The 243,304-nt window shown below is 34.4% G+C and overlaps 19 protein-coding genes and 2 long non-coding RNA genes across 43 annotated transcripts; 11 read left to right on the top strand and 10 right to left on the bottom strand.

Annotated features, from left to right (window-relative positions):
- Positions 1 to 18,907: 18,907 nt before the first annotated feature.
- Positions 18,908 to 27,042, top strand: LOC108197472 (tRNA (guanine(37)-N1)-methyltransferase 1-like). Of its 3 annotated transcripts, XM_017365105.2 has the most exons (12): positions 18,908 to 19,064; positions 19,824 to 19,959; positions 21,370 to 21,467; positions 22,012 to 22,116; positions 23,031 to 23,093; positions 23,247 to 23,320; positions 24,459 to 24,969; positions 25,097 to 25,216; positions 25,385 to 25,525; positions 26,356 to 26,462; positions 26,613 to 26,687; positions 26,769 to 27,042. In XM_017365105.2, the coding sequence occupies exons 2-12, from the start codon at positions 19,865 to 19,867 to the stop codon at positions 26,847 to 26,849; spliced, it is 1,470 nt and encodes a 489-aa protein (XP_017220594.1). In that variant the 5' UTR covers positions 18,908 to 19,064; positions 19,824 to 19,864; the 3' UTR covers positions 26,850 to 27,042. The 3 variants fall into 3 exon arrangements, with proteins under 3 accessions (XP_017220594.1, XP_063939553.1, XP_063939554.1); XM_064083483.1 differs by lacking the exon at positions 18,908 to 19,064 and having other exon boundaries at positions 21,370 to 21,454; XM_064083484.1 differs by lacking the exons at positions 18,908 to 19,064; positions 21,370 to 21,467.
- Positions 27,043 to 27,605: 563 nt separating this feature from the next.
- On the top strand, positions 27,606 to 29,301 carry LOC108197926 (glucan endo-1,3-beta-glucosidase 8). The gene is made up of 2 exons (XM_017365663.2): positions 27,606 to 27,919; positions 28,182 to 29,301. The coding sequence occupies exons 1-2, from the start codon at positions 27,606 to 27,608 to the stop codon at positions 29,299 to 29,301; spliced, it is 1,434 nt and encodes a 477-aa protein (XP_017221152.2).
- Positions 29,302 to 29,722: 421 nt separating this feature from the next.
- On the top strand, positions 29,723 to 34,908 carry LOC108197039 (syntaxin-32). The gene is made up of 5 exons (XM_017364517.2): positions 29,723 to 30,171; positions 31,922 to 32,172; positions 32,331 to 32,503; positions 33,622 to 33,822; positions 34,270 to 34,908. Exons 1-5 carry the CDS (start codon positions 29,937 to 29,939, stop codon positions 34,427 to 34,429), a joined length of 1,020 nt encoding a protein of 339 aa, XP_017220006.1. The 5' UTR covers positions 29,723 to 29,936; the 3' UTR covers positions 34,430 to 34,908.
- Positions 34,909 to 38,357: 3,449 nt separating this feature from the next.
- On the top strand, positions 38,358 to 44,863 carry LOC108197611 (uncharacterized). 9 transcript variants are annotated; one of them, XR_010286502.1, is made up of 8 exons: positions 38,358 to 38,493; positions 39,471 to 39,532; positions 40,211 to 41,088; positions 41,213 to 41,446; positions 42,265 to 42,416; positions 42,558 to 42,662; positions 42,741 to 44,450; positions 44,592 to 44,863. It is a non-coding gene; the product is annotated as an uncharacterized LOC108197611 (long non-coding RNA). The 9 variants fall into 9 exon arrangements; XR_001802033.2 differs by having other exon boundaries at positions 38,478 to 38,493; positions 39,471 to 40,339; positions 40,948 to 41,088; XR_010286503.1 differs by having other exon boundaries at positions 38,478 to 38,493; positions 39,471 to 41,071; positions 41,213 to 41,295; positions 41,388 to 41,446.
- A 53-nt stretch (positions 44,864 to 44,916) lies between these two features.
- On the bottom strand, positions 44,917 to 45,525 carry LOC135148368 (uncharacterized). Its single transcript, XR_010286505.1, has 2 exons — positions 45,363 to 45,525; positions 44,917 to 45,276 (listed from the first exon to the last, which is right to left on the bottom strand). It is a non-coding gene; the product is annotated as an uncharacterized LOC135148368 (long non-coding RNA).
- A 6,215-nt stretch (positions 45,526 to 51,740) lies between these two features.
- On the bottom strand, positions 51,741 to 68,186 carry LOC108199993 (vacuolar-sorting receptor 1). Its single transcript, XM_064083080.1, is given in 15 exon segments — positions 51,741 to 52,036; positions 52,241 to 52,358; positions 52,922 to 53,006; positions 53,008 to 53,051; positions 53,733 to 53,799; positions 54,586 to 54,668; positions 54,781 to 54,862; positions 54,933 to 54,953; positions 54,956 to 55,019; positions 65,271 to 65,352; positions 65,422 to 65,491; positions 65,591 to 65,679; positions 66,832 to 67,511; positions 67,715 to 67,837; positions 67,839 to 68,186. Coding segments are annotated over 15 exon segments (1,854 nt in total). The 5' UTR covers positions 67,997 to 68,186; the 3' UTR covers positions 51,741 to 51,948.
- Positions 68,187 to 86,252: 18,066 nt separating this feature from the next.
- On the bottom strand, positions 86,253 to 87,712 carry LOC108197487 (uncharacterized). Its single transcript, XM_017365121.2, has 3 exons — positions 87,502 to 87,712; positions 86,784 to 87,170; positions 86,253 to 86,700 (listed from the first exon to the last, which is right to left on the bottom strand). Exons 1-3 carry the CDS (start codon positions 87,586 to 87,588, stop codon positions 86,470 to 86,472), a joined length of 705 nt encoding a protein of 234 aa, XP_017220610.1. The 5' UTR covers positions 87,589 to 87,712; the 3' UTR covers positions 86,253 to 86,469.
- Positions 87,713 to 89,257: 1,545 nt separating this feature from the next.
- Positions 89,258 to 103,178, top strand: LOC108199712 (uncharacterized). 11 transcript variants are annotated; one of them, XR_010286420.1, is made up of 10 exons: positions 89,263 to 89,502; positions 89,834 to 89,930; positions 90,057 to 94,339; positions 94,669 to 94,811; positions 96,766 to 96,904; positions 98,349 to 98,773; positions 98,979 to 99,189; positions 100,976 to 101,110; positions 101,630 to 101,681; positions 101,997 to 103,178. XR_010286420.1 is itself a non-coding variant. In XM_064083129.1 (9 exons), the coding sequence occupies exons 1-3, from the start codon at positions 89,488 to 89,490 to the stop codon at positions 90,440 to 90,442; spliced, it is 498 nt and encodes a 165-aa protein (XP_063939199.1). In that variant the 5' UTR covers positions 89,258 to 89,487; the 3' UTR covers positions 90,443 to 94,339; positions 94,669 to 94,811; positions 96,766 to 96,904; positions 98,349 to 98,773; positions 100,976 to 101,110; positions 101,630 to 101,681; positions 101,997 to 103,178. The 11 variants fall into 11 exon arrangements, 1 of the variants encoding a protein (XP_063939199.1); XR_001802486.2 differs by lacking the exon at positions 98,979 to 99,189 and having other exon boundaries at positions 89,266 to 89,502; positions 101,997 to 102,132; positions 102,319 to 103,178; XR_001802484.2 differs by lacking the exon at positions 98,979 to 99,189 and having other exon boundaries at positions 89,268 to 89,502; positions 101,997 to 102,419; positions 102,555 to 103,178.
- Positions 103,179 to 103,792: 614 nt separating this feature from the next.
- On the bottom strand, positions 103,793 to 112,346 carry LOC108197276 (importin subunit alpha). Of its 2 annotated transcripts, XM_017364851.2 has the most exons (11): positions 111,994 to 112,346; positions 109,581 to 109,788; positions 108,600 to 108,696; positions 108,436 to 108,524; positions 108,235 to 108,357; positions 107,360 to 107,536; positions 106,371 to 106,525; positions 106,198 to 106,288; positions 105,347 to 105,472; positions 105,062 to 105,273; positions 103,793 to 104,212 (listed from the first exon to the last, which is right to left on the bottom strand). In XM_017364851.2, the coding sequence occupies exons 2-11, from the start codon at positions 109,614 to 109,616 to the stop codon at positions 103,939 to 103,941; spliced, it is 1,380 nt and encodes a 459-aa protein (XP_017220340.1). In that variant the 5' UTR covers positions 109,617 to 109,788; positions 111,994 to 112,346; the 3' UTR covers positions 103,793 to 103,938. The 2 variants fall into 2 exon arrangements, with proteins under 2 accessions (XP_017220340.1, XP_017220341.1); XM_017364852.2 differs by lacking the exon at positions 109,581 to 109,788 and having other exon boundaries at positions 111,994 to 112,345.
- A 13,157-nt stretch (positions 112,347 to 125,503) lies between these two features.
- On the top strand, positions 125,504 to 151,288 carry LOC108199126 (dnaJ homolog subfamily C GRV2). The gene is made up of 22 exons (XM_017366871.2): positions 125,504 to 126,742; positions 127,381 to 127,587; positions 127,752 to 127,839; positions 129,026 to 129,234; positions 130,654 to 130,755; positions 130,854 to 130,916; positions 131,125 to 133,389; positions 135,017 to 135,379; positions 135,513 to 135,653; positions 138,285 to 138,677; positions 138,795 to 139,289; positions 140,979 to 141,202; positions 141,300 to 141,644; positions 143,325 to 143,619; positions 145,003 to 145,440; positions 145,520 to 145,865; positions 145,968 to 146,311; positions 146,389 to 146,856; positions 147,151 to 147,275; positions 147,454 to 147,577; positions 149,500 to 149,568; positions 150,645 to 151,288. The coding sequence occupies exons 1-22, from the start codon at positions 126,257 to 126,259 to the stop codon at positions 150,846 to 150,848; spliced, it is 7,794 nt and encodes a 2,597-aa protein (XP_017222360.1). The 5' UTR covers positions 125,504 to 126,256; the 3' UTR covers positions 150,849 to 151,288.
- Positions 151,289 to 152,571: 1,283 nt separating this feature from the next.
- LOC108198906 (non-specific lipid transfer protein GPI-anchored 13) lies at positions 152,572 to 153,970 on the top strand. Its single transcript, XM_017366676.2, has 2 exons — positions 152,572 to 153,026; positions 153,372 to 153,970. The coding sequence occupies exons 1-2, from the start codon at positions 152,699 to 152,701 to the stop codon at positions 153,632 to 153,634; spliced, it is 591 nt and encodes a 196-aa protein (XP_017222165.1). The 5' UTR covers positions 152,572 to 152,698; the 3' UTR covers positions 153,635 to 153,970.
- A 1,043-nt stretch (positions 153,971 to 155,013) lies between these two features.
- Positions 155,014 to 159,145, bottom strand: LOC108197225 (E3 ubiquitin-protein ligase At1g63170). Its single transcript, XM_017364785.2, has 5 exons — positions 158,895 to 159,145; positions 156,931 to 157,779; positions 156,307 to 156,432; positions 155,917 to 156,211; positions 155,014 to 155,404 (listed from the first exon to the last, which is right to left on the bottom strand). Exons 2-5 carry the CDS (start codon positions 157,602 to 157,604, stop codon positions 155,213 to 155,215), a joined length of 1,287 nt encoding a protein of 428 aa, XP_017220274.1. The 5' UTR covers positions 157,605 to 157,779; positions 158,895 to 159,145; the 3' UTR covers positions 155,014 to 155,212.
- Positions 159,146 to 164,946: 5,801 nt separating this feature from the next.
- Positions 164,947 to 166,144, bottom strand: LOC108197925 (uncharacterized). The gene is made up of 2 exons (XM_017365662.1): positions 166,102 to 166,144; positions 164,947 to 165,431 (listed from the first exon to the last, which is right to left on the bottom strand). Exons 1-2 carry the CDS (start codon positions 166,142 to 166,144, stop codon positions 164,947 to 164,949), a joined length of 528 nt encoding a protein of 175 aa, XP_017221151.1.
- A 16,311-nt stretch (positions 166,145 to 182,455) lies between these two features.
- LOC108199923 (palmitoyl-acyl carrier protein thioesterase, chloroplastic) lies at positions 182,456 to 186,246 on the top strand. The gene is made up of 7 exons (XM_017367947.2): positions 182,456 to 182,815; positions 183,688 to 184,289; positions 184,413 to 184,546; positions 184,877 to 184,990; positions 185,270 to 185,441; positions 185,550 to 185,618; positions 185,709 to 186,246. Exons 2-7 carry the CDS (start codon positions 183,786 to 183,788, stop codon positions 185,973 to 185,975), a joined length of 1,260 nt encoding a protein of 419 aa, XP_017223436.1. The 5' UTR covers positions 182,456 to 182,815; positions 183,688 to 183,785; the 3' UTR covers positions 185,976 to 186,246.
- An 8,053-nt stretch (positions 186,247 to 194,299) lies between these two features.
- Positions 194,300 to 199,213, top strand: LOC108199340 (serine/threonine protein phosphatase 2A 57 kDa regulatory subunit B' kappa isoform). Its single transcript, XM_017367119.2, has 3 exons — positions 194,300 to 194,604; positions 195,250 to 196,417; positions 198,651 to 199,213. The coding sequence occupies exons 2-3, from the start codon at positions 195,278 to 195,280 to the stop codon at positions 199,008 to 199,010; spliced, it is 1,500 nt and encodes a 499-aa protein (XP_017222608.1). The 5' UTR covers positions 194,300 to 194,604; positions 195,250 to 195,277; the 3' UTR covers positions 199,011 to 199,213.
- Positions 199,214 to 202,550: 3,337 nt separating this feature from the next.
- LOC108199341 (probable serine/threonine-protein kinase PBL11) lies at positions 202,551 to 205,859 on the top strand. Its single transcript, XM_017367120.2, has 6 exons — positions 202,551 to 203,003; positions 203,719 to 204,041; positions 204,145 to 204,280; positions 204,413 to 204,555; positions 204,668 to 204,791; positions 205,232 to 205,859. The coding sequence occupies exons 1-6, from the start codon at positions 202,955 to 202,957 to the stop codon at positions 205,573 to 205,575; spliced, it is 1,119 nt and encodes a 372-aa protein (XP_017222609.1). The 5' UTR covers positions 202,551 to 202,954; the 3' UTR covers positions 205,576 to 205,859.
- Positions 205,860 to 207,292: 1,433 nt separating this feature from the next.
- Positions 207,293 to 209,049, top strand: LOC108198916 (elicitor-responsive protein 1). Its single transcript, XM_017366685.2, has 5 exons — positions 207,293 to 207,579; positions 207,675 to 207,770; positions 207,916 to 208,060; positions 208,234 to 208,378; positions 208,742 to 209,049. The coding sequence occupies exons 1-5, from the start codon at positions 207,513 to 207,515 to the stop codon at positions 208,841 to 208,843; spliced, it is 555 nt and encodes a 184-aa protein (XP_017222174.1). The 5' UTR covers positions 207,293 to 207,512; the 3' UTR covers positions 208,844 to 209,049.
- A 467-nt stretch (positions 209,050 to 209,516) lies between these two features.
- Positions 209,517 to 209,996, bottom strand: LOC108197924 (PRA1 family protein F3). Its single transcript, XM_017365661.2, has one exon. The coding sequence runs from the start codon at positions 209,994 to 209,996 to the stop codon at positions 209,517 to 209,519; it is 480 nt and encodes a 159-aa protein (XP_017221150.1).
- A 3,201-nt stretch (positions 209,997 to 213,197) lies between these two features.
- LOC108197270 (expansin-A4) lies at positions 213,198 to 215,081 on the bottom strand. The gene is made up of 3 exons (XM_017364846.2): positions 214,841 to 215,081; positions 214,314 to 214,632; positions 213,198 to 213,630 (listed from the first exon to the last, which is right to left on the bottom strand). The coding sequence occupies exons 1-3, from the start codon at positions 214,977 to 214,979 to the stop codon at positions 213,321 to 213,323; spliced, it is 768 nt and encodes a 255-aa protein (XP_017220335.1). The 5' UTR covers positions 214,980 to 215,081; the 3' UTR covers positions 213,198 to 213,320.
- A 10,535-nt stretch (positions 215,082 to 225,616) lies between these two features.
- Positions 225,617 to 237,105, bottom strand: LOC108199945 (ribonuclease II, chloroplastic/mitochondrial). 2 transcript variants are annotated; one of them, XM_017367978.2, is made up of 14 exons: positions 236,677 to 237,105; positions 234,946 to 235,105; positions 234,531 to 234,644; positions 234,355 to 234,432; positions 234,152 to 234,280; positions 233,718 to 233,936; positions 233,361 to 233,543; positions 232,280 to 232,342; positions 232,057 to 232,163; positions 231,828 to 231,977; positions 231,144 to 231,303; positions 228,294 to 228,689; positions 227,706 to 227,930; positions 225,617 to 226,331 (listed from the first exon to the last, which is right to left on the bottom strand). In XM_017367978.2, exons 1-14 carry the CDS (start codon positions 236,955 to 236,957, stop codon positions 226,167 to 226,169), a joined length of 2,430 nt encoding a protein of 809 aa, XP_017223467.1. In that variant the 5' UTR covers positions 236,958 to 237,105; the 3' UTR covers positions 225,617 to 226,166. The 2 variants fall into 2 exon arrangements, with proteins under 2 accessions (XP_017223467.1, XP_063938770.1); XM_064082700.1 differs by lacking the exon at positions 234,531 to 234,644 and having other exon boundaries at positions 236,677 to 237,084.
- A 477-nt stretch (positions 237,106 to 237,582) lies between these two features.
- On the bottom strand, positions 237,583 to 241,612 carry LOC108198806 (RHOMBOID-like protein 1). Its single transcript, XM_017366585.2, has 6 exons — positions 241,158 to 241,612; positions 240,635 to 240,798; positions 240,369 to 240,532; positions 239,999 to 240,258; positions 238,384 to 238,510; positions 237,583 to 237,903 (listed from the first exon to the last, which is right to left on the bottom strand). Exons 1-6 carry the CDS (start codon positions 241,472 to 241,474, stop codon positions 237,784 to 237,786), a joined length of 1,152 nt encoding a protein of 383 aa, XP_017222074.1. The 5' UTR covers positions 241,475 to 241,612; the 3' UTR covers positions 237,583 to 237,783.
- Positions 241,613 to 243,304: the final 1,692 nt, after the last annotated feature.

Here is a 243,304-nt window from a genome sequence, read left to right as displayed (position 1 = left end):
AAGGGACGGAGGGAGTATACCGTAGGTTTTCGGATGTTTGACTGAAATTTTCGATAAGTATAATGTCATAGCAATGATTTTTATAATTCTTATATGTGAATGTATGTGACAGATAATGTAGTTAACTAGTTATATCCTTTCCGGTAAAGATGCTTTTCCGACAACATCAGTGTGAAACGGAACAAATTAAACAAGTTGTAGTTGTCAACATTTATACTTACAATGTTTGAACCTGCAGCGTAAGCAAAAATGGATATAATCAAATTAAAAGAAAGAATCTTAACTCCGAATATTTTCATCGAACATAATGGACGATAATTTTGATGACTAAGACGCAAGACTCGTAAATAAGTGGGTGTTATGTCCGGGTTTTGAATTTATAAATTAGATGTACTTATTGGTACTATTGGTGTGAAAAGTCAATAAGTATTTATAAAAAATTAAGAATACTAGAATTTATTTCATAATTTCTGTTTATTTTTCAAAATTTTAATTACTTATTAGTCTCAACTTTCTTCCAACTTCTACTTCATATTTTTGACTAAGCAAAAGTATTTATTTTAACTCACCCAAACGGTCCCTAAATATATAATTATTATAGGTTTTTAAATTGAATTTTGTCCGTAAAAATTATAATATCCTGAATTAAGTTCTTCATTCCCCATAAAAAAACAATTAAAATCACTTATTATGGGACCGTTTGGGTGAGATTAAAGTAAGTGCTTCTTGTTTAAAATAAATAAGTGAAGTAGAATTTACAAGCAAATTAGGACTTATAAATGATTAAAGTGTTTGGGAAAAAAGTTGAAGTCACGAAACAAAAGCTAGTATCAATTGATAAAATAAAAGAATATGTCACAATTTTTTTTTAATCTATATTAATATTTAATTTTTAGTTTTTAAAAATAATGTAAGATTGACTTATAATATTTATTCAAAATTTAGCCAACTCGATCAACAAAAATAAAAATATGACAACTAAAAAGAGATGGAAAGAGTAGTTCTTAACTTTTTACTCACACGGCAGCAATAAGTGCTTCTACCTTATAAATTTAGAAGCCAGACTTTTAAAACCTAGCAATATACCCGCTATATATATTCATTTTAAACTCGAGTCTTAAATTATATTTAATATATTAATATATTTCTTCCTATCGGATCCTCTGCATTTGTTGACATTCATTTTTTTAATAACAAGATTATTTTACTATCAAAAAAGAGAAAGGGCACAATCAACTGAAATTGCATAGAAGTCATCCATGTGGACCACAGCGTGAACTGAGCTTCCTCCAATTCTATAAATAAAAAGCACACAACAAAAACCATCCAGTGTTTCATACTTTTCTTCTTCTTCTTCATTCTCGTTTCTCTCATCAACCACTCGTTGTATTGTCTCAACAGCCATGCCGTTTTCTTATCTCATCAATTCTCTTAGTTCTCGTCAAAGCAACTGCAGGGCAGCTAAAATCTCCAAAAGGTGCTTCACGATAGTCAAGCAGCGGAAAACCAAGATTTATATTCTCCGACGGTGTGTCACCATGCTCTTATGTTGGAATGATCGGGATTAATCTGATGATCGGGGATTTATACGAGTTTGGAATTTTTCTAATTTTGCGTCGAAGATAACGTGAATATTTAAGTCGGGGCTTTTCACGAAAACATATAGCAAAATGTTTGACAACAAGATTATTTTCGATTCACATATCGGGTATGTTTGATTTGATTTGGTCCGGAGGCGGAGCTAAACAGAGACGAGTAGAAAACAAGTGAAAAGCGTGTACAGAATAATAAACGTCACTGCGAATCGAACTGCCAAACTCCTGGAGAGGATGATGTTAATTACAATCTGTTTGATACAATCTGACTTCTATGAAAATTTTGAAACATTTGTTCTTGAAAATGTTATTGGGCTTTATTTTAGCTAGATTTTGTGAGCATCTCAAGATTTAACGATAGAGTATTCATCACAAAATACTCCGATTTTAGTATTACATCATTTTCATAGAAATCGATCAGGTAAGTTGAGGTATGTGATAAAAATATAGGTGTAAATATTTATTTAGGAAAAAAAAGTTTGAAAATTAAATATATAAAATTATGTTTTTTATCGGTTAATAATTAATTAGTTCACTTATTTTATGTTAATACATCAAGTGGATTATCAATAAATTTTTAAAATTATTTGAATTACTCGTTTCAAATTAAATTATATGCATGCAAATTTCACAAAATTAAGTTAAATTAATTTTTTTTGTTAAAATTTTATGACATGAATTTGATTGACAAACTTGTGCACAAAATAACGTGATGATAAAATAAAAAAACAAAAATAAAATCATAGAAACTTTGGGAAAATAGATGTCGAATTCAATAAAAAAAAACTGATGTAGTTAGAAAGATGGGCTATTGCTTATTCTAAAAAATTTCAACAATCAACTTTCATTATAGAATTTTAAAATTAATAAAATACAAATTTATTTTAAATCAGTGATACAAACGAAATTAGAAAATTGTCGATAACATACTTGATATTTTTAAACGAAAATGGTAATGTATTTGATAATTCAAGCGTAGAACTAAAATTACCGTAAAAAATCAAAATGATTATTATTTTGAAATGAAAGGAATATTTAGTATCTAACATGTTTTTATCTATAACATCAAACAATCAGGGGCGGACCCATAGCTTTGGCTATGGGTTCCCGGGCACCCACTCAACTTCCCGCCGAAATGTAATTATAAGGTAAATTTCGGTTAAAAATTAATTTAAAATTAGCGGGAACCCACTAAAATATTTTACCAAATTCATAATTTACTTTAATAATTCAGAAATCTTATTAATTATTAGGCGATTGTTGTTCGAAATTATTTAACATCTCGTATTTATTAAGATATTTGTATAAATATATTCCTTTTAGTTTCCGTTGTTCTTTAAATTAACATTTAATATTAATATCAAAAATTTAAATATTAATATTTAATTAAATATTTATTATTTATATTAATAAAATAAAACAAGGAACCCACTGAGAAAAAATTCTGGGTCCGCCACTGCAAACAATTTTAATTATTATGCGAGATTCTTTCCCTGTTTTAAACATATTATAAAATACTTTTTTTGATAAATCGAAGATATTAAAAATTGAAAAGCAGCAGGACTCGAGACCACTCGCAGCAACAGAACATTCAGCTTATTTGTTAGTGTCAAATTACAGAAATAGAATCCTAGTTTTTTTAAATGCTTCTCAACTTTTTATATAAACGATACGAATAAATACTTCTAATTTAAAACTCTAAGGGAACCAAAAACCCACTTAAATGATTTAACTCCCAAAATAACACAAACCAGCTTTTAACAGAACCTTCTTTTCGTTTCAATAATTCCAAGTAACATGATCATAGTAACCCTTTTAGGACTTTTCATGCATGATGATGACTTGCATTATTGAACCTTTTTTTAATTCAATCTCCCATGAGTCATACAACAAATAGAAACGCATTCGGCATTTTTATTATCAAATGATTGTGACTTTCATTTATTTAGACTTGTTAATTCATAAATAAATCAAATAGATTGATGTTTACTCAGTTCTGTTGTGTCTTAGTTTAGACTAACGACTGTTGAAAAACACTCTCTGTATTCACTCTTCTCTCTTTAGAAAAAGAACACACTAGTTACACTAACAAGTATGAACTGATCTTTTCTCTCTAGACTTAAGAAACAAACTGTTACTTGTTATATTAATAAACTCAGATACAAAGGATATTTATAGGTGCCAGCAAACCATCTACACCTTACAATATAATATACCAGACATAATCTAAGCCGTTGAATTGTATAATCATATACTAATTCAACCAGAAACTATCCAACCAGAAACTAGTAGTTGCCTTTACTATACTGCTGGACTACATAACTAGAAACCAGAAAATTGGTAGCTGTAACTTAGACTTTGGGGTTACTTGGGACTAGTATTGACTTTAACACTCTCCCTCAATGTTAGTCCCCATTCTCTGAACAACTCCCAGTTGGCAGCGAAACTTCTCATACTTTCCTGGACTTAAGCTTTTGGTAAACATATCTGCAACTTGTTCATGTGTCGCAACATGTCTCATTGCAATCTCCCCTTGCAAGACTTTTTCCCGAAGAAAATGATAATGTACTTCAACATGTTTTGTCCTGGCATGAAACACCGGATTTTCAGCCAAACGAATTGCTGATTGATTATCACAAAGGAGTGGAATTTCCGCGTCTACTGGCTGATGCAAATCCTGCATTAGTTGGATCAGCCATGTGCTCTCTTGAGCTGCCATTGCAGCTGCCCGATATTCGGCTTCTGTTGTTGACAGAGACACTGTTGGTTGTCTCTTACTACACCAAGAAACTGTCCCGGATCCAAGCATAAACATATACCCTGTAGTTGACCTACGAGTATCATGATCTCCAGCGTAGTCAGCATCACAATATCCAAGTACACTGCAATCTTCACCCTTTTTGTACATCAGACCATAACTTACAGTACCTTTTATATATCTGAGTACTCTTCGAACAGCTTCTAAGTGAGACTTCTTTGGATTTTGCATGTATCGACTTATCACACCAACTGAATATGATATATCAGGTCGGGTTATAGTCAAGTAGATCAGACTACCTACTATTTGTCGATACATTGATGAATCCTGCAAATCTTTTCCTTCATGAGCACACAATTTCGCATTTGGCTCCATGGGTGTTGATACTGGCTTACATTCAAGCATACCAAACCTTTTTAGTAAGTCTGTAGCATACTTTTGTTGACAAAGAAACAGCCCATTTTCAGTATGATCAACCTCTAATCCCAAGAAGTGCTTGAGTTCTCCTAGTTCCTTCATCTGAAAACGGACTGATAAATTTTTCTTTGTCTGAAAAATTTCTTCGATGTCATCTCCTGTAATGATTAAATCATCTACGTATACCAACACCACTGCCAACTTCCCTTCTCTTATTTTAACAAATAAACTAGAATCTGATTGTGCCATCACATAACCACATAGGCTTAAAAACTCAGCTATCTTCCCATACCACGCACGTGGTGCCTGCTTTAATCCGTAAAGCGCTTTTCTGAGTTTGCAAACAAAATTAGGATGAGTTACACTTTCGAAACCACTTGGTTGATTCATGTAAATCACTCGGTCCAACTCTCCATGTAAAAACGTAGGGCTGTCAAAAATATTCGAAAGATCCGATATCCGTCCGAAAAATCCGCAACCGTATCCGAGAAAAAGCGGATATTATTCGTATCCGAAATAAAACGGATATTATCCGTATCCGAATCCGTGATATTCGAATCCGAAATTAAATACATATATGATATTTAAATTATATAATATATAAGTATATGTAATTAAAATTTTGTTTTATTTAGCTTGTGGTGTGTGTTTATGCATTAAATAATACATTTACATAAATTTTATATAATTGTACAAATACTCAAACACTTTATACATATATAAAAATATTATTTGAGCTTAGTCATAAAAAAATTGTTCGAAAATCATCGTTAATACGGTAGAGTCATAAAAAATATCCGACATCCGTCTGAAATATCCGCATTCGTATCCGAGAATAAGCGGATATTATCCGTATCCGAATTAAAGCGGATATTATCCGTATCTGAATCCGGCCATTGCGGATACGGATACGGATATAGGCATATCCGTATCCGAATTATCCGTTTGACAACCCTATAAAAACGCATTCTTCACATTTATTTGCCACAACTTCCAATTTTTGTTAGCCGCCAATGCAAGCAAGACTCTTACAGTTGTGAGTTTTGCCACCGGACTAAACGTTTCATCGTAGTCTAGTCCGTACTGCTGAGAGAAGCCGCGAGCTACTAGTCGAGCCTTATGTCTCTCAACTGACCCATCTGGACGGCGCTTTATTTTGTAAACCCATTTGCAGGATATAGGTTTCACATCGTGTGGCTTTGACACTAATTCCCAAGTTTGATTTTCTTGAAGGGAATTGATCTCATCTTTCATAGCTGTTATCCATTCTGATTTTTGTGATGCTTCTTCGAACGTCTCAGGTTCTATTTCTTCGATCATTGCTGCATTAGCATATCTAACATTTGCCCTCCGAGTTCTTGTTGACCTTCGTAATGGAGCTGATTCTTCACCAGAATTATAGCTTTCATCTGGTTGTTGATACATACCAGATTGCCAAGGATTTTGTGTGACGTTTGGCTCATCATCATTACGTATATCTCCATCTGAACTTGGCAAAATTTGAACAATATGCTCACTCATCTTTTGTTCCAACTTTTTCTCAAATTCTTCAGAGTTAGGCGTTGTTTCTTTCTCTGAAGTCCACCACGAAGATGCTTCATCAAAAACCACATTACGTGATGTGTAACATCTTCCGGTTGTTGGATCACAACACTTCCATCCTTTCCGTTGATTGTCATATCCCACAAAGATACATCTGATTGCTTTCTTATCAATCTTGCTACGTAAATGATCAGGAACAAATACATAACAAACACAACCAAACACCCGAAGATAACTTACAGCAGGTTTCTTTCCCCATAATTTTTCAAAGGGCGTGACGAAATCCAGCCTTGGTTGAGGAAGCTTGTTAATGACATGAGATGCCGTAGTTATAGCTTCAGCCCAATATTTTCCAGGCACGTTATTAGCATGTAACATACTCCGACATATTTCAGCAAGATGTCGATTTTTCCTCTCTGCAACACCGTTTTGCTGGGGTGTGTTTGCACATGTAAATTGATGACGGATTTTATTAGCTCGTAGATATTGACTAAATTCCTTCGAGCTATACTCTCCTCCATTGTCTGTACGTAAGCACTTGATTTTGTGAGTTGACTCCCCTTCGATTAAGTCTTTAAACTCCTTGAATTTCAGAAATGTTTCAGATTTTTCCTTCATAAGAAAGACCCATACATATCTTGAAAAATCATCAATAAATGTAACCATATATCGCATTCCGCCGATCGATGGCTGTTTAACAGGCCCAAATACATCAGAGTGCACCAACTCCAGTGGCTCCTTTGCTTTAAACTTTGAGTCTTCATATGGCAATTGATGTGCTTTACCGTACTGACATCCGGCACATACGGTATCTGTCCGTACTTCAATTTGAGGAAGTCCTTTAAGCATCGCTTTCTTCATCATCAAATTTAGCTTGGAATAGCTAACGTGACCCAACCGCATATGCCACAACTCTGCTGTGTCATTTCTTCGTGTTTTGTCTACATATGCAGATTCTGCAGACATTACATAAACTGATTCCAACTTCTGCCCCTGCATCGTTGGCTTTTCAGATATATTAAGGTCTTGAAATACCTTCACATCGTTTGGACCAAAGACAACATAGTGACCAGATGAAGTTATTTGAGCCACGGATAATAGATTCTTCTTCATTCCTGGAACATGATAAACATTCTGAAGTGACACTTCATTCTGATTATACCGAGGCATAACAGCAGCTTTTCCAATATGAGCTATTGGTAATTTCGAGTTGTCGGCCGTTACCACCACCCGATTTCCCATATACTCAGACAAGTTTTGCATCTTATGTTTATCACCCGTCATGTGATTTGAACATCCGGAGTCAACAATCCAATCATTCTTATAATCGATCTTCTCTTTTGTTGTCATTTGGAAAGCTGATAAATCTTCAGCATTAGCTAATAATGCTTCTGCATCCCAACTATCTTCTTCATTAGTGCTGGATGTAGCAATATTACTCTCTAAAGACTTCTTCTTTGACCAACAATCTTTCTCCATATGGCCCTTCTTTCCACAATTATAACACTTTCCATCAAATCTCTTGGTATTATCTCGATTTGCGAAAGTTCCACCTGAACGGAAACCTCTCTCTCCCTGATGACTTTTTGACATGCCACCAAATTTCTTGAATCCGCCCCTGCTCTGCTGTTTTGTACCGCCTCTGCTGCTGTGCTTGGTGTAGAGTGCTTCTTCTTCACCTTTCAGCGAGACTCCCTCCATTTGCTTTGTCATGGCCTCTTGGCCTGCTAGCAAATTTTCGTACTCAACAAGAGATGGCTGTGTCGGCCAACCTTGCACAGCACTCACAAAACTCCTGTATTCAGGTTTTAAGCCATGGATAATTATTCTCTTTATCCTGGCTTCTCCAATAGCAGCCGTTGAATCCAAATCTGAAATTTCACGGCATATGGACTTCACCTTGTGGAAGTATTGAGCAATCGTCATTTCCCTTTGCGCCATTGAGAGCAATTCATTTTCCAGAATTTGTAACTTAGTATCATTCTTCTTTGAAAAGAGTGTTGTGAAAGTGTCCCAGGCTTCCTTCGGTGTTTTTACATCCCGAATATGATCTAACATTTCTTCCTCAATGGTGGTCTTCAAAGCAAACATTGCTTTGCCTGCTTTAATCTTCCACTTGCGGACAGCATCCTCAGTTATTGGCTGAGATACTTCAGTCCCTCCAACAACCTCCCACAGGTCCTGACCTTGCAAGTAAGATTCAATACAGGTGGACCATGTATTGTAGTTCTGATTGTTAAGCTTCTTGATTCCTCCCACCACTTGAAGATCACCCATCTTGTCTTCTGATTATTGATAATACAACCTTTGCTCTGATACCAATTGTTGAAAAACACTCTCTGTATTCACTCTTCTCTCTTTAGAAAAAGAACACACTAGTTACACTAACAAGTATGAACTGATCTTTTCTCTCTAGACTTAAGAAACAAACTGTTACTTGTTATATTAATAAACTCAGATACAAAGGATATTTATAGGTGCCAGCAAACCATCTACACCTTACAATATAATATACCAGACATAATCTAAGCCGTTGAATTGTATAATCATATACTAATTCAACCAGAAACTATCCAACCAGAAACTAGTAGTTGCCTTTACTATACTGCTGGACTACATAACTAGAAACCAGAAAATTGGTAGCTGTAACTTAGACTTTGGGGTTACTTGGGACTAGTATTGACTTTAACAACGACTTGTGCTGAAGAGTTTATAGCACGAGCTATATAGCTCTTGTCTTGTAGCCCGTCTTCTAGAGGGTGGTTCATGCAACTATGCAAGTGGCTTACAGGAAATTACAGTCACTCTTATCCAAAAACTCACATATGCATTAAATTTTATATTTTAGTGGTTATCGTATATATTTATTGATGTTTCTAGCTAATAGCCGGTATGTAAAATTTTAGAAATTTTGTGTAATACACAGATTTAAAAAGATTTGAATAACTTATGAATTATGATATATCAATAACCTGACATATATAATATCAATGCCTAGGGATAGTGAGGCAAGTCAAGTGTTGGAGATTTATAGTATTATTTCAAGACATGTCTTCTTATAAAACTCAATCGCCTCGTCTACTGATAAGAAACTTATTTCAAAATACTTAGTGTTAGAAACTTATTGAACTTATTTCAAAACACATCTTCTAGTATAGTTCTATGGTCTTCTAAATAGCACATATATATGTTCTGTGTTAGAGACTTGTTCAATTTATTATGTATTAAGTTATTTTTTAGACAATTTTTCCTATTTGCCTTATGCCCCTCCTTTCATCAAATCCTCCATCCGTCACTGATTATAGTAAATTTTTACATCTAGGATTAAAAAGGTTTTGATAGTAGAAAGGCTCCCACAACTTTCAACCCCTCGATTCTGAATAAACATTATCTGATACATCAAATACTAATATTAATATATATTTTGAATTTAAAAGTAAGGATGAAGGGACTATGAAACATTTCCTAATCATTTCTTGGAGATTATGGGAGAAGAATTTATGAATATAAGAATGTAGTCAGTTTCTTATTAATATTAATAAGAAACTACCTTCCCAGACCATCCTATGTCGTAACAACTAACAAAGCTATTACTAAGAAAGTAGTGTCATACTTTCCAAAAGAAAAAGGGAAAAGAAAGAGTAGCGTCTTATATTCTTCAAACTCAGTATATACACTAACAGGAGAATTTATTTGGTAGCTGCCAAATTCAATTTTAATACTCATCTTATATTTCTGGACTGATGACTCAGTTGCCGTCTTGCCGTGGTCAATACAGTGACACTTCTCCAGGACGCATGTTTATGTGCAAAAAAAAGAGGAAAATTTTGTTGGGAGTCACAGTGAAAATCACAGCAACAATGTATAGAGCAGTTATATTATATAAACAAGTGTAGGCCAACGAAACCACAACAATATAGCATGCACGAAGATCGTATATACAATAATCAGTGACTGATAAATTACAAGAAAAGAAGAGAAAGGCGCACCTTACACCGTCGCTAGAATTAGTATACAGAACAGCTGAGTCGCCTAGCCCTTCGATGAAGACTAGACTGTTCTTGAAGTGATTATTGCCCCACTACGCTGTGATGGGTAGTCGCAATATCGCTCCCAGGATAAAACAGCACAGACCGAACCGCTCACAGACACGAGTACGATCAACAGCGATCAACACCTCAGTTCGCCCGAGAACAGTATGTATATGTGTATATATCGGAGTAGATGGTGAGAGTGTAAGAGAGAAGAATGAGAATGGTGTTTGTGTTTTTCCCGTGCTACAACTCAAGTGTCGAGGCTCACTATTTATAGTGAGGCCAAGGCACCAACACACCGTCCAGATTCATCTGTCCAGGTTCAATGAATCTGTATCTGTCAGACATTCTGACCAGATTCATTTGTCCAGGTTCAATGAATCTGTATCTGTCAAACATTCTGACCAGATTCATTTGTCCAGGTTCAATGAATCTGTATCTGTCAGACATTCGGACCAGATTCATTTGTCCAGGTTCAATGAATCTGTATCTGTCAGATATACCGACCAGATTCATTTGTCCAGATTCAATGAATCTGTATCTGTCAGATATACTGACCAGATTCATTTGTCCAGATTCAATGAATCTGTATCTGTCAGATATACTGACCAGATTCATTTGTCCAGATTAAATGAATCACATTCTCATTTCAAGCTCTTTCAAGCCACTGTATTCAACTCTATTTCTCAATGGATTTCACTAAGAAAATGTCCCGGAAATTACATCAAGAACATATTAAAAAATATGCTTTAAACTTTCCATTTTCTAACAATCCCCCACAAATCCATATAGATATGCATATTAGTCCTCATCATGACTTGTTTTTCAGAGTAGGTACCCTTCCGGGTTTGAACCCTCCTAAGTCCCCTACTTCGATGGCTACCGGATATAGATGGATTGTTTCACCTTGAATCTCTATCCGTTGGGTGTAACCACACTCCATAGACGACGACAGGTCAAAGGCTATGGTGCCGATCTACGGCTTTGAGACATTAATGGTCGTGTCTCGATCCTGTTCGTCGAATGTTTCAAGGAATAACCCTTTCCTCTAATTGCGACCTCACAATTACATTCGCTTAGCTGGGCATCTCCAGAGATGTACTGCAACCATCTCGTCAAATGACTTGACCCCATTCAGAGTTCTAAAAACTCTTGCTATACTTGCAGTGTCAGTACCTTTTAGGTTTGCAGGGGATAGACTCAGATGCATAAGTATCTACATTGTAGTTAAAGGTACTACCGATCCACCCTTACAGCTTGTTTACCACATTGAATACACTTTGAGGGATCTCCTCTCAGATGTATTGGGTTCCCGCTGTAGATGAATCATGATGGGTTATCAGTCCCATCCCCAACCTTGACTTAAGGACAACAGCATGCTCAAGCCCTTTAGTCAGTGGATCAGCTATGTTATCTTGAGTTCCAATGAACTCAATAGCAATAGTCCGATCAGACACCAAACCCCTTATAGACTTAAGTCTAACTTGGATGTGTCTCTTTGTTTTAGCATTATACTTGACACTTCTGATCTTGTCGATAGTTGTACGGCTATCACAATGAACAGAAATTGCCGGTAGCGGACGACTTACTACAGGTAACACAGACATGAGTCCATGTAACCATTCAGCCTCCGTACCCGTGGCATCCAATGCACACAACTCGGCCTCAAACGTAGACCGAGTTACTATAGTCTGTCTAGTCGACTTCCAGGATACTGCTCCACCCGCAAGGGTAAACAGATATCCAGTCACTCCATTGGAACCAGACTTCTTAGCTATCCAACTTGCATCACTATATCCCTCAAGCACACTCGGATATCTCCTGTAGTGCAACCCAAGATATATGGTGCCTTTCAGATATCTAAGTACTCTATCTAGAGCATCCCAATGAGTTCTGTTTGGACAGCTTGTATATCTTGCTAACTTAGACACAGAATATGTTATATCTGGTCTAGTACCATTAGCAAGATATTGCAAACTACCAATAATCTGAGAATATCTTAACTGAGACACAGGTACACCTGAAGCATTCTTGATAAGAGCAACTTTAGGATCATATGGTGTACTAGCAATTCTACAATTTGAATAACCATACTTCTCAAGTATAGATTTCTCTATATAATGAGATTGTGACAAGGTTATTCCCTCAGTTGACTGAGTCAACTTGAGTCCAAGAATCACATTCGCCTCACCCATGTCCTTCATTTCAAAGTGTTTTTTCAAGAAATTCTTTGTCTCGTTAATAATCTCAATATTGGTTCCAAACAGTAGTATATCATCCACATACAAGCACAACACAATATGTTCATTTCCTTTAACCTTATAGTAGACACACTTGTCATTATCATTAACTATAAAATCAAAAGTCAAAACAGTGTCATCAAACTTTTTGTGCCAGTCTCTAGGTGCTTGTTTCAAGCCGTAGATGGATTTGACTAACTTACATACTTTGCTCTCATTGCCAGATGCAACAAATCCCTCAGGCTGATCCATATAAATCTCTTCTTCAAGATCACCATGAAGAAAAGCTGTCTTTACATCCATTTGATGGATGATAAGACCATGTACGGAAGCCAATGCTACAAGCATTCGGATCGTTGTCAATCTTGCAACAGGAGAGTATGTATCAAAGTAGTCAATACCTTCTCTTTGCCTAAAACCTTTAGCAACCAATCTAGCTTTATACTTATCTATTGAGCCATCTGGTTTCATCTTCCTTTTGAAGATCCACCTACATCCTATAGTAGAACACCCAGGAGGGAGGTCAACCAACTCCCATGTTCCGTTAGAAACAATAGAGTCAATTTCACTCTTCACAGCGCCTTTCCAGTGCCTAGATTCCGAAGAATCCATGGCTTGTCGGAAAGTCAAAGGTTCGTCCTCGACATTGTAAGTGATAAAATCACTTCCAAAGTCCTTAACTACCTTTGCACGCTTGCTCCTTCTAGGTTCCTCAACTTCATTAGGAGTAGAGCTACTAGTAGGATCTGCCCCCACATTTGTCATCTTTTCCACATGATCGGGAATAGAACTAGATGTGTGAGTAGGATCAACACTAGAAGAACTTTGAGGTATACCAGTCTTCATAGGGAAGACATCCTCAAAGAATGTTGCATCACGAAACTCAACTATCGTGTTTGCCACTATACCATCTATGTCAGATTTTAATACTAAAAATCTCATAGCTGTAGTGGTTTCGAGATAGCCCAGAAAGATACAATCAACAGTTTTCGGCCCTAGTTTCTTTCTCTTGTGTTCAGGGACAAGTACCTTCGCAAGGCACCCCCACACACGAAGATACTTTAGACTAGTTTTCCTGCCTTTCCATAATTCGTAAGGTGTCTTGTCCATATGTTTCAGAGGGACTCTATTCAGAATATGGCAAGCCGTATTCAGAGCCTCCCCCCACATGTACTTGGGCAACCCCGAATTAATCAACATACTGTTAATCATATCTTTAAAAGTTCTGTTCTTTCGTTCTGCCACCCCATTAGACTCAGGTGTATATGGTGGAGTCACCTCATGAATTATACCATTGCTCTTGCAAAATTCATTAAAGGTGTTTCCCGTATATTCACCACCTCTATCAGATCTCAAACGTTTAAGTACTTTACCAGTTTGTGTTTCAACTTCAGTTTTAAATCTAATGAATTTTTCAAGTGCTTCATCTTTATGTTTAAGAAAATAAACATAACAATATCTACTACAATCATCTATAAAGGTAATGAAATATCTACAGTGTTCCTTAGTCAACACACCACCAAATTCACATATGTCCGAGTGCACTAAATCTAACAAGTCAGAATCCCTAACCACACTATGAAAAGGTTTCCTTGTTAGTTTAGCTGTCACACATACTTGACATTTAGTTTTCTTATCAATGGCATGCTTTGGAATCAACTCTAAGTTCATCATATTCTTTAGAGCACCAAAATTTAAATGACCAAGCCTAGAGTGCCACAAATCGGATGATTCAATATTATTAACAGAAGGAGAAGCAATATCATTAATAAAACCGCCTAAAACAGGCTCCACATTTATTAAAAACAAGCCGTCTGACAAGTAGCCCTTGCCAAAAAACACACCAGTCTGAGTAATAACTACTTTATTACACTTTAAAGAAAGTTCAAAGCCATTTTTAACTAAACAACTTCCACTAATAATATTTCTACGAATCTCGGGAACATGATGCACTCTAGTAAGGGATAGAACACGCCCTGAAGCAAACTTCAGGTCCACGTTTCCTATTCCACGAACTTGAGCCGCACTAGCATTCCCCATCGTCACTGTCATCCCATGAGCCTGTTGATAAGATACAAACAGAGTAATATCAGCACAAATGTGCACATTAGCTCCCGTATCAATCAACCACTCATTAGACAGATAAGTGGAAAATAGTTCAGGGTTGTACTTAACATACCCGTCATTGGTTTCAGAAGCAACAGCCTCACCAACAACCATGTTAAGCACAGGCCCATCAGTGGTTCCAAGCACAGTATTTGCTTGTGCTACCACCTCAGCTTTCTTTGCTTTCTTTACAGGACAGTCCTTACTCCAATGACCAACCTGTCCACAAGACCAACATGGTTTGTTGGCCTTTGATTTCTTAGCCTTGCCCTTGTCAGTTTTGGGCTTAGTGTTCACCTTCTTAGCGACAGACTTTCTTTTCTGTCCCACAGTCACTACATTGACCTTCGAGCTACCAGATTCAGTTGGCATCACATGTCCCTGTTTGGACTTGTGCTGCTCCTGCACAGAGATATCCAGCATCAGGCTAGTCCAAGTGATCTCTCCCTTCTGCCTTTTCAGGGAGAGTGCAAACTCTTCCCAAGACTTAGGGAGTTTTTCAATCACAGACATAACCAAAAACTTTTCAGGAAGGTCCATTCCGGACTCCTTCAAAGCATGCACCAACGTCTCAAACTCATGCACCTGCTCAGTCATGGATTTTGTATCCACCAGTTTGAAGTCCAGGAACTTAGCCACAGAATACTTTTCCAACCCTTGCGAGTCAGTATTGTGTGTCTGATCAAGTTTCTCCCACAAGGTCTTAGCAGTGTAGGAGTCAGATGAGTAAACATCGAACAGAGTGTTCGTTAAGGCTGCTAGAATAGCAGCCCTAGCCACCCCATCCTTTTCCTCCCACATAGCATAGGCCTTAAGGGTTTCAGCCTTTTCCTGTACCACAACTGGTTTCTCATACTGCAACACCGGCCATAGACCCTTAACCGTAAGCCACAGTTTCATCTTTTTCTGCCAACGAGAAAAAGAAACTCCCCCACCGAATTTATCAGGAATACCTGATAAATCAATGGGCTGTGGAAAACGATACGTAGTCCAATCGATGTTACTAGTAACACCAGACCCAGAACCAGCACCACCACCAACAACAGAATCCGCAATCTCATTAACCATCTTGCTTACTACACAATATAACAGATAATCACTTCAAGATTGTTGGGAGTCACAGTGAAAATCACAGCAACAATGTATAGAGCAGTTATATTATATAAACAAGTGTAGGCCAACGAAACCACAACAATATAGCATGCACGAAGATCGTATATACAATAATCAGTGACTGATAAATTACAAGAAAAGAAGAGAAAGGCGCACCTTACACCGTCGCTAGAATTAGTATACAGAACAGCTGAGTCGCCTAGCCCTTCGATGAAGACTAGACTGTTCTTGAAGTGATTATTGCCCCACTACGCTGTGATGGGTAGTCGCAATATCGCTCCCAGGATAAAACAGCACAGACCGAACCGCTCACAGACACGAGTACGATCAACAGCGATCAACACCTCAGTTCGCCCGAGAACAGTATGTATATGTGTATATATCGGAGTAGATGGTGAGAGTGTAAGAGAGAAGAATGAGAATGGTGTTTGTGTTTTTCCCGTGCTACAACTCAAGTGTCGAGGCTCACTATTTATAGTGAGGCCAAGGCACCAACACACCGTCCAGATTCATCTGTCCAGGTTCAATGAATCTGTATCTGTCAGACATTCTGACCAGATTCATTTGTCCAGGTTCAATGAATCTGTATCTGTCAAACATTCTGACCAGATTCATTTGTCCAGGTTCAATGAATCTGTATCTGTCAGACATTCGGACCAGATTCATTTGTCCAGGTTCAATGAATCTGTATCTGTCAGATATACCGACCAGATTCATTTGTCCAGATTCAATGAATCTGTATCTGTCAGATATACTGACCAGATTCATTTGTCCAGATTCAATGAATCTGTATCTGTCAGATATACTGACCAGATTCATTTGTCCAGATTAAATGAATCACATTCTCATTTCAAGCTCTTTCAAGCCACTGTATTCAACTCTATTTCTCAATGGATTTCACTAAGAAAATGTCCCGGAAATTACATCAAGAACATATTAAAAAATATGCTTTAAACTTTCCATTTTCTAACAAATTTAAACTTATTTCCGACCAAAGAATATTTAACTTCAACAATCATTATGTTTTCGGCATCTTCGATGAGCTTTGCTATAGCCTATAATGATCAGTTAAATTAGATCTGTAGGACATCTTATAGAATTTGTTGAAGATGCAAGACATTGTGCTTCGATGATGTTGGCTATATTTTACATGCTATAATTCAAAAATAGTATGTTATTAATATTTTAAATTGTTATAATAAATAATATCACTTTAATATGGTAACAAGTGATATATGTAATCTCCCTGCAGAATTTTTTACATGCTTGTATTTATTCATTGGAGTTTGACTATAATTGTGGATAAAAGGAGAGTATGGACATGGCTGTAAATGAGTTGATACGCTCGATAACCGCTCAATATTCGGTTCGAAAAGAGTTCGGTTCGAGCTCGGTTCAATTCATAAGCGAGTCGATCTTGAGCACAATTTTAAGGTTCGTTTTATAAACGAGCTGAACTTGAGCACACTAAAGTTTGACTCGATAGTTCGCGAACAAGTTCGAATTATGAGTTCGTGAACATGATTCGTGAACTTGGCTCGTGAGCGTAGCTCGTGAACATGAAAATATTGTTAGAATTTTAATTTATTTTTTTTAATTAAATTAAATAACAAACAAGCTCGTAAATAAATTTATGAGCATAAGCTAGCTCGTTAGCAAAGTTTATCAAACAAGCTCGTGAACAAAATTAATGAGCGGTTGACGAGCAAAAATTTGTGACATATGTTCGTGAGCGCAAGTTAATGAGCGGTTCGTGAGCAAAAGCTCGTGATACATGTTCGTGAACAGAGTTATTTCTTAATGAATCGATCCTCAAACAATATTTTTGGCTCGATCCAAGCTCGAGCTCGAGCTCACTAATTTTTTAACAAACGATACACGAGCACTTTAGAGTTCGGCTCGGCTAATTTACACCCCTTGTATGGTTGGAGTTTTTGGTATGTCAACTTACTTTTTAGCCGAGATTTTTCATGGTAGGAATTGCTATAAATTATATGGAAAAACACAATGTCTTGCGATTTACAAAAATAATTATTCTACTTTTTTAAATATAATATGCATGGAGTTAATTATCAAGTTGGGCACTGAAGTGGGTTTAATGTATCAAATTGGTCACTGAACTCAAAACGGTGTCAAGATGGTCACTAAAATCACCATAAATATCAAACAAGTACCTTGAAATATGAGTTCAAGTATTAAAAATATTATTTATTAAGTTTTACACATTATTCTAAGATGTTACCACAACCAACTAAAAGGTTATGACTTATAGTATTTAAAATAATATATTTATATTTTATCAAATTTATTTATTATTTATATTTTATTAGATAGTTATTTTCTTTGTTTTAATTAAAAATAAATAATAAATAAACTTGATAAAATCTAAATATATTATCATAAATATTAGAAGTCATAACCTTTTGCTTGGTTTTGGTAACATTCAAAAATAATGTGTAAAACTTTATAAATAATATTTTTAGTGCCTGAACTTATATTTTAAGATACATGTTTGATATTTATGGCCATTTCAGTGACCATCTTGATACCGTTTTGAGTTCAGTGACCAATTTGATACATTAAGCCCATTTGAGTGACCAACCAGATAATTAACCCAATATGCATGTAGTCCGATGTTTCAGACTATCTTAAAGCAAAAAAGAAAATTAAAATGATTATATTATATTTTATCTTATTTTATTCCAATATTTTGTGTACAAGCCTTTTTTTTTTTTTTTTTGCACAGGCTTGGACGATACAAAACACGTTTTGAAGCTGAAAATACTACTCCCTCCGTCCCACCCATTTCTTTACACTTTACTTCTTGGGTGTCCCACCCAATTCTTTACATTTCAAAACTTACCAAAAATAGTCAATAGGTCCCACCACTTCTCCACTTTTCTTTCCTTTTCACACTACTTTTACTCCACTATTTTATTTTTATACATTAAAAATCAATGGGTCCCATCACTTTACCCACTTTTCTTCCTCTTTTCCACTACTTTATACATATTCCTTAACCTCCGTGCCCCTCCGTGCCCAACCTATTTGATAAGAAATGGGGGGACGGAGTGAGTACTGAAATAAGCGGCCCATTTAGCCATCTAATTGGGCTTTACTCATAGCCCTAACGTAAAGAATTAACCCGTAAACCCTGATTGAGTTCACAACACTTAAACCCTAATTCAATATCAATAAAATTACCCAAATTGAAGTCTTAAAGCTTCTTGTAAAATTTGTGTAAAGGGGTTCTCCTAAAGTGAGTTCTTGCTCCTTTTTTTTTCCTTTTTTTTATTTTATTGAAAAGAGTTTTTGATAATTCATTGTGCTGTTCTGAAGTTGAAAGAATTATGATTCGGCTATACAAAGATTCTATCTTTTTTGTATGTACTTTAGTTTATTGATATGGTTAATGCATATAAGTACTGGGTTTTGCTTGAAATTCACACATTGTTTTGGCTTTAGTAGAATTGATGAAGCTGAATTTGTGGTTTTGCAAATTTCGATACCATTGAAAGTTTTAGTTGTTTGAGGATTGTTTAAATTTATGAATGTGTTTAGTGCGAAGACGATGGGAATGTTAGAAGTGAAATGGAAGTATGCTAGAGTTAAAAATATGATAGGTAATATGATAGGGAATAATTTATGTGAAATATACGAGCTGACAGATGGGATGAACATTGATAGATAAATTAAAGAGATAGAATGAGAACTAGTTTAAGTTTGTTGAATGGAATGGAGAAACTAGTATCGCTCATGCAAGTCCAGAAATGTAGGTTACCTCGGATTCCGATCCATCCAACCAGATAACGAATCACTACAATTATCTCACTTTAAGCCTTTTGCTATTCATTGACATGAATTGCACTTATCATATTGAGCTTTATTTTATGTTGGTTAGGTCTGGCTAGCAAAGTGTCGCATACTCATATTGGTGTTACTTTATCAGAAAAACTATAGAGTTTAGAATGGTATGCAACTGTACCTTTTTTGAAATAGTTGTTTCTTTATCCTTCAGGACACTAGCAGTGAAAGTTTGATACTGATTGGGACTGCAAAATGTTGGATGAGAGCAAGCTTGATGTGGAGTTGAAGTTGTTTGCAATTCGCATCCCTCGGGAGATGTGCAAGGCTGTAGGCAGATTGCTACATGGGTATGAACTTCATTTTCAGTGTTCTGTAAGGTTTAACTAAGTTCTGTTTCATATATTTATCATATGGTTAACTAAGTTATATCAAATTAAGTTGGAATTCTCAATATCAGTTCTAGTTATAATATCTTGTGTGATTTGTGCGGTTGTGCCTTTTTTAAATGCTGTAAATATATGTTGATCTTCACACTTCAAGGGGTTATGATGTGGACCAGGAAATTTACAGATTCATCTGTATCTATCGTATGTCATTGGAACAAAGCTATTTGTAACTAGCTACAAACGTCAATTATGTAAGATAAATATGTTATTAGGAATTGAATATTCTAGTTATGGCTGTAGGATAATCAAAAGGATTTTTATTCATCTGTTTACTAGTTTTCTTATAATTAGGATTGTACTTGCTCGTGGAGTTTTGAAATTGTTATTACTCTCACATTATGGGTTGTAAGCCAAACAAATTTCTTTCCTCTGTGGTTGGAAATGCTAGGGGTAGTGCCTTTTTTGTAGTTAAGTCACCTTAGGGCTATTATTAGCAGTAATTTGCCCAAGCTTAATGCTGTTTTTAATTCTCATCCTGCTTCAGGTTTCAATTTTAGAATTAAGGCAGTGTTTCTGGTTATCCATGTTATTTTGTTTCGTGTTAAAATTTACTCATCTTTGACAGAAATTAGTATACAAGCTTGAAGGATTATGATTCTGAGTCAGTTCAGATTTGGGTTAGTTTAGGCATAACTGTGTCATTATTGGGCTTGTCTCTGTAAATTGTGCCATCTGTAGTGCCAAACATTGCCATTCCTGGATTCTCTTGAATATTCTATAGTTGTAGTGCGTATAAGAAATACAGAATAGGGAATTTAGTAAGACTAGCAAGTGGTAAAATATATAAAATTAGATTACATAATTTTATTGGGTTGGAAGTGATCTATTACATGTTTTATTGTATTAGAATTTTGTTAGATTCTAGCCTATAACCCGTGCGAAGCACGAATGATTTTCAATAGTTAATAATTTTCATATGTGTGTTTAAATTAATAATTTATTTTAATATGTTGTTGATGAGATACGAACCTTAGACCTTTAGTCGCATAAATGTAGAAATTTTAATCTAACGGTTCTAATCAATTTGATTTAAGTGATCCAACAGTTATAATCCACCGTACCAGATACAAGCCAACGACCAAACTTTTGCATGTTTAGCTTTAATAAAATGGTATAGATGTACTTTGGTGATAAATCAATTACTAGTTTTCTCACAAATGCAATTATTATGTAGATATCAAAACATAAGTTTTTTTTTCCAGATGGAGCGAAGCCTTCTATCTTTGGCTGCCAATTGAATTATGCGTTTATATGTATTTAAAAGGAAACTAAGACATACATGACATTGTACATTTGTCATTCTACTTCTAGGTACTTGATTGACAGACCTCGAATCAGTCCCATCACCAAAGATCCAGCAAATGAGAAATGTCGTTATATTATACTATCAGAGAAGGTTCAGAATCCTGGTATTTTAGCATGAACATTCTTTTGAGTTTTTATTTGACTTGGCCTGTTCTAGTCATGTGCATTTAATTTTTGAGAATCCTGATTCCTGATAACAAACTCTGGGGGCCACTGCTAGTGATTCAATGGCTCTTATTTAGGTGCTGTAAGATTTTGAAATGTATGCAACTTCTTGTCTTCATCGTAATAGCCACATAACCATCAATCAGTTATTTCAAGCTTGCAGTCAATTCCTGTTCTTTATGTGCTATTATATTTTGGGACTTCATTGATCTTATAGCCTAATAAACCTTTAAGTGCTATGCAAGATTTTTTCAACTGTGTGAAGAATTCAACTAGTTGATGTTCGTTAATTTTCCTCAGCTTTACTTCATCTATTGCTGGTACCATATTTCTTGTTCTGTTCATATGTATGTTTTAGTTGCATCGACAGGCGCTTACTGCCCATCTTTAATAAACAATGATTATACGAGTCATGTGTACTTTTTAATGAGTGGCCAATAGGAAAGTCATAATGATGTGATCTTTTATCTTTATGCATAACAGATTTATCTGATATTCCAAGTGAAAAAATTGACGAGCTGAAGAAGCTTTTTGAAGTGGAAGTAGTTCCTTATTCAATGACCCTTGGATATTCCTACTGGGGTGCAGGTCAGTTATGTGCATTAGAGTATGTTATGTTTCTTTCAGGGGACATGATTACATGAATATACTGATTAGGAATAAGCGGTGTTTTTCTGTAAATTTGAATATCTATTTATGAAATAATCTCGTAGGAATCACGTCATAGAGTGTAATTCGTTATGACAGGAACATTCCACAGCATTTCTTCATTTTTACTATGGCTAGGGATAGGCTATACAATATGCATAGGCTGGCCATATACAGTTTTTCTTTCTTGGTCAAATACAGTTTAAGCTTTTCTTTTTAGAAGTTGTCAGGGGACTTGTAGCATATAACATATTCTATATCTAGCTTAAATTTAAAGCTCAAGTTAAAACTTTAAATTATTCTATGTTATCAATTTCTTTTTTGTTTTAACTCTTAACTTTTTACTTAAAATGGGTAAACTAAGCTTAGTTGAATTGTGTTAATTATCTTCACGTTTGTGAGATTTAACCACCTTCAGCAACTAATTGTTGTACTTGGTTATGACTAATAGCTCATCAAGAAGCAAGAGCTTCCTCGAGAGATCTCTTTTCAGCACCCTGTTAAGTCAATGTTAATATACAATAGATGACTCAGGCAGAAAATGCAATATAACATATGTGTCATTTATTAATGTTTTGATTCAGGCATCAAATAGACTATATCAACTTCATGATCCATGAATATGATTATTTCCTTCCATCATGTAAATACTTTGCCTAGTATGATTTCTTGCTTTTTATTCAATTAGTATAAGGTACTCCACCCCCTAAATACTTTACTCTCCTCTAACTGTAGATTATTGCAATAGTCATGTATGCTGTTGCGCTATTACATTAATTCTGTAAATCAGCAGCTGATGGTGAGCCACTTTGACCTGTTACTGACTAACCTCAATGGTTGATATTGCGCGATAGATCACGTGTTGAAGCAGATTCTTCCTCCCGGGCTTACAGCACAGTCATCATTTGAAACCATAGTTAAGTATCACTATTATAAATGTAATTTGTTTCAGTTTTCTGCTGTACCAGCTGTATACCTGCTGATGTAGTTCAATGTCAAGGGATTTCCTCTATCGGGCTGGAGCCTTCATCTCTACTTATGGACTTGACTAACATGCAGTATCTATGCAGGTCACATTGCCCATTTGAACATATGCCAGGAACTACTTCCTTACAAGGATATTATTGCGAAGGTCATATATGATGTGAGTTGCAGTGTTTCACTAGTCATGTCCTGTACTGTTATTCAAAAATATGCCTGAACTTGAATACTTTCCGTATTTGTAAGATACTCTTATATTTCCATTTATCTGTATATTACTATACATATAGACACATGACTAATACTAAATGATTCCTCCAACAACTGCTCTGCTAGTCTTTTTTGCTGAAGTAACTCGATTTGGTTGTTGCTGTTATGTTCATTTGTGTAGTCACTAGTTCTTTCTTTACTTATCCACTGCGAAGCCCAGAACCCTGTCTTCATAATTTTAAATTTTCAACATTTAGCTGCTATTTAGAGACACTATTTGTAGGAAGTAGATAAGTAGATATCTCTGTATTCAATGGCACGCCTCCATAATCTGTTGCATTTATGATTTTTTTGGGGGGGGGGGGGGGGCGCTTAGATTTTTAATTAAATGTGCTTGGTGCTGGAATCCTGTGACCAAGTACATGAAAGGTATTTTTTTTAGGTTTAATTCCCTCCATGATCTAACAAAAGCAAAGGAGAATTCCATAGGAAACACTGTTTGCAATAGTGATACCAAAGCATCTATTTATACTTTTTCTTTGTAGTGTGTGTGATTAATCTCTTTGAAAGACCTAGACAGTTCACAAATTGCATTCAGTGACTCCCACGTCTAGTTTGAATACCTAATGCACACACTCACACACACACATATCTGTTGCGTTGCAATGGAAATGGCAACATCTTATATTCTATGTACCATCTTTTTCTAATGGGGCATATGGTCTGAACCATGAATCGCCGATATTTATTTTCCTTAGATTATTGGTTTTTTAGTATTAATCTCCGACCTTTTGACATAAGAAGGTTGTCACAACTCCAAATTGAAGCGCTTAACATATTTTTTGAAACAAATTATGATTTAAGAGTTATTTTTCTTTCTTTTGTATGGGATATCAGTTTAGGGGTTTTGGACTAAGAAAAACAGAATTCATAAACTGAAAACAAAGTGCATAGGAGAAAGTGTAAAAGGTCTTTGTAATAGGCTGTGTGTCTGTGTCTAATCATTTAAATTGTGCCGTACTTTAAAAAGTATTGCTTATAGACATCTTTCACTTGCATCGTTTAATACTTTGTTTCCTTGATATCCTCAGAAAAATTATCCCTCTATCCAGACGGTTGTTAATAAAGTGGGAAGTATTACTAACGAGTTCCGTGTACCAAAGTTTGAAGTACTAGCTGGAAAAACTGACATGACTACCGAAGTAAAGCAGTGTGGAGCAACGTTCAAGCTTGATTATGGCTTGGTCTATTGGAATTCAAGGTTGGACCATGAACACGGAAGGTTGATATCGCTATTTCAAGCAGGGGAAACCATATGTGACATGTTTGCTGGTATTGGTCCATTCGCTATTCCAGCTGCAAAGAAAGGATGCCTAGTGTATGCAAATGATTTGAATCCAGACAGTGTTAATTATCTGAAGATCAATGCCAAAATCAACAAGGTTGAGGATTGCGTTCATACATACAACATGGATGCTAGAAAATTCATTGCACAACTGATGTCAGTTCCAACTTGCGAGACACAATATGTTGCTCCTTTTCCTGGGCCACTCAATGAACTGGGCGAAGTACCAAAAGAAGAAGACAGCGGGCAGACAAATGGTATACCTCCCACTCTACCCAGTAGTTTTCTTTTCTTTTCTTTTTTTGTTTTTTTTTGCAAGGACTCTCGCCAGTGAGTTATGTACTTAAAACATAATTATCAATATGATCTTTATATGTTCTGCAGGCAAGGTGAAAGAAGTTTCGTGCAGTAAGTCAATTACTTTGGACTCTGACAGAGTTGTGGGTATGAATGAAGATGCAACTGTGACTACTCTTAAACGACCTTCAGATGTTTCTGAAGAAGGTATTTTCAGAATTTCAGGGAGGTTAAATGGACACATAATGCTCTTTTAGTCATCAAATTAGTACTTTCTATTATAAGCTAATTTCAGCAAACTTGTATTTGTGTATGTAGCTTATTAGATATTATATTCATACTCTAAGTGCTGCTTTTTTAATATTTCTTTTGCAGAAGTTGGTGTTTGTGCAGCTTCAAAGGCAAGCAAGGGAAAAAATAAACGCATAAAAGCTTCTGTGTCAGTCAGTACTAAACCTTGGGAGCATGTTGATCATTTAATAATGAATCTTCCTGCTTCTGCCCTTCAATTTATTGGTATGTTTATATAAGTCATTGTATATATTTCTCTTTCTATCCCATATACATATACTTGCTGATTTGCACCAACTTGCTGATCCAGACATCAGTGTTCCGATATATAATTTCATGCTACTTGTTTTCTAACAGGGAGCTTAGAATATTTTTACATGTTACTGATCTCTGTTGTATATCATGCTATGCCCAAATTGTCAATCATCTATTTTTTAAAATTTATTTGGAAAAATGGCTATGCCAAAGCAAACCATATAATCTTTCGGTCCATTTTATGAATGATCTATTTATGTATATCTGAATCCCTATAAAAGTCGCATTTGTAGATATCTGCTGCATATTAAGCTTCAAGTTTTTTTATTATTTTATCCGCTGCAATATGAGATTTTATTACACAAATGATGCCATAATTGGCTAACTGATGACATCATGTCATTTTAATATGATGAAGTCTAATATGAAACTATTTCAAATTAAGATGCTCTTTCTGGCGTAGATGTTATTTTCAAATTATCTTTACAGAATGCATTTTATCAGATGTCATTTTTGGGTTTGTTACATCAACTTCATAGTTACAGGAGGTACTAAAACTTCCCAGAAATTGAGTTACATTGTAGAGTTCCTAGGTATATGAAATACATGTGTTTATTTCACTACTCTGAAACTAGACGTTCCATAGTAAATAGATTTCTGGCTTAGATGTTATACTCTATTTTTATGTGCCTAACTCTGATGTGCTTACTTGCTGTCCGGGCGGTTCAGTTTCCTATTGCTGATGCTTTTCTTTTTGCCCTTTGGACGAGCAATATGAAAATTTGATGTGTCTTTCACAGATTCATTCAGAGGTCTTATCCGGAGAAAATACTGGAAGGGCTCACTACCTTGGATTCATTGTTATTGCTTCATGAGGTCATCTGAGACGAGAGAATCAGTAATATCAGTAAGTTCCCGTATCATGGTCATTTTCACAAACTTTTTCTGGGTGTTTGCATGCACTGCATGATAAACTATTTATATAACTTAACTGAATAGTGTTGTACTCAATTCGCTCAATCGACAATTATTCCTCTATATATTGACTGTTTGACAGGAAGCCGAGTCCGCTTTAAAGGCTAGTATCAAAGATCCAGTATTTCATAGGGTTAGAGATGTTGCTCCATACAAGGTTTGAAGTAGTATCAGAACTGAGAGTTATATAAGCTATAATTCTATAATTCACAGTATAACCAACACTTCTGTATTGCAGGCTATGTATTGTTTAAGTTTCAAGCTGCCAGAAGAAGCCTGTATCGGTGAAGATGACTTGGAGATTCCCACACCGTGCTAATCTACAGATCAATATGTATAAGCACTTGCAGGATCTGTCTGAAAGAATCGCAGATTCGGTGATTTAACACATATGTTCCATAGTTCTCTTCTTAAATTTGAAAGGCAAAAAGCCCAAGTACAATACGCAGTGTAATCTGAAATAATCACTGAGAAACAATTATTCCAATATATAAAATTTTAAGTTCATGTTATCACATTTTTGTTAAACCGTATTATAGTTGTTAAAATGTTTGTATACTTTTAGGTTGCGTTCATCGGATGGAATGAAACGGGGGAGAAGGAATGAAACGGGGGAGAAGATAATAAAATTTGTACTATAAATTTGGGTTTAAATTTTTAGGTTAAATTTTATTTCTACATCTTTGAGGACAATAGGACATTGGTTTATTGATTGAGGAACGGTGAGATATACACAAATTTAAAACTTAGGGAACTTCTGGAGAAATAACTTTTGATAACTTCATTTTTCTGAAAGAGCTGTCATTTACGGAAAAAATATAAAATTATTGAGTTTCAAATATGTTTGAAAATTATAAATAACTTTGTAAATGAAAAAGAAAAAGAAATTTTTGATGCTACAAAAGACGACTAAATTAATTAGTTTCGGATATTAAACTTTAGCCAACTTTTTTAATATCTAAAATTTTCTTGAACCAAGAAAGTTACAAAAACAAAAAAAAGCCCATCAAGAAACTATCAAGAAGTAAAGAAAATGACAGACATAATATTACTCTGTGATCATCTCTTCATAACAATGGTGCTTGTGATTGTTTACATGGGGTTGTTTGTGCATGGGTCAAGTGTAGGAGTGAACTGGGGCACAATGAGTAGCCACAAGTTGCCACCAAACAATGTAGTTGAAATGATGTTAAGAAACGGCATCAACAAAGTGAAGTTGTTTGAGGCTGATCACAAGGTTCTTGAGGCCTTTATCGGGACGAATATCGAAGTTGTGTTAGGAATTCCGAATGGCATGTTGATGGAGATGAGTCAGGACCCTGGAAATGCTGTTTCTTGGGTGGAGTCTAATGTTGCTGCTTATGTCTACAGAGGTGGAGTAAGTTTCAAGTGAGTGCACAGTTCTCTCTCTCTCTCTCCCCCTCCCTCTCTCCCTCCCTCCCTCTCTCTCTCTCCCTCCCTCCCCCTCTCTCTCTCTCTCTCTCTCCCCCTCTCTCTCCCTCTCTCACCCTCCCCCTCTCCCTTAATTTGTTAATCTGTAACGAGTTTTAGTGCAAGTGGTTGTTTATAGGGCTAGATAAGTTCCGTAGCTAGTCTTGCTAAAGGGAATATTTGATTCTTGCTATAATCTACTTGATACAAATGCTTGTAGGTATGTTGCTGTTGGGAATGACCCTTTGCTTAGAAGTTATAATGGCACATATCTGCCGTATATTTTACCAGCCCTCAAGAATGTGCAGGGAGCTCTCAACAATGTCGGAATTGGATCACAGATTAAAGCCACAATTCCTTCTAGTGCTGACATTTACTATGCTCCAGCTTCGAATCCTGTTCCTTCTGCTGGAGATTTTCGACCAGACATCCGTGAGCTTATGATTGACATCATCCGCCATCTCCACTCTAGTAATGCCCCTTTTACTGTCAATATTTACCCGTTTTTAAGCCTTTATGACGATGATCATTTCCCAATAGACAAGGCCTTTTTTGATGGATCTCCTAAGCTGGTTATCAGAGATGGTGCCAATGTGTACACTAATGTGTTTGATGCAAATTTTGACACTCTTGTTTGGTCTTTGACGAAAGCTGGATATCCCGACATGAAGATCATAGTGGGAGAAATCGGATGGCCAACTGACGGAAATAAAAATGCTAACAAAAAAAACGCTAGAAGATTCAATCAAGGACTGATTCAGCATGCTCTGAGTGGTAAAGGAACTCCTGCACGAAAAGGAGTACTAATCGACGTTTATCTTTTCAGCCTCATCGACGAAAACATTAAAAGCATTGATCCAGGTTACTTCGAGAGGCACTGGGGCATATTCCAGTTTGATGGCAAGCCTAAATACAAATTGGACTTGTCAGGCTGGAACGACAACAACAGCTTCACTGCAGTGAAAGGCGTCCGATACATGGACAAGAGATGGTGTGTTCTGAGCCCACATTTGAAGAAACCGAAAAACTTAGGAACCAGTATGGATTATGCTTGTAGCCATTCTGATTGCAGTGCATTGAGTTATGGTTCTTCTTGCAATCACTTAAGTGTCAAAGAAAATGCTTCTTATGCTTTCAACATGTATTACCAGTTTCAGAACCAGTACATTACAGCATGCAACTTCTCAGGCCTGGCTACGCTGACAGACGAGGATCCGTCAGACGACAAGTGTCGATTTCCAGTTATGATTGTCGAAGATTCTTCGATTTTAAGGACAGTTTTCTACATTTTGTTTGCTGTGCTTCAGGGGTTCTGCTTGATTTTTCTCATTTATGGTTAGAGAGTCTTTGTTTTTGTATGCACAAAGTACATATCAGTTCACATCAACCATCAGAGTGTTCAGTTGGTCAAAGCGAACATATTGCAACATATTTTATCGCGTTTATTATTTATGATAAATAATAACAAAAAGTTATTTTTAAATTAAAAGTAAGCTTACTCATTTATATATTTTCAAAACTAATGCTTAAGATTTTATATATACCATAATAATTATGTCAAAAATCTAAAATGATGAAAGTATAGAAAGAAATCTTTCATATATTTTTACATATATCATTGTTATTGGACATGAAATTCTTTTTATATAAATTTTCATCACTCAATTTTTTGTAAATACAAATAAATAATATAAATTTAATTTATTTAATTGATCCTAAGAAAACACCAATTTAACACAAAATTTGATTAATTTTCACACTATCCCAGCTAATAAAATCTCTCTCAGGCGCCATTCTCTCTCTCTCTCTCTATCTCTCCCTCTCTTGTCGGTTATCTCTCTCCCACCGATACACACACCTATAGATACAATCTTCCACCCAATTTAGGGATCTGAATTCAATTCACACAAGATCTAGGGTTTCATCGATTTGGGGATCTATACATACACCTATACATACAAATTAGATATATATAATGTTGAAGAAATCGGCTCAATCGTCGTATAGAGATCGGACCGTAGAGTTCGAGAGCATAGCGGAGAGGTTGAAGAAGACGGTGGCGTCTAGTGTGGCGACGACGTCGTCGGGTCGGAGCATTACGGATCGGGTCGGGTCGGCGGTGGCGAATCAGTCGGAGTTTAATAAGAGGGCGTCGAAGATTGGGTTTGGGATCCACCAGACGTCGCAGAAGCTGTCGAAGCTGGCGAAATGTGAGTTGGTTTTGGTGTCGTGAATTTCGGGATTTTGAGTTGTGTTGTTTTGTGAAATTTGTGGGTTTTGTGATTTTGAATTGGTTGATTTTGGAATTTGGAATGATTGTTTTTATGTTCGGAATGTGAGTTTGCGGGTTTTGATATGGTTATCACGTCTTCGAATTATGGTTTTACGATGTAATTACGATACCGATTGTAGCTAGTTGATAATTTATTTTATTTTTGCTTTGGCTGTTGGATTGAAATCTATAGACGATGGTGCTTTCACATTTTATATAGTTTAAGAATTTGTTTTTTCCCTCATAACTGTATTAGTATACTAGTAAGCTTCAGCTGTAGTTGGGGGAGAAATGAAGAGAATTCCGGTTATCGTAGAAATTATGTTTGTTAAAAAGTTTTTTGTTTCTTTTATCCGGTGGATTGGTGAATTACATTTTAGCTGTAGCTGTTGTGCTTGAAAACTGGTTGCATCACTGCTTAGAAATGTTGTCTTGTTACCTGCTTATATTCTGGGGGAAAGAAGAAACTCGAGTAAAATGGGAAAAACAGAAGATTGTTGTGGAATGTTTTGTTTATTACACTCATGACGTAAGAAAAGTGATTTGTCTAGTTGGAAGCATAGTTCCATTAGATGTTAAGTCTGTTTCATATGCTGTAATATTTTGTGTGTAGTCTGGCAAATGGTTTTAAGGTAGAGTTGTAGGTAGATTTGTAGACAGGTTTAGTGGTTGAAAGTGTATAACTGACCACAAATTCGGAAATACTTTTCTTTTTGACAAATTCTTTCCTGGGTGATGACTTCACATAACTTGGTGCTTCTCTAAGACCCACACCACACCACACCACATTAACACACAAAAGAAAGAAAATAAAAACATGTGAAGGATAGTTTGACTGCAGAGTATCCAAGTTCCTAAATGGATTTAATTAATTCCAAGTGATAGTGGTTTTAGCTCATTATTAGGACTGTGGTACTAGATTAGTTCAATGTTAATCACGGTACTTATTCTTTAGCATACTGTATCACATGAGACTTTTAGCTCGCTCCCTAAAAATAATATAAAGAATTGGCTCCTAATGACTTCGTTCGTATCCACCTCCAACAATATTCTTTAAACCCACTCTATAACTAATATTTTATTAGTGGAAGTGAGCTGAAGATTGTTGCAACATAATGTTTTCAATCATTCTAGTGAAGTAATAAGATTTCCAAGGAAGATCATGAAATTGGGTCTGTTTGTTTTTGAATTTTTCAGCTGATATGTTGTATTAAAGTAAATGCTGTATTACTGTAATATGTCGTGTTTTGACAAACGGTACTAAGGTAGATTAGTAAAAATCCTTCAAGGATAATGTGACTGAGGGTATCATTAATGGATTTGATCAAGTTCAATTGATAGTGGGTTTTATTTCAATATCAGGGCTCTTTTTTAAAAAATTTGCTTAATTTTTTTACTATATCTGTTATTGATTCTTTAGCATACCATGCCACAAGGTCTCTTTGTGAGGACATGTATATCTGTTGGAGCATTTGTGTCTCTATGTGTAAGCATATAACGTCTGATATTTTGAGATGTAGTTGTTGGCATCTTTGTGCTTAAATGGATAACATGATTATTATTTACTTCTGTGTTTGTCTATATCACGCCAAACATGTACTTGTAGTGGCTATTGCTTCTGCATTATGTACACACTACCAGACAATGTAGGAGTAATTTATACAGGTGTTTTTTCTTTTTTGTTACAGTGGCAAAGCGAACTTCAGTTTTTGATGACCCAACGATGGAGATTCAAGAGTTAACAGCTGTCATCAAGCAGGATATTACGGCACTGAACTCAGCTGTAGTGGACTTGCAACTTGTTTGCAACTCACAAAATAATAGTGGAAATATTTCAAGCGACACAACAACTCATTCAACCACAGTTGTTGATAATCTGAAAAATCGCTTGATGAGCACTACAAAAGAGTTCAAAGAAGTTCTTACCATGCGGACAGAGGTTTGTTACTTGTTAATGTACTTTAGCCAAGATCTAGTGTTCTGTATGCTGTACATTAATTTAGAAAGCATTAAAGTACTATATTTGTACCTTCTGGTCATTGCTTCAATGTTTTTTGTATTGTTTGCTAATATATTGTTTAACTTTTGTTTGCACAGAACTTGAAAGTTCATGAAAACAGAAGGCAGTTGTTTACTTCAGCCAATTCGAAAGAGGCTACTAATCCTTTTGTTCGCCAGCGGCCCTTGGCTGCCAAATCAGCTGCAGGTACATCAAATGCTCCTCCTCCTTGGGCCAATGGTTCTGCATCTTCATCTCAGTTATTTCCAAGGTAAAGATCACATGGCAGTATTAGTGTTGATGGTTGATTAGTTGAATCTGAAAAGATTTTTCTGATCTGAAAAATTTAATCCATGTTTATAGTTTGTTCTGGTAAAATCCCGGTGTTTTTATCTATTATGACATGACTTTTCGTTTTTATCTACCCATTTAAGAGACGAAATCTTATAGAAATATATGTCTAGTGTTAGATTATAGAGGGAGCAGTTGGTCCATTATCGAGCTGGTCGCCTTCTATGTCAACTAATATTCCTGTATTTTGTAAAAACAAATTCTGTTGCGGTCAAGTTCAGAAAATTATATACTCTTGCACTCGTTCCCTACTAAGGCTTGAACCCTCCAATTCTTATTACAAACAGAGCTGGAGGGAGAATTTGCTAGGCTAAAAGCCTTGCAGATCAATATATCTATTTTGACTGGAGGTATAGGAAGGGTGATTTCTCGTAGGTGCAAGTAATGAACCCCTGGAAAGTAGTTACTCCAGCATCTGTATCAGCATTTAGTTTAGCAACTTGTTAAAACTATAATAATGTTCCCATATGGTCTGATCAGACCTCTGGGATGTAGTGCTGCCACTTCTTGTAGCTACTTATTTTTCTAGTTCTTCTTGATTGACATCCATGATCCATCTAGGGTTGACTTGGTAATTGTGTAGTGTATTTTCTCGTCAGCCTGAATATGTGCTCAAAACTAATTGAGTTCTAAATAGATTAATAATTATTAGAAAAATAGTAATTTGTGTTATGAATTTGTATTTATAGTTCTGTGTACTTAATTTAGGATTAAAAGGATCATTTACACCACCATGTCATAATTATTTACGTCTACCATACGGTTCGAGTCCGCTTATCTCCAACTCGTGAACTTAGCCGATACAATTTTTATCAGCTGTAGCAAAGAAAGAAACTTCATACAAGTTAAGCCTTGCACTTCTATTGATAGATATTCTATTTAAACTAACATGTCAGGAATGAAGTTTTAGTACTGCGTACACAATTTCTGGTCTTATCTGGAGTCCATACATGCTATTATATATAAATTTATATATTTATCTATAAAATAATATTATAATTAAAATACCTAATTAGGATTTCTACAATTTCCTCACAGGAAGCAGGCAGATGGGGAATCTCAGCCTTTGCTACACCAGCAACAAGATCAACAGCAACAACAGTTGGTTCCTTTACAAGACACTTACATGAATAGTAGGGCTGAAGCTCTCCAGAATGTAGAGTCAACTATTCATGAGTTGAGCAACATCTTTACTCAATTGGCAACAATGGTGTCACAGCAGGGGGAACTTGCAATTAGGTTGGTTAGCTACAGCAAATACTAGTGATTTTTATTGTTGTAAAATGCATTGCAATATATATGATTGGAATGAAAGTAGTTTATTCTTTCTTAATTGGTATTCTGCATCATGACAAAAGATAATTGAGGGATCCTTTTGAATTTGGTAGGTCTAGCACAGAAACAGTTTACATGATTTGATGCCATTTATGAATTCTGTTTAAAGTATCATTATTCACTTCACTGAGGGAAGTCTTGGCATACCTCGCAATGATAGTTAAGTAATTTAAAACATATGTGGGTAGCTGGTTAGACCGATAATGACCTAGATGTTCTTTCCGAGATGGAAGCAATTAAGCAAATAATATTTTTTTTTGTAACTTAAGCATTCGTGTATGCGTTACTATACAGGTCTAGTCAAAGAAGTTTCTACTTGCTAACTTATCTTAAACATTTTGTTGCTGACAGGATTGACGAGAACATGGAGGATACTTTGGCGAATGTAGAGGGTGCACAGGGGCAACTGGTCAGATACCTTAACAGCATATCATCAAACAGATGGCTGATGATCAAGATTTTCTTTGTGCTGATTGTGTTCCTCATGATTTTCCTATTTTTTGTTGCTTAATCACCGTGCCTTCAAATCTTTGAATATAAGCGGAAGAATATCACTTAATTCTTGTTCTTCATCTCCAAACTGTAAGGCAGAGCATCCCTGTATAATGTGCTCATGGGACTCTCCTTGTGTTGAAGTTGGAAATTATCCCTCCTCCCCCTCCCTCCTTCACTCCTGCTTCTCTCTGGTCTTCACACCTACCGACATTAGTTTTGCATATTTTTCAAGTACATTCCGCTTCTTCATCTAGTTGGGCCAACTAATTGAATTTGTTATAGAGACAGAGATAAGATAAAAGTGGTGATTGTTTTTTTTTTCTTTTTTATTTTGATGTTTCTTATTATTGTAAATTTATGAGCATATACGTTGCTGAAGAGAATTTTGTGTCTTGTATTGTTTAATTAGGTGAATTAAGAACCTCGGATTTAAACTCAAAAGCAAATATGCAGAGTATTTTAAATGGATTTAATCAAGCCCGAGTTGAATTTGTATTTGAAAGTGTGATTCAATTTTGTATTAGAAAGTGCCATTTGTGTTCAAAAATGCGGAGGGGCATTTTAGAAGTCAGTTAAATATTAAATAAAAATTAAAAACAATTATCGAAAATATAGTGTTATTTTAGCTCTAAAAGGTAACTTTTTTAAAAAGAAGATGTTTGAAAGTTATTTACACTAGGTTACATGCTTTGCATGAGCTAACTTTAAATGGTTTGATTATATTTAATTATTAAATTTTATATTTTTAAAATAGAGTATAATATTAAAGCATGGGCTTAATTTAAATGATTTAATTATCTAATAATTTTTAATTATTATAATAATATTTTAAATAATTTTAAAAATAATATAATTTCAAATAATTTTAAAAATAAAATAACATAATATATTATAACCCGAACATTACAAGAACACTTTTGACAATATTTACGTTTTGTTATAGTTTATACGTTAAAGTAAGTAAATATGAAATATCTAAAAATAATAATTTCATCCCTCAATCTCAATTAAAGTAGAAAATAAAGTATGATTTTACAATTAGGGATGAGCAAAACCAAAAAACCGAATCGAACCGAATAAATTCGGTCCAACTTGATCCTAATTTTCTGAAATTTTGATCTGATTCGGGTATTTCGGTCCGAACCAAAATAAAATACGGTCCGGTATGATCTCATTAAAAAATTTCAGTCCTCTACCGAATGGACGGAACTTATATATAATTAATATAATTATTTTATATATTAAATAACATATATACCTAATATCCTATTATGTTATAGCTATATGCAAATATCCCAGTGTGGCGCGCCTCAGCCCTAATTGCACGAAACACACAGACACACAACAATCAACCTCACTCCGTCACAACTCACCGCTGGACCCTGAGAATTAATACCGGTTCGAAACCCCAACCCTACACACTCTTCGAATCTCTCATGGAAGGAGGAAGCAGCGGATATTATTATCCGGCTAATTGGAATATTGTCAAAGATTGGCGAGGTGAATTACCCTTTTCTCCGATATCTTTACAATATTATACGGGTCAGTGTTGGAATTTCTCGATCCAAGAGTGCGTAAGAGATATCGCCTATCTGGAGAAACATCCGCTGAAGGAAGATATATCAGCCAGTGTAACGACCCAACTTTTTAAATCAAATAATCAATACTCAAATGCTAAATCTCAAATCTCAAATGTCATTTAACATGATAAAATTCAAATGCAGCGACATTACAATTAAAATCAAAGAAATCATAGTCTGACATAATCTCAAATAAAGTGACACAACTCTATACTAGAATTATGCAAATTCAAATCTTTGGAGCAAACTAAGCCAATTCCCTCTCGATTCCAAAAGCTAGGCACCTGAAAGTTTGTAAGTAATGAGCTATACAAGCCCAGCAAGATAACCAATCACACAAGCTAATGGATCAAGTATTTTACATAATTTCATAAGTTTCATAAATCCAGAATCATTATATAAGATAATTCCACAGCTCGCTAAGGTCACAAATACCCGGTGACTCGGTATCATAAGTTCATAACTTTGTCAGTAATGCGCCCCTTACTAAGGTATCATAAAGTGTGCAACCCCGAAGGTATCATAACAGGCACCCCTAGTAAGGTATCATAGGCTAGTTCCGGAACTATACGCAGATACTAACGGTTTCATAGGTCAGAGCTAACTGGGAATTCTTATATCTAAAATGTTTAACTTGAACCAAATATTTAAACAAAACAAAGTTTCAAATAAATACATTAGCAAGACTGAAAAGTTAACTTACCTTAACTAGCAACACCGATGCACAATATTCAATGATCAAATGATTTCCTAACCAATAAAACAAAACTTGATAAATATCTAATTTAAAAAATTAAATAAAATATCATGACAATGATTTTAAAACAAGAGAGACACTACAAAAATATCGATAAATGATATTATAATATTATTACATGTTGCACCCAATTTGCATATTCCTAAAATAAATTAAACATGACATTAATAATAAGGTCCAATATTACTTATATATATTATAATCATACAAAATAAATTTAGCTTGGCACATAATTAAATATGCAACTCTAATAAAAAAAATGATTTAAGAAAGAGACTCTCTAAAATAGTTTGTCTTTTGAAAATATAATAACCTCATATATTACAAAATTTATTAATGAGAGTAATTAAATTAAGCCATTAATCATATAACTAATCTTAACAATTATACAAATAAATAAAAGAAGATATAAACTAAGTGCATAGAATAATCATAACATTTTTATAAGTCAGTACAAGTATACATAAACTAATTTTATATTGTATACACAGTTAACCTATTTTGACGTGAACACATACAAATAGCCTGTGCAAGTAACACATAAAGCCCACTCAACAAGCCCATCCATCACTTCTAAACAGATTACAAATAATTCACAATTTACCCTATCTGTCCATATCCCAAAACTCCAGTAAACTGAATTCAACAAAAACTAATAATTTATACATATGTAGCCAATCAAATATAAACACACAATATTAAACAATCTCATAATATACAAGTCTCCACAAATATTTACTAAACAATTTTGTTCATAAATATACAAGTAAACATTAGTCTTAAAATACTACTATTATAATTGACAAGAGTGACATAAAATAATAATAGTTTTAATAAAATAATGTATATTAATTACGTAAATCTAATATAATTCATAAAAGATTAACATGCATATTAAATTATAAAATCAAAGATATTCATATCCAAAATTGATGCATATATACATAAAAGCATATTTTTCAGAAATTAATTATAAACATAATTTTAATCACTCCAAAACAATTTTGAGATCTAATAAAAAATCAGACTCCATTATATACAGTAAAATAATTAACAAAAGATAAAGGCATGAAACTTTAAACAAGATATTACACAAACACTTAATAATAGAAGACATATAATATACAATAATAGAAAACATATAATATACAGTAGCCAACAGTATGTGTAAAACTAGTAAAATAGACATGTATATACACAACACAGTGACAAACTAAATTCACTGTAGTAAACATGTTATACATATAATGTCAAATATCAGCCAAGAGTGTATAGCAGAGCAGAGCACATAAGCAGGACATAAACATAGACATACCTTTTAGAAGAGAAGAGCTGTACAAGAAAATAAGTGAAACAAGTACGTGTATTTATGTACATACTTGGTTCAACGTGTTCCTACAATTATGGGTACGTGATCATTATTTTGAATTAAGATCTATCCACTTGCTAACGGAAGTTCTGGCCTAAATATTTGCTTAGAGATAACACTTCAGTATATAAAATCTTATAAAATAACAACACACGTATTCAAATATAATCACATAGAAATATATTTTATCAAAGTTTTAAACACCATTGAAAAGTAGTTTTTTTTTTTTTTTTTTTTTTTTACAAGGAAAATACAGGCTATCACAGCCAGTGAGATGCGGGATTGGCTGCCATTTTTGAGCTCTTTTTTCGATATGAAAGCGAAACCTCCTGCTCATTCGGTGAATCAATATGTGTGGCCGCCCTACGACATAGGTAATGGTTTCGGGGCAACTGTACCAGAGATATTTCAGTATTTGAAATGTTTTGGTACATTTTTTAAGTCTGATTATCTGTATGAGCAACCTCTCCTCGGAAACAATTTTACCCCATTTTCGATGGAACAATTTCACGCCCTCAGAACAACAGCTCCTGAAAGAATATTCATTGATACCTACCGAATTTTGGAGGCTGAAAAGGCGATACCGATAATAAAAACCAAACATCCTGCAGTTGGAGGGTTGTTTTCAAATTATGATAACTTTGTGCGTTATAATTATAATCGAAGTCTTTCGCCAATCAAACCTGTTGATACAAGCGGAAAATCGCATTGTCCAGACCATATGGTCTACATTGTAGGTTATGGATTCGACAAGGGCAAGAGAATTGGCGACCAGGATGAGGACGATGATGACATGGACATTGGGGATGAAGATGAGGGCACTGAATGTTTTTTGATAAAAAACACATGGAAATCTTGGGGATACGAGGGATATGGAATGGTTCCTGTCAAATTATTTGAACATGTGGCCTATCCCAAGGGAGTGAATGTGCGTGACTCATCCACAATCATAAATAATGACTTTCATGTAGCTGAAGCTCAGAGAAAATATTATGGACGGTTTTAGTTTAATTGTTAAGTAAATTTTATTTTATATGAAATTGCTATTATTGTAGTTGAACAAGAGTTTTTTTATTGATGCATATTAAGTCTTAGTTGAGTTCAATTTTTATATATTCTATATCAAAGTCAATGATGTTTATGTTCTATGTACATTGCCCTCATACTGGCTTGTATAGTTTATGATGTTCAAGCAATTCTTACACTTAGCCCAAATCATAGGATGTTTGAAGGACGTGTTGCAGCATCCCAGCTACATGTTCCTAACTAAACAATTCCATATTGTTGTCTGCAATTATATGATCGATGGTCTTTAGTTGATGATATTAGATCCCTCTTTGTAATATACCAGATGCTTGAATCGAATGCTGCTAAAAGGGTTCTATACTTCAAAAAGTCTTTGCTTCTCCTTAGGTATATTCCTTTACTCTGCTCCATTTAGGCTTTTAATGTTTATGTATTATGGTAATTAGATTTTGAACGTATAGGTGCGCTAAGATCTTGTTAGAATGAGTCATTGGTATGAAATAATTATATCTCCAAATTAGGAAACTGATGGTGCTACCTCATTCTATGACACTTTCCATCACCTTCACACACAGATACATAGTTGGTAGTACTCTAGAAAAATAATTAGTAGTGGTGGGCTTCTTTTGATGTGGATTTTACAGTTATCACAGCCTGAAGTCTACTTAGGTTATTTGAGATGATTGATCATTCCCATGGCAAGTCTACATTTTTGCAATTTGTTTTATGTGAGCTTGAATAGATATAAAGAACATATTTCTAATACTTCCATAGAATGTCTTTTTGGTGCTTGTCAATGTGTCATCTATTTTTGTGCTTGTGTTATTATTTTGATATTGAGGATACTCTTGTATAATTAAATTGTTAGAACTTTCTATGGAATATGCAATTAGTATATAATATAAGGTCTTTCTGTTTTTGTGATAATTAATTCTGCATACAGAACCATATGCATGACATCAATCTATACATTTGAAGTTTTCACTCTTTTTGTTGTGAAAGAAATTTCAGTGGAGATGAACTAAAACAGGGGAAGAATGCGTTTTTCATCTCTTAATTTTACAGCTTCTGTTGATAAGGATGCCAGTTGGAGGACTTGTCAGCTCTTAATTTTACAGCTTCTGGTGATAAGGATGCCAGTTAGGGTATTTGGATCAATAGGTCATATCAGTGATGTATCGATGTGCAGCCAATGTAAGTAACTGGTCCGACGGTTAAATTTCCACTCATGATTGGGTTCAAGACAATTTGAAGGAAGTATGTAGTTTGAAATTTATTTGGGCTTTTTGGATGAGGATAAGTGGATGCGCCTTCTGGAAAATTATTTTTCGTATAAATTGTATGTCAAGGTTACTGGTTATATATATAATGTGAACCAACTTGCGCTACTAAATTCTATGTAAATTTTAAATATTTTTAATAATTATTTACTTTAGTTTGCTTATGGTAGGAATCGAAAAATCGAAGTAGTACGTATGATCGTGACATTTTCTCTTAAAGCTGCTGATTAATCTTCTGAATTATATTAATGTAGCCTGCTAATATCTTTATCGTACATAGATACTTTCAGCATGCCTCCAGTGAGATGTATGCAATTCCACGAGCATTGGGGAAGAATGCATTCTTCATCTCTTAATTTTACAGCTTCTGGTGATAAGGATGCCAGTTGGAGGACTTGTCAGCTCTAATTGGCATCTTCTATGCAACCAGTAGTGGAAGTGAATCAAACCAAACTTGACCCTTACCTTAAATGTTCCTCTGATGTTGTAAACAACCTTGTTACCAACTACCTGTTTTTGCAGCTCCAAAGCAACTTTTGGAGGCAAATATACCAAGCTGGATATAAAACGCACCGAGATTAATCTGGCCTCTCTTGGTTTTTGGCTAAAAGGCAGGAGAACTTGGCTTGCGTAGGTTGTCAGAAAAGTAAAGCTCTATTGCCAGTAGGTTCTAAGTTGTGTTAGATTGCGTAAAGAAAGAATGGTTCTAATGAATCGCTCTAATATATCTGAATTACATTGTTTTAAGAATAAATAAGTCTGATAACATTTAAGTTTTATTATGCAGACCTATGTGTAAAGTTCGAAAGAATTCTACATCAAGAAGGATACCTTGCCCATTGCTTCCGTACTTCCTACTAACCTTTGGAGGTCAAGGAAAATTAAATTGCAATGTTTTACATAATTAAGTTTTTATTACTATATGTTTTGTGCGCTGCTAATTATATTGTTTCACACACCAGCGATAAGGTTGACTTGGTAGTGCTTAGCTGTTATGAAGAAATCATCCAAGTTCCTCCCTGTAAGTGCTTTAAATTCACTTTGAATGTAATTTCTCTGAAGAGTTAAATGTTCACTAAGGATTTTTCATTATAAGAACTTGATTAAAACTTTCTTGGTTGAAACTGGGATTTTTAATTGCTTTTCTTAAATACTCATGAAACTGAAAAAGGGGGTGGAATTGGTTCCTTTTTACATGGACTCCGTAGCTGTCCAACTGAGGACTTACATATTTTTTATGATTTTTTGAAATTTGGGGTGTCCAGGATCTGCTCACTTGTGTCCATGGACACTGGTAATAGAAAAATTATGGTCCATTCAAAAATAGCCAAATTAGATGAACCGTATTTGATAAAATCTGCGCTGCTTCTCCTCTTTACAAGAACGTGACTTGAACTCTCAACATACTACATAAATTTGGAAAAAATTTAAAAGGTACTCACTTACTTTGGTATCCTAGGCTAGGCGAGCTATATGTGTAACTCCTTCAATAATTTTCTTGTTCGGTTCTGCTGTCAAAGTTTGCAAATTTTCTACTTAAACAATTTGTTTAGCCAATGTATTTTCTTTTTTAGTGGTTTATAGGTTGGTCTGTTGGAGCCCCCTTTATTGTTTATGGGTACCTTTGACACCTTCCTCTGTAACTGAATAAATGATTTTGTTGTTGGATAATGGTACCTTAAATTATTCACTGGAAAACATGCTCAATAATTAAGTTTTAGTCAAATATTTATAGTTTCTTCAATCCTTTTCATATGTAGTTGGTATATTTTTATACTACCTTGTTAAACATCTAAGTCTTTTAGGATAATGCCATTAAATTTAATGCTCTATGTGCAGGTCATAGGCCGGTCAATGTGGTTCTCTGAGTATATATTTCTTGAATGGAGCTGGGCTACGGATGGAAATATGCTTCAAGTCTGGGTGTGTTATGTTGCACTCAAGAAAAATACAAGAAAATGGCTCGAAGCCCAGGTGGTTCAGAAGAGAAAGTGAGGATTCCTCCTTTCACTATGCTATTATCAGTTTTTTTTTTAAAGTCAAGTATTTATATGTGTTAGTGAAGGAAGGATATATACATTTAAATCCACAGAATAACAGTGATTTATTAAAGTGATTAAGCTTTTTTGTAGAAAGGTAATTATCGGGAGGCTTGGACTTTTGGAGCTGTTGACCCAACAGCGGCACAACAGCTTTACTTCAGGTCATGCAGGGTTTATGCAGGCTCTTTTATAAAGGTATGCTTAGATCAAGGTCTCCACGTTAAAGTATTAACATTCCCCATGCGGACACACCTGATTACTTGCTTTACTCAGGTTGTTGATAGGCTAAGGAAGTTGCAGAAAAAGGGGTGAAAACCAAGATTGACAATCATCTTTGTAATTGTGTTGCTGATAGGCTAAGGAATTTGCAGAAAAAGGGGTGAAAACCAAGATTGACCTTCATCTTTTATAATTGGGACGCAAAAGAGTATGGCTTGGTCTCTTTTTCTAACTCTATTTCACTGAACACAAACTAGAGATGCACACAATTAAATTCACTTAATTTAAGTTGTTACCATTTTTCAGATAGGATCAATATGATAGGTTAATGAGAATAGAGAAAGGCTAGCCTCAAGGGCTGTAGCTTACCTTAATGTTGACATTGTTGCAGCTGGTTGAATAGGATTTATGCAGCATCAACTCCAAAAGTGGATCAATTATTAATGAAAGCTACTCGATAGGTATTATAATGATACACGAAAATTGTCAATCAGAATTAGGACTAGCATAACAAATATGGAAGTATCATAAGGTTATAATAATACATAACAAAAATTACTTAATACTATACTAAGATGTAATATAAATACAATAGGGCTGTTTGATTCAGGGTATTTCAACCTAGTAGGTAATCTCAATGTTATTTTCATGTGTAGATATTCCATAGCAACAAAGCAAATCATACAGAATCATGAGTATAACTATGTCGATTATATCTGTGCTTGTGTATTTATTAGCATTTCACAATTTTTTTCTAATGCCCACTTCGGTCATAGTTACTAATATAACAGGCAGACATTAATGATTAAACGTGGATCATTGTTACTGTTGCTATACTCTTCGTTCCCGATATAGTTTATTTGAACTCTAAGCCATAGTTTTCGCAATTGTATGTTATTTTGCACAAACAAGAATAGTTAGGGTATTTGGATCAATAGGTCATATCAGTGATGTATCGATGTGCAGCCAATGTAAGTAACTGGTCCGACGGTTAAATTTCCACTCATGATTGGGTTCAAGACAATTGGAAGGAAGTATGTAGTTTGAAATTTATTTGGGCTTTTTGGATGAGGATAAGTCAATGCGCCTTCTGGAAAATTATTTTTTGTATAAATTGTATGTCAAAGTTACTGGTTATATATATAATGTGAACCAACTTGCGCTACTAAATTTTATGTAAATTTTAAATATTTTTATTAATTATTTACTTTAGTTTGCTTATGGTAGGACTCGAAGATCGAAGTAGTACGTATGATCGTGATATTTTCTCTTAAAGCTGATGATTAATCTTCTGAATTATATTAATGTAGCCTTCTAATATCTTGCATGCCTCCAGTGAGATGTATGCAATTCCACGAGCATTGGCTCATTTTATCGTAATTAACAGGTAGGGTGCTAGTTTTCAGTCTTTTGTCCTATGTGAAATGATACAGGCGGTCATGGAAGTTCTAGTTTCTCAGTCTCTAGGATAATAAAAATCATCTTTCACTTTGGTTGTGATAACTTATGAGTGATCTACATAACCCTGTGGCAAAAGAAAAAAAGAAGAAGAAAAGGGTGAGTTACGCGGTCTTGTTAATGAAGGGATATAGTGGTTAAAGGTTGTGGAGCAAATAAGTTGCAAATTAACATATAGAGTTTTTTTTGTGGATCAATCTTCTGTTTATATGCAGATGATGATGTCAGTGTTGGATCATGGTTCATTGGTCTTGATGTAATGCATGCTAATGAAACTATATAAGGCTGCTCTTAGTGACCATCCGGGTAATCTCTCATTCTTGGCTCTACATATAGACTAATGCCAGACTAGCATGATGTTGCCCAGGTTTTCCAATACAGTACAAAACATTAAGCTTAAAATGTAGTCACGGTGAATTATTTGTCGTTAATCCTCCATTCTTGCAGGGGATGTACGTGTGTCTTTATGATCCAACTGAGAGGCTGACTTTACCTGCACAAATGTAAATCCTAATTGGCTACAATTACTGAGTTTGGTGGTCTTCTGCTTTGCTGTGTGCATGAGAATTCAAAAACTGTTGGCAAGAGCTACAAATGCCTGGTGCTGATCGCTGATATTTTTATTTTTGGAAGATTTGTACGATTTCTTTGCCAATTTACTGTGTAAATTGTATTTTGACTAATGAGTCCGATGCATGAATTTTAATTTGATTGGCATATATTGTCTCCCTTTCTGGGATTGTCAAACAAAAACACCAGGGGAAGACGATAGTTCTAGAAAAAAGTCTCATAATCTCTTAATAAGGCTAAAACTAAATGCAATCAGTTAATCTGTTGCTATTCACGGCAACATATATACTAATGTCATAAAAAATGATGCAGTTACACTTTTTCATAGCCAATGCCATTATATTCGAAGAGTCTGCATTACAAAGAACCATCATCTTCCACGAGATCCTTATATTCGAAGAGTCTGCATTACAAAGAACCATCATCTTCCACGAGATCCTTATATTCGAAGAGTCTGCATTTACAAAGAACCATCATCTTCCACGGGATCCTTACATGTAGTATATGTTTCCCCGTCATGACTCAATTCTGTTCCATCAAGTGCAGTAACTTGCATCTCTACCTATAAGATACAACCTTAATTTCTTAGAAAAACAATTCTGTACACTGCTTTAAAAAAGGAGAGCAATTTTACTGTTACTGTGTTACCGTTACGTTCTGATAAATAAACTCCAGTTGCTTGTCCAAACGGAGAGCAGCTCGCACACCTTCTGCACTATCGAACTACCAGAAAAATAAAAAAAAATCTTATTAGTTGGGCAGAGGGGCTAGTCTAAAGAGAGTTACTAATACTATTCATGTCGAGTAAAAGAAAATAATCTCACTTGCAGGATTGCATATCCCAAGTGCGAAAGTTTGTGGGGGCGTGGTATCATGAGTTTTTGCACAACACCGAACACCTCAAATATCTGCACATAAAACAGAAAATAGTTTACATTTATGCGACACCGGAAATGAATCGTACTTCCTCCGTCCGATTTTAATTGATGTTTGACTTTTTAACCCGACGTAAAAAATCAAAGTTTACCTTTTTCAACCAATTGACGGTCATAGGAATGTGAGAAAAGCCAATATATATTTTTTGATTGAATACATCTTTAATTGACATATCACCTCCTTCGCTGACTTCAATTTCTTCTAAAGGAAAGCTACCAACATGAATACTTTCCTTTGTACATACATTCATATACTTATTTTTCACCGCAATTGCCATGGCTACTGCAAGTGATTTGAAACACTCGAACTCAATCTCCCTGTAAAAGTAATTATCAGTTCATAATCAAAGATGAAAAAAGATTTGCATGATTAACCCATGCAAAAGTCAAACACAAAAAAAAATCCGATACAAAAACATTTCATTAATTTATCAAAAAAAAAAACATGTGCTAATATATTATGGGGCCGGCATATTATCTAAAAATAATGACTCAGACAACTAAAAGTTAAATTCTTAGAGCATCTTCAATCGTGCGCTTAAATCACTTTTTAAATAATTATATAATTCAAATTCAAATATTATAAATAAGTAAATAAAATATTATTTAAGTCGCATGTCGGTGTTTTGTAGAGGTTTCGTACACTAGTTTCATATTCATCCTTCACAAAAAAATATAATATTAATAATTATTAGCATTTAAATTTTAGTATATTATATTTTATTATTCTAAGTTGTCATAGATATATGATCTATTTTGTTTTCCTAATTCTTAGTTTATTAACAATAGAGCGGAGATATCAAAATCACTATCACAAAACAATTCATTCTCTCTCTATTCTCTTTATTACTCTTTTTTCTTTTATTTGTATCTTTTATTCTTTCACATATAATAAATAATTGAAGACTTACGACACGGGACTCTAACCGAGCTTTACATAGCATATAAGCACGAGCCTTTCTTTGAGATTTACTAAGCATATAAGGTACCATCTAACTCCACTCATTATCATTACTTGTAAAGTGATTATTGCTTGATTGTTTAAATATTGATGTCATGCGGCTAGATTAGTTTTTGCTTTTCATAATGTATAGATATTTATTTGTTTATGTATTAACTCGAAATATTGATATTGTTTGGATATATACAAGTGATAGATTATTAAAGAAGTTATGTACGCATTTCGAGATACTTAAGTATTAAACTATGCACGTATTTTAAGAATATTTCAATATTAAACTATGTACCTATTCAGAAATTACTTAAGTATTAGGTTATGCACTTCTAAACTAGCTATAGATTAATAAATCTTGCATGTTTATCAAAATCACCTCTATAAATAGAAGAGTTGCATGAGATATCAAAATCACTATCAAAGAACAATTCACTCTCTGTAGTCTCTTTCTTACTCTTTTATCTATATCTTTTATTTTTTATATATAATAAATAATTAAAAATTTACAACACGTTATGAACACGAGACTCTAACCGAGCCTTACATAGCAATATAAGCACAAGTCTTTTTTTAAGATTGACTAGCATATAAGATACGATCTAACTCTACTCATTTTCATTTTTTTTTTATTATCTCATTTTCATTCCTTATAAAGTTATCATTGCTTGATTGGTCAACAATGACGGCTATGCCGTTAAAATTTTTTAGTTTTAGTTTTTCTTATTGTGTAGATATTTAATTGTTTGTGTATTAACTCGAAATATTGATATGTCATGTTTTAAATATTTATTTTACATTCAGAATGACGAACCTCATAAAATTAGAGTTTTTTGCTTTGGATGTTTTCTGGGTATAATTATCTATCTTGGGTTCTTGTCTCCTTGATGTGAATTACATCTTAGCGTGCTAACAATTTAAAGGTTTAAGACTCAAAAAAAATCCCCACTACTAAAAAAAATGTTAGAGCAATAACATTTCTTATGCATCACATCTGGAATATCTCACTATCAAAAATCCATTCACGCTTTGGAATAATCTCAAGATAAATTTGGTCGCTAGAAGTCACGCTCATTTTCTCCCTCTTGTCAATTTATTCTCAAATCTCATAATAGTAATTTTATCTTCATCGCTTTTTATCAAAAAATTCTTTTTATTTATAATATTTTGTTTTATTTTTAAGCATTTTATTCGATTTCATTTTATCACCCTAACCTCTGTTCTAAAATTCGGTGATTAATCCCCGATCAATCTGATTATTTTCTGATCAATTCAATTAATTCATGATTAATCTTTGTTCCGTAATTTTATTATTTAAGTCTGATTCCCGTTAAATGTTTTTAAGACATTTGACCCAACACAATATTAGGGAACATGTAAACAAAAACAGTAATTACTAAATGAAATATTTATTTGCTTATTAATAATTAGTGACTAGTATTGCCTAATGTAATTTTCGAAGAATCTTGGTATGGTCATATTTAAAATGAAGTTTATTTTTGATCCATCATGAATTTGAATTCTAGCTCCGATCTTGCATCTGCTTATATTGGTATCTCATATTATAGTGTATAGATCATTTTTTGATGATTACACTCATATTCAATGAAATATTAACAAATTAGAAGAAAAAACAAACATTAAGAAGAGCAAAATTAAAATTCAGTAAGGGGAATAACTGTAACGACCGTCAAAACTCTCTTAATAATAGGTTTAGGTGTCAGCAGAAGAATTATGAAAATTTTGTGCTTGAATGTGACACTAAATTATTATATCAACTCCTAAATAAACCGTCTAAAATTGAATAAATATGCATAAAAGCACTAACAACAACGATAACATACGCTGATAATTTCTTCTGAATCTCATCTTTCATAATCTTGATAGTTTTGATCTGTAAAGGCAATACATGTGAAGAAGATTTTTTTTTATGTAGAAAAAAGATTCATAAAATTTAATATCGGCATATAAATTTATTTAAAAGGACCGAATTAACTCTATAACAACTAACCTTTCCAGCCTGAGAAAAAAAGTTATAGATGTCCTGTACGGGTGAATCTGAGATCTCTACCTGCATTGGGTCAGGGGTTAAAAAATATTAGTGTATGAGATTTTATATTATCTTGTAATATTATATGATACTTGAACTAAAAATGAAAACTCAGAGTCTGCAACTGCAAATCACCTGGGCCATAAAAAGTATAGGTGCATTATTTTTCATTTATAATTTTAATACCCCAGCTAAAGAATATATTTAAGAATTTCAGCTTTTGAAAGTGAAAAATGGAGCCAAGAACATGCTCATCAACGGCAAAAATCAAAGAACAAGTTGTGCTTTTTTTGCTTCATATTGAAATCAAACTGGGTTCCAGAATTTCTTACACAGGCTAACAATAATAAATTTCGTACCTTGGAGTATAAAACGGTGAGATGATCTGACTCCTCTGTGTAATTAACTTGATTACACAGAGTTATCTCCTCCCCATCAACCTTATAAATTTATAATACTCGGCAGTTTGCATGAAAAATTTCTTCGTTTTGGTGACGCATATATCCATCGTCATCAAATATCATGTTCCCATCCATGTCCAGTGCAAATCGAGTCCTTCTGTGAAATACTTGATCTTCTCTGCTTTGCATATAACTATTCATACGGCGTTCCATGTGTGATTTTGAATCTTCATCCATTTCTCTTTCCCGGAGAAGAAAATATTCGAAAAGAATTATCAATCAAAATGAGTAGGAATTTAGTGGCCAACCTAACTCTCGGCACCGAGTTAAATGCATTTAACTCCAAGATACGATAAAAATATAACGAGTAAATGCAGACTGAACATCTACTTACACTCATATGCATTTTGTGTATCTTTATATAACTGATGAAGCTGAGAAACAATGTAAGAGAAAGAAGCTCTTTTAGTGCAAATAAGAAACCCTACTTAATCTAGGTCATCATCATTACTGTACAACATGAGGTCATCTGTGTATACTTTAACATATCTCTATTTTACTATATCTAGCATGTTGTGGTTTACAAAATCATGCACCTTGTGTATCTCCGTAATTAGCTTGAGTTTGACGCCATAACTTCATGATAACTTCTGCCGTCATTTATGAGCAGTGCTTGAGCTATCTCTAGCTTATCAATATAGGGGGTGAGCCCGGGAACCGAAACCTTAATCTGATAACAAGCGTTTGGATTAGTTAATTGGTGCTATAGAATGGAATGGGAACCCAAACCTTTTAGGTGGATAAATCATACCTTCTCACCCCTTGGGTTACCATTCCCGGCATGTTTTTCTTAGGCCTGCATAACCACAGCCCCCTCTTCAACATCAAGATCGTACACAAAATCCTGGATCTCTGGTTCCTGCTGTGCTGGCCCTGAGGACCCATTTGAAACCCAGCAGACTATATATATTCCATGTAACAACTTGTCGAATGAATTATTTTTCTTAAATATATTATAGCTTAAAAACATCTTTTGAGCCTATTTGTTTTTAAGCAAACGAATCTAGTTATTAAAAATTTATATTAAATAAATTAATTTAAATACACCAATTCATACAAATAATAAAATTAAATGTAAAACAAAATTTAATATAAAAATTAATGAAATCACATGGAATATAATCTAATTATAATTTAAAGTATAATATCAAAAACATTGTTCATTCAGACCAATTGACACGTGTCATTTTATTTTATTATAATTAAAATATGTTTACACTATTGAAAGCGAAATATTAAAAACAATCGATTCATTAATTAATTAGGGAATTGGTATACAGGCAATAATCGACTAGCTTATATTATGTTTGTATTTTATTATATATATATATATATATATATATATATATTATAATATTGATTTTATTATTAAAAATAAAATTATGTTAGAATTTTAATATATATTTCTAAATTAAAATAATTTTTTTTGATTAAATTAAAAATTTAAAATAATTAATAAATGTGTTTGAGTTAACATTTTTTATTGGATATGTTAAATAAGTTCTTAACTAAGCCAGGCAAAAAACTAATTAAAAATTGGTCCAAATAGACATTGTTTCAAAAAAAATGTTTAAATAGGTTTTAATTGTAGTGAAAAGATTCTTAAAACATGTTATAAATCAAAAAGTCTGGTAGGTCCAAACACCGACAAATATAGAACTTTCAGACATATTTTAATAAATTTTTATTATTATAACTAAAACATAATTAAATATTTTCTTTGAAACAATGTCTACTTGGACCAATTTTCAAATAAATTTTTGACTGGTTTAATTAAGAACTTGTTTGATATATTCGATAAGAATTATATTAAACCAAACACGTTTATTAACTTATAATTTACATTTAATTTTATTATAAGTATGAATATTAAATGTGAGAGACAGGACAGGCTGCCTCAATACCCCTTTTGTTCTACCTCCTGCCGTAGATTTATGTTTCTATCTGCTCATATCTCTCTCTCTTCCATTTATTTTTGCTAATTCTCTCTTCCACTTTTTCTCGACAGCTGTATTAAAACTTTGAATAATCTCTTTGCAGATGTACTTGCACAGAGGAAGCGTAACAAGTGACAACAACATATCAGGGAGACGAGGACCAGAATATACTCCTTCTGTTCGCTTAGACTTTTTTGCACGTACTTTTAAGTCTTTAACCGCATGTTTAAAATCATTATTTTTGATTTTTTTTGAATAAAAGAATATGATTGATATTATTATTCAGAAAATGAAAATTTCAAAAATAATGATTTTAAACATGCGGTCAAAAGACTTAAAAGTACGTGCAAAAAAGTCAAACGGCCTATATTTTAAAATAAAGGAGTAAGTATTAATGAAGGTTGACATAATAATAATGTATTCTTCCCTGAGATTTCAGAAACAGACAAAAAGCCAAGTTAAGATTTGTGAGTTATCTGGAGATGAGAAATTAAGTGACATTTGACTTGCGCCAAATATATTGAATCATGCTAGCCATTGTGTTCAATTGGTCTTGTTCAAGTGTTCAATCTAGAGACTCTAGCAGTCTCTGCCTCGCTTCTTTGCCGAAAAGAAGGTGTAGTAGTGTGATAGTGCAAGCACAATTATTTATCCAAAATTATGAGAGCATCAACGCCAAAACGAAATTCCAGTCTGCAGCAAACAAGTTGTAATAATGTACATAACTACAAGTCATACAACGATTTTTGTACACATCAAAACCAAGTCATTTAGGTGATCCAGTGTCAGGTACAGGAGCTACTACACCATGATAAACAAATACAAAGCCAGACTGCAATAGGAGTCTAGGATAATCTAATACTAACGTCCAAGTTCATTCCTCACGAAATGTTCCACGCTTAGACGCTCCCATGTGAATGATGAACGAGATCTTCTGGCTGGTTATCCAAGGGCATATACTGTGCCATAATTGCACGAATCTCTGCACATTTTACAAGATATTAAAGGGTAAGTGACTATATTACAAATATGTTCTTCCAAAGGCAAACTGTAGTGCTTATGATATGTGCAGTGATGCTTATAATATGCAACTATATAGACTCCTATTTCTCTATTTCTGACATGAACCCCCGAATTCCATATATAAGCTGATATAGATGGAACACTAAAACAGCACAGCAGTAAGAAAATTCAGGGCTGACCCGAATCCTGTACTTGTACACTGCATATCCTCCGACTCCACCCTCAGCCAAACCAAGAAAGATAACCCAAACAAAGCCCCAGCTGACCTCAGCACTAACATCCTTACCTGAATAGGCCTATCAATAATCTTAGAAGTAGTAGATAATAATGTGATTTCTTCACAACTTAGAATCAATATATACAAACTACTGTAAAGTGTATTCTATACCAAACAACTCTGGTCAATAACTCAATGCTTTTAGCTGCAAAATAAAATTCAATGGAAGCTTTTACATTTCTTTAGTTTCTTTATTCTTTTCTTTCCTATACGTAATTGATGAAAGCATAACTGTCAAAACTCCATCCGACAAAATTCTAGACTATTAGAAATTTGGCAGTCCATGCATAAATTCTTACCTTGCGCTTGTAACAACTCAGTTAAAGCAAAGGAGACTACTCGTTAAGTTACTAACACTCCTAAAACCCTTAGGTGTTAGAAGAAGGGCGCAATTACAGAATAACACTACTGCATATAAAACACTTGAGTTCAAGTCATCAAAGAATTTATAATAAAAAAATAAACAAACGAGGCAGGCACGATTGCATAAATTTCGTCCAGCAAACAAATTAATAGATCAAATGGTGATAGTTTAGTTTAACTAGAATCACATATTAAAGTTCAATACTCACTTATTCAGGTATCATGTTCACGCATGTACAATAAATTTCCACTGCAGCTGCAGTCATAACTACCCCAGGTATTCTTGCATTTGCAATTCCGGGCATTGACATGCTGTTTTTGCTTTGCATTCATCAATATCTGGCATAAATCATATATATATATATATATATATATGAGAAGAATCAGATTTCTAAGACTTCAACATTCAAATTGATCCATTACGATTCTTAAAAATTAGGTTAGATGAGGAAACCTTACGGCAGATGCACACAAAACTTTTAATTGTACTTTCATGGTATATTATACATCATACAGATTATAGAGTCTGAAGTACAAATGTAAAAACTAGAGAACTTTGAATTAAGTAAAAAAACATATACTTAAAAAATATATACCAAGTTTGCAAATATGCTTATACTTTGTATCAAGGTTATCCAGAGAAACTCGTACATTGCCAACATACTACCAAGACCCAGATGAATATCAAAAGAGCAGTTGACATACAGTTTAAATGGAATCATAAAAAACAATTTGTCAGCGGACAATCTTACACTAGTGTTAGTAGTTTGCATGAAACAGACTCCCAAGATCCATACCACAGGCTCACAGAGTTGATTTAGGTTAAAGATGCAAACAATTTAGTAGAAATGTTTAAACTATCTGCTGTATGCTTACACAGCTTTCTGGGGATGCTCTTTAAAATCTTAATAGGACTTAAATTTTAAAAGCAATTCCAGAATATGGTCAATAGATATTAACTAAGGAACGGAGATAATTGCCTAAAGACTCAACATTAACAAGAAAAGAACCATAATGCACCTTCACAATTATTAACTCTGTCACCCTTGAACCCTGGTGGACACTTGCAACCTTTGGTATGGTCGTCCTGAAAAAAATCATATAATATATCTGATTGAAGAGGAAAAAAACCATGATATAATTGAATATCTTTTGTAGAATAAAAACTATGGACAGTAATAAATAAATTAGTATTGACTGTCATCATTATGACAGCAATACAAGGCAGGGCTAACTATATTTGGGATGAAACTTGTAATTTTCACAAAAACGATCCTGTCGTTTAAGGCAAGGCCTGAAAATCTAACATGCAGGGCATAACTGTGCGAAGCCACATTAGAGACTTCATAAATAAAGCTGAAGTGCTATATTTCTCGATTGTAGTTCACTTTTCCAAACTTTTCCAATATGACAGGGTCACTTAATCTATGTCCAATTATCCACCTTCTTAAGTAGTTGAGTGTGTCCCTCATCTCTTGTTTAACTCTTTCGCTTTGTCTCATACCTTTGTATTTTAACGTCTTCTCTTCTTACCCTTTTTCTTCTCTATTTTGCTATAATACTTCTATTCTTTATCTTTGTTCCAAGTTCAACCCACTGCCACCTTTTTCATCACTTCTTTCCTGTACATACTGTCAATTGATATTTAAACAGCTCCTGGTTCTAAGTATGATATCATAACATTGGATGCTTTGCACTTATGCACTTAATCTGCCCTATGAGATCGTACTTAAGGTCCAAAACCCTTGCAAGTTGCAACCGAGTGTACAAATCATTTACCTAATTGTCAATTTCATACCGAAAAAATGACATAAATAAATGAAATGGGATATGCACCAGTTGCGAGAAGTGAGAAGTCATAAAGATTACTCACAATGCAAGCAGAATAAGTCCTGCCATTCTGGGTTTTCGTCCAACAACCTCCATTGTTAATCTCACAGCGTAAAGATCCAGAAGCTGTCAAAATAACGGGTAAATATGAGGCGCAGAGTTTAAAGGCCTGCCAAGCATCACATTTTTTACAAAAGAGTATTAAGGCAGATATTTTTTTTTATTAATCAACTCTGACCTTCACAGTGAGTATAACCATCACCAGAAAATTTTACTCCCTGCACGATTGGGCATTAACATACCCGTCCACAAAATGTATCCTACAGCAAGATCATATGTAAATTATAAAAGATAAAACTTTTTAAAGGTATACAGAAGAATCTCAATCACCTTGCATGCTGTAATATACTAATATTAGCCGCTTTATCCTGCCAGCATCCACCATTGTTTTCTAGACACTCGTTTGTTTCTATTTCTGAAAGGATTACACATCAGAAAACAGATAAGCAGGACAGATCAACATAAAATGGCTGCTCAATGAAAGTACCAATCAACTTCAAACACAGAACATATACAGTAGACCTGAACCGGCTGGTTACTAGGGTCATTCCTTATAGACCAGCGAAGAAAACAATATAAAAGTTCATCTAATGAACCATATCATATTTCTTTACATATTTGACCTTCAAAATTCTGGTTTCATATTTTCTTAATAAACTGTGCAGCTTGTAGTTATATGTTGCAGTTACAACACCTAAAGCAGTGAAATCTCTATGCATGCAGTCACTACTTAAGAATATACACTGGAATCCAGCAAACAGTTAGCTTACCAAATTAGATAGAAACTCCAGGTAACTCATCACACCTAAACAAGAGCTCAGGGGTATCAATGTCTAAGACTAAAGAAACCATCTGATGACCAAACAATAACAGATATACAGCTATACTGACCAAATTAGATTAATCTAGGCAGACCTATGTCAAGAACCCCTCTTTGAAACACTTTGGGAGTGTTCCTGGATCAGACATTATATAATTTCACAGAGCAGATGCAGCCATCTTTAATTTTTCTAAGAGAAAAAAAACGACGGACCAGCTCAACATACTTTTGACTTCTCTAGTCAAATCACAAGATTCCAACAATCAATTATGAAACAAATTAGAATCAAGGGGGAGATTACTGGTAAAGGTGTTTATCCTTTTCAATGACAGGCTTACGGGTTTGGATCCTCAATTCCCCTTGCCCTATTATAAATACTCTATGTAACTATGAAAGAATAAAACTAACTTGTCAAAATAAAGGATGCAAGACATATTATAGTTTATTACTAATTAACTAGTTTATAACCAGTTCGATGCACATATAGTCTATAATTTATTACTAATTATTTGAGTTTTTTACAGATACCTTTTAACCAAAAATTATACATGTACTAATATCTTTTTTGAATGTAATGCACAATTTTTTATAATAAGTAATTCAATATTTGATTGTTATAGTATTAGGTTTTTTAATATTCATTAGAGCATATGTATCATTAACCATATATAATTTTGCCAATACGTGAAATATAATAGATATATATATATATATATTATGTGGTGGATGTTTTTCTTATAAGAATGAATAGGAATTAAGTTTTATTTAGTTGGTAAACATTGAATTTTAGACTTCTTTTATTATGTGAAAAACAAAAGTAAAATAAATATATTCTATAATTGTTGTGATTGCCAAGTATTGAATATTAGATTACTTTCCCCGACTAATTTATAACATATTATATTTTTTGTTTAAATCAAAAACAGAACAAATATCAAGTGTTTATTATTATAATTTTTATTTATTATTAATAGTCCCTCCAATAACTACTTTCACTAGGGCTGTCGATTTTAGGTCACGGGTTGAGTTCGCGTCGGTCGTATCTTAAATATTAGAAAAGAGTTTATGTGTGGGTGTATGTATATACAGATTTAATCGTGTCTTTGTATACCGACACAAATTCATTGTAGGCTCTTGAACATATATGTTTTATTTATTTATCTATGTGTAGACATTTGGACATATATGGTTTGTTTCTCTGTCGACATTGTACAAAGTGTATTCCGAGAGCTAATTCTTGTTTTTTTTTTCTGACTGTGATCCGACATGCTAATTAAACAGGTCAACCCGACCCGACCAGCTAACCCATTTATCCAGTAAGTGACATAGTTTATTCTGATCACTACATAATTTTAAGAGTTGGGCGGCATATTTAATCGTATAATTAATATTTTTGAAACGATATAATTAATTTTCTTTATATTAAAGGGTATCCCAGAGAACTCATATTAGCCAAATTCTTATTGTGATCTCCCTCTCCCTCGCGATCTTGATATAGCCTTTGTCATCATCATCGTCGTTATACATTCTCTCCAATTTATAACATTTGTTGTATGGTGCCGATTCTGACGCCAACAATGATCTGGAGTGTCGGAAGATGACAGTCGTCATGGCATCATCGTCATTGATCTCGGGCTCTCTCTTGGTATGTTTAGATGTATGAGCATTACTACATTATTTCTTATATATATATATATATATATATATATATATATGGGCTTACTCCACTAGAAACTAAATTAGCCTAGAAACTAAAAACTAGTCCCTGACCAATTTTTCATCACTGTTCTTAATTACAACAATCACTGATTTGTATATCAGAAATCATTAATTTATATATACAAAATCTGACAAATATAGATATATAAATACAGATATATACAACGTATATTATCATCATCTTCAATCATACTACATTGATGAAACTCCCGGCATCATTACCAACCCCTTCCACTACTGCCGCCTTCACTTACAACCATGATTTGCCTATCACCGTTTGTCATCATAACTTGCCCCTACTAATGACTATCTACCATCACCACACACCTCATCCCGTCATTTGATACCATCATAGACCTTCTACAACTATAATTGATCATCAATAATCGACCACCAATGTCAATCATAAGTAAATTTTCTCAATTATTAAAAATAAAAACTGATGAATATACTGTATAAAATAGTGATTAACAGCATAGAAACTAGTGATGTATGTCGTTATAAACAGTGATTCAAGGAATGGTTTCTAGTTTCTAGAATAACATTGGTTTCTATTTGATCAGTTGCCTATATATATATATATATATATATATATATATATATATATATATATATGGGTTGCACTCCACACAGAACACTTTAAAAAAAGAACAACAAAGAACACCATCATAACATTTCTTTGAGCAATGCCCTATATATATTGCATATCCCCTTGTACTTATTTATCTCTGTAGTATCATTTTCCCCATTTATGTTATTGCATATTAACTGTATGTATGCATTGTTATGGTTATTCTTGAGAATGGGTCAATTATGCATATTATCGAACAACTTGTGTGCTTCTGATGCCTTGTTGATAATGAAGGTCGTTACGTCTGATTTATATTATACATGTTTTGTCGAACATATGTTGTGAATATTAAAGATATTTTGTTATACTACTATGTCTAGTTCTATGTTTTGTTTCTAGGCATTAGGGTGTTGTTTATTACGAAATAAGTGATAATGGTCAGGCGGCGGTGGTTCAACAAAGGTATACGGTGGTGATGTTATTTAAATTTAGGCATAATTTACATTCAAATTTTGTAAAATGGAATGGGTCATGCGTTATATCCTTAAATAGGGATTGACTCATTAAATTTTAATCATTTGAAATTCGAAATTATCTCCTATTAGTAATTGCCATATTATATATCTATTTTTGTACCATTTATGGGTGGCCATAATTGATGGCGTATATTTTTAGCTTGTTAGAGGCAATTAAGTACCACTTTGTAGCCTTGTTTATGTTTTATGGTAGTCCTATATATATTATTTTATTTTAGTGTCTAACCAAAGATCTTCCTTCGTTGGACTTCATTATATAATTCAGCGGGGCTAAAAAAAATATACGCTCTCTTTTCAAGTTCAGGGGGGCTCCCCTAGCCCCCTTCTGGTTCCGCCACTGATTATATTTATATTTCTTTTTATTAAATACACACACTCGTATTTATTACAAAATACACATCCTTTATTACTTTTATGATATTTATATATTGACTCATATTCTCCTTGTTTCGCGTGTTACTATTTTCAGGTGACTTGTACGAGATTTTAAGCATTTGTTTCAAGTCAGATTGAATCTTCTTTTCAGATGGTAATAAAGTTCTATTGTCGGAACATTTTGCATGTTTTCAGTTAGATGATAAGCTTTATTTGATGAAAAGTATTTTCATCTGAAATTGTATTCTTCTTCTTGTACAAGAAAGTACACCCCTGCGAAAAAAATCTTTTATAGACTATAGTATGTAGCATGAAGCATAAAATATCATTGTGAAATATGTTGTTCATATAACAAAATACAAACACTGTATACAAAATATAAATAAATAATTAAAAAATATATTAAATAATTATATTATTAATGATAAAATCATTCATTATATAAGTATATTATACATGTTATTAATAGTGATTAAAGGGATTATCCAAGTTATTTTCGGGTTATACGAGCTGACCTGTAACCTGATTTTTTTTTTTGCAGGGTAATCGACATTTCCCTTTTCGACCCGACCAATCGAAAGCAACCCTAACCCTTCAAAATCATGTCGGCTTTGTGTGTCGTGTCTAGTTTTGATAGCTTTAACTCGAAAAGTCGATTATATAAATTTGGTTTGGACTCGCAACTTTCTGTTTTGACTATAATTAGCAGAAGTAGTCTATCAGCTTGATACACATTGTTACACATATACCAAAAGTACATCTTGTATATGTATAAGCATTTAAGTAATCATTCTGTATTTATAATTTTGATTCTTGTATTTTTGTAACATAGAACTAGGGGTGAGCAAAATGCGGCTCGGTGCGGTTTTAGCATAAAACCGCAACCGAAACCGCAAACCTTCGGTTTTTAATATTGAAAACCAAAACCGAACCGCCGGATTGGTTTCGGTTTCAAAAACCTCAGATCGGTTCCCGTCGGTTCGGTTTCGGTTTTAAAAACGCAAGAAACAAAAAAAAAAGAAACATACTTCCAAACTGAATAAATAAATGTTATTAAAATAATTAGTTTCCCGTTTATGTTTACGGAACTAAATCTTTCAAACAGGCTCATGAAGAACCTCTATTAAAAAAATGGATAGCCCTCCTGACATAAAAGTGATCATGCATTCTGTTTCAGTCCATAATTATCAATTCCTTACAAATTCTAAATATGTTCCACTTCATTACTTGTGTATACTTTCTAGTATTTCAAACATATATTTTTCATTTACTTTCAGAAATATTGATATGCTGCTTCTAATAATATTCTAAGTTTTTAAGATTTCTTAATTAATTGTATGCATCATTGCACAAATTTTTTAGCTCGAGGAAATCTCAAAGTTTCAACAACCGAATATCGGGGGATCTTAGATAAATTCAGTTTGTACATGAAGTTGATATTAATGTATTCATATGTATTACTATTTTTCTTAAATTAAATATATATATATATATAGGCAAGTGCTCAAATGAGAACCACAACTAATGTGAGATATGAGATCTAATCTCAGCCCCACATTTTTATCCCTAAATTAAATCACAACCACACATTTCCCTTGTTTTATTATTCATCTCTTTCATTCACCACTCACCCACCCACCACCTACCAACACCACCACCCGCCACCATGACGCACAGCCACCCACCGACCACCACCCAGTCGCCCCCGCCGGTCATCTGCTCATCTCTCTCTCCGGCCGCTGCCACCACCACTCCGATCTGCAAATTATTTTCCATTCACCTCCCACCACCCACCCAACACCACCATCACGCACAGCCGCCCAGATATGCTCTCTCTCTCCCCACATCGTGACTCCGTCGCAGCACCGCGGCGGCTCACCACCTGCTCATCTCTCTCTCCACCTCTAACCGCTGCAATCTTTTCTTCCTCCTCCCTCTTTCTTTGGTGCTGTTGCCGGTGTCGCGATGCGGTTGTCACCGCCGACGACACCGTAACCCCCCAGGTCAGCCCCACCGCCTTCACAGGTCTGAACACCGCCGCCTCCATGGATTTTTTTTCCTCTACGCGGCGGCGTCCCGCTGCTGCACCACCGGGGTCAATCCCTCGCCCTTCTCTTTCACATCGCTGCCATATTCCTTCTCTACAGATGTTAGCGACGATGCAATTGTATGTGGTTGGGTGCGGTGATTTTCGTTGTTCAATGGTGTTTTTCATTTTGCGATGGTGATTTTATTTTGTATTTGGTGATTTTTCGGATTTTGGGGTGGAGGTGGTGTTTTGTAGATGGTGGTGATGTGGTGATTTTAATTTTCTGGCGTTGATTTTTGGTTTTTTGGCGGTGATTTTTAGTTTTCCGGTGGTGATTTTATGTTTTTCGTTGGTGATTTTATGTTTGCCGGCGGTGATTTTCTAGTGGTCGCCGGAGCTGGTGGTGGTGGTCAGCGGTGGTTGAAGGTGATAGGTAGTTGAATTAGAAGATGGTGAAATATTAAAATATTAAATGAATGGTGAGAGATGAATATAATGTATTTAAATGAGTGGTTGAGATTAGATCTCATATCTCACCTTAAGATTGGTTCTCACTGGAGCACGACTCTCTCTCTCTCTCTATATATATATATATATATATATATATATATATATATATATATATAATCGGCTGGGTTCGGTTTTTTGCGGTTCAGTTTTAACCTAAAACTGAAACCGCAACCATTATAATCGGTTCGGTTTTTAAATTTTCAGTTCGGTTTTTTACGGTTCGGTTTTTGTTGATTTTTAGCGGTTTCGGTTTTAATTCGTTTTCTTGCTCACCCCTTACGTAGAACTAGGAACCAAAAACAACATTCTAAACTAGGAAGCCTTGGTATGGGCGCAGAGTGTACAAGCATACGTAAATTCGGCAAATTTCATAAAATATGAGGATTCGGGTACAACGCTCGGAGCAATGTTACATAGGATGGGGTGCGAAACATGGTACGGAAACGGATACGTAAAACGTTGGCATGAATGTTTCCAGTGCAAGGGAACGTAAGGGTGCGAGGGAACGTGTAGGTACGATTACGAAGGAACGTGTGGGTACGACCTATCATATATTTTATATCAAATTTTATGTTCCGGAAGCTACTGAACTACAGAAGATTATCAAAAGTAAAGTACTAACTAAACATCCACATTCCAGACTTATAAATATATTAATAAATAATCCTTAAGACTTCAGAAGTTCATAGTTTAAACTTTAAACTTAAAAGCATACATAAGCATAATAAAAAACCCATCAGGACATGCCGTACAGTGACACAGTTTGCTAATTTACCAGGTCATTACGAGTCCGGAAATCTCTGCCTTATAGACGTTGGTATGGTGTTTTCATTTTCAAGTCCTTCCATGGACCTCAATTCCTCTAATTTAGCAGCTGAATCTTCTAAATCAGATGTCTCAGGATCGATATCCCACTTCCTATATGGTCCGTCATTATAACTCTTTGTGAAGCGCGAGATCAATCTAATATTACTATGAACATACACCAGTTTATTAGCTCGCACAAAATTAAGTTTGTTTCTTTTAACATTGTGAATATAGGAGTAAGTGCTCCATATTCTCTCAGCAGATGAGCTGCTTATAGGCTGTGATGATGGATTCTTGTATACGAGCTGCTGAATGACTTGTTGCAATGTTTGCACCTCCATTTTTTTGTTCCCCCGGCATTTTTACCTTTAGGTGCCTCAATCATAATTACTTCATCCAACAATGGCTATTTATTATTTGGTGTTTGTGAACTGTGATTTGCCTCTTCCTTTCGGGGTCTAGCTTCATCTTCTACAATAATATTTTCATTTGATGTGTGGTTTTGATTTTGCTGTTGTGTTGCTTGTGTTTTCTCTCTCTCCTTGGCTTCTTCTTTACCAAACGCTATAGAAGAATTTAATGGGTACAGGTGATACGTGAGTATTGTGTTAGCAGGGTAGTATATATAGACTTATTAGGTGTAAATTAGGGTGTCTTTTCAACTACTAATATTGTATTGATCGTAAGATATTATAATTGCTCAAAAAATAAAAAAGGAGAATATATAATTATTAAAAGAAGATTATATCTTATTATATAATTATAAAAGAATTTATTTAGCTATTAAAAAAAGATCATATTTTGCTTCAAAAAATGATCATATCTGTATTCGTAAAGGCAATGTACTCATCCATATTTAGATTAAATTGGTCAATTATCTTATAAAGTCTTATATAATTTTAAATTTTGATCTTTGATCGATACAATATCATTAAGGAATAATTTATTTTACAATAAAAAATATCTATCACGATGATATAAAATAATTATACTTGATTAAACGAATACAAATATAATTACTTTTTTAGTCAATATCAAATGGTACGTATATAGCTTATTTGTAACTACGAACACAATTCATATTTAGATTACACTGGTCAATTATCTTATAAGATCCTAAACAATTATATTATTGATATTCGATAACATATGAAATCAACTATAAAATATGATTTTTGATAAAAACGGTGCAATATATACCAATAGTGAATAATTTATTTAACGATAAATAGAATCATATCACACTGGTATTTTAAGTTATTATACTTGATTAAGTGAATAGAAATATAATTATATTTTAATCAAATATCAAATGTTAAGTAGTACGTATATAAGTTATTTCTAAAAGCTACGATTTATATTTAGAATGAACTGGTCAATTATCTTATAGAGTCGTGAACATATGAAAAAATCATATCGAGCTGATGTTAAATTATTATAATTGATTAGATGAGTGTAAATTATTTTTTAATCAATATCAATTGTCAAGTAGTATGTATGTAAGTTAATTGTAAAAGCTACGATTTATATTTAAATTACATTGGTCAATTATCGTATAATGTCAAACAATCATTATATTGATATTCATTATAATATAAAATTGATTATAAATTATGAATAATTTATTTGACGGTAAGAAAATCAGATATTAAGTTATTATACTTGATTAAACGAAAATAATTATAATATTTTTTAATCAATACTCCCTCCGTCCCCCTAAGTTATATACATTGGGGGACGGGGACGCGGCACGGACTTTAATGCTCCTGTAAAGTATAGTTCTATAACTTATTTTTAAGATTTTTCTTTTCTGAATAAAAGTATGAATGTTCTATTTTTATTTAGAAAAAGAAAATTTTAAAAATAAGTTATTGAACTATATTTTATAGGAGCATTGAAGTGCGTGTCGAACAGTGAAAAAGAAACGTATAGAATTAAATGGGACAGAGGGAGTATCAAGTAGTACGTATATAACTTAGGGAAGTTACCAAATATACTACTTTTTATAAAAATATTTACGATTTACCAAATATACTACTTTATGAAAGGAATATTAACTCTTACATCATTTTAATGGGGAAAATTGGATTTAAATATTTAATGATAAATTCTTTTTCATGAATAAAATAATATTGTTGGATGATGAATTGGTGATACACCCTTGCTTCTTGTTTTTTTTAAAGTTGTATCATCACGAGTAAATTAGGCACAGATATCAAGTAATTAAGAGTGAATAAGAGGGGGGGGGGGGGGGAAAGATGCTTGGAACTTGGATACATAATAGTATACTCATTTAACTACGCGTTTCCTTCATATATTTAAAAGTTGTGCATCTCTGTACCTCTTCTTCTTCTTTGCCTCTCTTCTTCTTTACTGCTTGTCGCTTGAACACCATTAATGATTAAACCTCTCCTTTGACAAATATCGGTGTCATCATCTTGTGGAACTAGAAGTCAAAAACACGCCTGCTTTTATAAGTCGTCACTGGCTGCGTTTCAAGTCGCGAACCCAGGCGTTTCCGGTCGCGATTGTTCCGGAATCGGGCACGAACGAAGTGGGTCGCCGTACGTGGCCACGTTTGGCGTTCCTTGTATCACTGGCTCGGAGTACAAACATAATATATTTCCCTAAATTCTGGGGATCTGCAGCGTGGCGCACCCCGTACACCATTTAACTTGTATAATTTGAAGTCAAAAATAAAATTTGCAATTACAATATATGAGGGAAATGGTGTATACAAATCTGATTTCTATGTTATAATAATTAATAAGGGGGATAAGTGGAATCAATTATACAAATACGGAAACTCTGTCAATATTCTGGGAAAACCTAAAAGGGACATTCAGCCAATTAACTTGGGTGGAGGGAGTTTTATACTGTTAAATTTCTTTTTAATTAATTAGAATCCTGCATTTCTGATTGTGTTTAATAGAATCATTTTATTTAATAGGAATTCTAGTTGGAATATATATCAAATTTTTTTATTAATAAGACTTTTAATTATAACAGATGTTGACCAAATTAAAAATTTCATATAAGATCCCTATCATGCTTATACATATAAAATATAATTTTTACAGTTGTTTGTAAATTGGTAATATCAGTTGCAGGAGTGCCTATGATTTCAGTAAAGACGGCTTCTGATCTGACCAGCAAAAAATACTGAGGAGACATGATAAATTTAAGTATTTAACAAAGTTCAGAAATGTGTTTGGGTGTGTGGGCACACACTGGTGTGTGTACACCGTATACTAAAAATAAAGTTTAAATAGTCAAAATTTTAGTGGTCACCTTCAGTCCTTCACTTAAACAAACATCTGGTTCTGTAGTCTCCTCGAAACCTGAACATATGGCTTTGAGGACGGCTCCTGTATTCAGCTTACCTGAAACAATAGACGATTAGTTTCACAAACTTTATTTTTTAAAGAAAGATATACACTTCAACTCAATACCTCTATACTGCCTGTTGTTTATCACCAGAGTTGGCAGAATTGTCACATCGCCACGAGAGCCTTTGCCAATCTAAAATCAAAATTGCATAATACTGTTAATATTGCTGATGACTTTTATGAAAAACTGTTGTGTGAGGGGTTGAATAATCTATTCTCTAGAAAAAAGGACCTGTGCTTCTTGTTCAGTCTTCAGAATAGTGTTGTCTACGTCTGCAGTAGGATCACCTATACATTTGTCTATCTGCTTCAGATCCACACCTACATATTTCTAAACAGATTAATTATTATTATCAACAGTCTCGTTATCCAGATACTAAACGTAACTTTGTAAAATCAAATGGATTATGTTAAATTGCAGAGATATCTATCTAAATTAAAGGATATAAATAAGTAAATAAACCAACAAAAACATGTTAGTTTCGGCACACATTTTTGTGAAATAAACTACAATTTCATTTAGCTTCAAACTCTAAAAAGTTTCTTACCTAAAAGTATCAGTTTCATTGTTTAGTTGTTCATACTTATATTTCTATTAGAAGGGCGAAGAAATCAGGGTACAAAATAAACATGTCTCGTGCAGTCCACTAAATCCACGCCCAAAAGAAAAGGTTCTTTCTGTGAAATAAATTGAACACAAAATTTAAATTCAAATGCATATAGATCAAACCCTCACATAAATGGAACGTGATTATTAATGGAGAGCATGGTACTACTACTACATATGATGCACATGAATCCCATACCATCTCCTGAAAATATACATACAGTCATATATGTATGTATCAACCTGCAATCACAACTATCACCACACCTTTCATCAATTCTGGCTATCTTCTCCTCTTGTGACCTCATACTCCTGTCTCCTCCTTTTTTACACCCTCCTTGCATATATGCATACACATATGTATATATCATCACCCTCCTATAACCCCAGTTACCAGGACTCCAGTATGGCTGTTCGCCACGGGTGCAGAATGCAGATCCAAGTGTAGGATCTTTGGTTTTTTAAAAAGTAGGATTCTTGGATGCAAATCCGAAATCAGACACGGGTGCTGGGACTCGACATGTAAGCTTAACATAAGGGAACATTTATATGTTCTTAATCCATTTTACATCTTAAAAAGTATGTATGACTAGTGTCTTCTACCAATTAAGCTTATAAACGTGATTATATATATCATATCTGTGTTATAAAATCAAAGGGTAACATAGAAAAAGTCATATATGGACCTTGCTCTTTATGAACAAAATGATATAAAGGCCACACCCATGTCATTTTTGGTTGACATGGGTATAAAGTCATATATGGACCTTGCTCTTTATGAACAAGTTATATCATGCGTTTCGACCAACCAAATACCACAGATATAGAAACAAGAGTAAATATTATTAGATAAATCAGGAACTAACCAAGGGATTGAATAACTTGATCTGCACATTCTTTTGTGTACTTTTTGTCTTTCATTGGGCAGCGGATAGCAAAGTCTGTCACATAGTCCCACCAAAACCATGGTTTCCCGCTTTCATTTGCCACTTTATAAAGACATGCCTGGCGTAAATTTTGAACAACCACATCCTTGCCATCATAACCTTTATTGAAGTCCTGGTCTGGATCTGGCGCACGGTACCTCCCACGATTGATGCACTGAGACTTGCACTGTTTGCTCAATGTAAAAGCCTCCGGGCAATGCCAAGTGATGTAGTGTGGCGTGAACTGGGTGTATCCATTCCGTTCAAGTATCTGAGCCACTCCCTTGAAGCTCTTCACAAAGTCTATCTGGCTTTCACACTTAGGGCCACACTCATCATTGCTATTCGTCCAGAACTCATATTTGACACGTTCGTCAGGATGCGGCAAAGCTTCCCTCCGATCAAGATTTATGTTAACCATGTCACCATTGGATAGAGCTTTCTTGATGCTATCCCCTAAATATTTGCTAATTAATGCTGACGGAGCAGTGATGTTCTGCAGATAATTTGCACGTGCATCTTCCATGGTGATCAAAGGCTCAACCCTGTCATCTGCAACAAGAATAGCTGCTGCTCCCGCATTCTGTGCATTCCAGGCCTTGAGTGTGAAGTAACAATCTGCAATTTTGTAATTATGAGTTGATAATAAGACACTTATCCTATAACTTAAAGTTTAACATAGCATAAATGAAGTCGAGGGGTTTAATAAGTTGCTGGTAATTGAGCTGTAGAAACTAAAAAACATGAGGAAAAAGTAATTAGTATCAAAGGCAAATTGAATTAGTAAGAATTTAGCAAAGCTAAAAGTGAATAAGTAGTTACCCCTCGATCGGCAAGGAGAAAGATGGGCAGACTACCCGGATTGGATTTGAAAGAGGCATCATCATCAAAGGTCTTACAAGCCTTCTGACTGGATTTAGGGTAGATAACAGCACCAACAAGTGTACGGAATACCAAAATTACCAATTGCACATTCATATGTATCTTTCAACTTGTCTGGTGAAATCACTTTTAAGCTGTTTTTCTCCACAAAAAATCTACCCATACAACACTCTAACCATTCCATCATCAAAGTTACAAGTAAAAATCCTAACTTTATCTTCATCTTGAACCGATTATGTGTAAACCTTACTTATGAGGTAGTTGGAGTATAAATAACAAGATCACCCCAGTTTACAACTGACCCAGATCATAAAATACTAAACCCCGGAAAGATAAAAGATCAAACTTTTAGGCAAGGGATTGTCACCGAGAAGAAGAGGAAGAAAACAAAAAGGATTCAGGAGTCTTTCAACAGCTTGAGGTAAAGATATTATTTTATTTTATTTAAAAAGGAAAATAAATTTTCATTGATATCTAAGTATGGAAAATATAATTTTTTTTCATTCACAAAAGTATACCATATAACTGAAAAATAATCAATTACTCTCGGATATTTATACGGTAATGCCTTGGAAAAAAAACTCATTAATTGGGTCTCGATAAAACCCCGCAAAAATAAAATCACGTGAGAAAAAATTAAAGGGAAAAAGAATGTCGTACAAATTACATTTTTTATAAAGAAAATTACAAGAAAACTCGTATCTTCTGATAATTACATCATATTTTATTTTGATTTTGATTGTATTAATTATATTTGATTTGATTATATTTTAAATATAATATATTAATATCAATTTACATTGTTATAAATAAAATATATTATTTTAATATAATTACTGAGGACGTGATATATTCTACTGTGAATATATATTTTATTTATGGATGTGACTCATCATATTTTAACAGGATGACTTCGTTGGAGGGCAGCTACTAGCATGTTGTGTGATAAAAATGTACCTTTGAAGTTGAAGGATAAATTTTATCCATTGAGAAAAGGCTCAGGAGCGTCGATCTTTGTAGAATTGTGTATGTTGCGTTGGATTTGTGGTAACAACATGATAGATCATATATCGAATATTTACTTTTCGACGCCCTTTAGGTGTTGAGTCTATCTCTAAGAAAATAAGGGAGGGGCGTTTATGTTGATATGGACATTTTCGACGTAAATATAACTCAGCCCCGGTTCGATGAGTTGAAGACATATCAGTTGAGGACAAGTAAGAGAATTCGGCCTCGTCGGACGTAATCTGATCAATTAAGTTTGAACTTAGTTCTAAATCTCATGGGGATATTACATTAAAGAATGGTTGGCGACAGCGTATCAAAGTAGTTGAGACTCGGTCTCGTGGCTTACGGTGATATACTTTTAAGAAAAGGCTCAGATCATTTATTGATAAATGAATTAGCAGCGAAGAAGATTTGGGTGTTTTGGCGTTATGCTTTGATGCAATGGCTCAAATCATTCATGGACAGATGCATTCCTGATAAAGGTGAGTTTCATGTGTAGGGATGGCAACGGGTCGGATCGGGTCGGGTTTCTTGAAATCCAGACCCGATCCATTATATTTCGGTTCGGGTCGGGTTCGGGTCCGGATCTGAAAAATGAAGATCCAGATCCGATCCGTCGGGTTTTTCGGGTTTCGGTTCGTGTTCGGGTCTAATTCGGGTATTTAAAAAATAAAATTAAATAAAAATTAAAAATTCTATATCTATAAAAAATGTGATTATGGATTTTTTTTTAACTTTAGAATTATAAAAAAGGGAATTACAGGCTTCATTTAGTAAAATAAACACGTGAAACATGTTAACTCAATTGTATATAATCATTCAACTTATCATTTATATTTTTTTTTATTTTTATTGTATTTAGATTTTTTTAAACACAATAATTAAGAAAAATAAAATATTGATTAAACAAATATAAATTCTGTATTGCAAATATAAAATTAAATAAAATGTTAATATTCATACCTAATAATTCATAATATTTCAATATATATACTTTACATTTAACATATGTGTATGTGTATGATGTATCTACGTGTGTGTCTATATATATATATATATAAAATATTTTGTATCGGGTTTTAATCGGGTTTCGGGTTCGAATCGGGTTTAAATCGGGTTTCGGGTCGGGTCTCGGTTCGGAATACCTGAGACCCAGATCCAGATCCAAACTTTTTCGGGTCCAAAAATAAGATCCAGATCCGGATCCAAATCCAAAAAAATCGGGTTCGGGTAGACCCAATCGGGTCGGAATGGGTCGGGTATCCATCGGGTCGGGTAAAACTGCCATCCCTATTCATGTGTTAGAAATCATGAGTCAAGCTACTATCTACCTATATTTCACGTAAAACTCTGTCTTACACTAAGCCGGGGTTCTCACGGAAACAACCTCCCTACTCTAAGTGAATATGAGCATCGTCAACATATATTTTACCCTCCCTAGACCCCGCTCGAAGCGGGATATACGGGGTTTGTTTTGTTTTGTTTATAGTAATGGTTGATTTATATGGAAAATAAAATTACATATATAATATATTTAAATTTTATAATTATAGTTTAAATTACTAACTTTAGAAGATACAAATGAAAAGAATATAAAGCTTTTTATTATTTGAGAATTTGAATTTATAAATTAAGAAGACTCGTATGTCTAATTGATGATTGACCAAATTTCTAATATTGAGATCGACTAAAATAGCTATTATAATAAAAAGAGATCGGCGAGATGATATTTGAGCAAATTAAACTCTTTAATTTATAAATATTTTAATAAATATTTCTTTTCAATAATTGAATACATGTTTACGGTCCACTTATTAATGAGTATAAATATTAAGACTTACTCAGTAAGTTAAATTAACAATTTATTTAACACAACTAATGAAAATATATTAACTCATACATATTTATTTATTATTAAAAAATTTATTGTTAGAAAAAACATATATTATCCACCAAATAATTTTATCTTCGCAATAAAGTTAGTTAAATATTAAAATATACATGATAAAATAATTAATATTAGTAAACACTCGTGCATGATACAGTTAATAAACTAGTATTGTTAATAACTTATTTGTATATTATAAGATATCAAGTACAAATGAAAATAACAATCTAAAATATATAGTATATTACAAAAATTACATATTATTTTTCTAAAATTAATTAGTTGTTATTAAAAACATATATTATCCACCAAATAATTTTATCTTCGCAATAAAATTAGTTAAATATTAAAATATACATGATAAAATAATTAATATTATTAAACACTCGTGCAGGATACAGTTAATAAACTAGTATTGTTAATAAATTATTTGTATATTATAAGATGTCAAGTACAAATGAAAATCACAATCTAAAATATACATCATATTACAAAAATTACATATTATTTTCCTAAAATTAATTACATAAATAATTAAGTTTATAATATATAAGATAAGATGTTATATCAATTAAATAAATCTACTATCTATCTACTTCAATATATTAAGAGGGGTGTATTGAATTGAGATTTTAATGGATTCATAATAATACATGGATTCTATGGGATTTTTAAAATCCATGGATTCTTTTTCATTTCATTTGAAATCCATATGGATTTTATTTCATTCTATGTGGATTCCGTTGGATTATGTTGTGTGGATTCTATGGGATTTTATGAGATTTTCCGGATTTTATTGCATTCTTTTCTTAAAATCCCAATTGAATACCTACTGATTTCGGAATTCGAAATAATCTTATAAAATATTTAAATTGAATACACATGACATTCTGATAAATAATAATATAAAATATAATTAATTTTATTGCAAAATAAGACACTCTTGTCTTCAAAAAAACGTCATTTATATTATAAAATGCTCCAATATATAAAATAATATTCAATAACAAATAAATATCTAAGCCACTCATCAGTGCACGTCTTCTTCTTCTTCATCACCCTCCTCCTCGTTATTCCCTTCCTCCTCATTTGTAGTGGTACTAGGTCGATTATTCCACATTAAATTTGCAATGCCAGCTCTCCAATTATTTGCTTCTTCCCTTTGTTGTTGTTGACTTAGAAAATTTAATTCATTAATATCATCATCCGTGTCAGAAAGCTGGTCATCTTTACTTTCAACCGGAAATTCATCAGAACGGCATTCTTTTTGAAGAAAGTTGTGTAATCCAGCACAAGCTGATACCAACTCCGCTTGTGTTTGAAATGAAAATGGAGGTGCAACTTTAAACATCGTCAATCTTGATTGGACCACACCAAAAATTCTCTCAACCACATTTCTCAATGATGAATGTCGGAGATTAAAAAGCTCATTTGCATTTCTTGGGTGACGAACTTCACCATCAAAATCTTTTAGATGATATCAAACACCACGAAGGGGAGCTAAAAACTGACGATGATTAGCAAATTCACAATCTACAAGAAAATATTTTCCTGAAAACAAAAGTTTATAATAAATATGCGTGAGATATACAACAAATTAAACACTCAAGTATATTAGAGCAAGGAATAATGGAATATATACCCGGGGGAACTTCAAGCTCATCTACTTCTATATATTAAATTGCAACCAAGGGCAAAAAAAGCAAAAGAATTAGGCGTGAAATGTCAATTATACCCCTACTTAACCTATAATTACAAGAATGCCAATATGGTTCATTTATTATATTCAACATATTAAACATCATTTATTAAGTTATTTGTACATTAATATTTATGGTAATTACACTTTCCACTTATTTATGACCCCTCCTTTACAAAAGTTTTTTAACTAATATATACATACAAAAAATATTAAATGCTAATAGTTAGTTAATTTACAAAAAAATATTTATCTGAACTGATTTTGGAACATTTAATCAGATAATTTTAATTATAAATTTAAATCAAGATCTTGCAATTCTCATCTAATTAAAAAATAAAAAATGTTTACATATAATGGACTCAAGTGACAACTTAATTAAAATTCGGTAGCCACTGTTTAAAAACCAAATTATGATTTGACTCAGTGATTATATCGACTAATGAGTGCTCGGGGTAAATATTTAAGTACTGGGAAAAATTGGATTTATTTATAAATTAATTTTTGAGATTAAATTATTAACATATGTATATTATACGATAAATCATATTATATATTATAATACTATATCCAATTTCACGAGTCTTGAATAATTATGTCATTATATTCAATCTTTTCAGTTTGAAATCTTTTTCCATTTATTAAATTTCTTAACGTCTAATTCAAGTTGGCACAAGCTTGTATCGAGTTTTATTCGAGTGACACTTAAAATTGAGTTATCATCCAAACAATATAAAATTAGCTTGGAAAAGAGTTCAAGTGCAGCTACTCAACCGAATTACGACTCAAATCAGTCGAGTTTTAGACAACTCACTATTACATAAAATAATCACATATAATTTTATAAAAAAATAAATCAGCTTGTTTAATATTGATAAACTTTCATGATAAGATGGTAATAGGGTAGCAAATGATCGTTCGACTGACTGATGATGTTCAACATATAAATATGTGTAGACTGGTTATAAGAAGATGAGAGAGACGAGGAGAGAAAGGGAAACAGCAACTATTATGTGTATTATTATGTGTATCTGAACTTCGATCGACTCGTATAGTTAAACTTTTATATGTGCATGTATTTGAATTCGGTCATATCACTACGGACGATCGTAACTTGTGAACATATTAAATCAATTTCAACTATTTATATGTATTATAGATTAAAATATATAATTTGCGTCTAAAAATTCAATATGTGTTATTATAATTGGATTGAATAGCCCACTAGATTTCACTGATTGTAAAATCTTTCATATACAAATTATATCGTGTTAGTCTGAGTAGATAAAAATATATGTACTATCCTGAATTAGATATTATTGATGTTATTAGTTGGTTTCAAAAAAAAATTATACTTAGAAGTTTAATAAAACATAATTATATTATAAATTATAAAACACAAACAAAAATCGAGTTTTACTCGAGTGACACTCAATATTGAGTTATCATCCAAACAATATAAAATTAGTTTGGAAAAGAGTTCGAGTGCAGGTACTCAACCGAATTACAACTCATATCAGTCGAGCTTTAGACAATTGACTATTAAATAAAATAATCACATATGATTTTATAAATATAGATCACCTTATTAAATATTGATAAACTTTCATGATAAGATAGTAATAGGGTAGCAAATGATTGTTCGACCAGCTGATGATCATAGTAATGATCAACATATAAATATGTGTAGACCGGTTATAAGAAGATTGAGAAAAAGGGGAGAAAGAGACAAAGAGAGATCACAATAGTTGTATCTGAACTTTGACCGACTCTTATAGTTAAACTATTATATGTTCATGTGCTTGAATTCGATCGTATCACTAAAGGTGACCGTAAATTGTGAACATATTAAATCAATTTCAACTATTTACCTATTTTATAAATTGAAACATATAATTTGCGTCTAAAAGTTCTACCTATGTCATTATAATTGGATTGAATAGGTCACCAGACTTCACTGTAGAAATATCTCATGTACAAATTATTTCGTGTTAGTCTGAGTAAATAAAAATATATTACTATATTGAATTAGATATTATTGGTATTATTAGTTGGTTTCAAAATAAAAATATACTTACTCTTGATAATGCATCGTTTAACACTTTTGAATCATGTGCAGAACCTTCCCACCCACTATGCACATATATGAATTCCAAATCAAAGTTGCAAGCAGCTTAAACATTTTGAGAATTAAAACCATGCCGATTACGATAGCTATTTACTGCCCGACCTCGTATCATAACTGGGATATGAGTTCCATCCATAGCACCAACACAGTCCTAAAAAATATTTAACCAAAAAAAATTAATATTTCGAAATCAAATAAAATCATGGTTAGACTAACGGATTACAATAAAAATAATACCTTAAAGTAAGGATAAAATCTTGTACTCTCAGAAATTTTAGGAGAAACACCTCTAGGCTTTACCATCAGTTGTGATGCTATAGTGTTCAAAGCCTTCAGAACTTTGTTAAAATTTGTACTAGTTGCAAAGTGTGAGCGATTAAACCTTTGCCTAACATTACAATAGCGATCATTGTGTCCCACAATCAGTAGAAAAGTAGCTACCATTTCTTCAACAGATACAAAAGCTTGTATCTTGCAAAGTAGTTCCTTCTCTTATAATATTACACAGCTTGAGAAAGACAATTGGATACATTCTGTGTAATTCACGAAAATTATGTGGATCTTCCTTCATCAAATTATTTACAAACTGATACCCGATTCTCGTTACTGGTCGTCGTGTAAGAGAACGACGGATAGGTTAATGCATCATGCTTAAATAATCTCTCAAAACAGTCAAAATTGCATCAATTATCATGAGAAGAAACTTAACTGTCTCATAAAATTCATCGTCCAACTCGTCTTCTATCTCTTCTTTGTCAATTTTGTTCTCCAGTATTTTCTCATTTTTCATTATTAGAAGCCTGCAGCAAAAATCCACAACAGAAAATAGTATAAGAAGAGTTGTGTTTGACAGAAAATGGCCTGCCAAATAGTTAGGAATTGTAAGTATATGTGTATATATTTATGAGGGAAGTTATAATCTCTATTATCCAACCCCTTTTCCGGGTGTAGTTACATCATATTTATACTAGTTGTCATACGTGCTGCTCACGTGTTATGCCTATGGGCTTACATCGGTTATGGGCTTTCTATTAAGTCTTATCTTTACATGGGCTATGGCCCAACATTTGTCCCTCCCCCAGTCCGCTGGATCTTTAGATGCTGCGAGAGTTTTGTTGTTTTCGTCTGTTTTTCCTTTCTCCCGTTTTTGAATTTTCTTGAGTAAATGGAATTGGTTTTACCCAATTTTTAAATGTCACTTTCTTTTCCCATCTTTCTTGAACCTTGGGAAACTGAAAAGACTGTGCGTGTAGTTTGATATTCTTGGAAACTGGCGACTTAGGGCTAGCCTCTTCATTTTCGCCTTTTTAAATTTCTCTTCAGACGGCTTCTCTTACCTCTTGTTCAAGATTTCCATTGCTCCCTTGTTCTAGGTAATTTCTCTTTTCTCTTTTGAGTCGATCTTTTCTTCTTTGTTTCGCTTGTATCGCTTTTGTTGGGTTGAAGTATGTCCTCCTCGAGACTCCCTCGTCGCCGTACTCCTTCTGTGAAGGCCATTGCTGGTGGGTCCCCGGGTTTGTCGCGCACTTTCGAGAGTCTAACCCCTCTTCCTCCCACCGTGGTCCGTCATTCATCGTCTCATAGCTTGGCTTCTCTGGAAAGGGAGTTTAACCCGTTGGGAGCCAGTGGATCGATGAGCTCTGTTTTGGTTGGAGGGAGTGATCTTGATGGGGGTTTTTCTGGTGGAGGCGAGGTGGTTGTGGAGAATGCTACGGGTTATTTCCGTGCTTGCCCCTCCTTTAACCAACGGTCCAGTATGACTGCTCGCAGCTCTGCTATCAAAAGACTCCCTCAGCACTGTTGCTTTGATTTGGGGTATGTCCACCATCTCCCCCGTCGTACTGACAAGATGTGGTGCCCTCCTCGCGAAGGATGGCAAGCGATTCCTCTCCTCTTTTTCGAGTATGGTTTCCGACTCCCCATGCACCCGTTCTTTGGTGTTGTTTATGAGGCGTTAGGGTGTGGTCTCGCGCAATTGTCTCCAAATGCTATTATTCAGATTGTGGGTTTCATTGCCCGCTGTCATGAGAAGGGGGAGTTGCCCTCTTTGGAACTCTTGTTTTCAATTTATCGGGTTAAGAATACCAATGGGTTGTTATATCTGGATAGGAAGGCTGGTAGAGTTCGGATTGTGGACGCCCCTTCGTCCAATACCATATGGCACAGCCAATGGACTTACATGGAGGGAGATGATCTTAGTTTGGTTCGTCCATGGAGTGTCATACCCAAGTGGCGATTGAAAGAGTTGAATCAGATGCCATCTCTGCCGGAGGACTTTTTGAACGATTTTCACGGGGAAACCGAGCCTTATAACACTGATACTTTATCTGACATTAAGTTTTTAACTAAGCATTGTTGTAAGAATTTGTTTTGACTTTTGGTCTGTCTGTCTTGTTACTCTGATTTTCTGATCTTGTTTTTTGTTTGTTTTTTTGTAGTGGCTGGGACATCCTTGCGGTCACTGGTGAAGTCTAAGCCGAAAATGCCGAGTGGAGCGTTGCTTGCTAAACTGGCACAGCTTGGTGCTACATCCATGGCGGCTAAAACTCCGGAAACTGGGGAGAGAGAAGTGACCTCTCGTGCTAAGGAGATTGAAGATGTGGCTGTTGATTCTGAGCTTGCTGCGGAAACTACTGACTTGGTTGTGAAAACTCGTGATCGGAAAAGGCATCGGAAGGATACCGAAATTCAATCTCACCATCACCATCATAAGAAATCTAAGGACTCTGTTGCTCCGCCGGTGATCGGGTCTTCCTCTCTGGCAGGTCGCTCTTATCAAAGTGAAATGGCTAAACTTCGAGTTCACCTCGATCAGGTTAGCTATACTTCGTAACTCTTGTGCTTCTACTGCTGGGGATCTTCTTCTCTCTTGCCCCCCCCCTTTTTGTTAATTGTGTTGGGCTTCCCTTTCCTTGTAGTTGGTTGAGGGCTTTGACCGAGTGTTGGACCTTGGGAAAGAGGTTGACAAGGCTGAAGAGGTAGCTGCTGTTCGTCGTGAACTTGAGGCGGCGAAGCGGCAGGGTGTTGCTGATAAGGAACGACTGGTTGCTGAAGTTAGTGAGTTGAAGAAGAGGAATGCTACTCTTGCTGTTGATAAGAGTTCCCTAAATGCATTGATTCTTGCTTATCAAAAAATTGAGGCTGACCTTACTGCTGCCAATGTTGCCAAAGAGAAAGAACATGTTGACGCACTGGAGGTTGTCAAAAAGGAGAAGGCAAAGATGGATGAAGAGTTGGCTAAGGTCCGTGACGATCTGTCACGTAGTCAGGACGAAGCTTTAACGACTTTGGAGGAAGGTTATCAGTTGTGTTGGGACCGCGCCGTTGCTGCTGGTTATGATATGCAGAGTCTTACTTTTGCCACCTATTGTGAAGGCCTGGCGGCTGCAGTGGGGGCTTCGTCCAATCAAGTTGAGGAGCCTTGAGCTCTTTTTATATCTTAAAGACTTTGATTAACCAGGGGAATGCCCCTGAGTATGCTTGTAAGAATTACTTTTGGTTTTCTGGTAGCTCTCGAACATTTTCTAGTTGGTGCTTTTGCTGTTATGACAATCTTCATGCTTGAATATCTATCTTGTCTTTCGGGAAATTTTGCTGTGCCTTCTTCTGTTATGGTTTTGCCTCGTATTTGCTTGATTGTGCTACTTTTTATTGTCTGCAATTTGCTTGGAGACTTTACGGAATCTCTATTTTTCTTTGTTGTTCTCTGGATGTATCATTAGAACACTTCTTTGTTTTTTCTCTGTGGGGTGCCGCTTCTTTGGAGATGCCGCGTCGTTGGAGCGCTTATTGGAGATTTGACCATTTTAGTGCCCCCTTTTTTGTCTCTGTGAAGTCTTTATTTTTAGATGTATTGTTGAAACAGGTCTGCGCTTTTCAGAATGATCTTTACCTCTTTTTCTTTTTTTTTTTGTGGCTTGTTGCTCTTTTAGAGCTGTCATGCCGTCGAGGCGTTTACTGGAGATTTGGTTACCTGTACTGTCAAAAGGTAAACACGAAGGATCTCTAATTCGTTATATGAGAATAAATATCGAATGATAAATCGTTTCGATTGATGATATTGCATTGCGTGACGAACATTCCTTTAAAAAACTAAGCAAGTGCAAAAGTCAGCAATATTTTATATATATAAAATGAAAGTAGTTTCAACTAATAAAAGATGACACATAGCAACGTTTTAACGAAAGATAATTACTTAAAATGAACTTGAACTGAAAAGGGATACTTCCAGAATAAAGATAGTACCAAAATATTCATATTTTAAACTTAGAACATAACATGATTGGTCAAAAGACAAAGTTTTTGTAGTAGAGTGGTTGAGTGGCGATTTGGTGAGCAGAATCGCTACTGATAATACTTCTTAAGGTGGATTGCGTTCCAAGTGTTAGGAACTGGCGAGCCGTCGTGGTGGCAAAGGCGATATGTGCCGGGCCTTACCACCTTGGAGACTTTATAGGGCCCTTCCCAAGGAGCTGACAGCTTGGAGACTTTTGCCGGCATTGATGCTGAGGCCTCTCTGAGAACAAGGTCATTTACCTGAAAGTGTCTGGGGTTGACTTTGGCATTGTAGTATTGTGCCACCTTTTGCTGGTACTGCGCCACCCTAAGACTTGCTGACTCCCGCACTTCCTCAGTTAGATCAGTATTGAGACGAAGCCCTTCTTCAGAAGATTCTGGAGTAAAATTCTCGACTCTTGGTGAATTCAGACTGATTTCTAATGGGAGAACAGCCTCCGTTCCATAAGCCATTCGGAATGGAGTCTCCCCGGTAGTTGACCTTGGAGTGGTGCGGTGTGCCCAAAGCACGTTTGGCAACTCGTCGACCCAGCTCCCTTCCACCTCCATTAGCCTTTTCTTAAGTCCTTGGAGAATAGCCCGATTTGTTATCTCTACCTGTCCATTGGCCTGAGGGTATGCCACCGATGCCTTGAGGTGCTTGATTTTTAGCTCGTCAATGGCCCCCTCAAAATCCCTTCCTGTAAACTGGGAGCCGTTATCCGTGACAATGATGCGAGGAACCCCGAATCTAAAAACAATGGACTCCATGAAAAAGTTTATCACTTCCTTCTCTCTGATCCGAGCAAGTGGTCTGGCCTCGACCCATTTGGTGTAATAATCTATAGCCACAATGATGAACTGCCTTTGACCAGTAGTTTTTGGTAATGGTCCTACTATGTCGATTCCCCATATATAGAAAGGACATGGTGAAGTGACTGGGTTGAAGTTGACTGAAGGGCGATGACTTACCGAACTGTACAGCTGGCAAGGCTTGCAAGTCTTTGTGAAGGTGTCGCAGTCTTTCCTAATCGATGGCCAATAAATTCCATGGCGAATGATTTTCAGAGCCATGCTTTTCCCTGCTGAGTGATCCCCACATATTCCAGAATGTATCTCAATCATGGCTAGTCGAGCTTCCTCTGGCCCCACACACTTGAGTAGAGGCTCACTTAAGGCCCTTTTGTATAGCTGTTCCCCGACCAAGCAGTACTGGCGGGCCTTCAAAGCGATGCTTCTCTGTTCCTTACTATCTGTTGGACTGCTTGTGTCCTTGATGTAATCCATAATTGGAGTTCGCCAGTCTGACACCATCTCAGTGAAGTAAAGTTCCACAATCTTAGTTGAAGGGGCTTTGAGCTCCTTGATGTAAACTGGGTCTGAAACTGTCGAGGTGTTTGAAGTGGCGAGCCTTGCCAGTGCGTCAGCCCAGTGGTTAACTGATCTTTCTATATTGTTGATTGTCCACACTTTGAATGAAGCCAGTAGCCGTGAGGCTAAGGTCAAGTAAGCTGCCATCCTGTCATTGGCTGTTTTGAAATCTCCAGAAATTTGTTTCACCACCAACTGTGAATCACAAAATATGTCGATGACTTTTACTTCGAGGTGCTGGGCGAGTTTTAATCCGGCGATGAGAGCCTCATACTCTGCTTCGTTGTTTGTTGTTGGAAACATGAACTTGATTGCTTGTTGTACTTTGAAGCCTTCCGGGCTTGTCAGAAGTGATAAGATGTTGATGGCCTCCTGTTTGTCAGTAGAAAAGAGGCGTTTCTTTTGTTTTACAGGCCTTATCTCAGGTTTGATGTTCAATCTGTGGAGCCCAACATTGTCGGGTATACCCGGCATGTCTTTTGGAGACCATGCAAAAACATCCGAGTACTCCCTTAAGGTGCTGATTATTGTTTCTTTTACTTCTTTGGAAAGAGTAGTCCCTACGGTAACTGTCCTCTCCGGCCTTGCCAGGTCAAGAGGTATTTGCTCTGTCGCCTCAGCAGGCTCATGTAGTGGGGGCTTGGGGACCTCCAGAACTGATTGAGGGTCAAGGACCACGTTCTCTTCAGACTCGATAGTTTGAACTTGATTTGCCACAATATCAGCAGCCGTTGCCAATCTTTTCTTAGGAATTACGTTTGTGATATAGCACTGGCGTGACATTTGTTGGTCGCCTGTTACTTCACCAACTCCGAACTCTGTTGGAAATTTCATTTTTAGATGGGTTATTGAGGTGATGGCCCGAAGGGCTGATATGGTGGTGCGGCCTATAATGGCATTGTACCCTGATATTGCATTAACCACGTGGAACTTCACCATCTGCCAAGTCTGCTGAGGTGGCGAGCCAAATAGGACCGGAAGGTCAATTGTGCCCAAAGCTTTTACCTCATTACCCGTGAACCCATATAGGGGTGAGCTCCTTACATCTTCTAGCTTTCTGTCCCCCATGTCCATCCTGGTGAAAGCACTGTGGTATAAGATGTCGGCTGAACTTCCATTGTCGATTAAGATCTTCTTGACCGTATTGGCCCCAATCTTAGTTGTGATGACCAGTGCATCCTGATGAGTGTGAAGGATACCCTCTGGATAATCTTCATCCGAGAATGAAATGACTGGAGATGGGTTCCTTTTGGGGCGCTTGTTATCCACTCTATACACCTCTCTAGCGTATGCCTTCTTGGCGTTGTTCGACGCCCCGCCTGCCGCTAGGCCACCAGATATCACGTCAATGATTCTATCCCTTGTGTGCACCGCTTCTGGGCTTTTCTCCCTTTGCACAAAGTGCGTGTACTGGCCTTTTTGAATTCTGTCCTCTATCATATTTTTGAGCTGGTAACACCTTTCAGTTGTGTGGCCCGTGTCCTCGTGATAATCGCAGTATTTGTTGCTTGGAGGGCGGTTTGGGTTCATTGGCCTTGGAGGCTTGTAATCTGGCTCTGTCTTTATGATTGCCAGAATCGAAGCGATCTCCGTGTTAAGCTTTGTGAAATCTTTTTCCTCTCTTGGAGGCCTTGGAGGCCACTGCCTTGGGGGACGCTGAGATGTGTTAGTGGCAGGCCCTTTCTCTGGCAAGTCCTTTTTCTCAATAGGTGGCAAGGCCTTAGAGTCTGCCTTTCTGTTATCCCATTTGTTGTACTGAGATGACTTGTCCCACTTCTTGTGAGGTGGCGAAGTGTCTTGGATGCTACCTACCGCCTCCTGAAGTGTCAACCTCCTTTCAAGTATCTTTAATGCGGCCTCCAAACTGCGGGGGCTTTTTTCAAAAAACTCCTCCAATAGTTGTCCATGGCGAGATTTGTCCACTCCCGCAGCCAAGTAATTCACCGCGAGTTCATCTATGAGATTGGGGATGTCTGCTACTGCGGCTCTAAAACGCCCTAAGAAGTCCCTTAGAGATTCGGAGGATCTTTGGCGGATTGTCATTAGAGATGCAGTGATCTTTCCGCCTCTCTTGTTGCTAGAGAATCTGGTGCGAAACTTAGTTTTTAGCACCTCCCAGGAATCAATGGAGCGAGGTGGCAAGTTGTTGAACCACTGAAGTGCTGTGCCCTTAAGGCATGTGTAGAAGAAGCGGCACCTTGCCACATCGGGATGTCCACAGAAACTCATCCTGCCATCAAAGAGATTTATGAAGTCTGACGGGTCCGTGGATCCGTCAAACTGATCAATCGATGGAATCTTCAGGTGCCTGTCTATTTTTGCATTTTCGATATCTTCAGAGAGAGGACTTTCTGAGGGGAGTTCCACCCCGCCGGTCTGAGTCCTCATGAAATCCTTAAACACAGCGAAATCACTTTGCAGCTTGGAGATGTCTTTATCTCTATGCTTGTTCCCTTCGGCATATCTGGAGCTTACCTCCTGGTACTCTTCGTCAGACTCGTCCATCCTTTTCTTGCGAAAGGAACTATACGAGCCTGCGGAGTCGCCACCTCGAGATGGAGGCTTGTACGACCGATCTTCATCGTCAGTTTGGTACTCTGAGGATGTTCCAAAGGCAGGGTACTTCCCCAGCTCAGATCTGATCCTTGCTATCTCTTGCTTCTGCCTGAGTTCAGCCTCTAAAATACGTCTCTCTCTGTCGAGAGCTTCGAGCTTATGCTCCTCGCTCTTTTTCCCGGCGTTTCCACCCATGGACTCCGCCTTTTTTAAGGCCTTCATCCTTTCCAAGTGGAGTCTAGCGTCGCTAGAGAGCACATGTTTCCCCTGCGGCGTTCGAACCAAAGTTCTCATGGTGCCTCTGCGGCGCTTCCTCCGGCCAGTAGGATCAGAAGCCGCCGGGCCTTCCTCCTCACTGCCTTGAGTCTCATCATTCTCAAACTGCAAGCGCCTGGTAGCGGAGCTTGTTTTCCGACATGGCCTCTCGGGGATCGGGGGCACATCTCTCGTCGCTGGTTGCGGCGGCGAGTCGTAGCACTCCTCGTTGTCTCCGATTATCACCATGCTTGTGGAGCTTCGAAATTTCTGGTTGGAAGGGTGAGATCCCCTCCTTCTAGCGCCAAATGTAAGTATATGTGTATATATTTATGAGGGAAGTTATAATCTCTATTATCCAACCCCTTTTCCGGGTGTAGTTACATCATATTTATACTAGTTGTCATACGTGCTGCTCACGTGTTATGCCTATGGGCTTACATCGGTTATGGGCTTTCTATTAAGTCTTATCTTTACATGGGCTATGGCCCAACAGGAATATAATTCATATATCAAAGAGATTTAATGGCAACAGTAAAGCATAATAAAAAATATTATTAAAGGCCTGTGAAAGCTACCGTAAATATGCTAAAAGCATAGACATGTGCCAAAACAGACTTTGTAGTAATATCTTAAAATTTTCAAAAATGCATGCTGGCAGTGAGAACAAGTAAATTTCAGAGTTTAAAGCCTTTCAGATTAGTAAATTACAGAAGACCACAAAATAAGGGCTGGAAACAAAGCCTTCACCTCACAGTGGAATGTTTTTTAACAAATGAGACGAGGCATAAAATTTATTTATCTTTTTGCCATAAGGCATAAACTTTTTAGTAGACTTACAATTAAAGTTCATAGACTTTTTAATGATATGTGCAGAGGGAGTATCCTTTTTAAAAGGTATGACTCAACAATTTTTTCAATCGGATGTCACCGATTGGACGCGAATTGATTCCAGTTTCGACAAGCACGATTTCTACTCTTTTAACATTCCACAAGTGTTTGTTTTCTACATTTACCAGCTTCACGGGGTAGTTTTCAACTTTATTTTCTCCTGCTTTTACATCTTCACACGCTATTAAAGATCTGTATTCTAAGAGCAAGCCCAATGGTATTACATATTTCGAACCCCTAAAATATAATAAATTAATGATTATCAAAAATATAAGTAACGAAAATGTTGTTTTACTCCAATGGTATCCCCTATAATCATCCATATATTTGAAAAAAAAATATTTATTAGAACTTTTACTATGATGGGAGGGATAAAAAAAGGAGGGAAAATTAAAGATGAAAGAAAAATGAGAGAGGGAGATGAGGTGGAAGAAAAAGGGGCTTACTTTTCCATCCCCTAAAGATGGGGTTTTGTTTTCTCTCACCTAAAATTATCAGGTGAGGAGAGAAGGGTTGGAGTGGTTAATTTTTGCTTGAACCCCTATTTTTGTCCACATAGACTCATTATAGGTAAGGGAGATTTTCCCTTGGAGGTGCTCTAACGCTGCTAAAGGCCTCGATAATTCTGATTTTCTCTGTATGTTAAATTCTATTCTCTGTGTGTGTTTTTTTCTTTTTGTATTACTGTTACTGCTATAACATTGATCGAATTTTGTTATAATCCAAATATGTTACCGTTGTTCTAATATCAGATTTTAGTAAATTCATACATATCCGTGACAATTCTCATTGGTTAACTAGTGGATTTCTTCTGTAAATCGAGAGGTTTATTACTTTAATGTACATTGTGGATTGTTTCTATCATTATTCACTTTGCTTTTTGATTTTTCGTAGCATGCATAGTCAGCCTATTCTTTTCTTGTTTTAACACATTCACAACTTGCTTAACACATTCACTATAATTGATTCCTGTAATTAAGCTTGATTATTTTGTATTAATATGTGAAAATTGTAACCGATCATGGGCTCTTATTGTCACGTTAAAATTTGGTAATTTCTTTTTCAAATTTTGTAAATCTCTCTTTATGACAATAATGTGAGTCTTAATGACCTTTTATTATGAACGTTATTCATATTAATTATTAATGAAATTAACTCAACAATTCGTTTTTTAGTCTATATTAGATAATGGGCCTGTTTGGTTTACGGAAGCAGAAGCTGCTTCTGGCTTCTGCTTCTTTTGACCCGTTTGTGTAAAGAAGTAGAAGCACTTTTAAGAAGCTGAAAATGCTAGCTTCTCTCTCACAGCTTCTGCTTCTTTTCCAAACACTTTATTAATTTATTTACTTCTCACTTCTACTCCACTTCTTTACTATAAGCAAGAAGTCACTTCTTTTAAGCTAACCCAAACGGCCCCAATATATATATAGTATAATATTTGGTAGTACCATTTATGGGGGTCATTATTGATGACTTTATTGTGTGTTTATCCAGCAAATTAGCATACAAGATATCTCAAGTGCATCTAGTCTAGTGGAAAAGTCTAACATAATGGATCACACTGCATTGGACCATATAACAGATTCCTATCAATCAACATACGAGCTATGTTTTTGTGCTATATCCTAGTTGTGATTTTAGCAGCTGTCTCTGTCCAGAAAAACTTAAAAAAACAGTAGTGAAATAATTATAGATGATGACTACATATTCTTTCAAGAAACCAAAACTTTGGTTTATAGATAAATAAAAAAATTAGAACTCCTAAATTCAGCAACTGCATTATCTAGCTATTTCTAAGAAGCAGCAGCTGATAAAATATTCAAATAACTTTGAAGTATTCTCAACACAGTTCCTAGACTTGTTATGTGTTCTTTAATTGTTTCGTATTGGAGGCAGATGGAAGCTATTCCGTAGTCCATACGCCTCCAGCTTTAACAATTCTAAGTTACTCCCCCATCCCCTGGGAACAACATCCAAGTTCACCCCCCAGATCATGCTGAGTGGAATGACTACAACCGCAGCAAATCAATTTCAAATAAAATTAGAGTGATGCAGAACAAAAAGGTTATAAATCACCTCCACAAAACCAAGGCAGGAGGATTGTGCTTCTTAACACACAAAACAGAATCAACGAGCAGATAAAGGGCATGATTTTTAACGAGAATTTCTGCGTCTGGCAGAAACCAAGGGACTTGACCGATTTCCACTCTCCATCTAAGATATAGAGGCCTCATGCAAATGTACTAATTGAGCATTATGGAAAGAATGTGTGGAACAGTATGACTATAACAGTACCAAAGTGTGAACAATTTACATTTCTATCAAAGTCTGGTTGGATGATAAACTGAAATAGTTGAGTCAGTCTTGATAATGACAACGACATAACAATTTCTAGCTAGCAAGCACAGTAAACCGGGAAGGAGCACAGTTTAATTTAACAAATACAACGGCAATCATACTTTTAAGGATTTCTTCAGCAAAGTCTACTATATAGGCAGATATCAGACAACATCATTCGTCAAGTACATATTGAAGGTTTCTTAACCAATATCTGGATTGTTGAAGCATATCAATCAATCCGAGGTTGCTACCTTAACATAAAAGATAGCATGCATATTACACATTTCACCAAGCAAAATGCAAGGAACCAGGCACCAGAGAAACTTGCTCAACCTCTCTGACAAACCCCCATTCACCTTTAGAAAATTTATAGCCAGAGGTGACCCTTGCGGTAAAAGCCTCGAATTTAAAATCAGAATCGGATTGAGATGCTCTGAACTTAAGGGTGTAAATCGAACCACGAATTTGACCTCCCTCATGAGCCAATAGAAGGCACGCATACCTATAGTTGGTACCCTGCAAACATACAATAAAGAAAAGTAAAAATGAAAAACCAATTAATAGTTTTATATATAAATTACAAGAAAACTGATTTATACCTTTTCATTGTTATATTTTTCAAGGGCCATAGTACAAAATTTATTTATATAGCCAGGAACTCCAGTTGTTTTGCATCTACGCTTATTAATATCATAAAGCCAATTATCTTTTTCCCGGATAACACCAAGAATAGAGGTCCGAGGAAGAGGGGGTTCGGGTTGGGGCTTAATTTGATCATCACTACTGGGCGTCTGAGGAAGAGGGGGTTCGGGTTGGGGCTTGATTTGATCCTCACTACTGGGCGTGTCCTTGACATACGAACTTGTTGGCAACGATGAATTAGTATCAGCTGGCACAGACACAATTTCAGGACCGAGTTTAATTTCAGAACTGAGTTTGGGTTTTTTAGCTTTTGGCTCAGCAGCATCGGCAACCTCCTGAGCAGCCTGATAGGTCCGATCAAATTAGATAAATGTGACCAAGATCATTCATACAATACATATCTAACCATAAAGCAACAATTCGTGTGACCAATATAATTCATATAATACACATCAAACATTAAAAAAAAATCGATTTCTCACACACACAGATTACAAATACTACCAAGGCATAAGAAGAAGAAGAAGAAGAACAAATTGGTATCATACATGGGCTTCAAACAAAACTAAATCCATCTAAATTAAATCACGCAAATACAGATAGTAAAATTACAAGATCGAGTCAATTAGAATTGATAAACCTATAAAACCTAACTAAATGAGATTTTTGTTTCACCTTGCGAGCCCAATACTCCTTGATCCTGGCACGAGCATATTCCATAAACGCGGCTCTGGCCTTGGCCTTGGCCTCCCCTTGCAACATCTTATCTTCTCTTCTTAATTCAATTGGATGAATTGGGTTTGGGGGTGGTTTTGTTAGCAGAGGAGATGTATGTGTGTCTTGCAACAATACAACACATGAGGGCCAAACCCGACTTTAGATATATATAATATAATAAATTATTGTGTGTTTAAAAACCTAGCATTCAATTATTGTTTTTTTCATGTCCTTTATTCACTCACGTTTCAGATTTAATTATTAGCATTATGTTAATTTTGATAATTTGATGTATTTTATATTTTAATATATAATAATAATAACATAAAATGAGCTAGTAAAAAAGTTAAAATCAAGAAAATCTTAATTAAAATTCTAAAAATTTATATAAGAAATGCTAAAAAATTATATATATATATATATAATTTTTAGATATAATCTATATTTACCATTTGCATCATTTTGAGTTCTATTTCCAATGTGAAAATAATTATTATGTTATTTTTTACTAAAAAAATGTAAATATTTAAAATAAAAAAAAAGGTATAAACACATAACTTGTACATATAATAATATGTGATTTTTTTATTTTTTTTGAAGGGATAATAATATGATTTTAGTAAAATGTTATCTTGTATTTAAAATAAAGAAAATAGATTTTTTTACCACTCAACTTATTGTATTATTAGAAACTTGCCACTCAACTAAAATTTTTTTTTCTCTTTTACACAGTGATATTAGGTGGATTTTTTTTTAGCAACCAACTTAGTATGATAATTCTTTTTGTCACTAAACTTATTACGCCTTTAAAAACTAACCATTCAACTATATTATTTTTTTATTTTACTCACTAATGTTAGTTTCTGTTTTTTTTTCACTGAAGTTAGGTTCGGATTTGATTATTAACATTACATTAATTTTGTGTAGCATTATTAAAATATAGTAGTAGTCTGTAAATATTTTGATGATTTGATATACGTTTGTATCTTTATATATAGTACTTTTTATGTTCGTAAGGTCGTTTACCTCGGGTGATAAAAAATTTACACGCATATTATGACTTTTAAAAGATGTAGTTTATAAATAATATTATCTTTCTTCTTCTGAATAAAATTTCAGCGTTTGAATTTTTATACACAAAAAAATCACAAAAAAAAAAAGTTATGAAATTATGTCTCATAATAGTATTAAAATACGTGCTAAGCAGTAGAAAAAACTGTAAACTAATGAGAGGGACAGAGGGGATAATAATAACATAAAATGATGTATCATAGAGGACAATCATCGAAAATTAAGTTTTCATCTCTATTTATTTATCTTGAAAATTGTAATAAAATAAAGTTATTAGAATTTATGAAGATAAAGTTAAGAGATGTCTTATACCGAGCTAGTGGATTGAAACTTTAATAGCCGGGGGTAAAGTTATAGCGAAATATGATACATCATATCACTCAATGTTTGAAGTTATTGATTTCATATTCATGGTTTATTGAATTTTTAGAATTGTAGTTATGATTTTTCATAATTTTAATTTTTCATCGACTCATTTTATATTATTATTGCTATATATAAATATATAAATATATAAACATACGACACATCATCAAAATATTACATACTATCATTATGTATTAACGATGCTACAAAGAAATTATCATAATACTATCCGAATCAAAGTTGTTGGGTAAAACAAAATCCAAATCTAATGAGTGAGTGAGTGAAAGGAAAAAAAAATTGAAAGCCTAGCAAAATATGACAGGAAAATGTTTGGTAAATTCACGAGCATTGTCCCTAAATTTGGTGAAATAACAAAAATGCCAACTAATACATGAGTCATGACCTCCGGATGTATGATCATTGATCAGTGATCATTTGTATATGTAGGTGTGTGTTTGAATGGTGAATAAAGCTTAAAGTCCCGCTAACAATTCAGCATTGATCGCGATGATCGCGGATGAGGTAATTGTTTTATTGTTATTAATTTGCTACCGTTTGTTTGTTTGGTATGTTTAGGTCTGAGAAATATTGATTGAGCAGTCAGTTTAAGTTGTTTTGTGCCGCCTGAGTATGGGTTTGGGAATTAGATTTCAATATTTAATCTTGCATTTGATGTTGGCTTATAAGGTTAGAGTAAAATACTACGAAACTGAGGTCGAAGAATGCAATTGTTCGCTTATTTGCTTTGTATAACCTGGTGAAGTTTTGGTCATGCAAAACTTTGGCAGCAATCGTGTCTTGCTCCTATGTATCAATTCATATCAGCCATGGTTGTGGTCCAAATCCTTTGCAGAATGGAAGTCCAAACAGGTTTAATAGCACATTTGGGTATGGAGTAGGTAGCAGCGGATATGACATAAGTTCAATTAGCAGGAACACATTGGGGAACGGTAGTGTTACTTATGCTAAAAGTTCTACAAACTCTGGCTCTTTTAAGGGTGCGGGAGTTGGAAATACTAGCCTTCTCAGTGTATTTTGCAATACTGAGGCTATTTGGTGTTCTCCTCCCATCTCAGGTCAAGGAGGAGGAATGGCTTCTGCTTTAAGCAGCGGAGGCAGTTTAAATTTTGATAGTGCTGACAGCAGTCTTGAGTTGGGTCCGATAGGTTTTGCCAGGAACACAAGCAGCAATATTGCTCCAACATCTTCTATGTATGCATCTCCAAAGCTTGATAGTTTTGGCCTGTTTAATAACCAACTCAACAATGTCATATTTGATGTTACCCCTAGAGATGTTGTGCATTATGCTCAAGGATATAATGTTTATAATAGATCAACAAAAGGTATTTGCCCTTTCTTTCTTCATTCTTCTTTTCCTTTCCCTTGCAATTTCAGAAATTTTAACGTACAAAGATCTAAAGGTACATGCCCTTTCTTTCTTTCTATCCCTTCCCTTTTTTAATTACAGTTCCATCAGCTATGTGCATGATGTATGCCCACTTTTTTTCTGCTGTAGTTTGAACCAATGGCGCTTAGTGATCAGATTTTATGTCTTTAGCTATTAATATAGTTACTTGATGCTTCCTCTGTGTACTTTGTATTATGTTTAGAGTACTTAATATATATATTAGGTTCAAAATCCAACACTCATTGTTTAAAAAGTTGGACGTCTAACATGGTATATGTCTGTGTATACTCTGAGATGTTTTTGTAATTATTTCCAATTTTGGACTCACAACTATGAAATTTTTGGATCCCAAATTTGGACCCATGGATGTTCATTGTAATAGTGATTCTTGAACTTCTCGCTCTGATGTGATAATGAGTGGCATGAATTGGTAATTTGGTACAAAGTACAAATCTATTGGAGCTTAATAGAGAATAATAATATTTCTTTTATGCGTACATTGAATAGAAAAATATTAATAGTAGCATGCTTTGTCAATGTATTTTATTAATGCTTTCTCTGTATTATTTAAACTGTTTTTTAGGTCCCATAAAAGAACCTATATATAATCCAATTTTTAAGTACTGATATAAATAGGTGTGATCTCAATAATATTACCCCTATTAAACTCTATGTTTATATATATATTCAGGCACAAAATTAACAAAAATAATGATCATATATATTTCTTATTGGGGATATAGTTGAATTCAACTCATTTTACGAACAAAAGAATAGCTAATATTTGAAATAACAATATCTCTTTAAAAGAGCTAATTAAATACTTGATAAGCACCTATACATGTGTTTAGTGAACCTTTAAATTCAAAGAGAGAAAAAAGTTGTATCAGTGAGTTAGTATTACATATATACATATACATACATACATACATACATACATACATACATACATACATACATATAGATACATACATACATACATACATACATACATACATACATACATACATACATACATACATACATACATACATACATACATATATATATATATATAGAGTCCTACTCCAATAGAAACCAAATTAGCCTAAAAACTAAAAACCAGTTTTTGGACAGTTTTTTATCACTATTTTTAACTACAGAAATCACTAATTTGTACATAACATATCACTAATTTATATATAGCATATCTCGCGAATATAAATATGTATATGTACATATATGCAACGTATATGACCATCATCTTCACCCAAATCGTAATAATGGACCTCTTACCACCATTACCAGACGTTTCTATGACTTGCCACCATTGTCTATCATCACCAATAGTCACATACACTTTTCATCATAACTTACAAAACTAACGACTACTTCCCATCATCATACAACTTCTCTTGCGGCTTCCTGCCGCCAAAAACCATCCTACGGATGAAATTGATCATCTATAATCGATTATCAATAGTTTAGATAAGTAGATTTTCTCAATTTTGATAATAAAAATCGCTGTTTACATACTATATAAAAATAGTGGTTAGTGCAGTATAAATTAGTGATACCCATAGTTATAAATAGTGGTAGGGAAACTGGTTTCTAGTTTTTATTTTAAGAGTGGTTTCTATTTGATCATGAGCCTATATATATATATATATTGTCTCTTTAGGCCTTCCTGGTGAAAAAATAACACTTATGGAAGTTGAGAAGCAGCTTAAAAAATCTTAGGTTGCTGAGAGAGGTAGATTGCAGAATGAGAATTACAAGCCCAAAAGGAAATTGGGGCCGCGTTGTAAGATTTTGCAGTAAGGATACATGTTTCTTGGGACAAGAACGCATATATGAATTTTAAAGACTTGATCTTACAGTTACATGGTTTTAAACTTAGTGAGTTTATTTCATTTGTGAAGTTGTTATTAATCGATTGTGTTGTATGATGCATTTAATTTCTAGGTTATACTTTTCCTGTTTTCTGCTTTTCACTTCCCTTTATAATATGGTTTACTTCTTGATTGTTCCATTTATCTCTATAAAATATTTTTACGCTTCTGCTTAAGATGATAAGATAATAATAGATTATAAATTAAACAGATATAAATTTGCTATTGACTATGTTATACTGCCTGCTTTAACGCTTTGCACTTATTGGTAATTGTTAACGATGCTACTTATCTTATTGATATTTTTACATTGGAAATTATTGGTTTACTTTGCTAATAAACTTGTTAGGAATCTGTAGATTCTTGTTTGTTTAGTTGTTGCTTCATGTCTTATTCATGTTTGAACATATCTCAGAGATGCTGAAGTTCATGTGATGCCTCTTGATAATGATGTTGGTTTTCTGTGCTTTCATTTTTTTGTGTATAATTATGTAATCTTTCTAAGTATAGTTATGTACATCCTTTGGTGTTTGCTCTGCTGGGTCGTATCCGAGCTGCGGTTGATATCAACAAACTTTGACCACTTATCTTAAAGATCTTCCTTTTACTATAAAATAGTTGATTTGAAATTTGAAAATTTATAGTTTTGTAATGTTGTAAAATTACAAGATTGTGTAAAATATTTCAGAGAGCTAGAAAACTGAGTGCTTCAAGAGAGGTTTTTTTAACACTTTTGGGTTATCATTTGATCTTTCAATATTTGTACACCACAATGAACTGGCTGGGATTAAATTAGGGTGTGCAGTGTTATCTTGAATACTTGGAATCGGAGGGGAAAACGCTATCAGAAAGACAAATTTTTATGTTAATTTGGGAGGTGATCATTGAAACATCAGATACTACCGTAGTTGCAACTGAATGGGCCATATATGTACTTGCTAAAGATTCAAAGCGACGGGTTGGTTGTATATTCACTCTAATGTAAGAATTTATGAATCAAACTAATTTCTTTTCAAATTTCAGAAAAAGCTTTGCAAAGAGATCAATAGGGTGTGGGTCTGAGAAAATCACGGAAGAGAAGTTGCCTCAGCTTCCTTAACTTTATGCTATTTTCCAAGAGACCCTAAGACCACACAGTCCTGTTCCTATTATTCCTTTGCGATATGTGCAGGAAGATACTCAATTGGGAGGATACTTTGTTCCTTCTGGCTTGTATCATGGATATTGGTTTGGTCTCAAGGATTTACTTCAATGCAATTAAAAATAATGATGATGTCAAAAAATATTTATCAATGACAAAAAATTTAATCAAAATAAATAATATAAAAAATATATATTATATAAATAATGGGCCCGTGTCTTGCACGGGCTTTTATGCTAATATCTATTATATGAGAACAGGTCTTTTTCCTGAGCAAATTTATTCAGTATGAAAAGACTGTTTAATCCTTTTGAGCAATCTTCTTATATCTTATCTTATATCTTATATTTATATAAAGGAGGATCTTGGCAAGGTGATGTGGCATCTCTCAGAGGCTCCTATCTAAATTTCCCTATTTTTCAAGGACTTTGTGCTCTGCTGATTTTATTTATGATTGTAAATGATTATTATTATTTAATCTTATATATATTTATATAAAGGAGGATCTTGGCAAGTTGATGTGGCATCTCTCAGAGGCTCCTATCTAAATTTTCCTATTTTTCAAGTATTTTGTGCTCTGCTGATTTTATTTGTGATTGTAAATAATTATTATTATTTAATTATTTAATCTTATATCTATATAAAGTAAAAACTCGGTAAGTTGACGTGGCGCTTCCCAGCCTCTTATTCTGTATTTTCTCTGCTCCCCACTTTTTACGTTCTTTTTATTGCAATTTCCATTTGCCCTTCGTTTCTGTGTTAGAACTACACGCCTTCCCACCTTCTTCGGAGCAATTATGCGCTGGAAGCTCAGAGGTCTTGCTGGGCTTTTGTAACCGGCATCCCATCGGCTGCTCACGCTTTGGCCTATAAGTAGTCAGCTGATTAGCAATGACTCGGAATCACAGAATAATTCTGCAGGGGAGTTCGCTGAAAAAGGTCCACTTATACTTCTATTATTGTGTTCAGTCCGTTTTATTTGTGTGTATAGATTTATGCTTCTATTCAGTCCGTTTTATGTGTGTGTATAGATGTATAAATGTATTTGCTTCGCGCTCTGTGCTGATATGATATGTTCACTCGAAAATGTATGTCCGTGAGTGATTGTGGTTTGTTGGTGATTTTCGTGTGGGGGTTTTTCAGGCCTGAAAATTTATGTTTTGGTGCCAGATGTGGCTGGTGATTATTTATGTGTTTCTTAAGAGTTAGCTGCGTTCATCATCTTTATCTCAGAGATTTTAAGGCATCTGCTGGCTTAATTCGTGCAGATATGGCATTTGTTTATCTTTCCGACTTGAAGGGCGATGAGGAAGACTGGGTTATAAGAGTGCGCGTTTGCAGGATGTGGGAGTCTATCAGTACAAAGGATGGCAGTTTGATAAGCGTGGATATGATACTAGCCGATGAAAAGGTATGCAAAATTTCGGCTTTCGTCCTGCCTTTGCTGCATTGTGACTTGAGCCTTTTATTCTGTCTCTGATTACCGACCTGCGATGCAGTTTGAACCCTCTGTTTGTTTGCACATTTAATTATATTTTACAATTTTAAAATGTATATCATCTAGGTAGTAGTTCATGAAGCTGAAAAATAAATGTTGCCTGGAATTGCCCCTATTTTCACCTTGAAATTTTAGAATGTATATCATCTAGGTGGTAGTTCATGAAGTTAAAAAATAAATGTTGCCTGGAATTGCCCCGATTTACACCAGTTGTGTCTTCAAAACTTACACATTAGGCAATCCCAACCTTAAAACATGAAGACAAAGCCTAATACTGTAGTTACAGAGACCTTAAAGAGTGCATCACAATTCATACATTTAGGACAAGAAGACTACTCTTTATATAAGAAATGAATGATAGATAATCAAGTGGATTTAATAAGATGACAATATATAAAAAACTTATATCAGACCAGTACGAGAGGTTAGATAAGTCATAAGTGGACACTAGGAAGAAACATATTATAAAAAGTAACATTAGCAAAACTCTCACCCACGCCGGGTAATAAACTGCTTGCAACAGACCAACAAAAGTATAATTTAATACAAGGAAACCTGATGATAATCTGGCAAGACTGTAAATTACAACACTAGATGATAATAAAAAATTCCAGCCCTGCTTCTTTAAGGCTGCTCTCTTTATACACAGACCCTCTCTTTATTCTTAGTTAAGCTAATTTAATGTTTTTGCTTAATAGACAAAGCCATCTTATCGATCCTATAACATGCACGGATTAGTAAATTTACCAATTCAGTAAGCCCAGTGATTTGTGAGACTTTTATAACTTGACGCAAGTGTCCCTAATTGATTGGATTGACTGATGATAATCCCAAAAAAAAACAATATAATGATCCAGAGCCCTCGGCTTTGCAGACCGACATTTAGCTATAGGCCTGCAATTTTATAGAATAAGTTTTAAATTATTTCAGCATATACAAAGAAAGTCTGGTATTTAGCTTCAGATTTATGGTATCCTTCATTTGGTTAGTTATATATGAGTTATTCAGCAGCATTTGCATAGAGTACATTATTAATCAAAGAGCGCAGATAATTTCCCCCATGCAACCTGATGTTGTTGGCGTCGATATGAAAATAGGAACCTGCAGGGGTCTACGACATGGAAGCTAAATGCTCTCTGCTTTTAAATTTTTTAGCGCTCTTATATTTTTTCATGATTAGATTAAGTTTATAAGGCATATGAGGCATGTGGATTGTTGTAAAGCGACTAAGCCTCTTATCAATTATAGTAAACTTAGTATACCATTTGATGCTTATTCTGGCTGCAACTATTAATTGAATTTCTTCCTACCTTTGCTGCATTATGTCTTTAGCCTATTTTGCTCTGGGCCGGCAGTTATTATTTCTTTGATTCCAGACCTGTACTGAAGGTTCAAACCTCCGTTTGTTTCAAGAATTGATTAGATTTTAAAATTTTAGAATGTTTATCATCTCTTCTTGTAGTCCCGCTTTCTCCCTAAAAACTCATGTATTCTGCGTGTTAACTGCAATGCTATAATCTCTTCCAAATTTTAAAGTCATTTTGATCCTCTATCCTGGAATCACCCCTACCTCACCTAAAGCTCTAAGAATTGTAAGTAACATATTAAATATAATTACATTGGAAATTGGCAATCCTTATGAGTTTATTATCACAGCTACATTATTTAATACATGTTCTTGCATTCATATACATGATTTAGAGCATAATCTTCATTATGCACTTTTCATAAACTTTAGCTGCGTTTATTAATGATATAATTGTTATTGATCTATTTTTTTTGTTTGGATTTCATTTGATTTTTAGTAGAGATGATGTTTTAATGTTCACAGAATTTATGGCTGGATAAGTAGTTCTTGTGTTTGCAGTTTTTTGACATATGCTCTTTAGAAATTATGGACAATCGCAACAAGCCAGGGACATGGGATAATCCTGATTACATACATAGAGCAGCGGTGATGCTTACTTGGAAGCTTTAAAGGATAGGGTTTGATATGAATTGCATTGGTTAGGTTTTATCCCTAAAGATTTTTTTTTTGGCCTACCACTTCCTTCATGTATATTTCACGGTTATTGTAAAAAGGGTCATTTGTTCTGGTCCGAACTTCTGACCTCCTGAACTCGAAATTGAAATTTTATTTGGCCTCTAATTTTTTGAGAAGATGGTAGATTAAAATGGCCTCAAACTCCGTCGCTCAAAATTCCTCAATTGCAGGGCATTCACCCTCGGTTCTCCGAGGGTCCTGATCAGGTTATGTCAATTTCAAAAGAACAAAACTAACTAAATTTTAGTATTAATCAAGCCTGGGAGGATATTAGGCTGAGAAATTCCAAGGTGAACACTGTTTCACTTCCCTCCTGTATTAGTCACTTTGGTCATCTTTATCTTGTGCATGGAAATGATAGCAATTCCAGATGAGCTTAGAAATCTCTCCAAATTATGGACCTCGCATTTATTTCTGCTGATACAAGCACCATTACAGAGTTCATCTTCTTCTTTCACCAGCTTAGCATACCTCCGTCTACCTGATAGCCTCCTTTCAGGGTTGATTACACATCAGTTTGGTGATCTTTCCAAATTGCAGCAGCTTAATCTAGGCTACACTGGTGTTGTATAAAGTGCTATTTCAATTCACACACACAAAGAAACCAGTTAAGGAACTATGCATTGAAAAAAATGACAATGTTAAATTATATTTCATTTCACACATGAATATGATTACAAAAGTAATTTTTTTATTAGAAAAAGTAATATATTTGTTATTTGTTTCTTAACATATAATTTTTGTGTGGTGCAATTTGATTTTTAACCTTTATTCTATGTCATTGATATTATATGAAAGACTTAATTTAAGATCATGAAGAAAGCCTAATGCCTCCAACATGTTTCTCTGTACAATATCACTGACATTTGTTTTCTACCTTTTCAAATCTTCGGTGCAAAGCTATATGATTTGCTGGACTTCCACTTTATGAAACATCTGATTTCTAAAAATTCGATAAATCATGATAGCTGGGTTGGTGACTTGGTGTTATTCAAAAAATGTACGCGGTCACAATGGGTTGGTGTCACTCGAAAATTATTCACATACCGCGCGAAGCGCGGTTTTTTCACCTAGTTATATTTATATAAAGGAGGATCTTGGCAAGTTGATGTGGCATCTCAGAGGCTACTATCTAAATTTCCTTATTTTTCAAGGGCTTTGTGCTCTGCTGATTTTATTTGTGATTGTAAATGATTATTATTATTTAATTAATTAACTCCTTATATTTCATCATAGTAATTGTTATCCGCTATAGACTTTTTGCTTTCCACTTTACTCTTCACTGAAACCTTTTAAATTCTATTCCACGGTTAATTATGTATGTATATATATCTATGTCAAGAGTCTCAGACCATCGAAACATCGTTTGTGGATCTTGTGATTCACATTTCTTAAATTTTCTGCAGCAGCAAGGAGAATTTAATTTTACTGCATGAACTCATCTGCAATTCGTCTGATGCGTTGGCTATGATCTGCTTCGAAGCTCTCACCGTTAAGTCCAACCTCGAGCAGGCTGAGCTATTCATTCAGATCGTGCCTGATGTATTGTTAGGTTTTTGCTGGAAGAGTGAATCATGGATCTTCTTGATAAATGCTTTTTTTGGTTAAACCTATCTTGACACAATGTTAAAAAATAATTCGGGGAACAGGCAAAAGGAGGCTGCCCACTTGTGAAAGAAGGGGGTGGTGGTTTTGTGAGTGTAAATATGAATATGAGCAGATGTGAAAAGCCACCAAGCCCTGAGCCTAATGCTCCTCCACCAAGAAACGCACCCAAGGCTGTGGATGAAGATCTCTGCAAAATCTCCCCTGACCTCTGCTATGCCAAAGGGTATGTTTTCATCTGCTTTTGCTTTGTTTCAAAGTTCTAATGTTTAAAATATTTAGAAAAGTGTGAATCTCCAGCAATAATTATATATAGTTGGTCATGTGAACAACATATTATTTCTTTTGTTAATGTAAATTAAGTGTTTTGTGGTCATAACTAAACAAATTAGGATATCTCTATCTGAGATTCTTACTTCGATTCCTGGTAGGGGCTCTTCAACGGGAATGCTCAGTTGCGTGATTATCTGAGGATGAATTGTTGGAAAAAGCAACCAATTTTGTGGACTTAGCAGGCTGCCCAATTCATGTTATACCTCATCTGCTGTGTAATAAGTTTCAGTAGGATCACCCATTTCTATAGTAGCTCCATACCAAGTAAAAACCTGAGAAAGTTGCGTGAAAGATGACATAGGCAAGCAGGTGACTAGTACTAAAGAACAATTGGAAATGGCATGACCTACTGGTTAATAGTGTCAAGTCTGGGCGAGAGATCTAAAACATAACTACTAATAATAGAAATATAAATAATAGAAATATAGAGCGTACATTTTGGTCACATGTAATTCTCCGGAGGCGAGGATATTGTACTATTAGTCAGTTTGGAATTCTTATTAGTAGAATTGAACTGAGCATGTCCCTTTTCCTTTATCCCTTTATGTTGTTCACATACAGTCCTCCAGTGGTAAGTACACTCTTAGTCCATGTATGCAGATATGAATTCTGTGACTAGTGGAGCAATATAATGAGGTCAGAAATTTTATTTCATTGTAATAAAGAATTGAAGTAATGCGGTGAATTTGCCATATAAATGAACTACAATACTTAAAAGATTGTCCAAAGAAGTCATCTTTATTAACAAACCAGAAACCTCTCATTAATCAAAGATTCAATAATACCCTAAGATTTACAAAAGTAGCTATCCCAATCCATGTAGAAATCAAGGGATAATATTTTACAGACCCAAAAATATTGGTCTTCCCGTTTGAGGTGGGAGTAGTTGATATAAATTTGTGTTCGTACCTGCTAACGCAAATGAGAGATTAACAATCTTATCAAATCTTATCTAATCTTATAATTCTCAGTGTCAAATTGCACACTTCCCTGAACCATGGTTCATATAAGTTAGATATTATGAATCCCTAAAGGCAAGACAATAATACTGATAGATTTAGGGATAGCATGGCTTAAGTAGAGAGGGTGGGAAGATGCAGCTATAATCTTATGGGACTGTCCCTTGCATAAAGTCATTTCTAAAAGGTTGGCCCCATGAAGATCAGTAGATCTCGGCGGGTAAATAAAAAAACTAAAAGACTGGATCTGTCTTTTGTATCTGATACCTCATGTTCTGGATATTTTGTTTTTATCTTGGAGTGTAATTGTGAAGATAGTTGTGGCAATTCCTTTTAAGTCTGTTTTGGACATGGGTTCTTAATATTCAAGATTATCTATGAGAAGTACATCTGCTTGGGTTACTACTGCTTTTACTGGGGGTAGTTTTTAATTTGTCATTTGATATAACTATTCGCTGGTTCATTTGTTAATGTTTCTCCATGTAGTTACTGGATATTATTGTCAATTGTTATGTTTTTATGTTGTTTGACATATAGCAAAAAGTGAGATTTTAGTTTGGAGCCGTGGTTATCTGATAATTAGTCCTCAATGCTGATAATGTTGACCTTGAAATATATATAATATTTGATATGCTGCTTTGATTTTGGTATATGATATATGTTAATATATAACAATTCGATTAAACAGATAATAAAAGTCATAATCAAATCATTTATGTGTGGGTTAATCGAATTACGAATAGTGATTTTTAGCCGTTCCAATTCCCTTATTCGAATTGTTATATTTCCTTCCGAATCCACGCTATAACAGATTTTAGAAAATCCCGGCAGTGACCGTTTGGGAACCTGAGTTGCAGTTTAAAACACCTGATTTCACTAGAATTGCTCATTTTCTTTTCTTCTTTCTTGATCTTTGTAAATACAATTCTCACTTTGTTCTACACCAGTAAAAATAAAAAGAACTACCGTAGAATCAAATGTACTCTGAGAAGGAGACCATAATCATCACCACTCGGTATTTGTTCCTTTTGATAATACTACAGCACTGCATTATCATCCAACTAATAGCTTTTGGCAACTCAAATGTATTCTGAGAAAGAGACCATAACTATCTGTGATTTCTATCATTTCACCAGCAAGATGGGCTCTGTGGTCCTTGAACATTCTCGGATAGTTCAAAATCAAAGATCTGATCCCCCAGGATGGTTTGGTGAAACAAGCCTCCCAGAAGAATGAGTAATTTATACAATGCGGATGTTACATTGTTTAAGGTAATCCTTTCTTTAGTTATAAAATTGTGCATTTCTTAAAAGTTATCTCTGTGGCTGATTGTTAAGAATAATGATGAAAAGCATGAGATAATTTGCATTCTTACCTTCTCCGGCTTTCTTTTAGAGTGGTGACGTAGGGTGACTGTTGTCAGTGTCAACAACCAAGTGCACTTGGAGCATATAACATGAATAGAGGCGTAGTTTTAGCATATCTAAAACTTGATTAAGCCAAATTAAGGTCGCAGGTTTTGGCGCTTTACTTTTTTGTTTCTTTAATAAAAAAAGTTTCAGATAGTTGTCATCCCAAAGGCTTTAGTAATTTATATTATAATGAATAAAGCTTCCGGTCGAGTTGTAATTACTTATTGGCTGTTTGTGTTTTCCTGTTGCTCAACTTCTTATCCTATGACAACCACTAACCCTTGACACTAACACCGAGAAGATTTTCAAATGTAAAGTACATTGCAAAACTCTTCTTCCTGGTGTGTTCCTAATTTTTATTTATGTTTCTATTATCAGGTGGTGGAAGCCTTGAGTGTTGCTTGTTTCGATTCTTCAGCTTTTGGTGTGGGTATGTTCTCTTGACAGCTTACTTGGTTACCACTTACCGCAAACTCTAAAACTTGTGAGGAATATATATAAATCATATGATGTTTGGTATAATTTTCCGGCGCTAGATTTCTCCCGAGAGGAACTTGAAAAACCCTGCTGGTGAAATAATTAAAAACTTGATAAAATTTCAAAGTTCAATTATGGCTGGAGCATCGGCCAACACCCCCTGATTTTGCCATTGTTCATGCTTGTGTAGCATGACACTGTTAATTTATTTAGGCAGGAAATGTTGTATTTAATTACTTTGCCAATCATTATTCATTATTTGTTGCAGGGAAGCTGGTTAGCAAATTTATATGCCGTGGCAAGTAAAAGTGCTTTGGTGAAGAACCTTCTCTAATCACAATGAAAGAAAACCCAAAACTAGGATAAAGGAACAACATGTTGATGGAAAATATCATAATATCATGGTAAATGTAATTGCCAATCCTAAAACTCTGTTTGATGCTTACATTAGTATAAGATCAGCTCAAATGTTGATTTAGAACTAGAATGCGATAAAATCCCCTTTAAAGAAATGGCAGAAGAGCTTTGTTGTGGAAAATTTAATGTAGGTGCTAATACATTCTCTATCTCTACGAGGGGACCCAATTAAGAAGTGCTGATACATTCTCTATCTCGACGAGGGGACCCGATAAAGAAGTGCTTATCCTTCCAAATCTTAAATTGAAGGCTGTTCAAGAAGCCATTAGAATAGGTTTGTAAGTTGTTTTCAACCCTTACTTCTCTAAGTATTCACATGGTTTTCGAAGCGGCAGGGGTCACTTGTAAACCTTAAAGTACATCCATAAAGAAGTCTCTAATCCTGATTGGTGGTTCACCTTGCTTGTAGACAAACATTTTGATGTGTGCATACTGTCTAAACTCATCACAACTATGGAAACTAAAATTGAAGATTCTACTCTATATGCTGTCATCAGAAGCATGTTTGACGCTAATGTCCTCAATTTGAATTTTGGGGGCTTCCCAAAGGGCCTTGGTCTTCTGCAGGAAGGGTAATTGTCCCCGATATTAATGAATATATCTTGATCTTTTTGACTGAAGTTCACAGATTATGAACGAGATATGAGTCCTTTTGTGCCGGCACTCATTGTGACCAGCATTGGTCAGACTCGAAATTGAGAAGCTGGTTTAGGAGACAGATAGAAGATACAAGTACCCAATCTGCTGAGTCAAAATCAAATATGCGGATACATTGTTGTCGCGTCATGGATGAGATACTTGTAGCTATTTCTGGTCTGAAAGAAGCTGCCAGTGCTATCATGTCTGAAACTGAAAGCTTCCTGCATAATTCACTTACATGGATTCACTTACATGGATGTTGATAATAGTTGTATATTCTTGTAATGGTACAAGGGTGTTCAATTCCTTGGTACTAAATACAAATATTCATGTAATTTTAATTGGATTTTAATTTTGATATACAAAATTGAAGATATAAAATTTCATGTGAGAATACCCCTCCATACCCCGGGTTGTATATATTGGACGAGAATGCGGTACACATTTTAATGCTCATGTAAAGCATAATTTCATGATTTATTTTTTAATTTTTTTCTGAGTAAAAATTTAATTATAATTTTATTCGGAGAAGGAAAATTTTAAAATTAATATAAAGCTATACTTTATCGGAACATTAAAGTGTGTCGAGTAGTGAGAAAAAAATATTTGAAACTGAATGAGATAGAAAGAATTATAATTTTTTAATAAACATTACATTGTTAATTAATTAATTTAAATTAATCACATGATAATAATTTTTGAACTGAAGTTTAGAGCGCTCAGTGAAAGAGAGGAAAAATAAAGTAGAGTTAACGGAGTTGGTAAAAACAAAGAGCACCACACACATTGCAAATACACAGTATGCCCAGTTAATACTTTAGGTACACAAAATGTATAAGATGTATAATTCAGGTACACATTTTGCTTTTAACTCTAGATTTGTTGTTCTATCTACTCATCCCCACCCCCCAACCCACACACTTTAATCAGCACCTGTATTAAAACTACAAGTGACAACAACATATCAGGGAGACGAGGACTAGAATATACTGTAAGTATTAATGAAGGTTGACATAATAATAATTTGCGCCAAATATATTGAATCATAGTATTTGCCATTAAGTGTTCAATCTAGAGACTCTAGCGGTCTTTGTCTCGCTTCCTTGCCCAAAAGGTGTAGTGTGATAGTGCAAGCTAATCTATTGACATCTTGTTCAAGGCAACATATTAAAAATGGTAGTTGCTTTCGTGGTAATGCCCTCAACAATGACACAGTTACATTCTTCCATAGCTAAGTCCATTATACTCGAAGAGTAATCATCATCTTCGAAAGCTTCAATGACAAAAGATTTATCAAACGACTTCGCAACATTTAGCATGTTGAGGATGCCATCTAAACAGGCTGCAACAACTCCTGGGTGTTGCCTTGGGTTTTTCTTTGACAGGAGATAACACAACTGTTTTATACATCCTCTCTCAACTAATTCCCTGATATTCATGAAACAAATAATAAGATTGCATTCAAGACATAATAAACTATAGTTCAAACAGAATAACACCACAAACTAATCACCAGAACAGAACAAAATATAGTTAATATGAAAAACTGATATCAAATTACAAGCAGCCCATGAAGTTTGTTGTTATCATGTACACTGCAAGGGATATGCTCATGACAAATGGTGTTCCTTTGTATAACTTATTATTTATAATATGCATTAATGAATTTGTCAGGTTTCTCTTTCCTATTCACTATTTGGTACAAGACACTTTTGGAATACTCATAAATTGTCTAAAATCTTGAGTTTGGTACTCCATAACATTCTAACAAGACGTAATATTTCCTCTTTTATCTTATAAGTTAACACAACATCTTTTAAAATGCATATAGACGGACATCCCTACCGCAACAAATCACCCGCTCCACTTGAAGTTAAACATATAGCGTGACCAATTGAAATCATGTAAGCCTTGGTTCTTATACAGTGACTTTATTCCTTATAACTTGCCCTTTCCTGATACATTCCTATTCACTAATTGCATAAGACCCTTTTCATTTGATAAAATTTTCAGTTCTGGGCTCTTGTATGTATGTACAGAGGTAGCTCCTAGCTTTACTTGTAATTTTAGATTATTTTGTGGAAAATTTGCAAAGTTCTTTTAGTAGTAATTTCATTTATGATTTATTTATATACTTGTGTAATTTTAGTTTCGAGAACACTAATTATTTCTTAATTAACATATTTTTTTGTCAAGTATAATAAATAAAAAATTGTGGAAACAATAATAGACAAAATGCCTAGATTTACACATGACAAGACTAATCAGATCTCATACCTCACTAGATCGAATCTAACATTAGATATCAAATGTGCTAATGCTAGTGCAGCCTCATCAGTCTCATCATCTTCACCCTCCTTAATGTCATCCACCCTAATCACAAAAACTTTCTTAGGAACCTTAGCTGCATTCCAGGCCTCTGTATTCCTCTCAGCCACCAAATCCAGATAGTAAAGAAGAGCATCAATTATCTTACTGTCCAACATGCACTATAGACATAACACACCGTGAGCAATCATATAATGATAGCCAATATTAAGTTATAAGTTATCTCTTAGTTACCTGAATAAGAATTTCGCTAGTTACTGCAAGGTCTGAAATGATTTTGTAGATGATATTGTGGAGACCTTTGTGATTATTACGAGAAAGAACATACATCAAGATGTCTGACATGATCTTAGGGGACGTCTGGAAGGATAACAACAAAATACACAGCTTAACCCCAAAATTTTGAAGCACGTAAAAACAGTAAGGACACCAACTTAGCAATCAATAGCAATACAAAAATAATTCTTTAAAGAAAGTTGTCTACAAAAAGAGAAGAAGATAGCAAGGTCAACCCAAGTTACACTCAGTCGCACACGATGCTAAACAAATAGATCTCATACAAAATTGAAATCCAGAAATTATGGATAGTGAATAGTCTAACATCATTAACTATAATGAACATTAATCCTTTAAGTTGTGTTAAGCATGTACGTTAAAAGGGTCAGTTTGTTGCTCAGAATATCCTGAGTCTTGAGAAATGCTAATTCAACTTGCTCATCTAATATCTTATATAGTCAGGGTCAACAAATTCGATTAACACTAAATCAATTATAGGCAAATAATGCTCCCTTTTAAGCTCAAATCTAGGAAGAATGAGCATTGCATCAATGCATATGTCTAACAGTTTAGGGTATGAGATTTATAAGTAGCTCATCAATGCATATTCTTAAATAATATACGTCTACACAAAAAGTTGTGACAATGTATGCCGCTAAGAAAAACTGAGGAAAACAAATGCAAAGAGATGAAGCCTAATTTCCCATTTGTACTTATTTAGAACTGTAGTAATCAAAGCATGTCACCGAGGTCTACAAAGTAAAACAAGATACAAGATACGATCAAATACAAAATGTCAAAGAGGATACCAGAAATTCAGAGTCATCTTCTTTCAAAATGTTCAGAAGTGTCAGAAGCATAGGAATCAGAACCGATGGAGTATAATTGCGATAATTATTTCTGAAACATTAATCAACTTATCTTAGCAAAGAGGAGAGTGCATATATAAATATCACACAATGAAGTAAGAAGAGCTACTCACTTTAGAAGGTCAGCAAGTTGAGAACCAATTCCATTTTCAATTAAAGAGTGAACTTGACCATTAGAGATATCAGAGACTGCCCAGCATGCAAATGTAACAACTACATAATCTTGCTCGTTCAAGAGCTGTTTAAATATGGTGATTGCCTCTGCTCTCTGCAAATATCATTAATTATAAAATTTAAGGTTTTATACTTTTATATGATAAATACATAAAAGATAATGCAATTCAATTTATACTCATAAAGCAAGATTTAATCAGCGCCTAGGCCGATTAACCCTGGTTTTACATGACAAATACAAAAGAGATGAAACAATTAGCCACATAAAGCAAGAATTAGTAGTCAAGGGGTATCCATCAATCGGGAATTAAACTCAACTGAACGTTTGTCATCATAGTTGGCTAGGAAACAATAAGATAAGTCTCGGTTGTTTACAGCTGTTAGTCTATCAACTTATTGTCAAATCAATCTTTCATAATAGCGGACTCCAAGAAAGTTTATGCGGAGCATTAACAATACAACAAATAAGACACTAAGACCAAGAAATTAGAGTTAATCATCTTAACAAGGCATAATACGGATAAAAAGACGGTTGCATGTATGAAATAACAAAAACAAAGGCTATCTACTCCAGAACAGGTTTGAAAGCAGCCAACGTGTGTTTTCTTATATGTTATAAAAGGAAGGTAGGCATGATTTCTTTACTGTACGTTTATGTGGATGACTAAATTTTATACCGACGAAATTCTAGTATGGTATAAGGCTTCACTTAAAGCAATAAAGGAAGAATACGAAATAACATGGACCAACCTATGTCTTACAATATATAATGACCTAGGTGACCGATAAATAACATTAGGTATTATTTAATCTGCAAAGGAATTGAAGAAATTAGAAAGTATTTATAACAGCCTCTGTTAGTTTCACAATGATCCTTTTACTGTACTAAATACTGATACTCACCCAGCGAACTCTCAATTAAACTGACCTGATCAGAGGTAAGCACACCCTTGCAAAAGTTTGCAAGTGTCCAACTACAAACTTTTAGCATAAAAGGTTCCTCCTGACCTAGTAATGCATTCAAACGAGCTACAACCGCATCAAAAGCTCCACTGCAATTCCAATTTAGATGATTGCCAGCTACATTTCCCAATGTGTATATAGCCTGAAAGGAGGACATTCAACTTTATAAACACGAATTTTGAAAAAACTATACCACTAGAAATGACAGCAAAATCATAAAAAACGCAACAAATAAAGTTCATGTAATGGCGTAACAGGCGAGTAGGTTAACTTTTTGCCAAAACTAAACTAGTAAATATACCTTCTGATATCAAAACAAGTTTGTTGCTATTTCCAATATTTAGCAATATAATTGTACCTAAGTGTCAATGTACATTAATCATTACTTAAGTTCTAAAACTAAAATGCAATCAAAGACGCACTGTTATAGGATAAAACTTGTATGATTTCATCACATGCTCAATCTTTTGATATTTTTTGGCATGGACAATTGTGAATTGTTAGTAATTACCATCAGTCAAGCAAACATCATGCCTTTATTGTAAATTGAAAAACCATGCTTAATCGCGCACATCTTGACTTTTAAATCTTGTGCATGCAAATTTGTTCACATGGTAGAAAGCACATGCACAACAATAAACCTGTTCAATCCTGTGGTTCCTCTCTAACTAAATATATTTCTATCTCCGCTACACTCTCTTACTTTACTATTTGTTTGCAAATTCCTATCACTTGGACTCTAGCGAACACCAAAAACATACATAAAACACATTTCAGAAACCCTAGTTCACGACAGATGAGACTATATTCAATTAAATTTTGATATCATAGAAGATGTACCTCATTTGAAATTTTGGCGCATGGGGAGCTCACTAGGCTAACAAGTACCGGCAGAATATTATAGAGATCAATCACTTTTGGACGCTCTGATGAAATGATTGCAAAACATGAGACTGCTTCAAACTGCAACAAAATGTTTAGAGAAGAATTGTAAGCAAAACATAACATTAAATGAAAGAATGCAATTACTTTGATCCATACCTGAAGCTCTTGATGATCATTCAAATGGAGAAACTCCACAAAACGTGGCACAATCTCAGATGAAATAATTTCTTCAACCGGACAGGGTTCTGTTGACATATCCAAATTATAATCATTAACTTGTAACAAATTGTAAAACAAATTTAAATCTACTAAAGTTTTACCTAAATAGAGAATTTGTCGCAGGTGCTTAATACCAAAAAGCTGGAGATCAGCATCTGTTTGCCACATATACGTAATCAATCGAGGTATACTAGCTACCTGCAAGGTGAACCGCAAAACATTTACCAAAGTTGCTACCGGATCCCTAATCACCGGTGGACCCAGTTACAAAGATTTCCCGTTTATCTTTATCACGTTTGTCAACGTACACTTTTAATCGTTAATATCGTTAAATTCATATTAGTATTAAATATAAAACTTTACCGTATTAGAGTACTTATAAATACGAATCTGATAAAATCATTCATGATTTTAATTTCGTATTAGTATTAACTATAAAAACTTCACCGTATTAAAGTTCTTATAAATACAAATCCGACAAAATCATTCATGATTTATATTTTGTCTTAATTAGTAATTTGTCTCCTATTATGAATAGTCCATTGTTGTCAAGTCGAAGACTAGTCGACATAGAAGAGAAAGTCGACCCACGACTTGTTTAGTTTGGCGCCCATGGGTTTAACCCAGATCCGACCCGGAACCCGACCTATTATTTGACCGAACTTAAAAATTAGGGGTTTTTAATAAAACTTACGTGATTTTTAATTGAAACATAAAGTTATCATCTCCAACTACCTTCATTTCATCTCCGATCTCATTGATGCATGATTGTGTTTGTTTAGTTTGACTCTTTGATGCATTATTGTGTTTTTTAGTTGTTTTCACTACATGACTTTGGATACTTGAACTTACTATCTATTAGTTTTATTTAAATCATGGAATTGATATGTTAACAAATGTTATATATTAAAATTACTCTATGTAGACTATTTTTCGATTTTTTACTACTAATCTGACAACTTGTCGACCAATCAATTTGAAGGTACTTGGATGCCTAGGTTCGACTTGTCTGACTTAACAAGCTTGGAATAGTCCCCACCCAATTTTTAACCCTAAGAATTAAAAACATTAATTTATAATACCTCGATCTTGCATTCTCTCTTTTGTACCACTGCCATTTGTTCTTAATACCGATCCTCTGACTCCCGTTGCCTTCCCAGATCTCGCCGGTGGGGAATCCGCTCCCGGGTCTTCTTCTCGTTTGACTTCGACTCTTGCGTCTGGCCCGAACTCACAAACGTCGTACTACTTCCCCTCTCCTTTTTTTTCCCTAATCAGAGAGGTCTATTTCTGCGTAGCCGTTTTAATTTTATATATTTGTGAGTACTATAATTTTTTTAAATTTATAATTCTTTATTATAATACCTAAGTTTAACGAGAAGTGGAATTATTTTAGGATCACCGTTTCTAAATTTTAAACTAATAATATCACTTTTCTAACTAATCTCAGTACAAGATAATATAATCAATCATCATTGTAAAATAATTTAATTTATAATAATTTGAAATAATATATAGTTTTTTTAAGAAAATTCCAAATTATATGTCCCTCTTTCCATTCAAAACAAACTTATCTCAATATTTATTACGACTTTTCTTGAGACTCAACTTTATTATCATTTCTCAATGCACTAAGGGGCCGTTTGGTTTAATTCAGAAAAACGGAATGTAATTCAGAAAGGGAAACAAAGAAAAATGAAAGGAATGATGCTGAATTGTATTACATGTTTGGTTTTGATCTGGAAACGGAATGAAAAATTATATGATTATCTTTATATTTGATTTTTAGAGATTAAATAATATCAAAAGACTCAAATATATTTATGTTTACAATAATATAATTTATTTATATTTTTCATATTTTTGTACAATTTATTATTTAAAAATGTCATCAATGTTTTAAATACCTTGACTTACAAATTATATCATAATTATTTTTAATACATAAAATCTAAATTAAAATTTATTTTTGATTTTCATTGATAGTTTACATGTTACTTTTTATTTTAATGAATTCTGAAATAAATTATAAATAAAAATGAAAAAAAAAATCGAAGGGAAAGAAAATACCAGGTGGGGGGTGGGGAATGGAGTATGGGGAATTCTGGGTAAACCTAAACCTAAAAAGAGGGAAAAGGAATATAATTTTTACAACACAAACACCAACAAAGGGAATTAGAGTTCTCGTTTCTCTTTCCTTTTGTTAAATACCCCCAACCAAACCACCCCTAAATCTCTATATTTATTGTAATTTTTTTTAAACTCAACTCTATTCTCACTTCTCAATACACTAATTAATAATATATGAAATAAAGTTAAATCTAGCCAACTTTTTTCTTAATATGCACATTTTTTTTAAAATATATTGGGACGGAAGGAGTATAAACATATTAGAGATGGGAAATTCGACAAGGATTAACGAAAACGTTGAAGACGTTCCTGGACCGTCTGTTTAAACTTCTGCGTCTTGTCTGCTTTTGAAAACCCGTTCAGTATTTTGTTTACTTCAAATCCCGTATTTTGTTTAATTTAATATTTTATGAATATTAAATTTATTATATAATTTAGTATTAGTATATTTTCGTATCTTGCAGGTAGAAAATAAATCGAATCAATATGTTTCGTGTCAATTTAAAAAAACTGGCGAGCGTAGTTTAAATTTAAATCTTTATCATACTTTATAAAATAACATTTTAATTGATAGAACTGTCGAATGATTCATTTATAAGCACTATTTAACTCTGTAATATATTAATCAAAAAATTATACGAGCAAGAAATGTATTCAACTCTACTGCAATAATCTCCTGGGCATATCACTGCAGATTCCCATGGCCTACTATACAAACATTGGCAATTGACATTCTAAACACGGAACTTTAAAAAAAATTTAAAAAAAATAATAAGCGAAACTATTACTGGAATAAGGAAACGCCAGATGAAAACAATTTATTAATTAATTATATTATAAAAATGTAAAATTAAGAAGCAACTGGAAACGATTAATTCGTTCAAACTTTCTATGGTTACATATCTGAGTACATTATTCACTCTTCTCATAGATAAACAAACATCACTGCTTGGAGGCAATTTATTTAGACGATGGAAATATATAATCCTTTTTTTATCGATTTAGTGGAATCTGGATTTCTAAAAAATCGATTATATAAAGATTTGATATTACAGATAACATTTAATTAGCATAAAATATCAGTATGTAAATAGAAAGTAAGATGTACTTAAAACTGTAACAAATGAGATATAAATAACATTAATCAAAATCCAAATCATCACCACCGTCGGCTTCATTTTCACCTATATTACAATGCCATCTTCACTATCACTTAATCACCAAATTCAGATCTAAATCATAAAAAAATATCATAATCGTCACTAATCACCAAAATACAAAGACAAATCACCAAATTTCACATCCAAATCACCAAAATAACGCTGAAAGAATTCATATTTGGATTTGTAATGGTATAAAACTTACCAGATCTGAGATGTCGTCCTCATTGTAATCGGATGCTACAAGTCTTCACCATTATTGTTTGAACCTTCAGTTTCATCCTTGTTCTCTTCTTCTCCAATACCATCATCTTTAGTGATCTGTTATCGACGTCGGAGGAATGATGCATGATTTTAGAAACTTGTAGAAGATCCGAATTGAGAGGGATGTTTGTTTGTTCATCTTCTCAGATTATAGAATTTAGTTAAGCTAGCGAGAGAAAGAGATGAAATTGGGATGAACGAGAGAGAAGAGAAGGTTTAAAAGGGGAATTTCACAGGTGACGACGGAAACAAGGTCGCAGTAAATATCTCACATCTACTTTCTGCACTTTGTTGAATACAGGAGTCACATGGTCATGTTGAAATAAATGTTTATCGCTTGAAATAAAAAAATGAAATATAAGTTAGATACAAGTTAAAATTTATAGATAATTTAGCAAAAAGTTAAAATTTATAAGTGATCGAGGTGTTTGAAAATTAGTAAAAATCATGAAACAAAATCTAAGGTCCTATTTGGCAATTAGCTGTTAGCTGTTAGTGGATTAGATTAGATGATTTGACCAACTGATTGAAATAAATGTTTTGACTAGCGGATTGAATTAGCGGTTTCTTATAAAACTGTTTGGTAAATAGCTGTTTCATTAGCTTTTTATGACACATACCCAAACCTCTAACCCAAAAAATTCCTCAAACTAGCTTTTGAAAATTAGCTTTTTGAATGCAAACCTCTATTTCAATCCGCTAACTACCAAACACTATCATTAGCGGATTAAAATGGTCAAACCTCTAAATCACCACAAACCTCTAATATTTCTCCAAACCGCTAACTTCCAAACACGGCATAAAACTATCAACATATTTTAAGTACTTCTTATTTTTTACAAATTAATAGGGCTGTAAATGAGTTGATACGCTCAATAACCGCTCGGTGTTCGGTTCGAAAAAAGCTCGGTCCGACTTCGGTTCGACTCATAAACGAGTCGAACATGAGCACAATTTTAAGGTTCGTTTGATAAACGAGCTGAACTTGAGCACAGTAGAGTTCGACTCGATAGTTCGCGAACAAGTTCGAATTATGAGTTCGTGAACATGATTCGTGAAGCTGGCGAACATGGCTCGTGGATGTGGGAGTTTTATTAGTGGATGATTTATTATGAATTTATGATTCGTTAGAGCATAAATTAAAATATTGTTAGAATTTATTTTTTTTTAATTAAATTAAATAACAAACAAGCTCGTAAATAAATTTATGAGCATAAGCTGACTCATTAGCAAAGTTTATTAAACAAGCTCATGAACAAAATTAATGAGCGGGTGGTGAGCAAAAGTTTGTGAGATACGTTCGTGAGTGTATGTTAATGAGCTGTTTGTGAGCAAAAGCTCGTGAGATAGCTCGTGAGACATGTTCGTGAGCGGTTCGCGAGCCGTTCATGAACAGAGTTATTCCTTAACGAGTTGATACCCAAACAGTATTTTTGGCTCGATCCAAGCTCGAGTTCGAGTTCGCTAATTTTTTAACAAACGATACACGAGCACTTTAGAGTTCGGCTCGGCTCATTTACACCCCGATTTACAAATACGGTACAAAAAACTGCTTCTAACTTATAAATTCAGAAGCCAGCCCCGGCCAAACACCCTGTAAGAACATCTTCAAGGGAGATATTTATAATTATTAGCTAAAAGTATAAATACAGATGATTAGGTAAAAATTTGCTCAACCTGTAAGCTTTGTGCTCTAGTGGTATTAACTATAATGGTTAGCTATATTTAGAATTTAGTTGTTTTGTTATTTTCAAATTTTAACAATTACTCCCTCCATCTCATATTATGTGTCTTGTTTTAACTATTGAAAAGTCAAGTTGACTATACTTTGACCACAAATAATACGTACTATCCAATTTGAAAAGTGTTAGGTCCGATACGAGGTTAATTAAGCTAGAAGGGGGGGTTGAATAGCTTAATCACCAATTTAAAAAAAAATTCGGTGTTATAAAAAGTTTATCCCCTTTTTAAAACTTGTATCGAGAGATGAGCAGTATATATGTGCGGAAGCAAAGAGCAAAAAAAGTAAAGTACCACACACAAGGATTTATCCTGGTTCGCGGTGGCTAACTCAACCGATGGAGTCCACTCACCCCTACTCCAGTCCCCGAGCTCCTCCCCGGACTCGAGATTTTCTCTACTATAAAGAAACTCCTTTATAGCAGGCGGAGAAGCCTTTACAAATATATATCTTGGAGCGTAACTTCCCGTTACCTCCTCACTATAAATGTAAACTTACAAGACTCGTCTTGGAGCGTAACTCCCCGTCACCTCCTCAAAGTCGTTGTACCCCGGGTGTAGTCTTTGAACTTCTAAACTTTTGTGGGTCTTGGACAAAGGTCTTAGGTCTTGGGTCTTTCCTCTTTCTCACGGTGCGAAAAGGAATAACTCCCCGTTACCCGTTTAGGACTTGGGTCTTGAAACGAAGATCACCTCACTTCACTTTTCCTCACTACAAAATTCAGAAAACAATATCTACGACAAATAACTTGGGTTTATAAAAAGAGTTTTTGGACTAGAAATGTCTAGGCCGAGTGTAGTAATATTCTATAAAGAATATTTATAACTTGTATACTTTTCGAGTGATAAATATTAAATCGAAGTATACGTTATTTTTACTCCAAATAAAAGATAATATATGAGTGGAGTAAAAGTATTCTTTCTTTGATAAATATACGATCTTGAAAATCAACGAATACTTGTATTTATAAACTCCGTGTAGATCGAATAAATTATATTCGGAGTTTTAAGTCTATTTAGGCTCGATGGCGCAAGACTTATATAATTACTTCTTTATATGAAAATACGTCTATTTTCGAAGTAATATAATCGAGAAGTCTTTGCTTCTTTTCAATATAACTCTTCTCTTTTATATAGTCTTTCAAGACTAAATTAAATCAATGAAGTTCGTAGAGAGAGAGTTGAGATTTTCTTTAACTTTAGCACAAGCCAATATAAATTCCGCAAATCCAACAATACAATATTTATACACTTATATTGATAACAATTATAAAGTGCACAAAGTATATAAATACGTATAGTAGGCCTATCCGGTTATTGTTCCCATGGAGCGCTAAAGGGGCTAGTAGGATGTTAACCAGGCAACAATAACAAGTTAAGTTAATTGCGGAAAGTTAGATTAAATAAGTTGGCGAGATAAGTGCTAAATAAACGTTAAAGAAAATAAATAGCTTTTTAGATCGTTTCCTTCCCAACGGAACACAAGGTGCTAGTAGGGAATTAGATCAAGCTTTATTAAATCGATTTGACCGTCGTCAAATATTAATCTCGTTTTCGAGATGTACACGATTTTTAGTTCGTATACAAAATAATACGAATCAATGTTCGTTTGTATAATATATATTTGAGAATATTAGATCGTATGATATAAAAGTTGTTCTTGTATAATAAAACTCAAATATAACGAATCTTTAGTTCGTTAGAATATTTCACGAAACTTTAGTTCGTTTTAATATATTTCGAATATCACGAATCTTTAGTTCGTGTATTTAATTTATTCGAAACAAGAAATCTCTTTTATTAGAGATATGAGATGAAGAGCTTTTGTAGAGAGTAGATCGATGATAATAACGAGCTCTTGTATAAATAAAATGGTCGGTTAAGACACGGATTTATGAAGCTAAAAATATAACCACTTACGAAAACGATCGGAAAGTTCGCCGGAAAAATTCGCCGGAGGTTCGGTAGGACTATAAGCACACGGACGAATTTGGGCAGCCCTTCGGGAGGCAAGATGGTAGTGGTTAAAGAGCTAAAGTGGTGAGACAAAGCTTGGTTGGATGAACAAAAGCTTGTATAACTAAAACCTTGTGTATATATGTATATATATATATAAGAATGGAGGTTTTAGAGAAGAAGTATTTGTAGAGAGTGTTTGTAGATGAAAGAGAGAGTGTATACTTCAAAAATCTCAGCACTTCTATGGCTTTTAGCTTGAGAAAAATGGGTGGGGGTGGGGGTTTATTTATAGGAGGGGTTAGGTAGAATGAAGGGTTAGGATTAAATGTAAGTGTATGGTGAGATTGAGAGAGATGTGGCCAATTGTGAGCCAAGTTTGTTGGTTGGTGGGGAACTCAAGCATGTGCCACAATTCTCATCAGATTTTGAATATATATTAAACAATAGAAACGCTTCGGTTTTAGCGATTAAATGCGTATCACGTATCGTTTAATAGATATGACCAATTTCCGAAAGTCTCCAATAAATTCAACCAAAAATATGATAAATCTCCAAATATTGGAAAATGAAATTCTGTGAAGTTTGGTGATTTTTGGTCAACTATAGCTTGGTCAAACGCTCACTCGAAGTTCGAGACGACAGATAGAAAAACGCTACGAAACGAAAGTTCTCGAAAAATTACGAAACTTTTACCTAACATGCCTATACATATAAAAATGACATCCCCAAAGTTTCAAGTCATTCTAGCAAGTAGAAGTATTTTATCCGGGATTAAAACGATAAAAACTGCTTTATGGGATACGATAAAATACGAAAATTCTTTTGATAATTTGTAAAAGGAATTTGACAAAACTTTTGACTTGAATAAATACTATAAATATATTCCCTCAAACATAAAATAGTTTGGAGTGATAGGAAGTATATTTGAGTATTTAAATTAATTTCCTTCGATAAATAAGGAAATATATGAAAACCGGAAAAATTAGTATTTGGTCAAAACGAGTAGACCCTTGACTAATTTTTGAAACCAAAATACTTAGAATATTGAAATTCATGATAAATTATGATTTTGATAATTTTGGAAAACATTCTAAGTATTAAAATATTTTTCTCCGAAAAATGGGTAATTTGGGAGACCGAAGAGAAAATATTTCGCAAGGTTATAAAAACTGATATTAATATTTGTAAGGCCAAATATTAATGAGATGAGAGGGTAAATCTTTCTTTTGGATAAAAATGATTTTTGGAAAGAAAGATTTATTTTTGAGTAATTAAAGTCAATTTATCCTTAAAATAAGAAATTGATAAAATAGGGAATAAATCACTTTAAATACTAGATTTTGAAAATAATGTTACATGAAGCTTTTAAAGAATATCAACATGTGAAAATCCTTTTTCCCATCTTCATGTCAATTTGATTTTGCAATAGTAAGAGAGAGAAAATCGTAGAATGGCGATATTCCTCAGCATGTATATTGCACAGAAAATTTTTGAAAACATTTTGATACGGAAATTATTTTTCAAATCACTTGCTAAAATTAACCTTTCACTTAGAAAAAATCATTTAATTAAATGTCCTATTGGGAGGATCTAAGTGATTTAAATTTTACGTTTATTTAATAAATACCAAAATAAATCAATATTGAAGATATCCTTTCAAAAAGGTTAAAAAAAATTAGTTTATTAGAAAGTATATCTAATCCCCTTCGATATCCATTTTTCTGATTTTAAAATAGTTAATAAATTTTCTTTAATTGATGATCAAAGTTCAGTCAAATTGACCCACGAATAGTCAAAACAGGACACAAAATATTAGATGGAGGGAGTATATTCTCAAATAATAATTATTTATTATGCATAAATTTCATAAATAATTTTATTATAAATCCAGTCAAATAAACATATTATATAAATAATATTTATTAAAAATAAATTCCATAAATAATTTTTCCAAAAACAAACCAAATAAACCTTTTATATGAATATATATGCTATTGTAATTAATTTAACATAATTTTCTTTTTTGCAATTCCGTTCTTTTACTATTATCAACTAGCATTAGTGCCCGTGTAAGGCACGGGCCTCGTGTTAAAATTCATATTATATTGATATTTTATTACTCAAGATATCTTTTAACTATTTATTAGAAATTAAATGTAATTTATATTTGTCTCGGATTATTATTAAACAACAAATTTTAGAAATTTAAATATATTTAGGTATATATATATTTTTCATATCGTAGTTGTTACAGAAGAATTTATATTTGGAGAAATGCATTGTGATGGAACAAATTTACAATATTATTATGATTAAATTAAACATATGATCAAATAAAAATAGTAATTACATTATAAAAAGATAGATATATAGATACATCCATTAGTGAGACCAAATACATAGTGGTCATGTGTACATATATATATCTGCAGCATAAACAAAGACCACCACCAACTCTCTAAGACATGTACAGTTGAAATATTGCGACAAGATACAACCTAACCATATCATATCCATCTAGTCTGCACCACAATCCTGGCCTTTGGCCACCATCCAAACTGGCAAACCATCAGCACATTTCTGGTCCTTCATAATAAGATCAGCTAGGGCTGAGCCAACGGTCGGTTCGGTCGAAAACCGAACCGAACCGAAATAACCGAAAACTGAACTTTCAGATTTTTAGAAACCGAACCGAACCGTAGTTGTCATTCAAACCGAACCGAATCGAAAATACTTCGGTTTTTTCGGTTCGATTCGGTTAAAACCGAACTTTATATTAAAAAAAAATCAGCATAAATAAAAAGAATACATAAAAAAGCAGGTAACTACGGTGGTTAATACACCCATCAAAAAGTAGGTACCATATGACTATATGAGCGATCAGTACCCATGGAAAACAAGGTCTTCTACTCTGCTCACAGAAATTCAATACACAGCAAATCCAGAATCCATACACATCAGTTTTAATCTTCCCAGTAGCGAACTGAATCGGAACTTGGAAGTGGAGGCGCGAACGGAATCGTGTTTGATTCTGTCTTGTATCGTCTTAAATCAGATGTGAAGCAAAGTAGCAGTAATTAGCAGATTGGAGAACGGAGATCGAAGATGTGGTGGAGTGGAGGCGCCTTCGCGGCGAGTGTTTAGGTTTAGTGTTTAGATCTGATATTCTGATTATGAGTATGAATTAACTCTTATATTATATATACATAAATATAATTTAAAAATTATATGCATATTCAAAACTTCGGTTATTTCGGTTAAACCGAACTTTTGTGTTTTATAAACCAGACCGAACCGAACTTTTAGTCCGGTTTTAACCGAAAACCGAACTAACCGGAGTTTTTGAAAACTTCAAACCAAACCGGACCGAATTCGGACGGTTCGGTTCGGTTAGTTCGGTTTGGTTCGGTTTTGCTCAGCCCTAAGATCAGCCTCAACATATAAATCCAATACCTCTTGCATCTATTGGACGACCATCTTGAATAAAACGGTCAACCTAATGAAGTTCACAGGATTAGATAGTGCATACCAGACCGACTTAATTCACAACAGCATTAGGATAAGACGGCTTAAAGTGCGTAAAACACAAAAGAAAAACACAAAGCAGGTACACCGTGATATATAGTCAGTTAACAATTTGGAACCATGGTAGAAGAAGCTCACACTGCAGTGAAAAAAATGTCCATCAACATTTCTCATTTTGAAGTGATTAGTAAGAAGCTAAACTTTGTTCCCTTTTGATGCCAGGCCACGCCTCACAATAGGCACACGTGGAGGCTTCTTCATTACTGGCTCAAGATCTCTTTATACACGAAGGGGAACAACATCTTCAAGCATGGGAGGAGGTGGTGGCAAAGCCTCCTCTAATGCACCATTAGTCATTTAGTCCAGTTAACACTGTTAGTCTTGCTAATAACAAGAGTCCAATTAACACCGTTAGTCCCATTAGCTCCATTAAGTTCTGCACCAGATGCTTCCATTATAACTTCCCAAATTCTAAATATACAAAATATTTCCATTAATAACGTATATGACTGAAAACATCAAAGTTTAATAGAGTATTATAACATATCATAAAAAGTTATAACAGAGCATTAATGGACTCTGAAACTACACAATATCACATATATTGCTTTCTCAAGCATGAAAAAATAAATCAGTGAGTGAGACCTTAGAAGAAGGTACAAACAAAAACACATAAAACAATAAACATGATAACAAAAACTAAAAAACTATGACATATCATATCTACGAACATACAACTTCATCCAAAAATCCCTAAAAAGTCCACCAAAATCAACATAATAACTACCAAAAAAATGAATAAATTAAATTACACAACAAATTCAAGCTCTGAAATAATACAAGGATGAAAAAACTTTTAAAGCAAAAATCAACCAAGTCTCACTCTAGCTACTATAAAATTCAATAACACAGTATATGATCACCATAGGTCAAAACAGCTGTCTGATCCAGTCTTTTTTAGAATTTTTATTCACTTGCCGAGATATACTGATCTTCATGGTGCCCACCTTTTAGATATATACAATCTACCTTTTTATTGGTTGAACCTGACTCACCATTATGAATAGATTATCCCAAAATCTATCAGTATTATTGTCTTGGCTTTAGGGATTCATAATATCTAACTTATACGAACCATGGTTCAGGGAAGTGCAAATTGACACTGACAATTATAAGATTAGATAATATTAGATAAGATTGTTAATCTCTCATTTGCGTAATAATTTAAGGGTTTTATATCAAGTAGGCCACTCATCTCACCAAAAATTCTCAAGTAGAACATAGGGATATTTTATAGTGATTTAGTCTTTTAATCTTTTAAATAAGGCGTCGTGGAGACCTATGTTTTACTTGAAATTTTTCGACGAGATGAGTAGCCTACTGATATAAAACCCAATAATTTAAGCTTAAGTTTGATTGCTATTTCATATTCTTACTCTGTTCAAAATCAGATTCATCCATAGTGGATGAACCTCAGTGAAAATGGTCCTGGTGCAGTCAGCCAGGGGAAATCTTATAAGATTATGGTTGTATCTTCCTACCCTCTCTACTTAAGCCATGCTACCCGTGCAAGGCAGGGGTCTCGTATAAAAATCTAAATTATATTTTATGCCAGATCATATTATTTTTAAATAATTTTAGAGGAATTAGGGATAATTTTTTATAATATTAACAAACAATAAAGTGTTAACAATTATAAGAGTACCATTTTACTTGATAATTGCCGTTTTTGTTGCAATTCTAGAAATACATTATTAAGGAAGGCTTCACAAGAATACATGGTTGAGGAAGTTTGCACATTATTGTGAGGGGCACCCATAAAAGCTATGATAGTATGGTTCCGTGTGTTACCACATAACCACCCCACTTTAGAACTCATGCCTCCTATGTTTTCTAAGCCGCCACTAATCCACCAGTTCTGTAATCATAAACCGATGCATTGAGTAACAAATCTAGTTTTAAACAAGCTAAATATATTTAAAAATGTACCACTCACAAAGAAAATAAATTTATTAACAATACAATATCCAAACATTAAAATTAAGGTATAGAAAAGTCACAATTATCATAGAAAAGCATCTTGCTAAACTATCTGTCACAAGAGGGTTGCATCTATGCTACCTTATTAGTAACATGTCATTTGCAATTGACCCTTTTGATCCCCCAATACAAATTTTTCGGACGGCTGATTGTACAAAAGGCCCTGACAATTAAGAAGTGTTTATGCTCACTCATTCTTTTTCCGGTAACAGCTTTTAGATTAGACAATTGGTTGTCAGTTTATAAAAATGGCTTAAAGATAAATTTAGGTGCTTCAGTGATAAAAAATCTCCACTAGAATGTGGAAGTACTACCACATAGCAATAGCTCACATGTAAGCTTGTGAGTGAAAACCACTCGAAACTAAGGCAGATATGAACACAAATTTATATCAACTACTCCCCCCTCAAATGGGAAGACCAATATTTCCGGGTCCGTTAGATAGTTTACTTTTTGCGTCTGTGTGCTTGTGTGTGAACGTATATCTTGTTGTGTTCTCGTGAGAACCAACGTCGAATGAGAACCAAGTCTCGACTCTTTGCTCATATGCATATCAATAATCCATTTTAAAATACATATCAATACTGAATCCCATCCAAATTACCAATTACAACTATACAATTCTGAATTCAGTTGGTTCTGAAATTAACATTCACAACACAAATAAATCACAAGCACAAATCAACCAGACACATATACAAAAACAACACGTTCATATCACACAAAACCCTAATTCACACAAAAAAAACAACAAAAATCCACACATCTAGTGCCGAGAACTGAACATATAAACAGAAAAAGCACACAAAATGAAGAATTGACAGATCTCAAATAATGAGATAGATACATATAGATATAGACGCGGAAATGAACGAGAAACAGAAATCAGCCCATTGCATACTTGTATATCTTACAATAGGTAACAATGCACAAATTCTATTAGAACCAAAACCAAACAGTTTGAGTGGTCGAAAATGGCCTCAAACCTTAAAAGTTCTGAAATAAATAACAAATCATAATTAGATACAAAGATCACCAGATTGTGCGTCGCAATCATCACCATCATCGGATAAGCCCTCGCCAAAATACAGAAGGCCTGTTGATGCACCGAGCGCGCCTCCAATCGAACACAATGAAATTGGCGTTGATTTAGAATGAAGCTGAAGCCAGACCGGACCAAAATGAAGTGGGGCGCGGAGCGGTCAGTGTTTATGGTTGCTTTCTGCTCTCAATTTGGCACGGGGATATGGCTGAAATGGATGGAAATCCCTAGTTTGCGTGGAGGGGGAATAAGGTCTGAAGCTGTATTGAAAATCATATAAATTCGCTTCTCTTGATCATCGCGAAACCGGTGCTTCAGCGTGGGGAAGATTGAAGGAGCCGAGCATGGACTGAGAAATGATCGTTATCCCTCTCGGTAGTTTACAGTTTTTTCTGCTGCTTAGCACGTATTTTAATTTTAATACTATTATAAGACATATTCCCTCCGTCCCAATCAATTCTATACAGTTTCCTTTTAGGGATGTCCCATCATTTCTGTACATTCCTAAAATAAAAACTTTTTATAATATAAAACACTACTACACATACTACATTCTCCCACTATCTCCATTATATAATAATAAAAATACTATTATACCCACTACTTTACTCCACTATCTCAAATATATTATTAAAAAGTATGTGGGTCCCACCACTTTACCCACTTTCATTAAAGTTAAAAATCTGAAATTCAGTCATTTTTTGTTGAAAGATATAGGAGGGCCATTCACACAAAAATTGCATTAAATGTCACCTACTAATAATATGTTGGCTCACTCGTTGGCCAGAGATCAAACACGCACTCTCATCACAAACATCCTCCATATCTATACAATTTATACGTAATATGTTGCCTCAATCGTTTGGCCAGAGATCAAACACACTCTCATCGCAAACACCCTTGTATCTATATAATCTATACCCTCTAAAATTACAAGTTTAGGGGTCTATTAATCTTAAATTGTTAATTAGTTTTAAATACTAAAAACACTTATGACAATACATTATCATAAAATATTTTATAAAAAATTATAATGATGTTAAAAATAAAATTATAAATATCCTATTTTGAATAATTTTTTTAACAAAACCTCCATATAACTTTTTTTTTTAACTCTAATGTATTCTATTTCAATAGAAACACTAACCATTACGTAACCTTTTCCAACTCTAATCTGTTACACGATAAATATCTTTTTTCATACATACAAAAATATACGAAATATGAAAAATCTGATTTAAAATTAATTGAATAATAAATTATCACATATTAACAACAGAAAAATATTTATAAATAGATAAAAATTGTAAACGCTAAATTTTCGCGAGGACGTATAATTAGTTGGTTAATATAATTTAATTACAATACAACTTATTAATACTAAAATATTAATATAATGATGTTAAAATTTAAATAATAAATTACGAATTATATACCCACCAATGCTTCGCACGGGTGAACTAGTATATATATATACACACACACAACACACACAAAAAAAAACCTTAAAGATGGACTTCAAGAGAGAGTACTAATGAGAGACCTATGTCCAACAACATGTTTGACATATAAAATATTAAATTATTGTAAAATATAAACAAATATAAGCGGAATATGCTGCCCAACATGTGAATCCTTCATTAGTACTTTATATAAGGTATTCCATTGAATACAACAATAATATATATATATATATATATATATATATATATATATATATATATATATATATATATATATATATATATATATAATATACACACATACATATTTGGGTGTTTTTCCTATATATTGGGTTCAATCGGTACACCTCAAATTCAAATTTAAAATTTTTTGTATGTAAATTCACAATATCAAAAGTCGGGTTATGTAAATCCAATTTTCGAGTTTCAGACCAAATATTTGTATGATCAGATTATTCCGTCATCCCTATTCTCCCACTCTTAAATAACTCCATCCTCAAAATCTGATATGGCATGAAATAACTGAGAATACTTCTTTTTCTTCTCACTTTCCGATTCCCCAATAGCTCCACTTTATAATTTCTTGAAATCACTTCATTGATACAGATATTTGCGTTGCACTTTTTAATCTATATTTAAAAAGATTTCTACATCAATTAATATTGATAAATATGATCGAATCTTCAAAATGTACATGATTATTACAAAACTGATACTCTTTATACATTGAATGATTCATAATCATGTTAAATTTCAGGAAAATAGCTAACTTATACAAAATATTTTTCACACATTCGAATATCTCAAAGAGTTTCGTATATACTGGATTCATCTTCTATTTTTGTAAAAACATGGCTACTTATTTTCACATTGAGACTTTTAGACCATATTTATTTTGTCCATCATAAACAACTATAAATCTTTCTTTATAATCTCGACAAATCGTTTTGTTTATCATATCATTTTTCAATCTTGATATATTCCTTCATCCATCTATTTAACAATTTTGAAAGTTGATTTGGTTGTTAATATCTTTTCCTTTTGGATATATATATTTTGATTTTCGTCTATGTAATAACATTCACATTCACTTAGGTAATGGTCAAAAATATTAAAATTTTTAAATCAATAACAAGAATACCAATTTACATGGATGATACATTTTTAGAAACTTAACATATCATCCTTTTTTTTTCATTTGAGTTGGGTATCCGGCCTAATCCATTTTATAACATACATCTTGTCCATGATTTTCAATTTTTTGAGAAAAATAAAATTTTTTGAGAAAATATCCAAATAGAAAAAGATTTGTTTACCTGTTTTATTTTGATGAAAATACAATTTTTCTCATGTAAAAAATAATTTTATAAAACAATGACGTGAGAATTGAAAATGAGACAGATAGAATATCAAAACTGTGGAAATAATATTCATATCACTTGAATTAAAATATTAAATATTTTTTAACAGTTATTTTATTTACATATATTCATATTTCAAATATAAATAATAAAATTTATATTTAAATATTTTGTGACGTTTTTAAATAGTAAGTTGCGAAGTTGTAAATTATAATCACCCTAATCAAAAAAGTTAAAAGGATAGTTGCAAATTGCAATTACTTGCAATTAATTTTACATAAAAAATAAAAATCGAATCTTCGAACAAGAAGAGAGAATACACTGTACAGGTAACCGGCAAACCAAGCAGTAGTAGTTGTAAAACCCCTCTACCATCTCTCTCTCTCTCTCTCTCTCTCTCTCTCTCTCTCGTACAATCATTCCACCTATCGATCAATTAAACACTCTCCTCTCCCTCATCGATCTACAATCGCCTCTCAATCATCACACACACACGCCGCTTACTTAATTTCACACTACATGATCCTGATTCAACGCTCAATCGCCGCTGATTCACGCTGCTTCTCCGTGAGATTCTGCTCTTATTGATAACTTATTCCATTTTATCGAATATTTGTGTGTGTATATTGCGAGAATTTCGGTTGCTAGGGTTTTAAGTTGGTGATTTGAGTGTAATTGCGGATTATTAGCTCGGTTTTGATGTATATTGAGTGATATGTGTGTTGGAGTTTGAATTTATTTGGAATAATTGAGGATTTGAGTTTTTATTACTCGGCTTGATATATATTGAGTGATATATGTGCAGGAAGTTTGATTATATTTGGAGTAATTGAGGATTTGAGTTTCAATAACTCGTTTTGATATAAGTAATCGTTTTGATATATATTGAGTGATATATGTATAGGAATTTGGTTATAATTGGGATTGAGGATTTGAGCAGGGATAATTTGTTGGAAAGTCGAAGCACTGGGTGCTAATCAGTCTCGGCAGACACCGTCGGCTGCGCCGGCCGGTATATGGCGATTTTTTAACCCGAGTCCACCTAAGCCGTACACGCTTCAGTACCTTCCGCAAATGGATTTTGTTAATCGTCATGTGGCGAGTGAAAGTTCGTCGTCGTCTGGTGGTGCTAATGTTGCGTCTTCTAGTGGTGGTAATGTGAGCTTGAATCAGCCGGTGCTTGAGGAGCCGGAGTATTATTCGAGGTATATGGTTGTTAAACACTCGTGGAGGGGTCGGTATAAGAGGATTTTGTGTTTATCGAGTTCGAGGATTGTGACACTTGATCCTTCCACTTTGGCGGTTACGAATTCGTATGATGTAGGGGGTGATTACGAAGGGGCTGCGCCGATTATTGGAAGGGATGATAATAACTCGTTTGAGTTTAGTATAAGTGTTCGGACAGATGGACGTGGGAAGTTTAAGGCGATGAAGTTTTCTTCCAAGTATAGGGCGAGTATTATGACGGAGTTGCATAGATTGAGGTGGAATAGAATTGGGCCTATTGCGGAATTCCCGGTCCTTCATCTTAGGAGGAGAAAGGGAGACTGGGTACCTCTGGTAAGTTACTGAACTTCATTTACTCATTCTAGAATTTTTATTAGTTTGAAACCATATTGTCTTGCTTATAAATATTTCTGATGACAGGATAAGTATATCATGTAATTACTTAGCAATATGTTAAATTGAGCGCTAATTTAACAGTCAAACATTAAATAATATTTTCCAAGGGGAAGATTGGTCACACATAGTATATGTAGAATATTAACAGTTTTTGGTCGTCCGATCACAGCAGATGAAACAAAACAAAAAGAGTACTCCTATCATATTTAATGAGTGTAAATACATATTTGCATGCGAACCTTGACACTTTCACCTAATGAGGTCATACTTGTTTAAAAGAAGTAAACATCACACACAGCCTTTTATGTGAGAATATTATTTTTTTATACTTCATAACTACAGATAGTAATCAATCATTTTTTGAGATTTTTGTAAATCTCAACTTATTAGAGACGTGAAGTGTTATTGGTTACTCAGACATGTTCACACATCTTAAGATATTGGGATTTGAATTAACCTTCTTCCATAAGTTCTTGTTAGCCATGAAGTCAATATATACAGCTACTCTTGATAGAGTGCTCGTCACAGTTTTGCTATGCTTTTGCTTAATAATTGTGATCTCCTTTCTCCAACAGAAAATGAAAGTGACATATGTTGGTGTTGAACTTTTTGACATGAATTCTGGTGATCTTCGTTGGTGCCTTGACTTCAGAGACATGAGTACGCCATCGATTGTCATTTTAGCTAATGGTAGTTTTGTTCTCTGTCCTTTATATGGAAGAAAATCTAAGGCCTTCCAAGCTGCTTCAGGAACATCTAATTCCGCCATTGTATCTAACTTGGTAATACTTATATTCAACTTGCATTGCCTCACTATGACATTTTCTTTTAAAGCAATTATTGTAGTGACATATATGTTGCATTAGTCAGTTATATATCAATATGTTATCTTAGACACTATTATAATAAGTTGATGCTATTTGACTCTGTAAATCCTTGTGTGCAGACTAAAACTGCAAAGTCAATAGTTGGGGTATCATTGTCTGTCGACAATTCTAAATCACTTACTGTTGTGGAATACGTAAATCAAAGAGGTAGCTCTTGTTCTTTTTTCTCATCCTTTAATAGTTAGGCCCCTTGCTATTCATTCTCAAGCATTATACTGTATTATTAATAGCTCTTGTTCTTTTTTCTCATCCTTTTATAGTTAGGCCCCTTTTTATTCATTGTCAACTACTAGCCCTGTATTATTATATAGAGTTGATTGCAAAATGCAACCCATTGGTAATGACCAAATGCACTTTATGCTCTAAACTTTTGATAATTGCATGTCTACCCCTTGGTTATTCTCTCGGCACAATTAGAACCCTGTTTGACCAGTTCTGTTAACTTTGACCTGTTACCATCTAATTTTAAGGGTATTACGGGAAATTAGGCAAATATGTGTATTTTTGTTTATTATGATTATTTTCTTTAATTGATATAAGTATATTTGTTTCTTTGTTTTATTCGAAACTGGTATTGTATATATGTGTTTCGTGTGTTATAATTGCGATTTGATGGTGCTGTTGATGGCGGAAGTTGGTGGTCCGGAGGCTGCAGGGGTGATGGAGGGTTTTATCGATCGAGGCAGGTGGGAGAGGGAGACTGGTTGTGTGCTTATTGGGTTAGGATTGAGGACAGATACATCATTCAAGCATGCAGCGCGAGTAAAATAGTGGGAGTAACAAGCAAAATGTGGAACACGACGTTACAAATAAGAAAAATGTAAAAGCATTAAAATAGACAAGAAGGTTAAAAGGATGTACTGTATCACAAAGATGTTCACAATCAAATCACTTTTATCTTTTTTATTATATCCCAGCTTCATTCATTGATCCTTAGTTTTGGCTTTTATCCGGAGGAAAATGGATTTTAGTTTGAACTCGAATGGCAGAGAGGGTGTGTATTATATATATATATATATATATATATATATATATATATAATACAGTATATGTTATATATGGAAAAGGAAGATGAACAGTGCCTTTTATTAATAATAATTGAATTTTTTCCATTTACCCTCAGCATTTAAGAACGTTAACCGTTATATTTGACGGAAGGGTACGAAAAGTGGCCCCCAAAAAACTAAGGGGGTGGACAGTGCAATTATCAAAAGTAACGAGCATAAAGTGCTTTTGGTTGATACCAAGGGGTTGCATTTTGCAATTAACTCTATTATATATGACCGAATTTATTCGAAAATCCCTCTTACACAATCTAACATGCAAATTGCAGCCAGGGAGGCTGTTGGGGCAGAAGAAACCCCATATGGTGGTTGGTCTGTGACAAGGTTGAGATCTGCTGCTCACGGGACACTGAACACTCCGGGATTGAGTTTAGTAGTTGGGCCAAAAGGAGGACTAGGGGAACAAGGTGATGCTGTATCTCGTCAGTTTGTTCTTACAAAAGTTTCACTTGTTGAAAGACGTCCAGAGAACTATGAAGTAAGTTGACAAATCCTATTGTAGGCTTACAAAGAGTCCACACAGATGTAGCTTAATTTGTGCATTATTAATTTTTGAATTGTTTTGAGTTGGGTTTACCTTTTTAAACTGATATACTTAAAATTATATTGCTTAACTTTATATAGTTAGCATATTTTGTTGAACTCATTATACAAGTGGGTGGTCTCCAAAAATATTTTCGCTAGTTTTAGTGGATACTATTTAAATGGTCACAAGTTTAAATAGCGAAGCCAAAAGATTCTAAAAGGGAGGAATTAGCTGCCATCTATAGCTTTTTGACCAATGCTGTCAAGAATTGCAAATTCACATTTTACCTCTTGCAGTGCTTATCCGTAGACGTACGGTCACAAGTTTAAATAGCGAAGCCAAAAGATTTTGAAAGGGAGGAATTAGCTGCCATCTATAGCTTTTTGACCAATGTTGCAAGAATTGCAAATTCATTTCACTTCTTGCAGTGCTTATTTATAGACGTTTGTATATGTCTTCTCTGCTAAATTGGATCATTGCAGTACTTGCACTGTAGAGGTTTTGAAAGATTATTGTGTGTCAAATCACTGAGTAGGAGTACATAACAATGCATGGTTACAAATTAGCTGATATATATCAGGTGCAGTCAGTAGTCACTTCTATTAAAGGCACTTAGGCACACTAACATAGCCCTTAACAAACAGATCGAATTAAAAAAGGTGTGCACCTGACCTGCTTTGGCATAGGCGGGCATACCTCTGTCAGGTGAGGCCCAATAAGAATAACTCTTAAGAAAAAAGATATTAAGTTAGCCCCAATCAGATTAAAGAAGATGAGATTCTGTACAAAAATACCTAATTGGGAAGGATCAATAGAAACATTTATTACTAAAAGGTAACTTATTTTTACTTTACAAGATAAGATATACGTGCAACTTTTGTTCTTTTCTTCTCTCTTTTAAGCTGCAATGGAACAGTAAACATATGTCAACATGCTTGACTTGGTACTTGTTCACTTCAGATTTCAGTAAAAGTATATGTGTGGATACACACACACACAGACATACATACATACATATATATACGTATGTATGTATATACATATATACATACATACATATATATATATATGTATATATGTATGTATGTATAACACTCTTATGTCTGGCTTCAGTAAGTTAAGGTGCATTACCTTGTGCTACATGCCTAAACACCTTGAGGATCTTGTGCTTGGTTTGATTTTGACCTTAATAGTTACAGATACCTTGTAGAAGTAGTTGTGCCTTGTAGGTTTTCAGATTTCACTAGTGGTCCATGAAGAATATTTACACAAGTACAGAACCTATATCCAGTGCATAGAACTTCCTTGGAAATACATCTATGATAAAACTTGTCTCGTTGTTGACAATTATAATGTGTTTACTGTGACCAGGTTGTTATTGTCCGCCCTTTAGCTGCTGTAAGTTCGCTTGTGCGATTTGCCGAGGAGCCCCAAATGTTTGCCATTGAGTTTAATGATGGATGTCCTGTTCATGTTGGTATCCAGTTCCTTCTTGTTTATGGTTACTTGTTTTCAGTTGGATGTACAACATTTCTCTGTAATGTCTCATTCATATGCGCTTATTATTTTAGGTGTATGCTTGTACATCTCGTGATAGCTTGCTTGCTGCAGTTAGGGATCTCTTACAAACAGAAGTAAGTAGATGCGTGTTTTTGTGAGTTTATGTATTCTTTCAGCTCACAAGATCGGAAGTCAGCTACACGTCCATTGTCAAATTGATGTACTTGGTGCATCGTTTGGACTCATTTAGCTTGCTAGGATGCTTTCTACTAAAGTCCTTATTATTAGAATGAAAATGACCCACTAATGTCTCTGTGTTACACCGTGTTTAACTTTTCGCAGGGGCAATGTCCAATACCTGTTTTACCAAGACTTACAATGCCAGGCCATCGTATTGATCCTCCCTGTGGAAGAGTACATTTGCAGGCGAATCATTCTCCAGCTGCACAGCAGCGCATCAACACTGATGCGGAAACTGCTACAATGCATTTGAAACATTTGGCAGCTGCAGCCAAAGATGCAGTGGCTGAGGGAGGCTCCATTCCAGGATCAAGAGCTAAATTATGGAGAAGAATCAGAGAGTTCAATGCATGTATCTCATACAGTGGGGTCCCTCCTAATATTGAAGTACCTGAAGTTACTTTGATGGCCTTAATTACAATGCTCCCAGCTGCTCCCAACCTACCACCTGAGTCTCCTCCCTTGCCGGCCCCTTCTCCTAAAGCATCTGCAACTGTGACGGGCTTTGTTGCATGTTTGCACAGATTATTGGCATCAAGAGCTGCTGCTTCACATGTTATGTCATTCCCTGCTGCTGTTGGAAGAATAATGGGTTTGCTTAGAAGTGGTTCAGAGCCTGTAGCTGCGGAAGCTGCAGAGCTTATTGCAGTACTTATTGGCGGTGGTCCTGGAGATACAAATATGTTAACAGACACTAAGGGAGAACAGCATGCAACATTTATGCATACCAAGTCTGTGTTGTTTGCTCATCAGAGTTATCTGACTATCATCGTTAATAGATTAAAACCTATGTCTGTTTCACCATTACTTTCAATGTCTATTGTGGAGGTTCTTGAGGCAATGATATGTGAACCACATGGTGAAACTACACAGTATACAGTCTTTGTAGAATTATTACGCCTAGTAGCTGGTTTGAAACGTCGCTTGTTCGCATTGTTTGGTCATCCTTCTGAAAGTGTTAGAGAAACAGTTGCACTGATCATGCGTACAATTGCTGAAGAAGATGCTATTGCAGCAGAATCGATGCGTGATGCTGCTTTGCGTGATGGTGCTATATTGAGGCATTTAATGCATGCCTTTTTCCTTCGCACTGGTGAACGACGTGAAGTTAGCAGGCAGCTTGTGGCTCTATGGGCAGATTCTTATCAACCAGCTCTTGATCTACTGTCTAGAGTTCTTCCTCCTGGACTTGTAGCTTATTTGTACACACGGCCTGAAGAACTTCCAGCTGAAGAGGTGCTGAAACAGGAAGGATCTTCTATGAGTAGAAGACGGAGACGTTTACTTGAACAGAAAAAGAGCCATATAGCGAAGGCCTCGTCATCTCAGGGACAGTCCTTGTCTTCTAATAATAATAATTTTGAAGGGGGTGATCCAGCACGTCTAGCAAGTCCTCGTACTTTTAAAGGGTCAGATAATTTTCAAGGATCCGGAATTGATCCTAGCTCTGGACAACCGCCACCACCGATTCAGAGTTCTGCAGTTTACAGGGGTGATACCTTACTTAATCAGTCATCTTCTACCGGGGCATCAAAAAATGAACATCTAACATCAGTTGCATCTCCCAATGCAGTATCAAGTAATACATATCAGGCAGCAGAGCCAAATGCTCAACATTTGGTTGATTCAGATGCCAATTCAGTCGGATACTACACATCAGATTCCCCAGCTCCTGCACAGGTAGTTGTGGAGAATACACCAGTTGGATCTGGAAGGTTACTGTTGAACTGGCCTGAATTTTGGCGAGCTTTTAGCCTTGATCATAATCGCGCAGATTTAATCTGGAATGAGCGTACCAGGCAGGAATTAAGAGAAGCGTTGCAGGCAGAAGTTCATAAATTAGATGTTGAAAAAGAACGAACAGAAGATATTGTTCCTGGAGGTGCGTCTGTAGAGGTCATGGCTGGAGAAGAGAGTGTAGCTCAAATATCTTGGAACTACACTGAGTTCTCAGTTAGCTATTCAAGCTTGTCCAAAGAAGTTTGTGTTGGTCAATATTACCTGCGGCTGCTGCTTGAGACTGGCAGCAATGGCAGGGCACAAGATTTTCCACTTCGCGATCCTGTTGCTTTTTTCAGAGCACTTTATCATCGATTCTTATGTGATGCAGACACAGGACTTACTGTAGATGGTGCTGTTCCTGATGAAATGGGTGCGTCTGATGATTGGTGTGATATGGGAAGACTAGATGGTTTTGGAGGAGGTGGAGGCTCTTCTGTGAGAGAGCTCTGTGCAAGGGCTATGGCAATAGTGTATGAGCAACATTATAAAACAATAGGTCCTTTCGAAGGTACTGCACATGTTACAGTTTTGCTGGATAGAACTGATGATAGAGCTTTGAGGAATCGTCTCATTCTTTTTCTTAAGGTACAATATAAACAATTTTGTTTTCTAATGCATCATTTTTTTTCTATATATTTTCCATGAAATTTGTGCAGCTACTCAAGACCTCTTTTTTCTATTGTCTAATAGACTTGTGGTTCGTAACAACTGTTATGAATAAACTATCGGTCTTCATTCAATTTCATAATCATCGAGTTCATCTTTTTTAGTAAAGTACAATTCAAGAGTAGAATAACCCAGGATATAGTTCTACATGAGATGGATGAATTGGACTCAGAATTAAGATTTTTAGATAAGAAAACTATAAAATCACACTGAAATAGGAAATGTCAGTTGTAAGATTTATTTTTGAAAAGAAAATTGTAGTAAATTTTGCCTTAGTTGTCATCAATAATGTTGTTGGTACATTTAATTGCATACATATTGTTTTCAGCCTGAATCTATGTTTTTCTTCTTTTGTATGTTACTGCCCATACAGTATTTGATGAAATAAATTTATTGAATATTTATTGTTCTAAATTCGTGCATACCATGTGTATCTCTATTTTATGCGCATTTTAAATTCGTAGTCCAAACTTTGTAAATTTCTTAATCAGGAGATTGCTTCCTGCAGCACATCTCTTAACAAATACATGTCATTTAACTATCTTTTTCTGGGTTGAAACAATAATTAACAATGCATCAACCAAGTATATCACATTGAAAGTGTTATGCTGAGTGAGGGAGAAATGTACGAGGAATTTGTTAACCAAGCACCCAGTTGGCATCTTGAATACTATTGCATTTAAAGAAAATAGTAGCTAGTATATTTTGAATTGTCCTTTTTATTGAAGTATTGAATGGGCATTATAAGACGTTCAATTATTTTAGGTAAAAATGCTTTGGTAGTTTGTTTCTTGTTAGCCTTTTGTATCACTTGGGTCCTGTTTGGCTCACTAACTTATAAGCAAATTTCAGCTTATGAGAATCAGCTTCGTCTCTGTTCGTGATCCCTGTGCTATGAAAAAAAGTGCTGTTACAAAACTTAGATAATTGTTTGGTAATATTTTTTAATATGGGTATTAAAGGTTTGATATTGAAAACTGTAGTTGCTTCCTTAAAAAGCTGGGAAGCACTTTTTTCCTGAAGTATGGGGAGACGTGCTTTTTTGTCTAAAAGCATCTTTTTCGTCAAAAGCTGCTTTTAACTTTACCAAACAGTTTTCTATCTTCTTTTCAGAAAAGAAATGTATGCAACGGCAATACCAGATACGGCCCTAGTTTGTCCATGAGTTTGTTGCCCAGTTTGAGAGTTACATATCACAGAGCAAGTATTCTTAACAATTATATAATAATAACAAGTATCTCTTTTTTTGATTAGCCAAACATCAGTATAGTCTACTAACATCGTCATCGTAACAACCTTTTCCCCAAAAACTGGGAAAGGCTACCATGAACGACACTTATATGTAATATGGTTCACGTCATAAGCTGTGACAGTTTTATGCTGGTTGTCAGAACCTACTGCAACTCATCAGGCCTCCTTTACCTGTCATCCTGGCTTTGAACAGGCAGCAAATGCTCGTGAAGTTGCCTAATATGCTTAACTTTTCAACTAACTTCGCAAAAAACATAGATATGCTCTAATGAGTGTCTCCAATTTTCGCTCACAGGTTTTAATGAAAGTCTTGTCGAATGTGGAGGCATGTGTTCGAGTAGGAGGGTGTGTGCTAGCCGTTGATTTTCTGACAATGGTTCATGAAGCATCAGAAAGAACCGCTATCCCATTGCAGTCTAATCTGATAGCTGCCTCTGCTTTCATGGAGCCTCTTAAGGAATGGATGTTCCTGGATAAGAATGGTGCGCAAGTTGGGCCTGTGGAAAAGGATGCCATTAGAAGGTTTTGGTCCAGGAAAGAAATAGACTGGACAACTAGGTGCTGGGCTTCTGGAATGCCTGAATGGAAGAGATTACGGGACATCCGCGAGCTTCGTTGGGCACTAGCTATACGGGTCCCCGTTCTCACTCCTGTTCAGGTAAATTGTTCAAAGTGCAAAAAGTTCTTTCGTGATATTACTGTAATTCTCCTCATGTTTTATGGGACTAGGTGTTGTATCTATTTTTCAATAGGGTTGAGATGTGATGCTAGTGGTTGGTCTTTTTCTTTAGGTAGGGGAATCGGCTCTGTCCATATTACACAGCATGGTATCTGCACATTCAGATATAGATGATGCTGGGGAGATAGTTACTCCAACGCCAAGAGTCAAAAGGATCTTATCAAGTTCACGTTGCATCCCACACATTGCGCAGGTAATATTTGAAATTTAGCTGTGGCTTTATAGCTGACAATCAACATATTATAACTGACATTGCATTTTTGTGTGCATGACATAGGGCTCTTTCTACCCTTCTACAAAATATAAAATTTGAATATGTTGTCTTCGCTACCCACTCTACAGGCTGACCTAATTAAGTAGTGATACAGATGTGATATTAGTGTTCTTAATATTGCTTTGCCTTTAAAATATTGTTTCGATCTTAAACCTGGGAAATGCCTTGCGAGATATAGGTCTCGCAAAAATAATAATCAAACACATAGAACCTTTTTTTACTAAAAGTTATTTCATACTCCCTTCGTCCCACCAGGTTCTTTACGTTGGAGGACGGAGGACTCGACAATGCATTTTAAGGCTTCCGTTAAGTATAGTTCCATAATTTATTTTTAAAATTTTCTTTTTCTGAATAAAAATTCAATGTTTAATTTTGATTTAGAAAAAAAAATATTTTAAAAACAAATTATGTAATTGCACTTAACGAGAGCCTTAAAATGCGTGTCGAGATTACGTTCTCCGATGTAAAGAATCTGATGGGACCGAGGGAGTATATGATTGTAAATTTTTAGTCCACTTCTTCGATTTAATTATCTTCACTACATATGAACAATTTGGGTCATCTATCTTTGTGTACAGATTGCTATTGTCACTTGTCAGTTGTGTATATATTTGGACCACTACTTTCCTTATATCACGTTGAATATATATATGTGGATGATCATTGTGAAGGATAACTCTGCACTCTACTAACAATTTGGAGTAGGATAAGTCTGGAATTTATCTTATATATATATATATAGTATATAGGGTCCTACTCCAATAGAAACTACTAGAATAGAAACTAAATAGAAACCAATGCGATTAAGTAGAATGATGCGGGTTTTGGGACCGGGGATGGACCCCGAGATGGGCCTAGACGGGGTCTAAGTGAGGCCTAATAGGGCCGGGTCGGGGCCTAGCGGGACCATGGTGGGGCCAAGGTTTGGCTCTTTAAGACTGTCCGGAGCCTGTCCAGGGCCTGTGATGAGCCTTGGCGAGGTCCTAGCGGGCCCGGGGTGGATTGAGTGGTGGTGAGGGTGGGCCCTAGGTGGGTGATGACATATAGGGGGTGGGTGATAACATATAGGGGGTGGGTGAGGTCATTTAGGTATAGTTTCTCTTGGTTTCCAATTTAGTTTTTATTTTAGTGGTTTCTATTTGAGCAACTGCCTAAATATATATGTAATATATATATATATATATATATATATATATATATATATATATATATATATAGGGGATGGTTCAACGAGGAACTACCTGATCGTGGTAACTTGGGAACTTTTAATCTCAACCGTACAAGTTACGTGCACTCTAGCCAGCGTGATGTTGAAAACCTAGACACGTAGCCCACACTAAGTTTCACTTTTACTCTTCATCTTATTTACATTCATTAGTTTTAATTTATTTTACCAAAATATTTTCATGTTGTAATTTTATATTTTTTGCTATATTCTTGAATTATATTACTTTTATTAAAATACATGTAAAAATAAATAGAACATACTTAAAATATAAACAATGAAAAACAAATTATATAATAAATAAACCACAAAACATGTGGAGAAAATACAAAATTCAATATAGACAAGAAAATACAGAACATAAAAAATGTTATAAGGAAAAACAAATTAAACATTATGACAAAAAAATATAGATATATTAGAAAAATTATATTATATAACCAAAACTACAAAACATGTGGAGAAAAAAATAAAATTCTATACATACAAAAAAAGTACAGAACATATAAAATGTTATGATGAAAAAAGGTACAACAATGTGATAAAATATATTATATAACAAAAAAATAAATTATATAATAAACAAACTACAGAACATGTGAAGAAAAAATAAATTCAATATAGACAAGAAAATACAGAACATAAAAAAAATTTATAAAGAAATAAAGGTACAAAAATGTGACAAAAGAACATGTAACAAAAAATTAAATTACATAACAAATAAACTACAGAACACGTGGAGAAAAAATAGAATTCAATATAGACAAGAAAATACAGAACATAAAAAATGTTATAAAAAAGGTACAACAATGTGATAAAAAAACATACAATAAGAAATTAAAATATAGAAAAATTAATTACAGAACATATGAACAAGTACATAACAATATATAGTATGCTTATTTTTTTTAATTTTTTAATAGTACAGAACAAGTACATCACATTTACGTGTCTTCCAGGCCGTGTGAGTTCCTATTTTTGCGCCGTGTCAATTTTTTAGGGTAAATAGTCCTAAGGGAGTTCCTAAGTTACCAGATTAGTTGGTTCCTCAAGGAGAAGGCCCCTATATATATATATATATAAAGGCTGGAGTTAGTTATTTTTATCTTTTCTTCATTGACAAGACCCTTAAAATGTTCGAATTTGTTGATAACGATAATAGTATTCTTACTCTATACCAGTTGTAATCTATCGAAGCAACACACATGACATATGTATTTTTATATTGCTCATGTTGTAATTATGAAAATTCTTCTTGGCTAAAGAATTAGTTTCCAATTATCTAGTTATTTCTGTATATATGTTTGTATGTTATACTTGTGTAGGCTATGCTTTCTGGAGAGCCAACTATTGTAGAGGTTGCTGCTGCTTTGCTAAAGGCTGTTGTAACTAGAAACCCAAAGGCAATGATCAGATTATACAGTACAGGGGCCTTTTATTTTGCTCTTGCGTACCCTGGATCAAATCTAGTTTCGATTGCCCAACTCTTTGCAGTGACACATGTTCATCAAGCATTTCATGGTGGTGAAGAAGCTGCAGTTTCATCTTCATTGCCTCTGGCTAAGCGCAGTGTCCTTGGTGGTCTTTTACCGGAATCATTGTTGTATGTTTTGGAGCGTAGTGGTCCTGCTGCATTTGCAGCAGCTATGATTTCTGATTCTGACACTCCTGAAATTATCTGGACACATAAAATGCGAGCAGAGCATCTGATTTGTCAGGTAGTTCACACGTTACATAAGGGTCTGCAAACTTTCCATGGTTATATATTAATATGTTGTATCAACTTTTTTTTTTTTTTTTCATTATGATTTTGTAATCTAGGGATCCCTTTTCAGGTTTTACAGCATCTTGGTGACTATCCTCAGAAACTCTCTCAGCACTGTCACTCTCTCTATGAGTACGCTCCTATGCCACCCGTAACGTATCCGGAGCTAAGAGATGAAATGTGGTGTCACCGATACTACCTGCGGAACTTATGTGATGAGATCCGATTTCCTAATTGGCCTATTGTAGAACATGTGGAGTTCTTACAGTCTCTGCTTGTAATGTGGCGGGAAGAATTAACCAGGAGACCCATGGACCTTTCTGAAGAGGAGGCTTGCAAATTATTAGAGATCTCCTTAGAAGATGTCACCAGAGATGATGCCGATAGAAAGTCACCTCGAGAGATGGCTGATGATATTCCCAACATATCAAAGCAGATTGAGAACATTGATGAAGAAAAGCTTAAAAGGCAGTACAGGAAACTTGCCATGAAATATCATCCAGACAAAAATCCCGAAGGGAGGGAAAAGTTTCTTGCTGTGCAGAAAGCTTATGAGCGCCTTCAGGTATTCACTGCCTCTGCTTAGGAGCCTCTATTTTAGGTGAAAATATTTTATTTTGGTGGAACTAGTTTTCTTTTCAACTTCACATAATGCTTCACTTAATGAGTCTGATTTTTTGGGTAGAAGAACATTTGGCATATTTCATCCGATTTATAATACAAGTGAACCTCCAACCTGTTGTGGTGGATTCTATGAGAATTATGCTATTTTTTGTAAGTTCCTTAAAAGATGTAGTTATTTTCTTTCCTCTTCATCTTCAACACTATTTAAATTCCTTGAAAATCTTATTGAAGCAAAAGTTGGTGGAGTATACATACTTTGGCAAGGAACAATTATTTTATTTAGTTCGTACAGTGCATGGGTATCCATCGATTCATATCTGTATTTTTTAATTTCTTTCTGCATGAACTGCCTCTGCTATTTGTCAACCTCTCAAGAAGCAAAATTAGTTGAATAAGGTGTAGGTTATCATCATTCATATTCAGCCTGATTGCAAAGGACCTATGTTGAAGCTCAGATATTTTTATCGATTCAAAATAAAATAAAAATCCCAGATGTTTTTACTTTCCTTTTTATAAATTTGGACACCATGGCTCTATTTTCTGGAGCAAGCCCTTTCGAACAACCAGTAAGTATATTGTTTGATAGGATGTCATAGTAATAAACTTTGATGTATTCTTATGATATATTTTACACGAATTACAATTTACAGGTGATAGTGTTCTATATTCGCACATACAGACCTTTTTATTTCAATCTGTTATCAACTATGAATGGTGACCTTGTAGCTCTATGTCCTGCAATGGATTGGTTTTGGGACATCCTTATCTAGTTTTTTTAATCTGTACCACAGTTTTCATTTCATTGACGTCTTCATAGCCCAGATGATCCTTCTAACCTGATCACCCTGAAAACACTGCTTAGAATGTGCTGGTTTATTTCTTCTCTGCATTAAAGTTTCAGTACCATCCTTTTTATATACAGTCTTCCATTTCCCTTTGCCAGTTGCAACTTTTCCATAAGACCATCAATTTTATTAGCAGACAACCAGATATATATTAACAGATGTTACAGGTTTAGAGAGGATCAAATACAAGTAGCTGACAACTGATTATTACGTGTTTGGTGTCTTAAGCTGTAGCTATGTAATATTCGACTGTGCATCTTTCAAATCAAGAAATTCTATAACTGAATTGTAGCTTTAGTGTTGATCAGGTATTGAATATATGAGTATTTGTGGAGATACCATGATATTATATTCAAAGGTGTGACGAACATAATCATATATGTGCTAGAGTTAATATTAACCAAAACAAAGGACCCGTAGTTGATCAGATCTGCAGCTGTTAGTTGAGTACGTAGTATAATGTTCAACTATAAATCAATTAATTCAATAGTCAACACTCTAGGTCGTAGTCTCGCAGGAATCCGGACTCTTGTAACTGTTACAAATAGGCGTGGAGAATTAGCATTACAATATAATGAACAACCGGCTGAATGGAAAACAAAATAATATTTATGCATTAGCCTTTAAATTGGAATTGTGAAGTTATGAATGTTCTGGCTTTTCCTGGGCATCATTCTTTTTGTTTATAGCTCATAGGCCTGGGTGAACATGATACGATGATTTGGTATGTTGGTTGAAATAGTTTCATATATGTTTATATATAAAACTGTTGCATACAATTGCAGGCCACAATGCAAGGGTTACAAGGACCCCAGCAGTGGAGATTATTGCTTTTATTGAAAGGACAATGTATCTTATATAGACGATACGGGGATGTATTGGAGCCGTTTAAATATGCTGGGTATCCTATGCTGTTGAATGCAGTCACAGTGGACGAGGAAGATACTAATTTTCTCTCCTCTGAGCGAGCACCTCTGCTTGTAGCAGCCTCCGAGCTTATCTGGTTAACGTAAGTGACCATGGATGTATTGAAACTTACACATGATTTGAGTTCCTTTATTCATAAATTATGTTAGTGAACTTTATAACTTGTCCCCCTACTTCAGGTGTGCGTCTTCGTCACTGAACGGAGAGGAGCTTGTAAGAGATGGTGGGATACAACTTCTTGGAACTTTACTTTCACGGTGCATGTGTGTTGTTCAACCAAGCACTCCAGCTAGTGAACCTTCAACAATTATCGTCACCAATGTGATGAGAACATTTTCTGGTCTAAGCCATTTTGAGAGTGCCAGGTTTGAGATGCTTGAATTTTCTGGATTGATTAATGATATTGTGCATTGCACAGAACTTGAGCTTGCACCAGCGGCTGTTGATGCTGCTCTTCAAGCTATTGCTCATCTTTCTGTGTCCTCTGAATTACAAAATGCCTTGTTAAAAGCCGGTGTCTTATGGTAAGTAACAAATTTCTTACCAACATTACTTGCATTCTGCTGTGGGCTTCATCTTATTTATTTTGTACCTATATTATATATAAGCAATCATTTGCCTTGAGCAGTCTTATTTTTATTTATTTACATGGATGCCTATCTTAATTGACTAATTATTACGTTGATTTCCTGTGTTTTTTTATCTTCCTGTTTCTCTTTATCACGCTTATATATCTATAGTTTTCAGTTCTTGCATGCCACATTCTTGTGTCTGTTATGTCGTATCTGATTATGTTGCAGACCGGGACTATATGTGGTAATACTCATATTCTGTTTGTAACACAATTATTATCTTATTGCCCCTGCTGAGATAGTATTGAAAAGCCTATATTCCTTTAGGAGCACATAATTGTATAATTGGAGGTACAATACATGAGAATAATAGATACTGATAATAGGTTTGTGCAGACAAAGGCTAACTGGAAAAACTTATTTTACTTGCTTTGTTTTTTTATCTGTTCTTGGAATTTCTTGGGATACGCATCTTTGAGACTTTGATATCTTGTATCAATGCCTTCACCCAGGCTCTCACAGGACCTTTGTGTGCTATACTATACTGCCATGCTTGCATATTTTCGGGGCATTTAGATTATTTAGACCTCCTTTGCACGTACTACTTGAACTAGCGATCTAAAGTTTTGTTCTTGTAGGTTATAAACATGGTTGTTACGTCGGTAAGTCGAGTCGAGTCGACCGGAGTGTCCGGCAAGTCGAGTCGTGACTAGTCGTAGACTAGTCGACACTAGTCGACAAAGTATAAAATTAGTAATTTTATATATATCTACATATTCTACACTTCTACACACAATTGACAGCACAAATAGGATTATAGGAAGCAAAGTAAACTAAGACAGAGATGCAGAATACATACATGGCCAGCAGAAAACAGTAGGCAGAGAAACAGAATATACAATCTAGACATAGAAAAACGAAGAATTGCAGAATCTGGGCTTTTTTTAATACCTTGGGCTGGTTTTTTTTTTGCAAATCTGGGCTTTTTTTGCAAATCTGGAACCAGTCGGGCGACTGGGTCGACCAGTCGGGTCGACAAGTCGACCCAGTCGACCAGTCATGAACCAGTCGAGCGAAATACTTACAAACAGCTAGTCGAGGAGGCCAGTCGACCGTCCTCCACCGACTTCTCGACTAGTCGTCGACTAGTCGCGACTAGTCGAGCGACGTAACAACCATGGTTATAAATTATCCAATACTCTCCAGAGATACTTTAGGTTACAGACATACTATACTGTATGTAATAAGTACATTGCCTTTAAATATAATATCTTTCCATTAGTTTTAATTAAAAAGAAGAGAATGTAAGCAATAAAATATAGAAGCACCTTTTTAGTTTGGCACTCCTTTCCTATAGTTGACGTGGTTTTAAATTTCAGTTGTTCTTCATCTAGAGAGAGAAGATATGCCAGTATCAGCATCAGCCAGTTTGTGTTGTAACTGCAAGTATGTTTATTGTAAACTGCTGGCTTAAATGACACTGGCATGTCTTGTTTACGTGTGTATATTTCACAATACTTGATTTAAATTATTAGTAGTTGAGAACTAGTTGGATTCTCTCTTTCGGTAGTTCGGATAATAATTACTAACCAACTGTATCCAATCGCTAATCAGATAGTTAATATTTTTTAGGTACCTATTGCCATTGTTGCTTCAGTATGACTCAACAGCTGAAGAATCTGATATGGCAGAGGCACATGGGGTTGGCATTAGTGTGCAAGCTGCAAAAAATTTGCATGCGATGCGTGCATCTCAGGCTTTCTCAAGGCTTAGTGGGATGGCTGTTGATGACAGTCCAACACCTTACAATCAGGATGCTGCTGATGCTCTCAAGGCTTTGCTAACTCCTAAACTTGCTAGCATGCTGAAAGATTTGTCGCCGAAAGAGTTATTATCGAAACTAAATTCTAATTTAGAGACACCAGAGGTAATGTTATAAATTTCCTACATATTGTTTATATTGGAGGCTTGCTGTGCAATCAAATTTATATCTTGTAAATACATGTTGAAAAGAGGATGCTCATGCATCTGCTGACAATATGCTACATGCTCTTAAGCTGAACTCAGTGATTAAATGTTGAGCAATATCCCTAAACTTCCTCTTGATTGAATAGAAGTTTTACAAAGTTCAATTGGATTGCTAAACGTATTGGTAAGGCTCCATTGTTAAGCTTTATGTCATAAATCCTTCTAGTCAATCCCTTGAAAAGCTAAGGATTATAGGTTGTTATGTATGGCTATATTAGAAAGAGTTGATAACTGAAAAACTATTTAGAATGTTAACAGCAATCACCAAGTATATTACTAGTACTCTTTTTTGTCTAGTGCATGCTGTATTATTATTTGTTTCAAGGTCATCAATTTTTATATAATTTTATATCGGTCCAGGGATTTTAGCATATGCCCATTGCATTGCGTAAGAAAATTTAGTTTTTAAATCTTGTTGTTCTCAAGTAATGGAGATGTCATTTTAAATATCAGGCTTTAGTTTTCTATTTTGCACAGTTAGGAGCTGGGTGTTGGAAACTTGGATAGATATTTAAGCAAATCCTAGAAGGAAAATGGTTGTGCATTCATGATGAAGGAAGATGCATTGTGAAATGATGTGTGGTTGTGGGTATATTGGTAATCTGTCCTGATGAGTGGCCAACTTATAGATATAAAGTTTCTTTGGTGAGGTGCTGTTCATTGCTGTGGTTGCATGTTGCTAGTCATACATGTTTGTGATTCTATGAATGGGTCTCTATTGGACCCTTACGATAATTATCTTTCAGTTGTACAGTATATCAGATTAATATGATTCTAATCGCCGTTTAAGAAAGTTTGATTAGTGGCATTTTGATTTTTGTCACTGAAACTTTTTATGTTAAACTGATTAAATGCTTGAGAATTTTAAATGACTAACAAGGATTAATTGCTTGTGTTCTTGTGTAGTTCAGTTTTGACTTCAATTTAAACTTAATGGGTAAGTTGTCTCAGTCCCTCACTGTTCATTGTTGTGGTTTCAAGTTGCTAGGCATACATGTTTGTGATTCTATGAATGGGTCTCTACTGGACCCTTACGATAATTATCTTTCAGTTGTACAGCATATCAGATTAATATGGTTCTAATCTCACCTTTTAAGAAAGTTTGATTAGTGGCATTTTGATTTTTGTCACTGAAACTTTTTATGTTAAACTGATTAAATGCTTGAGAATTTTTAATAACTGACAAGGGTTAATTGCTTGTGTTTTTATGTAGTTCAGTTTTGACTTCAGTTTAAACATAATGGGCAAGTTGTCTCAGTTTATCTATTTATGATGTTGGCAGATAATATGGAACTCATCAACCCGATCAGAGCTATTAAAGTTTGTCGAGGAGCAGCGTGCAAGCCAAGATCCTGACGGTTCCTATAATGTGAAAGAGTCTCACACTTTTCTGTATGAAGTACTCTCCAAGGAACTCTATGTTGGAAACGTGTACTTGAGGGTCTATAATGATCAGCCGGACTTCGAAGTCAGTGAACCTGAAACTTTTTGTGTCTCTCTGGTTGATTTTCTGTCACGTTTAGTGCGCAGTCCACATGATGCAGCATCTGATGTTCGGATCAGTGGCTCCTTTCTTGAGACATCTGAGCATAAACATGATGCAGACAATGAACCGCACAAAGAACAAAGCTCCGAGGATTCTGTTACATCTGATGTAAAACTTGTGGGGAAGGATTATGACTTGTTTAAAAACTTGCAATTTGGTTTGACATCTCTTCAGGTTTGTAATTAACTGTCTGTATTGGCTTCTGAATTCAGTTGTGTTGGGCTTATTGTGACACCTCTATCTTCTAATGCAGAATTTGCTGACAAGTAATCCAAATTTGGCATCGGTATTTTCAGCGAGAGATAAATTGTTACCCATTTTTGAGTGCTTTTCAGTTCCTGTAGCATCAGAAAGCAGCATTCCTCAACTTTGTTTGAGAGTGCTGTCTTGCTTGACTACACATGGTCCTTGTTTGGAGGCTATGGTTGCAGATGGATCTAGCCTCCTCCTATTGTTGCAGATGCTTCACTCTGCGCCCAATTGTCGTGAGGGTGTTCTCCATGTTCTCTATGCCTTGGCTAGCACTCCAGAACTTGCATGGTCAGCTGCCAAGCACGGAGGAGTGGTGTACATTCTTGAACTTCTCTTACCATTACAAGGTAAAAGTCTTACTTGCCTTGCTTCTAATTTAACAGCCACAATATCAATCACTTTTTCCTATTTTCAAAAAAAAATACTGAAATACAAGCACTATTATGCAGAAGAAATTCCACTACAGCAAAGAGCAGCGGCTGCCTCGTTGTTGGGTAAGCTTGTTGGGCAACCAATGCATGGGCCTAGAGTAGCAATAACACTTGCAAGGTTTCTTCCAGATGGGATTGTATCTGTAATTAGGGATGGTCCTGGGGAAGCCGTCGTGATTGCTCTTGAGAAAACAACTGAGACCCCAGAACTTGTCTGGACACCTGCAATGGCTACATCTTTATCAGCACAGATTGCAACTATGGCATCAGATCTTTACCGTGAACAGATGAAGGGTCGCGTTGTTGATTGGGATGTTCCGGAGCCGGCATCTGGCCAACAGGATATGAGAGATGAGCCACAGGTATTTCTTGACACAGGCCCATGTTTGTTTTGTGAGATTTTTTTTCTTGTGTTAATTTTAATTATCGTTGTGCCTAGGTTGGAGGAATCTATGTTCGGCTTTTCTTGAAAGATCCTAAATTTCCTCTTAGAAATCCTAAAAGATTTTTGGAGGGTTTATTAGATCAGTATCTCTCTTCCATAGCTGCTGCACATTATGACATTCAAGCTGTTGACCCTGAGCTACCATTGCTTCTATCTGCTGCGTTAGTGTCTTTGCTGCGGGTTCACCCTGCACTTGCGGATCATGTCGGGTATCTTGGTTACGTGCCAAAACTTGTCTCAGCAGTTGCCTATGAGGGTAGACGAGAAACAATGGCGAAGGGGGAGATAAAAAATGGCGGTGATGCTGATGGAACATATGAAACAGAAGATACTTCAGCACAGTCAAGTTCACAAACACCACAAGAGCGTGTGCGTCTCAGTTGTTTGCGTGTACTACACCAACTTGCTGCTAGTACGACTTGTGCAGAAGCTATGGCAGCAACAAGTGTTGGAACTCCACAAGTATGCACAAACTTTGTTTTTTCTTTTTTAGAATGGTTCTGGGATATGGTTTTATTAGTTATACACTTATACATAATCTTTTAAAACTTTTTGTTGGCTGAGATGGAATATTTTAAGATTGTGATTGTATTATTTTAATGTCTTAATGGTTTATTTAATTGATATGATTTTCTTACATGTGAATTTCAACAATCACAGTCTTATTGCCAGACCGCTTATTTTTGTATTAACCATTTTCTTCTCTACTTTGTGTTTCTCATTTGTTCACTTGATGTGATGCCTTTTTGGTTCCAGGTTGTTCCTCTTTTGATGAAGGCTATTGGCTGGCAAGGCGGAAGCATACTTGCTCTGGAAACATTAAAACGTGTTGTTGTTGCTGGTAATCGGGCTAGGGATGCACTTGTTGCTCAAGGACTTAAGTGAGTTGAATTTCGAGTTTCTTTAAATGCTTTTTTCTTAGACACAGTGGACCACACTATCAAACCGATGCATCTGAATTATATTATGAAGGATGATGGATTCTTCATAAGCCCGAGAAGTGATATAATATGTGACATCCTTACATATGTCCTATTATTAATGCTATGGTAATTGTAGGGTTGGTCTTGTTGATGTACTTCTTGGCCTTCTTGACTGGCGGGCTGGTGGAAGAAATGGCCTTTGCTCACAGATGAAGTGGAGTGAATCTGAGGCATCCATTGGTCGAGTGCTTGCTATTGAGGTTAGTGCGCATAGCCCATATTTTATTATATGGTATATCATTGGATCTTTTGTGCTATATAAGGCAAGGGGAATATATCCACTCGCTATATTAGTAAAGATTTCACAAATAGAATACAAGTTTTTGTTCTACAACCTCACTGGTGTAACATAATTGATGATAGTATCCTTTTTTTTTTGGGACATAGACTGATTTATTCAAACTACAATTAATTGATTTTATGGATTGCTGCATTTTACGTCTTCACATGCTTTAGGAATCAACTCAAGTAGTTCATTGAGTTTCATTAAGCTGTAGAGATTTATACTAGGCCTTTTTTTTAATATACTCAGGCCAATCAAGTTCTTAGCAATCCATATAGCTATCCGTTGCATTGGTAAGTACACAGCCATTAATGTCGATCTGCAGTGGTGTATTCACTGCTCTAAAACATACTTAAGAACATTATATTTTTAGTCTTCATATTTCGCTTGATGAATGTTCGCTAGTGTTATGCTAGCCGTTCGCTAGTAGTTGAATTTTTTTTTTGGTACATAGACTGATTTATTCAAATTTCAAACCACATTAATTGATTTTATGGATTGCTGCATTTTACGTCTTCACATGCTTTAGTATTCAACTCATGTGGTTCATTGAGTTTCACTAAGCTGTAGAGATTTATACTAGGCCTTTTTTTTATATACTCAGGCCAATCAAGTTTTAGCAGTCCATATAGCTATCCGTTGCATTTGTAAGTACACAGCCATTAATGTCGATCTGCAGTGGTGTATTCACTGCTCTAAAACATACTTAAGATTCAAGAACTGTACATTTCTTCATATTTCGCTTGATGAATGTTCGCTAGTGTTATGCTAGATTTGCCTGCCCCCCCCCCCAACAATCCAAGGCTTTAAAAAAACCGGCTTTTATAGAGGCAGGCAACGCTAGACTTAACATTAAACAATAAGTCTTGACAATGCCCTTGCCAGACTGGGCTGGGTTTGGTCCAAAAGTTAGTTTCTGTTACATATTTCTTAATCTATCTTGTCTATTGTCATTATTTCAAACAGACACACATCACATGCAAGTATTTGAAATGTGGTTGAATAAATGATCGTAAATTGAGGAAAAGGGAAGTTTAAACACAAAACTAGGACTACTGGTTTGATTGTTTAATTTCTTACTGTCTTAAAAGACTTGCGAACTTGGCATGCAATATTGAAAAATCTTCTAGAAATTTCATAACTTAAGTAATATGAGGGGTATATGTAAAACTAATGATGCTTATTGGTAGCAATAGCATTTTTTATGGATCTGAATATGTGATCTCTAATCAGGCTTTAAATAGCCTTCCATAAAATCAAGGCTTAATTCTGGTTTTAGTACAGAACTAGTCTGGTTCAAATTTACCAGAAAAAATTAGGCCTTTTGAGCCCAGGAGTATGGCCCAGATTGGTTTGGGCCTTGCACGAAAATTGTGCTTTAATTTGTTATTATAGCAGAAAGTTGTGTAGTGCATTGCCTTTCATCTTTCAGCTAAGTTGGCATCTTCCTGTAGAGTGAACATATGTTACCATCCAACTTCAGGATTCATGTAGTGGAAATTATGTTTAATATAGACTGCAGCTCCCAGTCGGAAGCTCACCTTTAGATTCATGTCATCTGGTCACCTTCAATTGTTACTTTTGGAGTATTGTTTTAGTTGGTTTAAACATATGTTCACTGGTTCATTGTATGATTTTGGCTTAGCTGATGCTGTCCATAATCACATGTTTTTCCACAATCAAGCATCAGATTTCTGGTGTAAATCTCTTTCTAGTATGTTTTTTGACTGTGAACGCATGTTTGCTGGCTTGTGAATAGGCTACCATTTTCTTTTCATTCTCCCTTTCTGGTTTGTAAATTATGATATCGGTTTATGTGTTTTTAAAAAATCGAAATAGGTTTTGCATGCATTTGCAACAGAAGGGATCCACTGCTCCAAAGTGCGTGACATACTGGATTCCTCTGATGTAAGTTCTTTACTCTTGGCTTGCCGCCCTGCTACTTTATGTTTTTTTGCTCTATCGTTACCTAGGTATGATCTTAATATTGAAAAATTAGGTTGGTCATGATGGGTCATGTTCCAGAGAGAACCATTAGGGAGAGAACCTTTAGAATCATTACCTTATTTCTAGTATTAGTTAGGGTTCTGCATCAGAACCATTACCTTATTTCTCGTATTAGTTAGGGTTCTGCAGCAGAACTGCACATGAAAAAAAGGTCTTATTTATGTATTATATTTTGAAATTACCTTTGAACACATACAACGATACAAAAAAACATGTATTTAGATTCAGATCCTGAAGATCTATGGAAAAGTATAGGGTTCTGCGGCAGAACCTTAGTGGTTCTGTGGTTCTATTTTAAGCATTGGTTCTCTCTTGAGCGCGAACCTGGTCATGATATATAAACTTTTTTGTGTGTGGTCACAGTACAAAATAAGCAACTGTAGCAAAAAGATAAGTCGATCGATTATTAACTGAAAGATTAAAAAGAAAGTTTTGACTCGCCACTCAAAAAAGGAATTTGAAAGCCTTTCTAGCTTGGCAGCTTCCCACTTAACGAAATAAATTAGAAACATAAATGTACAGTTCAAATTAAAGCTTCTATGCCTTGTATGTATACTAAGAAATAGAGAACTTTGTGTAGTGGTAAGTAGTATTTTACCTAATAATATGGTGCTTACCTTTTAACAAAAAGTTGGCAAACTCAATTGCACATTATCCCCTAAATATTAAGTGTTCTTACTGTTCCTTCTGTTAATTATAGTTTTTGTTAATAATTTTCTACTCTAAATATATAGTAGTTTGTTTATTAGAACAGTTCCAAAGAAACTTTTTGTGTGTATGATTGTGAAGTGGTATGAGTTCATAAATGTCCTAGCGGCAATGGATAAGGTATCAATACATTGTCTCTACTATAATTCTAGCTAATTTTAGTGTATACTTGAAAGGTTTGTGATCTGGCTAATTTATAGTAGAGGGATTATTTGTGTTGCAGAGCTTTCCCTTCCCAATAAGTGTTCCTATTGTGAATTCTCTTGCAGGTCTGGGCTGCTTATAAGGACCAGAAGCATGATCTTTTCCTTCCTTCAAATGCTCAATTGGCAGCTGTTGGCGTTGCTGGCCTGATTGAGCAGTCCTCATCCAGACTCACATATGCACTTACAGCTCCTCCACCACAATCTAGTAATATTAATTCTCCTCCTCCTATTGGGTCTGAATCAAACGGAAAGCACGATTTTCTATAATAATAAAATTGATGAACAAGATACAGAACCTCCCACCATCCCAGCCCCCGGATATAGATACTAATCAGGATTGGTTTCCATGACAAGAGAGGAAAAACTGGCCATGATGACAGCATCATAGAGTTTGTATAGCACATTGTACAGTTATACCTTTGTCCTCCATCTTTCTTCACTCGCATGGCGAAAAGGATTTACTAGATGAAATGGTTGATACAAAGATACAAGTGTCTTCCGCTGATGAGAATTCGTTATTCTGACCTTTTGTAAATCATGTAAATATTGCACAAATTTCTTTTTTATTTCTTCTTCCATATAGTTGAGGCGCTTTTGGTACATAAATCTTGGAAAAAAAATTTTCCCTGTACCAGTATGTATTCCAAACAGAGCTCTTTATTCTGATTTTACGAGTGAAATATCAAAAATCAAAATCTGGTGATGAATATAGTGCACGCTCTAGTAGACAACTACTTGTTATCTGTTATACTACAGTTGCTTCAATTATGATTATGCTCTTTTCCAAGAAAAGAAGCAGATGGTTACTAGTTTGCTTGCTCCTGAGATCTATGCTTGTTATATATTCGCCCGTGGTTCTACTAGTATCATTTCAGCTACTTAGCTTATATATGGTACTATATTGGAATATGGTAGCCTTTATGGATGATTGCATATATTAGACATGATTCTAACTGCCAGACATCAGAATGAACGATGATGCTATTTTTCCTCTCTTGTATCCGTGGTTCTTGTGTATGTGCTATTGATTCGCCCTCTGATTTGTATTTGATTGTAACAGCCATCTCCTTCACAGGGCAGTGAGACACGGTACTGTAGAACGATCAGATGCTCGGAATAGTGGGAGGGAATTTATGTCACAGATAGCCTTGGGAGTCTAACCTAAACTTAAATGCAAATATTTCCTCGGGAAATTGGAATTGCTCTTCTCAAAACATTAAATTTATGACGCAACAAGCTATGTGCAGCCTCGCCCATACTATTCTTGCCTGGAGTCTTCAATGCTTCTTCACTTGATACTCTGAACCGCGTTTTTATTGGTTAAAAAGGTGGATTTATCTGAGTTGCTAGTAATAGATTGAATAACCTCTTGTTTTAGTATCAGAGTCCGTTACTAAAAGTTATTATGTGCTAAATTATCAACTAAAAATGATGGGACTATGTGTGAACTTTACATTTAAGTTTAAGTTGTTATGTTTTTTTTTTTTGTTGAAAACTAGTAGCCGAGGCTTAACAAGAGGAAGGTCGAAGCCAATTATACGACAGATACCAATTTCGATTTCCTCCTATGCATTTTTAATGCCCGAGGTTCTACATATGATAGATGAAGACTGAGATCTTGTGTACGATAGGTATTAGGTTCTGCGTATGATAGATATGAAAGATGAAGACTGAGATCCTGTGTACGACAGGTATTAGGTTCTACGTATGATAGGCGAAGACCGGGGTCCAGTGTATGATAGGTATCAGATTCGATTCCCCTCTTCCTGTTTGTAGTTTGTACTGTCCTTGATGCGAAGGTTAAGGTCTTGTGGACGATAGATATCAGGTTCGATTCCCCTCTTCCCATTTGTAACTTGTACCGTCCTTGTGACTCATTGGATTAAAACAAGAAAGTTAAAACAAGCGTCTTTTTCATATTAAATTTTCTGATGTAAAGATAAAATGAGTGTCTAGCAAAACATTTAGTGCCCAACTACTATATATACCTTGCAGATTCCAACCAATCTCAAAACAACAAGAGAAACTCACAGGAAAGCAAACCCCTTTAGTTTTCTCAGCAGACAGACAAATAATAGAAAAACGAGCCGCTTGTTTCATTCAAAAAAGCTACTAAAATGGATAGCAAAGCTCTAGCATTTCTTTGCATTTTTCTGGCCGCCGCGGCAACTCTGGCAGTGGCCACAATGGAACAAGACGAGAACGACTGCGCAGACCAAATGGCCAATATGGCAGAGTGCATTCCTTATGTCAGTGGATCAGCCAAGAAGCCAACCGAAACATGTTGCCAAGATGCTGAGAAAGTGAGAAGTGCAAAACCAAAGTGTCTGTGTGTTCTTATCATCGAGAGCACGGACACTTCTATGGGACTCCCTATCAATACCACATTGGCCCTTCAAATGCCAACTGCTTGCAAAAGTGATGCCAAAGTTTCCGATTGCCCGAGTAATTTTTTCCTCTTCACTTTATACTCAGATTTTAGTTTTTAAAAATGATAACGAATCACTAATAGAAAAACTGTCTATGACATCGGTGCTTACACATCGGTTGCTCAGACGACCGATGTTTTTAGATAGACATCAGTTTTTAGCCGATATCTAAGGCCTTTTTTCTAGTAGTGAATTCGTTTGACAACTTAGTGACAATGCTACGTATTGTAGTAACTTAAGGTGACAAGTAACAAACTTATTAAGTAACCGACTTATTAAAAACCTTAAGGTACCATAGGAAGACCGCAACAGGATCTTATACTGTTCAAGATTATTGACTATTTTTTCTGGTATTATGCAGCTCTACTAAATCTCCCAGCAGATTCACCCAAAGCGAAAATCTTCAAATTAGAAGGAGCCTCACCTACAACAGATTCACTTCCGGCTTCTGCATCGTCTTCTAGTTCATCATCGACACCATCATCATCATCGTCGACTCCTGCTAGCTCTGGCTCAGGCTCGGAAACAAAGACAACTACAAGCACCAGTGCTGGAGGAGCATTGTTGAGTGGCGGCATTTTGGCGATTATCGGATTAGCTTCAAGTGCAATAGCTCTCATGTAAGGCAACAAGATTTCAGGTCCTGAGTGGATACTACTGCATGCAATCGTAGGGAATTTTAGTTATAGATAGTTTTATTCTGTTTTTGCAAGTGCAGTTCCCGCGAGTTTCACAATAACAACAATAAGACCTTGCAAATTTGTGTTTTCTTCTTAAATCCGTTTCTCTTATTCTCTGAAAGGTGAAAGACAGGTCTCTTAATGTAAGCGTGATTTCTTCTCACATCATATAATGATGTTAGAAATGATTCAACAGCCTCTCACTTGAGCCGATGTTATAAGCGGTTTTTCTGTGATGTGCTCGTAGACATATAATAAATACTAAATTTTATAAGTTAAATTTTTGTTATTAGTTTATGTTTTTTTAATAATGATGGACCCATGCATTCACGAAAGTACATCAATCAAAATAGTCAAATTCATAAATTAGAATGCTTAACATATGGACACACCGGATAAATCCTTTGATATAAACTTTTGATCTCTTTCCGTTAGTATCCCATGATGATGAAAATTAGAAGATAATTTTCCTACTACTACATTCATAATAATCTCGAAACTAGAAGATAACAGTCTAAACACGAATCTTTAAATTCTTGAAGGATGAAAATAACTATCACAAAATACAATAATAGTATAAAAACAATATACCGTATATTCTTGTAATGAAGCAAATGTAAATATTTAAACTTGTCAACACGGTAATAAAATTTTATTAAAACTATGCATTTTTTTGCTCGAAAAAAAAAAACTACGCATTTTAATATGCATTACAGTGTGACATATAGAAGATATATTTTAAATTTTATGTTAATATATAAATGCAACATAATCTTCTATCTAAAATGCATAATTCGGCTTCGGGTCCTAATTGAGGCCCGAATTCAGATTTCAAGTAAAATCAAATCTGATCCAAAATCCATTTGATTGGATTCCAGTCTCAATTTTCAGATTTTTTAGTCCGGGTCGGGTCCGGATCTTGTCAAAAAATTTAGATTTGAATCTGGATTTTAGAAAATCCAGTCAAATCCGACCCTTCCCATCCCTATTTAAAAGCCACATACCACCACCTTGATCAATCGACAGGTTACACCTCCGTTTCTGCTCATATTTTAAGCAACTATAATCTACAAATGGAACATCATATATTGTACTACAACATCTGCAGCTATTCTTTTTACCAATTCTGTGTCAACTTCAAAATTCCAGTGATCTACTGGGATGTTAATCTACTGTTGACTTGGCAGTCGGTAAGAAGATAAAAATTAAACCGAGGTTCTCACATTAGATGGTGAAGCTCTCAACTTAGAGATACTCGTATTTGAAGTCTCCGATTTGTGGAATTTATCTATATATGAGTTCTCTAAGCCCTTTGGCTCAACGTTGAGCAAGCATAATTGGGATTCTATATACCATGCCGTCATGTTAAGTATATTAATATCACTCAACTGGTCACCTGTACAACATCTTTGCTATGAAAAGAAAAGTATAGAATTAACCAAAGGCAGTATTTACTTCAAAACACTGTCAGAGCTTGTAGAACTGCTTCGCGTGTTTGCTCCAGTCCCTTTAATAAAACCCCTCAACACTCCTGCTGATTGGGGTCGACAGTTGATGAATTCTCATTGCTACCAACAATTTCAAACTTGCAAAGTGGACATGATGCATTGATCTTTAGCCATTTGTCCACACAGTCTGTATGAAAGAAATGAGAGCATGGAAGCTCCCTCAACTCATCATTGTCCGTGTATCTAGCCAAGCAAATACAACAAACCTGCATAGAGTTGAATTTACAGCAGATCAGAATCTGTTACTTAGAACAGAAAACATTTACATGGCTCTTCTTCTTAAATCCTAAGATGGAAGATATAAATATGGAATCTGCCTCTTCCTGGACCAGTATGCGCTACCGCGCTAGGTCAGATAACTTTTTTTGACTTTAAGTGCGTCAAGGAATTTCTAGAACGCAAGTCGGAAGATGTTAGCATCTTGTTCTTTTACGAGCAATCTAGTAGCTAAGTACCACACTCTCAAGTTATTTGGTCAAACCCAACGTACCAAAACAGATGCTTAAGACCAGATGCGCTTGTTAAGCCTGAATACAACTGGTGACGTTTGTGTGACATTTATGTTAACTACAGAGCATGGTGGGGTCGAGCGAAATGAAATGGTTCAAGGTGTCGATCAATGGGTAATTTAATATCAGTGGTTAAAATTTTTAAGTAAATAAGGATAGATTTAGTAATAAAACTGTAAAAATAGTACTCTAATAATGGTAGAACTTACAGCATCTTCCCCTGAAATGGCACGCTCCTTCTCTGTTCCTGCTGCTACGACTCCACCTTCATCAACTCCTGAACTACTACTGCCTTTACTGCTGCTACTTCCATTTCTCTTCAGTTGGAATTTGAGCTTTGGCAGAGCATTAATGGACTCTTCACTGGCTCCTCGCATTTGATTCACATCCTCCCGGACTCCCAGTATTGATATTATACATGGCAAGCAGCAGCATATCATTGCACATAAAATGAAGGGCATAGCATACCCAATGCAGCTTATTGTAAGAAAAACTATACATAACCTGCAAAGAGGCCAGGAAGATGTTAGAGATTCTTAAAGTACATTAGATATTATAGATACACATGTGTATATTTCTGTGATTAACTGATGCCGCACCTATACAAATTTGGAGCATCAGCAGCAGAGGCATTCCCACCAAATATCCATACATTTCCAACAACAAACCACACCGCAAAGAAACAATCTAATGCCATCTTGAATTGGTCCACCAGTGCAATAAGCCTTCAAGGAAAAAAAAACAGCTCCTTTAACCAACCACAATAATGTGTATCTAAGCGTATAAAATCATACTACAGGCAAAAACACTGTTAATTTGCATGGGGATACATATGCATGTACAAAGATTCGTACCAAAAGTATAGACATGCCTCCCTTTCTCATTTTCCATCTTTAACATAATTGAATAAACAGGCATTCTATAAGCATTCAGTATATACGATAACATTCCAATATTTAAAAGTAATGTGAAATAAAAAGCAAATAAAAAAGGATGATAAAGTATTCTGAAAATTTCTGATATTACGAACACAAAATCATACATGAGATCTATGTAGATTATAATCATGTCTATCTCCCTTTTGTGGTTTTCCATTTAATACTACTATCAGGAAGCTTCCTATGAGATCTTACGGTGGATATGGTTAGTAGATTCAAACTTCAAATCTTAGTAATAATATGATATTAGATCAAATTATTTTACAGGCACATAGAATAAGTTACCTTGGATTTTCAACTCTAATACTTTGAGTATTCTGAGTTTGTGGCACATTATTTTGACCCTCTTCATCTGACGAACGAGTCAAGGCAATAGTAATATAAGAATTCTGCTCAGCTTGGGAGTTGGTTTGAGATGAATCCTGTCGCAATGGAGTTGACACTTGCTCAGGAGCTTGATTCCGGTGAAGATAGCGCCAGTAAAGTAGAGGAAGACATGCTAAGCATCCAGTTGCATAACCAACAATCCAGGCAAACAAAGGAGTCTGTGGATTTTCATGTCTCGACAAAGTCAAAACAACAATTGCTGCAATTATTTGAGCTGAAATAAATGCAAGCTCGATAGAAATCCACAGCATAGTGTTAAAAGGGCTCCAGTGACGACGACCATATGATTCACCTCTCCTGGAGAGAGAAGGACTTGGCGGATTCGGCAAATTAGATGTAGACCTGGGTGAATGACTCATAGTTGCTTGAGCACTACTTGATGGCCTTTGTTCATTATGATTAAAGCTAGATGAATGATTATCAGGCGAGACTGATGAGGACGAGGATGCATCACCATGCCTCTCTATGTCGATAACATGGTCACTACTTTCACCATTTTCTGGCTGCTCCATGAGCAAAGGATAACTGTCAATACGGTTTTCTCTGATTGCTTCGGGAGATGAACCAGCCATTGTAGTAAGCAAATTGATCAATACAAGATCATAGAATTATGGTCTTTAGTTTGCTCCTCTATGTACTCCTTTCCGAGCAATGCGGTAACAATATTCAGATCCAATGAATCAGATATATAGTCGTGGTGACAAATTATGCAAGACTACTTTCAAAGTTCTTCAAAATCTCTCCTGTCTGTAAAAGCAATGTGTTAAAATCACATATAAAGAATAGTTGAAGAAACCTATCTCATTGCATGGGCAGAAATTCTGACAGGACAAACATATCTAAAGAAAAAAAAAGTGTTCATGCGCATTATTAATTTCTCCGTGTATTGCTAAATATAATAACTTGAGAGTTGAGCATATGCTAGCTTAAAGCATTATAAAGGGTACTCCCATATATACAACTCCCTTTTACCACAGAAGACTTAAACCTATACAGTTATACAATCTTCTAAATATTTAAAGGAAAAGTGGAAGATGCGAAAACTTCACAGCTTAATTAACCCCCCCAATCTGCTTTAAAAAACCTATAAATCAATTCCACAACTGAAAAAACTTTAAATATCACAATGCAAATGAAACACACCAACACCTTAATTTACATGTGTTTCTCTTAACCACGAAGAAAAGAACACTAATACAACCAGTATAAAACAACTCTAGAATCAATACCTTAATTAATCTGAATATCAACTCCAACTCAAACACATGCAAATCATCACGAAAAAGCAACCAATTCATCTAATACAAACACCACCTCGATATCGTCCAATCACTTTAACAACCGAAGCTACAAAACATATCACACAAACATTAACTCGATATCTCTAATCATTTCAACAACCTTCCAGTTCCTCCACAACTCCGCAACCAAATCAGCTAAACCTACAAATACTACGACACAAACAATAACTTGACATATCATAATCATTTCATTCCAACACCTACCAGTCCCACCGCAACCAATTCAGCTAAACATACAAACACAATCACGCAAACAATAACTCGATATCTCCCAATCATTTCAACACCCTAAAATCCCGCAACAACGCAACCGATTCAGCTAATATTAATCGAAATCAACATCAAACTAACAACACCTCAATATCATCCATCAATTCAACAACCTAAAACACGAATCAAAATTCAACATCATCTAATCAATTCAATCATTCAATTAATCAATCAAACAGCTCAAAACTCAAATCATTCAAATCAATTCACAATAATCAACGATAATAACTCAATTATTGAATTAATTAACAATAAAATCATGAAAATAGAGATAAAATCGATGAAAATTACCGCGAAATTGAGAGATGGAGTCAGCTATGATCGAATCACTTGTTCAACAACTCTGGCGTGAATGAAAAATTGAAATATGTGTGTATATTCTGTGAGTATAGATTATTGTTATTATTTATTAAATAAATAATTTAATTATAATAATGTATAGATGTTGATGATGCAAGCAGAGAGATGGATGAGAGATAGAGAAAGATTTGCGTTTATTACAGCCCAGCTGAGTAGTTTCAAGGTCGTGTTTGGTTGCCAACATTTTTGTTTTTCTCGTTCCGCTCCATTTAAGTTTTACGTACCGGGGCTCGTAAATTATACCCGTATTCGAATAATATTATTCGAATACGGTATAATTTGTAAGTTGGTATCAAAATTTTTGAAATATGATTCAATTGATAATGTTGAAAAACAAATTATGTAAATGTTTAAGATCCGATTCTTCTTATAATATGTTGTAATTTTCAAAATATTAATTTTGAATATAAATAAAAGATCATGATAATTATATTTATTTTATTCCAAAATTATTATAAAAAACGTTTAGATATTTACTAAATAATAATAAATTATAAAATTTAATCGAAAATAATAAAATTTTGATTGGTCCACATTTGAACTTATTAATTTGTGACATATTCTAACTAGTCTTTTAATAGAAGTTAGAATATATATAAATTTGGATTATATTTTTTTATTTATTTTGTTAAGCTGCGATCCTTATCCTAATTACTATAATTGATGCTGCAAGAAAAATGATTGGAATGAGGGTTAAGCTGTATTACAAAACTAGTGAAAAAAACGCGCTTCGCGCGAGTGATAAAAATATAAATATAAGATGTTATAAAAAAAATTTATGAACTATAATTTCTTAATCCTTGTATTTCACATTTATTATCAAAATATAAGAAAATATATGCAGAAGAAGTTGCAGAGGCCTTTAAGGAACCTCACTACAAAGTGAAGTTCAACAAATATTTAAAGGATGGTTACATGTTCAAGGAATTTCAGCAACCTTTTCGGACTCTTCATCACTCACTCAACTCCTAGTCAAAAATCTGTAGATACTACCTAGGTCTTTCTTTAAGATTTAAGAAGCTCCTGACACAATAACAAGCTCAGATTCAAGCACTCCTTTGGTTCCCCAGAAGCTCCTTCCAAGAGGAGAATAAGCAGCCATCATGATTTTGTTGGCCTGACAGAACTCTCTCAGCCTCTCTTGTTGCCAACTTGAGTTCATCTCCATCTTTGAACATAAACAGATGAGATAGACAAACATAATTACACCAAAATTTATATACTCACGACACGAGAGAGGAGGAGGGAGGGAGAGAGAGATTTACTTACTTCAGCCAGGACCTGGACAAACAGTTTCTCTCTGTCAGCGGCTTTCAGATAATAACCGGTATCCCAAAGGATGGCACACCTCACATTTTCCATTTCTCCAGCAGCCTCGAGTTCTGCTGCATAGAACTTCGCTGCCCATGACAATGCACCATCTTGAAGGGCAGAATCAGTTCTCCGAGAAATGATATTGTTAGAAGGAAGTTCTGCTGACCTTTGCGCCTCTAATAATATGAGTGATTTTTTCAAGGCATCATGATAATCAAAGTGACCACTGGCCACATAAAAAAAAAGCATCAAATATAGCAAGCCATGCCACAATCACGTATCTTAGCAAGAGCCAAAATATCACCAAGGTCATAATCCATAAGGTGAGGGCTGATACGGGTTACATCATCGGACACATGATAAGAGAAATCATTTCTTGAACCTGTTTCTTGGTCAGGTGCAGGAAGAGTCTTGCGAAATGATGTCACTCCTTCAGCAGTAATTCAGTCTTGTCACATCTGTGTGTATTAATCACCCAGCAAAGAAAGCGGAAATCTTTATATTTATATAAAGGAGGATCCTTCATAGGATGACGTGGCCTCTCTTACAACTCTCCATTTAAATTTTCTATTTTCCTATGAATTCTGTGTTTTCTTAATTTTTAATTTACTTTACTGTACTTTTATTTCAAACTCTTTTTGCTTTCTCATCTCATTAATTATATTTCGGTTACGTCCTTTTGATTTTGTTCTTAGACTTCGTTTGTTATATGGAACTTACCAAGTTCAAGTAGCTATCAGGGACGCTTAAAATTTGTGGAGAACTCATTATGAACAGAGTTATGTAATAAAGTAGATAATATCTGCATTCCTTGCGACCAGTCTGGTACAAAATCTGGAAACAGACAACCTTTTGCTTTGCTCATCACAAAACTTTGGGGCGCTGCTCAGATGAAGGTAGTAAGGGCCCCTATTTTTCTCTCGTCTTAAACTCAATATGTAATCTGAATCACTTTACTTGACAAAGCACTCTTTAATGCATTGCTTCATCAAGCTCGAAAGGAGTATGATTTCATAGCCACCTCAAAACTCTGGATACCATACAATAAGGACATATTTCTCAGTGTTATTCGATGTGCAAAGTCTCGATGGCATTAAAATATTCCCTGATATCTAAATAAGAGATAGGAGATGCCATTTGTAGGGGATAAGTTAATCCTACATAGGGCATGAAAGATTATTAACTTATAGCCCTTTTATACATCACCCTAGTAAGAGTATGTAAGAGTCTTAAGAGCATCTAATTACTATCTGCTACATATCATACACAGAAAAGCAACGTTGGGAAACAAACACAATTGATAAATTGTCACTTGATAAGGCACATATAAATATATAACAGAATTATCACTTGATAAATAAATTGATAAGCTACATACAAATATACTACTGAACGCGGTGATTTTAGCAAATAATACAATGGACAGGACAAAACTTACCACAATGTTCAAAGGCTCACAACTGAGGTTTAAGGTTACAACTACAGAGAAATCCATTGCGCATCATCTGATACCCACAAAAATACCCTCCAATTATGTCCAAAGCTCGCCAAAAAACTTGACATTTCAGCTTTTTTCCGAGAGAGAAGAGGTTCCCAAAATCTCAAGGCCACACTTCATGATTTGTGTAGTTCACTATTTTCACATTAATTTCCCTTTTACTGATTAAAAGAGTTAGTGCATTATTCATTGTAACGTAAATCAACTCGGTGGAATATGAATTGAGTTGGCTCCCTTTCACATATTCTTGGCTTCTGGGCTTAAATAGATTTGAGTGAGGCGCATGATGAGAACCTGATGACTGCTGCACTTCCCTAGCTTCATCAAAATTGTGCTGTTATTTTCTAAACCAAAACCACCTTCTGTGCAATTTCAAACTTCAATTATAAAATAAGCTCCACACATTGCTCCTCCAACTCCAGCAAATGTAGCAAGAAATATTGACAAGGTCACCTGGACTCGGAGCTGCACATCCCCACACAAATGATCAATATATGCATTATAACCTGAGTACTAATTACTAAATCACTCATTATGTCTTCTATTCATAATTCATAATTCTAACTTTATTCTATAAATTACAATTAACCTTGTAAATTAATATAGCTCCATGTTATAGACGTGCACCCACTGTTCACCCAATCAACTTTGTCACCAACAAATTCAATAACCTCCTTCCTAAGTGGATCCCTAAGAGCTTCAAACTCCGGCACATAATCTTAATCCGTATCTTTTTGTGTTTCGAGAAAATTATAGAAAAAAGTAATAAATTTTATCAAAATATCAGTTGTTGTCTTGATCATACAACAATATGCATTATCAAGAAGCCTTTCCGAAAAATAATCATGTGGTGTGAACATGAAATTTAGCAAATTAATAAGGATCTTCCTCTAAGCGTCACAAACTTACTTCACAAATCTCAGCCAATTGCTTAGCATCTTCCTGTAGGCTGTAAGCGTCGCATATGAGCTTCAACCTTCTCCTGGACCTCCATAAACCGTAGACAAAGAGTGTCATTGCCCAAACCCGAAAGAGACCCCAATTTCTTGAGATGGGTGATTGAACAGGCGGGGAGGAGAGAGAGTGAGGGTGCTTTGGAGAAACGTGGAGGTAGAACAGACAAATGAAAGTTGAGAAGAGCCAACGAAGTCTAAGAACAAAATCAAAAGGACGTAACCGAAATATAATTAATGAGATGAGAAAGCAAAAAGAGTTTGAAATAAAAGTACAGTAAAGTAAATTAAAAATTAAGAAAACACAGAATTCATAGGAAAATAGAAAATTTAAATGGAGAGTTGTAAGAGAGGCCACGTCATCCTATGAAGGATCCTCCTTTATATAAATATAAAGATTTGTTTTGCTTATATTTATTGGAGTGCATATCCGACAAACTTTATATATATCATTTAGAAAAAAATTATCGATCAATATATTTATATAAAATAGAATCGAAGGACATTTAATTATAAATCCATTCTATTTTTCGGTATACTTATATAAAGGAGAAGCGAGTGGCGCTTAGATGACGTCTCTGTAATAACTCCGTTCTATTTTTTTAATTTTCTAAAAATGTTAAAATATGAATATAAAAAAAGTAAATTACCTTTCTTAATATTTAATATATTAGAGAAAAATTTCAAAACTACAATATTTCGGAGAAAATTTTAAAATTATCTTTTTTGGTATTAGAAAATTTTCAAAATTATTTTTTCTGGTTTTGAAATATTTGGAAAGCAGTTTCAAATTATAATAATTAGTAAGTTCTATTTTTATATTCATTAGAATTTTTTAGAGTTAATTGCAATTGGCACTCCTTTGGTTTAAGCTTATTGCACATTACACCTAATAATTTTGCAATAAATATTTTGCAACCCAAACTTATCAAACGCAACACAGTTAGCACCCTCTCCGTTATGTTCACGGCATTAACTAAAGCAGGGGCGGTCCAAGGGCATTATATTTAATTACAATCAGATCTTATACAGATTTTTTGACCATCTAAACGATATTTTTCGGAAAAACTTAAAAAACGAAAGTTGTATAGAATAAAAAGATCTTTTTTAGAACAATAAGATTCAAAATTTAGATAATTATTTAAAAAAGATTGTTAATTTTTAAGAGATTGCTAATTTTTAAAATTTATTAAAACAATTACAAAAAGAATTACGCTAATTTTGAACCTTATAGTTCTAAAAAGATGTTTTTATTCTCTACAACTTTCTTTCTTTAAGTTTTTCCGAAAAATATCGTTTAGATGATCAAAAAATCTAAATAAAGATCTGATTTTAATTAAATATAATGCCCTTGGACCATTATGCCCCTGCTTTAGTTAACGTTAACGGCATAAGATAACAGAGAGGGTGCTAATAGTGTTGCGTTTGATAAATTTGGGTTGCAAAATGTCTATTCCAACACTATTAGGAGCAATGTGCAATAAGCTTAAACCAAAAGGGTGTCAATTGCAATTAACTCAATTTTTTTAATTATATTTAAAATTATAGTAAGAAAGTTTAAAATTATAATATCTGGACTTCCAAGAATCTACGCATAATTTTGAGAAGTGTGTATGTTATAAACATAAATTGATTTTGAATTTAGTACCATACATACGTACTCAGTATTCCCGCTTAAAGCAGGGTCTGAGAAGGGTAAAATGTACGCAGCACTGCCCCTACCCTTAAAGTAGAGAGCTTGTTTTCGTGAAGACCCCCTGCTTAGTGCACAATAATCAAAAAGATGTGTGATACAATATTACTATCATACCTTAGCCCATGGCCTTCTTCACATGAGACTTACCGAAACATTTCCATTAGCGGTGGCGAAGTCCGATGGAGGAAACAATTGAAGAAATCAAGAACCATCACTTTCACGAATTGCAAGAATGAAGGCGTGGGAGAAGAGATATTGGTGCAAACCTCTTCCTAAAGCATAACACCCTAACACTCAAAACCTCTATAAACCACAAGACCGAGTCTCAGCTACTCTAATACGCCGTCGCCAATCATTCTTAATAAATGTCATATCCCCCATGAGATTTAGGGCTCTCAAGTCCAAACTTAATTGATCAAACCACGTGCGATGGGGCCGACCTCTCTTTCTCTTGCCCCGAACCGATAAGTGTTCAACTCTTCGAGCCGGCGCCGAATTACATTTACGCCTAACATGACCATATCAACGTAAACGTCCATCCCTTATTTTCTTAGAGATAGACTCAACACCTAAAAGGCGGCGAAAAGTAACACTCGGTATATGATCCGTCATGGTGTTACCACAAAGCCAACGCAACATGCGCATTCCTGCTGTCTCTAGTCGACGCTCCTGAACTTTTCGCAATGGCCAACACTTAGAACTATATAGTAATGACGGTCCAATTGCCACCCGATAATATTTATCCTTCAACTTCAACGGTACATTTTTGTCACACAACACACCAGTAGTAGCCCTCCAGCGTAACCATCCTGTCAAAATACGATGAGTCACATCAGCAGAACTATCACCATTACTCTGAATGATAGAACTCAAATATTTAAGGGTATTCGTTTGTAGTACACGGGCCTCCGCAATGCATACAGCTACTTCCTCCTCATGAATCTCCTCACTGAAATTGGCCCATAGATATCCCGTTTTAGAGCCGCCCAATCGCAATCCATATCCCTCTAGAGATCATCATCCAATACAATTATAAAAAGCAAAAGCATACACCAAGGTATAGGAGCTTGAATGTCACGAGTAATCACATCCAATACAATTATAAAAAGCAAATGGCTTAATACCGACCCTTGATGATGCCCTACCTCAACTGGAAAATATTGAGTATCCCCAACAGGTTTCCGAACACATGTCCCCACCACTGAATACATGTCCCCACCGCTGAAAATAATAAAATTTTGATTGGTCCACATTTGAACTTATTAATTTGTGACATATTTTAACTGGTCTTTAAATAGTAGTTAGAATATATATAAATATTTTGATTATATTTTTTTGTTAAATTTTCGATGTATGTAAATAATAAATATTATTATATATTCATTAGGTATGTTAAATAAAATTTTAGTTGTCTATCATGTTAATAAATTTATAAATAAATTATGAATAGGCCTTGCTAATGAAATGATGGTGGAAATGGTTCAGAGATAAGAAAGCTTGGTGGTGGGAGTTAGTCAGAGAAAAATATCAATTTCTTCCTTGGGAAGGTCTTGATCAATTCACTAATAGGGCTAACCTATCTTATATTCTCAAGGACCTGGTGTCCCTCCAAAAAGACAGTTGGTGGCAAGGTCAACTTTCAGGCACTGAGTTTAGTTGGAGATAAAAAATGGGGACCTGATTTTCTTCTAGGAAGATCCATGGCTTGAGGACAAGCCATTATTGATTATATGATATTTCAGAATTCAAGAGGTTTTCCTTAAAAGAAGTGAAAGACTATTTGGACAGATATAATTCTCTGAAATGGACCAGAAATTTCAGAGAATGGGAGAAAGAGGAAGTAAGCAAACTTATAGAAATCATTAAAGTAGTAACTCTTCCTGGAGATACAGATAAGGTAAGATGGATTAGGAATCAAAGGAACTACTCGACTAAATGTGGATATGACATGTTAGAAGAGCCTAGTTCTACAAGTCTGCATTGCTGGGAAATATTATGGGGCCTGAAGGTGCCCCCTAAGATTGGAATTTTCCTGTGGAAATATCTTCATGATATCTTACCTCTGAACAAACTTCTCAGTGATAGATTACCAAATGTTATGGATACCAGGTGCAGGGTATGTGATTCAGCAGATGAAACAAGGGATCACCTCTTTTGGTCATGTTCTAGAGTTAGAAAACCTTGGCAGTAGTTAGCTGATTGGTGGGGAATTAGCAGAGAAACACTCTTAAGTCATAGCAACCTTCTTGATACCTTTAAAATAATTCAAGGAACTCTAGTCAAGGAAGCATGGTCCATCTCAGTTGATGTTGCTTTATGGACAATTTGGTTAATGAGAAATGAAGTAGTCTTTAGGAAAAGAAGCTGGAGGAGGAAATCATCTGGAAACTTGCTCAAACAAGGTCTTTTAAATGGTTGGTGGCAGTAGGAAAGATCTTAGAAAATTTGGAAAAGTTATGGATGGTTAACCCAAGAGGAGCTATTCTTTTAAATCATCAACAGTTCAATTGTCCTAACTTTGTATGGTTTAATTTTAACTCTTTTGGCTACTCAGATGCCTCCTGGCAAGTTGATGAGGGTGGATTAGTTAAAGGTAGAATTGGAGGGTGCCTTACTGATTTAAAAGGTAACCTTATATTTATTTTCTTTGGGCCTTCTACAGCTTCAACTATCATTGAGTTGGAAAGGAAAGCTCTCACTCTTCTGTTTAAAAACATCCGGAAGAACCCACATATAAGAGGTTTTGATACTTTGTGTACGGATTCTAAACTTCCGGAAGATGCCTATTTTAAATCGAAAGCGGGCTTTTCTGATGATCTGGACTGGGAGGAATGTGAGGATTCGGACAATCTCATTTCTTGTAATAATTTCAAGGTTCAATTCTTATTTAGAAATTAGATGCTGGGAGCTGATAAACTGGCTGAGGATGGGCGTGCTAGGACAAGTCTTCTGCATGCATGGTGCTAATTATTGCTTATTTTAATTAGTTTTGGTGGCATTTATCTTGTCAATTAAAACTAGTTTTGGAAGTAATGATATCCCTACTCTAGCCAGCCAATAAAAACAATAGGATGGTGTGCGCTAGCTCAAAAGACAAGCTTGAAAATCTAAATGCTGGATTTGCATCGGGCAATATTGCATGCAATGGCCTGGGATACTGCAATGCATAATTACTCCGAGAAACTCAAAGGACTCCCAGCCTTTTCCCCAGCTATTTATTCAGACCCTCCCAACAGCTCTCTCATATCTCACAAACAACTTACTTCTCTTCTTCTTTGCATTTTCTTCTTTCATCATGGTGAAGTACTGGACTTTTCCGGCGAAAGGCTTTGTTAAGGCGAATGTGCATGCATTCACCCCTTGACAACCGACTGCCTAATGGAAATGACTCTGGTATAGGCATAGTGATTCGTGATCGCAAGGGTACGATCATCAGGATGTACTCTGGAACGATCCGTAATCTCACTAGGCGTGCAAATGAGTTTTGGGCTTTGTTGGTTGGCCTTAAGGGAGCGTTTCTAGAAAACGAAGAATGTGTGGAGCTGGAGTTTGATAACTGGGAAGCTATTAAGGAGTGGGATAAGTATAAGTGGTTCCATGATCCCAACCATGCCAATATGATCCAACAACTGAATCAGAGGAAGGAGACCCTAATCTCACCTTGGTGGTCAGGCCAATCGACAGCAGCCAGAATGCCTTGGCTCGCTATCTGGCTGAGGCGGGCTCTTGGCAACGTCTCAGGCTAGTCGTTATCAGGAGGCTCTTTGGAGAGGTTAAGGAGTTCTGGATGTTGGATATGGGTCTGGGTACTAGCAAGGGCGAGTTCGAGGCCCTCTGAGAAGATGAGTATGAGGACTGGCTGTAGGAAGGAGAAGAGATGGAGGAAGATGTTGGCGCTCAGGCGATTGAGATCTCGGATGATGATGTGGAAGATGCGAGTGGGTTGGTTGCTAGAGCTGGTGGTCCGAGCGAGAGGCGCTTCTGAGATGGGCAGCTGGAGGGGCAGAGGAACGGCAGCAGCTAGGGTTCGGCATGGCTGTTTGTTTATTTCCTTTGTTTTTTAATTTTAAGTATTATTAAATATTATTAGTATGATTAGAGTTTTAAGTGGTTGTCATGGATTGTCTCACCCCAGTTCATATCTTCAGATATGTCCTATTTTAAGTCTATGATTTAAATCCTATTTTGGTCCGGACTTTTGACATGTAAAGGTCGCTGTTTGGATTTGATATCAATATATTTATGCTTTCCAAAAAAAAAAAAATAACTTAATCATAATATCTATATATATTTTAGCTGTAACCAAAAAGAGAAGATATGCAGCTAAATTTTATTTTTAATTTGAGATGATTTTTCATAATCCGCCAAATTTGATTGACACGAGTTTTAGGCCTTGCTCCCGAGTTTTTTTATTTAGGGAAGAAAGCAAGTGAATGTAAGTGAAAGCAAGTGAAAGAAAGTGTGCTTTCACTTTCATCCCACTTTTGGAGTGAAACTATGCTATATTTTCACTCACTTTAACTCGCTTTCCTCCCTTTAAAAAATTCGGGAGCACGAGTAGGAGTGAAAGTTAGATAACTTTACTTCCTCTTCACTTGCTTTCCTCCTTTTTTAAAACTCGGGAGCAGGTGTTAGATATCAAACTTTGCTTTTGTTAAGCTGCGATCCTTATCCTAAGTCCTATAATTGATGCTGCAAGATAAAATGATTGGAATGAGAGTTAATCTGTATTACAAAATTTGTTTTGCTTATATTTATTGGAGTGCATATCTGAGAAACTTTATATATATTATTTAAAAAAATCATCGATCAATATATTTATATAAGGTAGAATATCGAAGGACGTTTAGGTGGCTTCTGTTATAAATCGTAACTGTTTTTAATATATTTATATAAAGGAGAAGGGAGTGGCGTTTAGGTAACACTCCGTTCTGTTTTTCTAATTTTCTGAAGATTTGAAATATAAATATAAAAAAATACAAATTACCTTTCTTAATCTTTAATATATTAGAGTAAAAGTTTCAAAAATAAAATATTTCGGAGAAAATTTCAAAATTATCTTTTTTGGTATTGGAAAATTTTCAAAATTATTTTTTCTGGTTTCGAAATATTTGGAAAGCAGTTTCAAATTATAATATTTAATAAGTTATATTTTTATAATGATTGGAATTTTTTAATTATATTTGAAATTATCGTAAGAAAGTTTAAAATAATTAGTAACAATTTCATGGAGCATCGTACTATAAAAATTATCCAGCAGTTTATATTCGAGCTATCTCCTCTTTTACCATACATAGGAGACAACTCATGACAATATCAATACACAATTTTAAACATTTAACTAGTTATATTACAGTGATGTATATGTGTATTTCATGAGCATCTCCTACGACGGAAACCCTAGCTAAAAAGTAAGTTGGCATGTTGAAAATAAAAAAGTTTAGCTAACAGTTTGAATAACTCAACTCCAATCATACTTGGCTGTTGTCTATAATTTTAGCCAACCTCGCATGGATGGCTAAATTTGTCGAACCTCTACAGGTCTGTAAGAAATTTGTAGGAAGATTGCACATCATTTATTACCATATTGAACTGATATATTCTATTTAAACAATTTAAAATATTAATAACATACTATTTTTAAATTATAACCAACCAATATAGCCAATATTATTGAAGCAAAATGTCTTACAAGTTCAGCAAATTTTACATAATATCTTACAAATCTCATCCAGACAACGATTATAGCCAACGTCGTTGGAGATTCTCTAATAGCATCTCCAATGGCGTTGGTTATAATTGTTGGCTAAATTAGATCTGTAAGACATTATGTAAAATTTGTCGAACCTGTACGACATTTTGTTTCAATGGTATTGGCTATATTGGTTGGCTGTAATTTAAAAATAGTATGTTATTAATATTTAGATTGTTATAAATAGAATATATTAGTTTAATATGGTAATAAATAATATGTAATCACTGGGAAGGAGGAAAATAAATTGCGGGAGATGACGTGGAATTCGCTACAAATGTGTAGCGGATCGACAAATATAGCCATCCATATGGGGTGACTATAATTATAAACAAGAGGTTGATGTGGTTGGAGTTCTATTTTTTGTGAATATTGGCTATAAAATTTAATTTTAGAAAACCACATGAACTTTTAGCTAAGGGCTTCTGAGGGTCGGAAAGCTTGTCCCATGTCACTAATGATAAAATTTCGTCTCTCGGTCGATGCAATTAAGAGAACAAATAAATATTCGACAAAAGTTATAACTAACAATTGTTTTTTCCTTTGATTAAATTATGACCAATAATTCTATTTCTAAAAAATTGACTATCATAAAAGAGTTCTTTGATAATCGGGAATTGATCTTCCCTTTAAAATTAATATGGTTTCGAAATACATTAAACTGCCCTCTGCATCACTGCATGGCGTGTGAAAGTCGCAAATAAGTAAAGATGACAGTTGGAAAATCCACATTGCATGTCAATTTTAAAAAGATTATGATCATATATCCTACTCTGACCCAAGGCAGTTTACTTGGGACTAGAGTTTGGCGCGCATTCGAAGTCTCGTAATTTATTTTTAATTTTTTATCTTTTGAATAAAAATTAGATATTTGAATTTTTATACACAAAATGAAAATTTTAAAAATAAGTTACAAAATTATGTTTTATAATCATCTTAAAATACGTGTCGAACAACGGAAAAAATTGTAAATAAATGATAGCGATGGATGAGGTAATAAATAAATGGAGTGTGCATTTTCATACATATATACAGAAATAAATTAGAGCCTAGCAGTCCCATCACATAAAGTTAATTTACTTGTAATAACAAGCGAAGGTCAGAGCCATGGCTTGTGCTATCAGTTGGGTAAAGGTCATTTTACATGTTCATTCAAATTTATTGAAGGGGAATCCGGTGGATAGCACTCAATTTACTCCTCGATATTTTTTTGGCTAATTATTTTTTTTAAGATTTATTTATTTATCTAAAAAACATATAAAATCGTATAAAACTAAATTTGTTTATATTTATACACGTGATCTAGTTAGCTCTGGCCAGTTTTATGCAGTTATGCGTTATGCCAGGTAGCCATGCACCGAATTGGTCATTTCAAACGAACACTAGTGCCGGATAATTAGATGAACAGTCGATTTTTGAATAGACAGTTGAAAATCAGACGAGAACTTAGAAAAAACAAAATTTAATATTAAAATTTTTCATTGCTTAACTTAAATATAATTGTTTATTATTTATAAATGAGAAAATAGTTTTAAATGAGAAATAACTTTTATTTTACATGTTGGGATAATTTTGGACTGTTTGGGTAAACTTTTTAATTAAAAAACAGTGATTCTTGATTAAAGTAAAGAATTGGAATAGATGTGAAAAATAAATTAATATTTGTAAATGGTTAAATTGTTTGAAAAAAAAGTAGAAATCCAGAAATAAAAACTAATATCTTTAACTTTTAAAAGTGTTTATGCATTTTTATACAAACGAGTCAACAAAAGTAGATGTCAAACTTATCGGGAAAAGAAAGCACTTATTCTACATTACCAAACATGCACTTTATTTGTCTTTACAACTTATCGAGTGTAAAAATCATCAATATAATAATAAATTATTATAGACTATCTTTTAAAGTAGTCGTTTATATTTTTGCGAAATCAAATTTTAATAAAAAATAAGTCGCTAAAATAAATTAGAATTTTCGAATTATCATATTCTGGTACTTCATATAAACAGTTGGAATAAGCTGTTGCTAATTTATAAGTCCGGAAGGTGTCTAAAAAATCCAGCAAAACACCCTCTATATAACAAAAAGTGGATTATTACGTGATTCCTATCTTTTTCATGTCCTAATATTGTGTTTAATAAATTTCAATTATTAGTTGAGTTTATCATAATTTATTTGGCCAACTATAATATGATATTAATATCCTGAGTCAAAAATTCGAACTCGAAATTTCTTATAACTAAAAAAAATTCGATTTTTAATTCATTACATGTGAGTCTGTGACCACGAATTAAAGATACATGCATGCACATGCGCACAAATCCCTGAAACCTTACTACAGTACCTTCAAGGCTTCGAACTTGGCCACAAGGTTCAAGTACGGCACAACCACTCTCAACTGGGCAAGGTCGGTCACAAAACTTGATTATTAATGAAAGATCGATCCAATTGATCACGAATGGATAAAAACTGCTCCATACCTATTACATACCGGTGCGAGCTTCTACCAACACGGCAAGGCCACCTTCATTAACTTGTAGGTCAACTACCAATAACCGAAATAACAATATATATTCTCTCAAGTCCCCCTTTGCTAGAAAAAAATAAAAAAACACAACATAGTGGGTGTTTGGACGGACTCTGGGGTTTTAAGTTTTTTTTTTTTTTGAAAATACTCTGGAGTTTTAAGTTAGAAGTACTTATTCGTACTGTTTGTGTAAAAAATCGAGAAGCACTTATAAAAAATTAGGATAACCAACTTTTGTTTCATGACTTCTACTTTTTTCTCACACACTTTAGTCACTTATAAGTCTTAATTAATTTCTAACTTTTACTTAACTTTTTTTCTTTAAACAAGAAGCACTTATTTTTTTTTATTTTTTTTTGAAAATGAGAATAAATCTCAACGAGAATCGGCAATTCACCGTGATAATTTTTTCATTTAAGAAAACTTATTATCTAACCGTCAGACATGCAAGATGACTGGGGAAATTTAGACAATAAAACTTTAATGTCCGAAAAGAAAAACCGGTCTTCTTCCAAGAATACTGAAAATAAAACAAGAGAAACAAGAAGAATATAAGTCAATATATTTAACATATTATATTCCCACAATCATAATAACTCATGATTGAGACAACTAAACTCTTAACTAAGGTACAATAATAAAATATTAATGTCTTTAATTAAGACACAATTAACGCCCTCAAATAAGGCACTCATCAATAAAGATGCATAATTTACGCCCTCAATAAAGGGGCATAATTTACGCTCTCAATTAAGAGGCACAATTAACGACCTCAATTAAAAAACACAATTAACACCCTCAATTAAGGTTTGTTCTATCCTTTTGATTATGTTTGTTCTGGGTTTTTTCCTAAATCTAAATCATCAAAGCTTACGATTTATTTTTTTCTTCAATTTAAGCGGATCTTATCATATTCGAGAGTTAATCGCTTATCTTGTGATTTCGACTATTAGCTCTGGATTTTTTTATTTTCATTTGATTCTAGTTTACTTTTATTGCAATTTACTCTTTTTGGTGAGATGTTTGTTTTCGCTTCTTGATTGTAAGTTATGTTCTTGAATCAGTGATTAAATTTTCTATGAAATTACCGTTCTGATCAATATCTCCGTCAAGATATACATTAAAGAGGAAAGGGAAGGGTGGGGTACTACCAATTTAATCAAATGGTTTAGCTGCCTCATGATCAAGGTGTTATGTTCTCAGCTGTTTTGTCTTCGATGTGAGAGGGCAACCATTACTGTTAGTAATTCAACAACAATGATGAAGTCGATTCTCTCCTATATTTAGCTCCATCTTTGAAAAAGGTATATGCCAGTAATTTATTAAAAATGCATGAAGTGGGTAACTATATGTCAAGGAACCAGTTACTCTAAAACCTCAAGGTGTTAGAGAATGAACCAGTTACTCTAAAACCTCAAGGTGTTAGAGAATGACCCTTTCCAGGATCTTATATTCTAACATTCCCCCTCACTCAAGAGCCCATTTATGGGTCGAAGAGTGGATCACGGGCGCTCATCTTTGGAGCATTAATTTGCCATTCGTGAACCCGAGTCCTCCGCCAACCTGAGCTCTGATACCATGTCAAGGAACCAGTTACTCTAAAACCTCAAGGTGTTAGAGAATGGTTATTTCCAATATCTTATATTCTAACACTATATTTGTATGTAAATTATCTTCAAAATATCATTTAACCTTATTTGCATCAGAACAAACGATTACAATTTATTATTTGTTCAATTCGATTATTGACATGGATCTGCTGTATAGTTTTTTTATTATTGAATTAAATTTTTATTTAAAAAATGTATTAAAATCTGAATCTAATACATTACATTACCAAGTTAAAAGATTTCAATGATAAACAATGATGTCTACTTTGGTGAAGTCAACCAAATGCGGGTGACTATCATTTTAAGGAAATAGACTTGTAGCGCGTACATTCATTAATGCGACGAAACTCCGAACCACCGGCTTAATTAAACATGAAGGGCTGGTATTTTGTATTTATGTATCCGTTTAGTGTAGTAGTACAACTAGTCAACCAGGCCCCAACTGATAAAGCTACTACATGCAGCTAGCTAATACGAACTTATGGTTAATAACACGGGTCTTACAGGGAAATTAGGTTTGACACTGACTTAAAACTATGCCAGTTCAACATGGCTGTGTAGAACACTTAATTGAGTTTGATTCAGACATGTATATTGAGGTATGAGCAAGTCTGCTACTCCATCTATCTCAAAATAAGTGTCGTTTTGATTTTCCGTAATTTAAGGTGCATGAAAATATACTTCAACACATTATTTTTCAAATTTTCTTGTTCTGAATAAAAATATAGATGTTCAACTATTATTCAGAAAAATAAAATCTGAATCATAATATGTAGAAATATAATTTTTTTACACCTCAAATCACGTGAAAAAGTTCATATCGACACTTATTTTAGGACTAAGGTAGTAGATGTGATAGATGTATATTTTTATTACATATATATCAAAAGTGTTTTTATGATAAAATAAAACTTCCATTCTAGTATAGCTTAACTATTTCTAAATTGAACTACATTTTTAACTTTTAACAAATTATTTAATTTTTTCCCATTCCCGTGCTAGATGTTAAATACTGGATTTATTAATTGTTTTCTCCAATTCTAGTTAAATGATGAGGCGTATATCTATTTTTGGATGTAAATTTGACACCAAATTTAAATTTATGTAAATTTGTATTTGATGGAACATATATTTATATATGATTTTATTCTCATAATGTTAGTATTTTGTAAATAATCGGGGTATTACTAATTGATTTTAAGTGTTTAATGGCAGGAAAATAAATAATCCTAAAGTGCGATTAAATCAAGCATATTCGAGCTTAATCAGATGGCAATTTGAATTTTATGAATAGCTTGCGAAGCAAATTTTGTTCGTGCGGGTAGGGCCATGGAGAGAGGGTTCGGGGGCACCTCATCCATTTCAAGTGACTTCTTCCCTTCAGCCTCTCGCTCAAAATCTTTCTCAAGATTTCTGGGGATCACTTTTGATCCTTTCTCTCCCTTTGAGAAGTGGTGTCACACCTCGACGCCCTTCCATTTCTTCTTGATTGCTTACTTTTTTATATTGGCCACTTTCAAAGTCACGATTTTCATCTCCTTATATGGGACCTTCAAATACTTGATGACTATATCTGATGTTGCGGCCTCACCCTGAGGGGTCCTCTTTTGAGCACCTTGTTGTTAGGGGCAACTCTTTACTCCTCATTGGAGTCTCCTTGAGAGGCCCTTCTAGATCTGTTTTTTCTATGACTCATCCTTCTCTCTTGGATGTATTGATCTCCCACTATGATCGTGAATTGTTAACGGGAAAAGTGTTTAACAACAAATAAGAGAAATTACTTGAATGTAGGAAGAACGCCGCGAAGAACACAAGAAAGAGAGTGATTGATATTGTAATTGATGTTGTGTTTGATTCTCGAGCAAATGAGAATGTTCTCTAACGTTCTTAACAATAATCAAGTTAGTGATATAAGAGGCCTACATACCATATTTATAGGAGTTCAAACTACCATGTAGTTCTTTCAGAATAAATAACCTAGATGGGTTAGGATTTGTAAGGTCCATCGGGGCCCGGGTCCGTTGGACCGTGTAACCGCCGTCAAGGAGGCCCGTAACTCGTATAGTCCAAGCCAAGTTGGCTAAGGGGGTCATGGAGTGGGTCGGAGAATGGATAACAATCCAATAAATGGAGTTTGACCTCGAGATAGCGGGGGTTAAAACATCGAGATAGCGGAGGTTGAGACCTCATTAGATATACTCATGCGGTCCGAATTGGTACTGGTCATGAGCCTTTATGTCTTGATCATTCTTTAGTGGGATGAGGAAACACAAGATAGAGTGGGTAGTCTTAGGGAGAGTTCACAACAGATTTAGTGTATAAAGATGATGATTTCTCAGTCGGGGCCATCTTGAAGTCGAAATGATGAGGCTTGAGAGTTTTGCTGGATAATGAGCCCTAGGGGGTGACCCCTAAGACTGGCGAACCCGAATTGAATGACCGCAAGATATAGCGATCGCAAGGTGAAACGATCTCGGGTGTAGCGATCCCCAAAGTCACTCTCATGTCATTAGCGACCCCTATTTTGGGGGAGGATTTGGAGCGTAGATTATCTTCTAAGTACCGGAGGCCCATTCATAAAGTGACGTAGTAGAATAATGAGCCAAAGGGATTGATCCAACTCTTGTATTGGACTTGAGCTAGTAACTTTCATTAATTAACGCAGTTGGGTAACATATGCGATCCTTATTTGAATGTGGATATGCCAAAACTCATGTCGATTTTGGGTATGAAAATCTACATCTATATTATCGCACTGTTTATACACAACAACAAAATCTTAAAAGTACAATCTAAAATATAACGATGAGCTCGAGATGATGAGGCCTGAGAGTCTTGCTGGAGCTGGACAATGAGCCCTGGGGTGACCCCTAAGACCCGCGAACCCGAAGTAAATGACCCCAAGATATAGCGATCGCAAGGTGAAACGACCTCGGGTGTAGCGATCCCAAGAGTCACTCTTTTGTCATTAGTGACCCCTCCTTTGGGGAAGATTTGGAACCTAGATAATTTTCTAAATAACGGAGGCCGATTCATAGAGTGACCTAGTAGAATAATGAGCAAAGGGATTGGTCTAACTCTGGTGTTAAACTTGAGAGCTAGTAACTTTCATTAATTAACGCAGTTAGGCCACAATCACGATCTTTATTAATGTGGGTCAGCCGAGACTCATGTCGATTTTGGGTATGACAATGTACATCTATATTATATTATTATTGTACTGTTTATACAACAACAACAACAACAAAATCTTAAAAGTACAATCTAAAATATATAAATATTTTTATTAAAAATATAACTGGATAATAGATCTAGAGTAATTATTTTATATTTATATCTGCAATTCCGTGTTCATTATTATACTTTAACTAATAGATTATAGCTGGTAAAATAAGGCAAACTATTGAATACTGATATAGTTTCTTGTTGGGGAAGTCGAATTTGATAATGCTAGAAAGAGTGCGTAGAATGTTCCTGAACGTTGACAAATCGATAGAGTAAAAGAGATAGTATAAAATAATATACACTTAATTCTCACACGGGTTAGTAAATTAGTTTAGCTACAAAAGGCAACTAGCTAGCCATGCACGGAGTTATGGTCCAATGGAGTATATGTATTAAATTTTGGTTTAAATTTTTTTTAATAATAATATTTTCTAGAGAGTATTTGTTGGGAATAATATAACTTAAATAATTTTTCAAAAATATCTATAAGCTTATAGAAAACCTGATTACTTGTTGACATACTATTGCTACCCATATTTCGAGAAAGTCGAAAAATGAATCTTTATGACCTTGCTAATTTTTTTTATTAATCATATACAACTAGCTGGATCAAAATAATTCAGTTAATTTTTTAAAAATGAATCCTTATAGAATTGATATATACTCCTCTTTAATCTTTTAAAGTGCTAGTCTAAAACAGTTAGGAGTGATTAGTTAGTACAAACTTTTTTGTTGGCACCACTTTTAACTACAATTGCCAATTGGGCGAAATAATTCACATGTAAATTCACTAGCTTTTTCATACAATAATTCATTAATTACAAGACTGCCCATTTCGTGTATGTGGAGAAAACGCGTGGAATATGTGGTTTAACAACATGACATAAATTTGTATCCTCTTTTAATTTTGTTTAGATTTAGCAGAGCGCCGCAGTTCATGTTCTATTTCCAAGAGCATATCCAGGAGTGTCCCAGATTTTTTATATAATAAACAATTCAAATTCTATAAAAGATTTCTTAATATTTAATTATTTATAAATAAAATAAATAAGGAATGAGTTAGGAATTACCTATTTAAAAACAATGAAAAGTGGATCTTAAAGTTTAGGGAATAAATAGAGACTCTGAATTGAATTTTGGGGAATTATCTTGTATACTGTTTTTTGAATCTTATTTTCAAAAATACTACTTTCTCCAATCTTATTTTCAAAAGCACTACCTTCTCTAAAATATTTTCAAAAATACTATATTTTTGAAAATATTTTCCAAAAAAACGGTGGTTGCATATGCAACCATATATGCAACTACAATTCCTGATTTCAACTTCCAGTTTTCAAATGTCATTTTCGACCTTATCTTTGGAGTCGAGATAAGGTCGAAAATGACATTTGAAAACTGTAACTGAAAACAGGTTTTGTAGTTGCATATATGGTTGTATTTAGTTGGCATATTGTTGCATTCAGTTGATTCTATTGTAATCTAATGGCCCCGTCAGGGGCACACCATACATCCGTTGTAACTTACGATTTTCAGTTGCATTTAGTTGCATATGAGGTTGCATTCAGTTGATTCTATTGTAATCTAATGACCCCGCCAGGGGCACCCATACATCAGTTGTAACTTACAGTTTTCAGTTGCATTTAGTTGCATATGAGGTTGCATTCAGTTGATTCTATTGCAATCTAATGGCCCCGCCAGGGGCACCCATACATCAGTTGCAATATGCAACGAAAAACTGTAAGTTGCAACTGATGTATGGGTGCCCCTGGCGACGCCATTAGATTGCAATAGAATCAACTGAATACAACCTCATATGCAACCATATATGCAACTACAAATCCTGATTTCAAGTTCCAGTTTACAAATACTGTGGTTGCATATGCAACCACAGTATTTTTGAAAATATTTTAGAGAAGGTGGTATTTTTGAAAATAAGATTGGAGAAGGTAGTATTTTTGAAAATAAGATTAAAAACGTGGTTATGAATAAAAAAAGCCCTTGAATTTTTGTCCATATTTCTCAAGATTTTAGTTTAGGACATCATATAACTAATCTGCTGGAGATGCTTTAAACGTCTTTCGTTTTTCAATAAATAACTTTTCTCATAAATAAACTAAATTTGAGGATTTCATATTCTTTTTTCAATATAATATTTCAACTTTTGACACTTTAATGAAACTTATTAATGTTAATCAATTAAAATATTGATTACATAGTTTCATTCATAAAAGGTTTTAAAAGATAGTTAATTATATTAAAGCACATAAAAATATGGACAGTCTTAAATAATTTCCATACAGAACAACGGAAACACGAATAATATAAATTATATACGTCATTTATTGCTCATATAGGAATAAAACAAGGTATTTGAAGGTAAATTAATTTAATCCAAACAAAACGATAAAAAATTACGAACTCCCAAAATATTATGCATGGCCACACGCAAAAATCAAAATAGAGCCTTGAAGAGTGAAAAACATTGGTCCAAACCCCATAAACAGAAACCGAAAATATGGTTTCCAATAATTAACCGACATTATTCGGACATTTCAAGATTTTCATTTGATTAGTGGTCACCACACGAAATCACGAATACTAAAATAAGATATCTAATCACGTTTAATTTATGAATACAGAATTACAATTACAGGGACGACCGTCGTGTTCGTGTTAGTAATCGGATAGATTTCGGATCAAACTAGAATCATTTAAAATTAAATAAAATTGAAAATTAAATAAAATTTAAAATTGAAATTTTGAAAAATAAAATTCTAATTTCAAGTCATTTCAGATTCTTGAATCATGTTACGTATTGGTAGGATCGGGTTTCGAGTCGATGATATTCTCACCCCTTATACATTATTAGTTTGGTGGAAATGAACATTGATATATAAAAGCTTAATATCACTCCAAGCTTTTGCAAATGCCAGAGAAATCTACTTTGACAATTACACATATATATTCTACAAGCTTCTGTCCCTGATTCGAGTAGTTTAATTATGTTTAATTAGCGTTTACATTTGATTTGGAATCTTAAACAAGTCAAAGAGATCCTCCTAATTAAAGTAGGGCACCAGGTTCTGAACATATATTCACCTTTAAACAAATGATGTGTCCTACATGAACCATCTAGATGGCCTTCTAACTTTTAACCACGTATTGATCACACTTGGATTCTATAGTTAAACAAGTTACACTTATTTTGAATGCAACACATGCGGACAGTCGCGGAATCCGAGGGGCTAGGGGATGCTAGAGCCCCCCAACCTCGAAAAAATAGTGTAAATTTTTTTTCAGCCCCGCTGAATCATTTATGCGGATATAATTTAGGGTACTTAGAGAATGCCTTATAACATGTCATAAGTCATAATTTAGGACATTTGATGAAAAATGTTGATCCAACAATGTCCTAATGATGCCTTATATCATTAGGACAACCTCTTGAAGCCTTATTTGATTAACAAATACATTCAAACAGATACACTCATAAGTCATACGCACACACCTGACACTACCCTAACTTAGCTTCTCACTGCGATAAATTCATTTAGCCGCTGATCCGTGACAACCTGCTCGGCTGCGCTCTCCCTCCGGCGGCCACACATGGAGATACGGCGACATCTTGGAAAGGAATAATGAATAGTCATGTCATTTGAAACTGGTTGCTTACGCTTTTTGGGAGGTCTACAACCATTATGTGGCGTACAAAAATCACTATTTTATAAGTCAATTTTTTTTTGGCGCCGCTGCCTACTGCTGTATTTATGTTAATGCACTCTAAACAACGTTTTCTTTGAGGTTTTTTAACCAATCAATACTTGCAACCAAGAGAGATGGTCGTCTCTCTTTGATGAATGTGATATCAAGGTTCGGTATTCAAGTTTCAATCGGTGCTTCCAAATTTGAGCCCCTTTAAACTTCATTCCTGGTTTCGTCACTGCACGCGGAGATCATAGATTGCACCCATTTTTGACACAGATTCCGGAAATCGGGAGTTCAAATATTCATATAAAACATATTGACATGTTTTAGTCCCATCCTAATTTCAGAATATGTACATGTCTTTTGTCTTGATTTAAATGAAAATTATAACCATGACCGATTATTTTGATTTCGAGTTTTGATTTCGGCCCATTTCAAAGTCGACTCCCGTAATTAGGTAACTAAATGTCACTTTTTTGTTTTTCGGATCTTCATTTCTCTTATCAATTAAGCGTTATCCACTCTCTCCTTCTCTTTTTCATTTATCAGATATTTTAATAAAATTTAGATCTAATCTTTTTCGAATTAGATATTGTTGAGTATCTTGTTATCAAAGTTGGTAGTCGTGTCCCATCTTTTTGGGATATGTTTTGATATTTTTGTGAGTTCGGTATGTGTTTTGGTTAATTTCTGATAAAGATTTATATGGTATTTTTGGGAAATTTATAAGACTCACGTCGATTTTGGAACGGTGGTAAATATTGGAAGAGCTCACCTTTAACAACGAATTTTTTTTTTCTTATTTTGAACATTTGTTGCTCTAATATCAGTTGATGTAATTGATAGTTCTGAATTTTGGGCTACAGATGATACTTATGTAAAAGTCAACTGTTATGAATTGGTGTAGGTTAAATTGTTCGAGATTTCATTTTAATATTTTTTTTGCAAAATTTGAATATTTTATGTGTTGAGCGATCTGAAAACAAAACGATTATTTGCTTAACTCGTTTTTTATTTTACAGTCAAGTTATAATTGACAGCTCGAGAATTTGTCCTGCATGAAGTTCAAATACTCATTTTGTTAAACGTCTCATCTTAATAAAATTATTTATTTATTAAAAAATAAAAATAACGAAGAGAGAAAGGGGTAGAAGTAATAGAAAGAGAGCAAGTAGGTAAACAAATCAAAAAGAAAAAAAAGCGAGTAAAAGTGGAAACAGAAAATGAAAGGCGGGAGTAAAGTAGTTAAAGCTTACTATAAATACTCTCCCCTCCAAAACTCGCTTCTCACAAACACATATACTACCCTCTCTCCTCAAATCTCTCTCTCTCTCTCTCAAAATCTCTCCTACAAAAAAATAAAATAATTTATTTATCAGGAACCCTACGTAACTGGAATCCACCGAGTTCGGGGTCTGCAGATCGAAGCATATTATTGCACTTTTTTTTATCATACACAACCAACGAGACTTCTATATAATTCTATCATTTCTATATTTTAGACACAATTTATTTCTACGTGTGAATCTTTTTCATATTCTTTTCGAGAATCTACTGAGCTGCTGCTGATCAAGGTATGTCCAGTTCTGCATGTACTTTTTTTATTATCTTGTGATCAAATCCGTGTTTTTTATTACGAGTTTCTTTATACTGTGTGTCCGGGCCAGCTTTCGTCGCATGAAAAAAATCTGATCTTTTTATGTGGGTAGGATATAGAATTGGAAATTTTTGTAGTTTTAGCTCAGATCTGTTGTTGTTAGGTATGCATGTCTTTGAATTAGTTTAAACGTGCTGAGCATTTTGTGATTTTGTGTGGCTATGGTTTATTTAGTTTTCTTGATTGTTATGTAGAAAGACAGCTATGTTCCTCTGTATGTTTATGACTATCTGGACTTTTCAAGTCTTGGACCATCTTTTTCAAATTTAGTGATCCAGATGTTTCTTGGAAAATTTTGAGCTATGAGGCAATATATATGTAATAATTATTATTTATGAATTATTGGTTTTAGTTTTTCGGGTTTTAATAAAATGTTCAAGGATTCACTAGTGACAAGGTCTGTTGAAATCTTGTAGGCTTATTTATGAATTATTGGTTTTAGTTTTTCGACTTTTAATAAAATGTTCGAGGATTCGTTGATAGACTAGTGACAAGGCGCGTTAAAATCTTGTAGGACTACATACTAAAAATAATTGTTTGTAGAGTGTTTTGTTGAATAAAGTTTGGTATTGGTTGTCTGTCTATCTATCTGTACATTCTTTTGGTTGAGCAGTATGTGATACAGAGACTATCTGTCTATATTAATTTACTATATAGGACAGAAGAGTCAAACCTAAGCTTTGTTCTTTTGTTTTTAATAAACTTATTTGATAACAATTGTGTGAAATTTTTGAGTTTCATTTGTGTATGGGAGAGAGTTATTGATCTGTAAAATTTTGTGTTATGCAGAGGAGACAGTGATGCAATAATTTGTGATTTGTTTTGAATTCGTTTGATCGAGATTTGGATATACCCTTCTTGTTTTTGGTGAGGCCATATCGATTGCTATGGCTGCTACTGCCAGTACAGCATTCTTTTCCGTTTCTCCGGCATCTGATGCCTCTAGTGGCAAGCCTGGCGGAAACGTTGGAGGCCTTCCTGCAAGTGTTGATGCACGGGGAATCAGGTCGAAATCGGTTTCTTCTAAGACTTTGCAGGTGAAGGCCAGTGCACAAGCTCCAACCAAGGTTAATGGTTCCAGAGTTGGGGTGATGGAAGGCCTTAAGAGCGATGATCAAATATCTTCTTCGCCGCCCCCAAGGACATTTATTAACCAGTTGCCTGATTGGAGTATGCTCCTTGCGGCTATCACAACCATTTTCTTGGCAGCTGAGAAGCAATGGACGGTGGTTGATTGGAAGCCAAAACGGCTTGATATGCTAGGTGACCCCTTTGGTTTGGGCCGGATTGTTCATGATGGATTAGCTTTCCGTCAAAATTTTTCCATTCGTTCGTATGAAATTGGGGCTGATCGGACTGCATCTGTGGAGACACTGATGAATCATTTGCAGGTAGGCTTATATATCACAACTTTTATGCTAATCACTTGTGACCTTAAATTCGGTGCTGTTTCAATCAATTTCTTGCCTCGAATACATGTCATAGCGAGCACATCTTTCTATCTTCTTTTGCAGGATACAGCTCTTAACCATGTAAAGCAGGCGGGGCTACTGGGTGATGGCTTTGGTTCTACTCCAGAGATGTGTAAAAAGAACCTCATATGGGTGGTCACCAAAATGCAGGTCATGTTTGATCGATATCCAACTTGGTAAGCCATACTTGTTTCATAACATATTCTAATCTACCATGATACCTCTTTTCTTATGAAACAACATAGTTTATAGATAACTTTTGTGATTCGTGATAAAGGATGGATCTGATTGATATGATTCAGTTAGTGTGGAGTTTGTTTTGGTTATAATCAGAATTAGAAGATATGATTTACCATTGATCAACTTTAATCTTCCTGATTAACAAGATAATTTATATTGGATAATTTATACTTGTTATATTTATTTATTTTTGAACAATTAACCTCCCTTTGGTCACTTGTACTGAATTTGTCTGTTCTCTAAGCATGTACTTAAATTGATTGCAGGGGAGATGTTGTTCAAGTAGATACTTGGGTAGCTGCAGCGGGTAAGAATGGAATGCGTCGTGATTGGGTTCTTCGAGACTACAATACCGGGGAAATATTGACTAGAGCTTCTAGGTTGGATGCTGTGATGTTTAATTTCCTTCTCTGTCTTTCTTCATGGTTAAATTAGGCGCATCTTTGATTTTCTTTTTAAATAGCTTCAAGTTTTCTTCGCTCTTTATGCAAAATCAGTGTCACTTCCATAGCTGTATGGCGTGATCTATGCTCTAACATGGACAGTCTGTCTAATATAAAATACATCTGTCACGAAAGATTTAGCTAAAGATGGAAAATTGCCATTTTGCGCATTGTGTTCCACCACACTAACCAGATATATTAAATTATTCAATGCAGTTGTTGGGTGATGATGAACAAAGAGACAAGGAAGTTGTCCAAACTTCCAGATGAAGTCCGAGCTGAAATAGGAAGTTTTTTTGTTGATGCGCCTCCTGTTGTAGATGAAGATAGTAGAAAATTACCCAAACTTACTGATAACAGTGCAGATTATATCCAGACTGGACTAACGGTATGTCTCTGCAACTCATCGATGAGGGCTATTGCCTCTGTGTATTAGATTTCCACACTGCTTTGGTTTCTTTTCCTCTAAATTCCGATCTTTTATTTAATTCATTAGCCAAGATGGGGCGATTTGGATGTCAACCAGCATGTTAACAATGTAAAATATGTCGACTGGATACTTGAGGTAAGGTTTATGCTTATGCGATATGCTTAACTGAATAACTGTGATTCTTTCATTAAATCTGTGCTTAAAAAGCCATGCTGGTTCTTGCAGAGTGCACCGCAGCCAATTATGGAGAGTCACGAGCTAGCTAGCATGACTCTGGAGTACCGAAAGGAGTGTAACAGGGACAGTGTGCTCGACTCCCTTACTTCTATTCTGAACAAAGGCCAGGGTGATCTGGCAGACCACGGCCACGTTGAGTGTCAGCATTCACTTCGACTCAATGATGGTGCTGAGATCATGAAGGGAAGAACCGAGTGGAGGCCTAAGCGTGGCCACGGAGTAAGCTTTGATCAGTTTCCATCAGAAAGCGCATAGATAACATCTACAATAACATGGATGTGTGTCACAAACTCACAATGCATTTGTAAAAAATCTCACATGTCTGAAAATCCTACCTACTATATCTGGCTCTCTGTCTATAAATTATTATATTCATTTTATTTTATGGTTTATCCTTAATCATGAGAGGAATAGAGGAAATGTAACCCCATTGTAAGTAGCCATGACTCTTGTTGTGTTGGTTTGCCTATTAGGACATTGCAGTGCTGGTTCAATATGTGTAATGAAATATGGTTTGGTTATTCTCTTTGTAACCTACAAGTTTCAGGCTGGTATATAACAGGCAATATCACAAGAGCATCTCTGACGGGTTTGGCTTCAAACAGGGTTGGATAATTGATCGGCATCTATTTTGACGTGAATATAAAGTCTACCTTCATAACTTTCTATTTTTTTGCGAAAGTAGAAAATCCCAAAAAAAAATAATTTATGAAACTATAATTTACCTGAGCATTAAAATGCGTGTGAAGTCCAGTTTCCCGGTATTATGAAATCAATTTGAACTAAGCTGCTGCCGATGGACCACCACCGATATTATAAAATTTGACACCTAGATTTCCTCAAATCTAAAAAAGTGTGAAATTTATGAACAGTTCTTGGTGGTGGAGGTCGGATCAGGCACATGGAAGACAATGGATAAAGCAAACTTTTCATGATTGGGCTCCAATTACCAGAGTTTTCTCTAAATATTCTGGAAAAATAAAATATTAAAAAGGACAAATCTGCAAGCTGTGCCAGATGCTACTTTTGCTTCCATGAAACCCACTAAAACGTGGGCTTTTAATTCCTTTATTCCTGCTAAATTTTGCACCCTCTTTTATTTAAATAAAATAAATGCAATAAGTCATCCATAGATATCAAAATATTTCAATAGTTAGATTTATATATATCATAAATAATTATTATTTTAATAAAAATAAATATATAAACGAATTTTCTTGTCCATGCACACATAATAGTCACTAACTCTCATGAGAATACTAACCTTTGATTGCTGGATGGATATTAAATGTTAATGGTCCCCTGCATTCACACCAATCCCGCCAATTAAATTAAGCCATTTTCATGAGAGTTGGTGCTTAGTATGTGCCCATAAACACACACTTGAAAAATCAATATATAAAAACCAAAATGTTTAAATATACAATGAAACTTAACCGCCGGATTCATTTCATACAAGTGAACACAACCTTAGGGGAGGTGTATTCATTGAAATTTTAAATTATTTTTTTCATTCACAAAATCTGAAGGTATCCAACTCGGATTTAAAAAAATGTAACAGAATCTTGGGGTATTCAAATTATGCTACAAAATCTGGTCACATTCAATCATAAATTATGCTTAAAATTTGATAATATTTAATTGAGATTGTTTAAAATTCATTAAAATATGATGGTATTCAAATATTGATGGATTTTTTTGGACTTCGTAAAATGAAGGTTTTTGTGGGATGGTATTCTGTATTTTAAATAATTTGTAATCTCATCAAAATCTATTAGATTTTGTAGGATTATAGTTAAACTCTAAAGAATCTATATCAGCTCTGCAATATTTTATCAAGGATCTGCGCAAAATCAAAATCAAATATAATTCATTAAAAAATTCATAAACTAAAAACAATTTATTAAAATATCATGTAAATACACCCCTGGTCTATTAGGTAAAAGATTGGGTATCTAACTATAATTTGAGAATTTGAGGTGAAACGGTATTATAGCAGACCGTGTATTAAGAGTGTGTTGGGTTGATCAGTCGGCCCACCTAGTCCCTACTCCATGAGAAAGCTGACAGATAATTTGGCCCAATTTCCCAACTGGGGAACACCTTATCTTTAAGTGGGCCCATCCTATATACCTTACATTTGTTATTATTTCTTGGGTTAATTATCAACTGAATCACTTATTCCAGCCTAATGTCTTATCTTATCTGCATCGCTGCGAAATTTTTGGTCTCATATAAACCACTCAACAGACTAAAGGTTGCATTTCATTAAATCAAATTTAAAAAACTAATGGTAGCAACAGATGTGAAAAAATAACAGCTACTTTTGCTGACTGTGTATTCCACTTCACTTCATTCTCCAGTAAATATAAGTGTGCATATCTGGTGTTTTGGACTTGTACTGAAATTAAAAACTTAATACTACTTTCTAGTGTTATTAATATAAAAAATTTTGTTATATTTTTTTGTATTTGATTTATTTACTTTCTAGTTTATTTAATAAAAAATCTTTTTTTTTGTATTTGATTTATTTACTTTCTACTTTTACAATAATTGCAATAATCAAGAGCTGCAACATTTAAATAAAATTTAAAGACAAGCATAAATACTTAAGTTTCAAAAGAACAAGCAAATGAGTAATGTTAAACATCATGGTTAACTTGAACTTAACAGAAAAAGTTAAATGTAACGTCTATTTTGATTTGATTTAACGGCATGCAACTGGTAGTCTGATGAGTGGTTTATGTGAGATTAAAAATTTCGCAGTGATACGGATGATACATTGGAATGGAATGGAATAAGTGATCCAGTTGATAATTAACTTTTATTTCTTGTATACAATTTTTTTCGAGTTAGCTAATTTGTTAACGTGATAGGGATTGCTATCGAGGTGTTTAAACATTACCACGGTTCGGAAAGTTGATATAATTCGAAGTAAAGCAAATTTGGTGAGAAATAAATAGAATTATGTCCTAATAAAAGAAATATACAACTTTTTTCAAATAATACTTTTAAATCGAAAAGAAAATTAATAAGTGTTTGATAAATGAAGATAAGCGTCATTCGTCAATTAAAATATGATTCACATGTACATTCTTTTTATTAGTGAGTCGAGTGTTTCCAGTTTTAATTTAGATTCTTAGTACTTTGCAAGGAACTATACTATATATTAGTACCTCAATTTCAAATTGAATGTCTGCTTATAAAACATCACATCGTTTAAGAAAATTGAATATTTATAGATTAATTGTATTAAATGATTGTAATATGTAGAATGAGGTTGATCTAGAAAATACAAATAACATATTTTATACTCCCTCCGTCCCCCTGATTTGTATACATTGGGGGACAGGGACGCGGCACGGACTTTAATGCTCTTAAAAAGTGTAGTTGTGCAATCTATTTTTAAAAATTTTCTTTTCTGAATTAAAGTTTGGATGTTATATTTTTATACAGAAAAAGAATATCTCAAAAATAAGTTATGGAACTATATTTTATAAGATCATTGAAATGCGTGTCGAGCAGTTAAAAAGAAACGTATAGAATTAAATGGGACAGAGGGAGTATGTGAAGTAGAAATAATTTGAAAATATAATTTTATATTGAAAATTTAATTGGACAACTAACTAAAATAAATTTTATGCAAAGAAATAGACATATAAATTGAAACGAAGAGGAGTAAAATAATCATAAATTGAAGCTGAATATTTGTTATCACTCTGTGATACACTGAAGCTATGCAACAACATTATATACACAAGTTCCTAAACTATATTCCCAGACACGACAACTTGATAAGATATATATTAATAACATAAGAATTTAGGATTTTTACATGCAAGTTTTAGTAATTATCTTGAGCTTTAACTGACTTGTTGGGAACTTGGACTCGAACATGCTCTATAATATTAGATATTACGACCGTTTCTCACAAATTTCTTAGGAGCAAGCTTCTTAGGATCAAGAACCCTTCTCCGTGTGTTTAAAATAAGATATTACGACCGTTTCTCACAAATTTAATAAAAAAGATTTCTTGTTTAAAATAAAAAAAAATAGATTAGAAGTGAGTAGTTAATAAATTAATAAAGTGTTTGAAAAATAAGTAGAAATTCTGAGCGAGAAGTTAGCATTATCAACTTCTTAAAAGTGCATCTACTTATTTATACAAACGGGTCAATAAAAGCACAAGTCCAGAAACTGAAGATCCTTCCCGTAAAACAGGAGCATTATATCAAAGTTCTCATCATTCTCCGATCTTTATAAAAACTCATATAAATCATTATAATTATAATATATATATACACACACACATTAGGTGATGTGTTTGCTATATTTGTTTTAATATTTTTTTTTATAATCTTCGGTTGTAATTCTTTTTTGTTATTCATGTGGCTGATACATCATTTGTCAATTAGGATTGTATCAAATTTTATGTTTATTAATTTAACATAGTAATATGGTGATTCTAGTGGCTAAAACTGAGCCCCGTGGAGATCGAGTAGCCACTTGATAGCGTTTGACGAGAACGGTGAGCAATTTGAAATAAAATTCGTTTAAAATAATAATTTATAGATTATATATTGACTTAATCTGTTAAGTGTGCAGTTTAAAATGTGTTGGGTTATATTCATGTTATTATTGATTTATGAGTTATTAAAGATGTAATGACAAAGAATTTAATATATTATTTATTTAAGTGATCAAATTCATTCTAAGTCAGTTCTGACTTACGAACAAACCAACATTTTTCAACTTAAATATAAAGATAATTTAAAATATAGGCTTTTGGGAGCCCACCAAACAGGCTCTAAGACCGTATGCCCAACTTGGATGAAAGTCAGTGAAATTGATATATTTCAACAGGCTTGGGAAGTTGTTTGCGAGTTGAATAGTTGAAGAAATATATGTGAGAAAGTTTTTCATGGACGAAATAGCAATGGAGTTCCATATGTTTTGCTCGTTCATCAAAATATTATTTTTTGCTATCAGAATCGTAGCTTGATTGTCACGATACAATGGTATTGATTTTGAAATTTAAATACCAAGATCATTGAGACGAATATATTGAAGTCATTCACTCTGCAGTAAGGTTCGCGTGCGCATGGGATCATGAGATAGTCTGTATTTTCTTTGATTTAAGAAAGAGCATGGTAAAATAATCTGTTGTAGCTCGTCGAGTGATTAGACATCCAGCTCAATCAAAATATATGTACCCTTGAAGATGATAGAAGGAGTTCATGATCAATTGTATCTTCAAAATAATGTAAAATAAAGATCTCGTCATCATAACAGCAATTCGGGGGTGTTCCATGAATTGACTAAGATAATTAACGGTATATACGATGTCTGATCTACTGACTATTAGAAGATGTCCAATCAATTGTCTGTAGATATCCGGGTCTATAAATAACTTAAAATATTTTTATTAATAAGTTTTAATAATTATCTTAACTTGTAGCTGGCTTATTAAGACTGGGTAATGCTGCATAATATATAAAGTATATTAGATTTAATACACTTAGTAAAGTCTTGTCTCATCTTGTGTGTTGTCATGTCCCGTATTAATCATAACAGTCAATTTATTTTATTTACTCATGAATGATTTTTATCCGTATCATTCTTCACAAAAAATCAACTTGAACTAAAATGGAAGTAATTTTATTTTTTATATTCACATATTCCAATCAATTAAAAAACAAAATTAGATATTTATTACATGAGGTAGGTTCAAACACATAGTGCGACGGTTGAAAGGATTCACGAGAGAAATACCATATTATCTTAAAGACGCATCTTCTTGCATATATTATGATGCCCCTTGCGACTTCGGGCATTAAAATTGGGATAGCGTGCATCAACATTATCACGAGACGTGGTTTGTTTCTAAAATAACTACTTGTCTTAAAAAATACGTATTTTCTATTTTTCTGTCAAAAATAAGAATTTAAAAATACATCTCCTATTCTATTAAAATAAACCCCTCCCTCTCCCCCACTCTAAATTTAAGTACTTGTAACAATCCGAGGTCATATAGATTAATTCGTGCAACACTCACATCGACTAAAAATAATAATTGCCACATACATATTTTTATCACATCAAAATTAGTTAACTCAGCCCATATTAGTATATTAAGAAATTTTTTAATTATATTTATCCAAATACTTGTAAATCAAACATTACTTGAATAAGAATTTTCAAATCCTAAAAAAATACTCAAGATTTTCAAAATTTAGTACTCAAATATCTAGATAGATAGTTTAAATTTCAAATAAAAATACTATATGGTGTTTAAATGTTATTTCGGGATGAAAATTGGGATGAGAACGAGGCGTATGTGTGGATATGAGAATGGGTATACAAAGGGGTAAGTAAGGAAAGAGAAATTGAGATTCTCATTCTATGCAACGAAATATTCTATCCAAACACCAATATATAGATTTGAGTTTCTGAGTCACATTGATCAGGCCCATTAATCGAACCAAATGCCCTCTTGTCCACTAATTGAGCATTGACGAGTACTGAAATTTGACAACAAAATAAAAAAAAAATCCTAATTTTTACAACCTTTCAATTTCATATATTAAATATTACTCTTTAGTGAATTTATGTAGTGCGATAATTACATGAGACAAAGATTCGACAACCCCAAACAAAATCTAAGACGGATGTCCAACTTAAATGTATGTCGGCGAATTTGATATATTTCAAGAGGTTTGAGAAGTTGTTTGCGAGTTGATTAGTCAAAGAAATATAGGTCGGAAAGATCAGTTCTAATAAAAAAATGATATTAAAAGATTGTCTATATTCACATGTTCCACTCAATTGAATGACAAAATTAAATACTTGTTACGTGAGTTAGTTAGAAAATGTTATGCGGCGGTGAAAGGATTCACGAGACAAATACCCTACGCATTTTCATGCATATATTATGATGACTCTCGCGACCTCGAGCATTAAAATTGGGAAGCGTGCATCAGCATTATCACGAGAAATGGCTTGTTTTCAAAATAATTACTTATCTTAAAAAAAAACGTATTTTTCCATTTTTATCAAAAATAAAAATTGAAAAATACATCTCTTATTTTTTTTTAAATAAACGCTCCTTCTAATTCTTATTCATGCATATATTTTTTAAATACATCTCTTTTTTTTTTAAATAAACACTCCTTCTAACTCTCTCTCTCTCCCACCTCTCTCTATATGTAATTAACTTTTCTAATTCCATCTTTTCTAAATTCAAGTACATGTTATCGGTCAAAGTAATAACTGCCACATACATAATTTTATTATGTAATAATTAGTCAGCTCAACCCATAATAAAATAATAAGAACTATTATAATTATATTTATCCAGAGGAAAATGCTAGAGACTCCAAAAAAAAAATCCAATTTTTTTTTCCAAATGACGTGTCGGAGTGTTATTAGTTGTTTTCACTCCCATAATAATGAGACCCTCCTGCAGATTCATCAATCACCCAATTATAATATTCTAAGTGTTTGCTACATCATTTGGTAAAGATTTTTGGAGAAAATATTTGGGGTCTCTAGCATTGCCTTTATCCAGAACCTACAAATTAAACAATAATTGAGTATTGAAATTTTCAAATCCTCGAAAAAGTACTCGAGATTTTCAAAATTAAGTACTTAAAAAGCAAGATAGATAGTTTAAATTTCAATAAAGATACTATATGATGGTGTTTGGATGTTGGTAATGAGAATCTAGAATAAGAATAAGAACTTTGGAAATAAAGAAATGATAATGTGTATTTTAATAGATAATCGAGAATTGATTATCCACCAAGTGAGATTAAGATTTTTATTCCATATAATGAAATTATTTATTTAAATACAAAGAGTATGAGTTTCAACTTTTATTAACTGGACTCACTAATCATAAAATAAATCAATGAATCATCCTTGAATTGAGCATCGTCGAGTACTAAAATTTGACAAAAAATCAAATGAAAATGATTCTTAAGGGTGTTTGGCCGGGGCTTAAAGGCCCGGCTTCTGGGTTTATAAGTTGGAAACACTTATTTGTAACATTTGTGTAAAATGTTACTCCCTCCGTCCCACCAGGTTCTTTACGTTACTTTTTGGCACGCATTTTAAGGCTCCTATAAAGTATACTTACATTTTATATATAATTTTTAAAAAATTATTGAAAAAAAGTTTGATGTCTAAACTTTTATTCAGAAAAAAAAAATTTAAAAAAATATTATTCACCTATCCTTTATAAGAGCCTCAAAATGCGTGCAAACAGTGAACGTAAACTACCTGGTGGGACGGAGGGAGTAAGAAATAAGAAGTTGAGAATACTAACTTTTGTTTTACGGCTTCTACTTCATTCCCAAAAACTTTAAACACTTATAAGTCTTAACTTGTATCTAGCTTCTATTATACTTTTTTATTTTAAACAATACGCACTTATTTTAAATTGACCCAAATGACCTCTAATTTTTACGGACTTTCAATTACATGCGTTCAATATTACTCCACGGTGAATTTATGTAGTACGATAATTACCCGAGACAGAGATTCGACAACACCCAAAAATGCACACCAGGTTAAAGAAAAGGAAAGTACAGTAACTAGTTTCAACACTCGGCCTGTGTCTTACAGGAAAGTCCAGTCCCACCATGCACCCTGCTCTTCAATCGAGGAGCCAACCCCTTCTCACTACATAATCTCTCTCTCTCTCTCTCTGTATCTCTCTCTCTATTCTTGATTACCTCAAATGGGCTCCTCCTAAACTCATCATTAAAGCTTCAATCCCAAGTAAACACTCACATTATTGCTTGTTGCTTAAATCTTCACCAAACCCATCTTTTCTTTAGGCCAGGCTGCTCATTTTCACTCTAGATCTTGATTTGATTCTTGGGTATGGTTTCTTCAAACTAATTATGTGGTTCTTTTTTAATGATCATTACTTTATGAATCTTGTCTCTATAGGTTTGATTTTTCGGTTTTGTATGATGAGGTTGTTTATTTGTTTGTGACTTTTATTGGCATTTTATACCAGATCTGCAATGTATACACCATGTACATCTGAATAGCTGTTTATATATAGGTGTCCTTGAACACAATTTTAGTTGGTTGATGTTGATCTAGTTTAGTAATTGTGTTATAAATGAGGCTAGTTTGGTTGAATTCGAATTCATAGATGAAGTTTTGAAGCATAAGGGTTATATGTAAAGGGCCATCTTGAAAGTTTTTGATGCTCTAAATGGGATTCTTTTTTCTTTTTTTATGGTGAAGCAAATTTTGCATTTAATCTGTTTGTATTGTGAATGGTATTGGATTACGGAATCTACTTTCCCAAATGGCATTGTAAATTCTAGTATTTTGCTTGACATTCCCTCTTGTAATGCAAGTATGTAAACTTAGTTTTATGATTTTATCGTAAGGTCTTAACTTAAATCAGTGTCAACATAAGGAAATATGCCTGGTGGAATCTTAAAGCAAATCGATGTCTTTTTTTGGGATTGCATGATGGTCTGATTGTGACACTGAATTGTGTATACAGTGAAATTCATATTGGAATCGTATCTACTATGTTGAAGCAAATACTTGCAAAGCTCCCTCGGAAATCATCAAAATCCAGTTCAGTAGATTCTGCGACTGGGAGCAGTTCCAGCAGCAATGCAACTGATGTAGTCAATGTCATTTCAAGTCGACTGAATGCTGTTAAACGGATGTCTTCGTCGATTTTCCCTGCAAGTAATACAGCTGGAGCAGAGATGATTGAGCCTCATATACTATTCAAAGATGTTCCCAATTCGGATAAACAGAACCTTTTTGTGAGCAAGTTAAATTTCTGCTGTTTAGTATATGATTTTAGTGACCCTGATAAGCACTCAACGGAAAAGGATCTTAAACACCAAATATTGGTAGAGCTCATTGAGTTTCTTGCCTCTGATTCTGCAAAGTTTAATGAGTCAGCGGTTTCTGCTATGTGTAAGATGTGTGCCAGTAACTTGTTCAGAGATTTTCCACCCAAATATGCTTCTCATGGTGCTCGAGGTGAGGCTGAAGATGAAGAACCTTGGTTTGATCTGGCTTGGTCACATTTGCAGCTCGTATATGATCTACTCCTTCGATTTTTAAGTTATAATTCTCTGGATGCAAAGGTGGCGAAGAAGTATGTAGATAATGGTTTCATATTAAGATTACTTGAACTTTTTGATTCTGAGGATCCAAGAGAAAGAGATTGTTTGAAATCAATTTTACACCGAGTGTACGGGAAATTTATGGTTCACAGGCCATTTATCAGAATGGCTGTTGGAAACATCATTTACAGATTTGTTTTCGAAACTGAAAGGCATAATGGAATTGCTGAGCTTTTAGAGATTTTTGGGAGTGTAATAAGTGGCTTTGCTCTACCGTTGAAAAAGGAGCACAAGATGTTTTTGACGAGAGCTTTAATTCCTTTACATAAACCAAAGTCTGTGGGCATTTACCATCACCAGCTAACATATTGCATTGTACAGTTTGTAGAAAAGGAGCCAAAGTTGGCTGGTACTGTGATAAAGGGCCTGTTAAAATGCTGGCCAGTCACTAACAGCCAGAAAGAACTAATGTTCTTAAGTGAGTTAGAAGAGCTTCTAGAGATGATTACTATGGATGAGTTTGAAAAGGTCATGGTTCTGTTGTTTCGTCGTATTGCGTGCTGCCTCAACAGCTCCCATTTCCAGGTAATTTGCCAGAGTTTTCTTCCAATTCTTATTGTTTGTGAGATACTTGTGACTGAAAAATATTCAAGCGTAGCCAGATTGCACAAAATAAAATAACAAATGGATGTATGCCATATGATTAGAGCCTGTTTATGGGGGATAAGTAGGCATTAACTTTTAAGATCCTTAATAGGTGAGTGGCTGCTCTTCTTTCCCATTTAATTAATATGATTACCATCTTTTTGTGGAAATAAGAAACTCTCGCACGTCTTACTCTATTCCCATTGTGCATTCCGGCTATAGTAAAGCCACGGTTATTTTATGCTAGAATAAAACTAAACAAGTTCAAGCTGTCTAAAACGATCCATGGAAGAGCTACTAGTATAAATCAATTGCCAATTTTGGCTACCCTAAGAATATAACAAAAAAATAGGTCACAAAATTTTGAGACAGTCAGCTGGTTCGTAGATCTTCAGGTAATTCTTTCTCCATATCTAATGTGGTCTGTGTAGTATAACTCAACTCTAATGTTGACCTGCAATATTCATAATAATGATCGTAGACAACATGTATTTGTTAACTCTGGCTATGATTTGAATGTACTTTTACCTTAGCCCAAACATGTAATAATGCAGGAATGTACAATGGCATTCACATTCAGTGATAAAAAAGAGACCTTTATATGTGAGTTTGGCTAATTAAAAGTAACTTTCTTGTTGCACATTATATTAGGAGACAGACAGTTGATCAAGTTCTCGAATAACCAACATATGTCATCCCAAATATGGCATCTTTTTGCCTCTGAAGTACCAGATTGTGGCCTCATATTTTGCTAGGATAATGATAACATTACTAATTGCTAATTTGAGATCCAAAATTCCATAATGCTTAGATGTTCCATCTGTTAGCAAAAACCTGCTACTGAGACCGATTGAACCAACTGTCTAGTGTCTTAGGTACTCTGCCATGAGAGCATCTTCTATTTTTTATAACATCTATTCCACCAGTCTCCCGAATGGTCTTTGCCTGTTTCCTTATATATATTGTATCTACTTGTAAATTTAATGCATATAATTACCCTCTCAATTTTTCTGATGGATAATGAATTCTCTTCTATCTGTCGACACGAGCATGTTTTTTAAACATGAAAAAAAAAAAAAATGATTTCAACCTGCATTCCTGTTGTGTTGGTACTAAATCTTTCTCGTTACTTGGGTATTGCAACTTTTTAGTTTTTTGTCTCATTTTTTTGAGTAACTGATCCTGACTTTGCATAGATGTTCTTGTGATGAGATTTTTAGCAATTATGTCTATTCTGTACCATAATTGAAACAAAATTCTAATAGTAGCAGGGGATTGTGAAGACCAAATGCTTACTTCTTTACTACATTATGCTTTTGCTACCTGCTCGGTGTCACCAAGTTTACTGCACTTAAAATTTTTGGCCATTTAAACGTGTCATGACCGGCTCAAAGAATTACATTTTCAAGGCATGAGCTTTATATGAACTTGTAGACATCTGACAATTGATTTTTGTTTGATTCTGACGCGTGGCTTGGTTGGACCAATAGTAGTAAAGGAGGTTTATGAGTTTATCCTCCTTGCATATCAGATCTGTTGAATAATTATTAATTAACATATGCTGCATAGTTCCAGTTAGGGGTGGCAATATTGGACCCGACCCGACAACCCGACACGAATTCGACCCGCAAAATACGAATTCGGGTTGGGGGTTTTCGGGTTCGGGTCGAATTCGGGTTGACCCAAAATCAACCCAGAAAAATCGGGTCATTTTCGGGTTGAATTCGGGTTACCCGAAATTGACCCGAAATTACCCGAAAATTAATATATAATATAAATATTATATATATTTATATTATTTTTATAAAATTTATTAGTTAAATTTAATATAAAATTATTTAATTTAATAAAAATTAATTTATTTGGATTATAATAATATTTATTTATTATTTAAAAATTATTTTTATTAATAAATATTAATTTTCGGGTCGGGTTCGGGTTACCCGCGGGTAGTGCGGGTCGGGTTCGGGTTGGGTATTCTGACCCATTAAATTTTCGGGTCGGGTTTGGGTTCGGTAAATTTTTTGACCCGCGACTGTCAACCCGACCCGAACCCGACCCGAAACCCGAAATTGCCAGCCCTAGTTCCAGTCTACTGAGTTGCAAGATAAATGATTGTAATTTCTTTACATTTGAGGTCAGCTTTTGAACCATATTCTCAAATTGTTTTTAGGTTGCTGAGCGTGCCCACTTCTTCTGGAACAATGAGCACATTCTTTACCTCATAATGCAGAACCGACAGGTGATTATGCCACTAGTATTCCCAGCTTTAGAGCGGAACATTCAGAACCACTGGAACCGAGCAGTGCTCAACCTAACCCAGAATGTAAGAAACATGTTCTCAGAGATGGATCCAGAGCTTGTGCTTGTATGCCAGCAAAAATTTGCAGAAGAAACTTCTCAGTCAACTTTGGCTGCTGAAAGGCGGAGAATGACGTGGGAGCGCCTCGAAAACGCAGCTAGTTATCAACAACCAGTTGCCAATGATGTATCTAGCATAATAGAATCTGCTCCATGTGTTGTTGCTTGCTAATTTATGGATGCACTAGGAGCTATAGTAGAAGAGTATGTTATATATAAGTTTTATTTCGGATTAGCTGCAGAATGGTGATAATGATCTGTTTCAAGTGTTGGTTCTGATACCATCTTTGTTCTATATATTGTTAGACTTTGACAACCTTTGTAATGTAGTAGTCTCCGTTTTAAGGTGCATTGGAACTTCTCGTTTGTTTTTAACCTCCGCCATTTCACATTCTCCCTGATGTCGTAAATGAACAGAAACTCGCCTGCAAAGACGAACTGTTTCCACCTATTGCTGTCTAACACAGCCACGAAAACAAGATATTCTCCTACCTGCACTTCTATGCAAAAGATCTGTTTCTGAGTAGAATTTTTGCAGGTGTTGATACTTGATAGGATATAATCCGGACCAGCTACATTCTCGAGGTCCTAGGACCAAATCCGGTCCTGGCTCGAGGAACTCAGTCCCACCAGGAAGCATGGTCCTGGGAACAAGCCCAATCCGAGTGAGTTATCAGGTGTCTGGAGTGATTTGTGACTAACTTGGTGATGTGAATGTGTTCAGTCATTCCATAGCATCTTATTTTGCCTCTCCTCATAATTGTATCCCCAGTCTGCTTGTCATTCCTCATCATCCACTATATCTACCTGGAGATTTAGCAGCATGGGCAAAAGCATAGTAAGTTTAGAGCATCTCCAAGAGCCTCCTTGTTGACTCCTAAATATAATATAAAAAATGTGGCTCTTAGCAATTTAGGACCAAGTTAAGAGTGTAAACTCCAACAATACTCTCAACATCTCTTCTCTATTTTATATTTTATTCATATATTGGGCTCCACTATAACAAAAGAGAGGGAAAGATGGAGGTGAATTGGAGGGAAGGATTTTTTTATTGTTAAAAAATAAGTTAAAAGCAATGTGGTGGCTCTTAACTTTGAGGAATGAGGAGAGAGAAACAAGAGGCTCTTAGTGATTTAAAGAGCCACTAAGAGTCTCTTAGAGCAACATTTTTCCTCTCCCTCTTCAAATCTCAAGTTAAGAGTCTAAATGAAGAGCCTCTTGGAGATGCTCTTATACTGACACCAACATCATGCGAAAAGGCTACATCGTTTTGGACTTCATATAAAGTTAAAATTGCAGACTCATCTGCAGAAACATGGAAGCCTCAAAATCTATGAAACATGATAGAAAGAGCAAGAAAAATGGAATGCAAAAGATGGATGGTTCAAGGGTTTAGGTAAATTTCATAGACCGGATCCTGATATAAGAATAATAGATCATAATATCGTTGATTGTTTTCAGAAGATATTGGGGCCGTTTGGACAAGATTAAAAGAAGTAGCTTCTTGCTTATACTAAAGAAAATGTACGGTACTTCAGTTGCTTAAACAACTTGGAGGGATATAGTTAGGTAGAGTTGCGCTCAAGAGACAAGTTTTTAAAATAGAATCAGAGAACTACTAAGATTCTGCTGTAGAACCCTAAATTTTAAATATTTTTTTCATTGTTGTGTGTGTTCAAAAATAATTTTAAAATATAATACATAGATATTGACATTTTTTGCATGTGAGGTTCTGCTGCAGAAATCAGAATCCTAACTAATACTAGAAATAAACTAAGAGTTATATGAGTAAGATAAGGGTTATATGGGTTATCTCTAATGACATGACCTTATGTAGGTAATCTATCTCTACGATATGCATAGAAAGAATTAGCTACACGGTTTAGGTAATGGTCATAGAAATTATGATTATTAAGAAAAAAATCTTAATAGAAAATTATTTAATATTTTTTGATATTTGCATAGTTTAAATTATAATATAATTAATAATTTTTCTATGATATCTGATAACAAAAACTACAACTTCACGCAAAAATCGATAAACAATCTTTTCTCAAGAATACGGGGTGACCCATTTTTCTAAATCTCCACTTTTTAATTAAAATTTATTTTTAAAAAAATTATTTTTAGATTTATCAAACAATCTACCTTTTGTTTTGTAATAAAAGACTGATCTTGCTACCATACGAAAAGGAGTCTCAATTAGTACGTGTCTAACTTGGATGTGTCACTCGAATTTTTGCATGTTTAGATTCTTTAAAAGGAATTTCTCTCATATACGTAATTTTGAAAACTATTTACAGAAATACGATATGTTCAAACAGTTTACAAACATATGATTTATGTGTTGTTTTTTTACAACAATATGTTGCTTCTCTCTCTCTTAACTTGTTACACCGTTGTTTTGCAATACGTCGGCCATCGCCCATCAGTAACGCGCCTATGTCGTTGCTCAACAAGTCCCGTCATTACCACCTTTAATCAGCGGCGTGGCGACCAGCATTCAAGCGTCGCCGCACCCTTTCGAAACAAACACCGATCTAACTTTCTCCATTTTTTCCTGATTCTGCCGCGCTTCAACTTCTTTAAGATGCACTCGAGGTCGGCGATTCAGGCATTGCCGCTCGCCTTCATCTACACACATATTCTTGTTTTGTTTGGTGCTCACAGGAAGAGGTGACGTTTCTCATGAGAAGAGGTGGACTCGATGTGGGAATCCGAGATGGCTCTGGGAGATTTGTGGAACTTTGTTGGATTTAGATTGATTATAATAGTAATTTGGTGATTACTTTTCAATTAATTTGTTGTTTGGTGTTTTAGTTGCTTTTAGGTTGCATATTAGAATTGGCTCTGCATGGGTGTTTTGTTGTCTTTACAATCAGTTGCAGATTATGCAAACAAATATAATTTTTAATTTTTTTTTCAAAGTTGCATTTCTGGTTGCATATGGTTGATAGCAGTTACAAATGTGGTTGCAACCACCGTATTTTTGAAAATATTTTCAAGAATATAATTTTTTTGCAATTTATTTTGAAAAGTGATAGTACTTTCGCAAAAATTCTTTAAAACTTGGTTATGTATAAAAAACCCTTTTTTTAAATATGTAACTAAAAGTATTGTTTCAACTTTTTACAAATGAAAATATTAGCTTAACATCTTATTACTTTTTAGAATTCCATTTTTTAGTACCATGTTCAAAAAGGATTCCGGATAAGAAAAACAGACTTAGAACATATAACTAAAAATACTAATTTAAAAATTCTTATAAACAAAACATTAGCTTAATAACATTCCTATTTAGAGAAAAGTTCAATACAACAATTTTGAAAATTCTTAAAAACAGGTGGAAGAAAAATCAAAGCTAACATATCCATATAGAAGAGCTCATTGACTATCCTTGAAACATTATTTATAACCGTGAAACGCTTGTAGCAAAAGAAAAACTCAAAACACATTAATATAATTGGTGTCATATATTTTTTATGTCATGTATTTAAAATAAATAATAAATATTCTTAATATTTTGTTTTATAAAATTGTCGGATTTATGACAAAGACAGTGATCTTTCATAAGATTTGTTGTTAGATTCATCGAATATAAACAGAAGAATCAAATGTAGACGCGGTAATTAATGATGTGTACATTAATCCCACGAACACTGACACTAACATGTTGACAAGGATATTTTGTGTATGTAGTAACTCAATTGTTATTGTACAAAATGTATGAGGCCATGGTCAAAAAGACTGCTTCTTGTAAAGACAAAGAAGCTTAGAAAGTTTGAGTCAACCTTCCTGTTATGCTTTAAACTCATCTTCTTTTTATTCTAAACAATCCCTCTTGAGTTCATCACTTATAATTTATTTTCTTGAGCTTTTAAGCTTAAAAAACAAAACCCCAACTCATTTTCTTTAAGTTTGGTGAGCTAAAACCAACTCTATAGAAAAAGGAAGGAAATTTAGGGTTCACATTAGATCCAAGTGTTTTCTTGTGTGTACTTTTCAATTTTGTTGAATTATCTTGATTGAATAATTGTTGGGTTTTGTTAAAGTTGGCTTTTTTTTGGAGGAAGAGATTCATGTGAAGCATCAGGGTTTTTGAGTTTGATTGTTTTGATGGGGGTTTGCTGGAGTAAATATAAGATTGATAGCCAGTTTCATACAGGTCAGGTTTATAATATCAGTGTATTTTTTTTGTGATTTTATGCTTAATTAGTTGATTGTAGTTGATGTATCTTTTATGTTTGTTGATTTGTTCTGTTTTTGGTTTTGCTGATATTTTATTTGTTCTTCAATTATTGGTATTTGTGAAGCTATGTTTAAGTTAGTCATGATCAGTTGTAGGTTTTAGGAGCTTGTTAAAATCATGTTAGGTTAGTTACTTAGTTGGTTGCAGTGAGCATCATGCTGCTTAAGTTGAAACAAACCGATTGTTGCGAACATTTTAACTTAGGTTGATTTTATATTGGCCCATATTTGATGAGTCCTCCAATAGATGAGGCAAAGCCTATGCAATGATTGTCAGTCTGTATAAGTGCTGTGCTCGCTGAAGTTGTTGCTTAAAAATTTATCAGGTTTGAATAAAATTCTAAGATCTTTTGGTATATGGATCAGAGAATATACATTGATACAGGCATATGATGTTCAAGTAGTTTTTTATTTTTTTAAAATTATGTAGGAATTCTGTTTTTATTTTTTATCTGAAAATGGAACACACCCAAAAATTTGCACATATATGTGCCCCATGTGACCATGTCCATCGTGGCTGTGGCTGTGGCTGTATTCTATAGTTTTCTACTAGACTCGATGTTGTGGTATCAGTCTTGCCCAAAATTTTGTTGTGCATGTTTGTTTCATGATTAGAAATGTATGTCCTGTAGGTGAGGATTCTAGATATGTGAGCAGTAATGCACATGATATTAGTATTGCCGATAGCAAGGGTTCATCAACTTCTGTTTCTGCAAGTCGTACTGAGGGTGAGATTTTACAGTCTTCCAAAATCAAGAGCTTCACATTTGGTGAACTCAAGAATTCAACTAGGAACTTCCGCCCTGATAGTGTACTAGGAGAAGGCGGATTTGGTTCCGTCTTCAAAGGATGGATTGATGAACAGTCATATGCAGCGTCAAAGCCCGGTACTGGGATTGTCATAGCTGTCAAGAGGTTGAACAAAGAAGGGTTGCAGGGTCACAAGGAATGGCTGGTAAGCTAAACCGGTAGAAGTTTTTCTCTGTAATTTCTAATGCTACAAATTGTCGAAACCGGAACAGAGTAGTTAGTTATCTTTCATGTCCTTGGATATACAGGCAGAAATCAATTATCTTGGGCAGCTTAGCCATCCTAACCTTGTAAGATTGATTGGTTACTGTTTAGAGGATGACCACAGACTATTGGTATACGAGTTTATGCCAAAGGGGAGCATGGAAAATCATCTCTTCAGGAGTAAGTTTTTCCTATTTTAATCACAACTACCACCTCTCTGTTTTTGTTGATGTCGTCCTTGAAGTTACTACACTTCATGGTATAGTATTTTTCTATAGATGTGATTAACACACTAAATTGCTTGTGAAACAGGAGGCTCATCCTTCCAACCTCTTTCTTGGAATGTTAGAATAAAAGTTGCCCTTGGTGCAGCAAGGGGATTAGCATTTCTTCATGGTGTTGCAAATCAAATTATATATCGTGACTTCAAAACTTCAAATATATTGTTGGACTCGGTATGTACTTGATTTGTTTTTTCTCTATGATATTGGATAACAGAGTGAGTGAAATCTGGTATTATTATGAATTGATTGGCATTCAGTTCTCTGTTATGTATTAAATTAACAGAACTTCAATGCAAAACTTTCTGATTTCGGGCTGGCAAGAGATGGACCAACTGGTGACAAGAGCCATGTCTCTACCAGGGTCATGGGGACATATGGATATGCTGCGCCAGAATATCTATCGACAGGTAAATTATTATTTTTTTGTAAATTTCTATAAAGTTTAAACTCGGCTTTCATTATTAAATGTTGTGTTGCCACCTAAAAGTTGTGTCTTAGCCATTTTTATTAGATAATTACTACGTACTTTCTTAACATATTTACGTTTGTTTGAACTCTGCATCTGAATATTTTCTCATTAAGCCCGAATATTTTGTCTGTGATGAAAAAAATCTGAGTATTGTTATATGCATGGCAAATGTTACAGTACTTACAGAAAAATAGGTGTATGATTAAATGATTGGTTATATAATTGAAATTATAGCTTTTTTGGGCTTAGTTGACGTTTAAAGAACTTTAAAGCTGCTCTAGGTTGGTACTGATGTACTGTAGTACTGCATATATTTCTTGAACAAGATTAAGTCATCCTAAAACATTTATCTGATGGCAACGTTGCTATTTATGGAAGGTCACTTGACTACCAAGAGTGATGTATACAGTTTCGGTGTGGTTCTTCTAGAAATATTATCCGGTAAAAAAGCCATAGACAAAAACCGGCCTAAAGGGGAACACAACCTTGTGGATTGGGCAAAACCTTACTTAAACAAGAAAAGCAAAGTTTTCCGTATCTTCGACCCCCGACTGGAGGGCCAATATTCACCAAAACGGGGCCTTCAGGCAGCAAATATCGCACATCAATGCCTAAGTGTCGACTCCAGATTGAGACCAAGCATGGATGAGGTCGTTACAGCTCTTGAGCAACTCCAGCACCGAAAGGACAGAGCGAAAAATGATCAAAAGGATGCCCACTGAAACCTACATAACTACTCCAACAGCCAGCTGAAGTCCTGCAGGAACACCAAACCAGAACCTCCAGTGACTGCTTATCCAAGACCTTCGGCTTCGCCATTATACAGTTAGATATTTAGTAATTTTTATGATGTGCTAAATGGATGTTCTGATCTTTTTGGTTAGTTTTTTTTTTTTTTTTTTTTTCCGAACTTCATTTAAAATATTTGTAACCATATAAATACCATTGTACAGGCCTTCTTCTGAGTCTATTTCATGTGAGATGTATCTATTGAATATTCTGGTCCTCATTTGTGCAAAGCTCCAGTCAAGGAATAGATCTTTTCATTTGAAAGGTCAAGCCATCCACCCATTTAGAACTTCATGTACCTTAAACTATTGCAAATGAAACATAAGTGTCTTGTATAAATAAATACCGGGACAACTGTAATATTTAACTTCATCTGCAACTGGCCACAACACACACTATTATAAAATAAATTAGATAATCATAGTACTAAACACATATTGAATCATTCAACTAAAACATGCTTAAAGGGAGTCTTATCTAACTGTCAATGACTCACATATCAATTACGCTGTTAAGAAGAACCCGTGACTCATATATCAATTACTCTGTTAATAAGAGGTCGAAAGTTCGAGATTAGTCACGTATCAATTACTCTGTTAACAAGAGGTCGAAAGTTTGAGAATAGTGTAATAAAAGATCAAAAAGATATAAATTTATGATGTAAAAATAAAATTGGTAGTCGTACTCCTTCAAATTTTCAGTAGCTTGCATGCATGCGAAAATAAAGTTTGGTAAATAAAAAGGTGAAATAATATATTCCACAATCTGGTCAATTTGGGCATCTCGAACCGCAAAAATCTGGTAGCACGCAGACACGTAAATAATGGTAAGATACTAACAACTTGTTTGGTATTGTTTGAGAAAGTGTCAGAAATTTCTAACTCTTCTTCGAGGAAGCTATTAAAATAATTAAGTAGATAAACTAAAACGTGAAGCTATGAATAAAAATACGTAAAATGATAAGTACTAAAAGGTTAGAAGCTACAAAGCACGTTTAGGTTATGATTAGTGAGGTGGTTTCGAACCACTCCACCTTCTACAATATATATGTTCACTACGTTTGGAAGAAAGTTACTCCCAAACAACATGCAATTTAATATGCTATTTTTTTCCATTTTTCGGTCCAAAATTTTAAATTTTTAGCAATTAAATTAATTCAAACTTGATTAAAATTATATATATTTAATAGCTTAAACAAAATAAAAATTACATTAAACTTATATATTTCTCGTAGATGTAATTATTTTATATTAAAATCTAAGTTTCAATTTGTAATCTTCACTAAAAACATTAATGTTCGACTACAATAATTAATAAAGAAATATTTTCTCCATCTCAAATTAATGAAGAATTTTATGCCTAAACGAACCTTCATTTTGACTAATGCAGTTTATATAATCTTAACGAACATCCATTTGGACTCTGGTAAGATCAAGTATTACATGATTAATTAATTAATAAATCCGGTATAAAGGACGTTTAGCGCGGTAATAGTTCGAGAAGGACTAATTAATAAAGTCATAAACGAGTTAACAGCGGTTGAATTTGGATCGAAGACTATTCTTTCAAGTCTCTCCTAGGAATGGATAGTTGTGTGACTTGTGTCTGTCTACATCTTTATATACTTATATATAGCAAGCACACGAAAAAAATTCTATTCATTCTTCGTTACGACAAGATACATACACATTTTTTCAGCTTTCTCAACTTCACGGACACAGAGAGAAGAGAGAGAGAGAGAGAGAGAGAGAGAGAGAGAGAGCGCGCGAGAGAGAGAGAGGGGGAGGGAGCAGGGGAGAGAGAGAGGGAGAGGGAGAGGGAGAGGGAGAGAGAGAGAGAGAGAGAGAGAGAGAGAGAGAGAGAGAGAGAGATGGCGAGTGGTATATTAGAAGTGACATTGGTCGAAGCTGAAGAACTAAATGAGAAAAACCTGTGGTGTAAGTGATAAACTCGTTTTCAAATCATTTAGATATTCATTTTCCTTGAACATTTTCTTTATAAAGTCACTAATGGAATCCTCTTGATTTATCAGGCTGTTTTTGTTGTTTCAAACCATGCGTTAATCACACAACGCCATACGTTGAACTCGAATACGGAGGCCAAAAGCATCGCAGCTGTCTCGCTCAAGGTTCGTAAACTTAACCATATACAAACACCTAGACACACATTTCACTCGATAACAAGAGGTCGAAATTTCAAGAACGAGATTTAGTAGCACTTTGAATACGAATATTTCAAAATGTCGGCTAACTAGTTTAAAACACGATTAACAGAAGAAAATAAGAAGCAAGTATGGGACGAGAAATTCAAGTTCAAAGTGGATTACGAAGGCGAAGAAGATAACACCAACACCAAGCTTATACTCCGAATTATGGACAAGAACCGAATTTCATCCGATAAACTCATAGGTGAAACGACGTGAGTTTCGACATTTTTTACACGTTATATAATTTTGTAAAATTTAGATTATATATTGTTCAAGTAAAATTTTGTTTCATGAGAGACATTCTGTCATGATATTGGATGTCCGGAAAATAATTTTTTTATTAAAATGAATTCGAGGTTATATATCTTGTGTGTATAATTTACAGGATATATGTGAAGGATATATTGCTATGTGGAATGGATGAGGAAAATGTGAAGGGAATTGTTGACGTGGAGACTCAGAAACACAGAGTTGTCCGGCGGGATAAGAGCTACTCCGGCGAGATTTCGGTGGCCTTGACTTTTACAAAGGTTGGTTCATTTTCTTCAACTGCTCCATTTGCTTTTAATTTGACGATACGCTTTGCTATAATATTTCTATCGAACCACTTGCATTCGTTGTCAAGACTTTAACCGTACCGAAACATACTTATTATTGCGAAAAGATTTAAATCAATGTATAAATATCGAAAAATAAAAAAAAAACATTGTGTTTGTTTTATGTAAAAGGTATATACATATTTTATAAGGGCCTGTTTCACATGATTTTTGTTAGAACTTATTTTTTTTATAAATAAGTAATTTATCTTTCTGAAATAAGATAATTCGACTAAATTATTTTTCAGTTGCGAAGTCTGTTTTTGTATTGACGGTACTGCCCTCTACTAATTGCAGGCCATGAGCGAGAAGAAAACCCACATGGCATTGGCCCAATTGCTAGCACGATCTCCTCTTTATCAAAACCATGCCTTCTCGAAAGAAGTACTGCAGGAGTGATAATGACAATTTGTTCAGGTTTAGAACATTGTTTGGGCTAGGTGAAGGTCAGCCTTATTGGGCCACTATTGAGTTTGGGCATTTCACTTTTTTGTTTTGTTAAGTTTCGAAATTCGAGAGCTTTTGGATTTTCTTCTATTTTGCTCGAGAAAATTTATGTACTGTTGTATGAAAAATGTTATAAAATGGTACAAATTGCAAGACTATCTCAGTCTCAGTTTAGCCTCACTGGTAGAGTGAAGATCTCAAACATAACAGTTAAAATGATTAGAAATGGTAGAGTGAAGATCTCAAACATAATAATTAAAATGATTAGAAATGTTCAGCATAATTGATGTCGTAAAAGCGGACATTAAACACATCATATTTAGTCGATGAAGACACGAAACAATAATAAATTGATGGTTAATCAGATTGATCAGATTAGTTGGATGATTAATTGAATAATCAAAAATTTAATCAGTTCAACATTATAATGATTTTAGATTAATCGGTGATTAATTATCGGTGATTAATTATGATTAATCACCGATTTTTAAAATAATACGTATAACTTGTATTAAAAACGTAAAATACTTATTTCTTAGGAAAAAAAAGACAAATTATGTGTAAATAGTTTACATTAAGGATCGAAAGTTCCAAACTAGTGAGAATACTCATCCTATCAACAGTCTCAACTCTCGCTAACTTGTTCATCAACGAACAAGTCTTCGGTCTTCGCAACCGCAGCATGAATCCAAACCACCACCCCTCCCGTCCACAACGCTAACATTATATTCCAGAACACATCATCCGTCCAGAAAACTACATTCACTACGATCATCCAAAAGTACATGAGATCACCTCGAAAAGCCACTGGTGGCTCATCGCGAATCAAGTACACGTACACCCAAACCATCATAAACGCTACGAATACCATGAGCGATATCGGATGTGACAAAAGGAAAAAGAATTGAATCAAATACATAATGGCCGCATAATTTACACGGAAGTACTTGACGTTGGCTTTGACGCGCTTGGTTGTGTTGCGAAATCCCGGAAGGTCGAATGATCGCGCCATTTCTTTCCATGGGCGACGCTTGGTTGAGACCGGAGTGAACTCGGTGATTGTGTCTACGGGTGATAGCATTGGAATTGTGTCGTGATTCGACATTTTTTGGGTCACAAACGAAGGTGCAAATGGTGAAGACTTAGCAGTATTTGGTTTCATAGTAGACTTGTAATCAAATAATTTGTTGATTAAACCTCATTTTTTAAGTGGCGGGGGGAGAAATTCACAGTTTTAAAAATTTGAAATTATGTCATAGAGTGTGATGTTACCGTTTAGTTTTAAATTATTTTTGGACTAATACGTAGCTTGATTAGAATCTTTCATTTGGATCATCAGATTACCGGTTACAAGTTCCTAAATTAATCTATGTGATAAGTGGGAATATTTTAGTTGAGTTTATAAGTATAGAAATTATCTTACTAATAAATTATGAATTTTTGAGAACTGATGACTAGTTTGTGAATTATTCGAAAAGTTATTGCATTTAGATTGTATATTCTAATTTACTTTTAAATTTAAAATAAAAAATTGACCCATTTTTCAAAAAAGGCTCGGTAATTAAGTCGGATGATGATAAACAAATCAGTATTGCTTCTTGAATATATGGTGGTTTTGAGTTTGACAATCGATTATAAGCTTGATTTTAGAATTTATACGTTAGAACGTCTATATTAAAAATCAAGAAATACTTAAAAAAAAAACCTAGGATTATAGTATTACTAATTTTTGTTTCGGGACTTCCACTTCTTTCTCAAACAGTTTAATCACTTATAACTTATAAGTCTAATATGATATTCTGCCATGCATTCTCGGGCACTGTTGCCTTATTATCTTTATTTCATGTTATTTCAGTATTTTGTCCATTATGTTAGGACACGTATTCACTTACTAGAATAAGATATACACTGCTGCTAGGGAATATTTCTGTTATAGGTGGTCCCATCTGTCTTGTAGCTATAAGGTGGCCATTTGGCTGTATGCAGACTCACGTTTTACATATCTAAATTTATGAGCTGTTGCCATCTTTGCTTTCTTGTATTCTTCATTTCTTTATTTAGCTTTGAATCATAAAAGGTAACATGGTAAATTTAAGACTAAATTTACCTCTGATGGCGCAATTGAACGATATAAGGCTCGCCTTGTTATTCTGGGTTGTAAGCAGACTTATGGGATCGATTACGAGCACACATTTGCCCCTGTTGCTAAAATGACAACAGTGCGTGCTCTTCTTGCTGTTGCTGCCATACAAGACTGGTATGTGTTTCAAATGGATGTGATGAACGCGTTCTTGCATGGCGATCTATTTGAAACAGTTTATATGAAGATGCCCAAGGGTTACACCCATCTTGGCTGTCGCATTTCTGTCAATCAGGGGGAGTCCTCCTCTGCTACATCTGACTTGGTATGCCGCCTCAAAAAGTCTCTCTATGGCTTGAGACAGGCACCAAGGAACTGGTTTGACAAGTTGTCATCCACTCTGAAGAAAATGAAGTTTGTACAGTCTCTGTCTGACTACAGCCTTTTTACTCGACATTCAGACAACATCATAACTCTTGTTTTGGTATATGTTGACGACTTGTTGATTGCTGGCAACAATCTTCAAGATATAGATGGTCTGAAATCGATGTTATCCACAAACTTCAAGATGAAGGATCTTGGAGAGGTTCACTACTTTCTTGGCCTTGAAATCAGCCGTTCTCAGGCGGGATTTTTTGTTTCCCAGAAGAAATATGCCATGGACTTGATCTCTGAATTTGAAATCCCTGCTAATTCAAAATTACAACTTCCTATGGATATTCATTTGCGTCTCACAACTGAAAGTGGAGTTCCTCTTCGTGACCCTCACCCATATCAGCGTCTACTTGGCAGATTAATTTACTTAACTGTAACCAGACCTGATATCTGTTTCACTGTCCACATACTTGCTCAATTTATGCACAACCCCACCTCTTCTCATATGGAAGCTGCTATTAAGCTTCTTCGCTATCTCAACTCAAACCCAGGTCATGGTATTCTGTTGGCCTCTTCCTCTGCTGCAAAACTTCAAGGATTCAGTGATAGCGATTGGGCCACTTGTCCAATGACTAGGAGGTCAACTACTGGCTATTGTGTACTGCTTAGAGGCTCTCCAATCTCTTGGAAAACAAAGAAACAGCCTGTAGTTGCACGTTCTTCCGCTGAGGCTGAATACCGATCAATGGCTGTTGTTTCTTGTGAAATCACCTGGCTTTCTGCACTACTTAAGGATATGGGACTTTCCAATCTGCCTCCAACAGTGCTTCACTGTGACAATCAAGCGGCTATAGCCATGGCAGCTAATCCTGTTCTTCACGAACGAACCAAACATGTCGAGGTGGACTGCCACTACATCCGCGACAAAATCAACTCTGGCACCCTGGTTACTAAGCATGTCCCTTCCTACTCTCAGGTGGCGGATATATTCACTAAGGCCTTATCAACCAAGCAACACTATTATCTTCTCGGCAAGCTTGGAGCTGCAGACAAGCTCCCCTCCCAGCTTGAGGGGGAGTAATATGATATTCTGCCATGCATTCCATGCATTCTCGGGCACTGTTGCCTTATTATCTTTATTTCATGTTATTTCAGTATTTTGTCCATTATGTTAGGACACGTATTCACTTACTAGAATAAGATATACACTGCTGCTAGAGAATATTTCTGTTATAGGTGGTCCCATCTGTCTTGTAGCTATAAGGTGGTCATTTGGCTGTATGCAGACTCACGTTTTACAAATCTAAATTTATGAGCTGTTGCCATCTTTGCTTTCTTGTATTCTTCATTTCTTTATTTAGCTTTGAATCATAAAAGGTAACAAAGTCTTAACTTGTTTCTAACTTCTTATTTTACTTTTTTATTTTAAGTAAAAAACATTTATCTTAAACTCACCCATTTAGTCTAGTCCATCAAAATAAATAAATTTTGATTTGAGCTCATTTGGTTCTATATTTGATCATCGATGAAAAGTTCGGTAAAGTGCATCTCAAAATGATAATATACAAGTCTCCATGGCCTCTAGTATAGGCAGCCTCACCATGTAAATATAAAAAAAAAAAAAAAAATGCAGACTCATAAGATACGAAATCTTCACAACATTTCGTATAAAAATAGCAACGTCCATCGATTTCACAATATAAAAATTCCAAATAGAAACTGCGGGCCACACTGCATTTTTATATTTTGCAGCCGCTTCAGCCTATTACATATTTTCCAAATATTATATCATCACAATATTCATACCCCACTTTCTAACAACTAACCAATCCCACTTTTTCCCGGGAAAAACACGAGAAATTAGCGGGAAACAAGATCTCGGGCATTGCAGCATTCCAAACTTTTACTTTAAACTTTAAAACACTATTTCAAATTTTAATATTATATTTATGCGTAATTATGTGTAATTACTAATTAGACCCTGAAGTTCTTGCCAACGTAGGTCTTGCCGAACTGCCAATTCGCAGGAGCGATGTTGTTTGAGGTTGAGGTACGACGATCACTGCCTGTCACTCTAAAGGAAAGGGCCTGGCCCACAAGAACAGAGTTGGATTGCCAATTTTGCCCCCAGTTTCGACTCATGGGCATCCATTGAGTTTTTGTGCCTTTGATGTACACCTTCTGAATGTCACCGGCTCCCGCGACGTTTGTTACTAGCACCAAATTGAAGTAGCTAAATCCGTTTATTGTGAACCTGATCCCTCCGCTCTTTCGACACGGAACTCTGTATAAGATATCGATAAATTATTTTTCCATAAATATAAAACGTACATAAATTTATCAACGAGAACATTGTTTCCGTGAAAATATCCGACTTAGTTTGATGAGAAATCAAAAAATCGCTTAATTGGGCTTATGCTAACATGTGAAATTATAGGGATCCAAGGTGAGCTTTATGGCCCACTAAAAACAGCCCACGACCTGAACCAGTGTTCAGTTGTTGGGATGACCCAAAACACTCGTGTGTGGGTCCACACAAGCCTGGCCCACTATCTTAACTCCGAGATCTGAATATCAAGAATGGTGTTATGTCACTTTTACGGTTTTACCTGATTTTACGGGGCTTGTTAAACATTTATATATTCACACTTTGGCCTTCTACTTTTACTAAATTTACAGTTTCGACCTTATGTTGATGCTTGTGAATCTGGTTCTCACTTTTGTCAAATCAAGAAAAGACAAATTGACTGCTCTTACTAAAGTAGCAAAACGCGTTACACCCTAGTCCCCTCTTGCCCACTCTTTAGCCCTTCGAGTTTTCGAGATTCAAGTTTCAGTAAAAACATGTGTACGATAGTAATAACATTTCGGTATTCATAATATGATGATATAGATTGAAGATAATTATAAAATTGAAACACAAATGTCGAAATTTGAAAATAAATTCGAGTACGAGGATAAACTAACCGGCGGTAATTAACGGGCACAATTCCGGCTTTATACTCGGCAATCTTGAGAAACATGGGCATGGCGAGATCGAAATGGGTTCGGGGCGGGTTGCACCACCCGCCATTGTCGCTGGGCTGGGCGAAGTTGGGTGGGCAAAAATTGGTAGCGGTCACTAATATTGATGGGTTACCCGGGTGACACCATTGTGGATCATTGTTACATTTTATTTCGAAACATGCACCGCAACTTAAGCCTTCGTTAAACAGGGCCGTGCTTAATGCCGCTGTGTTCACTCCGTATCCTTGGCTGTATAAATTCCCGTATCCGCATGCACCTCCTGTATTCACATAAATTACGTACAAAATATATTATTAGATAAAATATGGGATTTTTGAAAATTTTGATTAATCCGTCATTAAAAATATATGTGCATTTAGAATTTGGTGGGACGGAAGTGGAATTATTCGGGATCCTGATTCCGTCACGGAAATACTTAAATGAGATGGATAAAAAATGTGTTTAAAGTAGGATGTTTAGTTGTTTACCCATGGTGCCGGAGGCATCGCTGCCACCGTAGAAGGTGGCGTGGGCGCTTTGCCAGTCGCTGCCGGTGTAAACGCCGGGGATTCGGGCGGTGGCGGCGGTGCAGAGAAGAGCAATGCAGAGTAATCTTAGAAAGGACATTTTGTTTGGACAGACACTTGTTGAGAGTGGAAAACAAGTGTTGAAGTGTGTAAAGGGCAGAGATGTTTGGAGGGAAGGAGAGTTGAGAAGTTGTAAGGTCTTGTGAAGGTGTAAATGAGGGTATTTATACACATATCGCATAACTGGTCAATTCATGTATCACCTTATTTGTAATTTTTTAGCTACTTATTGCTTCTTTATAATTTCATAGCGGATTTTATACCTGGGGTTCATGAGTACACATTAACATTTATTTTTCACATGGATTTTTCAAATAAGTAGTTGATTTTTATTGATTATAATTTTATTAATAATCAAAATTTTTTGTATTCACAAAAATTTCCATATACAAAATTTTCATAATATAAAAATTAGTGTGTCCATGAGAAATATCCATTTCAAAATATTTCACAACGCTCGACTGAGGAGATTTTATCTGAACAAAAGATTATCGGTTACTTATTATTGATAGATGGGCAAAAAGAAGTTTAATTAATTGATTAAGTTCAAAATGGCTTGTGTTAATAATTATTTTTAATTTATTTTGGACTTTTGGTTTATAATTATATTTTAGATTTATTACTAAGATTATAGCAAGTGAAGGAAGTAATGCGCATGTGAGTTTCACGTGGTCATTAATTCTGATATAGAGTTGGATGGGTATATACAAACTTGGCACATGGCTGATGACCGCGGGAATTATGATTTCAGACTAGTAATATATATGAAAACTTTGTTTTATAAATTAATAAATAATAACAATAATCTATTTTTAGAGTAAAAGTTGTTATCATCCATATTAATACTGTTGACCGTCAAAATTCAGATCAATTTCAATGATTTAATGTTGATGGTAAGGCTCAGGCCATATCAACTCAGATTCTATCATACATGTATATATACCAACGTTCTTTATTAATAAGAGTTGTTAAATTAGATCAAGGATATGTAAAATTTGTTGAAATGATACTGATTATATTAGTTTGATATATTTTAAAAATAATATATCATTATCATTATTACAAATTATTATGAATGTAAAAATTATTTTAATGTAAATATATAACATAGAATCTTGCACCCATATGTCTAGAGATTGATTAAATATGATCAACACGACATGAACTAAAATTATAAATAACATAAATGTGTTATTGTAGTCACATTTTGTTTTACGTAATCTCTGTTATTTATTTATAATATACATTAATTATTAATTAATTTTAAACAAATGTTCAATAGGATTGGAAATGCTCTCTGTTATTAGGTTTTCGGTGCATGATTTTGTTTCTACTCTTTAATATCTAATTTCTGCAAACTATTCCCTAAATGATGATTACGAACAGAAGAAACCTCCGTAAAGTAATTTATACACAATTTATCATGCATTTATACGTATAATTGAAGTATGCAACAATTAATTATGAATTAACCGAACAAATTAAGGAAAGTATGCCACTTGCAAATCGCAGATTTAGAAGGCGAAAACTCGTCTATCATTGTTTTTTTTAACCTAAACAACTGATATCGGTGTAAAATGACCCCGCGTCATGGGCATGAGATATCTAAAATCCCAAAAAAAAAAAAAAAAAGTTCCAAACAAAAAATAAAGAGTAAAAAATGAATTGACAATATTATGAACTGATAATGTTTTTATCAAATTAATCAAACAAATATCCTATGAAAATATTTAAAAGTAGGTTTGGTGTTTTTTAAAATAAAAATTAAAAATATGTGTGCCTAAAAATATTTATATTTATTAAAATTTTATTTGCTTCTTTATATATATAAAAAGAATTTTTTAACTTTTTTTTATTTTCCTATTAATTAGTGTAAGTGGCTCGTCGCCTGAAAATTACTTTGGCTACTAGACTGGTGAATTATAAGTGTATATGCTAGGACAAATTGTTATTGTAACCGAACACAACAATTATGAAAAGGCGAAACTATATATACGAAAACAGAGTGGGTATGCAAGGCAGTAATAATTTACATCTTTTTTATGCGAGGCAAATTGAAGTATTTCGTAACTATTAAGAAATTCAATAATTTGTAATAAGAAAAATACTCGAGTATTCCTTTTAGTCCACATCAAGTTTGTTTGTAGAACTTGATACTCCCTCCGTCCCCTTTTACATGTCCACTTTGCTTTTCGAAGAGTCAAATTGATTAATTTTTGATTAAACATTATAAATTATTCATTCATTATTACTAAAATCTGAAAGTTGCATATTTAAATAGACTAAATATACTTTCTAATGGTATAATTTTTATTATTTTTCACAATTACATGATACATATAAATTTCAGTCAAAATATAGTCAATTTGACTGGTCAACAGTCAAACTGGACATGTAAAAAGGGACGGAGGGAGTATTATATTTACTACCTCGTCACTACTCACTACTCATTTTTGTGATATTTATCTTTTCATTTGTCGTAATAAATTAAATATCATTATAGTGGGATTTGGTGCATTAGAGTCAAAATACCATACAGTTTAAACACTCAATCTTGATCATCAAGTATAATATAAAAGTATAAATGTAAGTTTATCGTCGTAAAACAAGGTAACTGAATTACCAAAAGAAAAAAGAGCAAAGATAAATTCACTTAGGATTGTTTTTTTTTTAAACGCCACTTTGGATTGTTTTGATTTACGTCTCTTATTTTTAACAATAAATATTTTAAAGAATAAATAATTATTCTCCTAAGAAAGAAATATGAAATTTTTTATTAACATTTATCATCAAATATGATATCAGGTACGTTTTCCGAAAATAAAATCTTATTATAATAAGCTAGATTTCGCCAAATTATTTATTTTTAGAATTAAACACTTTTCACTATAAAAATGTAAGAAAGACTATATTTTTTTATAAGTAATTTATCACACATAAAATAAACATTTAAAAATACTTATCTTTGTAAAAGACCAAATTGATGAATTTATATACTATTTGTCTATTTCAAATAAATCTCCGTCCCACCCAATTGTTTACATTGGGTTTGGGCACGGAAGTTAAGAAATATGTACTCCCTCCATCCCATTTTAAGTGTCCACTTTGCCAAAAAAAAAATTCTCATAATATGTGTCATACTCTTTAACCCATGTAAAATTTATACTATTTCTAATATAGTATTAAATACAACCAACCATCCCTTATAAATATATTTAGAAGCATTATGAATGTATAGTGTAATTTGAAGTGAGAGAAGGTCCAATACACAATAATTAATGAGATACGTAATTAATATGTATGAAAGCTGATTAGTTGTCGAAAGATGATGATAAAACCATTACATTAATTGTTTCTTAATATGTGTGAAAACTAGAGAAAAAGTGGGAAAGTGGTGGGACCCATTAACTATTTTAGGAAAGTTTTGTAATGTAAAAAAATGAGTGGGACCTCTAAAAGAGGAAACCGTAAAGAATCTGGTGGCAAGTAGATTTTTCACAAACCGACTGATACAGAAATTTATTCCCAACTCTGAAGTTTAAATATGTTCAATATATATGTTATGGTGTTGAGTCACATCAATATGTTAACTCCATGTGCCTCTTCTATTTAAGGAGCTAAAGTTCCGAATTTTTAAATCTAAAGATAAATGTACACAGCTCGATTAATTTTGAAAAATCAGTTGAATTGTCGCACCTTCACATATAATTAAATAACTGCAATATCGCTGGCAAAAAAAAGTAAAATAACTGCAATATCTAAATGTAGCTTGGTTAAATTCCAAAAAAATAAATTAAAATTCGGTTAAAAATTATTTGAGCTCTCGAGTTATTTTGAGATTTCAGTTTCATGTAAGTGTAGGGTTGAGTAAAACCGAACCGTAATTGAAAAGTCTAACATTAGAATTTTAGTCTGGTTAGTTGGAATTTCCTGAAAATGCGATCAGTTCGGTTATAACTTCGGTGCGATACGGTCTGTAAAAACATAATTTCAGGTTGCAAAAGTTCAAATCTTTTGAAACCGAACTGAGAAAATAAAGTATCATGGTCAGTTTCGGTTCGATTTGAAAGATGATTTCTGCAATATTAAATTTCGAGTTTCACATATTTCTGATCAGTTTGATTTTGATCGAACCGACCATTTGTTAGCGTCGCATAGCACATAAAGCGTGACCGAGAGGAACCATAGCCGCATAAAGGAGATACTCCCTTCATCCCAAATTAGATGACCCCGTTGACTTTGGGCACATAGTTTAAGGTTCATTGACCGCATAGCTACATGACTTATTTTTAAAATTTTATTTTTGCAAATAAATATTTAAATATGAAATTTTTATTTACAAAAGAAAACATAAAAAAATAAATTTTGAAAGTAGACGGTCAATGCACCTAAAGTTACGTGCCCAAAATCAACGGGATCATCTAATTTGGGATGGAGGTAGTAATAAAATGGTGCATGCAAGATGAATCACATCAAGTGATATGTGAATTGGATTATATGCGAGTGAGAGTGAGTGGTTGCTTCCGGTCTCATGCTTATAATTATGTCTTCATCTGTTTTTCTACATTTCAACAAACAAACCCACCGCCCTTCATGTTCCGCCCTTCTCTTATTTATTGTTGTTTGCTTTCTTTCGTTTCTCCACGTCTTTCTTCTTTAGCTATGGCCGTAATTCGAGTCAGGTTAGTCGAGTTTCTAGGCGAGCCTAATTCGAATCAAGTTTGATCGATTCGAGCTGAAATGGCTCGTCCAGTTAATCGAGTCTAAACCTCTGTCCGAACTCGACTTGTAAAATTTCACGGGTCGAGTCGAGCGGCTCGTTTAACTAAACGAGTGGCTTTAACGAGTCGAGCGTGTGGCTCGTATAATTTTATACTTAATCGAGTTTAAACCTCCACCCGAACTCGACTCTTCTAATTTCATGAATCGAGTCAAGACGGTTTGTTTAGTTAAACGAGCTGGAACTTTTGTTCAAATTCTCCTCGTGTTTAACGAGCCGAACTCAGTTAAACGAGTTCGAGTCGGGCGAGCTCGCCATCCGACTCGAATTACTGCTCCATGACTTTAGCATCTTTTGTCTCTCATCGCCAACATCGGTCCTTTAAGCATTTTTTAACAAATTTGTCGCTAATAATACTCTTCTACTTTCAATAAAAAGTTAAAAAGTTAACGACGTGCTAGTCTGATCAAACAGTAATCCTAATATAACAATAAGGGGCGGTGATCCTTATAAGGGGACAAAACTTGTTTCTAAACTTGTTTTTAGAATAATTTATAAATTTCATGATCACTAATATATAAATACATAGATTTGAAAAATATATAATATGATGTATCTAAGAATTAGATCTCATAAATCAATTTTGACTAATATTGAAAACCCTGATAATAATATTGAAAATTAATATGACGGCAAGCATGGTTAGAATTAATCCCAAATCCTAAATATGACAATACTTTTGAACTGTTTTAAAATTCTGTTTCTAAATTAATTTCAACAACTGTATAGGTATGAGCAACAATATTTGCTTATGACCGGTATTCTAAAAATAACTATTTGACCTATTAATCACCTATATAAGATGATTGGTCGATCTGATTTTTGAAATGATTAATTATTATAAATTTTTCTTAATCGTAATGTATATAATAATTTATTAAAGTTAAAATGTTATAGAGTTCTTTCTTCCTTTTTTTTTCAAAAAAAAAACGCTATAGAGTTCTAAATATGAACATTTGTAAAATTTATCATAAAAGAAATATATATTTGTCAATAAATATTTAATATAACATTAAATAATATATTAAAAATATTTATATTTTCCTGATTTATTATTATAATTAATCCTTGATTCCCGATTAATTTAAATAACTTAATCGATTATGTCCTATTCCTAATTTGTGTAAGACTCTGTACGGCATATATCTGAATGCAGATCTTCAACTATAAAAGATGAAAAACTTGCTGGTTTATTAACTAAGGGTGGTAATACAGTTTAACTAGTTAGAGTGCTGCACTTTATTTACACGTAGGAAAATCGACTAAGCTTATAAATAAGAAAGGTCCCACTCGTCCACCAATAAGATCTAGAAAATCTTCCTAGTCATCAAAGCAATTGAAGTCGCTAGCTTTCCTCAACTAATAAAAATATGACAGAGCACGATTGGATAGCCCAGCGGTGGGTTTATCCTCTGTTGTCCCGGGACACCGGGTTCGACTCTGGCTCACCCCGAGAATTATTAGAACAGATACTAATTTGTAAGGCATATTAGCCTGCATTGTCAAAAAAATAAAAATATGACAAGATTGAAGCATACAAATGCATGTGAAAACACCACCAAGATCGCCCTTAACCAATTTTCCGTCCACGTGTAGCCATGTGGATATATCCATTCGGTTTACTATATTAATCCTGCAATAATATGAACATTATTAAGCTAATAAATTCGTCATGCTCAAATTATTTTAGAAAATGAAGTGTGCATTTCAGATTTATGCATTTTAATTTGTGATATTTTAAAAATTTTGATTCCTTCACAATTAATATTAGGCATTCGTGTTAATTATATAAATTTACTGACAAGGATGAAAAGAGGAGAATTAAAGTAGTATCGTTCCTTTCAACCATCCTCAAATATAAATGTTTGAACTTTTTGAAAACAATTAAATCATGTTTCTTAGTTTGATTCTAAAAATGAGTCCAATCACGCGGATCAAATCGAAGAGATGTCTTGTATGATATACTAAATTATAATTTCAAATATTTATAAAAAAGTTGATTCAACGATATCCCAATCACGTCTCTCATATCATTAAGTACTTAGACCTATTGGCTTTTCAACATTTGATTAGTCACTATAATTTTAATCTGTAACTAATATAACAAAATTAATATAGCAAATATTATTATATTACTCTAATATATCTGGTAATTACTTCATATAATTATTTAATTAATATTAATATGGTACATCGGAACCGGTTCGGCCTTAACTCGCGGAGTGAAGCCACTAAACTTGATATACTTGATGCATAATGTCAAAATTATAGTTTAGCATTTGACTTTTATACGTGGTCACGTTCATGGGGATGCATGCAGCAGACTCACATGGACTTGTATAATAATTCCTTTAATTCCGGTTTAAGAAAGTACTCCCTCCGTCTCTAAAAACATTTCTCGTTTGAAATGTCGGCACTGTTTATAATATGAGACAAATTACTAATTTACGTCTAATCTATAAAATAAAATATAGTCATGAGTGATTTTGTTGGATTCGTATTTATGAGTACTTTAATACAGTGAATTTTTTTTATTTAATACTAATACAAAACTAAAGATATTATTGATTAAAAGTGTGTGTTGACAAACGTGAAAAGTACAAATGAGAAAAGTATTTAGGGACGGAGGGAGTAATTAAGAAAAAAAAACCTGAAGCTAATTAATTAAGGTTTGGATATAGATTCCTTTGTGTCTAAGATTAAGTAATAAACCAGAGTTGTGTACTCTACTGCTACTCATTATCACAGATTCCATTTGTTCCGTACCACTTGGTTAGCAACTGAATTCTCATGTGACTTTTTGTGTCATAATTAATCTTCATTTGTCGGTCATCTCTTGTTTTTCTAATCGTTTTCTTAACGCTTGTTGACCACTTTGCTAGCAATTTCAATAATAATTTTACATTTTTTTCTGTATGAAACTAATCGTTAAATCGACGATAACAGATTCGGGAAAGACATCTCAATTACAGTGATTATTGATCATGGTGTGCTACAAAAGAAAACGGAGAACAATTTGTGTGTTAGAAGACTATTGAGATTATATTTATGGAGAACAATTTGTATACTAGAAGACGGTTGAGATTGTATTTAGTATTCGAATTTGTTTATAGAATTGAGAAATATTTTCTAGAAGTAAAGGATTACCTTCATATATACATATTTATTTGTAGTACTCCGCATGAAAAAGTATATTAAAAGTGAAATTGCATCCATCGGTATCAGTTGATTAAGGTTTTTGATGAAATAGAATGATGTTTGTAGGTTTAATTATAATAACTTGGATGAGAAAACAACTAAGCAAGGGCCAAGCAATGAGCATGTTCTTTTGTGTACGATGGAGATCTACGATTATTAGGTTCATCATGATACATAATAGTCAATTTTACACTTGAGATAAACAAGTAACGAAATAGTCACTTTCAGAAGAGTCCAGCGTTTAAATAATCAGGAACAAAAATGTTGTTTTTTAGGAGACTTCAGAACGAGAACGTAAAAACTCTAGGTTCGGCAGAATATCGACAAATTATATTTATTATTTATTATTCAAAGAGACCTTATGGCAAAGTTTGTCATTTATATAGTTGTTTTAAGTCTATTTATTACTTAACACTACAAAATTGGAGGAATATAGAAGAATAAATATTGACTAAACTATATAAAATCAAGTGATAAAGGCTAATATTTGTTCGTCAAGAATTTATCTAAATACTTTAAAATAAATATATTAAGATTACTTAGCTTGATTGAATTTTGTAAGCAGTAAAAATTCAGAGATATGAGATGATGAAATTGAAGAAATGGGATAGCTCAGGAGTGTTGTTGGGGGACAAAGGTGTATGGGTTTGGCATGTAGAATGAATGAAGAGGGCCTGTGAAGTCGAGAAACGAGACTTGTTAAGATCTATGCATTTAATTCTATTAAATTTAATACCATAAGCCTACAAGCTAAATATATCATCGAGTCATGGACCTTAGATAAAGTCCATTACTTTTTTTTTAATATTAAAGTACATTAATTCTATCTAATTCGATTAAATTTAATACCATGGCTTATAGGCTAAATATATACGCCATGGAATCATGGATCCTAGCTAGATAAAGTCCAACATTTTTTGTTAATTATTAAAGTAGATTGTGACTGGTAAAAAAGTTAAACTGTGCGAGATAGGGAGTATCTATAGATTTACATTTGCGAAATAGCGGCAACGAAAAATGGATACGAGGCAACAAACAGAGAAGGTGAAGTCATGAGCTAACATGGTGCACAACAACTTTTATCCTCGAGTAGTCATCAACTTTATCACTATATGTATCATTGAATATTTGTATGTATGACACAATCCAAATCATTCATATTACAGTGCAGATATTAACTTTGTTATTTTAGAAGACTGCCATTTTAATTACTCCGAACCTTTATAAACGAGCAAAATAACTTGGGACCGTTTGGATAAACTTATAATAAGTGCTTATTGTTTAAAGTAAAAAAAAGTGAAGTAGAAGTTAGAAGTTAGTTAAGACTTATAAGTGACTAAAGTGTTTGGAAAAAAAATAGAAATCCTAAAAACAAAAGCTAAAAATCCTAACTTTTTATAAATGCTTTTCAACTTTTTACACAAACGGTACGAATAAGTGCTTCTGACTTAAAACTTCAGAAGCGGGACTTAAAAGCCCCACCCAAATACCCACTATATATTGCCGAACATATAATATTTATGCAAGTTCTTGTCAGAAAATAGTGATGATAGATAATGTTTGATTAATAAATCTATTTGATTAATAATGCAATAAAGGCTATAAAAAAACAGTAGTTACCTCCATCTTGAGATGCCTTTACCGAGATGCAAGGAAAAGAAGCTCCATTGCATACATCTATAAACAAAAGAGAAAAGCATGCTTATGATTCTAATTTCTACCCTTGACTCCTTGAGTACATAATTTTCGACTTTTCCTTTATTAAGACAAATCAAGACAATAATTACTTACAAAAAAGAGCAAACTAATAACATGGATGCAAAATGAAGATAAGTAGTATTCATACTAGCTATGCACCAACAAACAAAACATATCGAGATTTTGATGACTGAAGATTTTGTAAATCTTTGAAAGATGGGCAAAATGACTTGGAAGAATACTTGATTCAAACTAGCATGTGAGGTTGTTGGTAGAATGAGTAACACCCAGAACTGAAAGGACAGATGATCTAATTGTACTTCCCATGCCTGCTTCATTTAGAGGATACCTTGATAGGATTTCTTAACTAAACCTAAAACCTTGCATCGAAAGAAGTATCAGAAATACAGTGCGAACTACTGAATAGATGAATCCTTTCCTGAATGCCAAGAGCAACTAAATACGATGGATCCTCTCCTGAATGCCAAGAGCAACTGAATACGGTGAATCCTCTCCTGAATGCCAAGTAATTTGTTTAAATTTTTGGAGACAACATCAACCACTCTGATAGTATCCAAAAACAACGCGCAAGCACAAAAGTCTGCATCCTGATGAATGGTGAAGACATCATCGCCCACTCTTTATTTTATTGTCGAGCCATTAAATACATAAACCATGCACAGAAACATAAATCGTTAACTAGATCATCCATCTGATTCCCAATCAGGTTCTCAGAGTCTTAGAGTGAAATGAATCCAGTCGGTCAGTCACAAAGGCACAACAAAATCAGATCAATATCCACTCCAATTTTTTGCCAGAAACTGAGAACAGTGATCATACAACTCCATTCATGCTAGACAAACTCCCAACACAAGCTGCTGACACTGTTCATATTTACCTGAGTTGATATCTTCTCTCTTTCACTCATCAAATTCGAACAAGCTATACATACAGCATACAGGCCAGAGAATATGAGCAGAAACAGAAAAACGCAACAAAGATACACAAGTTAAAATTACGTGTATATGATTACCAGTAATTATGTTAGCATTTAAAAGTGACATATTTTAGCCCTCGGCTAGCATTGTTACAATCAGTAACAAGTAAAATATCTATCTAATTACTCTAGGTACTACTGTGTGGCATCCAACTCCACTTTACAGAAGGCAGAAATAAATATACAAAGGATGTAGTAAAACCTGGCCATGGAGACGTATCGAACAGATGTTGGCAAAAATCTTCATAATTTCATTTCTGAGATCAAGCAAAATTTTCGTATTCTAACACCAATATTTCAGCATTGAGATGAGGACGAATGTGCACCACGCCACCACAGCATTGTGGAAGCTTTTCTCTTGGGCACTAAACCAGTCTGTCAATAAACTTCTCAGAGCCCCCATTTTTAGCGAACATTCTTGTACTAAATGAATGATTAGTTTTATGTAGTCACTGGCACGAGTCATTTCAGCAGTGCAGGCAAAACATTTAAGTTTCTAAACCTGCTGAAAGCTGAAAGGAATAGAAAGAAGTGCCTCTTTCAAGGAAAACAAATCATGCACCAGAGCTGATATCTTGACTATTGCTGCTGGAAAAGTCTTGAACTATCTCCTTGAGGGAAAGAGAATCATCACGTGGATCAGCTTCTGCCACCCGAACCACAACTTCGTCACCAATCTGGGACCCAACAGAAACCCATGCAGTAGCTTGAAATCCTACCTGCAAACAGAAATAATATATTACTCGCTAGAATGCAAGACCCCTTTGCTGACAATAATTAATAAGGTTTAACAGAAACTGAAACTCTAAAAGTATTTATCATCCCAGTCATGTTAGAGGATGCCATTCCAATACTATAATATTTGCAACTTCAGATCTACTTTTGATTAAGTAATAAGTTTCGAAATACATTCACACACAAAGCCTCCATCTAAATGCGGCCTACTTAATATGTCCAAGTGAAACGACGAATTAGGGCTTCTACTGTGTAAAGGGACCAAAGTTATAATATTTTATATGCATTTTATTTTAACATGTTTAAATTTTTATAATTAAAATATTATAATCTTAAGCCAAAAATAGAAATGCACTCATTTTAATTTCCAACATTGCATAATGTTTTTAGGTTCTTTTGCATTATGAATAAAGTACATCTCTTATTTTGGTGTTTCTTTCCTGTCATCATCTGATCTTTGCATGGTCTAAATTTTTCTGTATATAAAATAATTCAAAGTGAACAAAAATTGCCTTAATTTTGTTTTCAGGGCCTCTTTCTCAATTTTGTACCGGGCCTCTTAGAAGTACTAGATGGCCCTGCCGAGGCCAATTCCAAATATCTAATAAAGCATGTCAGAAACCAATAAAAGTGATTAAAGTAAAATGTACAAGCATCCAGGGAAAGTACAAAGGACTACTCGTGTCAAGGAAACAAACACCACCAGTCATGTCAAGGAAGAAAAGACTCATTTATCTCTTAATTACTAGAGAATAAAACAGAACTCTAGCATAGCAAACCTGTCATCCCTACTTTAGTACGAAGGCACTAAGGTTAGCATCTCGTAAAGTCTCGTTTATCTAGAATAGTTTAATATAACCCGTAACCAAATTTATTTATAATATGTAATACCATTAAGGGCTTAATGCTACTTATAATCTAAAATTAGAAATATGGATTTTTAATATTAAGGCAACTTTTTGCCTTACAGTACAGACTATTATCTGAAGTGGGCAAGGGGGAATAAATCTTACTTTAATCCTATGAAGACAGACCCAAATAGCTTAGTTCACTTCAGTACTAAACTAATTTAGTTAGGTCAGTAATTACTTTGATTTTTTTCCATACATTTCTTCAATAGAACCAAATTCCAAACATTTGCAAGTGAATCTTGACTGGTTTATACCCAACAGGTTGTGGTTCAGCAATAGATCAAGAAGCCGGGGCATCATATTCAAATTGACTATAATATACTTGTGCAATGCATCTCCTGCAACGTTCTCACTGATAAATATTTATAAATTGCTACAATAAAGTTATGAGTTAGAAAACGCCATGATGTGTCATCATCTAGGAAATGCTATGTTTTTACTTTTTACCTCTGTTAGTAGCAAAGCTGCAATTCGATCTTTGACGAATTTAAGTATCAATGCACGGAACCTTTTCTCTTTGGGCTGTCTTCGCAAGTATTCTAGTATCCAATACCGCAGACTGCTGTTAAATAGTTTCTTTGCAACTTTAGCCTGCATATTTACATTTGATGACATCTGTTCCAGCTGACCAGCTGAAAATGGCGGGCTCTCACCTCTTATAAATGCTTTCACCTATAAACAAATAAAGAAATTATATCAAATCTTTGCTTTTGTAAATTGCAGCTAAGATCGTGCTTACCAAATATGTTACAGATCTGATGGTAATAATAACACAGCTCATAGAAAGCTGACTAAATAAAGATGATGCACAGAGACAATGAATAAGGATCCACAAAGTTAAACACAAATTAAACTGAAATTAGATATTTGAAAGACAAAAAATATTCTTCAGGGAAAAAAAAACAAAAATATAAATGGCTCACTAGTCATATAGGCTATAGCTAAAAACTTAATACAACTTAAGACCACTGCACTAGATAATCTTCTTGACAACATATATAAAGGGACAATTCATCACGAATGACAAAAGCAGACCTGATAATGAGCAAGAAGATCCATATATCTGCGGATAGGAGATGTAAACTGAACATAACCAGGAAGTCCCATTATTCCATGGCGGATAGGCTTCCTGAAATCCATCTCAGCTGCCCGCATGATCTTGATGATAGCAGAAGTTCTTACAGGCCCTTCAGGAAGATGAGCATACGCAGATAAATCAATATCTGATTGGGGCTGCCCTCTATAGGGTAGAGGAATATTATTACAAGAGCCAAAGGTAGCTACAGATTCTCCACATAATATCATCATCTCAGACACAAGTCGCATTGCAGGCTCTGCTTGGTTTTCGACATATAACTTAATGGTTGGATCTGGATCATCTGGGTTAGCCACCTTGATTCGTGTTTCTAGTGAGGTTGTCTCTATTGCACCCTAAACAACACAGATATTTATTATCACGTGCAAGAGGGATAAATTTTTGTGATATATGATGAGCATTCAGCAGAGGGGGGATGGGAATATAAGAAATAAGATTAAATACATTTTTCAAGAAAAACCATTTATAAAAGGTGGACTTAAATATTCATTAAAGAAGGAGAAATAAGGACTGTAGTCTAGCTGGGACATGAGAACAAATGGTCTTACTAAAGCACCTAAAGCAAGCCATAAGCATAGATAGCTTTTTAAGGTCCAGATTCATGCAACTATAAAACAATGCATCACTGTGTCAAGGTGGACGCTGATTGTGGCAATAGGTCGCCTTAGCCACCCCAAGCTTTCCCAGAAACTTTTTCTTTTTTCTTTTTTTTGCATGTAAAACTTTTTTTAATTTCCTATTATTACCAAAAAAACGAGTTCTTAGTAATTATGGGTCATGATATTTTGTTTGGATCAAAAAAAATTCATTCCCACAAAAAGTCAATTCTAGTCTATTTCAAAATTTTATAAACAAAGATATATTGTTTTGTGTCAGTTGACACATACTCCCTCCGTCCCCCTCAATTCTTTACATTGAAGGGGGACACGGAGACCAAGACAATGTATAAAAAATGAGTAAAGTTAGATGAAATGTGGGTAAAGTGGTGGGACCTATCAATATTTAATAATAGATTTGAGTAGGCCCTGACAGTCACATTAGCTAAAAGTAAGGCCCTCATAGGCACATTGCTTTAAAATGGCCCTGACTGTCAAACGCCGCTTAAATTTCCGTTCATGCTAAAACGTCACTGCGCTTGACGTTTACTAATATTATTTTATCAAAAGGGGAGAACGCCACTTCGACAAACGTTTCCCCCTTACAAACTAACGTGGCTTAAGCTAACGTTTTATCAAGTTTTTTATTTTTTTAAAACTCCAAAACCATTTCATAACAAAACGTGACTTTAAATGTAGTTTCAGAGCAAAACGTGATTTTAAAAACCGTTTGACGTATTACTTTTTGTTTTATTTTAAAAATATTATTAATTTATATTTTTTTTCCGGTTCCTGAGCTTTAGGGCCTCACGGCCCTAAAATATTAAAAATTATTATTCTATGTTTTTAAGATTAATCTTTTTAATTTAGTATACAGTACGAATTAATCATTCTGCAACCCAAACCTAAACCCTAAATGTTAACGATTGTAAATTTATTTATTCCGCCGGTTTCTCGGCTTCAGGGCCTTCGGCCCTTCAGCCTCGCATTAATTAAGGTTTAGGCTCGAGGGAGTAGGGCCTACCGGCCCTACACCCTCAATCCTAAACCCTAACGTTCGGCCAATTAATTTACAGTACGAATTAATCATTCTGTAACCCAAACCTAAACCCTAAATGTTAACGATTGTAAATTTATTTATTCCGCCGGTTTCTCGGCTTCAAGGCCCCTTCAGCCTCGCATTAATTAGGGTTTAGGCTCGACGGAGTAGGGCCTACCGGCCCTACACCCTCAATCCTAAACCCTAACCGTCGGCCAATTTAATTTAAAGTATAAATAAATCATTCTAAGACCCAAATATGAACCCTAAAATATTAACAATTATTAAAATATATTTAAAAGATTAATTTTTTAATTTGGTTCTGTGAGGAGCCTTGGCGAGGCCCTAGCGGGCCCGAGGTCGATTCAGTCATGGTGAGCGTGGGCCCTAGGTGGGTGATGACATATAGGGGGTGGGTGATGACATATAGAGGGTGGGTGAGGTCATTTAGGTATAGTTTCTCGGCTTAAGTGCCTCACAAACCCAAATGAATCTTAAAATATTAACGACGGTTAATTTACGTTCCAATTATTATTTTATTATTTTATTATGGGTTATCAAAATTACTTTTGAAACTTAAAAAGGTAAAAGAAAAAAACAAAAGTGGGCAACTCAAGATGATGTTGCGTTGTGGTGGTTGAGGCTAACGTGAAACGAAGTAACGTCTTGGTGTGACAGGGAGGGGCCATTACTTTAGATTGTGCTATTCAAGGCATTTCAACACTAAATTAGGTTATTGGGGGCCTTTTCTCGGAAAGTAGTGGGTGTAATACTAGTTTTTATTGTTAAATATGAGATAGTAGGGGAAGATAGTGGGTGTAATGATGAGAAAAACTTACTATTTATAGTAATGTAAAGAAATGAGAGGGACATCCCAAAATAGTAACTGTAAAGAAATGAGAGGGACAGAGGGAGTAATTAATTGGATATGTGAGCTGTTGTTTAGGATGTAATCTCCTTTCCGTGACTCAAAAGAGTACATGTCTATATTTTTTACATATCATAAACAATTTAATATATTTTTAGTCTATATATATGACAAACAGATGAACCCCTCCACTTCTCATTACTTTGTATCCAGCGGAATAAATCAGTTCAGTAGATCTTGAAAAAACTTTATGTACACATAAAACATTATGAAACTAAATCCCAACCTGCTCCCGTCGCCATTGCAACCTAAGTGCCGCAGCCTCGGATAAAAGTCTCAGTTCAGCTTCCTCCGAGAGATTTAAATGAAGAAGCTCCGAAGCACTCTCATATGTCAGCATATAAGTTGGTCTGATAAAAGAATTTTCAATGTTGTACTCTGCAATGCTGCAAAAAGTACCCAAGCATCAATGCAATCCTGTACACCGTGACGTGAATGCCAATTTATTGCTCAAACCAAGCATGTTTGGCGACAAAGATCATTCGCATAACTTACTTTGTTAATGTACCGTACATAACCTAAGATCTTAGCTTTAGTGGTTACCTTTCTCCCCTACTTTTTGCAGAACTTCGGAAATTGTTTATACAAAAAACATTCTATGGAAGATCATAAATTATACAAATTCAAGGGTTTTGGTGCTTGTTTGCTCAATTTCTTGAGGGAGTTAAATTCAAGTCTCGCAACAGTTATCTGTCTCTGTAGTGTGCATGAGTACAATGAGAAGCAACATGTGTATTATGTTACCATAGGCATGTAGAGATACTCGCATTATTAGTTACGAGTACATTTTAATGCATCACACACGCACCTAAAATGATTAGAAACATACTACACAAAGGGACAACTAGTATGGAAGCCAATAAGTTATAAAAACTAGGTAACATTAAGTGACAACTATTTGACAGTTTACCTGCCATCAGAATGCAGTACAACAGATACTGTAACTGCATTGCAAAGCTTTCCCTGCTTCATGCTCATCCCTTCCATTGCAAGCTTTTCGGGGAACATTGGATAAGTAGCAGTTGGTAAGAACACTGAAGTTCCTCTTTTAAATGCCTCCCTGTAGGCCACAAACTTTACCCATTTAAACACAAAAAGCTCCTAAAAATTCCTACGGGTTGCAAGGTAAACCAACATACCTGTCCAAAATGCTACCTGGTTGAACTAAACTACTTGGGTCTGCAACATGTATCCAGACCTTAATCCTTCCATCCTGCAGTCTTGATGCACTTAATGCATCATCAAGCTGACCAATTTTGGTGAGCAGCAACTTAGTGTCAGTTAATTGAACTGAATAAGATCAATGTTTGAGAAAGGTTTACAAAATTCGTGCTAAAGATTGATGAATAATCATATTTTTACCTCATCAGCTTCATCGACATCAATTGCATAAACCTTCAAGTGAGTCAAATTTACTCTGTCCACCTAAAAAAAGTAACATCATTACGAATATGTGGCTATAAGAAGTGCCAACAAATAAACTAATACTGAGCATGATCCAAACCATGCTCCATTTTAAAGTCAGCTGGTTTAAAAAAAGATGGCACGTTTCTTACATGTGCTGGTATAAAATATGATCTTTGTATAAGCTGAAATTACAACATTCTAGACTCGGCAAGTAACAACTTGAATACTCTCTGTTAATAAATTGACCTTTTTTTCAAGATTGACCAAGGAAACCAAACACTGAGCACAGAAATTTGATATTTTCGGTAAACGGGATACAAGGATCATGCAGCCTTGGTGTAACAGGATCATAACTACACATAGTTCACCAAGTAGAAGCACAGGTTATGGTAGTTCGAGTACCTGAACTTCTTAATTCTCTCCATCCTAGCAAAATTTTAGTGTTCTCAAGTCCCCAGTAGTCTAGTACAGTGTGGCACCAAAATTGTGTAAATTGTACAAAAAATAAGGATCTCTTTTGTACTTGCTCAACAAGATATATTTATCAGGAGTCAATCTAAATGTCCTCACAAAGGAAGATGTTGCTGTTATTGGCCAGAACCGCTCTTCCTATCATAACTAACAAGCCGTCAAACATCACAACTCTCTCAAAAGAGCAAGAACCGCTACATCTTTTCATGTGATATATCAGAAGTACAGGCAGACAGGGGAAGCTTTGTGCGTGCCTCAGCTACTACATGCACACAACTTCTGGTACAAGAAATTGAACACTAAAACACTAAGCAGGTAAAACTTAATCACATGATAGGTGCAACAGCTGAATGTGCAACTGTTGCCTACGAAAAGAAAGGCTTATATTTCCTAATATAAAATCACCAAATCTTCTAATGAGTAATGAATATCTTGTAAGGCCTACATCAATTTCTGAATGCTCATAAGTTTTTATCTTAAAAAAGGTAAGATAATAGCGATTTAAAAAGCAAGAGAACTTCTTACTTCGTGGATAAATATTAAAAAAAAAAGCAAGCAACCACACCTCATCTGCGTCAGATGATTCCAAGAGAAGATTTTCAGCAGCAGATAGAATATCACTTTCATAATCTGTACGAATGTTGAGCTTTAACAAATCGAGATTTACATGCACCGGGAAATACCCAATATCAATGAGGAGACCAACTGCTGAAGAAGATTTATTAACCATTCCCATTGCCTTCAAGATCTAATTCAGAAAAGAATAGATATTACTAGGAATGTTCTTACTTGCTTCTACCTTAAACAATATTCCACCTCTACCAATTGCCTAAAGGCTCCTTAATCAATTAGAAACATCTTTAGATAAATAGACTTAATATTACACTATCATCAAATCTTAGAATCTAAGCAGAAATATTACCGTCCCTGCTGTTTTTTGTTCATCATTTTTGCAAGCATCAAGGGCATAAGCTTCAAGAGATTCAATTTTACGCCAAACACTCTCATCAACTTTCCATGAAGATTTGGGGGGCTTCGAATTTAGAGGCAGTCCCCTGGCAGATTTTAGTAATTTGATAAATTCCTCAAATTCCTTATCAGCAGCTTCCTGAGCAAGCTTCCGGCGTTGACGTTCTTCTACCTAATATTTAAAAGTTAAAGAGTACAATAGCACAACATATGATTGCCTAATCAATTTTATATAGTAATAGCAAGTAATGACTTATTTTCAGTGTGCAACCTTCAGATTCGGGAATCGGGATACTTATTACCCATTCCAAACCAGGTGACCAAAAGTTGGAGATCAATTTAGATTACGCAAGAGAAGATGAAGTAAATTGCAAGTACCACACATACCTGAACAGTGGTTCGGGGTCCATAAACTGCAGGACCTTTGCTATGTACAGATGTGAAGTATATTTCATCTCTTGAAACCAATAGATGAGCACAATAGCTCTCAAGAGGCTCCGAACTACCAAAAATCATCTGTTATTATGATTTACCATCATTATTCCTTAGAAGACAAACAATACATAATCCATTAAACTGAGAGGATATACCTCAGCTAATTCTTCTGTAGTGACAGACTTCTTACTCTCCAAAAGCTCAACCCAAGCAAACTCAAGAAGCGTGGTATCCTGTGTTCACAGAAGAATTGAAGAAACTTTATTTTTATGTAGAAATAAAGAAAAATAGTGAAACTGCCATTGAAGTTTATGCAACAATGGGAACTAACCAAGTTATTATGAGCCTTCTGAATAAAATCTGAAATATCTGTGTTGTTAAAATTTTCGACACCAGGAACAATATAAGTTATCTGTTGTGGTTTAATAGAAGTTGTGACACCATTCTGCGCATGGTAATGAAGAAAATATAAATTAGGTCAAAGCAAAATGTTTGCTTTAATACAAAAAATGCAAGAAACCCTTTAAATTTTAACTCCTAGAAACATATTTAACATGTTGCACTACTGAGCACGATTGGATAGCCCAAGTGGTTAAGGGCTTATCCTCTGTTGGCCCAGGTCCTGGGTTCGACTCTGGCTCACCTCGAGAATATCTTAGAACAGATACTAAAATTGTAAGGCTATAAGCCATATTAGTCAAAAAAAAAAAAAAAACACATGTTGCACTACTTGTTACTACAAAGACCTGATCAAAAACCATCCAGTTCTTCCGGCCATCAGGTTTCTGAGTAACTGCTAGCAAAAACCTTTCAGAATCTTTTTTAAACTCCAGCAACAGCCCCTTTTTTAGTGCCCTCTTTTCCACCTTATCTTCAACAAGGTTTTCACTGGTTATAATTTCTAATCTGCAAAAATTCATTTAGCAAGAAATTTAATTCACACAATTGAAATTACGTAACTTAACAATTAAATTGCTCATATTCTGGACAACAACTGTATCTACCTTAATTTAAAAACTTCAAATACAAAATTTAAGAAAGCCCGTCAATAAGAACAGGTAGTTAATGTGTTGTTAATTTACCAATTAGTTATATGTTATGTCAGACCCGGCGAAACAAGTAATGGATTTATGTTCTTTAACAATCTCCATTGTTAGGTTACAGTTGTCTTTTCCTATTCCAATGATCCTTTAATACTGCAGTCTGCACCTCTACATATTGCAGAAAGTAGTTCTTTAGTTATCAATGTGATGGGAAAACATTCCTAGCCTTGTAGCCTAGTGGATACCCCTCATGAATTGGTATCAAGAGGTTGGGGTTAAGCCTTAGTGGAGGCATGCATGCGTGAGTATATTAATTTCTGCAATTGACCATTACAATTAAAAAAAACAAAAGAAGACTGTTAGGAAAATTCTTATTATCTACGCAGTGCCTTTAACTTTCTTATATATATGATTCCATGCTTATTTATTTAATCAAAAATCTAAACAATAAGTTTTAAAAAAACACTAAATTAATGTACAATTATCTTTCTATGCACCTTGAGCTAATTCAGGACTGCTATGGGTTAGAGGATGTAACAACAGATACTAAGCTCATATTTGTACGTATATGTTAATATAAACTCAATGTAAAGTTATCTAGAGTACTCATTTTAATTTCCGAAACTCTCCGGAGATCTCACATTCACCTCTTCAACTAGCGTTATCTGTACTAATAATTTCCAAAAATTATCTACTCGCATTTCACAGATTTAAATATATAATGAGAGCTACTAACACCAATCTCATCCTCATTTTCAAATTTACCTCCACAATTAGCGTGTGACATCTTTACTCCTTACACTAATCTATTCTCGTCTACACTAATCCTCACTACAAAACATAACAGCAAAAGCCGATAATCCTAATATTCTCCTCCTTACACTAATCTATTCTCGTTTACACATTCACATTCACCTCCATAATTAGAATGTGGCATCATTACATGCTATAGAACGTAACAGCAAAAGCTGATAATCCTAACATCCACCTCCTTATACTAATCACATTATCATTGACACATTCATTTTCACCTCCACAATTAGCGTGAAACATCACTACGCGCTATAGAACGTAACAGCAAAAGCTGATAATCCTAACATTCACCTCTAACACTAATCTTATTCTCATTCACACATTCACATTCACCTCCATAAACAGCGTGTGACATCATTTAAAACCTAATAGCAAAAACCGATAATCCTAACTTTCACCTTTTCACACTAATCTCATCTCATTTACACATTCACATTCACATTCACCTCCACAATTAACAAGTGACATCATTCCGTGTTACAAAACTTAACAGCAAAAGCCGACAATCCTAACATTCACCTCCTCAATTAAACTTTCCGCGCCGAAATCAAACATATAACGGAATAAACACAATTACATATGCAAACTACAAAACATTTTTGTCAAGAAGCGATAGGTTACTTGTTTTTAGTGGCAGAAACTCTGCTGCGATTTTTTCGCATACTTTCAAACTCTTCCATAATAGAATCGAACAGACTCTGCAGCGAATAGCTTCGAACACCTAACACGCATCTCGACTGATGAAATGAGTATCTAATCTCAGAAAATTTCGAGCTCCGGCGGCGAGAATCTCGGAACTGGAGTAAGGAGGTGAAGTTCCGGTGCCGGATAACGGATAACGGCGGCGCGGCGACGGAGCGGAGGACGGCGCAGTTGTTCACGGCGCGTACAGAGACCGCCATGAGATGAGGTGAAATGTTTGTGTATGTATAGTGTGTGTATAGGTGTTTACTGGTTGGTTGTGTACTCAAGGGTTCATGTTAGATAGAAGGAAGAGCAAGATGACGATGAAACAATGTGTGATGACTGATGAATAAACCTCAGTAAATTAAAATTAGCGGGCAGGAATCGGAAAATATTTATTATTTTTTTGAGATTATAAATTTTTTGAATTTGTATATGCAATTGAAATCAATAAATCTTATCGGCTTATCTAAAAGTTTTGAAATTTGTGATAATATAGAATAATATTATTTATTCAAAGTCGATATAAATGTAAATTGATTTTTGTTATTGTAATTTGAAAATATATATAATTTGAAAAATTGAGAGAATAATGAATTTTAGAATCGATAACAATTATTTCAAATAATATTTGTAAATATTTAATGATTATTATATGAAAGAGTTAATAACAAAAAAATATATCACAAAGACGAGGTTTTGAAAAATCAGTGATTTAAAATTTTGTGTCTAGATCGGGCCCTGGAGCCCAGTACTAACATTTCTAACTAGGAGTTCTCATAACCTTCAGTTTGATCAGAGCCATTACAAATTTATACTCTAGCTGCATCAATTTAACCCAAATACTGGAATTAGATCTTCTATTTAATTAATTTTCAAAGAAATATCAACTAATACATTTTTCTATACTGGCTCATTTGCTGTTCCTTCACTAACATTGTACCAACATTGTATAGTCCCTTTAACTCAAACAACATTTTGTATCAATAAATTTCGGTCTCCAACATTCTGCAGTTAACTGTTAAGAGTAGCTAGGTTCAAATATCATCGGCAGAGCTGGCTACATAGTCCCTGGATCTGAGATGGGGTTGCATTCAGCAAGTCATATGATTTGGTTTTGTTGTTTGAACACGTTAAGACGAGCTGGTTACTTCTTTGGTCCGACTGCAATAACAATCCATAAAATTTGGCCAAAAGAAAAATCGATAATGATTAGTTCCAATTCAAGTCTAAGAAAATATAGAGTTTTATAGTTTCCCAAAATCAAGTACTGCTTCTTCCTAAAATAAACAGCACAAATTGCTCACAGCGAAGTTCATCTAAATTTCAAGAATCAGGATATTCAGCTGCCTCGACAAATTAGGCAGTAATTAGAATGATGCTGATATACGGCCCCTGAGGTCATGCAATGATCTCCAATGGGTACATATGCAAACTCGGTTGAATCAAATTACCACAATTCATGTATAACTATCTATTCTAATATCCGGACGTGTAAAATATTTAAAATATTATTTTGCACAAAGAAAGGTTCAACAAGTGATGCGAGACGGGCAAACTCCTGGGTTTAGTTGGGGTTTTAGCTTTGATTTAACAAAATATATTAAACCCATTATAGGAATGATCACAGGAAGAACTTGTTACCGTGCACGAAACAGTTTGCGAGTTGCAGCTCCACCGTGAAGTAGGTACACAACTCATGTAATGGCACCATGAACAATGATCATTCAGATCAACTCCACGAAGAAGCATGACTAGAGCAATGACCAACCTGGTACAAATAATCAAAAACTTTAACTAAAATACTCAACATATTACAAAAATCATTATTTCGTTTTTGTATTAGAATAACAATGGCTCTATTGTTTAATACCTAATAGCATTTCATAATCGGATACTAAAAACTACAGTACCACATACTTCACCGTACAGAAACACTTTATTCATCACATAGTTTGCAACATTAATGTTAATAGCTACATTGCTCTGAGAAAAAAATTAAATACAAAATTCTGATTAATTGTATCAATTGAAATTTCTACAACTATATACTGAATACATGCATACCTTCTGCTACATTTCAATAACTCGCTCTCAAGCGTTTTTTCTTGGTCAGTTAGCACTTGAAATAAATAGCTACTAAATATAATTTAGTCCTCAAACAGCCATGGAAAATAATAAACAAAGCTCATCAACTTCTCCAGCACTGTCAGATTATAGAATCAGGAGGACTTTAATGCTAGGCAAAATACATGCAAGCCTGTCCAATCTACCAACAAAGTATGCCATTAGGATTTAGGATATTAACTTATTCTAAAATGGGACGATTTCTGGTTAATATATACCATCATTAAAATTAATGAATACAAGTCATTTGCGAGACGTATTTATGCATACCCATGATATTCATGGTTGTATTCATCGATAATGATGATGGGAAATGTTACCCAAAACTCCTCTCATTTTTTCAACAAAATTGATCTCCTAATTGCATACTTAGTTGCTAGACATGACATGATAGTACATCTAAGAATCCCTGAGAAGTTGATGAGATTCGAGTATTATTTCCCATGGTTGTTTAAAATAAAGAATATACTTATGTACATCTATATTGGTGGCGATTTTTTTTTTTAGAGAACTTTTACATGAAATTACGCCTAAAAGCAAAAGATATCTATCAGGATCTTGAAATGAATAGACTATCAGATATGGTATATAATGAGATTTGGGATTTATATGGATATTGTGGCCAAATTACAAGAATAATGTTTGCACCCAACCATGTATATTCTAATCACTCTCATTCTGTTGTTCCATCCTGCTTAAATTTATTAAATATTTATATTAAAGATTGTATATTTTCTAAATTAATATTGGATGATTTACGGGATTCGTTGTGATTAGAATTATTAATCACAATTATATTCTGTATGTAAAGGAAGCAATGGCAAGTGTAAGTGCAGTCCACATGTTTCTGCTTTCCTAATGAGTAATCATATGCATTAGACACCAGCTACATAAAAGCTATTTAAAAATTCTGTTTATACTACTTTTTCTCTGTGATTAGAAACATGTGGATTTTAGTAGCTATGTTTCTTTTTCTCTGCAGAACTTAGTCTCGCAATGCCGCTCTACTCTTGGTAATAAGAGGTCGAGGGTTCAAGGCCTAGTGGAGGGGTGCGTGTGTGGGCGCGCGCGCGCGCATTAGCTAAAAACTATCTTATTTATAGATATAGCTACTTTATTTTCTGGGACTCACCAGACAATCACAAGGATCAGAGAAACAATCCAGAGTATACGCTGATACATCTTGAATTTAGATTTAGCCAAAGTTGCAGAATATTCAGGAGTCGTGTATCTTTGGCTGACCCACCCAAACTGGGGGCGGATTAGAAACACAAAACCAATCAAAAATCCAGTGATAAAGCCTCCAAGATGAGCAAAGTTGTCAACATTTGGGAGGAGACCTACTGCTAGATTGATGACAATTACAAGTAACAGGGTCACAAGAGCTGCTACCTGAAACCACATATATGGATTATAATCTAGAGTCCAGACCGCTTAATATCATAATAAATTAAAACTCACGGTTTTCATAAATCCATCATAAACAGTAGTTTGGCATGTACCTTGTTAGCATAGATGGTCCAGTTTGTTATGAGTTCAGACAACATTGCACCAAGTAATCCAAAAAGTGCACTAGAAGCACCCACTGATATATTTGACTGGATAAACAGAGCAGAAAGCAAACTCCCACCAAATCCAGAGATGACATACAGCAAACCAATAAGAACTGTGGAATGAGTAAGGAAAGAATTATGTTATTAAAATGAACAAATTATCACAATCTGACAATCTCTATCCAAAAAGAACAGCATACAGCCTGACTACATACCAAATCCAAATTCTTGCTCTAGTCGAATTCCGATTACCACAAGACCCAACATGTTGGCTAATAAATGAAAAACTCCACCATGCAACCACATGCAGGTGATAAGGCGCCATCCCTGGTGTTTTTCAACTACTTTATCTACATCTAAAGCTCCCATCTTGTCCAACCTAACGGAAAACAAGTAGCCAGCAAAGATAAGCTCATCCATATCATAAAGCTTCATAATTTATTAAATAACCATCTCTTAAAGTTGATAAACTTATTGCATGTTGTGTACAAAATCAATAATATACAATAGGGATCCAAATAAACAAGATTGTCCATAAAACCAAACTTAACAACATATTGATTATATCCCTTTGTCAAGCAAATGCTTTATGTCACTGTATCAAAGTCGAGAGAAGCAACATTCAAGCAGACACTAAAATTCCGAGTAACAATTTAACAATGAGCATGCAATACAATGATGATCACTACTCAACATGAAAACTGAATGACCAGAATCAAAAACAGGAGAGAGCCTTACGTGGTAGCGGAAGGTCCAAGAAGCGGATTCTCTTTAAAAGGCTGAAACGCGAACCTCCCTAAAGAATCAGCGACGCAAGAAACCGAGTTCTTAGGACAATCATTCACATACATCGTAACAACAAACATCACAATATTCGCAACCACAAACGAAGGAATCAACCAGGGCACCCATTTCTTGAACTGCTTAACCTCTCTATACTCAACCTCATTACGTTCCACACCTCCCGGTGATCCCATGTGTAACGGATGAACCACATTGCCACCCCTCTTGGAATTCACTCGTATTTGAACCTCGGGTTGATGATTTCCCGCCATTAAACAAAAAACACACTAGAACCTAACCAAAATTCAAACTCAGAGCAAAAAGTTTGAATCTTTTTCGAGCTTAAGATGATTTTTCAGGAGTGTTTGATGAAATGCCTGAATGAAGGACAAAGAATGTGAGGGTGATTCTTTGCTTTTAACGACAGCTGAATTGGTTGCTTATGCCCCTGTTTGTTGTTTGTGTTTGCTGTTTTGTGAAGTTTCCAATTGTGTACAGTTGTAACTATTTTAAGCTACTAGGAATAAGAGTGTTTTATAAGGACTTATGTAGGAATATTTGTTTTAAGTACATTTGTGTATCGCAAGTTTGCAACTAATTTGTTCATCCACTTCAACAATAATTACCTACCTCACCATAACCTAATCTCAACTAATATTTTGTAGAATATATAATTGTTTTTCTTCTTGAGGTTATGTTGCAATACATTTCATAATTTTTTATTAGCCGATTGATTTCTGATTGGTTCTTAAAACTTGGTCTCAAAATTTTTAATTTGATTAATATATAAATACGATAAGTATGAGACATAAAATTGATATTACATTTTCTGTTGCTTGAGCTTTGATGCAATACATTTTAACATTTTCTATTTATGGTTATATTTTAATATATATTGCAAATTGCTCTTTTGTTTAATATTTTAATTCGGTTAGTAATTCTATATTTTTATGAACATTATAAATTTTATAGTTATTAGGTCTGAGGAGTAAGTTCATAAGTTTTATTAATAATCATATGTTCATCGGCACTCCTCTTATTCCGTTTTATATGAATCATTTTTTCGAATGTTTTAAAAAAATGAAATTTTATTTATAATATTATTTAAAATTATTACAATAACACATTGATATATCATACTCCCTCTGTCCCTCCCATTTCTTTATACTTTCTTTTTTGGGTGTCCCATCCAATTCTTTACATTTCAAAACTTACCAAAAATAGTCAATGGGTCCCAACACTTCTTCATTTTTCTTTCCTTTTCACACTGCTTTTATTCCACTATCTTCTTTTTATACTCCCTCCGTCCCAAAAAACGTTTCCCGTTTGTAATGTCGGCACTGTTCATAACATGAGACAAATTACTAATTTACGTCTAATCTATAAGATAAAATATAGTCATGAATGATCTTGTTGGATTCATATTTATGTGTACTTTAATACGGTGAAGGTTTTATATTTAATACAAATATAAAATTAAAGATATTAATGATCAAAACTGTGTATTGGCAAACGTGATAAGTACAAATGGGAAAAGTATTTAGGGACGGAGGGAGTACATTAAAAATCAATGGGTCCCACCACTTCACCCACTTTTCTTTCTTTTCCACTACTTTATACATATTTCTTAACCTCCGTGCCCAACCCATTTGATAAGAAATGGGAGGGACGGAGAGAGTATATTAAATACTTATATCATATATTGAACTATTAAGGGGTCGTTTGGTTGGAGAGGGGGTATGGGGTTGGAATGAGGAATCGGGTTAAGCTGGTATGGGGTTGAGGTATCATTTCTGATATCAGGTGTTTGGTTGAGTGGTGGAATGAATATGGTTGAATTATAATATTTATGAGTTATTAATTGTAATTAATTTAAAATATCATGAAATTAATATTTGTATACATTTTTAAGTCATTAATTTCATTTTGTGTTAAAAATTTACAAGAACTAATATAAATAATAATGAAAATAAAAGAAAACAATTTTGATTCCTGAAACCCACATTTCATACCCACCTCCCCACCTGGGTATGAAATTCTCATACCTTGTGGGTTTGAGGAATGGGTTTGATGAAATAAAATTCTTAACCAAACACCAGGTA

This window comes from Daucus carota, chromosome 8 (assembly GCF_001625215.2).
Source record: "Daucus carota subsp. sativus chromosome 8, DH1 v3.0, whole genome shotgun sequence".
Lineage (NCBI taxonomy): Eukaryota > Viridiplantae > Streptophyta > Magnoliopsida > Apiales > Apiaceae > Daucus > Daucus carota.
The sequence above is the reverse complement of the archived record's forward strand: the minus strand, read 5'-3'. Positions and strand labels throughout refer to the sequence as shown.

Excerpts from the sequence above, each read along its gene's own strand:
- LOC108197472 (XM_017365105.2), top strand. The coding sequence starts at position 19,865 with ATGTTGGATGAGAGCAAGCTTGATGTGGAGTTGAAGTTGTTTGCAATT. Across the intron at positions 23,094-23,246 it reads GTCATCATTTGAAACCATAG|GTCACATTGCCCATTTGAAC; the intron begins TTAAGTATCACT and ends GTATCTATGCAG. Across the intron at positions 25,217-25,384 it reads TTCAGATGTTTCTGAAGAAG|AAGTTGGTGTTTGTGCAGCT; the intron begins GTATTTTCAGAA and ends TTTCTTTTGCAG.
- LOC108199945 (XM_017367978.2), bottom strand. The coding sequence starts at position 236,957 with ATGGCGGTCTCTGTACGCGCCGTGAACAACTGCGCCGTCCTCCGCTCC. Across the intron at positions 235,106-236,676 it reads GTTTCTGCCACTAAAAACAA|ATTAGAAATTATAACCAGTG; the intron begins GTAACCTATCGC and ends GAATTTTTGCAG. Across the intron at positions 231,304-231,827 it reads GTACTGCATTCTGATGGCAG|CATTGCAGAGTACAACATTG; the intron begins GTAAACTGTCAA and ends TACTTTTTGCAG.
- LOC108197276 (XM_017364851.2), bottom strand. The coding sequence starts at position 109,616 with ATGGCAGTGGTACAAAAGAGAGAATGCAAGATCGAG. Across the intron at positions 107,537-108,234 it reads GCGCCAAAATTTCAAATGAG|GCTATATACACATTGGGAAA; the intron begins GTACATCTTCTA and ends TCCTCCTTTCAG. Across the intron at positions 104,213-105,061 it reads GTTAGATTCGATCTAGTGAG|GGAATTAGTTGAGAGAGGAT; the intron begins GTATGAGATCTG and ends CATGAATATCAG.
- LOC108197487 (XM_017365121.2), bottom strand. The coding sequence starts at position 87,588 with ATGTTGCAAGGGGAGGCCAAGGCCAAGGCCAGAGCCGCGTTTATGGAA. Across the intron at positions 87,171-87,501 it reads AGGAGTATTGGGCTCGCAAG|GCTGCTCAGGAGGTTGCCGA; the intron begins GTGAAACAAAAA and ends CGGACCTATCAG. Across the intron at positions 86,701-86,783 it reads AAAAATATAACAATGAAAAG|GGTACCAACTATAGGTATGC; the intron begins GTATAAATCAGT and ends GTATGTTTGCAG.
- LOC108199126 (XM_017366871.2), top strand. The coding sequence starts at position 126,257 with ATGGATTTTGTTAATCGTCATGTGGCGAGTGAAAGTTCGTCGTCGTCT. Across the intron at positions 133,390-135,016 it reads GTCTCATTCTTTTTCTTAAG|GTTTTAATGAAAGTCTTGTC; the intron begins GTACAATATAAA and ends TTTCGCTCACAG. Across the intron at positions 149,569-150,644 it reads ACATACTGGATTCCTCTGAT|GTCTGGGCTGCTTATAAGGA; the intron begins GTAAGTTCTTTA and ends ATTCTCTTGCAG.
- LOC108197924 (XM_017365661.2), bottom strand. The coding sequence starts at position 209,996 with ATGTCGAATCACGACACAATTCCAATGCTATCACCCGTAGACACAATC.
- LOC108198806 (XM_017366585.2), bottom strand. The coding sequence starts at position 241,474 with ATGGCGGGAAATCATCAACCCGAGGTTCAAATACGAGTGAATTCCAAG. Across the intron at positions 240,533-240,634 it reads AGAGCAAGAATTTGGATTTG|TTCTTATTGGTTTGCTGTAT; the intron begins GTATGTAGTCAG and ends CTCATTCCACAG. Across the intron at positions 238,511-239,998 it reads CTGATCCTTGTGATTGTCTG|GTTGGTCATTGCTCTAGTCA; the intron begins GTGAGTCCCAGA and ends TATTTGTACCAG.
- LOC108197039 (XM_017364517.2), top strand. The coding sequence starts at position 29,937 with ATGTTGAAGAAATCGGCTCAATCGTCGTATAGAGATCGGACCGTAGAG. Across the intron at positions 30,172-31,921 it reads GCTGTCGAAGCTGGCGAAAT|TGGCAAAGCGAACTTCAGTT; the intron begins GTGAGTTGGTTT and ends TTTTTGTTACAG. Across the intron at positions 32,173-32,330 it reads TTCTTACCATGCGGACAGAG|AACTTGAAAGTTCATGAAAA; the intron begins GTTTGTTACTTG and ends TTGTTTGCACAG.
- LOC108199712 (XM_064083129.1), top strand. Across the intron at positions 89,931-90,056 it reads CAGGAACACATTGGGGAACG|GTCAAGGAGGAGGAATGGCT; the intron begins GTAGTGTTACTT and ends CTCCCATCTCAG.
- LOC108199923 (XM_017367947.2), top strand. The coding sequence starts at position 183,786 with ATGGCTGCTACTGCCAGTACAGCATTCTTTTCCGTTTCTCCGGCATCT. Across the intron at positions 184,290-184,412 it reads CACTGATGAATCATTTGCAG|GATACAGCTCTTAACCATGT; the intron begins GTAGGCTTATAT and ends CTTCTTTTGCAG. Across the intron at positions 185,619-185,708 it reads ATGTCGACTGGATACTTGAG|AGTGCACCGCAGCCAATTAT; the intron begins GTAAGGTTTATG and ends TGGTTCTTGCAG.
- LOC108197925 (XM_017365662.1), bottom strand. The coding sequence starts at position 166,144 with ATGGCTTGTCCTCAAGCCATGGATCTTCCTAGAAGAAAATCAG. Across the intron at positions 165,432-166,101 it reads TCTTCCTAGAAGAAAATCAG|AGGGATATGGATTGCGATTG; the intron begins GTCCCCATTTTT and ends GATGATCTCTAG.
- LOC108197270 (XM_017364846.2), bottom strand. The coding sequence starts at position 214,979 with ATGTCCTTTCTAAGATTACTCTGCATTGCTCTTCTCTGCACCGCCGCC. Across the intron at positions 214,633-214,840 it reads CGATGCCTCCGGCACCATGG|GAGGTGCATGCGGATACGGG; the intron begins GTAAACAACTAA and ends ATGTGAATACAG. Across the intron at positions 213,631-214,313 it reads GTGCCCGTTAATTACCGCCG|AGTTCCGTGTCGAAAGAGCG; the intron begins GTTAGTTTATCC and ends TATCTTATACAG.
- LOC108199341 (XM_017367120.2), top strand. The coding sequence starts at position 202,955 with ATGGGGGTTTGCTGGAGTAAATATAAGATTGATAGCCAGTTTCATACA. Across the intron at positions 203,004-203,718 it reads TGATAGCCAGTTTCATACAG|GTGAGGATTCTAGATATGTG; the intron begins GTCAGGTTTATA and ends TATGTCCTGTAG. Across the intron at positions 204,042-204,144 it reads AGGGTCACAAGGAATGGCTG|GCAGAAATCAATTATCTTGG; the intron begins GTAAGCTAAACC and ends TTGGATATACAG.
- LOC108198906 (XM_017366676.2), top strand. The coding sequence starts at position 152,699 with ATGGATAGCAAAGCTCTAGCATTTCTTTGCATTTTTCTGGCCGCCGCG. Across the intron at positions 153,027-153,371 it reads CAAAGTTTCCGATTGCCCGA|CTCTACTAAATCTCCCAGCA; the intron begins GTAATTTTTTCC and ends GGTATTATGCAG.
- LOC108199340 (XM_017367119.2), top strand. The coding sequence starts at position 195,278 with ATGTTGAAGCAAATACTTGCAAAGCTCCCTCGGAAATCATCAAAATCC. Across the intron at positions 196,418-198,650 it reads TCAACAGCTCCCATTTCCAG|GTTGCTGAGCGTGCCCACTT; the intron begins GTAATTTGCCAG and ends AATTGTTTTTAG.
- LOC108198916 (XM_017366685.2), top strand. The coding sequence starts at position 207,513 with ATGGCGAGTGGTATATTAGAAGTGACATTGGTCGAAGCTGAAGAACTA. Across the intron at positions 207,771-207,915 it reads TCGCAGCTGTCTCGCTCAAG|AAGAAAATAAGAAGCAAGTA; the intron begins GTTCGTAAACTT and ends CACGATTAACAG. Across the intron at positions 208,379-208,741 it reads TGGCCTTGACTTTTACAAAG|GCCATGAGCGAGAAGAAAAC; the intron begins GTTGGTTCATTT and ends TACTAATTGCAG.
- LOC108197926 (XM_017365663.2), top strand. The coding sequence starts at position 27,606 with ATGGTGCTTGTGATTGTTTACATGGGGTTGTTTGTGCATGGGTCAAGT. Across the intron at positions 27,920-28,181 it reads AGAGGTGGAGTAAGTTTCAA|GTATGTTGCTGTTGGGAATG; the intron begins GTGAGTGCACAG and ends AAATGCTTGTAG.
- LOC108197225 (XM_017364785.2), bottom strand. The coding sequence starts at position 157,604 with ATGGCTGGTTCATCTCCCGAAGCAATCAGAGAAAACCGTATTGACAGT. Across the intron at positions 156,433-156,930 it reads ATTAGAGTTGAAAATCCAAG|GCTTATTGCACTGGTGGACC; the intron begins GTAACTTATTCT and ends TTTTCCTTGAAG. Across the intron at positions 155,405-155,916 it reads CCATTTCAGGGGAAGATGCT|GTTTGTTGTATTTGCTTGGC; the intron begins GTAAGTTCTACC and ends AACTCTATGCAG.